The sequence below is a fragment of the Taudactylus pleione genome, unplaced genomic scaffold (genome assembly GCF_031769625.1).
Source record: "Taudactylus pleione unplaced genomic scaffold, aTauple2 ptg000396l, whole genome shotgun sequence".
NCBI lineage: Eukaryota > Metazoa > Chordata > Amphibia > Anura > Myobatrachidae > Taudactylus > Taudactylus pleione.
In genome coordinates, this window is record NW_028284797.1 from 1,448,149 (window position 1) to 1,736,506 (window position 288,358).

Sequence of the window (288,358 nt, forward strand, 5' to 3'; positions counted from 1 at the left end):
GTAGACATCCATAAGGAGTACCTGCAGGAAAGATCCTATACTCACCTCCTCCATCGCGCTGGTCTCCGTAGCATCCACGGGGGTCTTTGAAAAAAAAAATAGACACCCGAACCAAGGTTAGCGCCGAATGTGTGTGACCAGCTACAGCGATAACCAGGTCCCGACTGATCAGTGAGTCAGAGCCGGCAGCCAGAGCAGGGGCTGATTGGCTCTGGCTCCTGGACTCACTGACCAGCCCACGTGGGAACCGTCAGAAGCCGGAGCCAGTTGGGCTAGTTGTGACCCAATAGATCACTACTCACCTTCTATAGGCTATAATATATATATATCAAAATAACGCCGGCACTCCACAAATAGATACACTGTACATGCCTGAGTGCCCTCTGATGGTCCCAATGGATCAAAGATATACATGCAAATAACAGGACTTGTAAAGAAGACTCCAGACTCCCAAGGTCAAGTTTACAAGTCCTGTGAGTGCCGCTGTTATTTGCATGTATATATATATATATATATATACACACACACACGAGGGCTGATTGAGAAGTAATGAGACTGATTTTTTTTTTTTTTTTTTTATTAAGAATCAGATGACTCCACGGGATCTAAAAAATAATTTTTTTCAATGTAGTGTGGTTCACATTCAATGAATTTTTTGTAGCATTTCAACAACGATTCAAAGACATGCAGTAGACTGGTTTGTGACATCACTTTTAGGGCCGTATTCAATTAGGTGCGAAAACGTTTTTCGGCAAAAAAGTTTCGCCGGTGACGTAATTTCGCCATGCAAAAACTTTTCCCTTACTCAAATTTTCGCCGATGCGGAAAGTCAATGCATTGGATTCAGCGAAAAAGATTCACCTATGAAAGCAGGCAGATGAAAATGTAGAATTGGGGTTTTGGAGTGCAAACTTGCGGGAACCACCCTGCACCCTTGAGACAGACCCCCAAAGGGAAACTGTGTCAAAAAAAAAAAAAAAAAAAAAAAAAAAAAAACTACCCCAAAAAAGTACTTTCATTTTGGGGGCTAAAAAACCCAAAGTTGGGGGACAAACTTAAAAACTAGCGAAATAGACTCCAGGGAGTCCCCAAGTTGCCCCAGGTGTTTTAACATTGCAGGTGGTTGCTGCAGGTGGCTTTTTTATGGGTGTTTTTTTTTTTTTTTTTTTTTTTAAACTTCACATTAGCAACATCAAAATATGCCAGCACCCATTTTCATGTACCCCAAATTTGCTGGGACTAGTTATTTTGATGAAAAAATATTGCTTAATGTCATTCTTCACCACTTATGCAATCATGCTATTAGCAAGCTTTTGACAGTACTGAATTCGCTTATTTCTAATTGAATACTGGAATAAGCGGGAACGCGCATGATACTTTTCCGCATGGAAAACCAGCGATGACGGTGAAAACCTCGCCAGGCTAAAAGTTCTCAACTTTTCGCACCTAATTGAATATGCCCCAAAGTGTTGCAGCTGAGACATTTTTCACTTCATCATCTCCTGAGAACTTCTTTCCGCGCAGTTGTTATTTCAGGGTTTGGAATGCCCAGAAATCACAGGACACTAAGTCCGGGCTATATGGAGGGTGTTCCAGTGCTGCCAATGCAACAGCAGAAACATGTGGTCGGGCATTGTCTTAGGGCAAATACCACTGTTTCTTCAGCAACTGTGGTCTTTTCTACCTCATGGCTCCACACAAATGGGTTTTCAGGACGTTTGCATAGTAGTCACCATTGTCTGTCCACGGGGAACTCAGCGCTCTAGGATCATACCATGCGCATCAAAAAAAAATAACCGAAGCATGACTTTACACTGAAGGAATCACACGGAAATCTTTGGGCAGAGGCGAATTTCTGTGTTTCCATACACTGAACTGTTGTTTGGATTCCGGATCATAATGATGAATACACAATTCGTCACACGTCACAATTGATGCCAGGAAATCGGGTATCCTCTCTGACATCCGAACGGTGTTCTTGCACAATTCAACTAGTCGTCGCATCTATGAGATTTCTGGGCACCCACCTGATGCATTTTTAGTTACTGTGTCACAATATGCTGAACCCATTCAAATGAGATACCAAGTGATGAAGAAAGTTTGTGTAAAGTTAACCCTCTGTCATTTTGCAGCATCTCCACAGTTTGGCAATGTTGACATCTGTAACCGCGGTGGATGGTCTCGCCGAATGTCAGTCACTAGCGCATTACCCTCTTTGAAGTGCTTCCGCCACCGAAATACTGCAGCACGGCTAATGGTCACTTGTCACGGTCCAAAAAAAAAAAAAGTTTATTCTAAAATATTACACTAAACTAAATATATATAGTACTGCAATGTCATGATTTGATGTTTCTGTGTTGCAAACCGGGCGTCACTTACCACTGTGAAATGTATCATAATGCACACTGATCTGTACAAGCAACGCACAGTATTCTGTATAACTTGAATGGGGAAATGCTGTTTTGATACATACATTTACAATGAAAAGGTCACAGCTGCCTTCAGGTATTTCTGTAAATGTTTTAAACTCTAGAAATACACTTTATATAGCATTTTACAGATTTCATATGTAAGTGCCTTCCTTAAGTGCCAGTTGTGCATTATAGTGAGGTTATCAACTGCAGAATTGTTATTCTATACAACCTATATTTTATAATGATATTTATGACACTCATTCTAATATTTGCTGCATTCCGTTATGGATGATTTGGGTGTTTCTGTCTGCAAAGGGCTCATTGTTACTGCACATTGTTTCGGCTTCCATTTAAAGGAGAACTCCGACGTCATTCAAGTTTTTGTCTAAACCCATCATCCACCACCAGCACTTAGATATTCATTCTCCAGGGGGAACAATGCAGCTATCCGTAAGTCCTGGTCACACGTTGAGGCCTGTACAGTACGTTCAGTGGGTATATGGTGGCTGTGAAGTTCTTAGGGAAGGTACACCTGCAATTTCACTATTTGGGAAGGAGGAGGAGATGTTTAAGGAAAAACATGAAAGTTCTCCTTTAATAAAAATACAGATGTGTACTCAATTTGATGTAGTTCCACAATGTTTGGTTCCAGCTGCCCTACAAAAAAAATATATTATAAAAGTATGTGAGACACTTATATTTATAAAGGCTAATTTTAGATGAAACATGTATTTAAAAGGAGGGTGCCATATAAGGTCAAACTTTGGTATTGTCACATCTAGAGGCAGAGGAAGGTGCTGCCACTCTCAACCATGGACGGATAACTGGCATCTCCAACTTCATTGGTGTCATATGGTTCTGCCAGTGCTGTCTGTTTAGATTACAGGTGGGACTGGATGATTACTCCTGGTGTTAGCTGGTTAATGAAATTATAATCAAACCCTGCGACTTACTGTACATTAAACTCCTTTTCTTTTTTTAGTTTAAACTGGATATGCTATCTATTATAATGCTCTGTACATCTGAATAGTGTAACGTTTGATTTGTAATTGTGACTGTATGGAATATGTTCTTAGTATTGTTATTATAGGTTACCATATTTTACTGCCCATATGTAAATCGCTCTATAGCAATATGAAACTCTGCAGTGAACAGGGGAATTTCAGATTAACCCAGCTACTATTTTGAGAATGATAAGTAACATACAAACCTGAATATTCCAATTAGCATACTGTGACTAGAAAAACACTATAGCAGTCTCACGAGGAATCATAGACCGTTCTGTTCAAATCAATTGTATCCACAATCTTTTAAAATAAATTAGTACTGATTCTAGATTACAGGATATTCCCTTTTACAAAGACACAGTATTCCTGCAAACCCAGATTTTATGCCAATAAGAATTGTAGTTCAGCATTAAATTAGTCTATAGTACAGTTGATTGGATGGCACTAAAGGACATAGTCAATTGAATATGAGCTGCCGTTATTAGGGTAGGCCGATTGTTTGCACCTCCATAAACTGAGCAAAATCACCCTGTCAGGTAACTTGCGAAAGTCGTCTGAATGGGTGCCAGTGGCTTCTGCGTATACTGTAGTTTAATCTGCCCCTAAATATGTAAAACATATAAGAACAATGTTACTAAATCAATTTTTGGAAAAATATCATTGTGATATAGAAATGTCTGAATAGATATGCATAATGTGTACTGAGTTTATTCTTTGTTTATTGCTTATATGTAACAAAATTAAGTTTCTTCAAAAGAAATGATACATGTGAAGAACATGCAAACTATCGGTCTGTGTTAATTATGGATTTGGAGTTGGGTCTGTTGAGTGACAATCTGTCAGACTTTGTTACAATTTCTTTCCTGGATGATCTATTATACAGGAAAATTAAATTAACTCTAATTGTCTTCCCCCGGCTTCTTCTGGAATGAAGGAACGTTTAAGGACTTTTTTGTGCCAATGCAGAGCTCTGGATCAGAAAGGAGCCAAGTGGCCGTGAAGAGGAGCAGAAGCCTCGGCAGGCAGCAAGAGATAAGTGTTGGCTGGGCTGGAGAGACATGGTCATCTGGGAGTTGTGGATGGGGGGGGGGGTTGGAGCTGAAGACAGGTCTTAGGAGGCACAGGGAATGTACTGTAGAAACACAGGATGATGGGGAAGAGAGACTGAGACATGGTGAGGGTGAGAGAAGGGGAGGCTGAGAGACACGGGGGAGTGACAGATACAAGAGGGATGAGGATGAGAGACACTGGTTGGGGAATAAAGCTGAGACACACATGGGGTGAGACAGACATACAGGGGAGATGAGTTGATGGCTGGAGATGGAGAGACAGGGATAGTGCTGGAGACACGTACAAGGATTAGGCTGGAGGACAGAGGTTGAGGCCATAGTGACACAGGCAAGGATAAGGCTGATAAACACAGGTGGGGATGAAGCTGGAGAGACTAAGAGAGGATGAGCCAATGTCAAACTGGTCTGTAACTACCAGGAAGGGATGGAAGGCTCCTAAAACATGAATGTGCCAGGCCTCAAGATTTCTGTTGCTGGTCCAGGATATAACTTCGTATTCCTTGAGCCATCAATCACACTATTCTTCCTTACATTATTCAATTCATTCCTTCTTTAATGTATTTAAATTCATTTTCACATTGATATTGTTTCTCTCTATAGCAGCTATGTTCCCCTAGAATGCACATTATTACCTGTGTTAGGAGTATTTAATGTGTGCGACTTATAATATAATAGATAAATATTTCCAGTGCCAGTATCTCATCTTCAAAAAAAAGGGGACATTGTGACCATGCCATTTTTGTCTTGCCCAGCTTTCTCTTTTGTATCTCCTTTTTTATTATCGCAAATGTCTCTCAGTAAGCGAAGTAAAAATATATTTCTAGAAAACATGATATTCTATTACTCACATTTATCAAATATGCTAATCTGGACTATAACCATAAAAACCACTTGACCTTCATCTGTATTGTGCAGGTTACATAATGAAAACTAATGCTTTATTGGTTGTTATGGTATAAGCTCTGCTGGTATTGGTAGTTATGTTAGAAGTACCGCTTTGCTAGTTTAAGCAATGTTAATATATTACCTCCTATTTATTTATTCAACATCCTGATTGTATGAAAGTATTACAGTATAAGTATTACTAAATAGTATTATACAGACCTTTTCCAACTATTGTAGGTAAATTGAATGTATTTATGCTTGTACATTGCTGGTCACACATTTAGTAGCAAGGATGCCGTTACATTCAGCATTATCACTTATTAACATCATTGGGAACTGTCAGCGTAGTCAGACGATTACTGCACACAGGCTGACAGCAGTCATTCTCTGCCCCTATTACCAACAACTCAATAACACAAAAACGAGTTTGACAGAGTTGGAAGTAAAACTGAACAATTAAGATATTCCTCCATTGAAGCGTTTATTCTTTTCAATGTTTGCACTAACTTAATTTAAAATTCTGTTTAAGTAGTATATGAACCTCAGGATTATAGCTCTGTAATTGTTTAAATCTCACTGGGCTTCAATATCAAAGCATAAAGTATGGATCTTGCTGGGGATTTAAAGCCTGGTAATATTGGGAAAATGAAATAACAAGCTAGGCTACATTTTAGCAAAAACATACGAGAATTATTATTATTTTTTTTTTTAGACATACTGTATAATATCCACTATAGGTTAAATTATGCCTTTTAAGAAGACTAGCACAATTCTCTCAAGTGTTTTGGAATGTATTTATCAATATGTCTGCACTTTACCTACTATATGGCAGTGTTTCCAAACCTCAGTCCACAACGCACATTAATAGTCCAGGTTTTAGTGATATCCAAGCTTGAGCACAGATGTTTAAATCAAAATAACTTAGCTACTAATTATGACACCTGTGCTCAAGTATGGCTATCCTTAAAACCTGTATGCCTTGAGGACCGTGGTTAGGAACTCCTGCTCCAGAAAATTTCCTAGGGTCCAAGGGTGGTTCTCAAGTAGGAACACCCAATCTTCCAGCTAAGTATTACAGATGTATTCACATACATCTATTCTCCTTTCGCATTAAACAGCCATTCTATTTGCACCATGTTGTGGTGCGACTCAGTAGCGCAGAGCGTCTTTTCATGCAACTTTTTCCCTTAAAATGCATCTTATTCGCAAATTAATACATAGGCATGCCAAATATTCTAATCAGCAGAGGCTGCTTGCGCATCCTATTCGCGCTCACGCATTGTATAATGCGACTTGTAGCGCACAGAGGATAAATGTGTGTGGACACATCTGTACACAACTAGGAATGTGCTGGTGTGAATCTTCAGTCCACCAAATACTACACTTGGTCTATCTAATGGGCATATGGATCCAAGTTCTCAAATATTCTTCTAGCTGTGATCATTTTATTAAATTTACTGAATTGCATATTCATGACCTAGAACATGTTAATCCATGGTTGTGTGAGATATGGGCAAAGGATTGTTTGGTAAGGCTGGACAAAATAACAGAGACCCATCAGTGTTAGGATAGAAACTAAGCATCTGGCATTTCCTTAGGAGAGGAATGGATTTGCACATGCCATAGGGCAGAGAGACACAAACTTCATAGCACTGTCTGATGGAACAGCTTGGCAGGAAGGGATAACAGATGGGCTGGCAGCAGAGACAGCAGATGGTTTGGCAAAGCTGACAGTTTATCTGCACCCAGAGAACAAAGTATAGAGTTGAGTGTATGAACAGTGTAAAGATGCCTTGTGAGAATGCTGCGGAAACTTGTAATCTGTATACTCTGCTCACCTTATGTATAACGTCCATGTTTAATCAAGCTGATCATCGTTATATTACCGTTAGCTCATGTTGGGTGAGAAAATGACTGGCTCAAAAAGGCAAGTAGACTTTCAGGATATTCATAATCTAGCACCATGTGGTCAGAATATACTCCAAGCATAGCTTTGTCAGATAGACTAAGTGCCAGATCTTGCTTTCCAGTGACTGCTGCCAATGGCATCTGCTTATAACAGTGTTTCATCCATTTGGGAAACAGGTGTCTGATGAACAGTGTAAAATGGCATTTGGATCACTCTGGGAATTGGTCTATCATGGATTTCTATGTAAGGATTCTCAAGTTTACAATCATCCCTAGAATTAACTCCACATATAATGCAGCAGCTACACGTAACTAAGAATTCACCTAATAAAAATGTATTTGGTTGCAACCACTAGTGATATGATTTTTTTAACAGTAACGGTACATACATAGTCTCTGAACATCACCATTTAAATGATAAATCGGAGAAACCAGTCTATGGCATTTATACTGAATTAAGAATCAACTGAAAATCTGTTATCAGATCATCTATTAAAATTAATTGGGCATTAAGTTATAATACAAAATAGTTTAATTCATTTTTCATTTTTTTGTGAGACAATATAAAGCATACGTATGCAAAATTACTTATCAAGCTGACAAAAGTTGGAAAGGTAAATATACAGCACAGTAGTACTCATATTTTGACAATAGATATGTAATTATAATTTAAACAACGTTTTGTGAACAGTCAAACAAACCCCAACCATCTTGCATAAGAGTAGGTGGTCAAATGTTTATCACCCGTTTTGTGTCCCTACCGATTTAAATAAATACCAGATTGCAAACCGTATTGTGTATGAGATCATGTTTTCAAAAGTTAAATTCACCTAGGATTTATTTGTTAAATGGGGAAAAGAAACTTTAAATACCTATTATTTTGGAAACATTACACCATAATTACCAACAGTCAATACAGAAAAAAAGTTATCATCTTGCTTACGTTATCTTTCCCCATCTTCCTATGGACTATTTCTTGGCACACCTAAAATGTGTTTTTGGCTGGTCACAGGGGCACATAGCATCCATGCAGCCCAGTATTAATGATCGATAGGCAGGGACTGACAATAAGATAACCCATTAAGTTCCAAACAACAGAAGAAATTGATGTATATTACTTCATTATATTATAAGACTGGGATTGAATTAGTGACAGTGGACTTGAGGTATTGGCGATCTGACCAAGACACAGGAACGTGTAACATTGCATTATTGTGTGTCAAGAAACAAAAGACTGAAAGTAACTAAATGACATATCAAACATATATATGTTTACTGTTAGTTCTCTTTAACATCGTACTCAAAAATTGACACCATTTAGAGATATCACAGGCATAATGTTTCACTACTGAAGTAAACAGGTAACATATTAAAGACCCACACACTAAATTATTGTAAGGGCCCTGATGTCTGAGGTTGCTACAATTACTGAGGCCCACAATTTTACCATTATACAACCTCTATAGCAGTGATTCCCAAACTCTGTCCTCAAGGCACACTAACAGTCCTGGTTTTAGTGATATCCATGTTTGAGCACAGGTGGTTAAATCAAAATAACTGGAGGTACTAATTAAGAAATCTGTTCTCAAGTATGGCTATCCTTAAAACCACTTTCACTGGTTGTTTCCAATATTCAGCCCTACGTTGAACCTGCAGACAGACTCCAGCCACCACTCCTCCACCATGAAGTGCTCCCTATCCATTGTGATGCTCCCACTCAGCCACACGCCCTCGTTGAACAGGAGGCACCTTCCATGGAAGTCAGCGCTGTTCTCAGACAAGGGACACCATGGTGAGGAAGCTCAACAGGAAGCCCAGGAAATACAGGGTACATTATGGAAAGAGGACATTGCTCATCGCCATGTTCGGCAGCTGAGGAGGGGTGCACCCAGTTGGTGGCATGGCAAATTAAAATTTTCTTGCAGCCGCTGCAATCTTCTACAAGCAGTTGCTGAGAGGCAAATAATACCTCGAAATTTTTCAGGGCATAGAAAGCATCTCTTGCACGATCCTATCATTTTTTAAAAAAAATTATGCAACATCAAGTGGATTGTGTGAGCAAAACATGGGACGTGTTTGTATTCACCGAGCTGTAATGCTCTCAGAATTGGGAAATTATCAGAAATGACAAATCCTGATGAGAGTTCAAGCAGGGTAAGCCAGTTTGCAATGACACCCGTTCATTTTCTCTAACAGGTTGACACCAGTATGTCTCTTATGAAGCTGGTGATACAGAAAGTAGCCTGCCTGCGTTGTTACACCTACTGCTGCTGAAGGCAATACAGCCACCCAGTGGGCTGTCACAGTCATGTAATCTTTTGTTTGCCCAATACAGCTTGTCCACATATCTGTGGTTTTGTAGACAGTGTGTAGAATGGCATTTTGTAAACCAAGAATTCTTTTTTTTTTTTTTTTTAATGTCCTGGTACAGGCAAGGAATTGCTTTTCTGGTAAAATGAACTTGGTAGCGGGGACACAGGACCTCAATTAACTGTCTAAAACCAGATGCATTAATGGCAGATATTGGACGCAGATCCAATAGCAAGGCAGTCATGGCTTTAGTGATCCGCTGTGCAACTGGGTGACAGCCATCATACTTGCTGCCTCTTGCAAAGGATTGTTTAACAGTCAATAGTTTATTTTAAACTACTACTACTACTAATATTCTCGATCCCCTTCTGGTATAAAGAACCAGTCACAGCAGCAGGCCTAGCGCTCAAGTATTCTTCTGAGAAATCCTGGATAGGGGAGGACTCAGTCTAAATAAATTAGGAGAATCTCCGATTAATGAAGAGATTGATAAAAGGTGCTGGCAGTGGAGATTGCAGGTTGTAGCTGAGAGCCGACACTAGACTGCTTGTTATTACTTTAGCAGGATTTTCAGATTTTGCCAAATAAAGTTTTCATAAAGGCGTTGCAAATGACGTAACAGGGAGAAGGTTACTACATGGTTAACATCCCTAACTCTACTTACTGTGGTTTTAAACACTACAGATGGCAAGACAACTTAGAAGGATTTGGGTAAAAATTATTAATTAAATACATAAAAAGGTATGAATTTTTTTAGTCTTACACCCAAGCATGCCAATGACCGACCTTCTTATCACAGGCAAGAACTGCTTCCACTGGTGCCTGACTTACACAAACATCATCCTGTTACACTTCCTCAGTAGCATCATCAGTTTCTATGTGAGCATCTTTACTTGTGCCACTCAGCCACACATTGGCAGAGGGTGTAGAAACAGTGGAAGCACGCTTCTCTAGGTGTCCTGTATCAGAAAGGTCATGCTCACACATCGCACTCATGGACACCCTTAGACTCGCCTCAGGGATTTGTGACATTTCTGAAGTTTTTTTCTTCTGCCGTAGTGCTTTCTTTCAGCACCGATCACATTTTTTGACCTCTTCTAGACTAACTGAAAAGGTCTTGTATTGTCTTTTGTGGCAGAATATGCCTGACTGACAGCAGTTGCAAAACCACCAAATGACAAAAGCGTGGAGGTGCCTAGATGGCTAACGTTCCTACCTCTACTTACCTTGGCCTCACAAATGATCGATGCATTGACAAATGTTATCAGGAGTTGGGTAAAAATACGTCCACACAAATATAAGAGTAATGGTAGACTTACCATTGACAACTTTTTCTTCAAGGTCCATAGCGATACAATGGGGTCTTGTGGTTGGAGAGATCCAGGCACTAAAAAGTCAAAGTTTTCAGCTCCCAGGGTGCCTCAGGTCTTATATAGATAGAGATGGATATAGCTCATATACATATACACACACGAACACATTGTATGTGTGTATGTATATATATATACACACACACACATATACATACATACACATATACACACACACACACACACACACCCCACCCCCAGCCCTTCAGTATTGTAAACAAGCTTCAAGGTAGAACAAATCATACACCAGAAGCACTCACACAAAATCAGGGAATCCGTGACCGAAGGAAAAATACCCAATGCAGCCAGTTGTCTCAGGGTGGGTGCGCTATGAACCTCGAAGAAAGAGTTGTCAATGGTAAGTCTACCATAACTTTTCTTATTTAGGGTCCACGGGGATCCACAGGGATACCATGGGATGTCCTATAGCAATTCCCCTAAGGGTGGAGGACGCTCCTGAGCAGAAAGGAGAACTGATCGCCCAAAGGAAGTATCCTGAGAGGCAAAAAGTATCAAAGGCAAAGAACCTAAGAAAAAAGTATAGACAAAATACCAGATGGCTGCCCTGAACAATTGTTCAGCAGAGGCACCACAACTAAATGCCCACAATGGCCCTATAGACCGAGAAGAATGTGCTGTCACCATGTTTGGGACAGGTAGATGAACCTGTTTGTACACCTGAGAGATAGTCATACGTAGCCATCGAGCCAAGGTCTGCTTGTTAGCTGGCCATCCTCATTTGTGAAAACCATATAATACAACGAGCATCCGACTGCTAACAGAGTTTGTACGCTCCACATAGATACAGAGAGCACGAATTACATCCAGGGAGGCTTCATCTACCGAGAGGTCTGAAGCCTGAAAAGCTGGAACTATAATTTCTTAATTTACATGAAAACGGGACAATACCTTAGGAAGGTAACCCTCCCTTGTATGAATAACAGCTCTATCCTGGTGAAAAATAAAAAATGGATAGCGACAAGAAAGCACTGCCAAATCAGAGACACTGCGTGCAGAAGAGATAGCGAGAAGAAAGTGTCTTCACTGTCAACCACTTTAAGTCTACAGAGTCCAGAGGTTAAAATGGGGGAGCTATTAGCCCCTTAAGAACCAAAGACCGATCCCAATGTACTACTGGTGGGACAAAAGGAGGCTGAATTTGCAGAACTCCCTTAAAAAAAAAAATTCTAACATCTGGTGAAGCAATCTTTCTCTGGAACCAGACTGACTATGCAGAAACCTGCACTCTCAAAGTAGGCAGTCGGAGACCAAGGTCTAGCATAGCCTGGAGAAAAGCCAAAAGTAGCAGTTTGCGTACTCGCAGTGATAGGGCCGCAATCTTGTCCTCTGGTAGAAACACCCTTTGTACCTGAGAATCTCAGAAGTGCTCCCAGATGACTCATCTGCTGTGTTGGAGAAAGGAGATTCATTCCAATTGATGAACCAGCCGTGCTTTTGTAGGCAGGCTATGGTCAGTTGAAGATGGAGTTTTAAAACTGGAGTTTGTGCCAATATCAGAAGATCGTCCAGATATGGTAGTATTCTGAGATAGGTTGTCATGACTCCCATTATCTTGGTAAATAACCAGGGGGCCGTTGGTAGGCCAAAGGGCAGTGCCTGAAATTGGTAATGTTGTAGGACAGCAAACCGTAGAAACTGTTGGTGGGATGGCGTAACTGGAACATGCAGATACACATCCTGAATGTCCATGGGAACCATAAAATCCCCATGCTCCATTGCAAAAATAATTGACCTGAGAGTTTCCATACGGAACTTGGGTACATGGATAAACCCGTTTAGGGTTTTTAGATTAATAGGGCGATGAGACCCATTTGGTTTCTGAACCAAAAATAGATTGGAATAACAACCTCTTCCTTGATGCAACACAGGAACAGGGATTGTTGTCCCTGCCTGCAGCAGGGAGTGAATGGCCTCCTGAAGGACCAAGGACTTGACCTCACCTGATAGAGGATCTTTGCAAAACACTTCTGGGGAGGATGCCTCCGGAAAGTGATTGCATACCCCTGAGAGACCACTTCTATGACTCAGGCATCTATTGTTGTTTGATGCCAGTAATCTGCAAATTGAAGTCGGCCTACCACCCTGGGATCCACCAGGAGGAGGCTCGCCCCATCAAGCCAAGGGTTTGTCGTCCGGCTTAGAAGCTGGACGTCTGGCCGGCCCAGACCCCTTAGTTTGTTGTCTGAATGTCTTACGAAAACTAGATGGCTTGGAGGAAGACTGTTCCTTTGCTCATCCCTGAGAACAGAAGGACCAAAAAGAAAGCTGCCTAGATTTTATTGTACCTGTATATGGCAGACCTGAAGACTTTGAAGCCGCCAGAGTAGCTATTATCTTATCTAACTCTGCTCCAAAAAGTATATTTCCATAGAAAGGTAAGGTTTCCAGAGCCTTCTTTGATCCTGTATCAGCTTTCCAGGATCTTAACCAAAAGGACCCTGCACGCCACTACTGAAGCTGCTGATGCTTTAGAAGCTAAAATTCCAGCATCTACTGCAGCTCCTCCCAAATAGGAGACAGCTTCCCGTATGTGGGTGGTATACATCATCTGTTCTCTGGTAGAGAGTCTTCCAATGCCCCCATCCATTCTTCAACAGCTTTGGCTACCCAGGCTCCAGCCATAGCTGGACAAGTAACATCTCCCGATGATGAAAATATTGACTTAAAACAAGTTTAAATTTTCCTATCTGTAGAATCCTCAAGAGAAGGTGCTGACAGAATAACATTTTTTACTAAGTGCGTCACGTGAGCATCAACAGTAGGAGGTACCTCCCACTTAGTACATCCAGAAGCTGGGAAAGGATACGATGTTAATCTTTTATTCACAGTTTATCTAGGTTACCCCATGCCTCTTCTATAAGCTCAGTGAGCTACTTGGATTTAGGAAACTCCATTTTGGCTACCTTCCGGTGTTTAAACACTGGAACCTTCTTACTAGAGGCTGGTTCATCATCCTGAATATCTAGGATTGATTTAACCGCCCTCACCAAAGAAGGAACATCCACTGTGGACGGATGGTCCTCCTCTCCCGAGCTAGACCCTGGAGAAGAACCCTGAGCATCAACTGATTCCCCTGATTATGCTGAACAGACCGATAAGATAACTTTCGCTTAGGTGCCTTAGTAACTATCGGTCCACGTGCAACATCTGAGTCATACTCTGACTTGAGTGGACATAAGCATCCATCCAGGATGGATGTATAGGTGGTGTAAACATAGTATGCTGTAGGTACCCCATACAAGGAGGCATTATGGGAGTAGCCATATGATCCACAAACTGCTTCATAACCTGAGACAAGGAAGACACCCAAGATGGCTCTTGTACAGGGACTGGTATACTGGACTGGTGAGGCGGCTCTATATAACAGACAGCACACAAACCATCCTTAATCAAGTCCTGAGAGGTCAAGACCGCTAAACAGGCTTTACATGAAATCAGCACAGGCCCCCCCCTCTTCCTGATTGCCTTTACTTATTGAGATGTCAATTTCAAAGGGAACTATGAAATGTAATGTGACCACCTTCACAAATAATTAAATGTGAAGTATAAAGAAACCCCCCACACACCTGCAACAGAGGGATGAGGAGAAAACCACCGATAGCTATAACTGACAGAAACAAAAGGCAGTATAAACACAGCAGCTAGCAAACAGTCACATACAATGCATATGCAATTTAGGGCGGTATTCAAATAGTTTCGCAACAACGGAAAAAGTTCCGCCTGCCAGACTTTTCGCTGACATCACGTGTTTTGGACGCGGTAACTTATCGTGCCCGTCCCCGCCTTATTCAATTCCAAAACAGGCGAAAATAGCAAGCGGCGAATGTAGAACAGACGGAAAGTAGTCAGACTTGGGAAAAACAGCCTTACCCCCGCAAAAAAAGATGCACTAACATTGGGGATCACTGTAGAAGTGTTCCATTAGCACTAATAAAACTAACTGTGGTCTTGATGTTGTTTAAATTCCTTTTTATTAGCGTCCTTGCAAAAGTGGTGAAGAATGGCATTAAGCAGTATTTTTTGAGTGAAAATAAGTAGCCCCATCAAATTGGGGTGCTTGAAAATGGGTACTAGCATATTTTAAATGTCACTAAAGTGAAGTTTTAGAAAAGTGAAAATACTTCGTCATACAAGCACCTTGAATCCCAAAAAAAACGTAGCCCCTTCTTAGAGCACCCCCAGAAGCTTATTTCACTAGTTTAAGTTGTCCCCCCAACTTTTGTCATTTTCACCCCCAATTTGAAAGGCGTTTTTTGGGAAGGATCCTGGAATTTTTGAATTATTTTTTGAGCGATTCGTCCTTTTGGGGTGTACCAAGGGTTCTGAGTAGTTTGCAAACATCTGCACCCCAAAATATTGATTTTACACTTTTTCTCCAGCTATTCTGTGGAGAAAGAGTATCGCCTATATCAGTGCCTTGACTTTCCGCATAGGAGAAAATGGAATTGAATACGGAGGAATAAAAAAAAAAAAGGCAAAATTATCGTTAAAAACCACGAGAAAATGGCTTTTCGCTTCTAATTGAATACGGCCCTTAGTTGCAATGGGCTCTGAATAAACTACTAAAAACAAAATGCTTGGTAGGATATAGAGCACTATATACCTGAACCATGGGAAAGGTATACAGGGAGACTGACCCAAAACCTCCCGAGACCAACAGCTACTGCAACGTACCAATAGTGGACTGTGTGCGTCTCATATACACGAGGCAGGTAGAAGGAGTGACCCAGACCTTTGATGAGACTGCATCTGGGTCAGGGGAGGAGCTGCCAGGGGAACACCTACCTCCCCTAAGCTGCATCAACCTACCGGGTATGCTGGCCTTGTGATGGCAGAAGCGTCAGATGATAAGGCACCAGTGGTCTAGGGAGGCCACGGGCGCTCCGGGTCCTGACTGCAGCGGCTTCTGATGCATCTCCTACACTGGAAGCAAGGACTGCCACGCGAGATTCCCCGTAAGCGAGGAATCACCTTACTTGATATCTCCGTGCATCCGGTTGCAGTCTGGGTCCCAGCATCGCTGCATGCCAGCACGTTCTGCCAAGACCCACCGGAATTGCTGGTGTTGCAGCCCGGTTGAGGAAGGAGTCTCAGTATAGGCATCTTACTTCAGATGCTCAGTACTGCCAACCCAAAAACATAGAAAATAAAAAACCTAAAAATAAAACCTTAGGACTGCCTGAGCAGTCCCGTTACAAAGGTGCGTCTGAATCCTGCCGCACCAAACGAACTGAAGGCCTGTGGGCTAAGGGTGGTGTATATATGGAGGACCCGAGGCATCCTGGGAGCTGAAAGCTAACTGTTTGGTGCCTGGATCTCTTCAACCACATTATCCCCATGGTATCCCTGTGGATCCCTATGGACCCTGAAGAAATCTTATTTACCGGTCTATTACGGTGTGCTGGGGTATTTTGTTTTCTTAATTTCTAGACTAGCCCCTCCCATGCAAGTACCTGTAGACTAACAAACTGATTTGAGCAGCTTGCCAGTTGTATGCATCACTAGCTTAGTAGCTCTGCGATGCAAGTTTAAAAAAAAAAAAAAAAACACTCAGATCCACAGCTACCATCAATGGCAGAGATGCAGATGGATTCCCACCATTGATAGCAAACCCATCTGCAATTGTCAGGCAACCATTGATGTCAATTGCCATCCCTACTTTGAAGGTGAACTGTGGTATCTCTCACCAAGACGTTAGTAGTAGATCCTTAAAAACCTGTAAGCTGGGAGGCCTCAATGGCTCAGAATTGTTATTCCAGCACATCTCAGACACTTAACCGGACTGAGCTTTTAGGAATTGGGAAGCCAAGTCAACGCCTTGAACTCTGTCATGTTTCTCAGTGTGGAATTGTGCGTTATACTGCTGAAGGAGGCCACAAACATCAGGGAATACCATTGCCATGAAGGAGTGTACTTGGTCTGCAACAATGCTTAGGTAGGTGGTTGTGTGCACTTCTGGGGGGGGTTAAAGTGTTTGGTTTTCATGATTCCTGAATATTGCAGGAAGACTAAAGCAAATACTATCGCTGGTTATTCTACATTGATACATTTGCCACCCAGGGACAAAATATCTAAAAGGATGAATGTCATTTACCACTGTCATATACAGTCAGGTGCATAAATATAGGGACATTGACAGAATTTTCATATTTTGGCCTCTATTCACCACCACAATGGCTTTGAAATGAAACAAACAAGATGTGCTTTAACTACAGACTTTCAGATTTAATTTGTGGGAAATTACATCCAAATCAGGTGAACGGTGTAGGAATTACAACGGCTTCTATATGTGCCTCCCACTTTTTAAGGGGCCAAAAGTAATGGGACTATCAATTCAAAAGCTATTTCATGGACAGGTGTGGGCTATTCCCTCTATTTCATTATCAATTAAGCAGGTAAAAGGTCTGGAGTTGATACTAGGTGTGACATTTGCATTTGGAATCAGTTGCTGTCAACTCTCAATATGAGATCCAAATCGCTGTCACTATCAGTGAAGCAAGCCATCATTAGGCTGAAAAATCAAAAACAAACCCATCAGAGAGAAAGGAAAAACATTAGGTGTGGCCAAATCAACTGTTTGGAACATTCTTAAAAAGAAAGAACGCACCGGAGAGCTCAGCAACATCAAAAGATCCGGAAGACCACGGAAAACAACTGTGGTGGATGACAGAAGAATTATTTCCCTGGTGAAGAAAAACCCCTTCACAACAGTTGGCCAAATCAAGAACACTCTCCAGGAGGTAGGTGTATATGTGTCAAAGTCAACAATCAAGAGAAGACTTCACAAGAGTGAATACAGAGGGTTCCCCACAAGATGTAAACCATTGGTGAGCCACAAAACAGGAAGACCAGATTAGAGTTTGCCAAACATCTAAAAAAGCCATTACGGTTCTGGAACAACATCCTATGTACAGATGAGACAAAGATCAACTTGTACCAGAGTGATGGGAAGAAAAAAAGTATGGAGAAGGAAAGGAATTGCTCATGATCCAAAACATACCACCTCATCAGTGAAGCATGGTGGTGGTAGTATCATGGCATGGGCATGTATGGCTGCCAATAGAACTGGTTCCCTTGTATTTATTGATGATGTGACTGCTGACAAAAGCAGCAGAATGAATTCTGAAGTGTTTCGGGCAATATTATATGCTCATATTCAGTCAAATGCTTCAGAACTCATTGGATGGCGCTTCACAGTGCAGATGGACAATGACCCGAAGCATACTGCTAAGGCAACCAAAGAGTTTAAGGCTAAAAAGTGGAATGTTATGCAATGGCCAAGTCAATCCCCTCACCTGAATCCGATTGAGTATGCATTTCACTTGAAAAAGACAAAGCTGAAGGGAAAATGCCCCAAGAACAGGCAGGAACTGAAGACATTTGCAGTAGAGGCCTGGCAGAGCATCACCAGGGATGAAACCCAGCGTCTGGTGATGTTTATGCGTTCCAGACTTCAGGCTGCAATTGTTTAGTTTGTCCCATTACTTTTGGCCCCTTAAAAAGTGGGAGGCACATACAGAAAACAATGTAATTCCTACACCGTTCACCTGATTTGGATGTAATTACCCTCAAATTAAATCTGAAAGTCTGCAGTTAAAAGCACATCTTGTTTGTTTCATTTCAAAGCCATTGCGGTGGTGAAGAGGCCAAAATATGAAAATTCTGTCAATGTCCCAATATTTATGCACCTGACTGTAAACATTTTAGGAGACAGTTATAATGTATGCTAAATCAGTTTGTGTTTAGGAAGCAACCGCTTTCAGGTGGTAGATTAGTAAGGAGGAAATTGGGTGACTCCTTTGAAATGTAAGATGTAGTTAAATATATTTTGTGAGAAAGCATGATTGGCTATAAGAGGAACACAGGGCTGTGATATTGTGTGTAAGAATGAGCCCTGTATGTGTACAACAATGTAAATCCTTTGTGGAGAAGAACTGCTGTTAAGATTCCTGTATGCTAATGTACCCCTTCATCCGGAAGGATGGGTCTTTTTGATGACCATTGAGCAATAAACATCTTTCCTTTACTACGATCGTATCTTAATCCTGCGACCAACAGAATTGCGCCAAATACTGTTCCGTTCTCCGGCTGTTCCGGGTGGAGCTCCGAGTCTTCAAATTCAAGCCCTCTGCCAAGCTACCGTGCAGCACGTGGTCCATTGCGAGGGATCAGCCGACACCCATTAGGTGGTGTGGCCGCAGCTAGTCAATACATATGCAGCAGAAGCAGTTCCAGGTGCCGGCGGTAGGGGCCTGAGTATTCATAAGCTCAGTGGTGGCAGCATTGTTACACGCCCACTGCGCAGTGGGCGGAGTCAGTGACATGCAGTCACTGGCTGTAAGCGGGAATCCCTGATACCCCAAGTTCCAGTGGGGATCGAAACCCCAATCTGTGATCAGGAGTCGGTAAGAGGCCATCCGGTCACAGCTCCATTATCCAGTTCTGATGCTCACATGTACATTGTAGGCGCTTTCAGCACTGGACAGGGGTCTACAGCTGCACAGCAATGCACTGTCAGTTGTGATACCTTTCCATCATAGCCAGCATTAACTTTCTCAACAATTTGTGTTACAGTAGCTAGCCTTCACCCCTCATGTGATGCCGGAGGGACAAACGGAGGTTGCAGTCGGGGAACCCCCTGCAAAAATGTTCTTACATCTGCCAAGGGCACAATTCTGCGCTGGAATAAAACTGACAAAGCAGAAATCTGAACCCTCAAGGTAGCCAGGCGCAGACCTAAGTCTAACCCAGCATGCAGAAAAGAAAGTACTCTTGAAACCTTGAAAACATCAGGATCATATTTTGTTTGGGAACATCAACAAAAATATGATTGCCAAATCCTGTTAGATGTGGGCTGAAGCAGGCTTCCTTCCCCTCATCATCTGGATCACAGCAGAGAAACCTTTGGCCTTTAAGACAGAAGCCTCAGCCACACCGTCAAATCCAGGCGAGGTAAATCCGGATAAAGGCAGGGACCCTGCACTAGCAAATCCAGTCGTAGAGGCAGTGGAAGTGGCCTGTCTATGGATAGACATTTCAGATCGGTGAACTAATGACTCCTATGCCAGGCATGAGCTTTTAGTATTAACGGCAGGCCTTCCTACTTCAACTTTGACGACTCTTGGAAGGAAAGATATCGGAGGAAATATGTATGCCAACCTGACGTTCCACCTCACCATCAGAGCATCCACGAAGGGGGCTCAGGGGCCCTCATTCTGGAGCCGTACCTGGGGAACTTGTGGTTGTGGGGTGATGCCATGAAGTCTACGTCTGGTAGTCCCCACCTGTGCACCAGAAGTTGAAAGATGTCTAGATGAAGAGTCCATTCATGTATGTACTGACAACTTAGGAAGTCCGCTTCCCAGTTGAGGACTACTGGGATGAATATTGCAGATTGCTGGAAGATGGCATTCTACCCACAGCAGAATGTTCACCACTTCCCTCATGGCTGCCGGACTTTGTGTGCCTCCCTGATGGTTGATGTAGGCCAATGTGGTTGCGTTGTCGGAGTGAATCTGGACAGGCCTGCCGTGAAGAAGGTCCTGCGCCAGACTGAGCGATCTGTGCACTGCACGAAGCTCCATAATATTTATCGGTTGGTGACTTTCCTGAGTCGTCCACCTTCCCTGAAAGGTGTGATGCCCTGTCACCACTCCCCATCCTCGCAGACTTGAGTCCGTGGTGAGGAGTACCCATTCTGGGATCCATAACAGACGACCCTTGTCTAAATGAGGCGTCTCCAGCCAAGCGGAAGCCGAACCTCTGGCGAAAGGTGGATCATCTGAGACTTTATACAATGATACTGACCATCCCAATGAGACAGAATAAGTAATTACTGTCATTATCTTGGTAAACACCTGAGGGGCTGTGGCCAGCCCGAAGAGTAGAGACTGAAATTGGTAATGTTGCTGATCTACCACCAATCTTACATTTTGTTTTGGTGGGATCATGCAAAACAGAACATGTAGAAATGCATCCTGTATGTCCAGGGAGACCATAAAATCTCCAGGCTCCATTGCCAGCATAATTGACCGTAGGGTTTCCATACGGAATACAGGCACATGGATGAATCTGTTGAGACTTCAGATTCAGGATAGGGCGATGTGACCCATTTGGTTTCGGAATCAAAAACAAAATTTGAATATCCCCCCCTTCCCTGTTGCGTCACAGGAATGGGGATAATGACTTCTGACCTCAGGAAGGCCCCAATAGACTCCCGGAAGGCCAAGGACCTGACCAGGTCTAAAGGCAGGGATTCCTCACGAACGTGATAGCGTAACCTAGAGACCATCTCTCGAACCCAGGCATCTGTCGTGGTCTGATGCAAGGCCTGAGAAAACTGTACCAGTTAGCCTCCAACCCAGAGACTCACCCGAGGGGAAGGCCCACCTTATCAGGCAGTGGGCTTACCATCCAGCTTGGAAGCAGGACGCTTGGTTGACCAGGACTTCTTGATCTGCCGTCTCCTGTAGAAATTATCCCGTCTAGAGGAAGACTGTCCCTTTGCCCTACCCTGTGGGCGAAAGGAGTGAGCTGACGACTGCCTATACTTAGGGGTAGTCGTAGATGTCAACCCTGCAGATTTAGAGGTCACCAGATGTCATCCAGCTCTGGTCCAAACAGTACCTTCCCCACAAAAGGCAAGGGTTTCGGGATTTCTTGCAACCTGTATCCGCCTTCCAGGTTTTTACCCAAAGGGCTCTTCGAGCTGCAACTGGAGCTGCCGATACCCTAGAACCTAAGATGCCTGCGTCAATGACCACTTCCCATATATATATATATATAGCTGCTTCTCGCATTTGACAGAGGGAAGACAGCTGTTCTATGGTAGCATTAGGCATGCTATCCTCCAGAGACTTTGTCCATTCTTCCATAGCCTTGGCTACCCAGGCTACAGCCATAGCTGGCCTGGTTATAGCTCCAGATAATAAACACAATGATTTTAAATAGAAAACTTGAGAACTAATCTGTAACCTCCTTCAAAGAGGATGCCGCAGGAATGGGTAAAGTAGAGCTCTTGATCAATCTAGTCACATGAGCACCTACTGATGGAGGAACCTCCAATTTGCTACATTCACCCTGAGCAAATGGATATCGAAAGGTTAAATTCCTTGTAGTATGGAAATGCTTAATTGGAGTAGCCCATGCTTCAGACATGAGATTCGTCAGTTGCTCAAACTGAGGAAAATAGTCTCTAGCCACATTCTGACGCCTAAAGACCGAAGCCTTAGCTTTAGGCGGCACCTCCTCTTCCTCTATACTGAGGACAGATCTAACTGCTCTCACCAGAGATGACTGATGGTCTTCTACCACTGAGTAAGACCCAAAACTGAGTATCAGAGTGTGATGAGGAGGTTGAGTCAGAATCCTGAGGCCATGTCTGAAGAGAACCTCTCTTATGCCCCTGTTTCTTTACTACCACTGGTCTATTCGCCTGCACCACCTGCTGAGGGGCTATAGACGGCAGCATACTCTGACTAGAGTGAGCAAAAGAATCAAACCAACAGGTATTCACAGGGGACATGTACATAGAAGGATGCAACTGCTTTGGGTAACCCACCGTAGGAGGCAATATCGTGGTAGGTACATGCGACGCTGCGACCTTGTTCACCATATGCGACAAAACCTGTGATCAAGATGCCACCCAAGATGGCTCTTGAGTAGGTACAGGTGTCCCAGATAGGAAAGGTGGCTATTTGCAACAGGCACTACACAATCCATCTTTAGATGCACTGTGACCCACTTCACATATGAAAATCCCCACACATCTTTCAGAGGGATGAGGAGAAACAGTGATAGATATAACTGACCTTTTGAAAACAAAAGACAGTGTATATATACACAGCAGCTAGCATGAAAGTCAAATACAATGCATAAATAAATACAAACATTGCTATTGCAAGTTGACTCTGAATCAACTGACCAGCCCCGCTGGGGTATTGGCACGATATAGAGCGCTGTATATCAGACCCAGAGTACAGGGAGACAGACCAGCCTCTGAGACAACCATCCTGCAGCAGTACGCAGAACTGCAAGCATCTCACCCACGAGTTGGTCAGAAGTAGCAACCCAGAGGAGGGAATCCATAACCGGAAGTTGCATCTGGGTCAGAGCTGCCGGGGGAGCGCCTATCTCCCTCAAGGTGCAATTTTGACAGCACGGGTATGCCGGCCTCACGGTAGTAGACGCTAACTAGTGCGTCTACTACCCATCCCCGGATACAGACGATATGGCGCCGGCCGCCTTAGTGAGTACACGTTACACGAGGCCTTCACCTGCCTCTGATGCATTTTCTACACCGAAGGCCTGGACTGCGTCGCGCACAATTCCCCTCACGTGGAGTAACTTACCTGTCTCTCCTTGAATCCGATCGCAGTCCGGATCCCAATGATGCAGCTAAGCCTCGTTGAGGCCCGCCAAAATCCCCATGGCATATAGCAGTACTGGTGTTTCGGCATTGGCGGAGGTACATGGAATCGCGATACCTGCGTCCTATTCTGTGCCTAGTAACGCTGTTAAACAGGTGCGTCTGGTAACTTGCCGCGCACCAAACAAAAAAATGGAATGCCTGTGGCTGGAGGCGGGGCATAAAGGGAGAAGGAACAGTGCATGCTGGGAGCTTTAAAGCTGTAGCTGTTTGGCAAAATGGATCTCTCCAACTACATACCCCAAGGTAGATTCTGTGGACCCTGAAGAAATACACATTATATATTAATTTTATATACAGTACTGTGCAAAAGTATTAGGCAGGTGTGGAAAAAAAATGCTTTCAGAAATAGAAGTGTTAATTGATAAAAAATAAACTAACAAAATGCAAAGTGAATGAACAGAAATCTAAATCAAATCAATATTTGGTGCGACCACCCTTTGCCTTCAAAACAGCATCAATTCATCTAGATACACTTGCACACCGTTTTTGAAAGCACTCTGTAGGGAGGTTGTTCCAAACATCTTGGAGAACTAACCACAGATCTTCTGTGGATGTAGGCTTGCTCATATCCTTCTGTCTCTATGTAATCCCTGACAGACTCAAATGTTGTTAAGATCAGGACTCTGTGGGGGCCACATTATCACTTCCAGGACTCCTTGATAGTTCTCAATTACATTGGCTGTATGTTTGGGGTCATGGTCATGCTGCAGAATAAATTTGGAGCCAGACAACTCCCTGATGGTATTGCATGAAGAATAAGTACCTGCCTGTATTTCTCAGCATTGAGAACACCATTAATCCTGACCAAATTCCCAACTCCATTTGCTGAAATACAGCCCCAAACTTGCAAGAAACCTCCACCATGCTTCACTGTTGCCTGCGGACGCTCATTATTGTACCGCTCTCCAGCCTCTCATGAACAAACTGCCTTCTGTTACAGCCAGGACTGCCTAACAGACATTTTAACTAGGGATGTGCAGGCTCGGATAGGTTCGAGTTTGCACGTGGAGTTCGGATTTTTCCCTCCAAAAAAACGGAACTCAGAACGAGGCAAAACGTCATCTTACATGGACGAACATCATCATTCCTGGTCTTTTGTCCAGGAATAATGATGTTCGTCCATGTAAGATGACGTTTTGCCTCGTTCTGAGTTCCGTTTTTTTGGAGGGAAAAATCCGAACTCCACGTGCAAACTCGAACCTATCCGAGCCTGCACATCCCTAATTTTAACGCCCTTCGGGCCCCAAGCACTGCAACCCCCAGGGCCATATTCAATTAGTGGCGAAAACTGCAGTTTTTTTACAAAAAAAAAATGAAATTTTAGCCAAAACACAGGCGAAAACGGCAATAGGCAAAAAAAAAAAAAAAAACAAAACCTGGAGAAAAGTTCTCCATCCCAGGCCAAGAGGAAAAAAAAAAATGCAAAACCCCTATTGGCTAAAAATGTGGGGATTTCTTTCAGAACCCTTTGGACATCCCCAATGAGAAATTACTGGAAAAAACAATTTGTAATTGGCGAAAAACTGCGCAAATTTCGGGCAAAAATAAAATACAAATAGTCAAATACATAAAATTTACCAATATAAGCATTACAATATATGGATTTGTAAAAGGTTGATTCTGTATTTAAAGTGGGAAAAGAAACATCCTCACTGGCAATGTGCGCTGCTTTTCCATATTAGAATTACCAGATGCCTGGTAAAACTCATTTATCCGCTAAGTTAAATCCAGGTAAGCAAATTTGCACTCAGTCTGCAATCTAAAAGTTCTAGTAAGTGTGTCAGTGCAGTAGCCCACCACAAACCACCTGTCACTTCCACCCTCCCGAATAGTACTCCAAAAGCATACTACTTTGTCCCATCTGTCAGGGAATTAACCTTTTTGTCAGAGTAAACAAATGAAAGCAGCCAGTGAATTGTTAACAGCTTATTCCACACCCTATTGATTACAGCTACTGACTAATCCCCTAGAGGAAGTCATGCAGAAAAACTAAAAAATGCAGGTGCACACTAAGCACCAAGAATACAGATAATCAAAACAGTAATAGACTAAGTGGTATATTTACTAAAGAGCAGGTTTATAGAAGTGGAGAGGTTACCTATAGCAACCACATTGTAGCTATTATCTTTTAGAAGGAGCTAAACAATTCGAATCTGGTTGTTATCGGCAACATCTCTACTTCTATAAACCCGCACTTTAGAAAATATACCCCTAACACAGTGGTTCCCAAACTGTGCGCCATGGCACCCTGGAAAAGGCATTGTTCGTCACCAAACTGTTCTTGGGAGAAGTTTCTCTTGGAGGATGTTTTGGTACCATTCTTTATTCATGGCTGTCTTCTTAGGCAAAATTGTGAGTTAGCCCACTCCCTTGGCTGAGAATCGACCCCACACAAATGGTCTCAGGATGAATAAAGAATGGTACCAAAACATCTTCCAAGAGCAACTTCTTCCAACCATCCAAGAACAGTTTGGTGATGAACAATGCCTTTTCCAGCATGATGGAGCACCTTGCCATAAGGCAAAAGTGATAACTGAGTGGCTCGGGGAATAAAACATCGATATTTTGGGTCCATGGCCAGGAAACTCCCCAGACCTTAATCCCATTGAGAACTTGTGGTCAATCCTCAAGAGGCAGGTGGACAAACTTAAACCCACAAACTCTTGACAAACTCCAAGCATTGATTAGGCAAGAATGGGCAGCAGTCAGCATGTGGCCCAGAATTTGATTAACAGCATGCCAGGGCGAATTACAGAGGTCTTGAAAAAGAAGGGTTAACACTGCAAATATTGACTCTTTGCATAAACTTAATGTAATTGTCAATAAAAGCCTTTGACTTATGAAATGCTTGTAATTTTACTTCAGTATACCATAGTAACTTCTGACAAAAAAGTCTAAACACTGATGCAGCAAACTTTGCGAAAACCAATACTTGTGGCATTCTCAAAACTTCTGGCCATGGCTGTATGTTTTGAAAATAGCAATATCATCGAAATGCATTTTAATATCCTGGCACAAGACTCAACATATTTGATTGGTTTGTTATAGACAAGCACAGGGCCTGGATCAATTGAGTACATTTATTTTAAAATCATGTGTACCATTCTAAGTAGAGAAAACAAATTTAATGAGTAAATAGAGTAAAAATTTTTAGCGTTATGTAAAATTCATATATCACAGGCACCAATTATTATTATTTTATACATTGTCCTCGCCTATATCTCTATTCCATTGATCCTGAAAAGGACCCCACTGTTTGTCCAATTACTCTATATAAATGGATAGGTCCCTTTCAGGGCTAAAACCATGATGGCACTTACCTCAACACTAAGTACCATTTATGCAACGACCTTAAAAAATTCTGGTCATGATTTCCCAAAACTCTGGCTGCGCATAAAGGACATACAGTCAGTCACTTTCTCGTTTATTATACAGATATAGGGGTCAAACTAATTACCCGCGAAGGGTACATTAAAACGCCGGCAACGGCACATCATCTCACATCTCTCGGGGGACCCGAGCGCAGCCTTCTGTGGGAGTTCAGTCTGCCGTAAAGTTTGGAAATTACCGCAATGACTCACACCCGCAAGTTCATTTTGGCTAATTTGACTAACCCCATAGGCTGGTTGGTTCTTCAAAATGCCCCTACTATACAAAATGTGGAGTTTGGAAAGCAGTTAAAAGCACACTACCACTAGAGAAGTTGCCAGTGGTCGTCAGACTGTTTCTACATTATACTGTAGTATAGTATAGGATATACCACTTAGTGGCTGCACCTCAATGAGATGGGGACAATACAATGTACTCCAACTGCTTTCATCTACTTTTGTTACATTTTTGTCTCTCATATATACCAATTAGAACAATGCCTTTTCATTGCACATCTCATGTTCCTGCAGCCCCTATAGCTCACAACTGTCTGTGCAGGTGCACAATCACTTCTCTAATATTTTTTTCAAACAAAACACCATCTCAATGACATTACAATATGTCTACTTACTTGCCTCCTGCACTGAAGAAACGCAGGGAATGGATCGTTCTGATCCGGTTTCTCTCACGGTAAATCCCTCCCTCAGAATTCGTTCTGCACGTGTGCAGTGGGCTACAGACATATGTTGACGTCTTTCACATTTGCAAAAGACAACAATGTGTACTATTTTTGAATTTTGCAAAGCCTGTCCCGGCAAGTATGTGTAGGTAAATATAGCAGTCACACATGCAAAATAATGCGATAAATGATAATTTTGTGCATCATTAGGCACTTGTTACTACATAGACCCCCTTCGAGAAAAATGACCAGAATTAATAACAGCTTTTGAACACTTCATTTTCCAGCAATTTGAATATTATTTTAATCAGCACCAGGCAGCAGAAACTGCATTTAAAATTAAAATATCATGGGCTTTTAACAAAAAGTGCAAAGTTGTCTTATGTGAGAGCTACTAGGATAATTCCACAAACATCTCAACAAAATACATTGGAGATAAAGCTATGCACATCATGGGGGAATATTATTTTTCTATGCACACCAAACTCCCCACCTGCCTACTTATACAAGTTATGTATTGACGGAAAACAGCTTTCACAGTAACATAGGAAATGTAAAATATACATTAGTGATGTCAAAATGTTATTGAGAAGTCTATTCTCTCTCCTCATTTCAGATATAAAATTATCAAATTGAAAAATGCATAATTTTGTTGTGAAACCCTAGTATTTAATTTTTGAGTCCTTCCTTAAAATTTTTTTAGAACTGAACATGTAGCTCAGTTTAAATGGCACTTCAAAGCAAGTTATTAGTGTATTTTTGTGTGTGCGCACGACTAATTAAACTCTTTGCGGGTAACTGCATTTGTTCAACTTGCCCCACCTTTGTTCAGCATGGCTTTAGAGATAAAGGACCTATTAAAATCTATTCTGCTAAATTTTGCTCATTTCGTGTTCCCAGTCCTACCCAACCACACCAAGGCAAAAGTGGATTAATACAACATTGTCGCCATTTCCCCAACTTTTCGGCTCCTTCATTAGATGAGCCATTACTGTGCTTGCATACACAATTATAATAAATCTAAAACTTACAAGTCTTAGACCATTTTAAATGATGAAACGTTAATTTAACTTTAAACAAAGCTTACAGTTACAATAAAAAATAGTAATTCTCAAATATGTAAACATTTTTCTAACCACAGCAGATTCTGATCTTTAAATGGATTATCTGAATGATGGCAATTACAGCTTGGAAGTTTGTTATGCATAGCAAAACACTTTCTACCCCATAGAATATAAATGAAAATGTATTGCATGATGACAAGAAATTTAAACTTTTACATTTATAATTAAACAATTCCACAAGAGGAGAACACCCAATGCTTCTCCAAGAATAACAGCTCAAATAAATATGAAATGGAAACCAAGCTGAGCAAGACTGCCAGATGGAAGTGGATTTTACAGGATGCATCAGCTACCAAATGTGTTTACTTTAAAAAAACTCATTCAGGCCCGGAGAAAGCACTGAGTTTCTTCTGTGGGCATCTTGCAGATAAAATTTTCATGCTTCTTCTCAATGGGAGCATGGAGACTCAATGGGGGAATTCAATGGTTAGCAGATGGTGGCTAACTATTAGGCGTCTATTGAAGCAATTCAATTGTTGCTCCGATCAGACGCCCATTAATACTTTACACGCCCAGAAGGATGGGGTTTAGACGCATAAAGCAGCTTGCCCCGTCTAAAACCTTGGTTTGGGGGCCTAAACTAAGGACCTTTCACACATTTTTTCCTCACACCTCAGGAGGCTGCGAGAAAAAAAAAATGTGACTGCCGTAGGTAATGAGCGTCTGATGAGAGCAACAATTGAATTACTCCGGTATATGCCCATTAGTTAAACGCCCAGCGCTTACAACTGAATTTCCCCCAATGACTTCAAGGTTGTTGGCTACAGTTTTCCCTTAAACTATAATGGTCACTTAACTGCTTTTGTGGAACCATAGTTAGTAAGGGAAAGGAGAGCATAAGTGATGTTTGTTTAAAACGATTGTAGGTTTTATTGGGTTTCTTCTAGCAGACATTTGACCATTAAGTGGTTTTAGAATGGTTTGCAGTATTGCAAGTTCTGCATTAAAACACATCTTTAAGAACAATCTCCATCAAAAAATAAACAAAAAAACACATCTGGAAAGGCTGCAATCTTGAGACAGTCAGATTCTATTTACAAGTAAGACACGGTGAGCATAGCAAAATCATACATTTGCTAAAAGAATTAAAAAGGTTAAGGAAGACACAGTAATTTTGTAATTCTCTCAAATGTACTAACATCTTCCATCTACCATTTGATTGGTGTTAAAATATGATAAAATCAAGAATATTTAACCAGTAATTTAATTTATTTTTCCTTGTCTTGGATGCAAGACAACAGCAAGAGTTGACAATCTGTTGCCTGAAATAATGCAATTTGAATTTACGAACACTTATTAGCTTCCTCATATATACATAGCAAAAGTTAATGTTTTTATGATCCAAGTTAAACTGTTTCCTTCACAAAATATATATCTATATATCAGAACTTTGAAGGATAACTCACTCAGCTAACCACTCAAGTTAAAAAAAAATAATAAAAAAAAATGAGCATGAATAGAATCATTCATAAAGCAATCTTAAACCTGTACCATTTTTTCGCTGTTCCAGAAGTCAAACTACAAAGCAGCCTGACGAGTAGAGGAGAAAGTGTTACAGTAAACTCCATGTACTGGTCCAATCTTCAAGAAAGAAATAGATTAACAAGAAACAACAACCACCGAGTCCACATATAGCTCTGTACAAAGAACGGTTGAAAATACCAAACCAGGGGAATCGTCCTCAACATTTCACAAAATCTAATTGAGATTACGAATAGACTGTTCCTTGAGGCAAGAAGTTCATCAAATGAAGAAAAAAAAAAAAAAAAAAATCTAAACAAAGTGACAATGTATCCTCCATTTGTTTTCTTTAAAAGAATGTTCATCTCTTCTGTACAAACATTAGTTGGTTTAATACTGTCTAAAAGCGGCCAGCTTCTCCTTGACGGTAGCTGGTATGGGCAAGAAGATATTCCAGGGACACTTAAATAAGTACTTCTTAAAGTCATTTTATTCTACAGAAAAGTGTAAAGTTCAGGGCATTCAAATCACTTTATATGCACTGGCTTCTCATCTGATTTTAGACGTTTTCTTCGTGGCTGTACAAAATCCTCATCTGAATCCTCTGTTATTTCGCCATCGTCCTCCTCTGGTTCAAACTCTGGCAAAGGTTGAAAGGTCCTGTCAGGGTAGATTTCTGGTAGTTTGTCCTCAAAGTACAATGCAACAGCCTTTCCTGCTTGGGCCACTTCTGAGTCGTTCTGTTGGACAAGGAAAAGAAAATTCACCTAAGGTTATGCATAGACTTCTGTCAAGTTTGCATGGATTGGAAAGCTTACCTGCAGATTAATTTCTTGTGTTTCTGCATAAACTTGAACAACTTTCATCATCTAAAAAGGACACCAAAGTCAAAAAAACGTGAAAATCATTTATTCTAAGTTTTATTTTTTAGGGTTTCACTACAAAACAAGGCCATAACAAAGTATAAAAAAATAGTTATGACCAGACTGCAATTCAAAAAGCTTTGCTAAATCAACTAGGAATACACTTTCTTAAATATGGCAGGAATAAAATATGATTGACTGAAATTACAGTCCATCTCCAAAGCTGCTGTTATGAAAAATGGGGTAGACCAGATAAGATTCAGCAGTTTTAGTTTTGATTATATAAATAAAAAAAGAGAGAAAGAAAACTGCACTTTGTTTTGGGGCTAAAAATTACCAGTGTCAGCAGTTACATGGTAAACCTGATGACCTCAGCCGATGGAGGGAAAAAAAACCCACAAACATCTTAAAGGAATATGTAACAGTGCAGTCTGTAAGAACTGGGATGTGTCATCTTATTCACTTCAATGGACACGTCAAAGTTCGCCAACGGTCCTTAATTTTGCTAAATATAAACTATAAACTGGCAGCATGGAACGTCAGTCTATTCAGGTAAGTAAAAAAGGTGTCTCTGGTTAGAACCCTACAGAGAACATTTCTGTTGCACTTCTAAAGATAAAGACATGATTCCCACACAAAAAAAGTCATACATGGTGGGAATTGCAAGTTTTAAAAGGAACATTTCTATATAAAAAGCCAATTTAAAGGTTACCCACCCACAGTACATAATGCTTCCATTTGGATCTAACAGGCAAAGCTTGCCAAAGTGGACATAACAGCGGCCCAGCTCTCCACTGAGTCACGCTGTCACTTCAGGTAGCTGAGAAATTCTCAGCATGGTATCTTTTGCAAAGGTCATCACAGTGGTAGACCAAAGCAAACGCATGTGACAATGAAGAGCATTAGGCTCAGCTACTGCTAATTTCTGCTTTCTGAAGCCTTGATAACATAAGGTTCCCAAACACAGAAGGAAGGGCTGTCAGAAGATATTCCACCAATATCTAGAAAAGGTTGTGAGACTTTCACTTTATATAATTCAGTTGTCTATTAAAAAGAACTCATCCAAATTTTGGAGCAGGCTTGTGCAGTTTAAAACGGGCATTTTAAAAAGCAGAATTTGAGGAATTCAGTGCTACGCAACGTAGGATTGATTTGGGCGCTCAATAATCGGAAGCTAAGTGGATACATCTATGAAATATTAATTTTCATTAACTTCTGTTTCAGTGTAGTGTTGCACCCTATAAATATATAGATGAACTGATATCCAAGGGAACTAGTTGTGTAAACGTCAAGTTAAAAAACAAACAAGACACAGCCATCCCATAGCAAACGTTGTCTTTTAGATGGAAAAAAAAACTAACAATTTAAGGTTGCCTTAAAATAATGCTGTGAATAGAATACTTATTCAGAAATGTCCATGTGAAGCATAGCCATGTAACTTCATGTTGTAGAGCACTTATTTCAAAACAATGCATCTTTAAAAATACAACCGACATTTTAGAAAGTGCTCCACAAGCCCACCCCAATATTTTGCAATATATTGTTTTCATTCACATGTATTATAAAGGCAAGAAATTTCAGACACCAAGCGCAACATATTAGCAGGCAAGCAATACAAGTTAACCATCAACCTCAAATGCCATTATTCAGAGATGGAGGCTGGGAACTAAATTAAGAGTACAAACACAAGTCTGTCACATGGGGTTCTCTGTGCCTGCATATTTTAGCCTGAAATATACGGTGTTTGTGCAGTAGAAACACTGTGCAGGTTTAAAAAAAATAAAGAACTAAAAACAGATTTATATTAGCACAACAGAGGTGTGACGTTTTAGCAATACAATTTGAGCTTTGCCATCACAATTAATGCCAATTTTGCATTGTATATGTACTTTGCATCCTTGGCATTTGTAGTCAATGAAAAGGGCTGGGATGAATATTAGCTCATTCTGTTTGATAGAGTTGGAGTTCAGTCTTCAGGAGTTGCAACATTTTGCAGCCAAATACAGGATTAGAGGAATATTCCAAAGATACACAGATTTAGCTGATCGCCTCAGAGAAGGAACAATACACAACTGCAGAAACTGCACAACCGAAATCGGTTTGTGTCAAAAACAGAAACCCTAGCAGCAAAAATAGAGGATTTTCATTTTCTGTAACATCTACAAAGGGAGCAATACTATTTTCACCAGTATGCAAGTATGTCAGACTCCATTACATTTCCTTATTTTAGGATTTGCACTGAGGGTGTATATAACTGTAGCGTGCCAGGAAATCTGATTAATCATTGGTCTTATGTGAACTCTTCATTTTGGAGTAAAATGGATTTTTTCAGGAATCTGATTCAGTGTGGTTTCTTTATTCTACCATTTTCAGATAGATAAATAGGTCATTAGTACATTGCAATGTTAGGTATTGTTTTTGAGATGGGTAAATTCCTCTGCCACTGTGAGGATACACCATAAGAAACTAGATCTGTTCATAAAAATCATGGAAAAAGAAACGGCTAATACAAACATACTAATTTATTTCTAAACACCTATGCAAAATAAATAAATAAATATATATATATATATATATATATACACATATACACACACACACATATACATACACACACACACACACACATATATACATACACACACACACACATATATACATACACACACACACACACAGGTTGAGTCTCCCATATCCAAATATTCTGAAATACGGAATAATTTTGGCATGACTGAGATAATGAAACCTTTGCTTTTTGACAAATTATTTTCATTTCTGTACACAAACTTTGCTTGAGCCACAAATTGAAAATATTGTATAAAATTACCGGCAGGCTGTGTGTATAAGGTGTACATAACACATAAATGCATTGTGTTTGTATATTGGGGTCCCATTCCCAAGATCTCATTAGAATATGCAAATATTCCAAAATACGGAATATTCCGTTATCAAACATACCCCTGGTCCCAAGCATTTTGGATATGGGAGACTCAATATGTACGTATATTATATACCTACACACATATATATATATATATATATGATAGATAGATATATATGTAGATATATATCTATATAATTAACTTTATAGTGGGAAACACTTTTTTCGGTGGTTTTTGGAATTTCACGATACCCCACAACGGGTACGAAGAAGAAAAAACAAAGATCATTAAAATGTCACATGTAAAGGCAGGGTCGGACTGGCCCACAAGTGTACAGGGGAAATCTCCGGTGGGCCCCACTGCCTGGGGACCAAACCCCTCCTTTAGGAGTCGATAACTTGCTGGAGCAGGATCATGGATTAATTTGGGTGTATGATTTGTTTCTATGGAAACTAAACCAAAGTTAGTCCTCCTGCCAATCAAAATGGGTGATCGTGACATGTCCTCTTAATGGTTGGCCATGTCTCTGTGTGGTGTATGATCATACCACTTAAGCTTGGGCCCCTACTACTGCATTCCTTAGTGGGCCCTTCATGCCCCAGACCAACACTGTGTAAAGGTGTTAGCAGCCGTGTGTGACCAGCTAGTCAAGTTTGTTTGGTGAAAGTGGATTGCAGTGTTGGAGTGTCACTGGTTTAGTACCACTAGGCATTTCATGAATAGTTCCATCAGGGTGATTTTAACTTGAAAATGTTTTTGTTTCCTTTAACACTACCATAGTACTAAAAGAAAAAGAAAAAATTGTTTATATATAAAAATGAGAGAGAGAGAGAGAGAGAGAGAGACAGAGAGAGAGGGAGAGATATATATATATATATATATATATATACACACACACACATATATATATATATACACACACACACAGGTTGAGTCTCCCATATCCAAGTGCTTGGGGTCAGAGGTATTTTGGATAACGGAATATTCCATATTTTGGAATATTTGAACATCGTAATGAAATATATTGGGAATGAGACCCAAATATACACACAGAATGCATTTATGTGTTATATACACCTTATACACACAGCCTGCAGATAATTTTATACAATATTTTCAATAATTTTGTGGCTCAAACAAAGTTTGTGCACATACATGAAATTCATTTACGTTTCATATACACCTTATACACACAGCCTGAAGGTTATTTTATACAATATTTTTAATAATTTGTGCCTTAGACAAAGTTTGTGTACAATTAACCATCAAAAATCAAAGGTTTCATTATCTCAGTCATGCCAAAATAATTCAGTATTTCGGAATATTTGGCTATGGGAGACTCAACCTGTATATACATATTCACTTACAATAACATAAGTATAAAAATAGTTAGAAACTTCAATCACAACAGAAATGTGCACAAGTATAATTACCCGGGACTACTAAAATTTCCAGGTGGAGTATCCAGATAGTTTGCATCACTTTGAAGTAACAATATTGCTTTAGGATGGAGTATTTTTAAATATCAAGTGTTACTTCTTCGAGGAGTCCAGAAGCATTTGTTGTGGAAGCATTTTATACAAATGTATTCTGATACTTATAGACTGAATAATCCCCTTTTAACATTGAGCTGCTCCACATCGATACTCACCAGCCGCTGCACCCGTCCTGTGTGCATGAGGAAGCGGCAGTGGGGAGTGACATGCAGCGGTCCTAAATCTGGGGGGGGGCACGCACCTCCACATTGTGTCTCCCGGCAGGACAGCAGACTAGCTTGGCAGCAGCGGGAGCAACTGCGGCAGTCCGGATCAGACATGCTGTTCTCCCTAATCTGAAAGTATTTTGCACAGCAGTGCGGTATTCAGCTCAGAACACCCAAGGGCTTGTCTGCTTCCAGTGCTTGGGCAGTTTGAGTAATCGCCAGCGGGAGAGTTCTCTTTTTCCACAATAAATTGGAGTTACAAATAAATATTATATATATAGCAACAAATATGCATCAAAATGTTATTAGTACATAGTATATTGTCCAGATCAATGCATTTCGTCCCTCCTCTAGGGATTTTTTCAAAATCCGGACCGCCACTGTTGCTCCCGTTGCTGCAAATCTCGCCTGTGGTCCTGCCAGGAGACCCCCACCCCCACCAGAGTGAGGACTGCTGCATGTCACTCCCCCACTGCTGCTCCCTCATGCACACAGGACGGGCGCAGCGTCTGGAAAGTATCTGATGTGGAGCAGGTGAATATTAACGGTGATTAAAATTCTTACACAGCAAATGCTTCTGGACTTCACTAAGAAGTAACACTTGAGACATTAAAAAGACTCAATTCTAAAGCAATATTGTTAGTTCAAAGTGATGCGAACTATCTGGATACTCCACCTAGCAATTTTAGGAGTCCCGGGTAATTATACTTGTGCATATATCTGTAGTGATTGAAGTTTTTAACTAATTTTTATATTTCTGTTATTGTAAGAGATAGATATATATATATATATATAGATAGATATATATATATATATAGATAGATATATATATACACACACATACATATACACACACACATATACACACACACACAGTATGATTGCATAGTTGTTTAGAAATAAATTAGTATGTTTATTTTGGCCATTTCTCTTCCATTGATGTTTCGGAACAGATCTAGGGCTAAATTTACTAAAGTGAGAGTTTTTAGAAGTGAGTTTTAAAAGTGATGTTGCCCATCGCAACCAGATTGTAACTATTATCTTCAAGAAGGTGCTAGTTAAATGTTAAATAGAATCTGATTGGTTGCTATGGGCAACATCACTTAAAACTCACTTCTAAAAACTCTCACTTTGTGTTTTTATGGTGTAACGTTCCACTGACGCAGTCTCCTTTACATTTTAGCCATTTTATGTTTTTGGACCTATGGCTATTGGTCCTTAAGACGTGCTGCAGTTGGGGATCTCTACCAGAATTAAATTAGAACTGTACAGTTACATTTTGCTAGAGAGAACTTTGACATCTAGTAAGATGTTTTTATATAATTGATGACAGTCACTGTTTATGCTTCAACTAAAAAATAACAAAACTATGTGGTGGTAAACAAGAAAATCAAAGCATGCATAAAAGGAGTATCATAAGGAAAAGGTATAAAGGAAGACTTAAATAAACCTAAAGCACTTTTTTTTTTTTTTTCAAATCATGCATATAATCAACATGTAAAAGCATGCGAGATAAGGACATTTGAATATTCCAGCCTCAGTGTCTGAGTATATAACTAATGGATAAAAATTTAACAGCAAAACAAATTAAATAGAAAAACCCTTCAATAGATCTATTTAATACAGGAAAAAAAATATTTTCTGATTCTTTCTCTTGCATAAATATGCAAAATTAAATCTTACAAAATTGCCCTAACATATTAGAACCATTTCATTTCAGGCCATTTCTGCAAAGTTTAAACACTTTTCACCTAACTATATGTAATTCCATTATGGTTGCAACACTTCTCAAATGTGTAATAATGAAAAGGGTATGTAGAAATGAGAATCAATAAATGGCCTGATCTTTCAAAACAAAAACTATCAAATAAAGCGAGCATTTTTTGGCTTAATAATGCTGCTTTAACATTACTTTTACAGGTAAAAACTGAGTAACTATTTTGTTTGAACTCAGAAAACACCCTTTAGAAACCACGATTTACGGGCAGTTTTGGAGGCGAGCACAGCCTTTCATAGCAATAGTAAATCATATACATATCGGTACCGCTGTAATTGAGGCTAAATACAGTCCTATGTGGATCTAAAACTACACCAAGCGAAAAGCAGAGGAAAATAGCAGATAGAATTGCCCTTACATGCACTGAATTTTGCTGGGAAAAGATCACATATAGTAAAGTAAGAAAACCAACATACTTCGTTGAACCTTTCACAGTTCTTAAATATTAGCCTGACATCTGCAACAAAGTCTTCAGGCGTCTGGTAGTGTTGAGAATGCTTTTTCTGCAGCTTTTTCTTCACTGTTGACAGATCCATGGGCTTCTTAATTATTTTGTAGTAATTTGGTATCTGCAAGAGAAAACAGTCTATTGGAAAAGAGCGTCTGAAGTAAATATTTTACAAGCCCCAAAGGCTGTGACAGGCAGATTCCATTTGACAGTTTTGACAAAACTGATTAAAAAATAAAAATGCGAAACCTGACCTTTTATCTTTTTTTTTTTTTTTTTTTTTTTTAGTATAAATGACTGAACTAACGCAGGGCCTTATATTAGGTTGGGGCAATTATAAACAAAATTTTACAAACCCTATTTTTAGAATGTAACCTTGGTCTATAGAAATAACTTAAATCACATAAGGATTTATTAAACAATTATAAATGTACCACGTATCAACTTGTGCTGTGGGTTACCTTTCTAATTACAGCTATGTTGAGATCTACCTACATGGAAAACTAGCTGACAGTAGTCACTCTTTTAGATATGTACTTTGCTATACTATTAAAGCTCAAACCTACCGAGGCAGGGACTGGTTCTTGAAACTCGATGCTCAGCTCATGGCAGTAGAGATATAGGAGTAGTCGCTCACATTTCTTAACAAAAGAAAGACAAAATGTCAGTTCAACCAGGGCGCATCACATGATTACTGGTATACATACTGTATCAAATGAAAAAACAGAAAAAAAAAAAAAAAAAACAGGCTTTAATTTTTGTCACTCGTTTGGCTTAAACGTAAACGCTCCAGGTTCCACTGTTATGACTTTGGCTGTACCTGTATTTAACATATGAACTCCCTATTTGGGCATTGTATTTCTATGTAATCCTATATAAAGCAAGCAACACACCGTCAGTGAATTAACAAAATATATTGTTCAGTAAAGAATCTGAAACGATCATTGGATCATTTTTATTTCAAAACATTTGATAAAGGTGGATCTAGACGTTTTTCAATCACTGGGGCAGATGTTTTAAGCTTTGGAAAGTGATAAAGTGGAGAGTGATAAATGACCAATCAGCTCCTGTCATTTTTCAAACACAGCCAGTAACATGACTGTTGGGAGCTTAGTGGCTGGTTGTTTATCACTCTCCACTTTATCAATTTCCAAAGCTTAATACATCTGCCCCACTGTGTGGTGTAAATTAATAGATGAAACAACTATATTTAAAGCCGCGTACATACTGGATGATACTCCTGGACAATATGAACGACAAAGTTCAACGATTTATTGTTCATGTGAATGGCCAAATATTCTATGTACAGCGCTGCGGAATATGTGTGCGCTATATAAATAACTGGTAATAAATATCATCCAGTGTGTATGCACTCACCTACGAACGATGCGCGCTCCCATGTAACAATAACCATATCCCCAGTCGGCTGTACATGCAGCTCAATCTGGGGATACTGTTAATGCCATGCTGCCAAATGCAGCATGGCCCCGCACCCATGCCGATCGTCGTGGCATCGGCAAGTGTGGATGCAATTACCGATGACGTCACCCCCGCCAGGCCCACCCGCTGCCACTCACTTGACATATCGTCCAGTGTGTATGCGGTTTAACACAATTTAGTACACAATTTCCACTTTTAAAAACCTTTTTGAAAAATCACACTAACAAACGATTGATAACAGTTGCCTGTGCAGTGTCCTAAATCACTAAAGTTTTATTTGGGTCTCATGAGGGGTCTGCATTTGCATATGTCAAACATATTGCGTAAAATAAAGGCACAAGGTAAGTTACACTCCGCTTACTTTTGCTCTCACTTCTATGAAGCACAAACAAAATTAAGCAATGTTTCTAAACTGCGAAAATTCAATACTAGTTGCATCACTACCATACATTTTATTAGGATGGTGTAAACAAGTAACGCCAAACTTGCTGTCCGAGGTACCATCACCAGTCTAAGATTCCTACAGAATGTTCGAGAATCACAAGATCTGTCAGGAGGCTTGCCATTCCTGGTCGGGTGGTGTCCAGAAATCTCATGCCCAATAAACCTCTTGGACAGACTTGTCTGTTTCAGAGTGTTCTTCAGGCTTGAATGGGATGCTGAGTAGGGGCAGCATTGGCTGATAGCAGGGAGGAAACTGCCCACTGCTGGTGACTGCGGCATGCTGGCAGACTGGACGGAGTGCCAACCTGGCTCGGCTGCTGCAGAGACAGAGGAATGCTGCCTGGACCATGCTAACAGGAAGCCTGTCTCAGTGTGTTTTATCAGCTGATTATGCTGGCATAAGGTGGCGGGCAGGACTAATTTCATATAAAGCAGCATGAGGGGGATGGGGTACTTATGTCATATAAAGGGCCTGGGGGACAGGACTGATGCCATATAAAGAGGCATGAAAGTGCTCTGGGCTGGCATATATGGGCAATGAGTGGGCTCTGAAGCATAAATAAGTGCATGAAGTGGCTCTGCACTGGGATATAAAAGGTGCATGAGGAGGGGGGCTCTTTTGATAAGAAAATGGCTTGAAATCTGACAAAAAAATGGCTGTAACCACCCTATAACGATTTTAGCCACATTTTGCCTGGGAATATGGCCCGCATTTTATGTTCCTTCATGTGGCCTGGTTGGATATGGATATTTGCACTTACATGCTGACAGCAAGATAGGTATTACAGACTCAAGTGTGGATATCTTACTGCCATGTATAAATATCATCACAGCAACCAAAGAATATTTACATGCGAGAAAAATGTACATAAAAGTTACTTGGATATAATGTAATAAAAAATTTTTTATATACATACGGGCATCTGAAAATAAGTATAAAAAAGTTATGCACATGCCTCTTGTGTTGTCATGGTTGCAGTACTTTTTTTTTTAGATCTTAGTTCAAACAACAATTCTTGTTAAACTTAATAGGCAAATTGAGGTCACATTTTGATAACCATTTACAGGGGAAAAAAAAAGTATTTGTACAAGTGACTCAAAGACTGCAGCATACGTACCATTTGGTCCACAGGATTTAAGCCTTGTACAGTTTTCCCTTTCTTACTGTGTTGAGAGTTATCGCAGTCATATTCAACTTCTGGTTTGTTCAGATCTCTACAGAACGTACAGATCCATTCGCCACTGATGAGAAAAGAAAGTGGTGCGGTTATGAAGCATTCTGCTGAAAAACTACCAAAGAAATCATTTAAATGTCTTTATAATATTTTATCATTTCTCATTTAAAACTAATAGAAATAAAAGGTGCTCAATTAAAGAGCTGCAAAATGTACGTGGACATTTATGAAGCCTGTTCTACAGGTCATTGCAAAGAAAAGCTAGTGTTGCAGAGAGCAACTATAAATTTACTTTAATCTTCTAAACTGTACTAATAAGCTTAATGCATTTCATCCCACAATGTTAGCACCTATCTCCTGCTGCTGTGAAAGTTCGAATGATCAAACCCAATGATACCAAGGAATGAGCAATATATAAATACAATAAGGTACTCAAATACCAGACAATCATGCTAAAAGTTTGCAGTTTTTCTAATACATTTTTACAGAAGGAAAGCACGCGTTTCATTGGCTGTTATGCACGCTGACATTTTTGCTATACAATTATCTGCAAATTTCAATCCTCCAGAACTACAGTAGTGTCAAAAGTACTAAAATCCAGCTCCAGCAACATAACAATGCTTCACTGTATACTGTTTTATTTTATTTTTTCAAACATTTTCACGTGTGTATAGGCAATATATTATTATACCTTGGGAAGCTAAGTAGTGTTGGTACATGACATGTGAGGTGAAACACTTTTGGGCACTTTTCACAGCACAAGAGGTCGCCTCCATTTTGGCACACAGCACACCAATCCTCATTTGGATCATCCTCCTTGTTTGTCCCATCACCTCCACCTCTTGGGGACCGATGCAGAGAGCTACGGACAGGGGATTTTCCATTTACAAGGGTACCATGTGATGACTGTTCACAACTTCTGTTTGCGCTGTTTGGCTCACTCTTTACATGATTCTCCAGATTGGCCAAAGCTTCCAGATCACTTTCCAGGTGCAAGGTGGTGGTAAGTGGCGGAGTCAGGCTGCTCTCTGGGCTGCTTAGCTAGAGAAAGCACCGGAAGTGAGTTACTACTAGATACAGAATATATAGATATGTTATATAAAAATCTAAAGCTGGGGATTTATTAATGACTTTGCATACTCACAGATAGGTTAGAAATTGATATTTTGTGTACAACATGTAAAGCTGGAAAGACATTTCTGGATGGTATTGTTGTACACTAGCTTACACACTTTGATAAAAAATAAATATGGATTGTTTTCTTTACCATGCATGCGCTTCTTCGTCCATCCTCTGTTTTCTCTTGCTTAACAGCTCCAGAGAAACTACACACCTCTTCCTCTGTGCCAGGTTCTTGCTTAACCTTTACAGGGTCGGATCTGAAAGCGTGTCTATCAACGGTTCTGCCACTTGAGCCACAACTACGAATTTAAAGAAAATAAAATACATTTACAAAATGCAATCTTAGCTGCACGCCAACAAAACAATATAACTACCGTATATACTCGAGTATAAGTCGACCCGAATATAAGCCGAGGTACCTAATTTTACCACAAAAAACTGGGAAAACTTATTGACTCGAGTATAAGCCTAGGGTGGGAAATGCAGCAGCTACTGGTAGTAATCCCCCCTCTGGTACTGTCCCCAGTAGTAATCCCCCCCTGGTAGTGCCCCCAGTAGTAATATCCCCCCCTGGTAGTGCCCCCAGTAGTAATATCCCCCCCTGGTAGTGCCCCCAGTAGTAATATCCCCCCCTGGTAGTGCCCCCAGTAGTAATACCCCCCCTTGTAGTGCCCCCAGTAGCAATATCCCCCCCTGGTAGTGCCCCCAGTATTAATCCCACCCCTGGTAGTGCCCCCAGTAGCAACATCCCCCCTGGTAGTGCCCCCAATATTAATCCCCCCCCTGGTAGTGCCCCCAGTAGCAATATCCCCCCCTGGTAGTGCCCCCAGTATTAACCCCCCCTGGTAGTGCCCCCAGTAGCAACATCCCCCCTGGTAGTGCCCCCAGTATTCCCCCCCTCCCTGGTAGTGCCCCCAGTAGCAACATCCCCCCCCTGGTAGTTCCCCCATTATTAATCCCCCCCCCTCTGGTAGTGCCCCCAGTAGCGATATCCCCCCCTGGTAGTACCCCCCCCAGTAGAAAGAAATGTAAAAAAAACAAAACACTTACCTGTAACCCCGCTCCTGGTCCCGACGCTGCTACAGGCTCCTCCGCCGCTTTGCATAATGGGAGAGACATCGTCATGACGACGTTTCTCCCATTACCCACTGCGGGAGCCGGAAGATGGCTCCCGCAGTGGGAGCAGCAGTAGCCGCTGAGAGTCTGACAGACTCTCAGCGGCTGCTGATTACACCAAACACATAGCTGCCGGCTCCGGCGGCTGTGTGTTTAGCAGTGTGTAGTGCTGACCGAACTCCGTCCGGTCAGCGCTACACACGCGGTGCAGGCTGTGTCACAGTGACACAGTCTGCACCGCGGCCCGCATGGTACGCTACTCAGCAGTGTACCATGCGGGCATGACTCGAGTATAAGCCGAGGGGGTGCTTTTTCAGCACAAAAAATGTGCTGAAAAACTCGGCTTATACTCGAGTATATACGGTATACTGCAAAGGAGTATGTCCATAAGTATGCTATTAAAGTGGAAATATACAATGTATGCCCTGTAGTGGATACACTAAAAACCTTTGTAAGTGCTCAAGTTTTAATTTAGATTAATTATAAGGAGACAAATTTAAAAAAGCAAATGGGCACAATATATTTACAAATGGTCATATTGACAGACAACCCCTCTTCTGCTATAAAAAACCCCCCCACAAAACTTTTTTCAGTATGGAGATATGGTAAGAGTAATATAGACCTTAATGGGAGAAATACATATGGACCAAAAAAAAAAATGGACTGCTGTTTTTGATAGACTTGAGGATTAACATGCCAATAAGAAGATGGAGAACAAACTGAACAGCCTATTAGGCTACATAAAGATTAAAGATAGACATGATGGGTTTTTATTAGAACTAATTACTCACCTTCCTCTACTGCCCGTGCTTGATGTACTGGGAGGCCTCACTGGTGTGTGCGAGTTGGATAAACCTAAAATAGGAGGCAGAACACTTGTTATGAAATATGCAACATTTGACGACAAACAAAACAAAACAAAGTGTGTTTTATTGTCTATTGGGTTTTCAGAAGCACGCAGCATATACTATCTACTTTTTCAAAAAAGCATGTTTTTAGTTTTTTGATACACATTCTGGACTCAGCAAATCACTAAAGATGCCTACACACTTGGCGATGTGCTCACAATCCGACAGTGTACAATTTCCATTGAACTTCGCCCCGGCAGTCCTGCACACGATTTGGTGTAAAAAGCGTCCAATGTGGCAAACGATCTATCGGCATCCTTAACTTTTTCCAGTGCATCGTGTCCCAGATTGGTAAATCTGCCCTACAGCATGGCAGATCTGAAGATGTGACATACGACCTGCGGGGACGCACATCTGTATCGTGAGTGGACACTCACGATTTGGGCATATTTTACAATTTGTCACGATGCATCGGAATCAGGCAAATTGTGTAAAATATCGCTAAGTGTGTAGGCACCTTAACAGTCTTATTTGAAATCATGTTAATGAAAGTGACAAACCTATGTATTACACTTATATGGGATATATACGTACAAGCAATGCATCTCTGCAGCAAAACAATAACTCTGCATAGATGTTATGTCGCACAAATATTAACTCTAGCAAGAGCAGTAGAAAGGAAGCTTGGTTGTCTGGATTAAAGTTTGCTGTCAGAGTGGCAAAATCACTACATAAATGGGGGGACTGCACAAAACTAATTTTTGTAGAATAAACAAATACAAATCTGAAATGGTCATAAGTTTGACCAAGATAAAAACCTGCTGCCTGCAATCACAACACATCCTGGCTCAGCTGACCTTGTATACAGCTTTCTAGTCTGACGACTGTACACCATGTGCCCTCTTTCCCCAAAGTAAATATGGACAGAACTGACAGATTTTGTTCCTTTATTTTGCTTTTGCTAAGCAATCTACATTCAGTGATACACGCATCATTCAATGCTTTCCAAATCACTAGAATCTTTCCATTATACCTCAAGTAATTTTTTTGACTGACAGTAAAAGGCAAGTAGATTCCTCATCCATTGCTGCTGTCCAATGACATTCAGGAAATCTGTACCAAGACTGTAGACTCAGCTTCTGCAAGGGTTGCATGTGAAGCTACAGCCAGGGGACATTGCTGGGATCTCTACCAACACGCCATAGAACCAGCATATGAAAGATTGTGGTTCAAATAACACTTAACTGTCTTAACACTTGTATTTTCATTAATTCTAAATAGTCCTGCTGGAGTAACTGTTACAGTCATCAACCACTTATTAAAGAGTTATTCCTCCCGCTGAGGTGAGCGGTCACCCACACTACCACCTTTGTGAATTCACTGGAGGAAAACATGAACTGTAGCTATAGACAGAATTCCTTCTGCAATATGGAATATGCAGCTAAGCCTCTTAATATCATTAACAATGTTCCCTCAGCAGAGGTGTCATCCTAAAGGGGTTTAGCATTAGTCATCAAGGATCTTGAGTCATTAACAGATTTACAAAATCAAAGACTTGGTTGACATACTTTGGGGTAGGTCCACAAGGCATTCCTGTTGGAAGGCTGGAAATTGAATGCCAGAAAATTACATAATTCTAATTGGAATGACTCTTGATAGGATAGGGAAGAGACTAAAATAAGCTTTGAAAATGGCATGGATATAAGGGGATTTTTGGTTGTTTACCATTGAATCCTTTTCTCTGAATCATGCTGGCGGACACTGGACCATGGGAATTGCTGGGTGCTATAGGAGCTGGCACTTAAATTAACAACTATCACTTTAAGCCTAAGCCCCCACCCCACCACCCTTCAACACCCTACAGTCCAGTACAACTTCAAAAGTGCCCCTAGGTAGAAGCAGTAACCAATAAAACACTTGCAATAAATCAGAAAAAAGACCAGTAGGGAAACTACTGTCAAAACAAAAACCACACGACTGAGCGGGAGGGAGGGAACACAGTGTCCCCAGCATGATTCAGCGAAAAGGATTCAACGGTAATCAACCAAATATCCCCATCTATCAGTGCTGGGGGACACTGGACAATGGGATGTTCAACAGCATCCCCCAGGGGAGGGAATGCTCAAGCTGCCTGACAGGAGAACTGTACAACCAAAGTGGACGTCGCAGGAGGCAAAAATATGAAAACTATAAAAACGAGTCAAAGTGTGGACAGAGGACCAAGTAGCGGGACAGCAGAAGCTGAAGCCCCATACCGTGCTGCCCAGGAAAATCGCCACCGCCCTAGTAGCATGCACAGACACTGTCCACTGACGGTTGCCCCAAGCCCGAGAGATGACAGAGGAGATCCAATGCAAAATGTTCTGCTTTGTAGCAGGCCAACCACGTTTTTGAACGTAATAAAGGACTAGCAAAGAATCTGTGTGGCGCACTGAAAAGTGTTTAAGTAGATCCTCGAGCCCGGATAACATTTAATAGAGCCAGATCGTCTCTGGTAAGTTGCAGACAGAAAACACAGGAAGAGACTGTCTTGGTTCAAGTGGAAAGCCGACACAACCTATAGTTGGAATGTAGGTACTCTTAAGGAGAACCGCCTTATCATTATAAGAAATATAAGATATAAGAAAAGGCAGCCTGCAAGACAAAGCGCCCAAATCGGACACACGCCGAGCTGAGCCAGTGGCAAGAAAGGAAAACCAATATTCAAGTTATGAACTTCAGGTCCGCCGAATGCAGGGACTCAAAGGGAGTCTGCTTGAGAGCCGAGAGGACCAGGTTAAGATCCCACGGAGCCACCGGCAGAGCGAGAAAGATGGCTCGGAGCTCGAGCACATTGATGGGCAGGGCCACCTCCAATAATGACTAAAGACTCTGGAGGCGAAGATATAACATCACTGCACGCCAACCAAGAAGACTCGCGTCAGTGATCACTATGACAATCTCTGGTGCAGATGATCGGAAACCAGCCACCAACGGAGGTCCATTGCTCGGGCCACCCAGGACGAGTATAGCAAAGGGCGGATAGCCACTCCAGAACCCAGGAAGATGGACTTAAGGCAACCCTCAAGTTTCTTATACACTGGATCCTTAAAGGACACAGTGCCCTGATCTGTAAGAGCTATGTTCTTGGCCAAGGGCAGCACTGGGCATCAACCTTGGGAGATTGTTCCCACTTGGACACATGATCCGCCGGAAGGGGATACAGGGTGTCGAACCTGTGAGGTACAGAAAACCTTCTATTATACGTTTTCCAGGCTTCCCCAATCATATCAGAGAGCCGTGGATGAAGGAAAGGTAACCAGCCTCTTGCACAGATGTTTGAAAGGCCCAACCGACTCTACCAGAATATCCAGCTCTAAACAGTCAAGGGACTTCAGAAAAGAGGCCCTCACCCCCCTGAGGAAACCAGGTCCCTCAGGGCGGACTACCTCAACTTGAAACTCCACTTCCTCCGAATCGAACAGGAAGGACGTTTGTGGGTCTCTGGCAGCAGAGGATCCTCAAAAAAAATCTTTCCAGGTAAGACACTTTCTCAAACCTTGACGTCGTACGCTACATAGTCCGAAACAAGGCGCCCAACTGAGACCTGCCCCTGGCGCTGAGGGAGCAGATGCAGCTGATGCTTGAGTATGTTCCGCTGGCTGAAGCGTCACCAGTTGCATTACATCAGACATTGACTGTTCCAATGTCTGAGCTCACATGGCTCCACCATGGCATACGTCGCGTTCACTGACACGAACGCATCAACAGGCCCCGACTGACAGGTCATGCACAAGGCGCCTGGAGTCCAACTGTCCACATGGCAATTTCACATGACACTGAGCACAAGTAAAGAACAAAGCCATACTAGCATCCTTAGCCCTAGTGATTTTTGCCTGGTCCATCATAAACCCTATCTAAACACCATGGCTGCCACAGCAGCCCACAAACATGCTCAACTCCGGAGGGCACTTAGATTGCACTGGCCTGTTGGGAGTTGGAGGGGAAGAGCGGATAGGGATAGTTGATGTTTTAAGTGCCAGCTCCTAATAGCAACTAGAAATCTCTATGTTCCAGTGTCCTCAGCAGTGATGAAAAAGAACTTGTTTTTTTCCCTTAAGATAGCCTGATAACCAGTCAATCTTAGTTGTCTGTCAATAAACTCATGCTGGGGCCAACTTCACACATGAGAACATGTAGCAAGATTTCTCAGGTCTGCAGGTTATATAGTGCATTTCAAATACCAATTCTTCTGTGTGTTTCGGGCAGTTGGTTGGGCTACATGATCTGCAGTCGTAATGGCCATTTTAGGTGTAAATGCCTCCTCTAGAGATTTCTGCTACTGTTCAGAGTGTTGTTTCCATCTTTCTGACCCACCCAGGAGTACCAACCTCCAGATTTGTATTTTATTTACATTATTTACTAAACAATAAACACATCACGCAGCCTTAATTCAGAGTGATTACCATTTCTCTCCCTCCCTCCTACCATGCAAACATATGCATTAAAAAAGGTAAATAACTCCTGTTTATAGTATAGAAAGGGAATAGTGCAGGGACATATCAAAGGTGGTAATGGTTTTGGGGGCATTATTAGGAGCAATGACAATTCTTCAAATAGGCTTTACAGCCATATTCAATTTGGAGGGAAAAGTCCGTGCTGGACTTTTCGCTCCACATCGGAGCTTTTCTGGGGATAAAGTATCGGGCGCACGCCTGCTTTATCACCGTATTCAATTAAAAAGTTACGAAAACTGGAGCCGGCGAAAAAAAAAAATGAGATATGGTAAGAACTTACCCTTGTTATCTCTATTTCTACGAAGTCCATAGGGTTCCACAGGATACCTTGGGCTATAGGTGTGACGTCAGTCATCGGGCACCAAAGAGTTAAACTTTCAGCCTCCCAGGATGCACTAGGTCCCCCTCCTATACCCCGCCCCCAAGCCAAGGCATCTCAGTTAGTTACCAAGCCATAGGCCGGAGGAGGAGAAGGAAGAGAGACAACAAAGATCTGGACACATACAAGAATCACATTCTCACCGGAGGGAGACGGAAAACCAGTGACCAGAGGAAAGCCCATCTGCAGCACAGGTGCGACAGGGCGGGAGTCCTGAAACTGGGAAACAACTTTGGGAAGAAACTCGGGCCGAGTGCGGAGCACCGCCCTGTTCCCATGAAAAACCAAGAAAGGGGGTCTACAAGAAAGAGCCCCTAACTCAGAAACACGTCTGGCCGAAGCAATAGCCAGAAGGAAAACAGTCTTAGCTGTTAGCCATTTAAGATCCACTGAGCCCAGTGGTTCAAACGGCGGTCCCTGGAGAGCCCTCAGGACCACAGCCAAATCCCAAGGCGCCACAGGTGGAACAAAGGGCGGCTGAATGCGGACAACACCTTGCATAAAGGTGCGCACATCCGGGATTGTAGCAATCCTACGGTGAAACCAGACAGACAGGGCCGAAACCTGTACCTTCAAAGAAGCAAGGCGAAGCCCATGATCTAGTCCCGCTTGTAGGAAGGCGAGAATCCGAGACAGACGAAACTCCCGCGGTGCATAACCTCTCGGTCGACACCACTGGAAGAACGTATGCCACACGCGATGGTATATCCTCGCGGAAGACGTTTCCGAGCTCGCAACATGGTACGCACCACAGAGCTGGAAAACCCCTGGGACCTCAGCATGGCCGTCTCAACAGCCACGCCGTCAAAGACAGCCGAGTCAGGTCCGGGTGAAGACAAGGACCCTGAGACAGAAGGTCCGGTCGTAGCGGCAACCGCAGAGGACTGTCCACGGACAGACCCTGAAGGTCTGAGAACCAGTGCCGTCTGGGCCACGCGGGAGCTATCAACAGGAGCGTCCCTCCTTCCTGTTTGAATTTCCTGATTACCCGTGGAAGAAGGGAGACCAAAGGGAACAGGTATGCGAACCGTAACGTCCACCGGACGGACAGAGCATCCACCAGAGATGCCCCTTCGTCTCTTGTGCGAGACCCGTACACCGGCAACTTGTTGTTGTGCCGGGACGCCATGAGGTCGATCTCTGGAAGACCCCACCTGTCCACCAGCAGTTGAAAAACGTCCGGGTGCAGGGACCATTCCCCCGGATGAACGTCCTGGCGACTTAGAAAGTCCGCCTCCCAATTTAGCACTCCCGGGATGAAGACAGCTGATATGGCCGGAAGATTGCGCTCCGCCCAAACCAGGATCCGAGAGACCTCTACGAGAGCCGCCCGACTGCGGGTTCCTCCTTGCCTGTTTATGTAGGCCACGGTGGTAGTGTTGTCCGACTGGACCTGTACCGGGTGACCCTGGAGAAACCGATGTGCCTGCTGGAGAGCATTGAAGACCGCACGGAGTTCCAAGATATTTATGGGAAGCTCCGCTTCTGTCGGCGTCCACCTGCCCTGGAACAAGTGTGGACCCGAAACCGCTCCCGAGCCCCGAAGACTGGCGTCCGTTGTCAACAGGACCCAATTTGGAACCCAGAACGGACGTCCCTTGTTGAGGTGGGTCGTCTGTAACCACCAAGCAAGGGACAGGCGAACCTCCGGGGTGAGCACAATCGTCTGGGACTTCAGAGACTGAGGCAGCCCGTTCCACTTGGACAGGATCAGGTGCTGCAGAGGTCTGGAGTGAAACTGGGCGTATTCCACCATGTCGAACACCGATACCATGGAGCCCAGTAACCTCATCGCCGAGTGTAGGGACACCCGGCGGCTGTGCAGACAACTGCGCACCCTTGACTGTAAAGCAGAGATCTTGTCCTCCGTCACGAAGATCCTTTGCTGTCCCGAGTCCAATAAGGCTACAAGATGCAGAATCCTCCGAGACGGGATTAGAGTGGACTTCTGCCAGTTGATTAGCCAGCCGTGCCGTTGCAGCAGTGCAATGGTCAGGTCCAAGTGGCGTAACAGGAGCTCTGGAGATCCTGCCACCAATAACAGGTCGTCCAAGTACGGCAACATGCGGACTCCCTGCAACCGCAGAGAAGCCGCCATGACCGCCATCACCTTGGTGAAAACCCGTGGTGCTGTCGCCAGGCCAAAAGGTAACGCCCGAAACTGGAAGTGGTCGCTGCGGATTGCAAACCTGAGGAACTGTTGATGGCGCAAAAGAATAGGGATATGCAGGTAAGCGTCCTGTATGTCCAATGACACCTTGTAGTCCCCAGGTTCCAGCGCCAGAATGATGGACCGTAGGGTCTCCATCCGAAACTTCGGTACCCGCAAAGACCTGTTGAGTGCTTTGAGGTTAAGAATCTGACGATACGACCCATTGGGTTTCTGTACCAAATAAAGATTTGAATAGAAACCCTGGCCCCTCTGGGAGAATGGAACAGGCACTATAACTCCAGCCTGGAGCATAGTGTGCAATACCTTCCGCAGCTCCGTAGCCTTGTTAAGGTCTGATGGTAGACCCGTGGTGAAGAATCGAGCCGGGGGTCTGTGCCGGAAGGAGAGGGCATACCCGTGGGAGACCACCTCCAGAACCCAAGTGTCTGTCGTAGTGGTCGACCAACACTGGGCGAACTGCAGCAGGCGGCCTCCCACCCTGGGATCCCCCAAAGGGAGGCCCGGACCGTCAGGCCGCAGGCTTGTCATCTGGCTTGGGGGCCGGACATCTGGTACTCCATGCCTGCTTCAGGGGCTTGACCGATTTCTTAGGGCCAGCCTGTCGAGGAAACGACTGTGGTTTGGGCCTGCCCTGGGCCCTAGATGACCGAAAGGACGATGGTCCAGAACCAGAAGGAGCAGCGGCCGACGGGAGACAAGCCGATTTGGCTGCCGCCAGCGTGGCCACAATCTTATCCAGATCCGGACCGAAGAGAACTTCTCCGGTAAACGGCAACGCCTCCAGACCCTTTTTGGAATCTGCGTCCGCCTTCCAGGATCGCAGCCACAAGGTGCGACGAGCAGCTGCCGCTGCTGAAGAAATCCTAGACACCAGAGTACTAATGTCTAGGGCCGCCTCGTTGATGTAGGTGGCCGAATCACGGAGATTGCCAATCAACTCCGCCTGTTCGGCCTGACAGTCGGAATCAAAAGAAGCCTCTAATGAATCCGCCCAGCGCTCCATCGCTCTGGCAACCCAGCAAATGGCCATAGCCGGCCGTGCTGCCCCCCCCCCGCAAGGGAATAAGCGGACTTCAGGCAGATCTCCACCTTGCGGTCCGTAGCATCCTTAAGGGAGGACATGGATGGCATCGGCAATGTGGCACTACGGACAAGACGGGTCACGTGAGAATCCACCTGTGGAGGGGATTCCCACTTTGCAAAATAATTATCCGCGAACGGATAAGCCACCGCCAGGCGTCTCTGCGGCTGGTATCTTTTGCCAGGCTGTTTCCACGCCTCCTCTAAATGGTCCACCAACTGACCCGAAAGAGGAAAGACTGTGGCATCGCCCTTCACATCTTTGAAAAAGGCATACTTAGATTTAGCCGCTGGGGGAACTTCGTCCTCAATCACCAAGGCTGTGCGGACCGCCCGAATAAGTCCAGGAATATATACTTTGGACTTCGCATCAGCGTCCTTAGCATGGAGAGGTTCCTGATCGTAAGGATCCAGAATCTCCCCATCATCAGCCGTCCCCTCGTCAACCTCATAAGGAGCCGACAGAGACGCCACCGGCCGTTTATGCGGCCGCATCACAGACTCCCCTTGCAACACATCCGACAAGTGCTGTACAGAACTAGTCAGGGAGTTAACCCACGCTGGCTCCTGAGAAACCGGAAGCGGGGAAATAGGGAGACTGTGGGGTACCACCAATTGTCGTGGGAAACCCTGCATAGGTGACGACACCACTGACTGCTGAGACAAACCCATCGGTGTAAACGAGGGCTGCGGAGCTAACTGGCCCACTAAGGCTGTAAGCGCTTGAGCGAAACAAGCCCAGGGCGGCTCCTGTACCGGTGCAGTAACCGTAAGAGGCCGCGCCATGGACAAACACTGCCGGCAGAGGCTCTCCGCGCTACCCTCCCCCTCCGCTAACGGTACTTTACACGTAGTACTCTGTAGCCAGAGGGGAAAATCACTTTCAGACATGATGGCACCACGTATGTGACCCCTCTCACCAATTATATATTTAAGAGGCGAGAGACCACCCTGCAGCACCGCAAGGGCTTAGCAGAAAAAAACAGGGACAGTATAAAGCTGACAGTTTAGAAAAAAGTTACAGGCAGCAGCGCTAGCACAGTCACATACAATGCAGAGAAATAACAATTCCTGCACTAACAGCGCTGATCACTCAACTACACAGACACAGGGCCTGGTAGGACACAGCGCTGCATACACAGACCTGACCACAGCGGAGGAGAGGTATGCGGGGGGACCCAGACCACGATGCTTCCAATGCAGGCTTCCAGCAGCGTTCACCATGCTTCAGAAAAGATGGCCGCCGAGGAGCAGAGAGAAGGCTGGCCTGGGGGAGGAGCGCTGACACAGGGCCAGTCAGCACAGTGCAGAGAGGGCTGTGTGCAGCGGGGGAGGCGCCGGCTGTGAGACAGGGAAGGCGCGCTCCCCTGGCATGCATTTAACCCCTGGGACGCCGCAGCGCTACCGCTCTGCTGCGGTCCGCTGTCCCAGGGGGTAGTGGAAGCGCAGGTTGGTCGCCTGGCTCCACGCTGCAGCCAGTCCCCAGGGAGCCCCTTGCCTGGGGACTTAGGACCATGTGATCAGCGGGGACCCCCGCGGGACCCCGCTGCTTACCTCTGTCCCCCTTGAATCCGGCCATGGTCCGGAACATCTGGGGTCACCGCTAGCTGTGACCCCAGATGTCCACCAGCATCCCCGGATCAGTACCGGCGTTCTGGTACCGGCGGGGTGTATGGAAGACAGCATGGACGTCAGGACTGACTGTCCATGCTGTTCATCCAGATGTGCAGCCACAGCTGCATGAAGAAAAAGCTTCAGGGACTCTTCTAAGCCCCCTTCTAGCAGGTGCCTCCGACTCCGGCCGGGCACCAAACGAAACTGAGATGCCTTGGCTCAGGGGCGGGGTATAGGAGGGGGACGTAGTGCATCCTGGGAGGCTGAAAGCTTAACTCTTTGGTGCCCGATGACTGACGTCACACCTATACCCCAAGGTATCCTGTGGATACCCTATGGACCCTGAAGTAGAAAACCCGGATTTATCTGGAATAAATTGTAGGATCCCCTAAAGCTGTCCAGATATGGGGGGATCACTAGGGTACCCCCGTTTAAGCCTGCAAAAATAAGTTGGGGTTTTAAATAGCTGCGGCAGGTGTTTTTTTCCCCGACATTGAAGTGATGCAGAAGAGCACTTAGGTTTTTTTTTTTTTTTTTTTTTTTTTTTTAAGTGGTCCCATCAAATTTGGGGTACATGAAAATGGGTGCTAGCATATTTTTAAGTCCCTAAAGTGTTTAAAAAATTCACCCAAAAATGCACCTGCCGCTAAATAGCCTATTCTAGAAACCACCTGCCACATATTTGCAGAATAGCCTTGAACCTATTTCCCTATTTTTAAACACGAATTATTTTTTTTAAAACTTTTTTTGACAGTTTTTTTAAATAAACCTCAATTCTGCACTTTTCTTCGCCATGTAAAACATGGTGAAAAGTTATCCCTTTTTTTTTTTTTTCAAATACTTTTTGCACCTGCAAAAAGACTTTGAAATTGAATACGGGGGATAATTTAAATCGCCGAAAATGACGTCGACGATTCCGAAATTTTCGCTCCAAATCAAATACCTCTGTTAGTATGCTATTTTGTGCAAATTTGGCTTAAGAAATGACAAGAAAAAATAAATAAATTATGGGTGATATGAAGTGAGAACCCGTTATAAACTTCTATGCTCCAAATTTAAAAAGTACCAATAAAATTATAATGAGGCAATAAAATTCTTTAAACCCTATAAAGAAGAAATGGAAATTTGTAAACCATTTGGCTGTCACATTGCTCAGTTACCAATAACTACATACAGAAGATGAGTGATAAAGGCATCATTGAGTACTTACCCGTTGATCCAGGTGACATAGCAGATGGTCCTGGGGAAGGGTTCATAGTACTGGTTGGTTGAGGGAGCTGATGACCCATTGAAATATACCTACTTAGTAGGTTGTCTAAATTGCTTGAGCCAGCATCTTCCAGCTAGGAGAGAAGAAACATATATTAGGAAGTAAGTGGTTTCCTACAAGGTGCATACAATTTATGGTCAGTGTACACTGAGTTAATAAGCATTTACAAAAACCTATTATATATACAAATTTATGATAATATAGCAGTTTAAAAAAAAAAGTCAAGTCTTTGCTGCTAACAAAGACAGACAGAGGTAGATCAAGAAAAAGGAAGGCAAAGTTTAACACAATTTATACTTTAACAAAAAATGTTTTTTTCTCAAGCACGAGTTAACGTTTTAAATGCCACTAAGGACTTGGGGTAAAAAAAAATATATATATATATAATTTTAAACTGATTTTGCTTCATCTGTTACTTAACATAGCAAAAATAGGCACTAAAAAGGAACATTTCTGAAGTATACAGAAGCAATGGGAAGTTAGGCTGTCTTTAAAATCCATAATGGGGGATAAAAAAAAAAAAAAAACACAATAGTGAGACTATAAAACAGGTTTTATATTAGAGTTGTTCTTTGTGTATATCATATAGTGAACAAGAGGAAGGTACTTTTGTCAAAACCGGTTTACATAAATAAGAACTTTTCAGGAGCAAAATTAAAACGAATGCCATTTTTAGTATCAAGCATATGAATAACCATTTAACAGCAGCAACCATAAAATTGAAAAGTCTAAAAAATTGGTGCAATTAAATTCTTGTGTTAGACTATCTTACTGTAGTGTTGGAATGAAGCCTGCTACTTTACAGAGCAAGAGACTTCAGTGACTATGCGTAACAAATTATAATGACACAACTTTACCAAGCTATCCTGATTAGGCATCGGCAGAAACTACATAGGTCATATCCTGAACAAACCCCCTTACTAACTACATAAACCAATACAATATAACCCATGGCAAATTAATACAAATAAGAATGGCCAGAGAAGGTGTATTAGTGGTGCTTAACACCACATAACCAGTATTACAGCTAGTGAACCTAATGTGATCACCCCTGTTGTGTTTTATTGGCAAAAGAAGAAACAAAAAAAATGACTGGTCTATATGTAGAGACGACCGTTCAGTCTACAAGGCCATCAGGACTAATGGCAGCGCATTAAACCAGGAAAGAAGAGCATGTTCTACTTCCTCCTGTAAATGTATCATTAGCTGTGTACACTGTCTTAGCAGCTCTTCATGGAGATCAATGAGAGTTTCTGTGTAATAAAATACAAGAATGATTGGTCTACTCTCAAAAATGGGAGATGAATATAAATAGCACTTGTGAACAAGCGACAATTGCCTACAGGCCCATGGAACTTGAGTGTTTGGCCTAAGCCTCACTATCAAATTGTTCTGGAGAGAGCTTTACCAGCTTTACTAATAGGAAGAAATTTACACTCTATTTTATATTAATGCCAAGCAAATTCACTTCTATGTGGTATCCTATGGGAAGTTCCTGGAATAAAGACAAATTAGATTAAAACAGATGATGCATACAGCCTCTTCATATTAGCTATATGTAAATAGTTTCCATCAGCAAATCCCTTAAACTTATATATTCAAGGAACTAGGGCTCAAAATTAAAATCACTATGTCTGCATAAGTAATAACTTTCTAATGCATTTCATGTTTTCATAAACGTGGTAATTACAGGTACTGTCATCTGCTGATGTAACAGCCTTTGCTAGATCTAAAGAGAGACCAGCCCAACGGATTGGTGTAATTAAACTTTAACCACATACATGTCCACGCAACATCATAGGTGTGTCTAAATATTTTCAAAGGGTGTATCTACAATTAACTAGCAGTATTTGAAAAGCATGGTCGGATAATAGAGGCAAAGACACCTGATTGCTACTCTCCTGTCTTTCAAAAAAAAAATCATAAATATATATATATATATATATAATAATAATAGCTTCTCACTTGCAAAAATATAGAATACTACACACTGAAACATCTTTTAAAAACGGGCATGGCAACAACATTTGCACTATACAATACACTTTACCTTGAAAACACCAGTATTCTCCCCCAGAGCCTTTTTCATATGCACAGCTCGCTGCAGTTTTCCTACAATGCCCAGCTGACATCAGGCACCCAGGGCTGGCCAAACTTATACAACAATACGCTGGCAAAAGACAGCAGAGGGTGCCAAGAGCAAAAGAAATGCTCGCAACCACCATAAGTACTCTCCATCTTGAGCCCAGCCAACCCCACACTGGAGGCAAACACTGTAGACACACAGCATCCAACCGCTCTTACCTGGAAACCGTCAAACAGTTATGTTGGGTACACACTAGGTCGACCTATCTGACTATTGGTAATTGCAAATAAACTTACCAATCATCTGCCCAATGTATCTGTCCTTACGTCACAACTAGGTGGTCATTTAAATTTACCCACCCAGTTGAGCTGTCACTCACCGCTGGAACCCTGCAGCATGTGTACGGACGATCGTCAGGTCACCTGTACACATCAGCAGATATAACGACATATCTGCAGATCTATCAGCCATCTGCTGTGAATGAGATGTCTGAATGATGTAATTCACAAACATATCGGGGGTACACCCGCCGAAGTGCTCGCGATATATATCAACAGTTCGATTAAACAACAGATATATCACCCAGTGTATATTCAGTTATAGTGAGATGCTGGCTAGGAGCATAACCTGCTGCTGCTCATCTGCTGTGATTAGATTAGCCCCATGCCCCAGCTGCCTCATAATGCTGCCTGTTTGTAAAAGAATTCAGGGGAGAACACTAAATAAATTAAAACTGTGGAAATCAGTTCCAGGAAAGCAAGGAATCATCGCAAAATTTTCACTATTTAACAGTATGACAGAATTTTAAACTTGGCAGTGTAGAATAAATTTGCTGAACTCAACACCCACAGACAAAAACAATTCCAAGAGCAATAAAGGAACATCAACAATCACAGTACACTGCTCCGAGCAATACAAACAATAACTGAGGATTTCCTGTTTCAGGGACACAGCTCTCTTCCAACTTAGTGCCTGAAATACATACTAGCAAATCAACAAAATGTTTTGATGTTATGTGAGTTTGCAGTATTCAGAAATAGCTGTTTGAGCAATAAGGGGTGTTAGGAAATAAAGTGAACGGAGATAAGGTACCAGCCAATCAGCTCCTGACTGTCATTTTTCAAACACAGAGATGGCAGTTAGGAGCCGATTGGCCGGTACCTTACCTCAGTTCACTTTATCTCCTAACACAGCTTAGCAAATAGACCTCTAAGATGCTACACAATCACCCAGAAAGGTTGTGGGGGGGGACAAAAATGTTTAAATCATGTTTAAGACTGGTGCACAAACCTGGATGGGTGGTATGTCTGGCAAAGAGGGAAGGTTCTCTGGATTTGTTACAGATGGAATTAACTCTATTGAAGAAACAGATGGGCTTGTGGGGCCTCGGTTTGCATTTGCCATGGATGCTGTGGTTGGACTAGTTGGATTGATTGTATTATTATGGATTGAGACGACTGGAAACGGACCAGCATGCCCAGGATTTGAGTGATGCTAAAGGAAAAAAAAAAACACATTACAGTATGCTGAGCAGACAAGTAAATAGACAGATCACCAGAATAAATAGAGGTATGCTGTAAAATTATTTTGGAGGATAAAACTTAAGAGATACAAGAAGTGTTTTTTTTAATCACAATCCGCACAAGAGAAAAGTACTCTATGGGAAATATTCAATTAGAGGCGAAAAGTCCATTATCGGGCACGTGCCCGCGTATCCCCGTATTCAATTAGGAACCAGCGAAAACGGGATCCGGCAGAAAGGTAATTATCGAAAAGTCCTGTCACTTTTGGGGAAATCAGCCTGTCACCCCCCAAAAGATGGTCTGACATGGGGGATCACTATGGGTATCCCCGAATTGGCCTGCTAAAAGTTGTTTGGGTTTTTGAAACGGTGTCGGCAGATTCTTTTATGCGTCTTTAAAGAAGTGGTGAAAAAAATAAACTAGCCCCATCAAATTTGGGGTACATGAAAATGGGTGCAAGCATATTTTTAAGTCCCTAAAGTGAACTTTAAAAATTCTTCAAAAATCCACCAGCCGCAACCAACCGCTGAGGCTATTTCGCTAGTTTATAAGTTTGTGCCCCATCTTTTTTTTTCTCCCCCAAAACTAAACCAAATTTTTTTTTTGGGGTGTCCTATACTATTTTTTTTATTTTTTTTTACACAGATAACTTTTAGGGGACATTCCAAGGGCTGCAGGATACTTTTTTAAAGTCTGCATTTTTTTCACCACCTATTCTATGGCGAAAACTTATCCCCGTTTTTTGGCAAAGACTTTTCGCACCTGAAATTGAATATGGGGATAAGTGAAAATGGTGAAAAAAGGACATCATCGGCACAGACTTTCGCTCCTAATTGAATACGGCCCTATGTCTTAGTCTTGCATCAGAATTATTGATGATTACCCAGTTTCTCCTCGCAAGGAAAAAGGTACTTTCAAAACCCTCTTTAAATTAATAATACCGTATTCTAGTTCTACGTTAAATATTTTATTGCAAAAGCAAAAATTAAAATAATTGCCAAAGCCAACAGACTATGTATGCACGTCAACATATCAGAATTCAGTCTGGAGACTGAGCTGTTATTTGCTACGTTCTGCTACACTATATCTGGCTACACACTAGATGAGATGTTGCCCGATCTGCCGGTTCAGGCTGATATATTGTACCAACTATGAGCGACCATGCGCGCTCCGCAGGGTCGTTCATCACATCGACAGATCGAGCCTACATGCTGCTCAATCTGTCAATTTGATGAACGACTCCATCCTTGTGGATGCGGCTGGTGAATCATATCGTGCGGTCGTTCACCAGATAGTGCTGTGTCAAACAACCGCACAATATGACGTTTATAGCATCACCGTTGGCCGGGTACACACATCGTGTAGTGTGTTCCCGGCATAAGAGGCAGCTTCACGATGTCCCCTATTTTTCCCCAAATCAACACCCGACATTAAAAAATGTAATCTCGTCAGTACAGAACAGTTATCTGTTGCATTCACAATAGTCTTCCTTTTGCTACACAACCAGAATGCCAGAGTTTCATTGCGATTTGACAGACAGCTGTGCCTATGTGGTGATTGGTTAAAGGTGGGTACACACACACTACACAGATATATCTGTATATCAAGTGATCTGCAGATATATCTACAGATGTTGGTCACTCACACACACTGAGCGAGCATCATCTGCTTCTGGCCATGGGTCCTGCTGGCCAGGGGGTGTGCCCCGCCCCACCACGCAAGCTCTGTTGCATGTGTATGGGGGGTATATCTGCGGATATATCTGCCATTGGCTGTGTAGCACAGCTGACATGATAAGCCTGAACAATGTCGTTCCCAGACATATCGCTGGTATATAAACCACTTGCCTGGCATGGACATATCCGATACGACCATACCAGACTGGGCTTTCGCTGACATGGTCGTATCTGATACGACCAGTCAGGAAAGCTCTGTGGGCGGCTGCTGGAAAATACGTTTCTAGCAGCCGCCAATCACAGAGGGACCTCCTGGTCCCTCTGCACACTGCCCCTCCCCGTGGGACGGCCGATCACTGCTAGCCCGGCGGCTGCTGACAGGGCAGAGAAAGCAGCGCTGATAGCGCTGTCCTTCTCTCCCTCTCTCTCCGGAGGACAGCCGCTGACAAGGCAGAGAAGGCAGCACTGAGAGCACTGTCCTTCTCTTCCTCCTCCGTAGCCAGCAGCAGCCCGGCGGCTGATGGCAGAGCAGCCGCCGGGCAGAGAAGGACAGCGCTGTCAGCGCTCTCCTCTCTCTCTGCACCCCCACTAGCAGCAGCCCGGCGGCTGATGGCAGAGCAGAGCAGCCGCCGGGCAGAGAAGGACAGCACTATCAGCGCTGTCCTCTCTCTCTCCACCCCCACTAGCAGCAGCCTGGCGGCTGCAAACTAGACAGAGCAGCCGCCGGGCAAATGGGAGGTAGCGCTTTCAGCGCTGACCTTTTCTCTGCCCCCTCCCTGTCCCAACGCCCTGTTAGTGGCTCCCCAGCGGCTGCAAACAGTAGAGGGAGCAGCCGCTGGCCAAAGAGCCAACCCCTCCTCTCCCCCCCATAAGCCCCACCCCATGTATAAACAGCAAACCCCTATTTATATTATATATATATATATATATATATATATACACACACATATATACATACACATACTGTGTATATGTGTGTATATATATATATATATATATATATACACACACACATACACACACGTCAACTATGTACATGGATATATACATATACTGTGTATATACATTATATATATATATAATGTATGTGTGTATATGCGCATATATAATATATATATATATATACACACATACACACAGGTTGAGTCTCCGATATCCAAAATGCTTGGGACCAGGGGTATTTTGGATAACGGAATATTCCGTATTTTGGAATAATTGCATACCATAATGAAATATCTTGGGAATAGGATCCAAATAAACACACATAATGCATTTATGTGTTATATACTCCTTATACACACAGCCTGCAGGTAATTGTATACAATATATTCATTCATTTTGTGGTTCAAACAAAGTTTGTGTACAGAAATTAAATTCATTTATGTTTCATATACACCTTATACACACAGCCTAAAAGTAATTTTATACAATATTTTTAATAATTTGTGCCTTAGACACAGCTTGTGTACATTGAACCATCAAAAATCAAAGGTTTCATTATTTCAGTCATGCCAAAAATTCCGTATTTCGGAATATTTGGATATGGGAGACTCAACGTGTGTGTGTGTGTGTGTGTGTGTGTGTGTGTGAGTGTGAATATATATATATATATATATATAGTGTGTGTGGAGCCCCCCAACCGATGTCAAACAATCGATTGGTTCAGCCATCGATGGTACAGCTGTCAATGACCAGACCTACAGTATACTATAAAAATTAAAATTTTTATGGTATATGGTGTTTATAAAAAAAAAAAAAAAATATATGAGTTGAAATAGTTTTAAAAAGATGTTCTTGACTTAATTCAATCATTAAAAAAACGACAATTTCGGAAAAAAAAATTGTCAGTTAAGTGGTTCATTTATTCTGTGTTTGTATGCACAAGCGCTCTAAAATCAAAAATGTCTTGTGATAGGGGCAGCTACAGGTATAGGAGGTAACCACCCTCAATTCGCTTATGGATCTGTGATTTATAGTAATACCTTAGCACTTGACCTTATATAATATAGTATAGAATGAATTCATAAAATTTGTGTGTCTCATCAAACCTTTGTTTGGTGTATTGACTTAAATGAATTAAATCTGTATTTCTTATAAAAACATTTTATTTGTCTAGTTCATAATATCAGCAAAATAGCAATTTTACCCCAATTCTTGTTATATTACCAATTTAGATTTGAATGTTACTGTAAAAGCACAATAAGGATCATTATGAATCGTATGTGTGAGCCAATCCTTATAAATAAATTAAAATATATAACTAATTAAATGTAGAAACAATTATACTTGTATTTTAAGAAACAGCCAGCTGATGGTAAGTGAATCTAGGACGTCCACATGAACAACAGTACGTTTAAAACACAAACTGACATAGGAAGGGGGTGAATGTGTGGGGATGTGTAGTATAGACAAATACAATAGTGTTAAGTGCAGGGGTTAGGGATAGCTGGAACGGGGATCGGGTGATGATTCATGTCCCAATGTGAGGCAAAACGGAGCCGTAACGCGTTGATGTACTGACACCTTCTACAGCAGCAGAAAGAAATCCAACACCACTTCTATAGGACTGAAGCAGAACCTCAGACGGGGAGATCAGTAATATAACAAGAATTGGTGTAAAATTGCTATTTTGCTGATATTATGAACTAGACAAATACAATGTTTTAATAAGAAATACAGATTTAATTAATTTAAGTCAATACACCAAACAAAGGCTTGATGAGACACAAATTTTATGAATTCATTCTATACCATTTTATAAAAGGTTGAGCGCTAAGGTATTACTATAAATCACAGATTCATATCGCTAGTATACACTGGTCGATGGGCACCAGATATATTGGCCGATCAATTGATTGCCCAATATATCTGTCAGTGGGTACCCAGCTTTACAGTTCAAGACAAGGTGTCCATACAAATGCTGTCAAGTAATGTTCATTTATATCCCTTTTCCACGAAAACCCAAGGTCTGACCCGGGATCTGAAACACTTTCAATTCTGGTCAGACCAGGGTTTTACCCCAGTTCCACTGCGGCGCCGACCAAGGAATATCCCGTTTTGATGCCGTTCACACTTGCCCACGGTTGCAGTGCAGACGCTTGGAGATGTAATCACCAAGCGCCGGAAACTCCAGCTCTCCCCTGAACACCAGACCAGCGACCAGGTGAGAGGGTCATTTCGGGAGGCTGTGCTGTCACAGCTGACACCTGGGAGACGGCAGTGAGAGATTACAGCCTCCCTGTATGAAGAGTGAATGCAGTAAAAAACCCAGAACGGTCCGGACCATACGGGGAGGCTGTAACCTCTCCCTATCCAGTGACAGCTGTCACATAGACAGCTTCCGAATACCACCCAATCAGAATGCTGGAAATGGGTCTTGGGTAAGCAGACCCAGGTAACCCGTTTCCACTGAGCCAGACCAAGGTTTTACCTGCTAAAATCCCTGCTCGATGCCTAGGAAAAAATTCCAAGATTTTTTCCTAGGAGCCTTTTCCACTGACGTACTACCCGGGTTGACACGGCAATAACCCGGGTATATTGGCCAGTGAAAAAGGGGTATAAGAAAACCCACTGTGTAAATATTTTAATATATACATTTCATTAATGAACTGCTTCTTTTTAGAATCTTTTTTTTTGGCATATATACATTTGAAGTCACATATATAAAATGACACTGTTTTTTTTAGTACTATAATACTGTTCAGAAACACAAAAAAAACACACAAAAAAAAACAAAACACATTTTCAAGTTAAAATCACCCTGATGGAACTATTCATGAAATGCCTAGTGGTACTAAACCAGTGACACTCCAACACTGCAATCCACTTTCACCAAACAAACTTGACTAGCTGGTCACTCACGGCTGCTAACACCTTTACACAGTGTCGGTCTGGGGTATGAAGGGCCCACTAAGGAATGCAGTAGTAGGGGCCCAAGCTTAAGTAGTATGACCATACACCACAAAGACATGGCCAAGCATTAAGAGGACATGTCACGATCACCCATTTTGATTGGCAGGAGGACTAACTTTGGTTTAGTTTCCATAGAAACAAACCATACACCCATATTAATCCATGATCCTACTCCAGCAAGTTACCAACTCCTAGAGTAGGGGTTTGGTCCCCAGGCAGTCGGGACAACCGGGGATTTCCCCTGTACACCTGTGGGCCAGTCCAACCTGCCTTTACAAGTGACATTTTAATGATCTTCGTTTTTTTCTTCTTCGTACCCGTTGTGTGGTAACGTGAAATTACACAAACCACAGAAAAAAGTGTTTCCCACTGTAAAATATATACACACACACAAAAAAACACCTACATATAGACTCGTTTAGTTTTTGCATGAGTGAAATAATCAATTGGTAATTTTGTTATTCAATAATTATGCAGAGCTCAATGTGTTTTATAAATCATTGTGTAAAGTATAATTTGGTGCAAGGAATTGTAACTTACCACAACCACAGAAAATCCATGCCTCTCCAAATTTAAAAAGCATCAAAAGAGTAATATAGCTGGAAATCAGGATTGAATTTTAAAATAGATTTTTTTTAAATCATTGCTAGTGAATACGCAGACTTCTATGGAATGGGCAGTCAATCACTGCCCAAACGGTCTTTTACATAATAAAATTAGGTTTAAGCCCACATCAGAAAGAATACTCATATGTGTGTGTATACCACTAAAAATCTAACAAACACTGTTACAGGAACAATGAAAATCAGAGGCCTAAACTGTTTAGCACAGGGTTTTCTCTGAGAAGTTGTCTACCGTCACAGATATTTACCTGTCTTTGGAGATGAGGTTGCATCATTGAGTACTGAGGTCCATTGTGACGAGGTACACCTGGCATTCGATTGGCATTCTGTGCAGCATTCTGTGCCATTCTCATCTGATGCGCTTGGAAAGGTACGCAGTTCATATTGTTTCTCTGCATGTTCTGCATGCTAATTAACCTTGGAGGCTGCAAAGGGTTTTAACCTCTGGTTAGTACTTTGACACAATATGTTACAGTACTGAAAGTTTGGTTACGTCAAACTATAAAATAGCACTTATCATACAATATAAAATAAAAATGGTAAAATCTCTCTCATTTGACACAATGGAAAGAAATGGGCTATTCCTTTTTTTTTCAAATATCTTGCAGAAATATATGGGACATCCTGTATGATCAGAATCATAAAACCAGAAATATTTTGAAAAGGTTTAAACAATAACGAAAAACCCAGCTCTGCAGGAATCCCTTCATCTGTGACTTCATTTTATCTGAATAGTCAGAAGAGACTACAGAACTACCAATTCACTACTTCCCAACGGTTATTTTAACAAAACCTGATAAAGAAAAGGGTTGGAGTCATTTTGGAGATGGCATACAATACATGAGCATTCAGACAACTGAAAGGTAGTTCTACTTACTATTATTGACCATAGATCTCCTTCTGTAGTATTCATTAAGTGTCAAACAGGTTGTCTGAGGCTCTTTATATATATGGGGCCACAAAGGCTCCGTAATGCTGTACATAAGGTACAGAACAAACCAAAAAAAATTAAGACATACAGAAATTGAAAAAACATCCCTCAAATTACATATAGCACATAACAGACGAGAAGGCCCTGCTCATAAGTGCTTATAATCTAAAGAGTGGAACATAAGTGGGTGATGCAGTGCCTGGAGAGTTTGGAGGGCTGGTAGGCTCGAATGAAAAGATGAGTTCTTAAAGACACTTTAAAACATGGTGGTTGGGTAACAGTTTAATTGAGAGTGAAAGGCATTCTATTGTTTGCAAGCAGTGCATTACTTTTCACACCCGCCTTCTGGATAAATCCAGAAAGCGGTTGCGGGAGGTAATTAATAAGGAGAAGATAAGGAAGTGAAGGGAGTGTGTGTGTGTGGAAATGAGGCTGGAAATGTGAGAGGGAGAAAAGTGGCAAAAAGGGGTACCTGAGTTGGAGTGGTGCAAGAGAAAAATAAGGGGGGCAACAGTGTTGACAATTGACTGAAAGACCGAGGTGGGTGTTATGTAGGACAGTGAGGAGTAACTTATAATGATCTAGACAGAGTGAATGAGTTTTATTAAGGTGCGTACACACTGCAGAGATATATCTGCAGATCGAGTGATCTGCACATGGTCGTTCATACACACTGAACGACCATCATCTGCTTCTGGCCACAGCTCCCCCTGGCCTGGGGCATTCCACTCTATGGAATGCCTTACCACGCACAATAAGACTTACCTCTAGTCTTCAATCCGTCAAGCGTTCCCTGAAAACACCTCTTCAGATAAGCTTATCAGATTCCAGAACTGACCACATAACCTTCATAGCTTCCATGTCTTATTACATCCCCTCTCACAGTCCACACATAACCTCACATATTGTCTTTCCTTCACATACTCCTGACATTTGGCCGACATTCCTGTGTGACTGGATCATGCAGCCCACCAAGAAACTCTGCATTCTGGCCGGACCAAATTGCAATATATATAGCACCTATCCTTGTGTATCAATGCCTATTTCCCTATAGATTGTAAGCTTGCAAGCAGGGCCCTCTTACCTCTATGTCTGTGTTATTCCCCTGTTTTGTTCTATAAATGTTTCCAATTGTAAAGCGCAACGGAATATGCTGCACTACATAAGCAACTGTTAATAAATAAATAAATGTCTCACCCCCCTCCCCACTGCCTCTGCTGCATGTGTACGGGCAGCCGGCAGACCGCCCGTACACACTGGCTGATGGACAGATATATCTGCAGACATATCTGCCATCGGCTGTGCAGCACAGCAGACTCAATAAGTCTTAACGACGTCGTTCACAGACATATCGCTGTTGCAGACTGGCCAACGTGCACCAGATATATTGGCCGATCAAATGATCGGCCAATATATCTGTCAGTGTGTACCCAGCTTTAGATTCCAGGATGAGAATGGACTTTATCCTGAAGATGGTACGGAAAGGGAAGTAATGGGGGGTGAAGGAGAGTGTGGAGTCTAGGCTGACACCCAGCAGATGACACCATGAGAACAGATGACACCCATGCAGTCAACTTGACAGAGGAAAGCTCTTAAGTATTGTGTCTAGTATATCAAACATTTGTGAAAAAGTTCAAGTTAAGAGGTACACAAACACTAATTTTTTTAATTACTTTTCCACTGTGCTTTAGTAAATATTAAGGGTTAAACGTATAAATATATTTTGTTATAGCGACTTACAATACCATTATAGAAACTAGTTATAGTTCCATATATTGTTCCCTTTTTCCCATATATCCTCTTCTTCCAGAGCTCTTCTGTCAATCTAGTTGAGGTATAATTTCCCACATTACAATGTCTTGAGTGTGAGGAAATGGGATGTGTGAGACAAATAGGGGAGTGAACAAGTCCAAAATAGTCCAAAAACATGAGAACGCAAGTTGCTTATACCGCACATTGAGGTCTGGCATATAAACTACCTGTGGGGCTATTTAGAAAAGAAATAGGTTTGTGGTTAGTGTTCTTTTAACAGCAACACTTCCGAACAAGATGTCTATATTGCTATACACAGTAGATACAGAGGCTCTTCACTAATGCTTAGTTTATGGATTTTCAATTACATGTCTTTCTTTCTACAGAAAGATGTATTAGTGTGAAATTTTTATAATTCAGTTTTAAAGGATTGTGATTTTTTTTTTTGCTTCTTGGTCTTATTGGGAGCACATTAAGGAATTATCCAGGGGCCTCTAGTAACACAAGTAGTACTCTTCCCTTCTGCACACCAATGAGAATATCTTCAAACTTATGGAAAATCATTGGGTATATTTAGCATATCAACTGGATTCCTTAACAATTTAGACACTGACTTGAGATTTACTTTGCACAGATGTTTAAATTTCAGAAGGCTACAATCAGTCAGATTATGAAAAAATGAGATATGGTAAGAACTTACCTTTGTTATCTCTATTTCTACGAAGTCCATAGGGTTCCACAGGATACCTTGGGGTATAGGTGATGACGTCAGGCATCAGGCACCATAGAGGTAAGTTTTCAGCATCCAAGGATGCACTAGGGTCCCCCTCCTATACCCCGCCCACGAGCCAAGGCATCTCAGTTACGTACCAAGCCATAGGCCGGAGGAGGAGAAGGAAGAGGGAGAAAATAAGATCTGGACACACAAGAATCACATTCTCACCAGAAGGAGACGGAAAAACTGGTGACCAGAGCAAAGCCCATCTGCAGCACAGGTGCGACATGGCGGGAGTCCTGTGGAATCCTATGGACTTCGTAGAAATAGAGATAACAAAAGGTAAGTTCTTACCATATCTCATATTTTGTACATCAGGGTCCATAGGGTATCCAAAGGATAACTTGGGAATGTCCCAAAGCAGTATCCTTCAAGGGTGGGGACGCTCCTGTGCTGAAAGGAGAATCCGCCGCCCAAAGGAAGCATCCTGAGAGGCAAAGGTGTCAAAGGCGTAATACCTCACAAGGGTATGGACAGAGGACCACGTGGCAGCCTTGCAGATCTGGACTGCAGAGGCACCACGTCGAGCTGCCCACGAAGGACCCACAGACCTAGTGAAATGAGCCCTCACAGAGGATGGAACCGGAAGGCCTTCATGAAGATAAGCTTCTGAAATTGCCATACGAATCCAACCTGCCAAAGTTTGCTTTGAAGCAGGCCAACCCTTTTTACGGAGGCCACAGAGGACAAACAAGGCGTACGACTTCCTAAACGAAGAAGTGCGGTCAACATAAATCCTTAAGGCCTGCACGACGTCCAAAGATCAGGTGAGTTAAAACCCACTGAAAGATCAGGTGAGTTAAAAGCCGGCACAACGATTTCCTCGTTGATATGGAAACGTGAAAAAACTTTGGGAAGAAATTCAGGACGAAAAATCAGGAAAGGGGGTCTACAGGAGAAGCCCCTAAGTCAGAAACACGTCTGGCCGAAGCAATGGCCAGAAGGAAAATTGTTTTAGCTGTCAGCCATTTAAGGTCCACTGAACCAAGTGGTTCAAACGGCGGTCCCTGGAGAGCCCTCAGGACCACAGCTAAATCCCAAGGCGCCACCGGTGGAACAAAAGTCGGCTGAATTCGGAGAACACCTTGCATAAAGGTGCGCACATCAGGGATTGCAGCAATCCTACGATGGAACCAGACTGACAGGGCAGACACCTGCACCTTTAGAGAAGCAAGGCGAAGCCCATGGTCTAGTCCCGCCTGTAGGAAAGCTAACACTCTAGACAGACGGAACTCGTGAGGGGCGTAACCTCTCGGTCGATACCACTGGAAGAACGTATGCCACACACGATGGTATATCCTTGCAGAAGATGGTTCCCGAGCTCTTAGCATAGTTTGTACTACAGAGCTGGAAAACCCCCAGGACCTTAACATGGCTGTCTCAACAGCCACGCCATCAAAGACAGACGAGTCAGGTCCGGGTGAAGACAAGGACCCTGTGACAGCAGGTCCGGTCGTAGCGGCAACCGCAGAGGAATGTCCACGGACAGACTCTGAAGGTCTGAGAACCAGTGCCGCCTGGGCCACGCGGGAGCTATCAACAGGAGTGTCCCTTCTTCCTGTTTGAATTTCCGGATTACCCATGGAAGAAGGGAAAACGGAGGAAAGAGATAAGCAAACCGGAAAGTCCACTGGACGGACAGAGCATCCACCAGAGACGCCTTTTCGTCTCTTGTTCGAGACCCGTACACCGGCAACTTGTTGTGTTGTTGTGCCGTGACGCCATGAGGTCTATCTCTGGAAGACCCCACCTGTCCACCAGAAGTTGAAAGACGTCCTGGTGCAGAGACCACTCCCCCGGATGAACTTCCTGGCGACTGAGAAAGTCCGCCTCCCAGTTGAGGACTCCCGGGATGAATACTGCTGATATGGCCGGGAGATTGCGCTCTGCCCAGACCAGGATGTGGGACACCTCTACGAGTGCCGCCCGACTTCGGGTTCCTCCTTGCCGATTTATGTAGGCCACAGTGGTGGCGTTGTCCGACTGGACCTGCATGGGGTGAACTTGGAGAACCCGATGTGTCTGCTGGAGAGCATTGAAAACCGCAATGTTTATTGGAAGCTCCTGTTCTGCTTGAGTCCACCTGTCCTGGAACAAGTGTGGACCCGTGACCGCTCCCCAGCCCCGAAGACTGGCGTCCGTTGTTAACAGGACCCAGTTCGCCACCCAAAATGGACGACCCTTGTTGAGATGGGTCGTCTGCAACCACCAGGCTAGGTACAGGCGAACCTCCGGAGTGAGCACCATAATCCGGAGTGAGCACCATAGTCTGGGACTTTAGACTCTGAGGCAGTCCATTCCATTTGGACAGGATCAATTGCTGCAGAGGTCTGGAGTGAAACTGAGCATATTCCACCATGTCGAATACTGACACCATGGAGCCCAGTAACCTCATCGCCGAGTGCAGAGATACTCGGCGACTCTGCCTTACAGTTGAAGGTGCGCAGTTGTCTGCAGAGATCTTTTCCCCCGCCACAAAGATCCTCTGCTGTCTGGAGTCCAATAAGGCTCCGAGGTGTAGAATCCTCTGAGACGGGATCAGGGTGGACTTTTGCCAGTTTATTAACCGGTCGTGACGTTGCAGTACTGCAATCGTCAGGTCCAAGTGATGTAGAAGGAGCTCTGGAGATCCTGCTACCAACAGAAGGTCGTCTAGGTACGGCAACATGCGGACTCCCTGCAGCCACAGGTAAGCAGCCATGACCTTGGTGAACACTCGTGGTGCTGTCGCCAGGCCAAAAGGTAACGCCCGAAACTGGAAGTGATCGTTGCGTATTGCAAACCTGAGGAACTATTGATGGAGTAAAAGAATAGGGACATGCAGGTAAGCGTCCTGTATGTCCAATGACACCATGTAATCCCCAGGTTTCAGCGCCAGAATGATGGACCGTAGGGGCTCCATCCGAAAACGCGGCACCTGCAAGGACTTGTTGAGGGGCCTTGAGGTTGAGAATCGGACGGTACGACCCATTGGGTTTCTGCACCAAAAATAGATAGGGATAGAAACCCTGGCCCCTCTGGGAGAATGGAACAGGCACTATAACTCCAGCCTGGAGCATAGTGTGCAAAACCTTCCACAGTTCCAGGGCTTTGTTCGGTCTAATGTGGAAGGCCCATGGTGAGGAATCGGGATGGGGGCCTGTGCCGAAAGGAGAGGGCATACCCGTGAGAAACCACCTCGTGAACCAAATTGTCTGTCGTGGTTATCAACCAACACAGGGCGAACTGCAGCAGGCGGCCTCCCACTTTGGGATCCCCCAAAGGGAGGCCCGGACCGTCAGGCCGCAGGTTTGTCATCTGACTTAGGGGTCGGACGTCTGGTACTCCAGGCCTGTTTCCTGGGCTTGGCCGATTTTTGGGGGCCAGCCTGTCGGGGAAAAAGACTGTGCTTTAGGCCTACCCTGGGCCCTATAAGGCCGAAAGGACGACGTACCCGAACTGGAAGGGACCGCAGCAGACGGGAGACATGCAGATTTGGCTGCCGCCAGCGTGGCTACAATTTTGTCCAGATCCGGACCATATAGGACTTCTCCATTAAAAGGCAAAGCTTCCAAGCCCTTTTTGGAATCAGCGTCCGCCTTCCAAGATCGCAACCATAAGGTGCGACGAGCAGCAACAGCTGCCAAAGAAATCCGAGATGTGAGGGTACTGATATCCAAGGCTGCTTCATTGATGTAAGTGATCGAATCCCGGAGATGCCTACCAACTCTGCCTGTTCAGCCGCACAGTCGGAATCCAAAGATGCCTCCAAACTATCAGCCCAGTGCTCCATAGCTCTGGCTACCCAACATACGGCCATAGCCGGTCTGGATGAGTTACACTGATAGTTACTTTCTCAAATTATCAAATGTTTATGGTATTTATATTATGTGATTTTTATGACTGTGGCAAAAGTTTTTTTTTCTTGTTTTGGGATTGTGGCAATAAATGTAAATTAGATTGTTTTACACAGTGAATATCCTTATTGGTATTAACACAGGATTGCAAAGCCAAGTTTATAAATATAACTCATTCAGGTAGATTGCTTCCCTGATCATGTTAAGCTGATTTGCCTAATTTAGCGATTTGTCTAAAATGTTATTCTATTCAATGGATAGAAGGTATTACCAGACACTACTGTTCTTTCCACAAAAAGGGTACTTAAAAACAGAATTCCTGCTTATTGAACTTGGTAATCTGCTTACAGACCTAAAGGTGCCTATCCACTAGACTATTAAAATGAGAGATTGAACGATATCGATATCATTAGATAATCGTTTGAAAATAGTTTGCAAATTGTTTAAAAAAATTGGTCTTTTAGACATCTATCATCGTGCAAACATGCTGGTCAACCTGACGGTAACGTCAGGTTCAGCATGTTTGCAGATGATTGTGCCTACACTGAACAACTGCTCGTTCAGTGTAGGCACAATCACACGCTGACAAACGACTGCACGATTGCAATGTTGTAATCGTGCAGTCTTTTGCCTGTCTTCTAGTGGCTAGGCACCTTAACACAGACAGCTGGCCATACATCAGACCTACTTTCCACCAACCATCCAAATAGTTGGAAATGTATGGGGGCAAACTGTTGATTGTCATTTGCTCACATACATTACCAGATTTTCCTTCCAACTAACTAGTTGGAGGAAAGTTGGTCTGGTGTATGGCCAGCTTTACATTGCATGAGCAAAGGGTGTCCAGCACTACACTATCTGGTGCTTTTAAGTGTTTTAATGTTTGAACCAAATGTTAAACTATTTAGAAACAAAATAATCTACATAACTTAACATGTGAGGAACTTAATTAATAAAATTTAAAATGGTATTATAAAATACCATGAAAATATGCAGTATTTCTTTATACACAGGTTGCTATTCGACTGCAACAATTAGTTCAATAAACAAATACTGTTTATATTCTATCACCTCTAACAATCATAAATCACTACACCAGATCATTTATACCTAACATGCACCTGCATCATATTTCTTTCCTTCGCACTAATCTTCCCATCCCCGTCACTTAACCACTTTTCTACAATCACCTGCGCAAAGGACACCTTGTGATCCCATTCTTACAGCAAGTAACCATATAGAAATAGACATCCCCTTATTAGGGGTATCCTATGCAGCAACCCCCTCCTATCCCTCTTAACAGAACATAAATCATTTGTATATTTGAGAAGATTAATCTATTCTACATCTTGCCATATGGTCACTGCTGGGATCCACCTATAATAACTGCCAATTTAGATATTTCTGTACTTTGTGACTAGGTTTAAAGTAATCTTTTAGTGTGCAGAAGTCAGTGTCTGCTTCACTGGACACAGCAGCACTGGTCTCGTCAGCTGTAAATACTGAGCAACTTTAGGTTTGTGCAGATGTCCGATGGCCCCAGGGATTGTGATCAGATGCTGCGTCTTTGGACAAGGGGACTGAGGAGTCAGCAGTGATTGTCTTTTAAAAAAAAAAAAAAAAAGATGCCTCCTGCTGCATACACATAACTTCTCAGATCCGCTGCTACCAAAGAAGCAGCACCAACCACCACTTGCGTCAACCTCTGAGCCAGGGGCTAAATGCAAAGGGACAAAACACATCAGGTTTCATAAAGTTTAGCAGAAACATTTCAACCCCATTTGAGGCACATTAAATGTTCTGTAGCCAGTTCTCTTGATATTACAAGTACCAAAAACACTTTCAATGGTGCAAACTAATATTCACACTGCCATCAAATAACCCAGGTTACTGCGCAGTGTGAAAGGGCCCATTTGAAATAACTCGGGTCGAGTGACCTGGCATATCAGCCTGGGTAACGAGCAGGGTTGAACACTAGTTCAACCCGGCTTGCAATGCGGTGTGAAAGGGTAATCCGGGTTGAAGTGACCCAGGTCCCATTCTCTGCATAGGAAGAGCTGGTGCCTGGAGATGATCTAATCGCAAAGCGCCGGCTCAGCAGCGATGGTGGCGACATAATCGACCCAGCATTATTGCCAGGTCAGGGCGCCAGTGTGAAAGGGGTCTCTAAGGCAAGTCGCAACCGGGACAAACGCGTGTACAAGTCCCGGTTGTGACCTGCCGAAAGTGATGTGAAAGGGGTATAATTTCACTCGTCTCAATGTCTTATAAGCAAACAGCAGTTTTAAATCAGCCTCATGTGTCTCTATGAAAAAACAGTCTGGTAGCACTCACTTAACAGTAACAATCATGGTAAATGATCCAACACATAGCAGAAGTCTAGTCATTTACTGCTAGCAAGATAATTCAGAAAATCAGTGGTTAATATTTGTAAACCATGTTCTCTCCATTGTACTTGCCTGTTGATGCATTGCTTGAGGGCCAGGTGGCCTTTGATGCGGTCCAGGTGGTTGAACCATCCTCATTTGCTGGAGCTGCTGGTGTTTCTGAGCATACACCTGCTGCTGCATGTGCTGGAGTCGGAGTTGTGCTAGATTAATTTGTGCAGGAGCTTTATTTACGTGGTTTGCTGCCTGGGGAACTTGACCTACCACCACATTGGGCGAATACGTAGAAGTTGGTTTATTTTCAACAATAAGATTACCTGGAGGAAACAATGCAGTAACAAGAAAAGGATAGCAGGAGTTTAGGATCAGGACACACATCACGAAGTGTAACAGAACTAATATAGATCGGATGCATATAAAGTATAAGAACACACTGCATTACAGCAAATAACTGAAAACAATTATATTGCTGTACAACTTGTAATAACAGAAAATTACATCTTCCTTACTTAGAGGTGCACAATCTGGGGTCAAAGAATCTGTTGAGGTTGTGCAATTGTCAGCTATGCAATAAAAGCAACACGAGTTTAGCCTATATGCATTTATACATTATAAGGCATAACAAGTGTTTAACACATTTTCCGGTACGACATCCAAGTCTCAGCACTGTGGGCAACACAGCAGTGTACAAATCATGCATTGATATCCTTAAAACTTGGACTGTTAGGGTGCCTTGAGGACCGCAATTGGCTGGGGAGGTTTAGCAATGTACTGCAGAGCACTGCAGCCTATGTGAACAAAGCCTGATGCTGAGTATATATGCTTCACAATGTGTTTAACATGTGTTTAATGTATTTATTGTTAAAAGAAAAATGTGGTTAAATGGATGTTAAAGTAAGAAATGCAATTTAGCAATCTATTTCACTGGTATTGGGTTTTATAACACATTTGCCAAATTTAAACAGATTATGCTTGGGACATTCTCTCATAGGTGGTTTTCATATTAATGTCTGTATCCTGAGATCAGCAAAGGCCGAATATTAATTGAAAGCACTTTCTTTGTAATGCACACTAGGGAGTCTCCTGTGTGTCTAACATGTACAGCGGGTATATTTTAGGAAGTCATATGATAATTATATCACGGTTTAAACCACATATATAACATGTACTTTGCCTTCTTCCTTTCATATTACTACCAACCAGAATCAATTTGTTCATGTGAATTGAAAGACATTTATATTTTGTGAGACCATTGCTTGATTTGTGTAGTAGTCTTAGGAGGACACAATACCGCAAGCTGTAAATTTGCTTATATATCTGTAACTATATAAATGGCTGATGTGGCTCTGTATCCTATGATCATTCAGAGAGGATTGTACATCTTTATGCTTTGATGTCCCAAGCACCTTTCAGTAAGGGACCTGTCTCTTTGAAAACATTGAGAAATAAAACATCTTGCCTTAAGATGCCTGCATCGGTTGTATTCTGTAACTACCAGAGTAGTGGCAAACGCTACTTTGGTCTCCAGCTGTTCTGGATTGTGCTCAGTTTTTTCAAGCTGAATCAGTTTAGCAGCTATCAGGTGGTGTTGAGAGTCTACACATACCATGAAGTAGGCAGTTACAGATGCCGGTGTAGGGCCTAGCAATTTATTTGCCTACTACGCATTGGAAGTCACTAATAGGTGGTTACTGATGGTGACAGGGAAATCCTAGGGGTGGGTAGAGTAAGACCACTCAGGTTACTAAGTGACAAATAACAACCCTCTTTCCTATCAGTTTCAAAATCTGTGATTGCTTGGCGGAGTGAGGTCATCCAGTAACCAGGCAGAAACCAGGAGAGCCGACAAACCGAAAAATAGGCAGCTGGCAGACTGCACTGTTAGATGTTCCAACTAGTTGCAGCACTAATGAAAGTAAATAATAAAAAAACACTTCCTTCTCTCGAAAAGAAGTGTAAAGAGTGGAATGGATTTATAACATAGGTTTAAAAAACATTTTTGAAATATGCTTCTAGTTCCAGTTAATATAGTATCTTGAAAACAGTTACTGGTCATTCATATAAAACAATTAAATTTATATAGGAAATCAAAAATGTAAACATAGTCTTACCTAAATTAACTACATTCTTTGCCCAAAAGGTTGGGTCGCAATGAAATCTTATTGCTCCATTTGCTGCTGGGACTGGGTCACATCGTGCCTTTAAGATATGACGTAGCTGAAAGGTAATCTGGAAGAAAAAGTTAAAGGATTTTTAAAACATTGCATAAAATGAACATATGGAAAATACAATAGTTAGGATAGAACCTAAACAAGTTTTATGGTGCGTACACACTGGGCGATTAAAGTGGACGACTGAACGATAACGATATCGTTATCGTTCAGTCGTCCACTTTATCGTCCATTTTTAACACAAAAAAGATGAACGATGACGACGACGCGCGTTCCCGCGGGTCGTTTGTCATCCTCGTTCATCGGGCTGACATGCAGGCCAACCTGACGACCTCGTCAGGTTGCTGCATGTCAGGGAATGGGTGAGAGAGCCCGGCGCTGAACGATATCGCTAATGATATCGTTCAGCGGCTGTGCTCAATGTCATGAACGACATTGAGCACAGCCTGCCGGGGACAACACTACACGATATCGCTCAGGGAGCATATCGTGTAGTGTGTACCCACCATAAATCAACAAGTTATGATGTAGTAATTCATTAAATTAAAGTTACGGTACTTTCGTGCTCACAATCACAATATAAGGTTTTGTATATCTAACAGGCCACTCTAAAGACTTAAAAACCAGAAAGAAAAAAAAACAACTTGTCTATACACATGTTACGATGGTAAAATAGCAATAAAATAAAATCTCAATGCTCAATTTATTTTAATTTAATAGTCATTGCCTATTTCAAATAAAGAAAAAGTAGATAATTTGAATATGTACACTATCAATTACGTTTTTTTCCTCTCCTGCAGTAAAGAGAAAAATTGGCAAATGGTATAGAAGACTAAAATGAATATTGTGCTAATGGGAGATTGAAATGAGCAGTTATTCCACAGGACAGGACTGCTAAATATTTTCAATTTGATGTTTTTTTTCAGTTGATTAAATATATCAAATCTGCCCTCAAAAAAGATAGTTTATAACTGAGAATTCAACAGCATTATCTTATATGGGGAATAATTCAGCCCCATATGAACAAATGTTTTCTTCCTTAAAAAAAAAATAAATAAAAAAAATAAAAAACAAAAAAAATAAATAAAAAAAATTGAATTTAATTTGGTACTGCAAATAGCAGCTATTCAATTAGCGGTGAATTGAATCGTGCCCATAGTGTCACTAATAGGGATGTTAGTGACCTATCTGATGTGGTAGGTGGGCATACATTTTTGGCCAGACATTTGCTATGAACTTTATTTAGACTCCATGTTTAATTGTTAATAGTTTATTATAAATGGCTTATCTGTATTCTTGGTGCTTAGTGTGCACCTGCATTTAAGGTCTCTTTCTGCAATATACTGCAATTGTAATAAAAAAGATTTCATTTAGGTCAAAAACTGATATGTTTAAGTCGAAGAAATGAAGTTACAGGTTTATGAAGGTATAAAAATGAGTTACAGCCACATTCATGAAAACAAGTCAGTAAACTATTTGAATTACTTCCATCAGTTTAGTTGGCTGAAAAAAATCTTTGAAATCCCGCAGCGCGAACGGAGACTGCGCTGAAATAACAAAAGTCAGCAAGTACAAATTTCCAAGCTAGAAATAAATAATGATAATAATAAAAATAATAAAAAAAAAACATGAATGAAGAGGGTGGGATGAAAAAATAAATGAAGATTACTAGAGACCATTACCAGATAAATGAAAGACACTTTTTAAAACTAATGTGCAAGGTGTAGGCTATGGGGGTACATTTTTTAATTCTGCCTCAGTAACTGCCACCACTCAGGGTTAAGTGCTTTCTTATCCACCACCATACTAAAAAGGTAGCTAGATAGAAGACCCACATTTTTTAGAGCTGGTGTTAAGCTTTAATAGCAAAGTGGATGGTCCCCAGTTACTACAAATAATGAGCCCAGTGTAGAATAGACCAAAAGCTGGTAACTAGTTTGTGGGTCGACCAAAAATCATGTTAGCCTGCTCAGTATGGCTAGCACAGGGACCCATGGGTAATTGGCATAGAAAACGGTTGATTTCATGTCTCTTACACAGGAATCCTAGAGGTGGAATGGTCGTGACATTGTGGAGGTCCCATGCATTTCCTGACTCACCACTGCTAAAGGGTGGTTAGGAAGTGCCCTCGTTCTTTTCAGTGATCTATAAAGGGAGGAAAGCACCTTCTTGCTTGGCCAATAACTGCTAAAAAAGAAAACAAGCAGGGGGCTGAATAGCCAAGGGCTGACAGTAGGGACTACATGAAGCCAATGACGTCAGCTGACCCCAAATCAAAGCACACAGTCCTGGTTGGCTAGAAAAACGTCCAGTGAGCAATGGATAGTTGTAATGAGAGCAGTATTTCTTCTAGACCCCTGAAATGGATAATAGTAAAATGGAGGTTGCATAATAAACACATTATGGGACCTCATTAGTTAACAGAAAACAGACAGCAGAGTTCCTGTAACATTCTGATGCTTTTAATGATTTTAACATAGATGACAAACGGGTTTTGTTTTTTACACTCCGCATTAAATATTTACTAAAGGTAGCTCTGCACAACCCTGTTTACTTAAAGCATATATCGGAGATATCAAAAGCAGGTTAATTACCATGCTTAAAAAGGTAATTCTATATGGCAGTTCCCAACTAAGTCAAGTTAGCCAGCACCCTCTGGCTATCCTTAGTTTAAAACTTAAGGGAAGGTGGAAACTGCTCGCTTTACATGTGATGCATTGATACAATAGCTTTCGGGCGCTATTTACCATAATTAACAAGGTGTAAGGAGTAGTTTAAGTTCAAAAGCCCTTTTCTCTTTTTATAGGTTAAGTTTGGTTTAAGTGTGAAAAATTAGAGAAACTATTTGGCTTTTACATTTTCCCTACAGTTTTGATTTAAGAGGATAAAAAAATTAATTTGTAGATATATATATATATATACACACATATACACACACATATATATATATATATATATATATATATATATATATATACATACACACACACACAAAGCTTTAAAATACAGGGAACTGGGCTGTTAAATGTGGGGCCAGCAAATGTTACACTGAAACTTACATTTTTTCTGATGACCTTTGTAAAATTTATAATCACTATCACAAATTACATCATGTACAACTTTTCAAACTTTCTTACATCACTTAACACACATCACAAACGACATGGATGACTATCAGCAATCAAAATATATTATAGTTTACCATAAATTAAAATAGTTTACTACTTGAATTTTACCTAGCTCCACCTGGCTTCAGAAACATTTGGTGTCTGTGACTATGGCGGGTATCCAATTATATGCACTATTTCACTATTCTTCCAATATTTTTGTGTCCATCGCGAGAAAATGACTTTCAGTTGTGAAGTTATTGCGGTTTCCAATTCTGAGTTTCCGGAAAAATCTCCAGAATACAGACGAATCGTGCGAATGGGGGGTGGGAACTTATTGCTTTCCTGCCATTACCTCATACTATTTAAGACAGGGCTCGACAAATCCCAGGGGCCAAGTCGCCATGGCTACCCGATTTTGCTGCCTGGCTACTAGATTTTGCAGTGAGGGAAGAAGCAGATCCTCATCAGCTCCGGCAGAGTTCATATCAAGCACATGAGTGCATGTGCTGAGTGTCGCCTGTGGTGACTGCTGTTCCTCTGTCCGTCCAGGCCTGCACTGACTACTCCTCTCCATCCTGGCCTGCTCTGATCCCTGCTGTCTGTCCCAGTCTACGCTGATCCTCCTGTACATCCCGGCTGCATAGAGCTCTCCGGTAGTAGGATGTATGGTGTGACCACGAGGGGGGGGGGGTTTTGTTGTACTTTCTGGCACCATTATTTTATGTGAAATGTGGTCCGTTATTACTGGAGGGTGGAGCAGTGAGGGGGCCTCCATTTTACTGTATCCATTCAACTGTGACCATTTTGTAGACTAGTATAGTGTGTATAACAGTTGCATAACACACAGAGCTGTGCTGTAATTTTTTTGGGACGACGGTGGTCTGGGTCCTACACTCATCCTGGCTCCTAGATTTTAGAAAAAATTGTCAAGCCCTAATTAAGAGTTACTGGGACATAGTAATGGCACCATTTTGACCAGGGTGCAGCAGCGCTTGGATCAATTTGTATTGCCTGCTACAGCAGGAGAAGAGGAGACCAGAGACAGCAGAGAGAAGAGCAGCATAGATGGAGAAAAAAACAGGATTTTGGTACTTACCGATAAATCCCTTTCTCCGATTCCATAGGGGACACTTGAGTACAGACAGTGGGGTATAGACGGTGCTGAATGGGAGCTGGCACTTTAAGAATTAAAAAGTGTGACTAGCTGCTCCCCCTCTATACACCCCTACAAGCCCCAGTCTTCGAAAACTGTGCACGAGGGGAGCTGAGATAAACAAACGGAAGAGGAGGCGGCGAAGCAAGTACACAGAACAGAGGAAAAGGTTGAAAACCAGTAACACAACCAGAGACATCAAACCGTTCTCTAATAGTTATAGATCATGACCACAACCCTGGCAGGAAGGAGCAGCGCAGGGTGGGAGTCCAGTGTCCCCTATGGAATCGGAGAAAGGGATTTATCGGTAAGTACCAAAATCCTGTGTTCTCCTTCATCCACTAGGGGACATTGGAGTACATAGACAGTGGGGAGGTCCCAGAGCTTCCAATAGGGGCGGTAAAGCGCTGAGAACCCTGCAACAGTTACCGGCCATACTGCGCTGCAGAGGCCGCAAACATGTCAGATCTATAAAAATGAACAAAGGTATGCCGACCAGACCAAGTAGACGCTCCGCAAAGTAACACCATGGAAAACCCCGCGATAAGCCCCATCACGAGGTACCCACTGAGCGCGAGGAATACTCTGATAAAAACCAGAGGCCCTATAACATTGGGCTGTGGTGGGAGCAGTTACCCTACCACAAGGCCAATAAGGCATACACCCGAGATGATGCCATATCCACCTGTCTGAAGGTCAGACAAAACCAGTAGATGAGTGACCGTCTGGAAGCTGGCTAGCGAGGACCTAAAACAATACAAAAAACAGGAAAAATGGCTGTTCCACTTATGGTTACCGTCCTCTCTACAGAGATCTGAAGAGCTTTAATAACATTCAAAAGTAAAGCTAGACATAGGTGAAGCCTATGGAAGAACCGGAACCCTAATAGGGAGGTTGATGTAGAAAACCGAACCACCTTAGGAAGGAAATGTAATAACGTAGTTCCGCTCTAACCTTTGAAATAGCAAGAATGACGAATGACCAGATAGGAAGACCTCACCGTAGGACCAGCCTTTGAAAACAGCTGCGGATGTACAGCTGCCAGCTGCACGACCTGCCAGCTGAGGTAGATAGCCTCAAATCTGCTACGCCTGGAATGAAGATTGCCATTGCAAACAGTTACACCCAGGAAAGAATCCGGCTCAATGTCTACAGGTCCTATATAATTTTTTTTTTTTTTTATTTTATTGAAATCATAGATATATGCTCCAATCACCCAGGAGAGTGTAAAAGCATGCTTTGCAAATAAGCACCATTTCTCTTTAAGCCACAAAAGCCAAAGACCCATCATCACAGAGAGCAGGGGTGCACCTGACAAATGAGCCAAACAGCACCTTAGATTCAGGGCCTTCAGGCTCTCTTAGGTCTCAAAGCTTGGGGTTGCACTTCTGATTTGTTACTTATCAGACACAAGCAGCTACCTCACACCTGCATAGCCGCCCGTCCTCTGGTGTCAATTTGTCTGATGTACGCCACGGTTGTGGTGTTAACCAAGTGGACTCTGACTGCTCAGCCCTGCGACAGGAGATCTGTCGTAAGAAAAGCGGAGAACACTGCCCGCAATTTTACTAGTTAGTGGTCTTGTAAGAGATCTTCCTGAATCACGGTCTCCCATCCTCTCAAACTCGTGTCTTTTACTTCAAAACTTCTATCCTCCAGTAGGAGTATTAATTCCTACCCCTAGAGAAGGAATATCCGACTTCTGAGACTTAACCTTACTCATTATTAGAGGAAAAGATGGGATCCTGTCCACTGAAAAAAGAGGTATAGCTGAACACTCCCGGAGGGAAAAAGTCCGTAAGTAATGGCCTCGAATGCTTCAACAGTTTTCCCAGGATACGAAAGCCACTGTCCTTACTAACTAAATGGACGTTGCTCCTTCCTGAAGGAACACTTACTGACAGAAGATGTCCATAACCATACCCAGAAAACACTAGCCTCGGTGCTTGCTGCCGATGAGACCTGGGAAAATACTGAATCTACACCATGACAATTGAGACAGAAGTGAATCACTGAGACGTTCTGCAGTAATTGGTCCCTGGAATCTGCCTTCAGCAGAAGAATGTCTAGGTACTGGATAATAGTGATTCCCTATGCTAACATAGGGACTGATGATAAGCCCAAGAGTAAGCTCCGACTCCGGTATGAGAATACGAATGACGAATCGCAAAAACACCTGGTGAGGCAGTCCGATAGGGATCTGAAGAAAGTCGTCATTGATATCCCCAGAGATCGTGAATCTCTATCCTTTAGTTCCGCAATTCCCGACTAAAGGGACTATCTTAACTAGAAAATCCTTAGGGAAAAATTGAGATTCTACAAGCTCGGAGTACGTTTGACCATGTTGTAAGGCTTCGGACCCATGAAAAGACTGGTCTGGGAACCTGGACTACCACTGTAGCTAGGATATATTTTTCTTGAAACTATATTCCTGTCGTTGTTAAAATATGGAACGCTGCACGAATTTAAGTGTTATCCTTGCGCAGAGGCCATGTATCGTTCCAATTTAGTATATGTGCTGCACTGTTGCAACTCTGCCATATTATTTATTTATTTATTTTTCAGTGAGAGTCGCAGACGGAATATAAGAGGATTTACCTCCCTTAACTTGAGAAAACCCTTCTAGTTCTCAATCATTGCTCTTCCTCACAAACTGTCATGGTTTAAATTACAGCGCCCTATGTGCCGACAACGCCAGATCTGAAAATATTGGCAACGACTTTTGACGTCACTCTCCCATCCCTTCAGGGGATATCTGTAGTTTCTACGATATTGCTTACAGAATATAAACTCTCAGGACGCAGAGACCTGAATATAAATGGGCTTGAGAACATTTTATTTGAAAAACATGTCCTCAGATGCTGGCTGCGTAGCTTTGTAGACAGAGTACTGTAGGAGTGTATCTACTGTTGTCACAGGTGTACTCGCTTGAACAGTTGAGCCATTCGAGCTCCTCACCAGATTACCTATGCAAAGGATAAAAATAAATAATAACCGCAGGGACATCTGTTCCCCAAGCAAAAGCTTGTCATATATTCTTTAGAAATACAAAAGCTGGCGGACTAGAAATCCGGAGGAAACCCACGCAAGCACAGGGAGAACACACAAACTCCGCACAGGTAGGGTCAGAGTGTCTGTACTGCAAACAGTGTATAATCTCCTCCTTTCATTGGAGGACTAGGGGCAACGACTATTAGAGACGTGTGCCATGGAGATCCCCTCTGTATATTTTTTAGAACCGTTGACTTGGAGACCCCCCTGTTTTTCTGAAGGGTCTCCAGCACAACAGAGAGATGGGACATAAATGTTACTTACATGTACAGGTACTACTTTTAAATCACGAAGAATAAACAAACTTCACACAATAAACTTTGGTGAATTGAAGCAACTTGCTGTGTAGCAGCAATGCCAACCACACCATCCATGTTAACGTGGAGATGCCCGGTACTGAACCCGGGATGATAACCTGCGCCATACAAGACGGTGGATCTGACGTTCCTGACTTGATATACAGGAGTGTCACACACTAGGGAGTTAGATGACTGCCCTTGTAAATTCAGACTATTTGCAGGTAATAACTTTTGGGACACCTTAGTGTACTATTTAGTCATGACACATATAGACCCCACACAGACAACTGTAAAGTGTAGTGAACAAGGTCAAAAGAAAAAAACTGACATACAAAGAGGCAGAAGAGAGTCCAAATAGCGCTCCTAGCAGTGCTATAAAACGCTGGGCATACAAGTTAAACAATGTTTGCCTTAATTGCTCTCCTGACCAGCCTAAACCCTTACTTACAGTCTCAGCTAGGCAGTCCGTTTCCTGTAGTAGTATTGCAGTAAGTAAAGCCTCTCTCCAGTGAAAATAAAAGTCTGGCATAAGACCTGATTGGGATGAACCCAGGATCTTGCTTGTTAATTTTTCAACTTGTATGTCCCAGCTTGGATTCGTACCAGGGACCTTCTGGTGACTGAACATGTGCTTGTCCAGCTGAGCCACAGAGCATGTGCCTTAATGGCCGCCGCACCCCCGAGGGAAGCGCTGATGGCCGAGAGGAGGAAGCAGGACACCGGAGCTAGGCTCCGCCCCCTCGCTATGGCGCCCAAACTTAGTTAATCTTTCTACACTAGCTGCTGCTAGTGTTTGTAACATGGGCACATGCAGTCTTGGCTGCCCCGCTAATCGGAGCAGTCTATAGTGGAGAGGATATAGTTGGTACTTATACCAGTAACAGAGAGAGAGAGAGAGCAGCGTCAGCCTACTGCTGGCTGTCTCTCCTCAGCATACTTACTGCACTACATGCCGCTTTCTATGTTAACCTGGCTACCCCGCTAGACGGGGAGCCAGGTCATACTGTGGATGTTAGTGGAGGTCCGCTATGCGCGCTGCACGCAGCGGCATGCGGGACCTCCTATATGGAGAGTGCTTGCTGCTCCTACTCTTGCCACTTGTAACCTGGCTACCCTGCTGGACAGGGAGCCAGGGTATACTCACATGGCTGCTGTAGCTGCCGGTGCGTGGCTGACTAATAGAGATCCGCTATGCGCGCGGCAAGCAGCGGCATGCGGGACCTCCTATGGTGACCAATGTCACTAGTAGTCGGGGACCCCAGGCGAACTGCATGCAGTTGCGAGTGGGTGCCCCCGGCAGCTTCCAACGGTGCAGACAGGCAGTGCAGCTACTGTCTGTCTGTTCCATTCAATGTAAAATCTTCAGCGCAGCAGCGCTTCTGTAAAATAAACCCCCTTGAGGAGAGTGTGAATAAACACATCAGCTCCCATCGAGGCACAAACTAAGACTGGGGCTTGTAGGGGGGTATAGAGGGGGAGGAGCTAGTCACACTTTTAATTCTTAAAGTGCCATCTCCCATTCAGCACTATCTATAACCCACTGTATGTACTCCAGTGTCCCCTAGTGGATGAAGGAGAAATAAATATTTCCTAAAAGTAATAAAAACCGTAAAAAAAAATAAAATACATAGTCTGATTTACTATTACATAGAGAAACCAAAAATCTATTGATCGTCAAGATTCCGGAAACTAGATTGTACTTTTCTGCACGTCTGAGTAGGCGGGAAAAAATAAATAAATAGCCAAAAAAGCCAGCCCAAAACCCCGAAAAACTCTAACTTGATTGTAATTGGATAGCTTTTTTGCGAAAAAGCAGCGTTTTACTATAGAGGAAATTAGAGACAGGTGAGCAATGTAGTCTACGTGAGAGCTAAAAAATGTCTAATGAGCTGCTACACTAAGTGGGAACTGCAACCCACTAAAACAAGTAACAGATATAAAAGAAAAAAGGTAGCGCTGATAGACAAATAGACAATTTATTACAACACAATGTGCAATAAATCAAATAAAACAAATAGATTCTAATGTTGCAATACAATATGTAATAATGTAGTTAAAATGGACTAGCTGCTTATACTGACAAAATGGTATCAATCTCCCCAATCTATCACTTCTAAGGTATATCTTTCCAGATGGTATATGAAAATAGAAAACTAATTCCCGTTCATATAGGATCTCAACTAATAGGAAATGTATGAAATGTCAAATCCAGTATATAGAATGATGCTTTGAGAATAGAGTCTCTATGACAAGCTGCATGCACAGCACACTGAAGCTAATGTAGATGCCACCGGAGTATAATAGTAATTGAGGGTGCCGTGGAATAATACCCGTCTGGCCCTGTGGCTCACCTGAGCCTTGGTCGGCTTCTTGTGACGTGAAAAGCTCCCAGGGTTACGGATAATTTCCAGAACAAAAGGAGGAGATCACTTCAGTGTAAGTCTGTCCCAAAGTAGTAGCATAAAAACAGCCAATAAGCCTTAACGTTTTTTTATTTCCATATACCATCTGGAAAGATATACCCCAGAAGTGATATATTGGGGAGATTATTGATACCATTCTGTCAGCATAAGCAGCTTGTCCTTTTTAACTACATTACAGATTGTCTTGCAACATTAGATTCTATTTGTTTTATTGCACATTATGTTGTAATACATGGTCTATATTTATTTGTCTATCAGCGCTACCTTTTTCTTTTATATCTTTTACTATAGAAAAGAGTTTTCTCCCAAAAAGGAAAATCTAATGAAAATCATGTAATAGAATAGGGAGCATAGTTATCAAGAAAATTGTACTATGTGACCGCAGGTTAACAGAAGAAAACAGATATCGCATCTAACTGGATACCCCCCCTGTCCACAAAGCATTTTAAAATGATAAATGTAGCCCTGTCAAGATAAAGCCATGCTTATTTTATTACACATCATTATATGCATGCCACATTACTATGTGCTTCACATTGATTTAACATCAGTCCCTGCCCCCCCGGAGCAAACTGGCTAAATCCCATAACACAACAGGCAAATGCATGGTGCCACAGGGATTAACTTGTTTTAGGTGTAACTGCAAGTAAAAGGTTCAAATCCATCTTTACCAAGGCCAACTCCATGCCATTGTGTGTATGAATGGAAAAAGTCAAGACATGACATCAATTACGTGGCATAATGTTCTTTGAAGAAAGGATTTGTATCTAGTGCTGGTGGTGCACGACCACTGCATCTCCAAATATAGCAATGAATAATTATGCTGCTTTCGTTTTTTGTGCATTAAAAGGTTAACATATTCAGGTATGGTGTACATCTGCCCTAAACTATATCAACCATAAAAGTACATTTCATTTTGAAATATTAAAGGTTCGTAAAGTATCTTATTCAAAGTAACATTTTACAGTTGTCATATACCCATATTTTGTGCGTTACATGGCGCAAGACGCGACTTGGACGCTACGCCACAAGTAATGATTCCCGCATTTTTGGACTTATTATTTTTTTATTTTTTAAGTTTAGCTGTGTTCGCATCGTAGCTGCATGAAAAATCGCTTATAGCGTATGAGATGTATCAAACCAGGGAGAGAGAAAGTGGAGATAGATAATGTACCAACCAATCAGCTCCTGTCATTTTACAGAATGTTTGAAAAATTACAGGAGCTGATTGGTTGGTACTTTCTCTCCAAGCTTTGATACATCTCCTTCAGTGTTTTAGGCACACTACATTAATACTTTTGTCGCAAAGGAATTGCAATTAAGTCGTTGCAGGTTAAGCAAAACGTGGCACGAAGCACTTGTATCGGACCTGTCTTTTGCCTTTGTACACAGGGTAGCCTATGAGACATGCACCGTCAGTGCCAAGGGTACCCGTAAATTGTAGTTTTGTCACATTGAATATGCGAGTAAGATGCATATTTTGTGAAAAAGTATTGTGCGATACAAGGCGCAGCTTACCAGCAAAGTCAGTGGCGTTCCGAGCAGGGCTATCTGGCACAATTTGATGATAGATGTACAAGGACACATCTGTAGGTAATGTGATAGGTATGCATTATAATGGGAGGTGTATGCCAAATTGCACAGAGGTAAAAGTAAATATGTCAGTCAGAATTTTCTGCGAAAACATTCTACATGAAAAATTTCATGTTGTCATGTCTGTGTCCTTGCAAACTATATGCAGCTGCTTTACCACCCATTTATTACAACAGTGTTTTTGTTGGGACAGTATACCAATTGCTGGGAAACTTGGAAATGTAAGAAAATAAATAGTGTATTTCTGCGGGAATTCCTCCATGCAAAATTTACCTTAATATGATTAGTATTTTATTAAATCTTGTTTTAAGGTGTTAACCTGTTTGTAGCATATTCTGTATGTTAAAAGTTTTGATATATTAATTCATCTAGACTGCATGCTTCCAGACCCTTCCAAACCCCTTTGTGGTCTGGAAGTGAATCTATATAATCTGCACAAAATAAACAGAAACCATTATATTAACAGATTTATTTATGCAACTTTTTACTATACCTGACTAAATGAGATTTTACTGGTGTGACTTTTTGGACCAAGTTAATTACTGGTATAGCAGTTGAACTAAGTAGGGCTGTGCGATGTCCACAATGGATGTGTGTTTTAAATGATCCATGTGATAACTGCCAAAATTATGAGGCAATGTGCTATTATGAATTATGCCATTAAACAATCCTTCAGGGTGAAGACAGTTAAGGTTACATTCTACATAGAGGGCTCAAATCAATTAGGTGAGAAGGGGGCAGATTTGCCGTTGCAGCGGCATACCAAAGCTAGCACGGCAATTCTCCCCACCTCCCCTTATACGTGTGGCATACAGCATACTTTTGCAGGGTGCAAGTAATTCGTACGTAATTGAATCAAGCCCTAAAAGCTAAAGATCCTGATTTTAATTTAAAAAAAGTTTTGGACTGAACTTAATCTGAGAGAGAGAACACCTCAAAACATATAAGCTCTCATCTTCTCTCCCCCTCACTCAACAACGTAAAATGATATTCCAAAAGAGTATTAAAAAAACGCGCTAAACATGTCAAAATGTATCTTCAATCTTTGGCAGGTACAGATACTACTCTTTTCAGGCTTGTACAGAAAATATAGCCATAGCATGCACTCAAATTCACAAAGTTCCTATTTATACAAAATAATATTAAACATTTAAAACAAAAAATTATAACAAAAACAAAATCAGCACTCTAACCACTGAGTTAATGTCACAGAAAGTCTGAAAGAGGCTAAAGTCAAATAATATATAAACATGAATGATTTAACAAATAAAAATATACTGATCTTTGTTTTCATAATGCATTGAAAAAATCTGGCAATTGTCTAGCATAATCTTCTCTAGTTTATATAAACATGTATATAACTTATAGCCTTTTGTAACAAAATGTTAAAGCGCTGAATCAAAAACATGATGCAAAAACTTCTATGTTTTATTACAAATAGGATATATATAACCCATAGTTCACAAATCTAACACAAATTTGACAATACATGTTTGTTAAATGAATGCGGTCTTTAGCGTTTCAATGCTAAAGACTGTACAAATTATGGTCATGTAAGAGGGAAAAATATATGGTTACATGCAAGATAAGAATGTTACCAAAAGATATTGAGTAAGCCAATTCTTCCATTGTACACATTGTAAATATAGATAAATGGATATAGAACGATACAAATAAATTAAGGTAAAGGGAATTTACCTAAATGAATTAAAATCCAATAAGGTGAAATGCTATATAAATATCAGGTAGGAATATTGTGCTTTGAATGTTAACTTTCATATATGTCACTTCAAAATGAAATAACACTAACAAAAACTTTTGTTGTAGGATTTATTTTTGTCTTAAGCATTCACTGCACAAGTATCTTATACCCCTTTCACAACAAGGTTCTTACCCGAGATATTGCTGGGTCTACCCTGGTCCAAGTCCCAATGTATCCGGGGACAACCCGGGTAGCATGCAGTGTGAAAGGTGTGACCAAGGTCATGCTAACAAGCTAATTGGCGGTTCTGGAGCGCTGAGAGATGGCATCAGTGGGGAACATCCACTTTTGTTGACTCTACAACTATTTTGCAGGGCAGAAAAGGGTTAATTGTGGGGGGGCTGACCCAGGAATTACCCAGGACCAAGGTGCAGTGTGAAAGGGGTGTTGGAGCTGGGACCCGGTTTCAAACGATGTTCAATAAGCTTGGTCTGAAAGTGGTTATACACTAGTGCAGAGGTTCCCAAAGTCCGCCATTACAGTCCACGTTTTAGGGATATCCATGCTTGAGCACAGGTGACTTCATTAGTACCTCAATCCATTTGATTTAACCATCTGGACTCCAAGCTTGGATATCCCTAAAACGTGGACTGTAATGGCAGACTTTGCGATCCTCTACACTAGTGTCTGAAAGATGCTATATTATGTATTTATAGAACTAGTGTGAACATGATAAAATACGGAAAAGGGATTTTCTCTTGAACACCAGAAATGAAAAGATAAAACAAAAAAAACACAATGTAACTAATATCACGTATAGGTTAGTTTAGCAATGAAAATTTATTATAAATTGTGTAGTCCATATCAGCAACTATTTTGAGGGAATAGTCTCTGTAGATCAAATGAAGGGCAATGACTTGTGTAGTGTAATAGTAATGCCAGATACACACACAGGCCCATTTTCAATTAGCCACGAAAAGCCAAGATCTGCGAAAAAGTATCGCCGATTGCGACTTGTCGTCTGTACTAAAAGTATCGCCATAATAAATTCCATCCGCTTGTCGCGTATGCGGAAGGTCAATGCAAAGTAATACGCGAAAAAGATTCACCTCTGAATAGGTGGAGAAAAGAAGTGCAAAGTTTTTGTTTGGGGGGTACAAAGGTGTAGAAACCACTCAGAACCCTTGGTACAGCCCCTCAATGGACAAGTGCGTCACAAAATTCCTAAAAAAGACCCCAAAAAATTACATTGAATTTGGGGGCGGGAGACAATTTCGGAAACTAGCAACATAAGGTTCTGGGGGTGCACTAAGGAGGGGTCAAGTGTTTTGGGGATTTCAGGTGCATTTTTGGGGGGGGTGGATTTCACTTTATTTAAAAAAAATTATATTTTCCTTTCAAAAGTTCACTTTAGAGACATTAAAAGATGCTAGCACCCATTTTCAGGTACCCCAAATATGCTAGGACTACTTATTTTCACCAAAAAATACTGCTTTATGCCATTATACACCACTGAATAAATGGCATAAAGCAGGACGCGAATTAATGGCAATTAAGCAAACTTAAGTAGCCCAAACAGTTTTATTAGGGCTAAATCTGGCACTACTACATTGATCCCCAATGTTTTTGCAGTTTATTGGGGGGTTCAGGCTGATTTTCCCGATTCTGACACCACTTTTTGCCTGTTCTGACATTGTGTTTCTCAGTTTTCCTGTCTTTTGGAATTGAATACGGTGAATAGCGGGGGCGCGCACGATAAGTTTCTGCGGCTAAAATATGCGATGTAGGCGAAAAGTGAGGCACGCAAAACTTTATTGCAGGTGCAAAACTAATTGAATATGGGCCTAAGCCGCTGACTATCCATGCTCCCGCGCGTCGCCAGCGCAACATAGCAAGGGCCATGCTGCTGAATGCAGCATTGCCCCCTCCGTTGCTGCCGACGGCGTATACTGGTCTTAAATCTGTCTCTACACAGACGGACGTAGAACTCATACAGACAATTCATCGAAATGCTCTCACTACAAATAACCTTTACAGATAAAACGTGCAGATAACCTACAAGACGTGTGAAATTCAATTGTTGTAAATAAGTAACAACTCAGGATCAAGCAATTGTACTGCTTTTGTACTATACTAAACATCGAGATATCCTCAATTAATGATTTCGGATTTATAAATCAGATTCTACTAATCGCTGCTGGACGTAACTACCTATAACAATTTCAAAACATATACAATAATTTTTTTTTTTTTTTTTTAAAGTGTTCATTGGTCAACTACTGATTGCAACCTCACCTTAAAATAGTGAATATAGGTTGAGTCTCCCATATCCAAAATGCTTGGGACCAGAGGTATTTTGGATATCGGAATATTCCGTATTTTGGAATATTTGAATACCATAATGAAAAAACTTGGGAATGGGACCCAAATCTAAACACAGAATGCATTTATGTTTTATATACACACAGTCTGCAGGTAATTTTATACAATATTTTCAATAATTTTGTAGCACAAAGTTTGTGTACATAAATGAAATTAATTTATGTTTCATATACACCTTATACACAAAGCCTGAAGGTAATTTTATACTTTATTTTTAATAATTTGTGCCTTAAACAAAGTTTGTGTACATTGAACCATCAAAAAGCAAAGGTTTCACTATCTCAGTCATGCTAAAAATATTCCGTATTTCAGAATATTCCGTATATGGGAGACTCAACCTGTACCCATTATATTCATATTTGTACTAACCAACCAATCTAAATGTAATATTGGTTAAGTGATATTTTAAATATTTCACTCAGGTAAACCTACATCCAAGAGAAGATGCCTTTCCATGTCTACTGTGAGAATTCTGGACTCCTTTAAAAGGCAGCAAAACTCACTACGACTTCTCAGTTAGTGAAGGAGAGTACATTACCTAAATCCACACTATAAAATATCTTCTTGCAGTTATTATTTCACTCTCCAATCTGAGCAATAAATCAGAGCACGATCATTTTTTAAAAAATACTTACCAGACGTTTGCTGTATAACAGAGCTGTGCTGCTGCCATTTGCTATCGCCCAGTTTGTGAAATTCATTACGTGTTTCACTTGTCTGGAGAGGCCAGTTATATCATTTTGTTGCTGTACAAGTTTCATCTGTCGTTCTTTTGTAACACTCTGATGGAAGAGAAAAAAAAATTATCTATAATCTTATAATACGCTACACCTAAAAATGCCTATTTTCTGATGTTAGCTCTCAGATAACCGAGAGGTAAGAAATGTATATTCTTGTTAATCCCTGTTGAGAAAAACAAATCAATTTGGTTTGCCTATCCTACCTGTCATTGATACAACTTTCTCACAGTGCACGTTGTCTTTAAAAAAAAAATAATAATAATCTAGACCACAGGTTCCCAAACAGTGCATGTTTTCCAGATGATCTCACAGAATCAAGTGAAATAATTAGCTTCAACTGTGAATCTTTTAAAATGTGTTAGTGAGTAATGAATACACCTGTGCACCTGCTGGGTGACCTGGAAAAAGTTAACTGTGTGGGGTCCTAAGGACAGAGTTTGAGAACCACTGCAATAGACTGTACCAGCTCAGAGCAGGAGTTGCTTCTTGCCACTTGCAAAATACATATTTAAAACCATTAAATATACTACCTATATCCAATTTTCTTACTTTACATCATACCATTTATTATTTTTACCTTTCAATTTAAAGACGTTAATATTTCAAGTATTTTAAGGGAAGGGAAAAAAAAAAAAGCTAAGAATGTGTTACTAGTGGGTCATTCCAGATCAAATCAACACAATTTCCCCCCAAAAATTCATTCTCTAATTTAAATTAAATTTGGTATAATAAATCCTGCCATGGGTGTAAAGAAAACCCCCAATTCTTACGCGAATAAGTACACTGTTTTTGAAGTTATATGCCTTTAAAACTGCAATTTTTTTACATACAAATTTGCTATTAATATTTTTTTTAATTGTTTTTGCAGCGCACATAATTGAGCAATGTCTCATTTTAAACCTCTTTTTATGGGCTTTCATGTGATATATAACATAGCAAATGTGTTTCAATAAAAAAAAAAAAAAAAAAAAAAAGACGTTTTCCAAATAAAAATTTGTATTCTCGCAAAAAGCCAATTTTTTTAATTTTTGAAAAAAACCTCAAATTGTTCATAAAGTTGTTAATAAACAGTTTTATTTTGGGATTATGAGGTTATTACTTTCTATAAGAGCTTTCATTTTTGAGTGATTCATGAAAATTGTATTTACTGAGGCACTATTTATCCAAGAAAATCAACAAAATAATATTTTTGCTATTCACTTCATTAGAAGAAGGCACGTTCCACTTCAAGTGCATTTGGGGACGGGATTCTACAGACAGCGCCTGCTCCAACTTTTGCGCAGGCACGCAAACTTCAGTGGAAAGATACTCCATGTGGAATGACTTCAATTATGTTGAATAGGCCCACCTTTTACATTTCCCTGGACCACTACAAGTGGTCCAGGGACAGGTTAGGTTTGGGTGGGCAAGAAAAGCCCCTTAGTCACTAATTTAAGCCCAGCCAAACCTAACCTGTCCCTGGACCATTTGTCACATTTGTAAAAAAGTGTTTAATTACAGTGGAGTATCAGACTGGGAGAACGTGTGCTGGGAGCAGGGAGGAACACCAACTTGGAGAAGGGGTGCTGGGAAGAATAGACACAGCAGACTGGGAGTAACAAAGTACTCACAAGAAGAAGCCTCAGCTACCCGGCCAGGCAGAGAAGAGAAGGTACAGTCCATGCAGAGGAGCATGTGATGAGCTCCTGCAATCCGAGATCAACACATGCACCAAATGGTAATGATCTTTAGTAAGCACTCTCAAAATATGTGAAAGACAAAATCATAAAGTTTTAAATATTTTAGTATTAACATACTGTGTTGTACATAATATACATCAAAGGGATTGTTTAAGGAAATAAATAAAAATTAAAAAATAACTGGCCTAGATTGTTAAGATAATGAAAATTAGAACAGTCCAAAGTAAAAATCTCATGTAGCAGATGGTCCCGTCATGATCTCAAAATAAAACATTGGGGATTTATTAACAGTATGAACAATTATTTTTTCAAAATTTAAAAAAATGGCTTTAGAAAATCACTCTTTGGTGAAAAGAAAAAACACAAAAATGGGACAAGGCAAACAAATTGTCCATATGTACCTTTAAGCCACAAATAAAATATATAGTCTAAAACAGCTTGTATAAATTCCTGTTTACACCAACCTATAAAAATTATAAATCATGTGTGGAGGACCACAAGTTCAAGGGAACATGAACTGATTGATTACCTTACTGAAAAACTAAACGAATTCTACCCAGTACAATCTGGAAACCATGTTTTAAAAAATATGTAAACAAAATGCCACTCTAAAATAGAAGTTTAATTTCTGCTACTGGTAAAATAAAGCATCCAATTAAAAAGGAATGGGCTCGGTTGCATGGATGATTGGGCATGAACCGATCAATTTGTTAACAGGTAGTTTTTCTAACTGTGGAAATGCAGCCCCAATTCCCATGAGTGACTCGGCTTTAAGAAATGAAGTGCCAAACTACAGTGTCTGTCAGAGAAGAAGAAACTCGCACACATTACACAAGTAAAATAAAATGGACATTGGATTTGTATTCCATTTAACAACATCTCCACACTTGGCCATACTATCATTGCCCCAACTCCATGCAGTGAAATTAATTTTCTGTATTATATTTCCAGTAGAGTTTTATCTAAGCATCACTCCCCCCACCCCACTATAAAAAAAAAACCACTTGGGGGCAGATTCGATTCATTGCGCTGTCAATATTTCCAGGAAGTTGGTCATAGAGCTATTCAAATCAGAGTGATGTTAAGCAGACTAAAGGATTTCTTCTCACTCCCTCCTGAGGGTGCACGGAGAAATCCCACTAAAGTGCCAGACGACTTAGCGCGGCGGTAAAAGCCTTGCAGCAAACAATTTAGTTTCGAGAACCGGCATTCTCCGACTAAACACCCAGGTTAAGTAGGAAGTACAGGCATTCCCTGACTTAAATTGTTATAGTCAGAATAAAATGCGTCCCAAATTGCATAGCTCCGGGACCAACTTTCCAGAGATATTCACAGCATGCCGAATTGTATTGGCCCACCAGACTTTATAAAAGGAAAAAAAAAAAAGAAATTGATTTTTTAGAAAAATCAATAGGAATTTCTAAATTATAAGGATTATTGAATTAAGAGCACAGGAATTCACCCCATATGAATACATTGTGTGTCAAATCATGCCTAAATTTGCAACTGTTTAACTGCCTTTGTATTCAAAAGCATAACAGACTGCCAAAGCATGTATAATACATATATACCAAGCATATACACTCATTTCAAAAATGTATTTCAAGTCAACTGCAATGATTTTTTTGTTTTAATTAGTTGCTACCTATGGTACATTTTAAGTTAAGGACACATCTAAAACCTGGAATAAAAATAAAGTAATGCTTAATTCCACAAATGTAAAAAAAAAAAAAAACAGCAAGCAAAAAAACACATATACCCTACCTCCAGCTGCTGCAGAAGAGATTTGCCCTTCTTATTAATTTCATTTATTAAGGTGAAGATAGCCACTTTAATTTCCTGTTCCACTCTTTTATTGGTTTCATTCACTTCTTTTATTCTACGAAACAATAGAAAGAATTAAAAGATATTGAAAGTATTCTTTGTATTGTCAATGTGCAAGATGGAATCTCAAAATAAAATATATTGGGGACTCTTCCAGAAAACTAATACCCCTTTTACACCAAAATCCCGGGTCCGACCCTGGAATTTTGAACACTGGTCATTCCCGTTTCGAACTCGGCTTCAGACCCCGTTTACACTGCAACTCGACCTGGGTTATTCCCGGGTTTGCCCCGTTTACACTGAACCCGGGTAATCCCTGCTTTTCCCTATAGATGTCATTAAAAATGGTCTTTTTTAAGGGCTGACAAAGATGAGGTCACAAAAGGCAACAAAAGAGAGGGGGTAGGAACAGGCTGTCGGTCAGGCTGCTGTTATGGCTGTGTATCAGCCTGCGTTTGTAGCTGCTGGTCAGGCTGTGGTGCAGGCTGCAGTTCTGACTGTGGCAGGCTGTGTATCAGCCTGCATTTTGTGGGAGTTGGTCAGGCTGTGTGCAGGAGGTTAGGCAGGCAAGTAATGGCTGCGTGGACGTGTCTCTGCAGGGCCCTGACAAATGACATCTGCCAGCACCCCAGAAGCTCCAATCAGCTAATTGCGGAATGTAGCCGGGTCAAATAATCCGGGAAGCACCCGTTCACACTGTCGCATGACACGGGAACAACCCGTTTTCAACCCTGCTCTTAACCAGAGTAAGATTGCCGGGTAAATCGACACAGGATATTTTTCTGGAAGCCGTTCACACAGAGCATCGATCCGGCTCGACCCGGCAATAACCCGGGTTATTCGGTTAGTGTTAAAGGGGTATAAAATGAATTAGAGGACAGAAGCAATTTCCGAATTACTGCCAAGTGTCATACAATATGAAAAACGTAGCCACTCAAAATTATATAGTGTATCAACAATGTTTTAGTGTTTCCTTAATCATAAATATTGCAATTAAATGTCACAGAATCTGTAATTATACAAACTCTTTCCACAGAAGGGAATATGAACTGCCTTACTTCTTAATTTAGCAGTAAGAGAATCAAATTAATACTATGGGGGGAATCAAATTGCTTTTTGGGTGGCGATAATTAATGGGTGCCTGATGGAGCAATTCAGTTGTTTTACGCGCCCATTAATTAGTGCACTCGTCGTGCACAAAAGCACCAGGTTTAGCCGTGTAATGCAGCTAAGCCAGTCTAAAGTACTGGTTAGGGTAAAACAGGGACTTTTCACACATCTCACTCGCTACCTCAGGAGCATGACAGTAGAAATCTGATTGGCCATGAAACTCGCTCGATCAGAGCAACAATGGATTACTCCATTGGGTGCACATTACTGAGCGGTGTGCAAAAAAAAAAAAAAATGGAATCTCCCACTATTAATTTAATTTCCTTGACTCTTTCAGTAACAGAAAAGGGGGACAAATCTAGAGCCGCACATTTGCAAATAAACACGGTGCCACTTGTCCCTCCAGGGTTTTGTTACAGAAAACCATCCGGACAAATCCAGGAATAGCTAAGCAACTTAACTAGAACACAACAAAATACTACACTGACCTCACTCAGTTGAGAGACAGGTAAGAAAAACCAAAAGGAAAGGAGGAGTCATACTATATACCATCCTGTTGTGTTTATTTCTCCAATACCTACTCAGATAACAAAAAAAAAATACATGATTCAGACCAGACCACTTTCTTCCATTGCTCCATGGTCCAGTTCTGACGCTCACACGTCCACTGCAGGCATTTTGACAGTGGACAGGGGTCAGGATGGGCAATCTGACCAATCTGCTCTGTATGTTCTTACACCTTCAGCATAGCAAGTATTAACCTATTTAGCAATGCTACAGTAGTTCTGTGTGATTTGACCAGCTTAACAAATGTTGCAACAATTGAAACGAACATTATCTGTTTATAAATCATAAAGAATACAGATTTGAATTGCTATATTATATATGGAGTGCAGAGCTTCTGTGATTTTTATATAAAGATAAACACCATATTCATTCATACATATACTCACACACTATATTCATACATATACACACACACACACACACACATTATAAACATACATTTAACATAATTAACTTCTTAAAAAAAAGTTACAAATCAACGTCTTTAGAAGCTCATACATATGACAGCAATTGTTACATTAAAATTGAACAAACATTTACTAAATAGAAAAGTAGGGAAGGCTACCTGTTTTGAACCTGAGTAGCTGCAAAATGCACGTAATTTTTCTTTTCCAGAAGCTTCGCTAAGAGATTTTCAATTGCACCCTTCTGGTTCTGAAACGCCTCCTCTAAAAATTGGTACCTGCCAAGAGAAAATATTTCTTAATCCAAAAAGTTGACAAGGATAACTGTGTGCCTAGTTGTGATTTTACAAACCCGTTTGAGTGACACTCATTGTGCTGAGAAAATATATATATATATATATATATATATATATATACACACATACATACATACACATACACACACACATACATATATATACACACAGTCAAGTCACATTATTATAATGATCACTTCCTACATTTGACATTGGCAGCACGTAGCACGTCACGTGCCGTGAGCTGGCTTGGTGGGTGTATAAGGTCTGAGATAGGCCATCTGCACACACATCACTCGTTGCAGTCATGGGTAAAAAAAGGGGCGATTTATCAGAGCTGCAAAAAGGTATATTATTTGGCTTTAGGCAAGGGTGGCAGTATTTCTGAAACAGTGCAGTTTGCGAACTGTTTGCGTGCTGCTGTGGTGGTGTATCGTGACTGGACAAATGGCACAATTGCAAACAGACGCGGAAACTGCGGAGCACCACGTTCCATTCATGCGAGAAGTAAACATCGGCTATGAAGGTAGGTGAGGGCCGACCGACATGCTATAGTGGAGCACATCAACGTCAAAAGCAACCTAGGGGCCACCAGACATGTGTCTAAACTGACAGTTTAGCGAACTCTGCTGCTTATGGGGCTCCAAAGCAAACGGATGGTCACTACATATGCTAACGAAGGTGCAGCGGCAAAAAAAAAAAAAAAAAAAAACTTACATTTTCACACCTGTATAAGAATTGGACCTCTGCTGACTGGCGAAGGGTTACCTTCTCCGATGAGTCATGTTTTCTGCTTCATCGAACGGATGGAACGTTGGCGTGTCAGGCGAAAAACATCGAAGAACAAACCCACTGCAACCATTGCTGGAAGAACACAAGCTGGTGGTGGCAGCAATATGGTCTGGGGGATGTTTTCATGGCATACTCTGGGCCCACTCATCCATGTAAAAGGCACCTTCAACCAATTTAGTTATGAATCCATCCTTGCAGAGCACGTACAGCCATACATGCTGATTGTATTCCCTGAGGCAGAAGGGATCTTTCAGCAAAACAATGCCACATGTGACATGGCTAGAAATGTCAGGCAGTGGTTGGAAGAGCATGTCCAAAAGTTAAGTACTTCCCTGGCCCCCTAATTCCCCGGACTTTAACCCAAATAAGCATCTGTGGGACCCCCTCAATCGTTGTGTTTGCTTTATGGATACTCCACCATGCACCCTACAGCAGCTGTGGGATTCACTGCAGTCTGCATGGCTCCAGATACCTGTGCCAGCCTACCAGCACCTTATTGAGTCACTCCCAGCCCGTCAAGCCGCTTACTGCACTAAAAAAGGTCTATTGTGTTTTTAATTTCAATGCATTCTGAATGAAACTGCACCTTAAAAAAAGAAAAAAAAGAAAAAAATATATATCGTATTCTGGGTATATTGTGCATCAGAAAACACAGGGTATTTTCAAGTCACATACATGTTTTTTTGCACAATATCCTGTCTGTCCGTTGGTCCCCAAACCCAAATTATTTGGTGTACATTACAAATCCATTTTGGTTTAAAAAAGTAATTCAATTCATCTCATCTAACAATAAAACAGATGTGCAGATATATCTGTGCTGCACAGACAACGCAATATGTCCGAACGACATCGTTCAGATATATCGTCTGTACACACTGGACGCCGCACACACAATATAATCAGCCGCTCAATTGAACAGCCAATAAGTCGGCAAGTGTGTACCCAGCATAAGACTCCACAAACTCCTCCTCTAACAATCCTACAGGACAGGAAAAAAAACATAACTAGCATGTTACAGAGCATACAACTCCAACACAGAAACTCCTCATGGTTTAATCTCCTAATGTTTATTTCACTTCAAAACCTTCAGTCCTACTGAGATGAGTAGAAGGAAAAAACACTAAAGGTGCGTATCCACTAGGTGCTTAAAATAAGCAATTGAACTATTAAATAGTTATCGTTCAATTGCTCATTAAAATGTCAAAAACAACCAGCGATGGAGAGATCCAAACCCACCCGAATTTCGGGGGTCCAGGGCAATCCGAGTGAAGCTCTGATCTCCTTGCCTGCCCCGGATCCCTCATCAGAGGCAAAACCTCGCGACCCAGCTGTCGAGTCGTGAGGTTTTGCTTTGAGCGGGCTTAACACTGATTGGCTGAGAGCTGTGACAGACTGCGATCTCAGTCAATCAGCGTTAAGCCCATTGAAAACAGCACAAAGGAGAAAAAGAAGATGGCACCCGCCATCCCCCGCCGCCTGACACCGCCGGCACCTCCACTGGTAGCATCCCCCCGCTGCAGACATCACCGCTGCCGACACTCCTGCCCAACGTACTGAAGACACAGTCAGCGACCCCCACACTCCCACACTGAGGACACCGCTGGCACCCCCGCTCTATTGATGCCCTGCATTGAGAACACCCCCACTCTGCCGACACCGCTGGTACCCTTCACTGAGAACACCGCAGCACTGCCATTCCATGTACTGAGGACACCGCCAGCAACCCCCGCACTGCCAGCAAACCTGCACGAAAGACACCGCTGGCACCCCTGACAAAGCCAGCACAACCAGCAAACCTGCACTAAAGACACCGCTGGCACCCCTGCACTGCCATCACCCGTACCCTTCACTGCGGACACTGCCAGCACTGCCATTCCATGTACTGAGGACACAGTCAGCAACCCCGCTCTGCCGACACTGCTGTCACAGTAAGTGCATTATTGGTGTATCCAACCCACACTGTATAACACAATGTATCAGTGTTGGAAATTAGAAACTGAACTGCCATATGTTAGTGCCGCCCACTGTGTCACTTAGCTTAGTCAGCCAGCTAGCTGGATGCAACCTTTTGGCCTTAACTCGATGAAGCAGATAACATTGTGAGGTGGTCAAAATTGATTGGAAATTACTGGAAATAAATGTTGAGATTAATTATACTGTAGGAACAAAAACAGGCCCAAATTATGTGATTTTAGCTGTTTTTATGATTTTTTAAGAAAAAATCCTGATCCAAAACACGAAAACAAAACACGGAGGTGAGGTTTTGGCAAAACCAATCCAGATCCAAAACCAGGGGGGATCCAGAGCCAAAACCAAAACACAAGGCTTGGCGAACAACTCTAATTTAAAGGGCAAAACCAACCTGATTTTAACTTTCAAATTAATGCCAACAGAAAATAAGGCAGACTGGCCGAAATTGCACCCATGCCTGCATGTCACAGGCTATTATATTGCTCCCATGGTGTTTACGGTAGTGGATTTCAATCTGTAATAGCTCTGTTTATTCTGCAATCAGACATCACCAAAGATGGACATGGAACACAGAGAAGGCGGCTGAAAATCATAGAAATACTGCCAGTTTCAAGGAGGAAGAAAATGACAAGAAAGGTTAACGCAGACAAAGACCATGGACAAAGAAAGATCGAAAGAAACAACTGATGCAGCTCAGGAACAACAGAGGAAATGTAGAGCTGCCAAGGAGAATAATAATTTATCTGAGTTATCAGGTGTCTTCTCCACTGCTTCAACCTGACCTTATAGAATACCACATACTGGGTAAAGGGCAGTAAAGAAAATCTTGAAAGCCTTGTTAATATCACCATGGAAACTCAGCAGCTGTGAGCAGTTTGTTGGATAGGGTGGGTACTACATAATGCCAAGGAAAATTAACTTGGTGGCACAAACAGTAGGCCTACTGACATGGTGGTAACAGTCTTGTCAATTAAACAGTGAGCCTGAATCTGAGTTGCAAGCAAATATCTTGTCGACCAACTGTGTGTATATCTGGTTAGCATGTGAGGCAGAATAAGGCCCTGTATATACTATTTCAGGTGTATATGATGAAATGACTGTGGGAAAATGGTGTAAAAGGTGTGCTCACAAATACTATCTTACAACGCACTTGACAGAGGAACTTGCTTTCTTTAACCACTTAACTGGATAATTTTTTACAAAAACTGCTCAGAAATTGTTTGTTTTTTTTATAACTGAATTAGGTCAAGAACATCTTTTTAAAACTTATCCAACACAATTTTATAAAAAATTATTTTTTAACCACCGTATACCACAAAAAAATTGCAATTCTTATAGTATACTGTAATGGTCATTGACAGCTGTACCATCGATGGCCGATGGGTTCAACCATCGATTGTTTGAAACCACAGCCATCAATGTCTCATTGACATCTGTTTGCAAACCATCGTTAGTCGATGGCCATCCCTAGTAGGAATCGGTATTCTATCCAGCTGGACGTCAGCCCGGCGGATGTAATACCGACGCCGGAAGCGAGAAGGGATCAGATCCCAAAGGGTAAGTTATCTAATCTATCCCTAACCTTCCCCCCCCCCCCCCCCCTAACCCTTAGGGGTGCCTAACCCTAACCTCTCCCTAGGGGTGCCTAAACCTAACCCTCCGGGGGGGGGGGGGGGGGTGGTGCCTAAACCTAACCCGGCTGATGCCGCCCTGCTTACCTTCGTTCGGTATGCCGGGCGTCGGTCTCGCAGCGTAAGGCTAATGGATAGGCATCAGGATTTCGACACCTATCATTAGTACCTTGCCGGGAAGCCGACGGTCGGAATTTGAACACTCGGCTTCCTGAAGGCATACCCCCTAATATACTGTATGGTATACCATGCCTAAGCGGAGGCCCGGTATCGAGTTGATCGTACAGGAGTGCCATAATCAAAATAAAATGATCTAGAACATCAATGTAAAAAATAATTAAAACCGGAATATTTTGGATGTGCCATGTCGTCATGAAGTCACTGTCCAATGACTGCTGGCATGCACCCTGCCATGGGCGCCGCTCAACCCCCAAAATGCAAGCCGAACCACCACGCACCACCGCCAGGGCTCTGCTGTTTTTACTGTCGGTCTGTCCACTGTACACTGATGAGGGCAAGGTATACATGGGGGGGGGGGGGGGTGCTACTAGCTGTGATCGCACACGGGGAGGGAAGAAGTGTGCAGTGGGACCAGGAAGTCCCTCTGATTGGTGGCTGCTTGAAGATCTTCCAGCAGCCGCCCACAGAGCTTTTCTGACTGGGCGCATCAGATGTGACCATGCCAGACAAGCGAATCCATATTCAAATTTTTGCCGTCTTTTCATATTAAAAGACTCTCCTAGTGAATAATGCAAAACTCATGAAAACATTGTTCCATTATTGGTGAAGGGGCTAGGAATTGCACATAACAATGATCATTGGAAAAAAGTGTTGGGTAGTTCAGACATAAATTGGACTGGATATGGACCATACCAGCAGGTCAATTATCCATAGAATTTCATACAATGGGGACAATTGTTTTTTTTTAGCTGCACTAGTTAATAACTGTCAAATGTATCAATTCAATTGTTTTTGGCACACAATTATCGTGCTTGTCACACCAAATTAGACCGGGTTAAGCCGTGTAAAAATCCTAAACCGATCTAAAGTCCTGACCACGGACTTATCGCACATTTCTGCTAGCCACCTTCGGGACGGTGCAAGCAGAAATGCCAGCGCCGGCAGCCATCACTCCTGTACGAAGCTACAATTGAATTGCAAATCAAGCGCCCATAAGTCAGAACTGATTAGGAAAATAATTGGATCGCCCCTAAAGTCACATATTCGATTACATGCCATATTCGTAACTGGCATCATTTCATTACATTAATTGTGATTATTAGTAAGTTGTGTTTAGTGGTACTTGATTAGTTCTTTGCTAGCGTATAAATAAATTCACAACATATTTGTAACGTATGACTCATAGAACTTTAGAGAAAAAATAATGCATGTCTGGTGGGACTTCTATTTTTGTCACATGCATGATCATGCAAAATAAACGGTACAGGACCAGATGTTACAAACATTCTCTAATATAAGCAACCTTTTATTATTCTTAATGAAGTATAGTTTCATCCCCGTTTCTATATTTATGACCTAGATTACCTAAATTATATTTGTATATAAAGTATGTGTCACATGTGATTATAGAACGGCCCCTATATAGATTTATAAAAATTCCTATCCCTTGACAACTAAAGATACTTCACCATGCGTTTAGATTTGCTGGTTAGTAGAGTGCAACCTATTGTTCTGTTACAGCCATTTTTGAGAAGAGAGATTAAATTGTATGGCTTCAGTCCAACTTTAATATTAACCAAAGGCAATTGTGAATGGTGATACTTTGTTCAGTTTTGCTCAGACATGGTTCAGCTGTAATCAGACCTTTGCACAATACACCAATTGCACTGCCACTGATGAAATATTACTGCAGCAATAGGCAGTGCACATGCCATACATCATCTTTTGAGAGAGCAATTGGTACTATTAGTCAAAAGTACATGTGCATAACGAATATTAATATATCAACTGCTAAACTGATTTAAAAGGCCCACACCACTGCTGATTACTAGCAAAACGAGATCTATATTTTCGCCTTACACTACAAAACTAACGTGATGCGAAATTAGCAGAGGAGCACACTGAAAACAAAAAACAAAATAAGTTTTAGATGAGGGGACTCAATATTCTGTCAGTCTTGATGTCTAGAGGAAAAAAAAACAGCAAGAAAAAATTCCCAAGTGAGATCTCTGCATTTTCAGCTAGAATGTAAGGGCTGTATTTACTAAGGCGAGGGTTTATAGAATTGGAAATGTTGTCCATAGCAAGCAACAAGATTCTACTTATACATCTACCACATTGTAGAAGATAAGAGCTAAAATCTGATTGGTTGCTATGGACAACATCTCCACTTCTAAAAACCTGCACTTTAGTAAATATACCCGTAAGTCTCTTTATACTGACCTATTTGCAGTGTGCTGGAGGAATTTATATTGCTGTTTTTTTATAGTCTAGATTAACACCTCCATTACATGCACCTGTGATGGGCTTATAAAGTGATTTGAGGAAATTCCATTCTGTGTAAAGTCCCAATACCTACAATTTACATAGTCCATAGGAATTTACAGAAAGCCAATGAAACACCAATTTCCATAGCTGTCAAAGTAAAATAGAACACCAGGTTCATATTTCAGACCAACCTGGTGATTGGGGTATTCCATTCTAAATATTCAGCCTTCTTGACTCCTTAATTTATAAGGGAATAAGCTCCAATTTAAATGACTGTACCTGATCTTGAAATAGCAAACCAGCATATTGCTCACTGCAAAGAGTAAATATTTTCTCTCTCCGAGAAGTTTATCTCCTGATTTTGGCTATCATAGATTGAATACATTAGTGGTTGCTCTCAAAATATCATTAATAAACAGTTAACAAACGCCATGCACAGCCTTAAATAGAAAATAACTACAGTCTTACGTATTTTCTCCTCACGACTTGTGTTAATGTTTGTGTGTCTTAAAATACCCTGTTCTATTACAATAAAAGCTAAGCTTTAATATTCCAATTTAACAACATAGGTGCCCCCAAGAGAGAGTATTGTCCTTTCTTTTGTATCCTATGATTATATGCTGACTCTGGGGAGCACCACCAACCCAGTAAATCTGATCCCTAGGGATATTATTCTTCATATCATTAGTACTGTATCTTGAATACATGTACTATGCTTACTAAATACTACTACATTGAGAACCAGTGCAGACTCACCCTGTTTCTCTTAAGAAAAGGGGTCATTCAAGAGGTACTATCTACATTATAAAGGAAGGGTTTCTTAAAGTGTTCTTAGCAAAATGTCAAAACCTTCGCACTTTCATCTACTCATCCATAAAGAAATGTGATAGAACATGTATGCAGAATCAACGCAGCGCAAAGTTTTAGGAAATAAGCGCGCCAATCTAGTGTAAAGTCATTGGTTGGCGATGCAGTGAGCCTTGGAGAGAGATAAAGTGCCAAGCAATCAGCTGTCAGTTTACAGGCGGTGTTTGAAAAATGACAGTTAGGGGCTGATTGGCTGGTATACTCTACAACGCTTAGTGCATCTCCCAGAGTCCTGTGATTGAGTGATGGAATGGCTGCATGTGACAATGGTAGCACCATGTGAGGAGGAAAGGAGGCAAGCAGAGAATTTAACTTTTTCAGTATCTTCCCCGACTCATTTAGGGCCAGAAACATGGTAACTCGCGTTACAAAGTGACATAGCAAACAATTAGCAAGTCTTAATTTCTCAGTAAATAAGACTAATTGTCACAAATTCCTTTTGCTGTTATATAGCCATGCAAATAACTTGCTATGTCACTTTGTAACGCAAGTTACCATGGAATGACCAACAGTCACAATGTTGTCCGTTTTACCTGTCACACAATTAAATTACTCTTCAAAAAACTGCAGATACTATATAGGGCTTTTCAAGCAGCATTTTGAATGCAGGCAGGAAAAACAGATATTGAAGAGCTTATTCCTGCCAAATGAAAACAGCTTGTGCAGGACTATGCTCTAGGACACTAATGAAATTGGTGAATTTACAATTATGTTTAAACATAGCTTTAGGAGCAAGTAGGTATCCATTTCTATGCTTTAGTACTGATCGAGATCCTACATGCTGAAATCTAAATTATCACTGTAAATTTTAGCTCTCAAGCAGCCTAAATGAATGGTCAGCGAATTTGTTAAGTTGGCCAACAACATTGCAATATCAGCACAGATAGCGGAAATAAGCCCGACATGGCAGCTTGAGACCCCTGGAGAAACATAGTGCATGATAAACCTTTATAATGAGGATATGACGCAAGGACAGATTCTGACCTGTGAGAGTAGTTGTGGCACTGGAAGATCTGTCCACTTGGCATGTGCACCAAACAGTAGAACTTTGTGTAAATGATATGCCCATTTGTGGCATGACATTTTCACAAAATGGTCCCAAATCATTGCAAATATTAACTGTACATGATCAAGATCTAAATATTATCAATTGGATTAGAATAGGTCAGGACTGAAATGTAGTCAGCTGCATGGTCCCTCATGATTTCCCCCATCACTACATGGAGATATAAACTACACCGTATATTTTTTTTTAACTTTAGTATCAAGGCATTACACAGTTGATTTAGTTTCTTTTAATTACTTTGTATGATGAGCTACAAGTCTAACAGGTTAGAGAAGTGGCTCAATTAGAAGTCAAAATATGTATAAATATTGTTCCATTCCTTAGCTTTAAGTGCGACAAAAGAAAGGTGTTAAATTATGCTGATATCTGTACATGTGGCAACAAAATAATCGCATGCCTGAGTATGATGGGCAGTTTATAGAAAGAATGGATTACCTGTGTTCTTTATGCTCCAGCAGTTGGCAGTCCCGACACGTCAGTCTGTCACATGTTTCACAGAACAGTTTGAGTTGTTCCTGTTTATGGACGGGACAAAAAACTGGACGCTGACCTGAAGCTCCCACCGATTCTACAGAAAAATAGATGCTATTTTGCAGATCAACGTTGGCTTGGCAGTAATGTGACAGACAGCATAAACAAATAGCAAACGCTCAGAACTGTGGTGGAAAAGGGACCATTTCAAAGCACCTCACAAGAACTCTTAGGGCAGAACTCAAGCTGTGGACTAGGCTGTGCAACACGGGAGTTAACAGGTGGGAAGTAGAAAAAAAATATATATATTTTACTGTAATATTGACAGGACATCATACAGTACTTTGTGACACCCCTACCAATGATAATTTAGAGGTCTTTACCTTTTTTTTTGTCATATTTTTCTATTTAATTTCTTCCTCCTACTTCATGTCAGCCATTACACGTGGTTTACATCCCATCCTCCTAATATTAGACAGTAAGGTTTTTTTTGCCCCCTTAGGGTATATATGCTCACTCCTCCCCTTCCTCCTCAGTCTTGTTTTTTTGTCTCCTAGCTATGCAGTGTACAGAAGTTTATATTTAATCCTTGAGTTACCCAATTTATACGCCCAGTAAATTCTCCTCTTTGCAGCCGCAATCTGGAAGGGGGACCAGCTCCCCAGAGAGAGGTGGATGTCTCATGGGCTCCGTTGAGTGCTCAACTTATTCCCATGATGCGGGCTTCTACTGTGTCTTTAAACACGATGCCCCACGGACCGCTGAATAATATCACTGCTGCCTGCACTCCATACCCCTGTTCTTCAAGCAGGTGGCGGGCGGAACTGTCTGCGCCATGGGTATTGTTGGCAGAAATAGTGCTCCTTGTAATGGCAAGCAGCTGGCGGGGAATGGCCGGCGGATGGCAGAAGTGCCTATGACGCGGACGTTACCATGATTCTGTAAAGCGGCGCACTACACATCAGGTGCCTGGAGGACTTAAAATAGCCCTGCTGCAATGATTATCATGGAGCTGCTTTTACCCTCCACTAAACAGTTTGGACTTGGAGTGATCCTGCTGGTGATCCTGTGTCCTCAAATATGGATAGAGAGCCTTCTCCTCAAAAGCCTGTATGTGCCCAGAAGACGCAAGTCCTCATAGAGGCCACTGCTAATATATATGATGGGGTGTGAAGTGATAGTTACTTTCCTATCCTGCAGTGAGCTTCCAGCTTCAGGGGCCAAGAAGACATGTAAAAAAAAAAAAAGCACCAGGCTTTTATCTGTCCTGCTTGTGATAAACCATTCCCCGCGATAAGGAATCTAAGTTTCGCAGTAATAGTCAGTTAGAAACTACACCTGTTAATCTATGCATCTGAAATATTTAATGGTTTGGATGAAGAAATCCTGGGTCACTAAGGAAGAATTTATGGAGTCACAGGGATCTAAAAGGTCTAGGTCACAAACTAGTTTGGATTTTGATGCTGATGCCTTTCCGCCAGAATTGATATTTGGACAGGAGATGCAGGATCTCTCTAGTGAAAAGTCTGATGCAGTACAGGATAATGCTAGAATATTTAACTTGGCTCTTGTGGATAGTTTATTAAAAAATATGTTTAAATCTATGAATTATAAAGAGAATGTGGAAGATGTGCAGGATTTACAGTTTGAAGATAGATCTAAGTAAAGCAGATTATTTCCTTCATAATTGTATGAACTGGAAAATGTGTGTAGAGTGGCAAAATGTAGATAAACGTCTGGGTAATGTCAAGAGTATGATCGCATGTGTCCTATTAATAACGAACAGTTTTTAGTTTGGTGTGCAGTGCCTAAGATTGATGCAGTAGTTTCTGAAAGTGTCTAATGCTGGGTACATACCGACAGATATATTGGGTGATCAACTGATCGGCCAATATACCTGCTGCACGTCGGCCAGTGTGTACCAGCGATATGTCTGAACGGCGTATTTCACAGACATATCGCATTGGCTGTGCTGCACAGCCGATAGGCTGCAGACATATCTGTCCATCGGCAGGTGTGTACGGGCGGTCAGCAGACTGCTCGTAACACAGCGGGAGCCGCTAGGAGGAGGGCGGGACACGCCCCCACCCTCCGGGACCAGCTGCAGCATGCAGATCATGGTTGTTCATTGTGTATGAATGACCATCTGCAGATATATCGCTTAGGTGTATACCCACCATAAAACTACCATTCCTCTTGAAGATGGGGCTGTTTTGAGAGACAGTATGGATAAAAGGATGGAAAGCTCCTTTAAGAAATTGCATGGCGCCACAGCAGTCTCATTGAAATCCGGTGTGGCTATAGCCTCGGTTTCTAGAACTGAGACTTTAGGCGTGTTATCAACACAGATTTGAAAGAAGTCTCTCTATAATGAGTAAAGCTATAGATTATCTGTGTGAAGCCTCACTTGGTGTTGGAATTTTCTGCAAAATCTATATCTGCAGGTGTGACAGCGAGAAGGGCCTTATGGTTGCATTCTTGGGCAGCAGCTATAAATTAAAAAAATAGGCCGGTTCTGTTACCTTATGAAGGTTTGCTGCTCTTTGGTGATAAGTTGGAAGCAATCATACTTAAAACGACTGGAGGTAAACCTGTAAAGTTACCTCAGGATAGAAGGAGCAGGTATCCTTTGCCATCTTCTAAACAGTTTAAACAAGCAAGTTATAGACCTGGGTAGCAATATAGTGGCAAACTTTCCGCAGGGATGACAAGGAGGTCCTTTTGTCAGTCCTATGGAAGAAACAATAGGAGACAATGACTATCCGGGATCCCTGGCACAAGTGTCAGGAGTGGGCAGACTTCTAAAATTTTCCAACCAGTGGAAAATTACTGTTCAAGACAATTGGGTGTTGGTAGTGTCTTGGGGATACAGAATAGAGTTTCTAGAGATGCCTAAAGAACTATTTTTTTGAGTAAAGAGCTCCAGTAGAGACTTTAGGGACATACATAGACGAGTCGCTCCATGAGCGGCATTGTTTAGTGTGTCCCCGATGTGTGCTCAATGTCGTTAACGACATTGAGTACACACATTGAACGATATCGTTCAGCACCGGGCTCCCTCCCTTATTCCCGAACATGCAACAACTTGACAATATCATCAGGTTGGCCTGCATGTTTGGGCGATGAATGACAGACCAAGGACCTGCGGGAGCACGCATTGTCGTCGTTATCGTTCATCGTTTTTGCATAAATATGGGTCGATCTAGTTAACGACTGAACAATATCGTTTAGTCATTTAAAATATCACCCAGTGTTTAGCGGCTTTTGGAAGTCAGGACCGTGGAAGACAGTTGGGAGAAAATGATCTGCTCAGGAGCAAGAGAGTTTGTAACATGGTTGGAAAAACCTTCAGGGGGTTTTAGAACAATACTGGACCTTAGACAACTGAACAAGTTTGTGAAAAGTGAAGAAATTCCGTATGGAAACACTGAATCCATTCTGACTGGTATAGGACGAGAGGATTTCTTGGTGTCAATAGATCTGAGAGAGGCCTATTTCCATGTTCCAGTGCACATGAGACATCGTAAGTTTCTGAGATTCTGTGACCTGGGAAGACACCTAAAGTTTACCAGTCTTCCTTTCGGACTAGCAACTTCCCTGAGAACATTTCCGAAGGACCTGGTGACACTAATAGCTCATTTAAGAAACCAGGGAATAACAATCTGGGTGTATTGAGACGTTCTGTTAATTGCTGGAAGTCCAGAAAAAATTGTGCTAAAGGCGGTAGACAGAACGATAATTTTGTTCAGGGTCATGGCTGGATTACCAACTGGGAGAAAAGCCAGTTAAAACCAAGACAGCAACTACAAATTTCTGGGAGTATGGATAGACACCTTGACATATGTAATTGCACTAATCAGAAGAAAGATGCGAGAAGATTCAGAGCTTAGCCTCTTTTATTCAGGGATGCAACACAATACTGCTACGCCTTAGATCTCACTACTGGGAATGTCTTCCACTATAGACATAATTTCTTGGGCAAGAAGGAGGATAAGAAGGTTACAATGGAACCTATTCCGATACAGCAGAAAGGGACTTCCTCTGTTCAATCAAGTAAGCATACAAGAAACAAGGGATTCTCTATCTTGGTGGACAAATACAGAGCTAAACTCCAGGACATCACCATTATCAAAAGCTCCAGGTTTAGTCTTAACCACCAATGCAAGCTTGGTAGGATGTGTGGCAAAGCTGCTGTAGCAGTCAGCAGGGAATCTGTACTATTAAAGAAAGATGATATCCTCAAACCAGAGAGAGATGAGGGCAGTTTGGAAAGCGATAAAATTGTTTCCAAGATCAGTTAAGAGGAAAACATTTGAAGATATTTTCACACAACGGATCAGTGGTGGCCTATCTGAACCATCAAGGTGGCACCAGAAGCCAATCTTTAATGGAAGTAGTATCAAGAATGTTGGAGTGGGCAGAAGAGCACCTCAGTTCATTGTCGGCCCTTCATGTACCAGGCAAGGACAATGTTGTTGCAGATTTCCTCGACAGACACCAGGACCTACAGGGAGAGTGGGAATTGAATGTTCAAGTATTTATTAAAATACTAGCAAGGTTTGGTCACCCACATGTAGATCTGATGGTGACATCAAAATACCAAGCTACCAATTTTCTTTGCCAGATACCATATGCCAAAAACAAACGTAGATGCTTTCCCCACCAATTTGGGACTTCAAACTGGGCTATGTATTTCCACCATTTCCAATGATCTATGTAGTAAAAAAAGATCAGAGAAGATAGAGTGAAGAGGATAGCAGTTATTCCTTATTGGTCAAAAAGAGTATGGTTTCCAATGGTGCCGAGAATGGCGGAAGGAGACCCTTGTGGATTCTGACGATCACACCAGGATTATTGCATCAGGATCCATTGTTCCATCCGAATCTCCAAAGCCTTCGTTTGACGGTGTGGAAATTGAACGGAAACTACTAAGACAGAAAGGCCTGTCCGAACAAGTGGCACAATTTCGAATTAAAGCAAAAAAGAAAGTATCTTCAGATATCCATTACAGAACCTTTACACTCTGGGCAGGTCCAAGATTTGATAATATGAAGGCTGACACGTCACAAGTGTTGCAGTTCCTGCATGATGGATTTGGAAAAGGTTTAGTGGTCTCAACCATTAAAGTACATATAGCAACATTAAGTGTGGTGTTGGACAGAAAATTATCTGAGAAGAATCTTGTAAAAATGATCTGTCAAGCAATAAAAAAAGAAAAAAAAAAGGCCTCAAATTAGGTCTGTCTTACCCCCTTGAATCTAATTCTTAATGCACTAATGATATCACCGTTTGAACCATTACATGATCTTTCATTGAAATGAACAACCTGGAAGGTTGTCTTTTTAACTGCCATTACCTCAGCAAAAAGTTTCTGAACTACAAGCATTATGGGCAGAAGAGCCCTATTTAAATAGGTTACCAGATAAAGTCGTTCTGAGAACAAACCCAAGTATTTTGCCAAAGGTATTGTCAACATTTCATTTAAAATCAAGAAATTATTTTGCCTTCATTTTTTCAGCTACCGAAGGATGAGAAGGAGGAAAGATTGCATAGGCTGGACTTATTGCGAGCAAGCTTTGTCTATCTGGATAGAGTTCGAGTGTTTAGGAAAACAAAGCATTTGTTTATCCTATATGCAGGTGCAAGGAAAGGTGGGGCTCCCACGTGACAGACAATAGAGAATTGGATCAAACAGCTAATCACGTTTGTTCAGATTCTTTGGAAATTCACGACCACGCAACCAGGGCAATGGCGACTTCGAGGGCTAGGAAGGCTCAAGCATCTGGGAAAGACATTTGTGCAGCAGCTACTTGGTCGTCTGTTCATACTTTTTCTAAGCATTATGTTTAGGATGTTTCACATGCACATTTTGGAAGCCAGGTCCTTAAAGGGGCATTGGTATAAATAAATAATCATTAAGCATGAGAATTTCTGTTGGACTATTTATTATCCCTCCCTATATATTATGCATTGGTATATCCCACGTCTAATGGCTGCCATGAAGTATTAAGAAGTAAACAAATTATGTTACTTTATAGATTTTATTTCTTCTAGATACTTCATGGAAGCCTATAATATACACTCCCCCAAGTGTTCTTTTTCCCCCCAGATACAGAATGTAAGGAGACACTCAAAAAGACTAAGGAATAAGGGGAGGAGTAAGCCTAAGGGGGGTGGTCCCAAGGGGTTAAAAAAAAAATGTCCTGTCTAATTAGAGGATATGATGTAAACCACGTGTAAAGGCTACCATGAGGTATCTCGAAGAAACAAAATCAGGTAACAATTTGCTGTTTTTTTCATGTAATTTCTATAAAAAGCAGAAACATTAATTTAATTATGTTTGACACCCATGTTGAGGTGTTCTATTGAGGTGGAAAACATTGTGAATTTGCAGATGGGGGTTTACAAACACAAAAATCACTACAGACACATATAGACACAAAAATACACTAGAGTCTAAACAGTTATTTGCTGAAACATACTTGTGGGATAATTTTTTCATCACTTACAAAAAGCAAACTATTTGACGCAATTAAACTGTCTCTTATGCGCTTATGGCCACTAACAGCCTTCCACAAAATCCTATTTTACAACTTTTTTTATGTTCAGGATAATTTCCCCACTCATTCATACACTTGCCATTGGTCGCACACTGCAGAATTGGCAAAGCCCATGACTTGCTTCTTTAAAGCAAATTGTGCTATTGGGCATACTCTAAATGAAAATATCCCACAAAGCGCAAATTAATGTTGCGTGGGACGTTATACTAAAGTTGCGCCTAATGGAGTTCTGCCATTAGTCTTAAACAGAGCTTGTACAATAACTATATGATAAAATATCAGATGACAGCAGCATCAAAAAAATAATATAGCCCATAATGGCTTATCAAACTAGTGAAAAGACATCCACATAGTTAAATACACAGATTTGTCCTTATACAACTAGTCTCAATACACCATGCAGCACGGCTTGCCTGGCTTAAGTCAGATCCCAAGCTACTCTGCTAGTTGTCAGGCATTTTTTTTTAGCCGAAAATGCATCCAAGTCCCAATGTGGTACGACTAGGACGCATCAGAAGACTGTGCCGATAAATTTGATATACAACATGTTGTATTTGTGTGTATGCACACTGCCAATGTCGGCATGATGGTGGGTGGGGGTGAGGGGTGAGCGGGACCATGCTGCATTTGGCAGCAAAGCATCGTTAACGATATTCCCAATCGGCTGTACATGCAGCCAAATCTGGGGATATCGTTAATGACCCGCGGGAGTGCGATCGTTCAGGGCATACACACTGGACGATATGAAAGATATATCGTTCACTTATCGTCCAGTGTGTACGGTCCTTAAGGGAATTACTTTACCCATAGCACGCCAGAAAAATGCATATTAAGTAACCAAATAAACGGTTAACGTTGAATTCAAGCACTCATGATTGTACAACTGTTGTCTAGAGAAAGGTGGAGTCTACAGTCAGGTGCATAAATATTGGGACATTGACAGAATTTTCATATTTTGGCCTCTATGCACCACCACATTGGTTTTGAAATGAAACAAACAAGATGTGATTTAACTGCAGACTTTCAGATTTAATTTGAGGGTAATTACATTCAAATCAGATGAACGGTGTAGGAATTACAACGGTTTCTATATGTGCCTCCCACTTTTTAAGGGGCCAAAAGTAATGGGAAAGACTAAACCATCCTAAACCTAACTTTCACTTTTTAATACTTTGTTGCAAGTCCTTTGCAGGCAATTACAGCCTGAAGTCTGGAACGCATAGACATCACCAGATGCTGGGTTTCATCCCTGGTGATGCTCTGCCAGGCCTCTACTGCAAATGTCTTCAGTTCCTGCTTGTTCTTGGGGCATTTTCCCTTCATCAAGTGAAATGCAAGCTCAATCGGATTCAGGTCAGCAGATTGACTTGGCCATTGCATAACATTCCACTTTTTAGCCATAAAAAAACTCATTGGTTGCTCTTGCAGTATGCTTCGGGACATAGTCCATCTGCACTGTGAAACGCTGTCCAATGAGTTCTGAAGCCTTTGAATATGAGCTTATAATATTGCCCGAAACACTTCAGAATTCTTTCTGCTGCTTTTGTCAGCAGTCATATCAATAAATACAAGGGAACCAGTTCTATTGGCAGCCATACATGCCCACGCCATGACACTACCACCACCATGCTTCACTGATGAGGTGGTATGTTTTGGATTATGAGCAGTTCCTTTCCTTCTCCATACTCTTCTCTTCATATCACTCTGGTACAAGTTGATCTTTGTCTCATCTATCCATAGGATGTTGTTCCAGAACTGTAATGGCTTTTCTAGATGTTGTTTGGCAAACTCTAATCTGGTCTTCCTGTTTTTGTGGCTCACCAATGGTTTACATCTTGTGGTGAACCCACTATATTCACTCTTGTGAAGTCTTCTCTTGATTATTGACTTTGACACATATACACCGGCCTCCCGGAGAGTGTTCTTGATTTGGCCAACTGTTGTGAAGGGGTTTTTCTTCACCAGGGAAATAATTCTTCTGTCATCCACCACAGTTGTTTTCCGTGGTCTTCCAGGTCTTTTGGTATTGCTGAGCTCTCCGATGCGTTCTCTCTTTTTAAGAATGTTCCAAACAGTTGATTTGGCCACACCTAATGTTTTTGCTATCTCTCTGATCGGTTTGTTTTGATTTTTCAGCCTAATGATGGCTTGCTTCACTGATAGTGACAGCGATTTGGATCTCATATTGAGAGTCAACAGCAACTGATTCCAAATGCAAATGTCACACCTAGAATCAACTCCAGACCTTTCACCTGCTTAATTGATAATGAAATAACGAGTGAATAGCCCACACCTGTCCATGTAATAGCTTTTGAGTTGATAGTCCCATTACTTTTGGCCCCTTAAAATGTGTGAGCACATATAGAAACCGTTGTAATTCCTACACCGTTCACCTGATTTGGATGTAATTACCCTCAAATTAAATCTGAAAGTCTGCAGTTAAAGCACATATTGTATGTTTTATTTCAAAGCCATTGTGGTGGTGAATATAGGCCAAAATATGAAAATTCTGTCAATGTCCCAATATTTATGCACCTGACTGTATATATAGTATCTAACAAGATCACCATTTCCCCACTGCTTAGTTGCCCATACACTCTGCACCACTGAACTCAAACAAGCTGGTCAGGCATAATGAGCATTTCATGCACTACAACCCAGCTGATATCCCGGACCGCTTGTCATTAGACTGGCTACTCGTGCCGCAGTATTAAATCTGCAGTAATTTGATCTGCAACTGTTCCCTGTTTCTCTTGCACTTTGAATTTATGCAAGAACATCATGATCATGGAGAACATACTTCAACGCACTCTTTGCCCTTTGCTGCTTATGTTTTTCCCTCAGCATATCACGCTGATACAGTAAGCTGGGTGCACACTGACCGATATATTGGCCGATCAATTGATCGGCCAACATATCTGCTGGCCGTCGGCCAGTAAGTACCCGCAATGTCTGTGAACACCGTTCACAGATATGTCGCATTGGCTGTGCTGCACAGCCGATGGACTGTAATGTAGTGTTCACTCTAGCTCCGGCGGCAGGCAGTGCAAAAATATGAGATATGGTAAGAACTTACCCTTGTTATCTCTATTTCTACGAAGTCCATAGAGTTCCACAGGATACCTTGGGGTATAGGCGATGGCGGCAGACATCCAGGCACCACAGAGTTAAATTTCCAGCCTCCCAGGATGCACTGGGGCCCCTCTCCTATACCGCGCCCCCAAGCCTCAGGCCACTCAGTTTCGTAACAAGCCATAGGCCGAATCAGGAGCAAATAAAGAGAGAGGACAGTCTGGAACACACAAGAATCACATTCTCACCAGAAGGAGACGGACAAACCGGTGACCAGATCAAAGCCCATCTGCAGTACAGGTGCGACAGGGCGGGAGTCCTGTGGAACCCTATGGACTTCGTAGAAATAGAGATAACAAGGGTAAGTTCTTACCATATCTCATATTTTCTACTGCAGGGTCCATAGGGTATCCACAGGATACCTTGGGGATGTCCCAAAGCAGTATCCTTTAAGGGTGGAGACGCTCCTGTGCTGTAAGGAGAATTCGCCGCCGAAAGGAAGCAGCCTGAGAGGCGAAGGTATCAAAAACAGAATACCTTACAAAAATATGGACAGATGACCACGTGGCTGCCAATCACCGCTGAAACGCCACGTCGAGCTGCCCACGAAGGACCCACAGACCTAGTGGAAGAACTTTAATAGAGGATGGAACAGGAAGACCTGTGAATCCATCCTGCCAAAGTTAGCGCAGTGGCAGGCCAACCCTTTGTATGGAAACCAGAAAGGACAAAACCGAGAGTCTTATTTCCTAAACGGACTGGTACGGTCAACTTAAATTCTTAGAGCCCGTACCACATCCAAAGAGGCCTCACCAGCAGAAAGGACTGGGGAAATAAAGGCAGGTACTATAATTTCCTCATTGATGTGGAAACTAGACACCACCGTAGGTAAAAAACCAGGGCAAGTGCGAAGCACTGCCCAGTTCCTAGGAAAGATGAGAAAAAGGGAGGTCTACATGACAGCCCCCCATTCTGATATCCTACCGTCCAAATCAATGGCCAGAAGGAATACATTCCTAGCCGTAAGCCATTTGAAATCCACTGTGCCCAGTGGATCAAATGGCGGTCCTCAGAGAGCCCTAAAGACCACAGCCAAATCCCAAGGAGCCACAGGTGGAACAAAGCGATGCTGAATATAATGTACACCCTGCACAAAGGTGCGGACATCAGGAAGAGTAGCAATCCTACGATGAAACCAACAGGGCAGAAACCTGCACCTTCAAGTAAGCAAGGCGAAGACCGTTATCTAAGCCCACCTGTAGGAAAGCCAACACTCTGGATATCCGGAATACCCGAGGAGCATAGCCTGTAGGGCGACACAACTGAAAGAAAGTATGCCATACCTGATGGTAAATTCTTGCAGATAAAATCTTCCGAGCTCGTAGCATGGACATAAGCCCTGTTAACTATAGAGCTGGAAAAACTCCTAGACCTTAAGAGGGCAGTCGTCAAGGACAGACAACCCAGGTCTGGGTATCAGCCGGGATCCTGAGACAACAGGTCAGGTCATAGAGGTAACAGCTTTGGAGTGTTAACTGAAACACTCCAAAGATCTGAGTAATAGTGCCATCTGGCCCACGCAAGAGCTATCAGCAGGAGCGCGCCTCCTTCTTGCTATTACTGGAGGAAGAAGGGATAACGGAGGGACGAGGTACACAACTTGGAAGGTCCACTGGACCAACATACGTCTACCATAAGAGTCTCATCTCTGAAAGGCTCCACTTGGTCACCAGAAGATTGACCACCACCTGATGAAGGACATTTCCCTGAATGCACGTCCTGACGGCTGGGAAAGCCTGCTTTCCATCTGAGGATTCCTGAATGAACACTGCCGATGATGGCAGGGATATAGCCTTCCACCCAAGCCAGAATTCAGGACACCACTGTTAGTGTCGTCCTACTTCGGGAATCTCCTAGGTGGTTTACATAAGCCATCATGATGTCGTTGTCAGACTGTACCTGCACGGTATTTCCGTGGAGGACCTGTCCTGTATGCTGGAGAACCTTGAATACTGCTCAGAGTTCTCAGATGTTTATGGGAAGCGCAAAAACTACTGGTGTCCACCTGCCCTGGAACAAGTGTGGACCTGTCACTGCTTCCAAGCCACGGATACTAGCGTCCGTCGTCAAAAGGACCCTGTCTGCAATCCCAAAGGGGGTGCCCCTTATTTAAGTGAGCTTTCTGCAGCCACCAGGCCAGAGAGAGACAAACCTCCGGGGAAAGCACTATTGACTTTATCCTATGGGGCAACCCATCCCATCCGGAGAAGATCAAGTTTTCTAGAGGTTCAGAGTGACACTGGGTACTCTCCACCATGTCAAACAGCAACACCCTGGAACCACATTGCCGAGTGAAGAGACACTCGGCGACTCTGCAGGCAACTGCGTACCTTTGCCTGTAATGCAGAGATCTTTTCCTCAATCACAAAGATCCTCAGATGTTGGGATAAGGAGCATCCTCTGAAGAATCAGAGAGGACCATTTCCAGTGTGTCAGTCAGCCCTAACGTAGCAACACAGATATTGTCCATTGCAGATGGCACTGAAATAGCTCTGGAGACACTGGCAGCAGCAGGAGGTCGCCCGGATTGGGTAACAAGCGAACCCCCTGCATCCGCAGGTGGGCTGCCATAACTGCCATGACCCTGGCAAAACTGGAAATGCTTATCGACCACTGCAAACCTGAGGAAAAACACTGGTGTTCTAAGAAAATAGGGACATTCAGGTAGTCACCCTGAATATATCCAACGACACCACAAAATTCCCAGGCTCCATTGAATGATGGAATGCAGGGTCCCCCTCCTGAACCGAGGTACCCTTAAAAATTTGTTGAAGGATTCAAGGTTGAGGATGTCCAGGTAAGACCCATTGGGTTTCTGTACCAGAAAGAGGATGGAGCAATACCTCGTTCCCCTTTGGGGCAACGGAATAGGTACTGTAACTCCTGCCTGGAGCATAGAGTGTAACACCCTCAAAAATTACAGGGCCTTGTCTTGAATTGACAGAAGACCTGTAACGAAAACCCATCTGGGAGGCGTTTACCGGGAGGAGAGGACATACCTTCAAGAAAATACCTCTTACTCCAGTGGCCGTGGAGGTCAGACACCAGCACTGGGCGAACTGGAGAAGCCGGCCTCCAACTCTGGGGTATGCGGGGGACCCGAACCGCAATGGCACCTGTAACAGTTTCCAGCAGCGTTTGTCATTCCCAGCACATGTAGTGAGAAAATGGCCACCGAGGAGCAGAGAGGAGGCAGGCACGGGGGAGGAGCGCTGACACAGCCCGCTCAGACCGCTGTGGAATGGCACTGTGCAGCGGGGGAGACGCCGGCTGTGAGACAGGGAAGGCGTTCTCCCCTGGCCTGCTATTAACCCCTGGGACGCCGCGCTGTACCGCACATGCTGCGTTCCGCTGTCCCTGGTGGTCTAGTGGAAGGCGCAGGATCAGTACCTGGCCCCACGCGCAGCCGGTCCCCAGGGAGCCCCCTGTCTGGGGACCAAAAAGGACTGTTACCGGCGGGTGCCCACCGCGTGACCCCGCCGATTACCTTGTCCCCCGTGCATCCGGCCACAGTCCAGGTACCTGGGGTCACCGCTAGCTGTGACCCCAGCTACCAACCAGCATCCCCGGATCGGTACCGGCGTTCTGGTACCAGCGGGGTATAGGAGTGACAGCATGGACGTCAATACTGACTGTCCTATGCTGGAGCACTCTAGTTGAGCAGCCACAGCTGCGAAGAAATCTTCAGGGGCCTTGAAAAGACCCCCCCCTCTGTACGGTGCGACTGGTCCGGCCAGGCACCGACGAAACCTGAGTGACCTGAGGCTCGGGGGCGGGGTATAGGAGAGGGTAAATAGTACACATTTATTTCTACAACTTCCTTATAAAGTCACTATATTTCAAGCTAAACAAATCTAGCAGTCAGGAATAGGATTCCCTGTTCCTTACGATTCCTTAGACTAAATATATTAGTTTTAAGAATATAGTTTAGCTCTTTGAGAAACTATGTCTGCACAGATTCTGGCTCTTCAGACTCCTTTTGGATTACAAATATCCCACAATTGTAACCTGGTTTCTCCTCTCTAGGAAGTCTGTGTCTAATACCCCTTTCAGACATACTGAGATTCCCGGGATTTTGGCCTGCCCCTGTCTGTGTGAAAGGTACCTACCCGGGAACACGTTCCCGGGTAGCCGCCCCTGCAATCAACCAGGGTTTTTCCCGGGACTTAAGTCCCGGGAAATTACCCTGCTTCTGTCTGAATGGTACTACCCGGGAATTTACTACTACCGGGCAGCACCAAGCAGCTTTTGCATGTAGCTGACAGCGCAGCGGGTCCTATAGGAAGCTCAGCATTACTTATTTGAGCTGACAGCGCAGAGCGTCCTATAGGACGCTCAGTGCTGCTGCTTTGAGCTGACCGCGCAGAGCGTCCTATAGGACGCTCAGCGCTGTTGCTTTGAGCAGACAGCGCAAAGCGTCCTATAGGACGCTCAGCGCTGATGCTTTGAGCTGACAGCGCAGAGCGTCCTATAGGACGGTCAGCGCTGCTGCTCACCACCCCCAGCACCGGCCGGCTGTGCCGCAGTGGGCCGCCCGCACTCCCGCTGGACCACCAGGGAATTAAAATAAATGTTAAAAAAATTATAATTTAAAAAAAAAAAAAAACTGCATTTCGATTGGCCGGCTTTTGGCTGCTGAATGATGACGACATCATCATCATCAGCCAGAGAGGGGATAGGCTAGGAGGAGCAGACGGCAGAGAAGAGGCAGGTAAGCAGAAAACCCTGCTCTTGTCTGAAAGGGGTCTACATGGGAATTTCCCGGGTAGACACTGTAGTGTGAAAGGGGGGTCTCGACCAAATACCCGGGAATTTGCACAGGAGAAATTCCCGGGTCTGAGCAGGAAATTTCCCGGGTTGTATGTCTGAAAGGGGTATAAGGAGAAAGCATCTACCAGCACCAGATAATGTATACACTTTATTTTACAATGTGCAGAGCACCTTATTGGAGTTCATGTAGCAGCAACTGTTTTTGTATATGGGCTGGGGCAAGTCATTTTTCAAAGTTTTTACAGATTATGAGATAGGGCTACTTTTAGTGGTGGCGTGCTTACCACTATTCTGTCACTACCATTATATAATGAGCTGCTATAGTGACATTTTTCAGCTTTATTCTTTACTTACCTGTTTGTCTTGATTTAGATTATAGCGTATCTAATTTGCTTCAGTTATTTCATAGACTCTCACACATGCTTGCATAATATATATTACGATCAATTAACATTTTGGGGTAACTCCTATTAGTCTACAACTAATATGCAAGACTTTTACATAAAGCGTTAACTACAAACTTAAATTATCCCACATCAGATAACAGGCAAAGCAAGTAGGAGCTCTGCTGCATGTTCAGTACTATATCAGTTACTGTACGTGTTGCATATATTTAAAGATGTACTTATGAACATTTCTAATAACAAGAGATATGGTAAGAACTTACCTTTGTTATCTCTGTTTCTACGAAGTCCATAGGGTCCACAGGGTTGACCTTGGGGGTATAGCTGGATCTGGATCCACGGGCACCACGCAGTTAAAGCTTTGCTGCTCCCAGGATGCACTTGGGTCCGTCCTCCTCTATACCCCGCCCCGGCCACAGGCACCTCAGTTGGTAAGCAGCTAAGGCCGGAGGAGGAGACTAAACAGAGAGAAGGAAGACTGGAACACACAAGAAACCATACTCACAGAAATGGGAGACGGAAAACCGGTGACCAGCCACACAGCCCATTTGAAGCCAGGTGCGTCAGGGCGGGCGCCCTGTGGACCCTATGGACTTCGTAGAAACAGAGATAACAAAGGTAAGTTCTTACCATATCTCTTGTTTTCTACTTCAGGGTCCATAGGGGGTCCACAGGGTTGACCTTGGGGATGTCCCAAAGCAGTTCAACTAAGGGCGGGGACGCTCCTGTGCTGAAAGGAGTACCCGGCGCCCAAAGGATGCATCCTGAGAGGCGAAGGTGTCAAACGCATAAAACCTCAAAAACGTCTGAATTGAAGACCAAGTAGCCGCCTTACACAGCTGAACAGCGGAGGCGCCACGTCTAGCAGCCCAAGAGGGACCCACAGAACGAGTGGAATGAGCCTTAACAGAGGCTGGCACAGGTAAACCCTCCTGCGCATAAGCCTCACAAATAACTGAACGAAGCCAACGGGCTATCGTTTGCTTGTTGGCAGGCCAACCCCTCTTGTGAAAACCAAAGAGGACAAACAAAGAATCCGACTTCCTAACCGAAGCAGTCCGGTCCACATAGATTCTAAGTGCCCGGACCACATCCAAGGAAGCCTCACCAGCCGAAAGATCAGGTGACTGAAAAGCTGGCACAACAAGTTCCTGATTAATGTGGAACTTTGAAACCACTTTGGGCAAAAACTCAGGACGCGTGCGGAGCACTGCCCTGTCCTGGTGAAAAATCAGAAAAGGAGGGCGACAGGAAAGCGCCCCCAATTCTGAAACCCTCCTGGCCGAAGCAATTGCCAGGAGAAAAATGGTCTTAAAACGTCAGCCACTTGAGCTCCACCGACTCAAGCGGCTCAAAAGGAGGACCCTGCAAGACCCTCAGTACCACCGTCAAGTCCCACGGAGCCACCGGAGGCACGAAGGGAGGCTGGATCCTGAGAACACCTTGGAAAAAGGTGTAAACATCTGGCAGTGTAGCAATCCGTCGCTGAAACCACACGGACAAAGCAGACACATGAACCTTCAGAGAGGCCAGGCGTAAGCCGAGGTCCAAACCCGATTGAAGAAATTCCAAGATTCTGGAAACCCGGAACACCTGCGGATCATAGTTTCTGGATTCACACCACTGAAAATAAGTGCGCCACACCCTGTGGTAAATCCGCGCGGAGGCAGGCTTGCGTGCCCTAAGCATGGTACCAATCACTGAACTGGAGAAACCCCTAGACCTCAAGACGGCTGTCTCAAGAGCCACGCCGTCAAAGACAGCCGACCCAGATCCGGGTAAAGGCAGGGCCCCTGAGACAACAGGTCCCGACGCTGAGGAAGAAGGTACGGAGCGTCGATGGAGAGGCACCTCAGATCGGAGTACCAAGGACGTCTGGGCCACGCCGGAGCCACCAGCACGAACGTGCCGCCGTCCTGCTTGAATTTCCGCAGAACCCGAGGAAGTAAGGATATCGGAGGAAACAGATACGCCAGGTGAAACGTCCATTTCACCGACAGAGCGTCTACCAGACAGGCGCCTGCGTCTCTTGTCCTTGACCCGTAAACGGGCAACTTGTGATTGTGACGGGAGGCCATCAAGTCCAGTTCCGGCAGCCCCCACCTGTCCACGAGTAGCTGAAACACCTCTGGGTGAAGCGACCATTCCCCGGGATGCACATCGTGACGGCTGAGGAAGTCCGCCTCCCAATTGAGGACTCCGGGAATGAAGACTGCCGAGATCGCTGGAACGTGACACTCCGCCCAAGCAAGAATGCGAGACACCTCCGACATTGCTGCCCGACTGCGAGTTCCCCCTTGGTGGTTGATGTACGCCACCGTGGTGGCGTTGTCGGACTGCACCTGAACCGCCCTTCCGTGAAGAGCGGGGCCGGACGACTGCAGGGCCCTGTACACAGCCCACAGTTCCAGGATGTTGATGGGGAGAAGTGCTTCTTCCGCGGACCAACGACCCTGAAGCGATAATGAGCCGGTCACTGCCCCCCAACCCCGAAGACTGGCATCCGTCGTGAGCAGGACCCAGTCCGGGATCCAAAAGGGGCGCCCCTCGACCAGATGCACCGTCTGAAGCCACCAAGCCAAAGACTGCCGAACCTCCGCGGACAACACCAGCATCTGAGAGCGGATCCGGTGAGGTAACCCGTTCCACTCCGATAGAATCAGCCCCTGCAGGGGCCGGGAATGGAACTGGGCAAATTCCACCATGTCGAATGTCGACACCATGGACCCCAGAACTCTCATAGCTGAATGGACCGACAGGCGGCAACTGCTCAGGCAACTGTGTATCCGCAGCTGCAGGGAGGAGACCTTCTCTGGAGTCAGGAAAATCCGCTGCTGACGAGAATCCAGCAGGGCTCCCAAATGAACCATCCGCTGTGATGGAATCAGGGAGGACTTCTTCCAGTTTATCAACCACCCGTGTGCCTGAAGACAAGCAATGGTCAGGTGGAGATGTCGAAGAAGCACCTCCGGGGAGCTCGCCAGCAGCAGAAGATCGTCCAGGTACGGCAACAGACGTAGACCCTGACCCCGAAGGTGGGCAGCCATAACCGCCATCACCTTGGTGAACACCCTCGGAGCCGTGGAAAGGCCAAAAGGCAACGCCCGAAATTGGTAGTGACGGTTCAGGATAGCAAACCTCAGATACCGCTGATGTGCCGGTGCTATGGGCACATGGAGATAGGCGTCCTGGATATCGAGGGAGACCATATAATCCCCGGGTTCCATCGCCAGAATGATGGAACGTAACGTTTCCATCCTGAACCTGGGAACTCTGAGGTATCTGTTCAGAGACTTCAAATTCAGGATAGGGCGATGAGAACCATTGGGTTTCTGTACCAGAAACAGAGTAGAATAGTACCCCGTCCCGCGCTGAGACTGCGGAACGGGAACAATGACCCCTGCTTGTAGCAAGGATTCTATAGCTACCTGAATCTGACCAGCTTTGGTCTTGTCCAGAGAAGGACTCGTACAAAAAAACTGGTGGGGCGGCCTGAACCGAAAAGACAGGGCGTACCCCTGAGAGACTACTTCTCGAACCCAGGCATCCGTGGTGGTATTGTGCCAACACTGGGCGAATTGGAGAAGTCGGCCTCCCACTCTGGGGTCCCCCAGAGAGAGGCCCGTCCCATCAGGCAGCAGGCTTATCCTCCTGCTTGGAAGAAGGGCGCCGAGCACTCCATGCCTGCTTCTTGGGCTTGGGTGCGGCCTTGGTCGCCGAATGTCTCGGGAAGGACTGGCCCTTGGCCTTACCCTGAACCCGAAAGGACCGAAAGGCAGAGCTCCTCACTTTAGCCGGCGCAGAGGCCGAAGGGAGAAAAGCCGACTTGGACTTAGCCAAAGTATCCACTATTCTGTCCAAATCCGGACCAAATAGTAAATCACCATTAAAAGGCAAGGCCTCCAGACCCTTTTTTGAATCTGCATCAGCCCTCCAGGACCTCAGCCACAGGGAGCGCCGAGCAGATACCGCTGCAGCCGACACCCTAGAAGTGAGCAGGCTGGCATCCAAAGACGCTTCCCCAATATAGGAAGCTGCATCCCGCATCTGTCCCACTAACGCTCTCTGGATATCCGGAGCCTCATCAGGAAAGGTATCCTCCAAGGCATTGGCCCATGCCTCAATGGCTTTAGCCACCCAGGAGATAGCCATGGACGGGCGAGCCACCGCCCCGGAAAGAGAATAAATGGACTTTAAACAAGTCTCCACCTTCCTGTCCGTGGGATCCTTCAAAGAGGAGATAGACGGCAATGGCAACGTCGCGCTTTTGATCAAGCGGGTAACGTGGGAATCCACCGCCGGCGGAGTTTCCCATTTCCTGCAATGAGCTTCAGGAAAAGGATAGTTCGCCGCCAACCTCTTCTGTGGATGGAACCTCTTACTAGGTAATTGCCAGGCCGCCGCCATATGATCCGATAATTGATCAGACAGGGGGAACACAGTTGAGGTCACCTTGGCCTTTTTAAAATTAGGAAACTTCGACCTAGGAGCCGGCGCATCATCCTCAACATGTAGGATAGCCCGCACCGCCCTAACTAAGGCTGGAACATTAATGGAGGACTTAGCTTCCACCTCCTGCCCCATGACATCAGAGTCAGAGTCCTCATGGATTTCTCCATCATCTGAGGACACTTCCGAGTCCGACAACTGCGCAGCTAGTGAACTCACAACCGGACGTTTAGACACCCTTGGTGGCACATCACCTTGCAACATAGACTGAAACGCCGAGGATGAAGCCGCCAGACTCTGTACGGAGCTGGATAGAACATCCACCCAAGGCGGAGGAGCCGTCGGAGCAACACTCTGCAAAGGCACTACAGACTGACACGTCCCTGGGGAAGACTGCACATACACAGGCAGTCCCGAGTAAGGACCCACAGTCTGGGCCCCGGGGGAAGACCGCAACATTTGTGGAACCCTCGGGGAATGGGGGATGGTGGGCTGCGGTAACGCCCTAGAAGGGACCGCTGATGGGACCGATAACCGGTCCGCAATAGACGCCAGCACCTGTGAAAACATCGCCCAAGGAGGGTCCTGTGATACAGGGGGGTTGGAGGGGCCCGGTACCAGCTGGCACCGCCCGCACAGACCATCCTGAGATAAGTCCTCCCCATCAACTCCAGCAGCACAGCGTCTGCAGGAAAATAGCACAGGAGCCACAGAGCGCTCAGTCTCCTCATCCGACATGATACCGTAAATACACAAGAAATAGGTATCACCAGAGGAATTACGGTTTTAACACCCGCGCACTCACCAGTATGCGAAACAACAGCCCAGATATGGTACTGTGTAGCACACAACAGTATGTGACTGACCCCACAAATACGTGTTTTATATATGTGAGGGTCTCAGAAAAACGCCCTTCCCCCACACACCTGCCGGGCCGTAGGAGAAGGAAAGGGATAGTTATAAGCTGACAGTAAGGAGAATAAGTCACAGACAGGCAGCACTAGCAATAGTCACATACAATGCAGAAAAGTTAGTACTCACTGCACCTTCCGCTACAATCAACCGCCCAGATTCAGTGTCTGGGAGGGCTATAGCGCTGTGTACACTGTCCTTTAGCAGGGGAGAGGTACACAGGGGGACCGGTCCACTTGATACCGCCTGGGAGTCTGCGATGTGCCAGTAAAGATGGCCGCCGGAGACCTCAGAGGAGGAGTGGCCGAGACATAAGAGCAGCTCAGCGACGCCAGACTCCTAGTTGAAAGGCGCGCTGAGCTGAGGGGAGGAGCCGCTAGACAGGGAAGGCTGCCTCCCCTGGCTAGCAATTAACCCCCGGGTTGCCGGTCCCGCTACCAGCCTGATACCCTGGTGGTCTAGCGGACACGCGGGGTATTCCTCAATTGAGGGGGAGCCCGCCGCCGCCGCTAGCGCCTCCGGTCTGTCCCCAGAGACTGGAGGCTCCTGACTGCATTGAAGTATCCGCGGGCCGCCGCACGCGGCGACCCGCGGCTTACCTGATCCCCGTCGCGTCCGGCAGCAGTCAAGGGAGTCCCCAGAGCCCGGCTAGTACAGGCTCTGGGGTCCCGCCGCGATCCCCAGAGCTGTACTGGCGTCGCGGCGCCAGCGGGGAGAAGGAGCGGCAGCGTGGACGTCCTAAAGGACAGTCTGATGCTGCCGCTCTAAAAGTGTAAAAAAAGAAGAAAAAAATAAAAAAATTTTCTTTTAAAATAAAGCTTAGGGGCTGCTCCTGCAGCCCCACTGCGACAGGGTGACCCGACTCCGGCCGGGCACCAACTAAAACTGAGGTGCCTGTGGCCGGGGCGGGGTATAGAGGAGGACGGACCCAAGTGCATCCTGGGAGCAGCAAAGCTTTAACTGCGTGGTGCCCGTGGATCCAGATCCAGCTATACCCCCAAGGTCAACCCTGTGGACCCCCTATGGACCCTGAAGTAGAAAAATAATTACTCTTACAATTCAGGGGTCATGAAGGTCTTTGGTGGAATGGTACTTAAAGAGTATGGGTTTCTTTTTATCAAAGATTATGTTTGTTACAACTAGAGAGGGAGTAATCTCTGAAAAAAGGTAAGCTGGACACACTTGGGTACATTTTAATTAATGGGGGGTATTCAATTAGCCCTGGTATTTTTCAAGGGCAAAAAAACTGGACTTTTCCCCATTTTTAAGCTTTGGGCAATTCAACTAGAGCCCCTTTTCTTCCCCCGAAAAATGATCAGTTTTCGGATGAACACATGACAAGCTCATGGAACGATGCATTTCTGCGGGCGGCATCCCAAAACCAGGCTAAATATTGGGGATTTTTTTTTTTTTTTCAAAGCCGAGGTCCAGAAAAAAAAACGCCAGATGTGGACAAGCTTTAGGGGCAAATTGTATTATCCCCGGGGGATCAATTAGCGTGCTGCAATTATAACCAGTCAGTTGTGTAAATTATTTGCACCTTTTAACACACCAGCCGACTTAATATGGCCGTTTTAATGTCAACTAATGAAACTTTAAGATCTCTTGATAAGCACTTAATACAAAGTCATTTTAAAGATTAGGTAACAGGATTTTTTGTACACTACACAGATGCAAAATTGAAAGAACAGTTAGAAAAAGACTTCAGAAAACTTGCATAAAGCAATTCATTAATTCCTTTAAATTTACCACACATTAGTAAAAATGAAAATCCTTGTACACGACCCATCTAAGCTTTCAGCAGATAAATCATGTCTTACCTGAAGAAACATCTTCCTTCTTCGTGATCATATGGTCCTTAGTGAATTTAACCCTTTGATGTGCTTCTATACAGGTCTTACAAAGCCATTCCCCACATTCTACACACAACCCAACAGCACTTGCATTGTCTTCACAGCTTGTACAAACCTAGGGTAAATAGAAAAGGCATTTAAAGCTTGCATAGATATGAAATAAGAAAATAAATCTTTGGGACAATAAATCCAGCATTTTGGTTAGTGCGAGATGGCTATATCTAGATTAGTGGCAAGCAAGTCCTTTGTAAGGACAGTGTCACACTTGCTTACCAACTACACCCTAAAAAGGCAAATTCCATTCATTCAAAAAAAAACACGTAGAGGTCTGCAGTCACTTGCAAAGCATCAGAACCTTTGAGAGCAAATTACCACCCTCACACATACAAATTAAAACTATATCAAACTAGCTAAAACACAAGAATTTTAAGTATAGACTATGGGGGCGATTCCAATCAGTGTGGGAATAGCCCCCACAAGGGAGCTCCCGGCGCTATTCAATTCAGCTGTTTTGTCCTACTAAGAATTTCTTCTCACACCCTCCTGCGGGTGCGAGGAGAAATCAGACTAAAGTGCCGGCCGTGAGGTCAACTTCCGACTTAAAACGGAGCTAATGGTGCGTATACACTGGGCGATAAAGTGGACGACTGAACGATAATGATAGCGTTAAGTCGTCCATTTTTAACCCCAAAAAGATGAACGATAACGACGACGCGCGTTCCCGCGGGTCGTTCGTCATTATCGTTCATCGGGCTGACATGCAGGCCAACCTGACGATCTCGTCAGGTTGCTGCATGTTGGGGAATAGGGGAGAGAGCCCGTCGCTGAACGATATCGTTAATGATATCGTTCAGCGGCTGTGCTCAATGTCATGAACGACATTGAGCACAGCCTGCCGGGGACACACTACACGATATCGCTCAGGGAGCATATCGTGTACCCACCATAACAGTCTTGCAGACTCTACTGTAGATGGAGAGCTGGCTCTCGCGACAGACTGCTAAAGTAGCGAGAACCTGTATTCTCTGACTTAAGTGCTTCTATAGTAGGACTTCACATTGCGGTGAATTGAATAGCTCCGGGACCAACATCCTGATGCTATTCACATCGCAATGAATTGAATTGCCCCCTATGTATCGTATCCAGCTGGTTACATTAATTAAGTTTAGCAAAAATATTCAATACGCAGAAAATTGATGGTGTATGTAGAAATTTGATTAAAATCAAAGGGCTTCATACATTGGCATACTACAGATGTGTCCACATACACCTTTCCTAAACTCTAGCCATATGGCCAAATTTGCCATACCGTGGACTCTGACATAGCAATGCCTTGTGATTTTTCTTAGAATTTGCCACTTTTAAACTGTTACTTTACACACAATATTTTGCAGAAAAAAAAATAATTGGCAATTTATCCAATCACTACTGGTGGTACTGCCGTGCTAAGCATCTTGTGCTAAATAAAGCAAAAAAGGAAAGGTGTAAGATCTGCATATTACATCAGTATATAGGTTAGTAATGAATACTACTATGTGTCGAATTCAATTAGCCGTGGTAATTTACCATGTGAGGAAAAGGGTGGTCACCTTGGACTCTTACACCCGAGCCTATTCCATTACAACCCCTTTTCCTTGCACAGTAAAATTGTGGCTAACGCACATTAACCAGCATGATTGCGGCACCTGCGATAAGGGCACTTACCGCAGACTTCTGTTCAAGCCACCTCAGGCTCGAACAGAAATGCATGTTGAGTGTAGCGTGCAGGCTGTAAATGAATAGCACCAGCCGACCAATTAGCCGGTGGATAATTACAGCAGCTAATTGAATCCCGCCCTTTGACTGATAATACTGCTCAAAACCAAAAAGTAAAAACAGACTAGAAAACTTGCATAGGAGTACAAAGCAATATATCTTTATATTCAAGCATCAACGATCATTGCCAGGGCAACTGTTATACTGAAACAAGCTTTAATGTTCACCAGTGTCAGTAGGGTATGCTGCCTATAAAAGCAGCCTGGGCTGTGCACAGTACTTTATAAAATAGTTGACACCTTGAAAGGTTGTCTTTTATGTCTTGGTCCACCAGGCATTTGCTAACAATACCATAGTATACTGAATGTGTTACTCTTTGGCATCTTGATTCATACTTCTCTACTCTGTAAAGCTGTATATTCCTCAAGTTCAGAACAAAGAACACAGGCCCACATCAAGATAGTCTGAGTATACATATAACAGGGATGAATCAGATCCCAAATTTTAGGATTTGGCCAAGCACCAAATCATTTCAATAGAACTCCACAGAATACCAAACTGATCTAAAAACAAAAACATTTTATTATTGTAGCTGCTGGAATATAAACATCTACAAATAAAAAAAACCTTGTGCTGTAAATCACAGGGATATGAGAATTTTATATTGGGCACACCTTTAATAGACATTTTATTTTTATATGTACACATTTATATTTACTTTTACTTCTTTTTTGGGATAAGGGGTGAGATGGAGAAAACACAATTACTACCAGTTATTTGGATAGCATCATCATAGGATGTACAGAATTTTTCTCAGCAGCCAATTAACCTACTAAATGTATTTATGGAGCTCATTTCCAAAAGGTACCAAATCCATCTAAACAAGTTTTACAGCAATGGAGAAAAAAACGCTGAGGGTATGCAATTGAAGTGACCTCGCTCACTCTTTGCTCATATATTCTTTCCGTGCCAAACATTATATTTGCATACGTCATAAAGATATTTTGCCCTTTATTATGGACTTATTCAAAAAATAAATTTAGATTTGGTACCTTTTGAAAACAAATTTGGGATTTTGTACATTTTGGCAAGAAAATTCAATTTAAAATACATGTAGAAGTAAATCCATTACACTATAAAGAACGTTTGACTAACTTATGTTACTTAAAAATAATCTATATAGAAGGGAATGCTTGCTATTAAGTGAAAAGAAAGGTCACTTATGTTAAACACTTTTTCTCTGCACAATGAACACAATGGGCTCGTTTCAATTGAACGCGAATTAGCAATAGCGCTGGGAAGGACCTCCCAGAGCTATTCAATACTGCGCGCGGTTAAGTATTTCTTCTCACATCCCTCCAGGGATGCAAGCAGAAATCCGACAAAAGTACAGACTTGATGCAGTTTTCTGCCCTCAGCGCCGGGGAAACAGCATTACGCCAGGCAGTTTAGTCGGAGAACGCCCTTTCTCGCGACTAAACACCATATTTAAGATGCGAGAATGGGCATTCTTGGGCAGCACAGACGGTGTAATGGTTACCATTACTGCCTCAAAGCACCAAGGTTGTGGGTTCGATTCCCACTACAGCCCTAATTGTGTGGAGTTTGTATATTATCCCTGTGCTTGCGTGGGTTTCCTCCCGCACTCCAAAAAGATACCAATAGGGTTAATTTTGTTGGGAGCCAATTAACCTAGTGTGTATGTGATAGGAAATAGAGATTGTAAGCTCCACTGGGGCAGGGACTGATGTGAATGGCCAAATATGCTCTGTATATAAACAACTTGTAATACATAAATAATAATTCTCCAACCTCAATTGAATCGATCTCCATGTTTAAAAGTACGAGAACGGACAATCTCCTACCTAACAGCGCGCAAAATTTAATAGCTTCGGGAGCTCTTTCCTGGCGTTATTTGATTCGCATTCAATTGAATCGAGCCCAATGATATTCAGTCATCATTAGCAACTGAGGTATTAGTATCAACTTATACTTCTGTATTACACTATAAAATGCGTTTGGAAAATGGCAACTGGTTTACATCTTTGTACTCTATGGGATAGCAGTGCCACGATGTCTTTCTTTTAGCCTCTCGCACATGACTCTTAAGCCGGGTACACACCAGTGTTCGCAAATACGCGCTATAGCGCGTAGTTTACCCTATATCGGGGACTGGGGACTGACTTTTTAAAAGTCCCCGGGGATGCGCTGCGCTGTGGCCAATCCCTGACAGCTGGCTGCAGCACAGCGCGTCTCCCTGCAGTCAGATAGACTCTCATTGGCTGCTGCAGTAGAAAGCCGTGCCGGGATCAAGTGTCTGATCCCAGCATCGTTACAGCGTCCGTGCCCGGCGCTGGGACAGTGTTTGTTCCCAGCGCCGGGTAAGCCACCGCGGCAGGTACATGGTGAAGGGACCGCTTGGTCCCTTCAACTAGTGGCGGCGGGAGAAGCTTGGCTCCGGGCGCAAGCTGAGCGGAGCTCGCTGCCCGGAAGCCAAGTAGCGGCGGCAGTGGTTTGGCACTGGCCGCGAGCTTTGGCTCGCGGTCCAGCAGCCAATAGGAGGCAGACGCGACGAGCCGCGATTGGCTCGTCGCGTCTGCCCACACGCGGCGTCATGAATAGCCGCTGCTGAGCGGGAACACGATCAGTCCGTCGGCAGAGGGGGCCAGAAGACGGCGCGATCAAGAAGGAAGAGGCGGTGCCGCTGGCAGGGGACCGCTCCTGGGGGCACTGCACAGGGGGACCGCTCCTGGGGGCACTGCACAGGGGGACCGCTCCTGGGGGCACTGCACAGGGGGACCGCTCCTGGGGGCACTGCACAGGGGGACCGCTCCTGGGGGCACTGCACAGGGGGAAAGCCATATTACCTGAAAGATCATGGAGGCATTAAAACATGCATTTAAGGGACTTGTGGGGATATCTGATGCTGTTGGGGGTATCAGATCTGCATTTTAGGGGCATGTGGGGATGTGTGGTGGCATATGCGGAGCTCTAAAGCATAAATTATGATGGGATCCAGAAATGGTCAGGTAGGACCCCATTTTTTTAAAGTGGTGGGTCCCTGGGACCCACAAATTTTGTCGCTCACCGCGATCACTGCACACTAGACGAAATGTCGTTCAATCCACCGTCCACATCGACCAGTGTGTATTCGCTATGTCGCTGACTATGTGCTCCCACGCGTCGCCGGACCTGGTAAATGTACCAACCAAAATACAATGTAGAGCCAAATAAAAAAAATTATTTAATTGAACATTACTACACTAGTAGAAAAAATAATCAGTGAGAGGGATCATGACTCAGCAAGTCAGAAGTAGCTGCTGATCATCATCAGTGTGTATTTTGCACCTCAGATCCAGCATTCGCAAGTTACATGGGCGTTTTTGGGTGTGGCATGCGCAAAGGACACTTTTGCATGGAAATGCCCATATTGTACACAAACTATGCTGCTACCCACCGTCTACACTTAATTTAACTTCTCTAAAGCTGGGTACACACCTGAACAAAGCGCCGATCATTCAACGGTACTTCCGATGTTGCGATCGTGTGGCCCAGGATACACACAGAGCAGACATCAGGAACGATACTTGTGTGTACTCCACTTTGCACCGTCCCATCTGACGTGCAGCATATCAGATGGGACGATGCAATGAACGATGTGTACAAACAGATTGGGAGTACACAATACATAGTGGTCGTAGGTGTCATGATTGCTACACAAATCGTGTATTGTGTACCCAGCTTAAGTGTGAGGAATGATCACCACAAATGTGCAATATGAAAAAATAGCAGTTTGCACCAAAGGAAAAAAACATTTACCTCCAACTCTAACACACCACATATGTAGAAACTAGACTCTGTATAGCGTTTACTGAGAATAACCGTATTTCCCTCCTTTGCAGCGTTTTCTATATGTAATGCTTTTAAAAGAACATTTATAACAAAGATGCTACAAAACAAATCTGTCCTGACAAAAATAAATCTAAAGCTTAAAGTTATGCTGCTTAATACCTGCATACTTCCATAATTATGTTATCCATATCCTTTGCCATATGGCCATACCCAAATTTATTCTAACACTTGAGCAAGGTCGACAGGAGAGTTTGGACAGCCTTATCAAGGAGGATCAGGTGCAGCTTGTCATCTTTGCTGACTGATGAGCTCTGCAAACCAATTTATGCTGGGTATAAACCGGCAGATATATTGGGCGATCAGTTGATCGGCCAATATATCTTGTGTGCGTCGGGCAGTGTTTACCAGCAATATGTCTTAACGATATTGCGTTGGTTGTGCTCCACTGCAGATTCCCAATATATCTGCAGATATTCCATATCAACATAAGAAAAAAGAGCACAAAGACCAATAATTTAAAAGAACAAATCCTTTGATATACATTAAAAAGGATATCTTATTATCATAAATGCAGTGAAATATTTAAAAATTTATAGTGTAAATAAGACAAGAAAATAGTGTTTATTAAAATGAGTTCAATATTATGGCTCCGGTCTCAAATTGTTGTTATTAAATCACATTTATTCAAGCTCAATGGCCTATTTATAAATAAAAGATAATCATTGCGATTGCCCCATTTGTATAAATAACAGTCACTCTCAACCAATTAGATTTCTGACAAGGCAACATCAATCTAAAAAGATTATAAATTACAAAGTGATGTGATATGTATGTATGTATGCATGTATAAATATATATTACATACACTCTACAGTGTAAAAGTATTAGGCAGGTGTGGAAAAAAATGCTACAAAGTAAAGGCCGGTACACACTACTAGACGATGTCTAGTGTGCGCCAACCTCGTTAGCAATGCACCCCGGCATCTGTAAGTGCATACACACTTGCTGATGCCGAAGGCGACTGTGCAAGAGCAAGGGCCATACTGCGTTCAGTAGCATGACCCTTGCCGACTGTTGCCCATCGGACCTGCATGCATGCGGAAGCACGCATAGTCAGTGACATTGAGGGTACACGGATGACATATCGTCTGGAGTGTACCCGGCATTAGAATGCTTTCAAAAATAGCAGTGTTAATTGTTTAATTTGATCAATTAACAAAATGCAAATGCATGAACAGAAGAGAAATCTAAATCAATATTTAGTGTGACCACCCTTTGCCTTCAAAACAGCATCAATTCTTCTAGGTACACTTACACAAAGTCAGGGATTTTGTAGGAATATAGTCAGGTGTATGATTGGTTAATCATACACCTGACTATATTCCTAAAGGTGACAATGATCATTTTCATATGTAGGTTTAAACAGTCAATGGGCTGAACTCAATTGATTCCTGCCCCCATCGCACCCGACGGAGCTATTCAATTCTTGCTCCTGTCTGGCACGATCAGCTGACAGCGCTACATTTCAGCTCACAGCCCCAGGGGGGTGAGAGCTGAAATGTGAGAAAAGTGACATGTTTGGGCGCCCAAATATCACTTTTCGCGATCGCGCTTTGGACTTTGGTCGGGTTTAGCTGCTTTACGCGGCTAAACCCCACCACTTTGGGCGCGATCAGCACGAAAATCTGGAACAATTGCATAGCGGCCCGCGAATTCCTGTCACAATTGAATTCCGCCCATTAACAGAAACAGCTGTGTAGGAGGCTTAAAACTGGGTGAGGAACAGCCAAATTCTGCTACAAAGGTGAGGTTGTGGAAGACCATGTGACAGGACATGCACCATGGCAAGACTGAGCACAGCAACAAGACACAAGGTAGTTGTACTGCATCGGCAAGGTCTCTCCCAGGCAAAGATTTCAAAGACGACTGGGGTTTCAAAATGTGCTTGCTTCCCTTATAAATTGGAAGATGTCCAACAGTGCCATCAGCTCAGAACTGGCAGAAACCAGTGGGACCCAGGTACACCCATCTACTTCGGAGAAGTCTGTCCAGAAGTGGTTTTCATGGATAAATTGTGGCTGAAAAGCCATACCTTCGATGTGGAAACAAGGCCAAGTGACTCAACTATGCACAAAATATGAGATATGGTAAGAACTTACCCTTGTTATCTCTATTTCTACGAAGTCCATAGGGTTCCACAGGATACCTTGGGGTATAGGTGATGACGTCAGGCATCGGGCACCATAGAGTTAAGTTTTCAGCCTCCCAGGATGCACTAGGGCCCCCCTCCTATACCCCGCCCCCGAGCCAAGGCATCTCAGTTAGTACCAAGCCATAGGCCGGAGGAGGAGAAGGAAGAGAGAGAAAAAAAGATCTGGATACACACAAGAATCACATTCTCACCAGAGGGAGACGGAAAAACCGGTGACCAGAGCAAAGCCCATCTGCACCACAGGTGCGACAGGGCGGGAGTCCTGTGGAACCCTATGGACTTCGTAGAAATAGAGATAACAAGGGTAAGTTCTTACCATATCTCATATTTTCTACTTCAGGGTCCATAGGGTATCCACAGGATAACTTGGGAATGTCCCAAAGCAGTATCCTTTAAGGGTGGGGACGCTCCTGTGCTGGAAGGAGAATCCGCCGCCCGAAGGAAGCATCCTGAGAGGCGAAGGTGTCAAACCTGTAATACCTCACGAAGGTATGGACAGAGGACCATGTAGCAGCCTTGCAGATCTGGACTGCAGAGGCACCACGTCGAGCTGCCCACGAAGGACTCACAGACCTAGTGGAATGAGCCTTCACAGAAGGAGGAACCGGCAAGCCTTCATGAAGATAAGCTTCAGAAATAGCCATACGGATCCAGGCTGCCAAAGTTTGCTTTGAAGCAGGCCAACCCTTTTTACGGAAGCCATAGAGGACAAACAAGGCGTCCGACTTCCTAAACGAAGAAGTGCGGTCAACATAAGTCCTTAAGGCCCGCACAACATCCAAAGTGGCCTCACCCACTGAAAGGCCGGGTGAGTTAAAAGCCGGAACAACTATTTCCTCGTTAACATGAAACTGGGAAACAACTTTGGGAAGAAAGTCAGGACGAGTGCGTAGCACTGCCCTGTTCCCATGAAAAATCAAGAAAGGGGGTCTACAAGAGAGCCCCTAAATCAGAAACACGTCTGGCTGAAGCTATGGCCAGAAGGAAAACTTAGCTGTTAGCCATTTAAGATCCACTGAACCCAGTGGTTCAAACTGTGGTCCTTGGAGAGCCCTCAGGACCACAGCCAAGTCCCAAGGCGCCACAGGTGGAACAAATGGCGGCTGAATTCGCAGAACACCTTGCATAAAGGTGCGCATATCAGGGATTGTAGCAATCATACGGTGAAACCAGACAGACAGGGCCGAAACCTGCACCTTCAAAGAAGCAAGGCGAAGCCCATGGTCTAGTCCTGCTTGTAGGAAGGAGAGTACCCGAGACAGACGAAACTCCCGCGGTGCATAACCTCTCGGTCGACACCACTGGAAGAACGTATGCCACACGCGATGGTATATTCTCGCGGAAGACGGTTTCCGAGCTCTTAGCATGGTACGCACTACCGAGCTGGAAAACTCCCTGGACCTTAACATGGCCGTCTCAACAGCCACGCCGTCAAAGACAGCCGAGTCAGGTCCGGATGAAGACAAGGACCCTGTGACAGAAGGTCCGGTCGGAGTGGTAACCGCAGAGGACTGTCCACGGACAGACCCTGAAGGTCTGAGAACCAGTGCCGTCTGGGCCATGCGGGAGCTATCAACAGGAGCGTTCCTCCTTCCTGTTTGAATTTCCGGATTACCCGTGGAAGAAGGGAAACCGGAGGAAAGAGATAAGCAAACCGGAACGTCCACTGGACGGACAGAGCATCTACCAGAGACGCCTCTTTGTCTCTTGTGCGAGACCCGTACACCGGCAACTTGTTGTTGTGCCGGGACGCCATGAGGTCGATCTCTGGAAGACCCCACCTGTCCACCAGCAGTTGAAAAACGTCCGGGTGCAGGGACCATTCCCCCGGATGAACGTCCTGGCAACTGAGAAAGTCCGCCTCCCAGTTTAGCACTACCGGGATGAAGACAGCAGATAAGACCGGAAGATTGCGCTCCGCCCATACCAGGATCCGAGACACCTCTACGAGAGCCGCCCGACTTCGGGTTCCTCCTTGCCGGTTTATGTAGGCCACGGCGGTAGCGTTGTCCGACTGGACCTGCACTGGGCGACCTTGGAGAACCCGATGCGCCTGCTGGAGAGCATTGAAGACCGCTCTGAGTTCCAAGATGTTTATTGGAAGCTCTGCTTCTGCCGGAGTCCACCTGCCCTGGAACAAGTGTGGACCCGAAACTGCTCCCCAGCCCCGAGGCCTGGCGTCAGTTGTCAACAGGACCCAATTCGCCACCCAGAACGGACGACCCTTGTTGAGATGGGTCGTCTGCAACCACCAAGCAAGCGAACCTCCGGAGTGAGCATTATCGTCTGGGATTTTGGAGACTGAGGCAGTCCATTCCATTTGGACAGGATCAGGTGCTGCAGAGGTCTGCAGTGAAACTGGGCATATTCCACCATGTCGAACACCGACACCATGGAGCCCAGTAACCTCATCGCCGAGTGTAGAGACACCCGGCAGCTCTGCAGACAACTGCGCACCCTCGACTGTAAGGCAGAGATCTTTTCCCCTGTCACAAAGATCCTTTGCTGTCCCGAGTCCAATAAGGCTCCGAGGTGCAGAATCCGCTGAGACGGGATCAGGGTGGACTTCTGCCAGTTTATCAACTAGCCGTGCCGATGCAGTAGCGCAATGGTCAGGTCCAAGTGGCGGAGAAGGAGCTCCGGAGATCCTGCCACTAAGAGAAGGTCGTCCAAGTACGGCAACATACGGACTCCCTGCAGCCGCAGGGAAGCCGCCATGACCGCCATCACCTTGGTGAAAACACGTGGTGCTGTCGCCAGGCCAAAAGGTAACGCCCGGAACTGAAAGTGGTCGCTGCGGATTGCAAATCTGAGGAACTGCTGATGGCGCAAAAGAATAGGGACATGCAGGTAAGCGTCCGGTATGTCCAATGACACCATGTAGTCCCCAGGTTCCAGCGCCAGAATGATGGACCGTAGAGTCTCCATCCGAAACTTCGGCACCCGCAAAGGTTTGTTGAGAGCTTTGAGGTTGAGAATCGGACGAAACGACCCATTGGGTTTCTGCTCCAAAAAGAGCTTGGAATAGAAACCCTGGCCCCTCTGGGAGAATGGAACAGGCACTATAACTCCAGCCTGGAGCATAGTGTGCAAAACCTTCTGCAGCTCCGTGGCTTTGTTCCGGTCTGTGCCGGAAGGAGAGGGCATACCCGTGTGAGACCACCTCGAGAACCCAAGTGTCTGTCGTGGTGATCGACCAACACCGGGCGAACTGCAGCAGGCGGCCTCCCACTTTGGGATCCCCCAAAGGGAGGTCCGGACCGTCAGGCCGCAGGCTTGTCATCTGGCTTAGGGGCCGGACGTCTGGTACTCCAGGCCTGCTTCCGGGGCTTGGCCGATTTCTTGGGGCCAGCCTGTCGGGGAAAGGACTGTGCCTTAGGCCTGCCCTGGGCCCTATAAGGCCGAAGTACCTGAACGAGAAGGAACAGCAGCCGACGGGAGACATGCAGATTTAGCTGCCGCCAGCGTGGCTACAATCTTGTCCAGGTCCGGACCGAAGAGAACTTCTCCGTTAAACGGCAACGCCTACAAACCCTTTTTGGAATCAGCGTCCGCCTTCCAGGATCGCAACCACAAGGTGCGACGAGCAGCCACAGCTGCCGAAGAAATTCGAGACGCCAGGGTAATAATATCCAAGGCCGCTTCATTGACATAAGTGGCCGAATCTCGGAGATTGCCGATCAATTCCATCTGCTCAGTCGAACCGTCGGACGCCTCCAACGCATCAGCCCAGCGCTCCATAGCTCTGGAAACCCAGCAAATGGCCATAGCTGGCCGCGCTGCCCCCCCAGCAAGGGAATAGACGGACTTCTATGCAGATCTCCACCTTGCGGTCCGTAGAATCCTTAAGGGAGGACATGGATGGCATGGGTAATGTGGCACTACGGACAAGGCGTGTCACATGAGAATCCACCTGTGGAGGGGATTCCCACTTGGCAAAATAATTGTCCGCAAACGGATACGCCACTGCTAAACGCCTTTGAGGCTGATATCGTTTGCCTGGCTGTTTCCACGCTTCCTCAAGGTGGTCAACTAATTGTCCCGAAAGAGGAAACACTGTGGTATCTCCTTTAACATCCTTGAAAAAGGCGTATTTGGACTGATACCGGAGGCTCCTCATCTTCAATAACTAAAGCAGAACGGACTGCACGAATAAGGCCAGGTATATACACCTTAGACTTAGCGTCCGACTCTTTAGGACGGGGAGGTTCCTGGTCAGAAAGATCCAGAATCTCCCCATCATCGGTCGTCCGTCGTCGTCCACATAAGGAGCAGACAGACACGCCACCGGCCGCTTGTGAGACCGCATCACAGACTCCCCTTGCAACACTTCTGACAACTGCTGTACAGAGCTTGTTAACGAATTAACCCACGCAGGCTCATGAGAGACCTGAGGAGGGGAAACAGGGAGACTGTGGGGTACCATTAGTTGTCTCGGGAACCCCTGCATGGGTGACGACACCACTGACTGCTGGGACAAACCCATCTGAGTGAAGGCAGGCTGCGGAGCTAACTGGCCCACGAGGGTTGAAAGCGCTTTGGCAAAACAAGCCCAGGGCGGCTCCTGTACTGGAGCCGTGACCGTAATCGGTCGCGTCAACGAATAACACCGTCGACATAGTCCCTCCGCACTACCGTCCCCCTCCGCTATAGGTACCTTGCATGTAGTACATAAAAGCTGGAGAGGAAAATCACTTTCAGACATAAGTATGTGACCCCTCTCACTGATACTCGTTAGTATAGTGTGAGACCACCCTGCAAGCACCGCAAGGGCTTTAGCAGAAAGAACAGGGACAGTTAAATGCTGACAGATAGAAAATGAAAGTACAGACAGCAGACGCTAGCACAGGTCACATACAATGCAAAGAAATCAATTCCTGCACTATCAGCGCTGATCCTCAACTACGCAGACTCAGAGCCTGGTAGGACACAGCGCTGCATACACAGACCTTAATCCAACGGAGAGGTATGCAGGGGGACCCAGACCGCGATTCACCGTCCTTCAGCGTCCAGCTCACCATGCTTTCCAAAGATGGCCACCGAGGAGCTAGCGGTGACCCCAGATGCCTACCAGCATCCCGGATCAGTAGCGGCGTTCTGGTACCGGCGGGGGTGTAGGGAAGACAGCATGGACGTCAGAACTGACTGTCCATGCTGTACTTCCAGATGTGCAGCCACAGTTGCATTGAAGAAACTTCAGGGGCTCTTCATAGCCCCCCTCTAACAGGTGCATTCGACTCCGGCCAGGCATCAAACTAAACTGAGATGCCTTGGCTCGGGGGCGGGGTATAGGAGGGGGACCCTAGTGCATCCTGGGAGGCTGAAACTTAACTCTATGGTGCCCGATGTCATCACCTATACCCCAAGGTATCCTGTGGATACCCTATGGACCCTGAAGTAGAAAAAAAAAAAATCTGAAATATTTGGCTGTAACAGAAGGCAGTTTGTTCACCGAAGGGCTTGAGAGCAGTACTATAACGAGCGTCTGCTGGCAACAGTGAAGCATGGCGGAGGTTCCTTGCAAGTTTGGGGCTGCATTTCAGCAAATGGAGTTGAGGATTTGGTCAACATTAATGGTGTCCTCAATGCTGAGAAATACAGGCAAGTACTTATCCATCACGCAATACCACCAGGGAGGCGTCTGATTGACTCCAAATGTATTCTGCAGTAGGACAATAACTCCAAACATACAGTCAGTGTCATTAAGAACTATTTTCAGCATGAAGAAGAACAAGGGAGTCCTGGAAGTGATGATATGGCCCCCACAGAGCCCTTGTCTCATCATTATTGAGTCTGTCTGGGATTACATAGAGACAGAAGGATTAGAGCAAGCCTACATGCACAGAAGATCTGTGGTTCGTTCTCCAAGATGTTAGGAACAACCTCCCTGCAGAGTTCCTTCAAAAAATGTGTGCAAGTGTACGTAAAAGAATTGATGCTGTTTTGAAGGCAAAGGGTGGTATTCCAAATATTGCTTTAATTTAGATTTCTCTTCTGTACATTCACTTTATTTTTATTAATCAAAATGCAAACTGTTAACACTTCTATTTTTGAAAGCATTTTTACTTTGCAGCATTTCATGGGGACTGTTACCGCCGCGCTAAGCCGGCACACAGCTACGCACCCGGCATTTTTGTCGGAGTTCTCCTTGCATTCCCAGGCGGGTGCGAGAAGAGATCCTTTAGCCGCCCAAATAGAGCGGTGTATTGAATAGCTTCTGGAGCTCCCTCCAGCGGCTATTCAACATCGCACGGAATTGAATTCGGCCCTATGTGTGCTGCTCTTAAATATAAAAAAAAGGTGTATATTGTCCGTTTGTTATGTTGGATTATTATTGCTGTATTTGACCACTATGCCACCTTGAAAAAGACTCTGTAGCGAATCGAAGCAGATAGTGTGATTTGATAGCAGGTTTTATTTGATTATTATTATTATTATTATTATAATATTATTATTATTGATTATTTGATATTTGGTTTGATTTGATTTGATGGCAAGTAAATTTCACAACACACAAATGATGCACCTGGTGAGCACCCTCTCATTCATATATATTCACACAAAAGCTAATTTTACTTCAAGTTATTGGTCTTTAAACTGTTCCACATGCAATGGTTTGGAATAGGAGATTTAGCATATATGAGTATCAAGTCTTTCATTTCATTCAGAGAACACAAAAAGTAGAAATTGTTTGCTCATAGCGTGTGTACACAGACTGTGTGAGAAAACATGACAAAACAAATTGTATATGCTGCAGTCAGGTGCTTTAAAAAAAGTCTAGTAAAGTCTGTGTGAATGAGTCTTCAAAAGATCATGACTCACATTGTGTGGTGAAAGTAAGCCACATGCAAACTTGACACTCGCATACGAGCTATAAATAACCCTAATATACTACAGAGGAGAAAACTATAAACATAACCATTCAATGAATAAACAGTTTAGTCAACATTGCAATTACGTTCATGATACAATAAAAAGATAACAGACAATGACCTCAAGTGTGAGAATTATTTTGTCTAAAGGTTTTAATTACGTAATCTTTTTGTGTAGTCTGCTAAAGTGATGTATAAGATGGCCTTCTATTAATAAAGTACAAATTCCTGTCCATCTCAATATTCCATAACACACTTATGGAACATACAGCCATGGCCAAAAGCTTTGAGAATGACATAAGTATAGGTTTTCACAAAGTTTGCTGCTTCAGTGTTTTTAGACCTCTGTCAGATGTTACTATGGTATACTGAAGTAAAATTACAAGCATTTCATAAGAGACAAAGGCTTTTATTGACAACTACATTAATTTTATGCAAAGAATCAATATTTGCTGTATTGACCCTTCTTTTTCAAGACCTCAGCAATTCGCCCTGGCATGCTGTCAATCAAATTCTGGGCCACATACTGACTGATGGCCGCCCATTCTTGCCTAATCAATGCTTGGAGTTTGTCAGAATTTGTGGGTTTTTGTTTGTCCACCTGCCTCTTGCGGATTGACCACAAGTTTTCAATGGGATTAAGGTCTATAGAGTTTCCTGGCCATGGACTAAAAATTTCTATTGTTAGTTTCCCCAAGCCACTTAGTTATCACTTTTGCCTTATGACAAGGTGCTCCATCATGCTGGAAAAGGCATTGTTCGTAAACCAAACTGTTCTTGGATGATTGGGAGAAGTTGCTCTTGGAGGATATTTTGGTACCATTCTTTATTCATGGCTGTGTTCTTAGCTAGGAGTGGGATCACTCATAAATTTTGCCTGAGAAGAAACCTCACGCATGAATGGTCTCGGGATGCTTTACTGTCAAAACTTTTGTCCATGGCTGTACAAATGAAAAAAGGTAGTCCCCCGATTTCTAGTCCATTCGATGCCTTTTTATAACCTACTAACTAGGGTTTGGAAGGAAGAATGGCCCAACACCAAAACAAAAAGCAATATTCCATTCAGTAATTAAATTTTCCGGTTTAAAAAAAACAAAAACAAACAAGCAGCAAACGTATACAGTAGGCCTACTTGATAACTATATCTGCTTAATAACGGAACATCACCAGCTTTAAAGGGCAGACTAGATGGGCCAAGCGGTTCTTATCGGCCGTCAAATTCTATGTTTCTACCTTCAATGGTCTATTTTCCAAATGGACAGTGTTGCCTACATCACTTCTAAAGTATTTTCTACCACCTTATTTCATCCACTCAGAAAAGACAATCACATGCTGCAGGACTAACAGGCAGGGTGCACTATACTACCGACTATAACAACAAAAGTCAGAAAATCATTTAAACATTACAGGGTTAACTCCATATTTATTTGAAGAACCAAACCAACCAAAATTAATCTGCACCAATCTTTTTTTCTTGGACTTTATATTAATCGGTTGGTGTACGTTTCTCAACGCAGCTATTCAGTATTTAATATTGAATTGTTTTCTACCAGGGTGCTACCACACACTAATATATAATTTATATATGAAAGAAAAAAATAGAACTTGAATTTGTAGTGCACAAATAGCATTTTATTTTGTTAGTATGTATACGGTTTAAAATTCGCCATCTTTATATACATTTCTTTTTTAACTTTGAACTTAAATCTATAGATAATACTAGTTTGGGCAAAATATTTGTTAAAACATTAAAGGACATATTCAATTAGCCGTAGGTTTGACCACATTGAATGTGCCCTCTGAGACGCACAGGGAAGCCCAGTGTTACAGGATTTATCGTGGATGGGTTAACATGCACTACTGCACAAGGAAACTGACTTCTAATTCAATAGCTCCAGGCGTTAGATTGCCCAACATGTCCCCTCTTCCTCACTAGGGAAGGAAACAGATATCATGTGAAATCGCTCACAGTGTAGGGCCATGATATCTGCTGGTTTCAAGCGGTCATATAAAATGTCTATCGATTCGACAGACATTTTAGTGACAATGTATGCCCAACATTACATACAAACTAAAAAAAATAAATAAATACTTGCAATTAAACCATTTCCAGTATAAGCAGAGCATTATCCAACACAGTAATTATGGTATCCTTAGATAAACAAAGGGCTCTATGGGGGGACATTTTATTGATAAAGGTGATAGGCTGCTTCTATATTGCAGCAATAACCACTTCCACATGATTGGGAGGGTAAGTTCAACTTAAAAACTTATTACTTAAGATTTATAAAGTGTACAGTATGCTGAACTTTTATTTTTAAAAAGCATAACTATAGAAACATGATAAACTTAAAATTAGCTTCTCTTGATATTAATTTTGCACAGTAAAAGCTACTGCTATACTTTAGTGTCAACTTACTATGCATTAGCCATCATGAAACTACTAAATGATGAAATGCCACTAAAACAAAATCAATAGCAAAATGTCATACCTGCTCAGACTTTTCATCAGTGCTGCTTGGCGATTCAGATGCGTCTTTCACAAAGTAATTATCCACTAGATCTATTTGTCTACATTCTTGTCTGCAAACTGGACATCGTATCACACCAACTGTCAGAGAAATTACATTTAAAAAAATTTAGCACAAAAGCAATGCAGACAAAATTAATTTTCATTGGACTACATTTAATCTAGACCAGGGTATGTATATAATAGTCCTTATGCACCCCAACATACAGATTAAAGATTGAAAGTTTTTTATAGTTCAAAGCCATGATCCTTGTAAACAAACTGAGAATTTACTTTATTGCTGCAATTAACATAAATTAGGAGTCTTTCAGAGCTGCACTACCACCTACTGTAAAGTTTTACAGAAGTGCCATAGCTGCAGGGTTTTATTTGGGGAGGGAGAGGGGTCTTGGGAGAAGGGAGAAGGGGGGAGGGAGGGTTGAAGAACAGTCACACCACCTCCATTTTAAAGTGCCAAGCTAGAACAGTAACTTTGAAAAATAGCAGAAAGCAGCAACTACTGGACCATCAACTAGGGGACAGGTAAATTGGTGGAAATATACAGAAGATGCAGCTTTATAAATACAACACACCTCACTTCCGTGCCATCCAATTTGTGTGTGTAGATCTATATCTATTTGGTCTTTATAGGAGAGAGTGCTCTGGGCAATCATTGCAGTTAAACATCGCATTTAATTGAATTCCCAACATAGGATATAGACAGAGAAATAGGGGGAAATTCAATTCAGTACACAGTTTGCCAACTTAGCGTGGCGCTAACAGCCTCACGGACGGCACATCAGGGAATGTCGGTTCACGCAACTAAACACCAAGGTTAAGTCCCAAGAACCAACATTCTCCGACTTAACTTCTGTCAGACTAAACAGCGCTCTGAATTGAATAGCTCCAGGAGCTCCTTCCTGGCGCTATCAACAGCGCATTTAATTGAATTCCCCCCATAGAGAGAAACTGAGAATTGCACATTCAAGAAAGCTCAAACAGAAAAGAAATGTCTGCCAGATAAAATCAATGTAAACACAAAATCTACTCTACTTTGCCTTAAATATTTAAACTACAAGCAAATATTTAACAAAACCTTATTGCAACTCATCTTCCTTACTATTAGACCATAGCAGATCATTGTCACGGGAGATGGGACTGCAGGCAGCCAGGCTTTCAATTACCTAGTGACATCTAAATGTTCTCCCCAGATTTTTCTTTCCAGCCAGGTGGGGGCCTTCGCAAACATAAAATCTTTTAAATACTGACCCCCATAATGATTAAAACTTGAAATAATTTATATATTCATTCTCTTCTTCTTAGAGGCAAAGATACTGTCCCCACTTGCAGGCTACACATAATATATTTTATACACAACTCTACAGATACTGGCCCCACTTGCAGACTAATTAGTTCAGGTGACTGTTCCAGTCTGAACTTTTATACAGGAGGAGGAATCTTTGCCCTCCAGCCTGACACCGCCCCTGCACTGTGATGGACAACTACCCCCTGCCCCATCCCCTGCTCGGCACTCTCCCCTGACCCAATGCCGTGTCCCCTGACCGGTACCTCCCCCTGCCCGGCACCTCCCCCAGCCCCAATGCGCCGTGTCCAGTCACCTGGAACCTTCACTAAACACGTCCTTATTGCCGGCGGACACGTAGCCTCCAATGTGAAGAACATGACATCGGTGCAGCTCGGCGTCACATCCGGCATCAGTGTCCATGGCAACAAGAATACATGAAGGGTGATCGGGATTGCGGTGCATTAAGGCGGGGGGGAAGTGCCGGGCGAAGCGCTAGCAGAAAGTAGCCTGGGGAGAACACTGCATCTCATAGGAACGCCTGTCTTCAAGTGGGACAGTGAAAACCCATGAGGCGCTCAGCAAAGCTCTATTGTACAGAATACCAAAATTAAGATTGCAAATTCAGCAAAAATTATTAAAAATGTACTCGTCATCCTTAGATTCAGTTATGTGGTGGAGGATAGGGCTGTGTATTTTTTAATATATATATATATATATATATATATATATATTACACACACATACATACACACACAATTCACAAGGTGCGGCACTCACTGTCAGGAATTTCAATATTTTCGTTTGATTGGCATCCGCTACCACTGGTTTCGCCTATCACATGGACCATAAATCATCTGAGTGGGTCCTGGACCACTGTATTATGGAGCATAAACGGTCAGATTTGCTAGATCATCAATAGCAATGAACGATATTAACGATTTCATGAACGAACAATTTCTGACAGTATTTAAATATCGTCCAAATCTGACTGCAAACAGTCGGTTTCATATATGGTTATTCTAAATGCGGACACGAGCATTGTTCGTCCCTATCGCGTCCTGCACTTAAGTCGGTAGATGCAGTTTACAGCGCCTAATGTTGGATGTTTAGTGGAGTCAAACATCACCTTCCATCTTCAGTGCCGGCCATGATGCTGTTAGCGCACGTGCTAAGCCCGCTAATAGCATAGCGGCACTAATTTACTCCAATTTCTGTTCGCACCACAGGAGGGTTCAAGCCGAAATCTTCTAGCTGTGGATCAACAGTGCAGCCAATTGAACAGATTTGGGAACTCATTCCCGGCGCTATTCAACATTCCATTTAATTGAATTGCCCCTTGACATTACAAACCAATGTTACATTGTGGGAATTTTTATTGTTCTTTTTATCCCTGCGTCCAACGGAGCAATTCAATTGTTACTTGGTTCGGGCTCACATACCCATTAATTCTGCTCACCCCCTCCTGAGAAGTGAACAGAAATGTGCGAAAAGCCCGGCTTTTGACACATTTTCCATGTTATACACAGTAGTTTAGACGGGTTTATGAGTTTTACGTGGCTATACCCAGTCTATTGGGACACAACCAGTGCGATAAATTAAATGGGTGCCCAGAGCAAGGATTAAATATCGCCCCTACTAAAGTGATGAGCGATCGGGCACGCAAAGACCCCCTTCCAGGGGGGGGGGGGGGATTCAATTGTTTTAACTCGACCGCAGCGCTCATCTAAAACGACAGAAGCTATTCAATTGTTTTGGAAACCCCGAGCTCCAAGACTGCACTTATTCCATCTAAGGTATGAGCAGAAATCCACCTAAAGTAGGAATTTGAGGCTGGGCGCGAGTGGGTCTTAACTGTAGCATGCCTGGCACTTGGCATAGGACATAGGTTCTCAAATTTGGTCCTCAGGACCCCAAACAGTGAAGGTTTTCCATGTTTCCTCACAGAATGGCAAATTAAATAATTTGCTCCACCTGTGTCTCTTTTAAAATGTGTCAGTGAGTAATGACTACACCTGTGCACCTGCTGGGTGACCTGGAAAACGTGACCTGTGTGGGGTCCTGAGGACAGAGTCTGAGAACCGCTTGCATAGGAGATTCCGCTTTGTGTGCTTAATCCCGTGCATATGGCCGGCAGAATGCAGCCGTGGCGGCAAGCGCTGGACTAGCCACTCAAATAAGTGAACAGCTCCCACCACTTTAGACGGGAGCAATGACAGGCCAAAACAATTGAATCGCCCTTTAAGATTAGAGATCACTTTCCTTATAGCTCTTGAGTTACCATCAAAGAGGGCAATTTAATTTAGCATGAATAGCCACAGGAAGAGGTTCCCAGAGCTATTGAATTAACCACGCTGTTTAACCAGACTAGAGGATTTCTGCTCGCACCATTCTGAGGTGCAAGCAACAATCCAACTTAAGTGATGGTGATGCTGCTTTCTGGTTTAGCACAGCGCTAACCAACTTGCGGCCGGCACTTTAGTCTGAGAATGACGATTAAACAGCCAGCTTAAGGTGCGGTAACCGGCATACTTCAATTTAAGCGATTCTAGTCTGACAGCACAGTCAATTGAATTGCTCTGGTAAATCCTTCTCGGGGCTATACAACATGGCCCCCATGTACTGCACAAATTTAGTTACCCTAACTTTCAAATTGTAGTCTGATAGAATGCATGCATAATATACATTTGCCATTTAGGACTGGTTGAACATTAGAGAAATAGTCTGAGTAATATCTTGACTTATTGACTCCACAGACCTGCTTTTAAGATTAATTGAAATGGGTGGAAAAACAAAAAAAAAGACAAAATGCATCGGAAAAGGAGCAATGAAATAGCAAAGCATATTGTCACGTGTCTCGTGTGGTGTCAACATTGGCATTGCACCATATTTTTTTTTTTTAGAAATGTAACGTCGACCAGCTCGAATTATATAGCTCGAGTTTATTTTATTTTTTTTATCTAGAAAGACCACACTCTGAAATACCTGTTACTACTCATCTTTACATGGAAGCATAGAGGTTTGATCAAAAGCTCAAAGAAGAAGCCACTGTTGCAGTTTCAGTTTGGTTCACCCCCTCTACCCTCCAGGTCAATGCTTAGGGTGCCTACACACATGGCGATATTATACCCGATCTGGCAGACTCAGTCGAATCGGAACAACAGAAAAATATGCTGGTGGTCTCCCTAAGAATAATGCTGGCCACATACACAGCGATATTTTATCCGATCTGGCCAATTACGACACATTGGAACGACAGATAGTGTAAAATATGGCCAAATCCTGAGTAAATCGTGAGTCCCCACTCTCAATCACGATGCGATACTCGTCCCCGCAGGTCGCACATCACATCTTCAGATCTGCCGTGCTGTAGGGCAGATCTGACAATCTCAAGTCACGATACACTGGATTATTTAGGAGGCACGATAGATCGTGTGTCAAATTGGCAGCTTTTTCAGACCAAATCGTGCCCACGACTGCCAGGGAGCTCCCGGGGAGAGTTCAGGGGGAAATCGTACACATTTGGGATTGTGAGCACATCACTGTGTGTGTAGGCACGTCCCCTTTTAATTGGCCACGCCCCCTTTTCGGGCATGAGCGCACCTTTGGTGCGTGCGCAGAAGTGCACTTGCTCTAGGCCCGGCGCCCTACCTGGCGCCGGAACTAGAGTGAACACTAGCTATTCAAAAAGTTTGTGCCACTGCGGCCGTGATAAAACAACTGCAAACATCCCCCCATCCCCTCCCACCTGGAAAGAAAAATTATTTACATCACGACATGAATAGGGCAATATACACTTCAATGCGATGTGCCACCAATAATTCAGCCAGCAAAGTGCCTTCACCCAACTGTTCTAGATACACTTTGGGGTGACTCAATTCAGTCTGCTGTTAACAGCCTCAGGAAGGAGTTCCCGGAGCTATTTAATTCAGCGCGCTGTTCGGCCACCTAAAGGTTTTCTTCTGACACCCTCCTGAGACACATCATAACTGCACATTTTACATAGGGGTAATTAAGTATCTGAAATAAACAATTCTAGAATGCCACATCTTGCCCGGCATCGCAAGTTCTCTTGCACCCTCATGGAGTGTCTGGGCGTCTATACGAATAGGCGCCCGACATTTTTCTTCATTTGGGCGCCCAGGCGGCTAAAATATATACATATATATCATACACACCCATTACATACACACTGGGCTCGATTCAATTCAGCGCGATGCTGAATAGCCCCTCCCGGGGCTATTCAAATCACCTCGCCGTTTGGTCTGACTAAAGTATATCGTGTCGCACCCCCCTGAAGGTGAGAGTTGAAATCCAACAAAAGTGCCAGTCGCGCAGCTGTTTTCCAGCTTAGTGTGGCACTAAAGGTGCCCACACACATCGCGATCAGCACACGATCCCATGATGTGTGCGATTTCCCCTGAACTCTCCCCCGGCAATCCTACTCGCAATTTGGAGTAAAACATTTCCAATCTGACTTAAGATCTATCGTGCATCCAAAGCATTGTGTCCCAGATTGGCAAATCTGCTCTACAGCACGACAGATCTGAAGATGCGATGTACGAGCGGGGATGCGCATTGGCATCGTGATCGTGAGTGGACACTCACGGTTTGGCCATATTTTACACGATTTGTCACGATTCGTCGAAATCGGCCAAATCTGATAAAATATTGCTGTGTGTTGGCAGCTTAACAGCTAAGCGGCCAGCACTTTAGTCGCGAGAACCAGTATTCTCAGACTTAACTGGTAACTGTCGGGCCAAACAGCCTGGGGCTATTCAGCGTCGCGGTGGATTGAAAATCTGGCAATGCATGTGAGAAAACAATCTGTTTGCTTGAAAAATGCTGTAAATAGGGCTGAAACGGCTTCTCAGACAGTTTGGTAATCACACAAACGAATTAAACCAACTTGTTTGAACAACCATTTTTTTGTCCATTTTCCGGCGTTTGGGAGTAAAAAGCCAATTGACAATGGACATACTTTGCTGGTTTGAATGATAATCTTTTATGGTGCCTTGAAACAAAGTCTGGAAACAGATTTAGTTACCTAAAGTCACCATATTGGTCTAATCATGAATCAAGAAAATCTCAGTTTAACTGTAAACTCAGTAGCCAAACACTACACAAAGTGTAAACATTTATGATTGAAATTGTTCTTTCGTGCCCAATCTCCTGTCTAAAGTGACAAGTTTGGGGTGGCAATTTTTAATTTTCTCACATGTTGCGCCCAAATAGACAAGGTTACCCTGTTTTAAGTCCTGGTTAGTAAACCCAAACAGAGTTTCTGCTCGCCACCTTTAGAGCAACAATTGAATTGCTATGTTGGGTGAAAACAATTGAATTCCCCTATAAGTTTTGAGTAATATGAAATAATTGCTTATACTATTACAAAGGCTACAAAAAAAAAAATGAAAGTGCAAACTTTTAGTAATACAATGTTTTCTGCATGGTTTCACTTTTTACCAATTTAATTACAATTTTGTCTAGTGGGAAAAAAACAAACAAGAGATTTTACTTTTAAGTGGTCCTGAAGGGAGACCATAAGTACATCAAGACAGTCTATGTACACCATATCCCTTAGAGGTTTATTACATACACAACTAAAAACAATAGATTAATAACCGTGTCAGTCTCCCATAAGGAAACACTGATATTTGTTTACATGTAAAATTAGAAATAACCAAAGCTATAAAATTACCGTGTTTATCCAAGTAGTTCACTACAGTGTAACTTGAATTTTTCTTTCGAAATTCAAAGAAAAAACATCAGATTATACTTACCGATAATTCTGTTTCTTCGAGACACTCCATGGCAGCCTACACTTTGGGAATAGGACCAGTTTCCCATAGTATAGACAGGAAGTTTTTCAGGGGCAGCCCCCTCACTGTATATAATCCAGCCCCCTTTCTCTGGTCCCTTGTCTTTTTGAGTGTTTCCCTGTAATTGGTCCCTAGAAAAAACAAAAAACTCTAAAGAGAGAGTATTTATGGGCTGCCATGGAGTCTCTCGAAGAAACAGAATTATCGGTAAGTATAATCCGATGTTTTCTTCTTCGTTCCTCCATGGCAGCCTACACCTTGAGACATACCAAAGTTAAAAACAGAGGGGGGGCAATAACCAAACCTCATGATTTCTGCATATTAAAAAATTTATTTAAGGGCCTCCTGCAGCACCTTATTTCCAAAACAAGAATTTGACAGATCTAATGCATAGTGAGGTGAATCTATGCACTGATGACCATGCCGTCGGTTTGCAAATTTCTTCCACCGAAGCAGTCGCCTTCTTTGCCCAGGAAGTAGCTACAGCCCTAGTCTAGTGTGCTCTAAGAATCTCTTGGCACTTTAAGCCCTTCTTTATTGCAGGCCAAGATAACTTCTCTTATCAATCTTGCAATAGTCTGTTTTGTAGGACTATGGCCTTGTCCAATTCCATATGGTAAAACAAATAAATGCTTCGTATTCCTGAATTTGCTTATTCTATGTAGAGAAAACTACATATACTGGATCTGGTTAGAGCTATTTCGTAAATTTTTTGGTTGAGGGAAAAAAAATGGGATTTCGGTACCTACCGGTAAATCCTTTTCTCTGATTCCACAGGGGACACTGGAGGTGCTTACGCTGGGGTATAGGAGGCGTGGATAACTGGAGCCGGCACTTTAAATAATTTAGAAGTGTGAAGCTCCTCCCCATCTATGCCCCATCAGCCCTCAGTTTAGAAAATGAAGACCGAGAGGAGATGGAGAACAAGCGGAGTAAAAAGGGAGAGAGAACACAATAATCAAAACATACAACATATGGAACAAACCTAACAGGCAGGCTAAGAGCGCAGAGGTGGGCGTCCAGTGTCCCCTGTGGAATCAGAGAAAAGGATTTACCGGTAGGTACCAAAATCCCATTTTCTCTTTCATCCACTAGGGGACACTGGAGGTGCTTACGCTGGGGACGTCCCAAAGTTTTCCCCACGGGTGGGAGCGCTCTACGGGGCCTGCAGAACAAGACGGCCAAAACGGGATGCCGAAACCGCGAACGTATCAAATTTGTAAAACTTGACAAACGTGTGCACAGAAGACCAAGTGGCCGCACAGCACAACTGTGACGTGGAGGCTCCCCTACCGGCCGCCCAGGACGCACCCACAGAACGTGTGGAATGAGCCAAAATGGACGAAGGAGGCCGGCGTTCGGCACCAACATAAGCCTGATGAATAGTCAGTCGGATCCAACGTGCCAAAGTCTGCTTAGACGCTGGCCAACCCCTCCGAACTGCATCATAGAGGACAAAAAGCGACTCAGACTTACGGAGGGAAGCAGTCCTGTCAACATAGATGCGGAGAGCTCTAATCACATCCAAGGTAGAACCACCAGAGTCCTCCACCAAAGACGGTACCACAATAGGCTGATTAATATGAAAAGCCGACACTACCTTGGGAAGGAAGGCGGCTACCGTCCGGAGTTCCGCCCTAACAGCATGAAACACAAGGTAAGGTGGCTTATAGGACAGAGCACCCAATTCCGAAACTCTACGAGCCGAAACTAGAGCCAAGAGAAGGACCATCTTCCAAGACAAGTACTTAATATCAACGTCTTCCAAAGGGTCAAACATGGACGACTGAAGAAACAAAAGCACTAAGTTCAAGTCCCAGGGAGCAATCGGAGGTACAAAAGGAGGCTGCACAAGCAAGACCCCCTGAAGAAACGTCTGCACCTCAGGAATGAGGGCCAATTTCCGTTGAAATAAAATGGAAAGGGCAGAAACCTGCACCTTTAAAGTTCCAAGACGAAGGCCAGAATCCAGACCCATCTGAAGAAAAAGCAAAACCGGGACAACCGAAAAGTCCTAGATGGAAGATCCCGACTGGGACACCACGAGATATAAGAACGCCAGATGCGGTGATAATGCGCAGCAGAAACTGGTTTCCTGGCGTGTAGCATGGTGGGAATGACAGAGTCTGGGATTCCTCTGCGCCTTAGGATATCGGCTTCAAGAGCCACCCCGTTAAACGCAGTTGCGCTAGGTTGGGGTGTTCTAAAGGACCTTGCTGTAGCAGATCCGGGCGCAGAGAAAGGGGCCACGGATAGTCTGACAATAGGGACCGAAGGTCCGCGAACCAACTCCTCCGAGGCCAGTTCGGAGCCATGAGAATGACAGAGGCTGACTCGTGTTTTATCCTTTTTAGCAGTCGAGGAAGAAGTGGAATCGGAGGAAAGAGGTAAACCAAGTCGTAGTTCCATGGAACTGTGAGAGCGTCTACTGCCACTGCCTGCGGATCTCGAGTTCTTGACACGTATACCGGGAGCTGACTATTCAATCTTGACGCCATGAGGTCCACCTGAGGACATCCCCATCGACGTATCAGCGCGTTGAACACATCTGGATGAAGCTTCCATTCCCCGGGGTGGATATCCTGTCGGCTTAGGTAATCTGCTTCCCAGTTGTCCACACCCGGGATGAATACCGCCGACAGGATTACTGCCTGGCTCTCGGCCCACCTGAGAATCTGAGTTACTTCTCGCATGGCTATGCGACTCAGAGTCCCTCCTTGGCGGTTGATGTACGCGACGGCCTTCGCATTGTCGGACTGAACTCTTACCGGACGAGTTCTTCTGTCGCTTCTATCAGAGCATTGTAGATCGCTCTGAGTTCCAACACATTTATAGGCCACTTTTGTTCTAGAGGGCACCAACGACCCTGTAAATGATAAACGAGTACTACAGCTCCCCATCCTCGAAGGCTGGCATCCGTTGTTACGATGATCCAGTCCCACACTCCGATTCTCCGGCCCGCAAGAAGATTGTTGGATTGTGTCCACCAGAGAAGGGCCACTCTGGTAGCTGGGCTCAGACGGATCTGGCTATGTAGGAGCAGATGAGACCCTGACCCCTGTGTTAGTAAGTCCAGCTGAAACACCCTGGAGTGGAACCGCCCGAACTGTATTGCCTCGAAGGCCGCTACCATCAACCCCAGGAGATGCAGACAAAGAAGGAGGGACACCCTCTTTGGTCTTAAGACCAGCTGAACTAACAACCGGATATCCCGGGCCTTGTCTACTGGAAGGAAGATCCTCTGTGATGCCGTATCTAAGATCATGCCCAGAAACAGGAGCTTCTGGGACGGATTGAGATTGGATTTCTTGAAGTTGATTATCCAACCATGTTGGATTAGAGTCTGATATGTCAGTAAGGCATGACTTGTAAGAAGAGATACAGACTGCGCCTTGAGTAACAGGTCGTCCAAATAAGGGATTATGTTCACTCCCGATGACCGAAGGAGAGCAATCATGACTGACATGAGTTTGGTGAAGATGCGTGGAGCAGAGGATAACCCGAACGGCAATGCCCGAAACTGATAATGATCCTTCAATATGGCGAAACGCAGAAAGGCTTGGTGTGGTTCCCAAATGGGAACGTGGAGAGAAGCATCCTTGATATCCATGGATAATAGGAACTCTCCTGGTTCCAAGCTCACAATAACGGACTGCAGAGACTCCATTTTGAACCGATACATCTTCAGATACAGGTTCAATGACTTGAGGTTCAAGATGGGCCTGACCGATCCATCCGGTTTGGGTACTACAAACAGGTTTGAGTAAAACCCCATACCTCGTTGATGTTCTGGAACCGGGACTAGCACAGATGATACTACTAGAGACTGGATAGCCTCCTGTAGAACCCTGGCCTTGTCTGCAGGTATTTGCAGACGTGTAGTGAAGAACCGAGGTGGAGGGGGTACCTCGACTCCATTCGGTACCCCAGGGAAATTAGACTGCGGATCCACGGCTCTGGAGATGTCTGGTTCCAAACTTGTTGAAATCTTTGAAGGCAGCATCCCACTGTAGGTGGTCCCAGGTGGGACGAAGACCGTCATGCCACCTGTTTTTCAGCTGGCTTAGGCTCCTATCTACGTGCAACTGAGTGTGGGCGACCTCTACCTCTGCCGCCTCTTGCTTGGGAGGGAGCACCTCTGGCTCTACCGCGAAAGGAATGTGGCGCACGAAAGGAATGAAAGGAAGGTCCAGTGTAAGATTGTCTGGGAGCCGTTGCAGTTGACAGGAGGAAGGAAGATTTACCCCCCCCCGTGGCCTGGGATATCCATTTGTCCAATTCCGGGCCAAACAGCATGTTGCCATTGAATGGTAAACCCTCCACCGCACGCTTGGATTCTGCATCCGCATGCCAGGCGCGCAACCAGAGGGCTCTACGGCCCGAAATAGCAGAAGCAGATATGCGAGCACTAATCTGACTGATAACTTTTGACGCTTCTCCCAAGTAAATTGCAGACTTGTGGATATGTTCAGCTAGTAAGCGTAACTCTGCTCTAGAAGTACCCGAGTACAAACCTGTAATCAACTGGTCAGCCCAGCAAACCACCGCTTTGTTAACCCAAGCAGTAACAAGGGTGGGCCTAAGTTGAGCACCCGCTGCGGTATAAATAGATCTTAGCGTTGTCTCCAATTTACGATCCGAAGGATCTTTTAGTACTGTAGCTCCCAGTATTGGGAGTGCTGTTTTTTTAGAAAGACGGGAGACGGATGCATCTACTGGAGGGGATGTTTCCCACTTCTCCATCATGGATGATGGAAAAAGGTAGCTAGAAGGAAACCGGCGCGGAATTTGGAACCGTTTATCCGGTTGCTTCCAGGCCACTGAGAGCTGTTGTTGAAGATGCAGTGAGAACGGAAAAACCGCCGAACTCTTTGGTTGTTCATGAAATAATTCACACTCCTGGGATGCAGAAATAACATCCTCAGGTAAGTTAAGGATTTTTCTGACCGCCAAAAATATGAGATATGGTAAGAACTTACCCTTGTTATCTCTATTTCTACGAAGTCCATAGGGTTCCACAGGATACCTTGGGGTATAGGTGTGACGTCAGTCGCAGGGCACCAAAGAGTTAAGCTTTCAGCCTCCCAGGATGCACTAGGTCCCCCTCCTATACCCCGCCCCCGGGCCAAGGCACCTCAGTTAGTTACCAAGCCATAGGCCGGAGGAGGAGAAGGAAGAGAGAGAACAAAGATCTGGACACATACAAGAATCACATTCTCACCAGAGGGAGACGGAAAGCCATTTAATATCCACTGAGCCCAGTGGTTCAAACGGCGGTCCTTGGAGAGCCCTCAGGACCACAGCCAAATCCCAAGGCGCCACAGGTGGAACAAAGGGCGGCTGAATACGGAGAACACCTTGCATAAAGGTGCGCACATCCGGGATTGTAGCAATCCTACGGTGAACCCAGACAGATAGGGCCGAAACCTGTACCTTCAAAGAAGCAAGGCGAAGCCCATGATCTAGTCCCGCTTGCAGGAAGGCGAGAATCCGAGACAGACGAAACTCCCGCGGTGCATAACCTCTCGGTCGACACCACTGGAAGAACGTATGCCACACGCGATGGTATATCCTCGCGGAAGACGGTTTCCGAGCTCGTAACATGGTACGCACCACAGAGCTGGAAAACCCCCAGGACCTCAGCATGGCCGTCTCAACAGCCACGCCGCCAAAGACAGCCGAGTCAGGTCCGGGTGAAGACAAGGACCCTGAGACAGAAGGTCCGGTCGTAGCGGCAACCGCAGAGGACTGTCCACGGACAGACCCTGAAGGTCTGAGAACCAGTGCCGTCTGGGCCACGCGGGAGCTATCAACAGGAGCGTCCCTCCTTCCTGTTTGAATTTCCGGATTACCCGTGGAAGAAGGGAGACCGGAGGGAACAGGTATGCGAACCTGAACGTCCACCGGACGGGCAGAGCATCCACCAGAGACGCCCCTTCGTCTCTTGTGCGAGACCCGTACACCGGCAACTTGTTGTTGTGCCGGGACGCCATGAGGTCGATTTCTGGAAGACCCCACCTGTCCACCAGTAGTTGAAAAACGTCCGGGTGCAGGGACCATTCCCCTGGATGAACGTCCTGGCGACTTAGAAAGTCCGCCTCCCAATTTAGCACTCCCGGGATGAAGACCGCTGATATGGCCGGAATATTGCGCTCCGCCCAAACCAGGATCCGAGAGACCTCTACGAGAGCCGCCCGACTGCGAGTTCCTCCTTGCCTGTTTATGTAGGCCACGGTGGTAGCATTGTCCGACTGGACCTGCACCGGGTGACCCTGGAGAAACCGCTGTGCCTGCAGGAGAGCATTGAAGACCGCACGGAGTTCCAAGATATTTATTGGAAGCTCCGCTTCTGTCGGTGTCCACCTGCCCTGGAACAAGTGTGGACCCGAAACTGCTCCCCAGCCCCGAAGACTGGCGTCCGTTGTCAACAGGACCCAATTTGGAACCCAGAACGGACGTCCCTTGTTGAGGTGGGTCGTCTTTAACCACCACGCAAGGGACAGGCGAACCTCCGGGGTGAGCACAATCGTCTGGAACTTCAGAGACTGAGGCAGCCCGTTCCACTTGGACAGGATCAGGTGCTGCAGAGGTCTGGAGTGAAACTGGGCGTATTCCACCATGTCGAACACCGACACCATGGAGCCCAGTAACCTCATCGCCGAGTGTAGGGACACCCGGCGGCTGTGCAGACAACTGCGCACCCTTGACTGTAAAGCAGAGATCTTGTCCTCCGTCACGAAGATCCTTTGCTGTCCCGAGTCCAATAAGGCTCCAAGATGCAGAATCCTCCGAGACGGGATTAGAGTGGACTTCTGCCAGTTGATTAGCCAGCCGTGCCGTTGCAGCAGTGCAATGGTCAGGTCCAAGTGGTGTAACAGGAGCTCTGGAGATCCTGCCACCAATAACAGGTCGTCCAAGTACGGCAACATGCGGACTCCTTGCAGCCGCAGAGAAGCCGCCATGACCGCCATAGCGTCCTGTATGTCCAATGACACCATGTAGTCCCCAGGTTCCAGCGCCAGAATGATGGACCGTAGGGTCTCCATCCGAAACTTCGGGACCCGCAAAGACTTGTTGAGTGCTTTGAGGTTGAGAATCGGACGATATGACCCATTGGGTTTCTGTACCAAAAATAGATTTGAATAGAAACCCTGGCCCCTCTGGGAGAATGGAACAGGCACTATAACTCCAGCCTGGAGCATAGTGTGCAATACCTTCCGCAGCTCCGTAGCCTTGTTCCGGTCTGATGGTAGACCCGTGGTGAAGAATCGAGCCGGGGGTCTGTGCCGGAAGGAGAGGGCGTACCCGTGAGAGACCACCTCCAGAACCCAAGTGTCTGTCGTAGTGAACGACCAACACCGGGAGAACTGCAGCAGGCGGCCTCCCACCCTGGGATCCCCCAAGGGGAGACCCGGACCGTCAGGCCGCAGGCTTGTCATCTGGCTTGGGGGCCGGACGTCTGGTACTCCATGCCTGTTTCCGGGGCTTGACCGATTTCTTAGGGCCAGCCTGTCGAGGAAACGACTGTGGTTTGGGCCTGCCCTGGGCCCTAGATGACCGAAAGGACGATGGTCCAGAACCAGAAGGAGCAGCGGCCGACGGGAGACAAGCAGATTTGGCTGCCGCCAGCGTGGCCACAATCTTATCCAGATCCGGACCGAAGAGAACTTCTCCGGTAAACGGCAACGCTTCCAGACCTTTCTTGGATCTGCGTCCGCCTTCCAGGATCGCAGCCACAAGGTGCGACGAGCAGCTACCGCTGCTGAAGAAATTCTAGACACCAGAGTACTAATGTCTAGAGCCGCCTCGTTGATGTAGGTGGCCGAATCACGGAGATTGCCAATCAACTCCGCCTGTTCGGCCGGACAGTCGGATTCAAAAGAAGCCTCTAATGAATCCGCCCAGCGCTCCATCGCTCTGGCAACCCAGCAAATGGCCATAGCCGGCCGTGCTGCCCCCCCTGCAAGGGAATAAGCGGACTTCAGGCAGATTTCTACCTTGCGGTCCGTAGCATCCTTAAGGGAGGACATGGATGGCATCGGCAATGTGGCACTACGGACAAGACGGGTCACGTGAGAATCCACCTGTGGAGGGGATTCACACTTAGCAAAATAATTATCCGCGAACGGATAAGCCACCGCCAGGCGTCTCTGCGGCTGGTATCTTTTGCCAGGTTGTTTCCACGCCTCCTCTAAATGGTCCACCAACTGACCCGAAAGAGGAAAGACTGTGGCATCGCCCTTCACATCTTTGAAAAAGGCATACTTAGATTTAGCCGCTGGGGGAACTTCGTCCTCAATCACCAAGGCTGTGCGGACCGCCCGAATAAGTCCAGGAATATATACTTTGGACTTAGCATCAGCGTCCTTAGTATGGAAAGGTTCCTGATCGTAAGGATCCAGAATCTCCCCATCATCAGACGTCCCTTCGTCATCCTCATAAGGAGCGGACAGAGACGCCACCGGCCTTTTATGAGGCCGCATCACAGACTCCCCTTGCAACACATCCGACAAGTGCTGTACAGAACTCGTCAGGGAGTTAACCCACGCTGGCTGCTGAGAACCCGGGAGCGGGGAAATAGGGAGACTGTGGGGTACCACCAATTGTCGTGGGAACCCCTGCATGGGTGACGACACCACAGACTGCTGGGAGAAACCCATCGGAGTAAACGCGGGCTGCGGAGCTAACTGGCCCACTAAAGCTGTTAACGCCTGAGCGAAACAAGCCCAGGGCGGCTCCTGTACCGGTGCTGTAACCGTAATAGGCCACGCCATGGACAAACACTGCCGGCAAAGGCCCTCCGCGCTACCCTCCCCCTCCGCTAACGGTACTTTGCACGTGGTACACTGTAGCCGGAGGGGAAAATCACTTTCAGACATTATGGCACCACGTATGTGACCTCTCTCACCAATTAAGTATTAAATAGGCGAGAGACCACCCTGCAGCACCGCACCGCAAGGGCTTTAGCAGAAAGAACAGGGACAGTAATAAAGCTGACAGTTTAGAGAAGAAAAGTTACAGGCAGCGCTAGCACAGTCACATACAATGCAGAGAAATAACAATTCCTGCACTAACAGCGCTGATCACTCAACTACACAGACACAGGGCCTGGTAGGACACAGCGCTGCATACACAGACCTGAGCCACGCGGAGGAGAGGTATGCGGGGGGACCCAGACCACGATGCTTCCTTCCAGACTTCCAGCAGCGTTCACCATGCGTTGCAGAGAAGATGGCCGCCGAGGAGCAGAGAGAAGCTGGCCTGGGGGAGGAGCGCTGACACAGGACCAGTCAGCACAGTGCAGAGAGGGCTGTGTGCAGCGGGGGAGGCGCCGGCTGTGAGACAGGGAAGGCGCGCTCCCCTGGCATGCATTTAACCCCTGGGACGCCGCAGCGCTACCGCTCTGCTGCGGTCCGCTGTCCCAGGGGGTAGTGGAAGCGCAGGTTGGTCGCCTGGCTCCACGCTGCAGCCAGTCCCCAGGGAGCCCCCTGCCTGGGGACTTAGGACCATGTGATCAGCGGGGACCCACCGCGGGACCCCGCTGCTTACCTCTGTCCCCCTTGAATCCGGCCATGGTCCGGAGCATCTGGGGTCACCGCTAGCTGTGACCCCAGACGCCCACCAGCATCCCCGGATCAGTACCGGCGTTCTGGTACCGGCGGGGTGTAGGGAAGACAGCATGGACGTCAGGACTGACTGTCCATGCTGTTCATCCAGATGTGCAGCCACAGCTGCATGAAGAAAAAGCTTCAGGGGCTCTTCTAGCCCCCACTCCAACAGGTGCACCCGACTCCGGCCGGGCACCAAACTAAACTGGGGTGCCTTGGCCCGGGGGCGGGGTATAGGAGGGGGACCTAGTGCATCCTGGGAGGCTGAAAGCTTAACTCTTTGGTGCCCTGCGACTGACGTCACACCTATACCCCAAGGTATCCTGTGGATACCCTATGGACCCTGAAGTAGAAAGTAGATTCCACCCCGGGAGAGGTGGACTCTAATTCTAGAGGGGTATCGTCTTGGAATGCTTCCTCCAATTCCCCTTCCTCAGTATCCTCCGTAGCGAGGAATTCCTCGTCAGACTCTTCTGACTGGAGAACAGTCGATAAAGGACGCTTTTGTGTCGGTCCTTGTAGGGAAGTGGAGGGTGCAGACACAGCTGTACCCATAACTTGTACCAGGGTGTCAAGAGACTTGGTTAGCCCAGCAACCCAGGGAGGCTGAGACTTCCGTGCCTCAGCTAACTCAGATGTTAAATCCGTCATTACTCCTACCATGTCAGCGGCCCATGTAGGCGCAGGTGAGGTAGTATTAGCCAGAGGTGGATCAATAGCTATACAAGCATCACATAACGTGGACCCAGCAGCATGCGGCTTGGTTAGTTTGTTGTTACACCTAGAACAAAAACATCTTTTGAGACGCCTTTGTTCTGTTTGACATGGATACACACAGTCACCACACACAGAGGGACAGAGTATATACAGAAGTAAACAAAAGCAGAAGGCTGACTTGGGACACAGAGGAGGAGATACACCCTACTCCCTCCCACAGATCAGATTCCCTGTTCCCCCAGTGTATTAAGCACCAGAGCCTTCTGTGCTTAATTTGTATTTGCACACTGTAGCCAGGTTGGGGAGCAAGATAATTCAGCCTCTGCAGATCTGCTGCACACTTCCTGTATAAGGGAGAGATGCAGGCATGTATTAGTTGAAAACGGCAGCCACGCTGTTTAACACAGCCGCTTGCCGCGCATAGAAGAGAGCCCGCGCTGATGAGGCTCCGCCCCCTTCTTCATGCCCTAAGGGCTCCATAATGGCTGCTTGGCCATTGCCTCCCCCTCCGCGCTACATCGCGTGTATCAGCGGGGAGAGGGGAGAAGCAGGGAGCCACGTGTAGCGCTGTGTACACACGCAGCTTCCCTAACACAGCAATTCCCCCTCTGCAAGGCAGCGCCGACAGCGGGACATTGCCAGCGCTGTCTAACAGCGCTATGCACACCTGACACAGCGCAGCATGCTGTGTCAGCGCCGGGCAGCGGGGGCAGGAGCCGGGGGATGCGCAGCTTGTTTCTCACTGCGTGTCCCCGGAGGCTTCTCTCAGCAGGTCAGCAGTCTTCTCTTCTTGTTGTGAAGACTTGCTCTGGCGGTAAGGAGCGGTCAGGAGCTCTTGTAATGAGCCCTGTGCACTCCTTCCTGGTGTTTGCTAAAACACCAGGGCGCCAGGTACCCGGACCCCACCTTTTAGATAGGTGGCGAAGGGTACCTATAGGAGTGTAAAAGATGCATATAAATAAAAAAATTAAATGTATTTGCTGGAGCACAGCATGTAGTGACCAGCTCCTAAGAGGCACATTTTCTAAACTGAGGGCTGATGGGGCATAGAGGGGGAGGAGCTTCACACTTCTAAATTATTTAAAGTGCCGGCTCCAGTTATCCACGCCTCTATACCCCAGCGTAAGCACCTCCAGTGTCCCCTAGTGGATGAAAGAGAAAAGCTGGTAACACTATCTTGATTGAGGTGAAAAGATTAAACCACTTTTGGCACAAACTCCGGTTTTGTCCTCAATATTACTCGGTCTGGCCTAATATTCAAATATGGCTCCTCTGTCCATTAGGCCTTTAATTTACTCACTCTTCTTGCTGATGTTATCACAATTACAAAAATGACTTTGAACCTGTAGAAGTCTCTTACATTTTAAATGGAGTCACCATTAATGTTCTCAGGACTAATTCATGTCCCACGGGGCGGACAGATTTAACTTGTGAACGGATCCTCTTAATTGTTTGACAGAATCTCTTTACTAGTTCATCTTCTGCTAATTCCTTATCCAGATATACACTGACAGCTGATATTTGTACTTTGACTATTGAGACTGCCAAACCTTTAGTAAATCCTTCATGTAAAAATCGCAATATTTGTGATATCTGAGTCTTCATTTCCCACAAAAATGTTTTCCAAATCCTATAATATACGTTAAGAATTCTTCTTTCTTCCCTGTAATAGGATGTGTATCACTTGTTTGGAAAGCCCTTTTTAATATCTTCCTCTCAATCTCCAGACCGCTAAATTGAGTACTGCCAGGTTCTGATGTAATAACGGACCCTGTTTTAACATATGCGGTCTGGCTGGTAACAGCAATGGTTCTTCCATTATCATTTTTAAGTTGAAAACCAAGCTCTTCTGGGCCAATAAGGTAAGATCACTATTACCTCCATTTGTTCTGGTTTGATCCTTTTCAATATCGGATATATCATTGGTAAAAAGCGGAAAACATATGCCAGGTGAAAAATACATTTATGCGAGAAGACATCTATTCCTACTGTGGCCATTAGATCCGCTTCTGGACATCCAAATCTTCCTATTTCTTGGAATATATCCATATTCAATTCCTATTCTCCTGGAAGAATTTGTTTCTTGCTTAGGAAGTCTGCTATCACATTTTCCTTGCGTGCCACATGGAGTGCTGAAAGAGTACTTTTCCGCCCAATTCACGATTTTTCAAACAGTTTCATGAGGACCCAACTCCTAGTACCACCTTGACGATTTATGCATATTATCACTACTATGTTGTCTGAGAATTCCACATAGGTGGTCACGGAAGTACTGCATCCCCTTCCATACTGCTCGGATCTATCTTTGATTTGAATAAAAATAAAATTTCCCTGTGGCGTCCATCGTCCTTGTGTCACCTGTTGTGTGTTGCCCCCATCCTGACTGACTTCCATCTGTCGTCAAAACTAAGTATTGTGGTTAAAGCAATAACGTTGATCTGTTTTCAGATTCACTTACAAGTCTAGGGATTCTTTTGTGTCTTATCGCAATCCTATATGATGAGGCATTTTTTTTAAATTAATTTAGAATGTCCCACTGTAGACTTCTCATGTGCCACCTTGCCCAAGGAACTACATCTACTGTTGACGAGACCCTGCCAAGCAGTCTTATCCTGTACGGAGTTGAAACCTGCTATGGTTCTGTACAGGATTGACCATATTCTGTATCTTTATACATCTGTCTTCTGAGAGACAGGCACTGTACCTCTGGGTATTTATTATAACCCCTAGAAATTGGATTGTCTGGACTGGATTTTGACAACTCTTGTCCCAATTTAAAACTTAGCCCAACATCAGCAGACATTGTAGAGTTACATAGTCTCGTACTATATCTTCCGTCCTTCCGGATATCAATATGCCGTCTAGATGAGGCCTGATCATAATCCCCTGGGTTCTTAGGTGCACCATCACAGTTACTAACACCTTGTTGAATACCCCTGGTGAAGTCGATAAACAGAATGAACTGGGAATGTCTTCCTGCTACACAGAATCTTAAACATTTCTGATAATTCTTGTTCACTTGGATGTGAAAATAAGTATCCTTTAAGCCTATCAATGCCTGCTAGTATAGACTAAAGTTTCCATATGAAACTTTGTTTGAAAATATTTGTTTAGTTTTCTTAGATCCAGAATGGTCCTGAATTCTCCTGATGTTTGCTTTGTTTTTTAACCTGAAAAAAAGGTTAATAGATTAATCTTGTTAAACTGGCTTCCATAGCCATCTTTCCCACTTTGTAATTGGCATTCTTGATAGTACTGTTTTGTCTATTTCTGGTTCCTTTTTGAACTCTATTCAATATCCGCTGGATACCACATCCAATACCCATCTGTCCTGAAAAAAGTGAATCAATTGATTGGCGAACTGTATTAATCTTCTTCCTACTGCTATTTCGGGACATAGCTATATGATCAGCGGCCGCAAGGCTAGGGAACCCCGGCTAAGGAGTTATGACAGGCGTCAAGATACCGACACCTGTCATAATCAAGACGCCGGAATACAGAACGACACGGTGCCCGATCGAGGAAAGTATGGCCGCACGTTCTGTTAGCCGAGGGGGGGGGGGGTCGATTTAGATTTAGGGCACCCATGGGGGGGGACTTAGGGTTAGGCACCCACGGGGGAGGTTAGGGTTAGGCTCCGCCCCCTGGGAGGGATAGGTTTAGAGAGCGGGGAGGGGGGGTTAGGCACTAACGGGGGAGGTTAGGGTTAGGCACCCCTAAAGGCGGGTGAGGGTTCTTAGCTCAACCTGTCGGGATTGCAGCCTGTGCTTCTCCTTGTCAGTAATACAATCCCATTCCGCTATTTCTAACAGGCCTTGTACACTTGTCATTGCTGTTTAGGATTGAATCCTCAGAATTCTGCCGAAAGGATTGTCTGGTAACTCCTGAAGAAACCTTCGATTCTACAGACAACCGGGTTTGTATGTCCTGGGGCAATCTATTGCCCCTAACCTGGAGGTAATCAAACTTTTTTTTTTTTATTATTTGGAGAACATATAAAAGCCCACACAGCTAATATGGTCAGGAATTGAACTCATGACCTCAGGGATATGAGGTAGTAATGCTAACCACTACACCAACTGCGTACACTTAATTCACAAAAGCCATCCAGAATCGTAAACCCTAGATTTCTTTGCTACTATCCCTGTTGCCATAGATCTTGCTGCATACGTCACAGTATCCAAGGACGCTTCACACATTATACAATAGCTTTCTGCATGATCTCTAGGTTTCTCAAATATATATTTTTGGTATCCTTTCTTCAATATCTGTATGCAAATTCACACTCTAGAGTCTGATTGCCCCAGAAACTGAGCCATAGGTACACCAGACTTCAGGGATACCACAGTGGAAAGGTTTTGGGGTTTTTTAAACAAATTTTCCATCCTTATCCATGGTCTGCTGTCCCATCCCCCCCCCAATGGAATGGTAATTCCTGTCATTAACTCTGCAACTGCAGCCTCCACTTATGTAATGTGCACCAATTAAGAAAATCACCATCCTGAATAGGATACATACTTTCAACAAGATTAAAAAATACTTTGCCCCTTATTTAGATTGTCATTCTTTGTCTTAATTGGAAACCTACACTAATTAATAATCAGGGTCTCCACTAACATCACCATTAGTGCAACAGGGTATTAGTGCACTGAATTATACAGCTCTTACACCCTTATAATTCATGGTTTATATAGGTTTTCAACCAGTACACAAAGTTCTCACATCCTCATGAATCTCTCCACTTTATTCAGAACAAACATGTTACAGATCCATATCTTTACGACATACTATAGACCAGGTGTCAGGGAACTTTTTTACCCTTTACCTCAAAATATATTTAGATACGCCGACATTGCCCCTTTGATTTGAAAGGAAGGAAATCATATAGTAGTGCCCCCATAGGTATGCCCCTGCAGTAGTGCCCCCATAGGTATGCCCCTGCAGTAGTGCAACAATATAATGCCCCTGTAGTGCCGCCTGTAGTAGTACCCCCATATAATGGCCCTGTACTGCTCCCATATAATGGCCCTGTAGTATTGCCCCTGTAGTAGTGTCCCCGTAGTATTGCCCCTGTAGTAGTGTCCCCATACAATGCCCCTGTAGTAGTGCCCCCATACAATGCCCCTGTAGTAGTGCCCCCATACAATGCCCCTGTAGTAGTGCCCCCATACAATGCCCCTGTAGTAGTGCCCCCATACAATGCCCCTGTAGTAGTGCCCCCATACAATGCCCCTGTAGTAGTGCCCCCATACAATGCCCCTGTAGTAGTGCCCCCATACAATGCCCCTGTAGTAGTGCCCCCATACAATGCCCCTGTAGTAGTGCCCCCATACAATGCCCCTGTAGTAGTGCCCCCATACAATGCCCCTGTAGTAGTGCCCCCATACAATGCCCCTGTAGTAGTGCCCCCTTACAATGCCCCTGTAGTGCCGCTTGTACAAAAAAAAAAAAAAAAAAAACACTCACCTTAATCCCCCGCTCTTGTCCGCCCGGCTGCTCCTCGGAACTATGGGATCGACGTCATGACGTCTCTCCCATAGTGCGCATGGGGAGAGCCGGAAGCTGGAGTTCAGAAGAGAACTCCAGCTTCCAGCTAACGCAGCGCTGCAGGGAAGGAGCCGGGCGCCCGCTGGTAATAACATCTCAGCGGGCGTCCGGCTTAGAGCCTCCCTGCGGCATATAAAAGGATTTTGGTAGTTACCGATAAATCCCTTTCTCCGATTCCACAGGGGACACTGGAGTCTCAATACAATGGGATATAGGAGTGGATTAACCAGGAGACATCAAAGCTACGATAACTACATCTATGTAATAACACATCATACACAGAAAAAAAAAAACAGGTAAAAAAGGCCAATCAACCGACCTAATGCAACAACTGTAGTATCTGTAACAATGCAGAAAAGAACAGCGCAGGTAGGGCGTCCAGTGTCCCCTGTGGAATCGGAGAAAGGGATTTATCGGTAAATACCAAAATCCTATTTTCTCCTTCATCCACTAGGGGACACTGGAGTCTCAATACAATGGGGACGTCCCAGAGCTTACATCCCGGGTACAGCCAAACTCAGAAGCAGAGGCCGCAAAAGTATCAAATCGATAAAACTTAAGGAAAGTATGCTTTCTCGACCAGGTAGCTTAATGAAACCCCCCGAGCAGCCGCCCATGAAGGACCTACCGAGCGCGTTGAATGTACCGTAATGGTACTAGGTGGTTGTCTGATAGCCAGGCGAATCCATCTTGAAATGGTTTGTTTGGACGCCGGCCAACCTGGACGGGCCAAATCAAACCTAATAAATAAAGCGTCAGATTTACGGAGGGATGCCGTCCGGTCCACGTAAATCTTAAGAGCCCTGACTACATTCAATAATTTTGAATTTGGAGAATCGTCTTTGAAAACCGGGACCACTATCGGTCGATTTATATGAAAAGATTTCTGAGTGCGTAACTCTGCCCTATCCTCATGAAAAAATGAGGAAGGGGGGGGCGACAGGATAAAGCACTGAGTTCCGACACTCGCCTTGCTGAGGCGAGCGCCAACAGCAGAACCACCTTCCAGGTTAAATACTTCATCTCTACCCTGTGTAATGGCTCAAAGGTTTCAGACTGAAGGAAAGTTAAAACTAAATCCAAATCCCAAGGTGCAGTGGGCGGTACGAAAGGTTGAATTCTGATGACTCCTTGTAAAAAGGTCTGAACATCTGGTAGCAAGGCTAATCTTCTTTGAAATAAAATTGACAACGCAGATATTTGTACCTTTAAGGAACCTAGACGAAGGCCCGCTGTTAGACCGGCCTGAAGAAAAAGGAGACGTGATGTCCTAAAAACTGCTGGAGGGTAATTACGTCTTTCGCACCAAACAACATATGCCTTCCATATACGATAGTAATGCTGAGAGGTGACATCCTTCCTGGCCCGAATCATAGTGGGAAACACGCTGGACGGGATCCCCTTGCTTCTGAGGACGGCCCTTTCAGTAGCCAAGCCGTCAAACAAAGCCACCTTAAGTCTTGATAAACGAACAGCCCTGCAGAAGAAGATCCTCCTGAAGGAGTAGGGATCATGGTTCGTCTATTAACAGATTTTGTATTTGGAGTACCACACTTGCCTGGGCCAATCTGGTGTTACCAGAAGTACCCTGACTCTTTTTCGCTTGATTCTTTGGAGCAAGCGTGGAATGAGAGGAAATGGAGGGAAGACGTAGATGTCATGGAAAGGCCACGGAGCTGTCAGTGCGTCCACCGCCGCAGCTTGAGGATCCTTTGTCCTGGAGTAGAAGACTGGTAACTGGCGATTTACTCTTGACGCCAAGAGATCGGCTTGAGGACAGCCCCACCTCAGAGTCAGTTGATGGAATACCTTAGGATTGAGGGACCATTCCTCCGGATGGATGTTCTGCCGACTGAGGTAGTCGGCCTCCCAGTTCTCTACACCTGGTATGAATATTGCAGAAATCGCTATTGCGAATTCCTCTGCCCATATCAAAATCCTGCTTACCTCCCTCATAGCGGCTCTGCTTTTTGTGCCGTCTTGTTTGTTTATATATGCCACCGCCGTGGCAATGTCCGACTGAACTCAGATCGCCTGACCCTTCAATATGGGATGCGCCATCTGAAGGGCATAAAACACTGCTCTCAACTCCAGAACATTTATGGATAGTCTTGCTTCCCGTTGAATCCAGTGCCCCTGAAAATGCTTCCCCAGGGTCACTGCTCCCCACCCTCTCAGGTTCGCATCCGTGGTGAGGAGTATCCAATCCCACATTGCAAATCTTCTTCCTGCCAACAGGTGAGAGGAATTCAGCCACCATATGAGGGATGTTTGTGTTTGAGGCGCTAAAAGGACCCTCTGATGCAGAAACAGGTGGGATCCTGACCACTGGGAAAGAAGATCCAGTTGAAAAGTTCGGGCATGAAATCTTGCATATTGTATCGCCTCGAAAGCTGCTACCATCTTCCCGAGAAGACGAATGCAGAGATGTACAGACACCTGGCGATGCTGTAAAACCATGCGCACCAGGTGCTGAATGGGGGCAACCTTGTTCTGGGGCAAAAATACTTTTTGTTCCTTTGTGTCTAGTATCATTCCCAGAAATAGTTGGCTTTGTGTGGGGATCAGGGAGGATTTCTTGGAATTTAGGATCCATCCGTGTTGTAAGAGAATACTCTGCGTTAGATGAATGTCCCTTAATAGGCGATCCCGTGACGAGGCCTTCAAGAGATCGTCCAAGTATGGAGCAATGACAATATCCTGACGATGCAGCAGAGCAATCATTTCTGCCATAATCTTTGTGAACACCCTTGGTGCTGACGAAAGACCGAAAGGCAGGGCCTGAAATTGAAAATGCGAGTCTAGTATTGCAAAACGAAGAAAAACCTGTTGTCGGGGTTCCTCTGGATCGCCCTCTAAACTCCCCGGGGCACGAAAAGACCGAAAGGACGGACCTGCCGAGGGTCTTTAGGTAGGAGGAGGGGTAGCAGATGGTAGATAGGTGGATCGCACAAGCTACAGGTGGAAAATCCACTTATCTAATTCCAAGCTGAAAAGAACCTCCCCCGTAAAAGGGAGGGCCTCGACCGCTCTCTTAGACTCTGCGTCTACTTGCCACTGACGCAACAACAGAGCCCTTCTAGCTGACCCTGCTATTGCTGAAGATCTGGCGGATAGACTGCAAATGTCCTTAGACGCTTCCCCCAGGAATGCAGCTGACTCTGCAATTTGTTCAGCTAACTGAATGAGGTAGTCGGGTTGTGCACCGGACCTAATCCCTTCCGCTAGTTGCATAGCCCAGTTCTAAATGGCTTTGTTCACCCAGCAGCATACTTGAGCTGGACGCATCAAAACTCCTGCTACTGTGTATAAGGATTTTAATGTCTGTTCCAGCTTTCTGTCCGAGGTCTCTTTTAAAGCAACAGCACCCGGCACTGGAAGTACTGTCTTTTTAGAAAGACGGGCTACTGATGGGTCTACCGCAGGAGGAGTTTCACATAATCTCCTACTGTCCTGCGGAAAGGGGTAATAAGATAGATATTTCTTGTTCGTTTGAAATCTCTTATCTGGGTGTTTCAATGCAATAGAGAGAATATCATCCAGCTCTTCCGATGCTGGAAAGGTAACGGACTGCTTAACCCTTTTACCAAAAATAGACGGTTTTGCAGTTACCTCTACATCCTCCACATGCAACACCTGGCATACTGCTGTAATTAAAGCCTCTACGCCCTGTGATGCAGGTTCAAATTCCTCAGTAATCTGAACCTCCTCCTCCTGCACTTCACCTTTCTCTTGGTCCTGAAGTTCCTCTTCCTCCGATTCATCCCAATGTAAGGAATTATGAATCAACCTCTTACCAAGGACCTGAGTTGATGCAGAGGGTGCCTGGGACATTGCTTTTGGAAGACCCTCTACCGATCTTGCTAGAGATCGAGCCCAATCTGGTTCAGCTGCTGTCTGATTTAGCCACTCCCTGTCCCTGCGAGCTGCTTCCAACTCAGATGACAGGTTAGATATAACTGATGCTAATTGATCCGACCACATAGGCTGGCTCACATTAACAGAGTCCTGAGGCTGAGACATGCAACTATCACACAATAAGAAAGCATTAGGCTGTCCCTGTGTGAATTTTTCCCCACAAGTCTTGCAGGAAAAGGACTTTTGGGCTGCTTTTGACCCCTTGGTAGACATCCTGTAGTGTACTGTTAACACACACACACACACACACATACAGAGATAGAAAAAAGACTGTAGTAATTACAATCATACTTATGACTGACTGAAAGGGGCATAGAGGGGGATAAGCAATGTACCCTACAGCGCTGTTGAATAGCGCTGTAACAATAATAGCAAAATCTGATAACTGAGTACTAGCCTGACTCCAAGACACAGCCTGCTCCTTCCACTTAGTAGTTCTCCAAAATGACCCCTCAGCGTTCTTTAGAAGCACGGAGGTTGACGGGAGGCAGGAGCAGAAGAAGAAACTTAAGCTCGCTCGCCCTCGCCCCCCCCCCCACTCCCCCAGCATGGCGGCTTCAGCGCGAGCGGCAACACTGTGGAATGCCCGCCTTCTATAATGTCCTGGCTCCTCTGCTAACCAGGGAGCCAGGGGACACTAACCTTGACCCTGCCTATGCTGCGGGCATGTGCTGTGGGAGCCTGCAACAAGCACTGCACAGCCTGTATCTGGGCTCCCCAGAGACTGAGGTCTCTGTAGCAGGAGACCTCAGCGCAAACTTTTGTACAGCAGCGGTGAGGTCTCCCCCGGCAGCTCCATCGGTGTAGACAGGCAGGGCCAGTGGGCTGCATGTACGCCCTCCTGCTGATTGGAGGTCATTCATGTTAAAATAAGCCCTAAACGGGACACAAATGTCCAGCTCCCAGGGCACACTTTTTTAGACTGACCGGCAGGGGGGTATAGAGGGGGAGGAGCTAGCTGTTAGTTTGCTTTTTAAGGTGCCAGCTCCCGGTTACCCCACTCCTATACCCCATTGTATTGAGACTCCAGTGTCCCCTAGTGGATGAAGGAGAAATTATAGAATGATTCATATGCATGCCAGGCTGTCAGTCCATTAACCCAAAGGAATTTCATTTTTACCCCATGTGGGGTAATTTACCCCTGTTCCCCGACCACTGGCATAGACACAAACTTCTATGGTTAGGCTGCTGGACAATCACAGGTGTAGGATTTTTCTCAACACAATCCTCACAGAACACAATCCGTTTAAGAATGGTTATCAGAGGCAGCACACAGACATCTTAAAAGCTTTGTTTTTAGCCGCCTTGTTAGGTCCAACAGTCTTCAAAGGCACATTAAACAATACCCTATCACTAACACGATACTTAGCTAGCATAACCCACATAAATGCCCACTAAAGAAACTTGCCTCAGCTGGGCACTATTTGGTTGTTGGGGAGAAGGTTCTCGGTCCATTTTATGGCATGCCTGCAGCTCTCAATACCAGAATCCTCAAATTGGCTGTAACAGATATTATGCCAGTCTCCGGTGTGCAGCATCATTATAACCCTATGACCCATGAGAGGTCGGGCACATGCGCTGTGCATCTCCGCACAGGCTTCTGATCCGGCGCTTCTTTGGTCATGACACGCGCCTGTGCACAAACAATGTATGAGCCGCCAACCTCTACAGACTTCCCCGGGCAAAAGCGTGGGTTTCACCATTCCTAAGATCTCCTGCCGGCCTCGCTGCACACCAACCTTCATGCTGTCACTCTGGGGTACCACCCCGCAGCACTAAGGGCACACTGGGCAAATATATAGGTAAGTCCCATACTAATGGAAAATAAACATCCCTATCCTGCTCGGAGACAGGAAAAAAAAAAAACACAAAAGGACCAAAGGAAGGGGCTGGATTATATGGCGGAAAGAATAAATATACATTGTTTAATCTAAAAATCATGTGCAAAACAAATACCAAAAAAAAAAAAATTAAAAATTCTCAGCTGAGAGATCAATAGGAACGTTGAAAAACAAGTTTATAGCCATGTCAACATATAAAAACCATGCATGTTAAATATCCTAGCACGCAAACCAAAACAAAAAGTAATGAAGCCAGAGTTGGCAACTTGAGTGCATGATCCTCACACAGTGATGTCAGACAACTGGCAAATTGTGTTTCTCTCACACAAATATCTCAAGACAGATTTATACGGCCAATGAGTGATTGGTAAAGCATGTCACACCGCTTGGGCCGAATGGCAAGGTTCTTATGTATGTGGCCATCTTAAGGGAACCAGGGGATCTTGCACAAAGTTTTAACATCACTGATCTCTATCTATATATGGTAGTGTTCCCGCTAGGCTGTTTTAGCGGGGCGCGGCGCCCTGCCCTCCTTCTGGAGGGCAAAAAGCACCCTGCCCTCCAGGAGGAGGGCAAAAAGCGCCCTGCCCTAACAGCCTGCGGGAGCCGTTCTCACCCGCGGGACGCAGTGTCCCGCGGGTGGACAAACATGCGGTGACCCGGTCACCGCCGGGGAATAGACTATTCTATTCTCCCTTTCTGCAGCGCTTGGGGGCTGCCCGGCATGTCCGTAAGCGCCGGGCACGCCCCCAAGTATGACGAAAAGGGGACGCGTCTTATAGACACACCCCCTTTTCATAGCCACGCCCCCTTTTCGGACGCGCGCGCGCACAACATTGCCCTCTCTAGCTCCGGCGCCCTGCCTGCCGCCGGAGCTAGAGGGAACACTATATGGTATAGAGGGAGTCTTTTCTCACTGCATAATATATAACTCCAGAGAGGGGTGCTCCGCTAGGGATGAAAGATCCAGCATAAATAATCCAGGAATTTAGAACTCACCTATGAATTCCAAGGTAACTAGTGTTTATTTTACTCACATTAAAACATAGTCCACAGCAACATTTAGATGTGTATTGGGACAAAGCAGGTACACAGCAAGCACTGCGTCACACATTTGCTGATTATATATATATATATATATAGCACTAACAAACAAAAGGAAGTGTCTTAAGTTCCACTCTGATGATGGCGAACTGTTTTGGATAAAGGTGGGTTACTGAGTGCTGACCAAAGGCCCCCGTACATCTGAGACGGATCAGAGCGATCGGAAATGGCGACTGGCGGACATCAATGTCCCGCGATCCGTCGCAGGATCGGTGGAATTCTACATGTTAAATTTCACCGAATTGCCAAGTCTGGGAAATCCAATATGTTGGATTTCACCAATGCGCCGACCCAGCATCTGTGGATCGCCACAATCAGTCGCTGATGTATGGAGGCCTCAATACACATGAAAAAAAATTTACCCATGCAAATGAACCTACAAAACCAGGAGTAAAATATTATATTATATTAAAGAGGAGAGAAAACAATCAGAAGAGTTGTCCAAAAGCCAAGGACCACTTGTGGAGAGCTTCAGAAAGACCTGAAATTAGTAGTTACAATTGTTTCAAAGAAAACCATAAGTAATGTACTCAACCGCCATTGCCTGTATGCACGCTCACCACACAAGACTGCATTGCTAAAGAAAAAGCATGTTGAAGCTTGTTTAAAGTTTGCTGCACAACATTTGGACAAGCCTGTGAAACACTGGGAGAATTTAGTCTGGTCAGATGAGACCAAAATTGAACTCTTTGGATGCCATAATACACACCATGTTTGGAGGAAAAAAAAAAAAAATCATCAGGATTTTGGTACTTACCGATAAATCCCTTTCTCCGATTCCACAGGAGACACTGGAGTCTCAGTACAATGGGGTATAGATGTAGGATAACCGGGAGCTGGCACTTTAATACATTTGAATAGTAGCTAGCTCCTCCCCCTCTATACCCCCCTACAGGACAGTCTAAATAAACTGTGCCCGAGGGGAGCTGGAACAAAAGGAGAAAGGAGATAGAAAAGCTACAGCATTCATGTAAAAAGAAGTAAATAGTGTTATAAAAGAAACATTCCAATCAGACCCTGGATAAAAAACAACCATCTTAACCTGGAAAACAATAACTTATGCAGGTGTTAGAGCGCAGGGTGGGCGTCCAGTGTCCCCTGTGGAATCGGAGAAAGGGATTTATCGGTAAGTACCAAAATCCTGATTTCTCCTTCATCCACTAGGGGACACTGGAGTCTCAGTACAATGGGAACGTCCGAGAGCTCACAACCCGGGTGGGAGAGCGCTGGGAACCCTGCTAAGCTGCATGGCCAAACTCTGAAACAGAGGCCGCAAAAGTATCAAAACAATAAAAGTAAGCCTGCCTGACCAAAAGGTAGCTCGACAAAGATGGTTTAAGGAGACCCCACGAGCAGCCGCCCATGAAGGACCTACCGAGCACGTTGAATGCGCTGTAACGGAAAAAGGTGGTAGTCTTGAAGCCACCATATAAGCTTGTCTGATAATCAGAAGAATCCACCTGAATGGTTTGTTGTGAAGCCGGCCAACCTGGTCACGCCAGATCAAACGGAACCAAAAGTGCATCCGACTTTCGGAGACAAGCAGTTCTGTCGACATAAATCCGGAGTGCTCTAACAACATCTAAGGATCCAGAGGCTGGAGAGTCGTCCCTGAACACTGGGACCACAATTGGCTGTTTATATGAAAAACAGATACAACTTTAGGAAGAAAACATCTGCATACGCAACTCCACCCTATCCTCATGGAAAATGAGATAAGGTGGACAACAGGATAGAGCCCCCCAGCTCAGACAAGCGCCTCGCTGAGGCGAGCGCCAAAAGAAGAACAACCTTCCATGTTAATACTTTATCTCTACCCTCTGTAACGGCTCAGAGGAATCAGACTGTAGAAAAAGAAAAAACAGGACCAAATCCAACTCCCATGGTGCCGTAGGAGGCCGAATTCTGACTACTCCCTGTAGAAAGGTCTGGATATCCGGCAATAAGGCCAATTTCCTCTGAGAGAAAAAGGACAGCACGGAACCTCTACCTTTAAGGAACCAAGAAGAAGGCCTGCTGATAAGCCGGCCTGAAGAAAAAGAAGGAGTTGTGATATCTTAAATTCTGACTGAGGTGAACTGCATCGTTCACACTAAGCTAGGTTCGTCTTCCATATCCTGTAGTAATGTTTAGACGTAACCTCCCTCCGAGCCCGAATCATTGTAGGAATCACATTCGAAGGGATACCCTTCTACCTGAGGATAGTCCTTACCATAGCCACGCCGTCAAACGACGCCACCTTAAGTCCCGATAAACAGACCCTGAAGAAGGAGGTCTGCTTGTAGAGGAAGCGGCCCCAGCTTATCTATCAACAGACTCTGTATGTGGGAGTACCACGCTCGTCTGGGCCAATCTGGAGCTACTAGTAGCACCCTGACGTTTTTACGCTTGATTCTTAGAAGCACTCGAGGGATGAGCGGAAAAGGAGGGAACAGGTACACGTGGTGAAACGGCCACGGTGTTGTCATTGCATACACTGCGGCAGCCTGCGGGTCCCTCGATCGGGAGCAGTAACTGGCAATTGGTGGATTCATCTCGAGGCCATGAGGTCGGCCTGATGTCGACCCCAACGCAGAGTCAGTTGGTGAAATACTTGTGGATTGAGTGACCATTCTCCCGAATGAAGGTCATGCCGACTGAGGTAGTTGGCCTCCCAATTTTCTACTCCTGGGATGAAAATCGCAGAAATCGCCCCTGCAATTCCTCTGCCCAAAGCAGAATTCGGCTTACCTCCCTCATGGCGAACCGACTTTTTGGTTCCGCCTTGTCTGTTTATGAACGCACCGCCATGGCATTGTTGGGCTGCACTCTGATTGCATGGCCCTTCAACAGGGGCTGAGCCATCTGAAGAGCATATAATACGACCCTTAACTCCAGAATCTTTATGGGCAGTACCGCCTACAGTCGAGTCCAGCGGCCCTAAAAAGGTCTACCCTGAGACACTGCCCCCCATCCTCTCAGACTGGCATCTGTGGTGAAGAGAATCCATTCTCACATTGCAAACCTTTTGCCTGCCAGTAGGTGTGAGAAATTCAGCCACAAAAGGAGAGCCGTTAGAGCCTTGGGTGACAGTTGAACTTGCTGGTGAAGAAAAAAGGTGGGATTCTGACCACAGAGATTAGGTCCAGTTGGAATGGACGGGTATGGAACTCTCGTCTTGGATGGACTCTAAGGTCGCAAACATATTCCCCAAAGGAGGAATACACAGGAGTACTGACGCCCTGCGATGACATGTGTTGGATGGAGGTGACTTTTTTCCAGCGGAAGAAACACCCTCTGCTCCACCGTGTCCAAAAACATCCCTAGGAAGGCAGACGCTTAGAAGGCTGTGTGAAATTCAGGATCCATTCCTGTTGTAACAGAAGAATCCGTGTTATCCGTCTGTCCTTCCATAATTGAGTGACTAACGGAGCCTTGAGAAGTAGGTCGTCCAAGTACGGGATGATAGTGACACCCTGAATCCGAAGAAAGGCCATCATTACAGCCCTGACCTTCGTGAATACTCTTGGTGCTGTTGAAAGACCAAAGGGTGAAATTGAAACTGAGAGTCCCGCACTGCGTGAGGAAACCAAATAGGAATGTGGAGATAGGTATGGTGCCGTGACTCGGATGCGAACCGAGGTTGCTGCGGACACAACGCAGAGTACCAACCACTGTACGATCATGGTCTCCTTCTTGAGACCTGCCCTGACAGACTGCAGGGACTCTATCTTGAACCTGAAGTTCATCAATTAAGGTTGAGATGTTTGTGTTTCAGAATGGGTCTCACTGAACCATCCGGCCTGGGAACTACAACCATGCTGGCCCCCCGTCCTCTCAATAAAAGCTTTGACCCTGCTTGTATAACAAAGATTGTCTGTTGACGCTTGAAATTGCGAAAGGTAGCCCCCACCTTGGGGTCCCCAGGGAGAGAAGGGAGCACGTCATGCCGGAGGCTTAACTGCTGGGAGAATGCAGTGGCTCTAGGGCCACGGGAGATAGTGGGAGTTCCTCTGGAACGACGGTCCGAAGAGGAGGAGCAACAGCTGGGATATAAGTGGACTTACCACCTGTGGCTTGTAAGATCCACTTGTTCCTGATGATGAATGGAAAAAATGTACTGAGACATTCTGCTGCCATCTACCAGGATGCTGAAGGGTGGACATTTCAGCAAGACAATGATCCCAAACACACAGCCAAGGACACTCTAAATTGGTTTCAGAGAAAGAAAATAAAGCTGCTAGAATGGCCCAGCCAATCACCTGACTTGAATCCAATTGAAAATCTATGGAAAGAACTAAAGATCAGAGTTCATAGAAAAGGCCCACATAACCTTCAAGATTTGAAGACTGTTTGTGTGAAAGAATGGGCCAAAATCACACCTGAGCAATGCACTCTCCATACAGGAGGAGTCTTGAACCGGTCATTACCAACAAAGGCTTTTATAGGAAGTATTAAATACAATTCAGCAAACGTGTTCAATACTTTTTCCCTGTGTCATTTCACATTATTACACAACTTAATTTATGGACATTTATGGTTTGATTTCTTTGCATGTGTGGATTGCATGGGTTGCTGGTGACACTTGGGTGAATATTTCATTACAATAGCCCCATTACAAATATTTACTGCCTCAAAGCACGGAGGTTGTGACTTCAATTCCCACTATGGTATATTCTCCCTATACTTGCATGGGTTTCCTCCCCATCTCCAAAAATATACTGGTAGGTTAATTGGCTCCTAACCAAAAAATGAATCCTAGTGTGTGAGCATGTGGTAGGGAATATAGATTGTTACACTGAGGTAGGTACTGATGTGAATGGCCAAATATGCTTTGTAAAGCGCTGTGGAATATGTGTGGGCTATAAATATCTGGTAATAAATATACATCTATATATATTTATATCCATATATCTTTAGACAAACTTCATGGACAACAAGCCATGGTACACTTTAAAATTCACCCTGCCCAGAATGTCATTTAACAGAGTACTAGTGCCAGCAGAGTGCTCTGAGTTTGTCTCTTAGCCTTAAACTGGAGGGGGTGAACCAAACAGAAGCTGCAATAGTGGCTTCTGCTTGGAACTCTTGATCAAATCTCTTTGCTTCCATGTAAAGATGGTGGTAAGTAGTGTCCACCCTAGGGGCCTTCTTTATCAACGAGTGTTGCCATTCACAAAAAGTGATAAAACTTGTTGCGTATGATGGTGTTCTCCAGCCAATTAGCTCCCAACTGTCATGTTAGAAAAATGACAGTTGAAAGCTGATTGGCTGTAGCACCATTTATTATATGGAACAAGTTTTATTACAAATGATAACACTCGTTGATAAATAAGGCCCTAGGTCCGGTGCCCTAGAAAGAGAACTCCAACGCGTGCACCCAAAAAGTGAGTGCGGCAACGAGAAAAGGGGTATATCTTTAAGACTATCCCCCTTTTCATCACTCCTGTGGGCGTCCCCGGCATTTACAAACATTCCGGGCTGCCTCAAAGCTCTCCCTTCTCTGTGAATAGATGCTGGGCGCATGCGGTGATTCGCCGGCGGTGATCGCTACACCGCAGTTTCTCCCACCCGCGGAACATTGCGGCCCGGGGATGGGGACGGCACCCACAGGCTGTTTTAGCGGGGCGCTGCCAGAACGGGCAGGGCGCATTCTGCCCTTTTGAAATCAGGCAGGGTGCGGAGCCCCACTAAAACAGCCTAGCAGGAACGCTAGGCAAGCAGTAACACAGCTATTAAGAGTCTTAATTGATCACGCAAAAAAAGAGCTCAAGACATTTATTCCGAGTTAAGTCTACATTAAATTTCTAAAAAAAAAAAATTGTGTAGTTTGATACCACGAGTGTCACATGGCAATATTCTTTGCAATTTCAATGCTCATTTTCCAATGCATTGTCACTCCCCCCCCCCCATTTCAATTAATAATCTTAAGAGTCGATACATCAAGATTTTTGCTGAAACTAGTATTGTCCAACAACTTCATAAATGGCTTATGCATATTATGCATCAATTTTAATCGGACTACAATTTGAAAGTTAGGGACACTAAATTGGTGCAATACATGTTATTACGGTTCAAATAGTAGTTTAGGTCATGAGAAAGAAGAATACATATAATACATATAAACACTGACAGCAGGATGGGTTAATTATACTGCAGCGTAATGTGTGATAACTAGTAATTATCACTGTCTAGTGGGTGACTGCAGCATGAATTCATTATTGCAGTCTTGTTAGCACTTTTGCAAGTGAACACTCAGTTGTTGAAGTTGATGTGTTGGAAGCAGAAAAAATGGGCAAGTGTAAGAATCTGAGCGACTTTGACCAAGGTCAAATTGTGATGGCTAGACGACTGGGTCAGAGTATCTCCAAAACGTCAGGTATTGTCGGTGTTCTCTGTATGCAGGGGCTAGTACCTACCAAAAGTGGTCCAAGGAAGGACAACTGGTGGCAAGGTAATGGACACCCAAGGCTCATTGATGCACGTGGGGAGTGAAGGCTAGCCTGTCAAGTCCGATCCCACAGCACTACTGTAGAATAAATTGATAAAAAAAGTAATGTTGACTACGATAGAAAGCTGTCAGAACACAGTGCATGGCAGCATGCTTCATATAGGGCTGCGTAACGGCAGACTGGTCAGTGTGCCCATGCTGTCTCCTGTCCACCTGTCGAAAGTGGCTACAATGGGCATGTGAGCATCAGAACTGGACCATGAAGCAATTGAGGAAGGTGGCCTGGTCTTATGAATCGTATCCATTTTCATCATGTTGATGACCTGGTGTGTCCAGAGAAACCACAAAGATGCACGATGGGAAGAAGGTAAAGTGATTGTGATTCTCTAGGCAAAGCCTACCTGTGACTCCATCTGTTGTGAAACTACAAGTCCCAGCATGCTTTACTGGATGATTGGTGAGAGGGTATGCTGGGACTTGTAGTTCTGTAACAGCTGGAAAGTCACAGGTTGGCCAGGCCTGCTCATGGCAACGTTCTGCTGGGAACATATGGATGTTACATTGCTTTAACTAATGTGGCAATACATGTTGGTAGCTGCTCAATCACTCCAGTAATATCAATCGGGGGCATGTAAGGGAGGGATTAGTCTATACAAGAAACAAAAAAGTAATCCCCCAGCACTCAGAATGAAATCAGCAATAAGATATTAAAAACTACATGGTGGTAGATATTTCAGAGATCTCAGTTGCATATATTTGCAAAAATATGACTAAGCCTCCGGGTCACGTCACGGCGTCTCTGATACCAGAGGTCCCATTAGTGATAACTTGGTCAAAATCCGGGCTTCAGAACCCCAAAAAAGCCAGCGAAGGCTAGCCACCCCAGTGAAGCACATCAAGTTGCACCGTTTGGGCGAGCACAGCCGGAAGCATTTCTGCTCGCCCCCTCCAGGGCTTTAGTCAGGTTTAGTCATATTTTAATGCCAGAGAGATCACTTAATACTAACATTCAGATTAAGCTTTTTTGCTCTGTTTTGGATTAAGATATGTTGAGTCATTAAAGAAAAAAAAAAAAAAAAAGCCTTAAAGAGGCACTCACCAGACTTCATTAGAGTTTACCTTTTATCCGTCATCAGTGAAGACATGTTATACATCAAGCATAATGATCCCCTCAATGTTTCAATTAAAGATCTACTCTTATGAAGTCTGGTGATGGCCTCTGCTTTTTTGCTCTGTTTTAAGATGGGTACACAGTCACACTATACAATTTGTCATTCACTCAGCCGACAAACGACATATTGCACAGTGCATACGTACATGTGTACAGAAGATATGTCTGATACATCAGCTCATCTGAGCAACCCACCAACCTCCCACACACTTGCTGCTGGGACTATCGGTGACAGACAGCTCAACTGGGCTGACAAAATTTAAATGCCCGTCCAGTTGCAATGTCAACGCAGACATATCAAGCGATAGATTGGTAAGCCAATACACACATACCAATCGGCTGCTCGGTCTGCGGATCCATGATCCCTGGACAAGCTTCCTAGGTGTGTACCCAACTTTAGATATATGGAAAGCGATTAAATTGTTTGAGTTAACGGCTGTCAGTGCCGGACCCCAACGTGGCAATTCAGTTGGATTTCTGCTCGCACCCTCAGGAGGGTGAGAGAAGAAATACTTTCGTCAACCTAACAGAGAGACGAATTAAATAGCTCCGTGAACTCATTCTCTGCGCCTATGTGGAAAATTAAATTCTCGTTGCAGGGATGTAGCTCCCAGGTTAAGTGTCCGTACCTATTCAAGTGACTGCATCACACCAGGCACTTAAGCTGGGAGATGCACCTTACTGCAACCTATGCCCTAGGCTTAGTCGCAGTAAACTACACCTCCCGGCTTAAGTGCTAGGTGTCATGCTGTTACCGCATGCAGTAACACTGCAACTATCGCTGAGGCACTAGATAGCATGGATTTCTGCTCGCACCTAAGGGTGCAAGCAGAAATCCACTAGTTGCGGGATTACGGCATAGGCAATTGAATAGTACTTAACGTAGGAGCTACATCCGCGTGAAGAGAATTGATTCTCCCCTATAAGTGCATTGGTTTTTTTAGAGGCTCCTCTGAAAATAAGTTTTAGTTTACTCTTCATAATCAATTCCTTTAACTGAAACGACTACTGCGCCATTGTGTGTTGTTGCTAGCCACTAGGAGTAATCCACTATGAATAGACACTGAATCAACCTGTCATTAAATATTTTTTGTCAAGTCAAACATGAACCGACCATACATGTGACCATGAATCATAATCAGTAAGAATGAAGTAATGCATGACAACACAGGGTGTAGCGGATTAATATATTTCCAAAATGACATGACATGAAAAATTAAACACTGGCTACAACATTCTGGTGCACCACATTGTAGTAATCCTATTAAATAGTGAATTAATACAATGCAGGTTCATTAACTAATCACTCCAGTAGGCAAACATGAGTAGGTTGACCTAGCATCAGAAAAAAAAAAAAATATCTAGAAATTAGTGCAAATACATTAGCAAGGGGCACATGTAAATAGTCATGAGCTCTCGTCGAAGCGTCATGCACTTCTATTATGGTAGGCAGTAGCGCATTTACCACTAGGCAATGCAGGCGGCCGCTTAGGGCCCACTGACAGTACTGTATATTGGAGGCTTGCAATATAAAGTACCGGACCCGGCAGACTGTCAGCACATTGGACAGCTGCCGGATGCCGCTCTGGCTCACTGTCCCAGTCTATTCTCCACTGCACTATGTGCTCTGTGTGACGTCTGACTCAGCACAGAGAGAGAGAGAGGAGCCAAGAAGAAGTTAGGACTTGCGGAACTTGCCTTTTCTGTGTCATCACCACCCCCCCTCACGGCCGTTAGGGGTAGTGTGAGCAGAGTTAAGGGTAGTGTAGTGTGTGTGTGTGTGTGTGGTGTGTGTGCAGGTACCGGGAGCAGGGTTAGGGGTAGTGTGTGCCTGGAGCCAGAGCAGAGTAAGGGCAGTGTAGTGTGTGTGCCGGTACCAGGAGCAGGGTTAGGGGTAGTGTAGTGTGTGCCTGGAGCCGGAGCAGAGTAAGGGTAGTGTAGTGTGTGTGCAGGTACCGGGAGCAGGGTTAGGGGTCCTGCAGTGTGTGCAGAGAGCTGCAGCAGGGTTAGTGGTAGTGTAGTGTGTGCCTGGAGCAGGGTAAGGGTAGTGTAGTGTGTGGAGGAAGCAGGCGTAGGGTTAGGGGTAGTGCAGTGTGTGCAGAGAGCGGGCGCGGGGTTAGTGGTATTGTAGTGTATGCGGGGAGCAGATTTTACCAAGAGTTATGAAAGATGTTACCCATCCTTCGTAATGGGTAATCTTTATTGTTCAGCATGCAATCATTGGGAGATTGTGTAATGAGGATACCATTGCAAAGAGAATTTGTATTGGATTTTGTCTGCCTTTGTTATTGGTAACTTAAGTAGTTTTGTTGTACTTTCATTATAGATGATTTAAAAGTGAATAGCTTCTTAAAAATATCACTTGGAAACACTTTGTGGCTTTAACACTATGTCATAGGCCCTCATTCATCAGTGCACGGGTCCTGCGTGATCGTACTCAAAGCGGCAGCAGACTGTCAGTGATTGACAGCTTGCTGGTGTTTGTGGGCGGGGAGGGGGCTGCGACAACCTCCATTACCCAAAACGGAGACATGTCGCCGCCGGTGGGGGAATTATGTGAATGAGCACTACTGTGTGATGTAACGCGAATAAGGGGCACTACTGTGTGACGTAGCATGAATAGGGGACACTACAGTGTGGTTTAATGTGACTAAGAGCTAATGTGTCGCATAATTTGGATTGGAAAGTCCAAACCTGTGGTTTTTTCGGTGCATGGCTTTGGTGCACGCTCTCTCTGCTTCAATTGTGGATGGGGCACCAATGCTCTGTATGTACAGAGGGCACCAAAATGTGTAGTTACGGTTTTGCTTTGGTGTGCACAGATGTGTCCTGTGTGTTCAGAACCTTCTGCCCTAAAAACAATCCTACAGTGAACACGATCTAATTCTCTACAACTGCTAAGCTAGTGCTTGGTCATTTGGGAAAAATTTTAAAAAGCTGAGTATGAGGAAAGACGACAAATAATGTAAAAGGGAATAAAGCAGGAATTAAAATATAGTGTTATGGATTGTTTGAGGAATGGGGACCCCAAATCGGTGTCTTGCTTAGGGGAGTCATGAGGTCTAAATCCGCCTCCTACTGTAGGTAAAATACTACTTATTGTTACACACAGTACGATATTTTAAAATATATTGCAGTTTTCGACTGATTGGAACGACAAATCTTTTCAAATCTGCAGTGTGTAGGCAAAATAACGATGCACACTCCCACTGGTTGAGATCTGATCTTTTGAACATGAAGAAAGATCACGACCTGTCTTTCACAATTTGACATACATTGTTCCATGTGTACACACGACGAGCAATTTCAAGGACAACAAACGATTTGTCGTCACTTTCTGGCCACTCCTCTCCACCATTTTGTGCCAGCAGACGGGAAGACAGAAGATGCATCCTGCGATTGTTTGCTGCCAAACGATATATCGTTAACAATTTGCAGTCATTAACGACCCATCTATATCGTTTGACCGTTTGTACAATCGTACCATGTGTACGCACAATATAGTTTGTCCTGGAGTGTTCAGGAGTTCAAGGGAAATAGTTAACTAGATCTTATCGTTGCCTACATCCTTAACAGTCACCTATGGGATGCAAGCAAAAATAAAAAATAAGCAATGCTGTACTATGTTGTTTGTGCGGTATGCATTCAAACGCAGATATCTGGCAAGGTGTTAAGTTTTCAATGTCAACATCTATGGGCTCGATTCTATTCTGTGCGAAGTGAATAGCTCCGGGAATCAGCTAACCCCCGACTAAGGATTTCTTCCCGCACCTCTCTGGGGATGCGAGCAGAAATCCGACAGAAGTCCCAGTGCGAGGCTGTTTTCTGTCCATCGCGCTTGGAAAACAGCATCGCGCCAGGAAGTGAGGTCGGGGAATGCCCGTTCTCACGCCTTAAACAGGGTTTTTAGTCGCGAGAACAGGAATTCTCCGATTAACCACCGTACACAATTGAATAGCCCCGGGAGCTACCTCCCAGTGCTATTTACATCACGGGCAATTGAATCGAGCTCTATATCCGTGTCAACATGTAATCTGTTGTCAACACCATGGGGCAAAATCAATTTTTTTTTTTTTAAGATTTCTGCTTGCACTGTCCTGAGGTAGCAAGCAAAAAAAACCTAAAAGTTAGTCGTTTGGGAGGTAGACGAGTTTAGCCACTTTAAACAGCTAAAATTGGTGCATTTGGCAAACACGATAATCACAGCACTAGCAACTAATCAGAGCAATAATTGAATTGCTCCGTTGGGCGTCCATTACTAACGAGTGAGGAAAAAACAAGGGTGCAAGCAGATTCCATGGCTATTAGTGTGAGTAGAGCAACAATTAATTTGCTGTCAGATGCCCATTAGTCAGAGCCGCGGAGGCAACAAATTGACACCTTCCGAGTTCTTGACCAGGGCTATTTTGGCAGTACGATAGGGACCTACATGATTTTAGGCAAGTGGTTTTAACATTATGTCTGATCGGTTTATATAGGTGATGATAAAAAAAGGACACATCTTAATGCAACACATAAGGAAGAGGTCTAGTCAGAACAGTTCCACAGAATACCATGCAGGATGTAAAAGGACAAACCTCTGCCTTAGAAAAATGTGAATTTCCATTACCAGAGGTGACAAATAGTGAGCGCATTTCTTTTCATTTTTGATCATTACTAGAATTTACAGATTTTCTAAATTTATATCTTTTGGGCAGATTTAATTAAGCCTGCCGTTGATATCGCCTGGAGGGAGCTCCCGGAGCTATTCAATTCAGCGCACTGTTAAGGCGACTAAGGGACAACTTCTCGCACCCTCCTGAGGGTGTGAGGAGAAATCCGTCTAAAGTGTCTAACAGCGGTGCGACCAGCACTTTAGTCGTAGAATGTCGGTTCTCGAGACAAAACACACTGATTTAGTCGCGAGAACCGGCATTCTCCAAATTAAGTCACACTAGTCGGACTTAACAGCGCGCTGAATGGAATAGCTCTGGAAGCTTACTCCCGGCGATATCAACAGCACGCTCAATTCAATCTCCCCTTTTTAGTCCATTTTAATTGTAATTTCAATCTGCCTCGTTTTGCTAAAAGATGTGAGAAGCAGCAATATATGGGGCTAAAAGGAGAATGCTCATGGCTCATTTAATGCAGGAAAGCAACTAACAAGTTAGGCCCATATAAATTTCTCAAGTGTTGTGCAAAGCACAGCATTTAAACTGAAAGGATGGCATTTTCACTGTGCAACACGGACATACAACTTTTTTATTCATGAACGTTGCTGAGAGGACACCAAGCTTAAGGTTGAGCCTCAGGCTTCAAGTCTGGACCAATTAGCTGTTCTGTTACCTAAGAAACTGCCTTAGGAGACTGCAACTGTACTGAACAGGTTACAGAGGCGTTATTGCTCTAAACTAACAAACTAAAAACTATTATTGATAAATGGAGTATTTTTTTATAAAATAGGTAGTCATAGATAACCAAAAGTCACAGTTCACACAATGGGTGGTATTCAATTGTTATAGCATGCCCGATCTCGTGACCGGAGATCGCAGGGCGCTATTCAATTGTTGCCAATTTTCTCGCTGATCATGCCCATAGTGGTTGGGTTTAGCAGCGTAAACCGGCTACCCCCGACCAAATTGCTGGGCACGATCGCGAAAAGTGGTTTGGACGTCCAAACCAGTCATTGTTCGCTTATTTTAGCTCACACCCCCTGAGAGGAGCGAGCTGAAATGGTGCGCCGGCAGCTGATCACACCTGACAGGAGCAACAATTGAATAGCTCCTGTCGGGCGCAGAGGGGGGGCAAACAATTTAATACCGCTTCAAAGAAATCGCTGCTAATCAAAAATTATGTTGCACCTACAGACCTGATCATGTAGAGCTTCTTCCCATGAAATAACAGTTTAAAAATAAAAAAAGTATACAAATGTACTGTATAGGTTTAAAGTCATAAAAGCATGGTTAATTAAGAAAAATTATTTTATATATATATATATATATATATATATATATATATATATATATATATATATATATATACATACATACATATATACATACACATTTTGGGGGCAATTCAATTCCCATGCTGGCAATGTAGCTCCAGAAAGGAGTGCCAAGGACTATTAAACTGCATTTGCCGACTTAAGTGCTGGATGCTATGCTGTTCCGAGGTGAATCAGTATGTAATGCTGGCTGTCTGGATGCCTCCTGTCAAAATACCGACAGCGGCATCCCGACGTTTGGTATCTCAACAGGGGTTGGGTAAGTATAGTTACCCTCCCCCATTCTCCCACTGACCCTAACCCTCCCCTCTTGTAACCTAACCCCCCCTCCGCACTAAACCTAAGTCTCCCCCTTCATGTCTAAACCTAACCCCCCCCCCACCAAACCCTGCTATGCTACCTAAGCCTAACCAAACCCCACAGCTAACAACTAAGGCCACTCTGAACTTACCTTGTTCAGCCTGGTGTCCTTCTGGATTCCGGCGTTGGGATTAAGGTAGAAGTCAGTATTTTGACGCTTATTTTAAGTCCTTTTCGGGCTTCCCGACGGGATTTAGACCAGCGGCCACCGGTCTCATAACTACATCCCGTTCCAAGGTACTAGTTAAGTCGAATTTGTGCTCGCACCTCAGGAGGGTACAAGCAGAAATACTCTAGTTGCAGCCAATTGAATAGATCAGAGTAATCATTAAGGGAGCTACATAGTTGCGCTGAGAATTGAATTGCCCTCATTTACTCCTTCAGTGCAGTCTGTAGATCTTACAAGTTATACTTGATAAAACGAAATACAAAAAAGCTAGCAATTGTGTATTATTTAACTTCTATAAAACAAAAAGAACCAGATGTACAAAAAAAAAAAAAAAAAAGGAATTGTGAAGACTTCTCTTTCCAAACTTCAAATGTCCAAGAAATGGCACAACACAGGTGCCCATATGTGGATTGAATATTCAAACTTCAGGTAATAGAACGTGGAGCCCTTCACTATGACAGCATGTCTTTCATATACATTCCGGCATCATGTTTATTTTTCTTGAATATAAAACGGAGAAATAATAAAATAAATATATATATATATATATATATATATATATATATATATATATATCTACCGCAACACAGTATATCTAATATTAATACTCAAAAATTGTGCTTTAACATTAAAAAAAAAAAAGAAGATATCAGCATATCACAGAAAAACTTTCCCATCGCCTAAGGAAATTGAAGGCACATCAAAACAAGGCGTTCTTCAATCCATGCAGAGGCGATGCTTATCCTCCTCTTCTGTAGAACCTCTCTGTAATTACCTTCACTGGTTCCAGAGTCTCTCCAGAATTAAACTTCAGAAGTGCGACGTTTGGGCGCCCAAAGTGCAGACATTCTTACACATTTCTGCTCTCTACCTCAGAAGGTGGCGAATAGTAGTGCCCCAAATTCATAGTATCCAACACCACATGCACCCAAATTCATTTTATGCCACAACATATGCAACAAACTCACATTATGCCACACCATGTGCACCAAATTTATATTATGCAACACAAGGCACCAAATTCATATTATGCCACACTGTACAGATGCCTACACCAAGAATAAACTCTAGAAGAGAGTAGTACCACAACCATGGTAATAACACTAGTGGAGGGTGTCAGTGTAGATAATGAAACAACCAGTTGAAAACAAAACAGTAAAGGCAGCCAGACTCTGAGCTCATTAGAGGACCCAGAACACACTGTGTAAAGGGTGCAACTTGTGCTTAAACAAACATTTTTACCGAACATCAAGTTCGGTTATGACGTCCCTCTGATCAACAAGATGCTCCTGCTCTGGATGTTCATTCTAGCACCCTGCATCTGTCACAACAATGCAGTTCATCTTTCCTACCTAGGGTGTCACTCTCTGCTCTGCTGCATTTAGCTAACTCTGGTCTGTATCTCAGCAGTTTGTTACATCACCGTAGTGTGCTAGAAGTGTATATTTTTTTACCTTGATCAATTATTTGCTGAAACATTTTGTCTAGGTTGTGCTTTATTACAAATTAAATATATTGCATAACAGCAATATTTTGGAATTAAAAATCTCCCTAAATGGGTCATATATCGTAATGTATATTATTAAAGAGGGCGTAACTTTAAACTTATGGGTGATAGAAAAATTCTAAAGCCCATTTTTTAATTCAGAGCAGAAAATACATATATGAAATTTTAGGTGCCCTGTGACAAAATCTGTGTTTACAAGTATAATATATTTCCACAAATATGTAGAGATGTATACATGTGGTGATGCTTCGTGATTTGTATTGGCAGAATATGCTTCTAGTTTGTGACAAGTCGGCATAATAATCAGTGTGTATTTGCACATTCTATTGCAAGCGTAAAATACACCAGGTATATATGCATAATTGCTAGTGACAAATACTGATATGCATGTAGACACCTTTTCTGTACTTTGGGTACATGGGAAAACCCCTTCACACACTGCAATCACATCAGCTTACTGAGTAGTGTAAAAATATGCCACACCAACTGGCCCAGTGCTTTCTCTCCATCAGCTCCAGTGTCTAACCCGTGATATTGCTGAACAGCAATGCACGGCTAAACCTGAAGCTTTCAGACACTGTAAATAGAAATGGGGCCCGAACGGAGAAACAATTGGATTGCTCCGTCGGGTGCCTATTCATATAGTCGCGCAGCAGGGGGTGCCCAAAACAATTGAATCGCCCCCAATATGTCAACAACATCATATCAACATTGACAATGTTGGCACTGATGAAACGTCGACATGGGACAGAATGTTGACAATGTGGTTTTAAAGACAATTCTATCCCTAACCCTTAATCCTAACATTTTGACAATGTCAACATTCCATATAGACATTTGTTCCATGTGAACATTTCCCAGATGTCAACATTCTGGTGTCGACAGTGCCGACTGAAAGTCAAAATTCATAATCTTACTGCATATCCTGTTGCCCAACCCCCACCCTTGTCTGCTCACCATCTGTTGAACACTCCAACCTTGACTGCCCACCATCTGTTATCCCCCCCCACACCCCCTTGACTGACCATCTGTTGCATAGAATACGCCCACACACAAATAACTGCATATACACGTGTGGACACACACACACAAAGCCTTGTAAATAAAGGCCAATGCACCACAATAGATACAGACTGGTTAACCACTTAGTTAACTACAGTACGCAGTACTGAACTAGATGCTAGCTACAAGCACTCTCAGAGGGAGGGGGATATGCAATTGTTTTTGGGTACCCATGCATTTTCACGTTCAGTGTTTAGCAGCGTAAAATGGCTAAACCGGTCTAAAGTCCTAGTTATCCCGCCCAAACAGGTGTGTCCACCCACAGCTATCACGCCAGATAGGACAAACAATTGAATTGCTCTGTCGGGCCCATTACTCAGCTGAAAACAATCAAATCACCCCCTTAGAAGCCTGAAGTTCCCCTTAAGTAAACACATTAAATTAGTAAATAATAAAAAATACAAAACATAAGTTGTATTTTAAAACCTTTAAATGCATAAGTGGCTTGATATAAATTCAAAGTAATTATATAACAGGCTATCATGCACATAGTGTAGGAGATGGCATATGACTAACGCCAAAAGTCATACAAAATGCAACTGCACATAAAAAGAACAAGTAAAAGATAAAGTCGACAAAAAGTGCATACATGGGGAAAGGGGAGTATACTGCTTGTGAAAGCTTACAGTCTTGAGAGTAGGGAAATGCTAAAATAGAAGTTGTGTATAGAGGATATGGAGTGAGCATAGGACTGGTACTGGCAAAACATGCAGAGGTGGTAATATCAGGAAGGGGCGGGAAGTCCCATAAGTGGGCAGCAGGGAGAAGTTTTGTAAGCGGGAGTCAAAGGTGGTTGCCAGAAAGTAGGGGAGTCATAGGCAGATCAAAGAGGAAGTATCACAAAAACAGACATGTACAAAAAGAAGTTGGTGAGGTGTTTAGTAAGAATGAGACTGTTTAGGGCAAGGTCATGAGTGAGAAAGTGGTGCGACTAGACAGCTCATGGGACTAAGTGAGTGGAGTGGAATAGGAAGATTACATATAGTGATATTGTCAACATAACAGAAGGATAACACTAAAGGGGGAATTTAATCAAATTGTGCTGTTGAATAGCACCAGGAATAAATGCCCAAAGCTATTCAACTGCCTGCTCTGTAAACCCACATTTAGAGTATTTCTGCTTGTATCATCCTCCCGACTAAATTAGTACTGCAATGCTAGTTGCGAGCTTACTGCATACGCTAACAGCATCTCACCCAGCACTTAAGTCAGAGATTTAAGTCAGATTGCCATTTACCGCTACTAAATACCTCCCAGGTTAAGTGAGTGCTAGGTGTGATGCAGTCGACTGAAAAGCTCCCGGCACTTAACCCGAGAGCTAAATGAAACCATTGCTTATTTCTGCTTGCATCACAGATGTGCAAGTAAAAAAAAAAAAAGAGAAATGTTTACCTACCACCTAAAAATGTGCACAGCGGCACATCTCGCAAAGCTCCAATGGAAGCTTGCTGTTGGTTGAATCTCCCAAGATGTGCTTGATTCTCTGCACTCCACTTATACCACAAATGAAGAACAGTTGAAGGTAAAAAACAAATGGAACTTTGATATGCTTTTATTCTTGTTACATAAACTTTCATGCCCAACCCCATTTGGAAATACCTTGAAGGATCATTAACATGTACCCTGTAGACAGCTAAAAAAAATAAAAAACATGCAAGTAATTTCAGAGGGAACAAATCAAAAAGTACCAGTATGGAAATTTATAAAAATGACATGGCCCAATGGAAAAAATGGTTCTGACTCCGATTTGCTGAGGCAGATGCAAATCTACAAGAGCAATTGAGTATCCGTCCTTCTTCCGCCACTAATAACTAGGGGCAAAAGTTTTTCCTTTGGATTTCAAGCTCTCGTAAGCAGGGCCCTCTTCTCATGTGCTTTCCGTCCCTCACTTAAAATGATCTCCTCCCCACTGCCAACAACAGCACTAAATCTATGAGTTTGGCTGCCCTGCTACTCATCTGGGTTTTGTGTCTGCTGCAGCAATGTTTATAAACAACGCCCATGTTCTCCAATGTTCTGTACTGTAATGCTGGGTACACACGGGCAAATATATCAGCCAATCAATTAGCCGATATATTGTGTACCAGCTAAAAGTCTGAACGGCGTCGTTTACAGACAACGTATCGTGGCAGATCTGTCTGCTCATTGTGCTGTGTGTACGGTGCACTTGCAGCAGAGACCGCGGACAGATGATGATTGCTCAGTGTGTATGAACAGACATCTGCAGATATATCTTTTAGGTGTGTACCCAGCTAAAGTCACTTTTTTTTTTTCTTGTTTTATGCACACTATTTCTGTTTATGTACTTATTAAAGGAGCTGCAGACCCCTTATGGCACCATATAAAAGTATAATAATGATAACAGTTTTACTGCTCATGCATGACTTTAGTTGATGATTGCCCTGTGATGGCTAGAAGGACCTGAATTTGAAGATGGTGCACTGCAACAGCCAGAGAGATCCAAATGTCTCTGCAGACGGCCTTAGCAACCACAGACAAGCAATATGAACTCTCTCTAGCTCATCAATGGTGTATAAGAGATTCTGGAAAATATACCACATGGCGTTCTGCAACCTTTAAACAATAGTCAGCAGCTAGAGAGAAACTAAGCATCTTGCATAAATGCACAAGTCAGTCAAAATTCCTACTCCCAGAAAAGTACCAGCATATTAAAAATAATCAAATACAAAAGTATGTGTGTTGACAATGTACAAGGTCTAAATTCACTTCTTGGAGCATATCTTGCCTAACAATAAAGTATATCCTTACAAAGCATAACACAAAAATACAACATATAGCAGCCACACAGAAAGCCTTGGGAAAAGACTCAATAAGCAAGGGTCCAAAACATTCTATTGTAAAATATATATTCCACAATTAAAAAATTAAGTGCATGGTTGGCTTTTGTGCAGTGTATTATGAAATATTATTTACAACTGTTATAAGTTTTGTTCCAAATAGTACTGATTTGGCATTTCAAGTGCAGTGTTTCTTTTACACCTATTTTGACCCATTTGATGTCGCTCAGTTTATTGGCGTGATAGGTTAACTTATTTACTTCCTCTCCATCTGTTTACACTGTGTAGTACTCTGACAAGTGGGTAACACACACAAATACGCCTATATACTCAGATAATCACCCAGCATGTGGTAATGACACAGAACATGTGACTGTACAGATGTAGTTCATCACTTTCTTGACAAGCAATCCAACAACCAAAATTGGATTCTAACAAGAAATAGCTTTCAGATACAAATCATCCAGGATCATAGACCAGCTGCCATCTTATTTTATAGATTTATAGTGCATATAATACAGCCCATTGGCACTTTAAGGTAATAACACTAGTGATAGTCAACACTAGTACAGGAGCGAATGCAGAACAGTCTCCATACTATCTAGCGAAACTGCAACAACACTCACTACATATACCCTATTATGTCACACAACACACGGTCTGTGCAGAGAAACACAGCGAGCAACAGTGTCCGGACACAAAGCATAAAGTTCAGGACGGTGGCGGCAGCAGCAGACCAGCCATCATCAGTGATACTGCCAGACTGCTGTATACACAGATATACACCACACGGACCGGCCTGAGCGGCCAGAGCCTCCCCCGGCTCATCCCATGCTGCCACTCACCTTGCTGGATATCCCCGTTGCTACCGCCGGGTAGCGGGACGCTGAGCTGCCGCTCGGGCTCCGGGAGGCAGCGTCGGCAGAAGGAGTGCAGACAGGGCAGCAGCTTCGGCTCCGACTCCCGGCACTGCAGACTCTGCTTGCACACCGCGCACGTATCCAGCAGGTTCACCACTCCGGCCGGCGTGGAGGATGAGGAGGCCGCAGAGGACGAGGGGGCCGGGCTCTCCTCAACCGGGACAGCCACTGGTACAGCTGGGGCCGCAGCCTTATCCCCGCTCTCTGCCGCCGCCTCCTCCACGGCCTGGGCCTCGGTCCCCGCGGTGCTCCCGTCCTGCCCGCTGCCATTGTTATTGTTGTTGCTGGTCTCCGGGCCGTCCGCCTCCCCGCCACCGCCTCCTTTGTTGTCCGCCATGTTTTTCCTCTTTGAACCCCTGAACTGACCGCTTCGCGACGCCACCAGCGCACGTACACTACGCCACCTCCCTCTTTCCTCCTCCTTCTCCTCCGCCTCTAACGGCCACGGCGGGTTGACGTCACCAAGACGTAGGGGTCAGGGACCACGCGCGCAGCGCAGGCGCTTGTGTTGTTGCTGAGTGAGGGAGTGCAACTGCGGCTGCGCTAACAGCATGGTGCGAATGTGATGATTGGATCTTACAGGACCCTCCTAGACAGTAGCAAATACTTGTTGTTTATACCAGATTTTAGGGGAGAAGTATCAAACGTTCTAAAGAGAACAAGAGACGCTGTTGCCCATAGCTACCAATCAGCTTCTAGCTATCATTTATCTAGTATGTTCTTAAAATGACAGGTAGATTGTGATTGGCTGCTATGAGCACCATCTCCACTTGTCCTAATTAGAAGGTTATCTCCTGAAGTATCATACATACTTGTCAGAAATGATAGCACATATATCATACAAATATAAGAGAACATATTTAACCATTTAGCTGCTGAGGTTTCTCTCACCCTACTTTTCATTTCTTAGGGCTAGTAACATTTCAATATCAGAATTAGTCATTTGTTATGAAGTATACACAAAAATTGTATACTGTTTTATTTAGATGATTTTTCAGAAAATACACTTCATTTGTTCATAGCTTCTGTGATTGAGTACCTGAGCCTCCCTGCATAAACCTTTATGATGCGGCACCATCCAGGGGAAATGTCAGCATTATGCATCTAATATGGACTGTGCATGTAGCCAATGTTATTAAAAGTATGTTACTTTAAATATGTTCAAATGTTATATTTAATAGATGATACTGGATCAGTTAATGTCCATTTCTGCAGCACCAAAGAGGATTGAATTCTGGTGCTATGCGCCAATGGAAGAAATGTTATTTTAATAAAAATAAATCCCCCATTTCTGTATATTTATCTGCAGCCTCCAATAAAATCTGCTACCCCCAGTGACTGCTTGTTATTGGCAGTAGATTCACAGAGGAAGCGTTTTCTGTTAATCACATGCCAGACAGGCAGTCCCACTAGGAGCTGTTTTCTGGGGAATCCGGTCAGAATGTTGACAATTCCTAATCTCGATAATCAGAATGTCGATATGGACCTCACCATGATTAAATTGTTGTCATGCTCATAATGTCAACACCGGAATGTCAACATAAAGTTATTTTTAGGGTTAATCTAAAATAAACAAAAAACTGTACGTCAACATTCCGGTGTTGACACGTTTAATGCTTCCGATTTTACGGGCAGTTCCCAGAACCCCCGGAAGAGTGGCTGAATCTCCCAATTTACCAGATTTCCCAGTGCTTGAAAATGATGTCATCTCCAAGCGCTGGCATAAGAGTTCAACTGCACACATGTGCAGTGTAAACGGCTCGAGCCGGCAATAACCCTGGTTGAAGCCGCAATGTGAGCTGGGTCTGTCATGGGTTGGAAGTGTTCCATATCCTGGGTCAGACCTGGGATTTTGGTGTAAAAGGTGTATAAAATGGAATATCATTTGAAAGAAGGGACTCTAAAAGCCATAGATGCCACCTTTTCAGGCGTTACAGCTGCCACCTTTTCTTTGCCCCTCCAATACAAAAAGCCACCAGCTCACATGTGAGTGCTGAAGCCTTTTGCCTTTAAACATGTTACCTACTGTATTGGAATGTCTGGGAGACTTCAGGATTTCAGACACATCTCCCTGACTCCTGGAAGAGTATTCCAGCCTCCCAGATCCCACCTGCTTCCCCGAGTAAAGTGGGCTGTCTGGGATCATGATAACCACACTGTGCTCACTCTCGATGGCGCAATCTCTGCATTGTCCAGGAAGAGCGGGACAACAGGGCAGGATTAAGGTTTGTAGGACCCCTAGTGCAATTGACTTGTGGGGGGTCCCTATCAATAAAATTGTGAATAGGATATGTTGGTAATGTTATTAAAAAGTATAATGGGGAAATACTCCCAGTACTACAAATGTGTTAAACTCACTGTAGTGCCACCAGTTCATATTATACCACATGGATAACCCCAGTTCACATATGCCAAAGTGCCCCTACGCTGCTGATGTAGCTGTATGTGTGGGCCCCCCAGCTGCTCTGTTGTTAATCTGGTTCTGCAGGGCATCAATAACGCAATTTGTGATGCCACACCCCTTGCACCTCTAATCTAGATCTTCCTCATTGAGCACTTGCTTCTCAGCAAACCCCCCAATCAGTTCCTTATACCAGCTTTTGATAAAAAGCTGATATTATGATTAGCTTCAGTCATCTGTAACTCTGCCCAAAGTTCTGCCCCTGACTCCACCCATTTATATGTAAAATGAGCCAGCAGTTTCCTGTCTGCTCACTGGTGGGACGGTATTTGGAAGAAAGAGCTGAGAGATAAAAACCCACTTCCTTCCTTACAACTAAAAGTAACTAAGCAACTTCTCTATTATGTGTTTCACCCAGGATGAAAGGGATGGTATAGTTGTGTAAACATTTGATTATTTTGTGTATTTGTAGTACTGAGTAGTGCTGTATAGGGGCATAATTCAGAGATAGACTATAATGCCATTGCAACTGCGATTTGTACGCAACGCAGTTGCAAAGATCACCCGAGCATAGGGACGCCCACTGCTGCCTTCTAATCTGCATACAACATCGCTTACCTGCGTAAATATCGGTAACATCACCGCACATCAGTTGGCCATCTAGTTCTCCTGACACGCAGAGGGCTCTTATGCTGCGTATGCAATCGCAGTGGCTAATTTATGCACGCCCATGTTACAGCATTTAAACAGACACACCAGTGTTTTTCTAACCACCACCCGGTCACCACCCCCAAATGCTGTTAGCCTGTCACTCACTTTGCGGTGGATTCCGCTGTGTGTCCATAATCGCAATGCGATCGCTGTGCATGCACAGTGCAGCTTATACATATGCACAATGACAAACAGCTGCTCGATCTGTGTATGTAATCGCCAATCCGTCCATTTCTGAATCAGGCCCTATGTCAATAACGTGTATGGTGGAGTGCAAGCAACTAGCACGGTGGTGTGAATTGAAGGATGTGAATAACTTGGTGTCTTTTTGCAGCATGTGGTTGAAAATGTATTTAGCAGTAGTTTGTCATTGTTTTCAGTGTGTGGAAGTAGCATTGGGGATGCTGGTGTTACTGTGTGTAGAAGTGATAGAGGGCCTGATTCAGACCCGCTCACGAGCGCTGAGCGCTCGCAAGTGGATCGATGGTGGCCCAGTGCACATGCGCACCACGGAGCCGGCTCCGTCATGCGCATGCGCGAGACCCGGATAGCGACGGGCAATCCGTTGCTCCGGTCTCGCACCAAAGGGGGCGTGCTGTCGATGTCGATGCACCCTTTGGTGGGCGGGCCGGGGGAGTGGCTGTCCAGACGGAGGTGTTCCCATGGGAACGCCTACCTTCTGGAGCCGGCTACACTGACATCACAAGTGATGTCAGTGGGAGTGCTTTCGGCTCTGTTAGAGCCGAAAGCACTCTTGGGCTTGCGGCAACGAGACCCAAGGGTCTCGTCGCAAGCCCGATGGTCGCGATGGTCTTGACCATCACGACCAACATCATGGTCGCTCGGCCAGGAGGCCGTTCTGAAAAACCAGAGGGCCGGCCCTGATTCAGAGCGAGCGCTCTGTCAGAGCGTCCAGCTCTTAATCAGGCCCAGAGTGTAATGAATGTATTAGTATAGTTGTTAGTAGTATGTGGTGTTGGTGATGGTGTTAGTGTGTGTGATGTGCTCTATTTCTGTTATTTTCCATACCTCCTCATGATGAAAACACACAACCCCCTGAAAATCAACATAATCAATCAACCAATAGCAACATAACATTATCCACAATCAATAAGTTTATAATAGTAGAAGAAAGGAAAAAAGCACACAGGGATGCCCAGGCCACATACATAAAGGAAAAATAGAGAAGAGAAGGTGAGGATGTTCTAAAATGTACACCAGTAAAGATGAAAAGAAAAAAGGATAATTCATATAATAAAAATAAATTCTGATAAGATAAATAGACAATTGAGGGGGAAGAGAGATGGAGTTAAGCTGGGTACACATTAGACGATATTTTGGATGATCTGGCGGTTTGTTTCGATATATTGTCAATATCGTTTACTGTGTATGCACTATATCGGGCCATGCGCGCTCCTGTTTGGTTGTTAGTTGCATCGACAGGTCAGCCCTACATGTAGCTCAATCTGACGATGTGACTGACAGCCCCATGCCGTGGGATGCGGCTTGGACTGACATATCAGGCAGTCGGGTACCGGATCATCTAATGTGTACCAGCCGCACGATATGTTGGCCCGTCACCCGTATAGTCGCCCGTCGGATCCCTGGGTACACATATCGTTTAATGTGTACCCAGCTTAAGGGGATGAAGACAACAAAAAGAGAGGGGGAGTTTTCAAAAGAAAAAGGACAAGAGGGAGAGAGAGAAAAAACCCAGGAGACAACATTTAATTATTTTATATATATATGGGTGTGTGTTCTAAAAGCAGAGCAGAAAAAGGGGGCGCCACTTAGTGTATAGAGTGTTGGAATATTTATTAATCAATCAAAATAAAAACAGAAAATTACATGCATACCAAGGGTAGCTATCATAAACCACTGCAAGTATACAGGTTTATACAAATACCACTGGCAAGAACACCAGGCTTTTCACACAAGGATAGCAGTTCATGTCAGGCCACGCCCCATTTACGTCATCAAGGCTTCATCAAGAGGCTGGCCAGGCATTATCACAAGTTCATATAAATAGCACAAAGCAACCAATGAAATGGTTACCTGACAACTAGATGCATCTGCAGAGACCACATTTTTGGTAAACTCTGACATTTATCATAGTTTAAATGGCAAATGTATAATAAAAGGCTGTGCCTGTAACATCTCAGAGCGGCCATACTAGCTATTTATATAGTATAAAACCACACTTTTTCAATCTGTGCTACAATTATTCAGCTATAAAACATCCAAAATTTAAGGACCTTTAAAAATAATTAAGTTATGTCACTGCTGCAGCATCAAATTATCTTCTTAGTCATTTTGTTTTAATACAATACATAAAAACACAATTTAATACATAAAAAAATAGATTAAACTATTGTGTAAACATTGTTTCATTCCAAGAAAGGAAATCTTACATCTTACAGTCATAAAAAATTGCAACAATATTACATCATTGTATTAAAAATTTAATCAATTGGATCTTTGCACTTTTAACACTATACATAAAACACATTTATATGCATAAAATACACTTGTATATGCAAAAAAATACAGATTTATATGCAATACAAATACAAAATAAAAAATGAAATTAAAAGTCACATTAGATGAATAATACTCTAACTCACTGGGTTTCAATTTGTTTGTGTTCGTTCATTTACGGGGTCCACTGTTGTGAACTCATGCCATGAGGTGCGACAGTGGTATTCATCATTAACCTCTTAATGTCATAGTGTAATAATCAGTCCAGATTACTGGATGTAAACCATTTTAAGAGCTGTTTGGTTTCAAATCGATTTTACGTGTAATAAATATCTAATTGTACTAATGGTGGCCTTTGTGCCTTTTGGTGATTTTTTTGGTGCAAGGGTATATTCTAGAGCAACCCCAAGGAGGAATTATATCCTCAAAGAATTTCAACTGCGATCCCCGGCTTTGTGAATAGGGATGGTGGTTTGGAGACTTACTTCTAGGAAAGATGTTTAACGGTTTTATCCTCACATCATTTGAGCCAGGACTAATATACGTATGTAATCCCTTTTAAGGACTTATTCTATCTATTATACACTGTTTGAAGTATATATAAAGATAACTCAAAATTATTATAGTGACCTTTTAGCACACTCTTTTTCTTGTTCTCTCGCTCTCTCTATATATAAATATACATATTGTGATGCTTTGTCACATGTCCATTGTTTGGGAGCTGCAGTTGTTCCGCCCCACAGGTCGAAACAAGGGGGGAGATATGTGATAGAAGCACTGGAGAAGTGTGGAATGGCTTTCATGTATATCCTAGGTTCCTGTCATATGTGTTCTGAAACCCCCAGGAGAAGTCTATTTGGGAAAAACAGACTAGAAATGTCGGCTTTAGAGAAAAGCCGGTTTGGGTCCTGGGGGTGTGGATGTGGGAAGAGGGAGGGCTCCATCCACAGGCCACTCCAGGTTTTGGGCCTTTCAGCCTGGTAACAGGCTCATTAGGGCTTGCAGCTGGAAATGGCTAATATAAGCTGGGTTTGTTTGTGGCTGAGTGTCTCACACCTGGGAGAGCAGGCAGACTAGCCTGTTCAGAGACACTTGGTTACTTTCCTTGTAAGTACTGTGCACATGTTTTGTTGATGGTGAGGGCAGTAGGCTCTACCATTATTATAGAGAGGGAGTCTGCTGTGTAACTAGTGCCCAGCCGGGCTAGGACTTATGTTTTGTTTATGTTTATATTCATTTGGCACAATAAAGACTGGCGCCAACCAGTTTGTAGAAGATCCCCAGACTTGTATCCTGTTTCTACGGCTGCTGTGTGTGTAAAGAGGGAGTCCATCTACCCCAGGAGAGGGACCCCTATCCTGACTGTGTCACATTTGGTGGAGAATGCGGGCAATCACACACTGAAATTACAGATAGGAAAAATTTTCATTTAAAATTTAGAGGGACAGACACCAATTTGTCAGTGTGGATATAAAGTTGTGTCCTTTGAAGTCCATAGAGGTGGCATCTACAGATGCTTAGGGAAGCCAGATTCTGCTTCCAACCTACACCCCAGGACAAAATGGAGGACATTGTTAAAGCCTTGTTCCAAGCTACCGCAGCTCAGCAGGAAACAAACAAAATTCAGCAAGAAGTTACCAGGGCTCAGCAGGAAGCTACCAGAGCTCAGCAGGAATCCACCCATGTGCAATTATTGGCCTTGGAGGCAGCCCAGAGGCAACAACATGTCACCATCGAAGAAAACCACCAGGCCATAGTGGAAAACAGCCAGGCCATAAAAGAGGTGGTACAACAGCTTGTAGTCCGGTCTGGAGATGCTTCCCCTGCTCTTCTAACCAACACTCACGCCATACGGCCAGTCACTTTCTGCAAAAGATGACCCAGAGTGATGATGTGGAGGCGTACCTTACGGCCTTTGAAAGAACCGCCGAAAGAGAGAAGTGGCCTAAAGAGCAGTGGGCAAGTCTTGTGGCACCCTTCCTGTCTGGGGAACCACAAAAGGCCTATTATGATTTATGCCTGGATGATGCCAAGGACTATGCAAAGTTAAAATGGGAGATCCTAACCCGCTTGGGAGTCACCTCATTTGTTCGGGTCCAACGAGTCCACCGCTGGGAGTTCCAAATGGAAAAACCTCCACGCTCAGAGATGCATGACCTCATCCATCTAACCACAAAATGGCTGCAGTCCGAGACATTGACAGGACCACAGATTGTGGAAAGAGTCGTGATGGACCGGTATCTGTGATCGCTACCTGCGTCTCTGCGCAGGTGAGTGAGCCATGCAGACCCTAAGTCCGCAGACCAGCTAGTCGAACTGGTGGAGAGGTACGTGGCGGCTGAGGAACTGATGACTGCGCCCCACCGAGCCCCGATGGCACATTGGTGAACTCTCATTGACACTGGTAAGACTTCCAGGGGAGAAGGGTGCTGGGTGGTGGAGTTTACTCAAGAATGGGGGTGTGGAACCTGGAGACGGGCCATCCAAGCCAGGAAGGTTCCTACCCCGTAAAAGACGAGATAATAGTGTGATTCAGTGTTTTCGATGTGGTGGTTTCGGCCATATTGTGGCTAATTGTTCACGTACCTCTGCACCTATGCAATGTGATACTGCTCATGTCAACCACAGGATGTCTTTCTTTGCACAACCAGCCTGTACTGCTGACTGGCAAGTTGAGACAGATAAGCACATGTGTATACTCACTGTAGAAGGCAACCGAGTAGAGGCTCTGTTAGATTCTGGTAGCCTGGTTACACTTATGAAAGCTGAACTGGTGAACCCCTTGAAGCGTAAGGGGAAAACTGTTGGTGTGACCTGCATACATGGGGATACCCGGTATTATGTTACTGCAGAAGTGAACATAGAAACACAGTGTGGTTCCGCGATAGTCTCTATGGGTTTGGTACAGGGCTTAATGTATGATGCAATATTGGGGAGAGACTTCGCTCACTTCTGGAAGTTGTGGGAAAGCTGATTTTGCACAGAGGTAAATCACCCTGACTCATTTGAGATGGTTACTGACGTAGTAGCAGAGTCAAAGATGTTCCCTTTTCCTAGTATGATTGGCGAACTAGAGAATGCGGAGCGTGATGGTGGCTCGCCAAATGCTGTGCCTCCCACTGAGGTGGGGAGTGTTATTGAGCCTGTGGACTGCCTGCCTGATCTTGAGGTCAGGAGAGAGGTCTTTGCCGTGGAGCAGCTGAATGACCCTACTCTGGTAAAAGCCAGGGAGAATGTCAAGGTGACTAATGGTAAACCGATAGACCCCGATAGTCATTTGTCATATCCTCACATGGCAGTATGTCAGGATTTGTTGTATCAGGTGACTAAGAAGGTGAAAGATATTGTGGAACAATTAATAGTTCCCAAAGTATACAGAAGAACATTATTAGATCTGGCCCATGGTCATATAATGGCAGGCCACCTGGGGTAGAGAAAACTACTGAGCGAATTGTGCAGAGTTTTTTTTGGCCCGAGGTCCATAAAGAGGTATCTGACTATTGTGCATCCTGCCCTGAATGTCAGTATCATGCTCCAAGGCCACATTTCAAAAGTCCCCTGGCTCCGTTACCCATTACTGAGGTGCCGTTTGAAAGAATAGCTATGGGTTTTGTTGGGCCATTAATTAAATCTGCCCGGGCCCATGAGTATATTCTGGTGATAATGGATTATGCTACCAGGTACCCGGAAGCGATACCATTACACAATACGTCAACCAAGACCATTGCTAGAGAATTAGTCCATGTCTTTAGCAGGTTGGGAATACCTAAGGAGATCCTGACTGACCAAGGTACCCCATTTATGTAAAAAATCATGAAGGAGTTATGCCACCTGTTTAAAATTGACCAATTAAGAACCTCTTTGTACCATCCCCAGACCGATGGGTTAGTGGAGAGGTTTAATAAAACTTTAAAACACATGCTAAGGAAAGTAGTGGACAAAAATGGTAGCGATTAGGATTACTTGTTACCTTATTTGCGGTTGGCCATAAGAGAGGTTCCCCAATCCTCCACAAGTTTTCCCCTTTTGATTTGTTGTACGGGAGACATCCAAGGGGGTTACTTGACATTGCCAAAGAGACATGGGAGGGGCAGTCCAGTCCGTATAAAGCAGTTATTGAGCATGTTTCTCAAATGCAAGAAAAAATTGCTGCTGTGGTGCCAATAGTAAGAGAGCACTTGGAACAGGCCCAACAGGCACAGCAGAGGGTATACAACTGCAATGCTCGCTTACGCAACTTTGCTCCTGGGGACAGAGTGTTGGTGTTGGTTCCCACAGTAGAAAGTAAACTTTTGGATAAATGGCAAGGACCCTTTGAAATCTTAGGAAAAGTGGGGCAGGTCAATTATAAAGTTTACCAGCCGGGGAAAAGAAAGCCAGAACAGTAAATCTTATAAAACCCTGGAAGGATAGAGCAGCACTGTCAGCCGTCCGAGCCCCTCCAGTAAACCCAGGGCCCATGGTACCTGAAGTGACAGTGGCAAAAACCCTATCAGCCAGTCAACAGCAGGAAGTTAAGGAATTTCTGATCAGAAATAGGGTGCTGTTTTCTGACCTACCAGGGAAAACCACGGTCATCAAACATGACATAATCACTGACCCAGGGATTAAGGTTAACCTAAAGCCCTATAGGTTACAAAAAGCCCAAAGAGAATCAGTGAAATTAAAAAAAATTTAAAGTTGGGTGTAATTGAAGAATCGCATAGTGAGTGGTCAAGTCCCATTGTGCTCATTCCAAAACCCAACGGGAGTGTGCGATTCTGCAATGACTTCCGGAAATTGAACAGTGTGTCAAAGTTCGATGCCTACCCTATGCCTAGGGTGGACGAACTAATTGAAAGGCTGAGGACAGCCAGATATTTAACTACTTTTGACTTAACCAAAGGGTATTGGCAAGTGCCGTTAACTGAGAACACCAAAGAAAAGACAGCTTTTTCTGCACCAGAGGGGTTGTTGCAATACAAAATGTTGCCCTTTGGGCTACATGGGGCACCTGCTGCCTTTCAAAGAATGATGGATAGGATTCTAAAGCCCCATAGACAGTATGCTGCTGCTTATCTGGATGATGTGATCATTCATAGTCCTGATTGGCAGTCTCACTTGCCCAGAGCTCAAGCAGTGGTGGACTATCTATAAGGTAGGTTTGACAGCCAGCCCAAAAAAGTGTTGTCTGGGGATGGAAGAAGTAAAATATCTTGGGTACACCATTGGCAGAGGTTTGATAAAGCCACAGCTCAATAAGATTGAGGCAATCCAAAACTTGCCACGACCCCTGAATAAAAAGCAGGTGAGAACCTTCTTAGGGATCACTGGGTATTATAGGAGGTTTATATGGCTTCTATGTTTGTCCTAGATTCCTGTCATATGTGTTCTGAAACCCCCAGGAGAAGTCTGTTTGGGAAAAACAGACTAGAAATGTCAGCTTTAGAGAAAAGCCAGTTTGGGTCCTGGGGATGTGGATGTGAAGAGAGGGAGAGCTCCATTCACAGGCCACTCCAGGTTTTGGGCCTTTCAGCCTGGTAACAGGCTCATTAGGGCTTGCAGCTGGAAATGGCTAATATAAGCTGGGTTTGTTTGTGGCTGAGTGTCTCACACCTGGGAGAGCAGGCAGATTAGCCTGATCAGAGACACTTGGTTACTTTTCTTGTAAGTACTGTGCACATGTTTTGTTGATGGTGAGGGCAATAGGCCCTACCATTATTATAGAGAGGGAATCTGCTGTGTAGCTAGTGCCCAGCCAAGCTAGGACTTATGTTTTGTTCATGTTTATATTAATTTGGTACAATAAAGACTGGCGCCGACCAGCTTGTACGAGATCCCCAGACTTGTATCCTGTTTCTATGGCTGCTGTGTGTGTAAAGACGGAGTCCATCTACCCCAGGAGAGGGACCCCTATCCTGACTGTGTCACATTATATATATATATATATATATATATATATATGTATGTATACACGCACATGCACCAATATTCTATCATTACTACCTCAGCATTACTAATTCAACGTTATTTGGATGGGACCATTACTAACTACAACTTTTTGAAATGTATAATCGTCTGCCTGATGGAGAACCCTATGATCCATGCTGTTTCTCATTGTGGTGTAATACCAGTCCTCTTAAGCCTTGAAGACTTACATTTTCTATACAGCAGGACTGCCAAGACGGTATGTGGAGTCACCTCGGAAAGTGAAAATATTATAGCAGCTGCTCGATTTCCAGCCAAAAATATCCTTTGTGACTAAAAGAAACAAAAGTACTTGTATCTTCTAAACTCTTAATTCTAAACTAGGTGTAACCAATTGTATTTCTTCTAGGCCTGATATGATACCATGTTATCTTTCCAAAGCATTTCCTAACATTAATAACACACCAGTATCACTTATTCATGTACTTATGTTAACTGTCCCAAAGCCTTAACCGAATTAGGTTTAAAGTATAACTGTCATGCCTGTGGGTTGGTGTGTGGGTTGGTGTTGGCTGGAACAGGTGAGGGAGGCTGAAGTGAAGCCGGAAGAGGCATGTATGAAGCTGGGAGGTTTGACTCTGCCTCATCTATTGAGAGAAGAGTGGGAGCAGAGGAACTGTTGGTAGTGGTTGCCCGAAGACGAGTACAGGAATGGGATAACTTTATTATACTGGAACAGTAGTAGATATTTGATTGGTATCGATGCAATGTGTTATAGTTGGTTTTTCTGTGGGGAGCAATGTGTTACAGTTGTTTTTTGCTTTGGTGAGCAATGTGAATGTGTGTTTTTAATGCAAATAATAACAAATATGAACATATATTGATATTTGTTATTATATTTCATAAAAAAACAGATGGTGTGCCTTGGCAATTTTAAAATCTAGTGTATTTGCCTTGAGTTGAAAAAGGTTGAAAATCTCTGATATACAAAGTACCTGGGAGCTCAGCACAGAGCTGTAACTTCAGCACAAACAACATTGTACTGGCCAGTCAGAAAGTGGAACTCATAGGGCTGAGTCTCCAGGGTTTAAATAATGTGATCAGCTGCTCTGGGAGCAGCGCTCTAAGTGGTGGAGGAGCGCCAGGTGACTGAGTCCAACATGGCTGTGTCTATACTGGTGTTTTGGAGGGAACTCTTGTGTGCAGCCTGTGTACCACCATGCTGAGCATGCACACTGATAGCAGAGCGCCGTGGGGAGCCATCTCCATGCCCAGATGCAGAACACTAGGCGGACTGGTCAGGAAAAGCACAAACAGACCTTGCGACCAGCTGGGAGTGATGTGCAGCTTGAGTGGACCTCTGCATCGTCCGGAAGTGGTTTACAGTCACAGCGTGAGCGGATCTCAATGCCATCAGGGTCAGACACTGCAGAGGTAAATAATTGGGTTTTAATGTCCATAGCTTGACAATAACACTAATTTCACCATTGTATCCCAATGTGAAAATCACAATTAATACACTACTAATATAAATTTGCTTTCATTAATTGTAGCTCTTTAAAATGTTGTCTCATGTGCTAACTTCCCAGCAGAGCACACAATAATAAAATACCTGACCTTTGCAATCTTTCTGGACCATTTGCAATATGTAGCCAGGTGTTCATACAATTCTCGCTTAAAGCGGATAAGATTAATGGTTGAATTAAATTGGGAATTTAGAAAGGGCTGGGGATCAAATAGTAATGCCCATATTATCAAAATCAAACCAGGACAAAATCATCTGCATCCTATTATACAGGCCCTAGACCTTTATCTGGCTTGGGACCAATAAGTTGGTATCTATGAAGCATTGTGTTGTGAAGCAATACTACCCTTTTTAATCTTCTTACAATGCAATGTGTGGATCCAAGTGTCTTGTCCCGTCACCTTGACTGAGGTTGGGGAAGTCAGAAGAACTTGATAGGGACCTTCAAATTGTGGGTCCAATCCTTTCCTTGTGTGTTTCATTATGACCACCCAGTCACCAGTATCCAGGTCATGGTTTTCTCCTGGAAATTGGAATCTGGAATAAAGGCAAACACTTGGTGCTGTATTATGGTTAGTTCTTGTTGTAAGTGAATGACATACTGTGTCAAATCTGCATGCTCATGCTGCACATAAGTTTATGCTTCCCACTGGGACTATGGACCTCATTCAGAGTCAGTCGTAAGCGGCCGCTCGGTTGTACGCATTCGATGTTTCCAAACCACGCATGCGTACGGTTAGTTGTGCGCATGTGCGTACGAGACCTTACGATCCAAAATGCTGTCGATCGTATGGCTTATGAGCAGGTAGTGGCTTCCGGGAGTTGATTGACATGAAAGGCCGTTTGTGGGTTTGACGGGGGGGTTGTGGTCTAAAAACTCAGGTGTTCCTTACCGTTTTCAGGGCGTTTCAGGGGCGTACATAAATTTCCTGCTACGACCGACATAGAAGGCCGGAAGTAGTAAAACGTCACTGCGAGCAGGTTAGAGGCCTGGCTGATCGTACAGCTTAAGGTTGGGTATGTGCTCTCTCAAGCCCCAGAGTATAATCGATACTATCGAATGTGACTGATGTTAGGTATGATGTTTCTATTTTGTGCCACACAATGCAAGCAGCTAATAATCGTTAGTTGTTGTTAATAACACTGCTAATTGGCTTGGAATTGCTTTAGTTGCGTTTGCATTAAAAAGTTTAAATTAATGTCATGGTGTTGGCTTATTCCTTGTTGTTTTTCCGAATTATAGTGTATTGTGCATTTTTAACCCTGCACCAATATTTGCAAATCCTATGCTTTATCAATACCTTTATTAAACATGTATATTTTTTAAAAATTAAACAGACACGATTTCAGTATTTAAATTTTTTTTTGGAACAAGAATATAAAAAATTGTGGGGACGCATTTGTCAGCATGCACAATTGTGATAAAAATAATAACAATAAATCATTTTTTTTTAAAAAGGACGGAGATGGAGGCATTGGTGACTACAAATATGGGGACTGGACATAACAGGGGAAGGATCAGATAGCCAGGGCTATTTTCTTTGTTTGGGACGGCTCGGATGAAGAGGCTTTTTCGGAACAGCTGACTGACGTGTAACACGCCGACTTGCCTGGCCAGAGCCGGATGGAATTGGTTCTGGCCTAGGCATAGGGCTCGCCATACTTTGGGGGGTGGCTCTTGGGCTGCCAGAGGTAGTGGTCCTTGGAGGAAGGGAGCCTCGCTCCATCATGGCAATTTGGTTTGCCTGCTCCTGGGCATCTGCCGATCGAACCAGGGCCCCAGCACATGTCTCCAGGGCCTCCGCCACCCTCAGCAATCTGCCATCTATCCTCACCAGAGTGGTCGACCAACTCGGTGAGGAGAGACACTGCTGGGGCGGGTGCTGACCCTGGAGTGGGTTCCACAGGGTCCCCAGATGGAAAAATTGGATCATTCCCTGCAGAGCCTTCATATGTGCTGGGCCCAGCCATCACCTCAGGAGCAGGCACTTCCTCCTCAGGCTCTGTAAAGAAAGAGATTTGTTAGGCAAATGTTTGTGAATTTTTTTTTTTTTTTTTTAATTTCATTAATATTTACCTTCTCTGCCATGTGGAGCGTTAAAGTCAGCCATGTCAGTGTCCATATTGGACACGCCGACTAACTCCTCTTCCTCAATACACCCCTGAGCCTGCTCCTCCAAAGCTGTTAAGGTCAGCTCCTCAGGGATGGGACCACCACCTGTCCCCCTGGCATGGTCCGCCCTACTTCCTAGCTTCCTCTTCAGCCGATATTTGAAGTCTGTCCATCTGTCAATGTTTAGTGTTAATTTAGTCATGTATTTCCTTCAACATTTTTAAAAACATTTATAAACCAACATTCACACTAGCAAATATGTACCTTTTACGCACAACAATATTGGTTCTGTGCGTCGTCCCAACATGATTAACAGCCCTGGCTATCTCCTCCCAGATCTGGTCTTTTTGTCCAGCCCCCATATTTCTGGGTGCATGGACAATATTGTCCATGCACATAGACGCCAAGGCCTCCATCTCCGCCCTCAAAAAGGGTGGGTTTCTGGCCCTTCTCCTGCTTGGGCCTGGCTCCTCCTCACTCCTCCTTTCTTCCTGTTGGCCACCTACAACATGTTTTTAATTTTTAAAAAATGTTTGCCTTTTTTTAACATACAAATTTGAAGGAATTGGTCATTATTGGTCTAAAAAATTACTTTCCAATGGCTCTCTGGCTTCCATGCACCTCTGTCTCCCTGGTCAATTTTGAGAAAGCATGAGTGCTAGTGTGATTTTGAGGCATTTTTATACATGTGAGCGCATCATTGGATTGGTTGAGCGTGCATCCATGTTGCGGCCATCTATGTTTCCCTGCCCAAATTGCACACCTAACCTTAATTGAGGTCTTTAATGAGATGTGAGCGCATCATTGGATTGGTTGAGCATGCATCAATGTTGCGGCCATCTATGTTTCCCTGCGCAAATTGCACACCTAACCTTAATTGAGATGTGAGCACATCATTGGATTGGTTGAGTGTGCATCCATGTTGCGGACATCTGTTTCCCTGCGCAAATTGCATACCTAACCTTAATTGAGGTCTTTAATGAGATATGAGCGCATCATTGGATTGGTTGAGCGTGCATCCATGTTGCGGCCATCTATGTTTCCCTGCGCAAATTGCACACCTAATCTACTTTGTTCAATTTTCTGGTGTGTTATGTCCCTATTTAAGGGCCACCTAAATTGACCATTACTTGTGCGTTGTTTGTGATTGTTGGAGTTGGCTGGATTTTGTTGGTGGTTTTTGCAGTTTTTTGGAGTTTGTAGGAGTATCTTGAGGTTTTTGTACAAAACATCGTCGGCTTGCGAGACAGGTAAGTGTTTTTTTTTTGTTTTTTTGTTTTATATTTATTTATCTAATTTTTTTTTTTTTTAATAGGAATATTCTTGCCCACTTTAGTGTGGTCGGAGGTAAGTGTATCAGAGTCTTGGTGCTTTTTTTTTTTTTTTTTTGGGAATAATTTTTTTTATTTTTATTAAAAAATGAAGATTTTTTTATTTGTGCTTGGAGGATTGTTCCAGCCCACTTTATTGTGATCTGAGGTTTTTTTTTATTGTTTACATTAAATTTATCGTTTGTAGACTATTTTTTTTTTTTTTTTATAAATGAAAAAATGTAATTTTAAGATTCAATAATGTTTAGTGCACCGACATCATTTAATGTATTGCCTTTATTTTTATCCAAATAACAAAAAACATAAGTAGGTTTTTGGAAAGATGGCCCTACCCAACCCTGTAAGATTCTGATTGATTCTGACAAAGTTAAGTTATTTATGTGTTTGTTTGTCTCATCAGTCCTACTAATTTATATGACCCAACATTTCAGAGAGACGTGGGTGAGTTAATCCTTACCATGCTTCCACCACCTAACCGACCTGGTCCTCCTCATCGTAGGCATAGGAGGCGTGCAAGGCCCCAGATATTTCGAACATCGGTCACCCTTTTTGGAATGCCTGATGATGAGGTGTTAACTACTTACCGGCTACCACCCACCATTATCCTAGACACGCTTGCAATAATAAAGAATGATCTAGAAAGTCAAATACACATTCCTACAGCAATATCACCATTGACACAGTTGCTGGCGGTGTTACATTTCTGTGCTTCAGGGTCCTTCCAGACCACTGTGGGTCTGGTGGGTGGCATATCACAGCCATCATTCTCCAGGGTCCTGAGGCATGTGATGAATGCTTTTTTTAAAAATATTAGCCAATATATTACTATGCCTTTGGATCAGGAAGCCCTTGTTGTGGTAAAGCAGAATTTTTTTGAGATTGCTGGCTTTCCACACGTCATAGGGGTAGTGGATGGCACTCACATAGCACTTCAGCCTCCAGCATGAAAAGAACACATCTTTCGCAACCATAAACATTTCCATTCCATGAATGTGATGGTGCTATGTGATGCCTCCATCCAGATCTTCTCCCTGAATACAAAATTTCCTGGCATCTCCCATGATGAATATGTGATCCAAAATTCAGGGATTTGGGTAAAATTAACAACACTGCAAGCTGGTGACGCGTGGCTTCTGGGTGATTTTATTTTATTTTTTGGGAGGTTTTTTGCTTTCTTTTGTATTCCAAAAAATACAAATAAATATATATTACAAAAAAAAATCTCCTTCCCTACAGGCGACAGTGGATATCCTTGCACTCCCTGGCTGCTGACTCCTTTTTTGGCCCCCACACCAGGGCCACAACCCCAATATAATGCCGCGTTAACTGCCACCAGGCATGTGGTGGAGTGCTGTATTGGGCTATTGAAGGGTCGGTACAGATGTCTCCACCACTCTGGTGGCACCCTAATGTATTCGCCGGTTATGGTTTCACGTATCGTGGTCCTGTGTGGGATTTTTCATAACATCACCATAGGGAGTCGAGTACCCATGCAGCCAGAGGATGCCTTGCCTGAGGATGGCCCCCAGGAGGTAGATGGTGTGAGACTATCCGGGGGGGGCCAGACGCAATGATGTTGTAGCTCGTTTTTTTAGGTATGTATTGCAAAATGTTTTTATTTTAAATATTAACTAACTGTCATATTCATCAGTGTTTCTCGCTTTTGACTTTGGGGAGTTTTCACCTTTCAACATGTTAATAATTACTTTTTTTTTCTTTTTATTTCCCTCTACCCTCCCACAATTACACCAACGAACAAACCAAAATAACACATTGTGAATTTCCTTGTCTATGCTCGTATAAACGACAACCCTTTTGCTGACTTGAACAACCGTGTGTTTCTCCTTTTTGTACAGTGCTTGATTTTGTTTTTTAAACATTTTATCATTGTGTACACCAAGTGTTTGTTTTATAATGTCAGCTCGTTATCTTTTTTTTTTGGAGAAATATTTGTTTTTATTTACAAAGAGCAAATTTTAATGTTTAAATAAGCCAATATTACCCAGAAAACATTCAGCATGTTCCTGAAACATTTCTGTGGCCTGATTTTTTTATATTTATTTGGACCCTATTGTATTTTTTGATCATAATTTTTTTGTTTTTGAAATATAAATTCTACATTTTTAAATAAACATTAAGGTCAAAACCCATTTATATGCCTGGATTACACAGGATTTTACTTTAAAAAAAGGAGGACAAAATATGTTAATTAATCCAAATTTATTCAAAAACACACCAAACAAAAACAAATTAAACTCCTGCCAGGTCCAATGCCTGTATTATATCTCCAATGCTAGTTTGAGCATTCGATAATGTTTCGGAAAGATTAGCCAGCTCCTCCCGTAAAAATGTGAAAAGCATCTGTGGATCCGTAGAGTAGAAATGTGTTAAAAGTATTATTTTCTACTTCAGGGTCCATAGGGGGTCCACAGGGTTGACCTTGGGGTATAGCTGGATCTGGATCCATGGGCACCACGCAGTTAAAGCTTTAGCTGCTCCCAGGATGCACTTGGGTCCGTCCTCTATACCCCGCCCCCGGCCACAGCACCTCAGTTTGAGTTGGTGCACGGCCGGAGTCGGGTCACCTGCGCAGGGGGGCTGCAGGAGCAGCCCCCAAAAGCTTTCTATTTTTATTTAAAAAAAAAAAAAAAAAAAGAGCCTGTTAGATTTTTATTTTAAAACAGAGGCTCTAGTGTGGCAGCGACGGGCTGTCTATGCAGACGCCCACGCTGCCGCTCTCCTTCCCCGCTGGCGCCGCGATGCCAGTACTGCACTGGGGATCGCGGCGGGAGGCCAGAGTCCGTACTAGCCGGACTCTGTGTCCCTCCCTGGACTGCTGCCGGAGTCGCCGGGGACAAGGTAAGCCGCGAGTCGCCGATTAGCGGCGGCTCGCGGGTTTTGCCTGCAAATGCAGTCCTTTGCCCCCGGTCCTAGGGGACAGACCGGGGGCCGCTAGCGGTGGCGGCGGGCTCCCCCTCTGAGGAGGAATAACCCGTGGGACCACTAGACCACCAGGGATATATGGCAAGCGGGATGCCGGCAAGCCCTGGGGTTAATATGCTAGCCAGGGGAGGAAGCCTTCCCTGTTTAGCGGCTCCTCCCCTCAGCTCAGCATGCCTTTCAACACGGAGTCTGGCGTCGCTGAGCTGCAGATTCCTCGGCCACTCCTCCTCTGAGGTCTCCAGCGGCCATATTCTCACAGTGGCAGCGCAGATCTTCAGGGAGCACGCGGACCGGTCCCCCTGTGTACCTCTCCCCTGATTAAGGACAGCGTACACAGCACTATAGCCCTCCCAGACACTGAATCTGGGAGGTTGATTGTAGTGTAAAGGTGCAGTGAGTATATCTTCCTGCATGGTATGTGACTTTTGCTAGTGCTGCCTGTCTGTGCTTATTTTCCACTTACTGTCAGCTTATACCTGTCCCTTTACTTCTCCTACAAGCCCTACAGGTGTGTGGGGGAGGGGCGTTTCTACTGACCTCACTTATATAGATCACGTATTTGTGAGGTCCGTCACATACAGTTGTGTGCTACACAGTGCCGTATTGTGGGCTGTTGTTTAGCACACCGGTGAGTGCGTTTTCTTCTGCCCTGTTGCCAGATATATTTTTTGACTATATAATATATTCTGTCATGTCAGACGAGGAGGTTGAGCGCTCAGTGGCTCCGGTGTTGGCCTCCTGCGGACGCTGTTCTGCAGGAGTAGATAGGGAGGATTTGTCACAGGAGGGCCTGTGTAGTCGATGCCAGGTGGCTCCTGGCCCATCCAGACCTTCTCTGGCGCAGGAACCACCATGGGCGATGTTTTCTCAAGTGCTGGTGTCGATTGCGGACCGTCTGTCGGTCCCGACTGCTCTCCCTACTAGGGCGTTGCCCCAGCCGACCATCCCCCATTCCCCGGGTGTCCCGCAGTTATTGCGGAGTCCTCCTGGGTCTCAGTCGGTGGGTCCCTATGCGGGGTTGCCTATGTATATACAGGCTTCCCCTGTGCCGCAGCAGCCTGTGGTACCTTTTCAGGCCCCTATGGTGACTCCTCCACCCTGGGTGGATGTGCTCTCCAACTCCGTGCAAAATTTGGCGGCCGCTTCCTCGGCTTTTCAGTCAATGTTGCAGACTGACATGCCTTCTAGGATTTCAAAACGCCCACTCATGACATGGGCTGCTCAGGTATCGGACTCAGAGGGTTCCTCAGATGATGGGGAGGTCCCTGATGACACTGACTCGGACGCCTCGGTCCAGGAAATGGATACCAAGTCGTCCATTAATGTGCGAGCACTAGTTAGGGCGGTGCGAGCTATTCTTCTTATAGAGGATGAGGCACCAGTTCCTAAGTCGAAGTTTCCTAGTTTCAAGAAAACTAAGGTGGCTTCTGCAGTGTTTCCCCTGTCGAATCAGTTGACGGATCATATGGCGGTAGCTTGGCAGGCGCCCAGTAAGAGATTCCTTCCTCAGAAGCGGTTGGCTTCTAATTACCCCTTCCCTGAGGCACATTGTAAAAAATGGGAAACTCCACCGGCGGTGGATTCCCATGTCACCCGTTTAACTCGGGGCGCCACCTTACCATTACCGTCGATATCCTCGCTGAAGGATCCCACGGACAGGAAAGTTGAGACTTGCTTAAAGTCTATTTACTCCCTCTCCGGGGCGGTGGCCCGACCGTCCATGGCCATCTCCTGGGTGGCCAAGGCCATTGAGGGGTGGGCCAATGCATTGGAAGATACCTTCCCGGACGACGCTCCGGATGTCCAGCGGGCGTTGTTGGGACAAATGAGGGATGCTGCTTCTTACATTGGAGAAGCTTCTTTAGATGCTAGTCTGCTGACCTCGCGGGTATCGGCTGCAGCGGTGTCTGCCCGCCGATCCTTATGGTTGCGGTCCTGGAGAGCGGACTCTGATTCAAAGAAAGGTCTGGAGGCCTTACCTTTCAATGGGGAATTACTATTTGGTCCGGACTTGGACAAAATAGTGGACACCCTGGCTAAATCCAAGTCGGCCTTCCTCCCTTCAGCGGCACTGCCTGCTAAGGTTCGGAGTTCGGCTTTTCGTTCCTTTCGGGTTCAGGGTAAGGCGAAAGGCCAGTCCTTCCCGAGACAGTCTGCGAGTAAGACGGCCTCTAAACCCAAGAAGCAAGCCTGGAGTGCTCGGCGCCCTTCTTCCAAGCAGGAAGATAAACCTGCGGCCTGATGGGACGGGCCTCCCTCTGGGGGACCTCAGAGTGGGAGGCCGACTTCTTCTATTTGCCCAGTGCTGGCACAACACCACCACGGATGCCTGGGTTCGAGAAGTGGTCTCCCAGGGGTACGCCCTGTCTTTTCGGCACAGACCACCCCACCAGTTTTTCTGCACAAGTCCTTCTCAGGACAAGACCAAGGCGTTACAGGTTCAGGAGGCTATAGAGTCCTTGCTGAAAGCAGGGGTCATTGTTCCCGTTCCTCTCTCATAACGAGGGACGGGGTATTATTCGTCTCTGTTTCTGGTGCAGAAACCCAATGGTTCTCATCGCCCTATCCTCAACTTGAAGTCTCTGAACAAATTCCTCAGAGTTCCCAAGTTCAGGATGGAAACGTTACGTTCCATCATTCTGGCAATGGAACCGGGGGATTACATGGTGTCCCTGGACATCCAGGACGCCTACCTCCATGTTCCGATAGCATCTTCACACCAGCGGTATCTGAGGTTCGCTATCCTTCAACACCACTATCAGTTCCGGGCGCTACCCTTTGGTCTCTCCACGGCACCGAGGGTGTTCACGAAGATTATGGCGGTCATGGCCGCACATCTTCGGAACCAGAATGTACGGCTGCTGCCGTATCTGGATGACCTCCTGTTGCTGGTGAGCTCCCCGGAGGTACTGCTTCAACATCTCCACCTGACGATCGCTTGCCTGCAAGCACACGGGTGGTTGATAAATTGGAAAAAGTCCTCCCTGATTCCATCACAGCGGATGGTTCATTTGGGAGCCCTGCTGGATTCGCGTCAGCAAAGGATCTTCCTGACTCCGGAGAAGGTCGCCTCCCTACAGCTGCGGATATGCAGTTGCCTGAGCCGTTGCCGCCTGTTGGTCCATTCGGCTATGAGAGTTCTGGGGTCCATGGTGTCGACATTCGACATGGTGGAATTTGCCCAGTTCCATTCCCGGCCCCTGCAGGGGCTGATTCTATCAGAATGGAACGGGTTACCTCACCGGATCCGCTCTCAGGTGCTGGTGTTGTCTCCGGACGTTCGGCTATCTTTGGCTTTGTGGCTTCAGACAGCTCATCTGGTCGAGGGGCGCCCATTTTGGATCCCGGACTGGGTCCTGCTCACGACGGATGCCAGTCTCCGGGGTTGGGGGGCAGTGACCGGCTCTTTGTCGCTTCAGGGTCGTTGGTCAGTGGAAGAAGCACTTCTCCCCATCAACATCCTGGAACTGCGGGCAGTATACAGGGCCCTGCAGTCGTCCGGCCCCGCTCTTCTCGGAAGGGCGGTACAGGTGCAGTCCGACAACGCCACCACGGTGGCGTATATCAACCACCAAGGCGGAACTCGCAGTCAGGCAGCGATGTCGGAGGTGTCTCGTATCCTGACTTGGGCGGAGGGTCACATTCCAGCGATCTCGGCGGTCTTCATCCCCGGAGTCCTCAATTGGGAGGCGGACTTCCTCAGCCGTCACGACGTGCATCCCGGGGAATGGTCACTTCACCCAGAGGTGTTTCAGCTACTCGTGGACGGGTGGGGACTGCCGGAGCTGGACTTGATGGCCTCCCGTCACAATCACAAGTTGCCCGTTTACGGGTCAAGGACAAGAGACGCAGGTGCAAGTCTGGTGGACGCGCTGTCGGTGAAATGGACGTTTCACCTGGCGTATCTGTTTCCTCCGATATCCCTGCTTCCTCGGGTTCTGTGGAAATTCAAGCAGGACGGCGGCATGCTCGTGCTGGTAGCTCCAGCATGGCCCAGACGTCCTTGGTACTCCGATCTCAGGAGCCTCTCCATCGACGCTCCGTACCTTCTTCCTCAGCGTCGGGACCTGTTGTCTCAGGGGCCCTGCCTTTACCCGGATCTGGGTCGGCTGTCTTTGACGGCGTGGCTCTTGAGACAGCCGTCTTGAGGTCTCGGGGCTTCTCCAGTTCAGTTATTGGTACCATGCTCAGGGCACGCAAGCCTGCTTCAGCACGGATTTATCACAGAGTGTGGCACACTTACTTTCAGTGGTGTGATTCCAGACATTATGATCCTCAGGTGTTCCGAGTTTCTAGGATCTTGGAATTTCTTCAGTCAGGATTGGATCTCGGCTTACGCCTTGCATCTCTGAAGGTTCATGTGTCCGCCTTGTCCGTGTGGTTTTAACGGCGGATTGCAATACTACCAGACGTTCACACCTTTTTCCAAGGTGTTCTCAGGATCCAGCCTCCCTTTGTGCCTCCTGTGGCTCCTTGGGACTTGGCGGTGGTGCTATGGGTCCTGCAGGGTCCTCCGTTTGAGCCTCTTGAGGCGGTGGTGCTCAAGTGGCTGACATTTAAGACGGTTTTTCTCCTGGCAATTGCTTCGGCCAGGAGGGTGTCTGAATTGGGGGCGCTTTCCTGTCGCCCTCCTTTCCTGATTTTTCACCAGGACAGAGCGGTGGTCCACACTCGTCCTGAGTTTTTGCCCAAAGTGGTCTCAAAGTTCCATATTAATCAGGAACTTGTTGTGCCAGCTTTTCAGTCCCCTGATCTTTCAGCTGGTGAGACTTCCTTAGATGTGGTCCGGGCGCTTAGAATTTATGTAGACCAGACGGCTTTGGTTAGGAAGTCTGATTCCTTGTTTATCCTCTTTGGTTTTCACAAGAGGGGTTGGCCTGCCAACAAACAAACGTTAGCCCGTTGGCTTCGTTCCGTTATTTGTGAGGCTTATGCACAGGAGGGCTTACCTGTGCCAGCCTCTGTTAAGGCTCATTCCACTCGTTCTGTGGGTCCCTCTTGGGCTGCTAGACGTGGCGCTTCTGCTGTTCAGCTGTGTAAGGCGGCCACTTGGTCTTCAATTCAAACATTTTTGAGGTTCTATGCGTTTGACACCTTTGCCTCTCAGGCTGCATCCTTTGGGCACCGGGTACTCCTTTCAGCACAGGAGCGTCCCCGCCCTTAGTTGTACTGCTTTGGGACATCCCCAAGGTCAACCCTGTGGACCCCCTATGGACCCTGAAGTAGAAAACAAGAGATATGGTAAGAACTTACCTTTGTTATCTCTGTTTCTACGAAGTCCATAGGGTCCACAGGGCGCCCGCCCTGACGCACCTTGCTTCAAATGGGCTGTGTGGCTGGTCACCGGTTTTCCGTCTCCCATTTCTGTGAGTATGGTTTCTTGTGTGTTCCAGTCTTCCTTCTCTCTGTTTAGTCTCCTCCTCCGGCCTTGGCTGCTTACCAACTGAGGTGCTGTGGCCGGGGGCGGGGTATAGAGGAGGACGGACCCAAGTGCATCCTGGGAGCAGCTAAAGCTTTAACTGCGTGGTGCCCATGGATCCAGATCCAGCTATACCCCAAAGTCAACCCTGTGGACCCTATGGACTTCGTAGAAACAGAGATAACAAAGGTAAGTTCTTACCATATCTCTTGGGGCATTTATTTAGTGAAAATGTTTTTTTTTATTTTTTAGGCAACCAACAAATATATAATCCTAAATCAATTTGTATTTGTTTGGCCTAACTCAAAAAAAAAGTACAAAAATACACATTGACAAAACTTTGTCTAATTTTTATAAATATTTTGGTGTTTCAAAATTCCCAAAAATACATTTTATGGACCATAAACATTGAACGGAATAAAGGACAGACTATCATTTAAAGAAGATCACAGGGATTAATGTTGAACAGATGATGTTATTTGTAAATTTTTATTTGTTAGAAAAAAAAATGAAAGGGTTAATGGATAAGTAGCCTTAAAGCAAACTATGTAGACATTTTTGACCAAAAAATTATACCTAGAATAGATCCCCAAAAAACATATTGGGGAAAAAACACACCACACGCAACAAGGCCTTTTCCAAACATAAAATTTTTAACCTAAATTTTTTTTTGGTTTAATAAAAAACAATGTACAAGTACACACAAACATGCTGTAAATATGCAGAAAAATAAATTCAACAAAATTAATTTAAAAAAAAAAAATACCATAAATATGTTCCGGCGAAGATGGCTGCTCCTCCATCAGGGGTGGGTGGCCCATTAAATCTTCGGGGGGAGTAATGTGCCCCGAAGAGCCTGGGTCAGGAGGGGAATTTGGGGATGAGTGGGCAGGGGAGGGAGGACCACTTTCAGAAATGTGGCCCAGGGAGGGAGGGTTACTTGGGGAAATGGGTTGGGAAGGGGAGGGGTTAGGAAGGGAATTTGGCACAGCATGGCGTCCCCTAGGCCGTCTCCATATACGCTGCTGTCCTAAGAATAGAAAAATGACAAGTCCAAATTTTATGTAAGCAATAACAAAACAAACAAACAATTAAATTTTTGTAAAGTAGTTACCACAAACTGAACAATAGCTACAACATACGCTACAGCTTGTTTTAAAAAACAATATGAAAAAAACATTGAACAAATATAATAACAAAAAAACGCAAATGCATACTTACTCCGGCATATTTGCGCCCGCAGAATCAACAATAGCTGTGGCGAACGCCACCGGATGTCCAACCACCGGCGCTCGAGTTGGGCAATATTGCGCCAAAATCCGAGCGCACGCAGCCGGCGACGGACCACTGCGTAAGCCTGCCTTTTAAGACAATTCCTGATAGGGGGAACAAGATGGCCCAGGCGCCTGTCCATCCCTTCCACTAGCACCAACAGCTCTGCACGTGTGAATGCTGCTGCTTTCATGATGGCAATGGCAGGTTTTACAGTAAACAACAATTATAAATGGATAACATGGAAATTGATTGGCTAAAAAAAAAAAGAATTTACCAAAAAAAAAAACTATTGTTCAAAGCATTATTCATGTGACCAAAACTCAACATTAATAATAGCAACTCGGATTGGCTCAAGCCCTTTATGTGCGAATGCAAATTTAAATAAGCAAAATTACACAAACTAACATTCCTAAAGTTATTTTTAACAAGCATTTAACAACAACACAACTTTCGGATTAAAAAACAACCCTTGCTTAAAATATTTTATTTCAACAAACGCAGAAAGACATCAGCATGAACTGAATGACATTTGAACAATAAAGTTTTTACACCAATTGAAAGGGATTTAAAAAAAAATATAAACACTTTCTAACACTAATTATATAATTGACAACTAGCTAGTAACAAGCTGATCGATAGCGCATGGAAACATGACGTGTGCATCAAGCGGCTGCAACCATCAGAAGAAAATTAACATACAGCGACAGACAACGACTGACAACGATCGACTCTATCGCTAGCTGCTATCACTCGTTAGCTAGAGGAGGTGATTTGTCCATGTATGGGCGTCACTTTGGTTGCGATTGTTTTTTTTTCGATATTCTCGATCGTTAGGCATACGACCGAGCGGCTGCTTACGACCGACTCTGAATGAGGTCCTATGTCTGACTGAAAATAGAGCCAAGCGTAGAAATTCTAACCAGTTCCTTTGGATTTCAGCCATTAGTTTCTGCATAGTTTCTGTATAGTTCAGTCTTTCTACTCTGCCACTGATTTGGAGCCTATACAGGGTATGTAGGGCCTGTGTGACCCCTAGGTCTGCCAAAATGTGTTTTAAAATTTCCCAAGTAAAATGTGTACCTCTGCCATTCTCTATTACCTTGGATACTCTATATAATCAAATCACTTCTGCGATATTTTTTTTTGCTACTGTCCTTGTGTTTGCTGACCTGCAGGGCCAATCTTCTGGCCACTGAGAGAAGAAATCCTCACACACCAAAACATACTCATAGCCTGCTACTTTGGGTAACTGTATAAAGTCAATCTGTAATCTCTGAAATGGGAAATATGTTTTAGGGGTAGACTTAAGAGGCACAGAAACTGTTTTCCCTGGCTTATGTAGGACATAGATTGTACAGCCCATGGTATAGGCCTGTGCTGCCTGCGTGAACCCAGAAGCTGCCCAATGTTTGCTTAAAGTATTGACCATAATATCTCTGGAATTATGCACTTTCCCATGAAGTATCTGAGCCATGACTAGGTAGAGTGAGCAGGGCAGACAATGGCGCTGGTCCACCATCCACCTCCCTTCTTTTCCTCTGCTCCTAGTCTTTTCAAAGTTGTTATTTCCTTCTGTGGGGTTTGTGTTTGCATTTTCTGTAGTAGGCTGGGGTCGAATTCTTCTGCTGATACTGTTAACACGTTAACTGGGGGTGGTTACAGGGTGGCCTACCTTGCTGCCCTGGCTGCTAATTCATTCCCCCTTACCTCCATAGTATTGTCTTGGGTGTGTACTTTTATCCTTATAACAGACACTTGCCTAGCAACTGCAGAGCAGCCTACAAGGATCTAATGTAATCTGCATGTTTAATAGGCTTACCAGATGACCCCATAAAATCTGTACTATTCCATATTGGGCCATAATCGTGAGTGATCCCATAGGCATACCTTAAATCAGTATAAATATTTACTGTTTGCCTTGCTGAATATATACAGGTGGCTGCTAGGGACTGCAGTTTGGCTTCTTGTGCTGAGCTGGAAGCGGTAGGGCCTCCTCTATGAGAATATCAGTTTCTCTGTTTACTGCATAACCTGTGTGCTGCTCAAACCCCCCCCACATAATAACGTGATCCATCAACAAAAAGATGACGATCTGCATCCTGAAGGGGCATATCAGCATTGGTGCAAATGTCACTTGTCTTAAGTTTCATTAATTCAAGACAATCATGATCATCAGAGAAAAAACTGAAGGTATCCAAGTCTTCTGCACTGTCACCTGCATCATTATTATCATTATTTTTCCCCTCTTTGGACCCAGCGGTAATAGGGTAGCTGGGTTCAAAACTGTACATCTTTTGATAGTGATATTGGATGGTGTGAGTAATGCTACTTCATACTTTGTGAGTCTGGCAGCTGAGAGGTGTCTGGTTTGGGCCTGATTGAGTATTTCAGTGACTGCATGTGGTACCTGTATTGTAAGTGGGCAACCTAAGACAATATCTGCCACTTTGTCTATAAGTACTGTATATTAAAAATCTAAATTGCTGTAGATTCACTTGCAGCTGTGCATATAACTTCATCCATATCAATCTATGTGGCGCTATAGACAGTATTTAATCTCTCTAAGTATAGATAGGCTGCCATTGGATGATTTCTAGTGTCAGGGACATCCTTAACTATTGATAAAATTTCAGTCAATGGTTTTAACCATGTGGTGTCCTGTACTTGGTTCTGTCCTTCATGTTTGTGTTGAACTATCATAGGGTAAATCCATAGAGGTTTTAAAATATACCCATATGACGGAGGTGTTGAGCGGAAGGGATAATTACTTGACTACGGGGTACTCCTGGATGATGACATTTACATTGTGCACAAAATATACTAGACCAATAATGTAAACCATTAGTAAATCTACATATCCAGGTTCTTTTAACTGGTTGGGACCCCTAAGTCTGTCTAAATATTTTACTATATTTCTCTTAGGATGGTCACTACTTTTACAAGAGGGACAAAACTCAGATGAGGTTGAACCACAGCTCTGACATATGGTATCTCCTTTGATTTCCTTTCCTTTTCCCAACCACTGACCCTGCAACCATCTGAGTTTGTCTTGACTCCATTCTCAGGTTCAAGGAGCACATGTCATCCTCCAAGTCATCTAGTTCCATCTCCCATTTCAATCTGCTTGCTGATTCACTTGTTTCTGCAAATCTTTATCCTGTATATATTTCCTGTGTCCCCTTTCAATATCCTCTAACTTACCTGGAAATAAGGTGCCTTGTATCGGTAATCTGTGCATTTTAAATAATTTATCCATTCCCTTCAGAACCCAATCACCATGTATCATGTGAATTACATCCATGGCCGTCTGTGGGCTCTCATCCGAGGGATGGCTATCACTGTTCCCCATAGTCAGCAGACTATCTGAGAATCCGGGGTGTTCCCCCTAGTCCATAGACTATCTTATAATCAAGGGTCTAATGGATTGTCTGACACTATACTATGTGGTTGTCTATTGGAATTATTTACCACTTTATCCCACAGATTCCCTATGTCACTGACTTGTGGCAGAAAGTGGCAAGAGAGTGGAATGTAAATGGTTGATCCTTCATAAGGATCACTTGGATTTACTTTTGCATCTATGCTGTGAAGGATGATTGGCCCACCTGATAACAGAGTCAGAATCACAGTACAGACACACTGATTACAACTCAATCTGGTGCCAACAACTAACTCTTGATGTGGTGTTCACTAGCCAAAATGTAAGTCCAAATATCTATAACCACTGATACCACCACCTATTATAATCTGCCAATCTATGTAATCTACTACTTAAACAAACATTTTTTTTTTTCAATAAATTTTTATTGAGACAATATGTATTACAACATCCAACATAAAATCAAATTGATCATTTTGTGAAGTACAACTTTCAAATTTATAAACAAGTCTTCAATTTTATCCATTACATTTATATTTCTACTTTGATAAATTATTTAGCCGGAGAGAGAGCAAACCAAATATTTCTAAATGATATTAATAGGAGGATCATCTACCGCCAGTCTTGTGAGTTACCATGGGGTATTCCTCAAACTGTGGTGTATTTGTTTCCTTATAGTAACTGGGAGTGTGTCTATGTATATTTCCCATAGTGAAAAGAAACGTTCCACCTTTTTTTCTTTTTGTGTCAAAGGCTCTACCCAATCCATTTTTTAAATAAAATACAATTTTGTCATGAATAGGGACCATTGGGGGGTGAGCTATCCAACCAACCCTGCAGTATGGTTTTCCTACCTGCCGCGCTCATAATCAACAGTCATTTCTTACTATCTAAGGTCATACGCTGTTCTGGATCGAAAACCCCCAATATCGCCCACTCAGGAGTAAATGGAACATAATTTATTAAAAAAAATTCTGTATATCTTCTTATCTGATGCCAAAAAATTTTAACTATTGGGCACGCCCATAGACAATGAAAATTGTCCGCTCCTCCTGTTGGCATCGTGGACATAAATGATTATTAGATTAACCCATTTTGAACCGTCTAATGGGGGAAAGATAGACATTATGATAAACATTTATAAAGAGTTCAGTATACATACTGGCTGGCAAAGTTCTTCTAGAGAACTCCAATGCCTTTTCTAGCCTTGGAATCGTCAAATTTGGGAAATAAGTTAGCCATTTAGCCACACCTCCGGAGATTGTAGCATGATCAATTATATCTCTTAAAAAATTATAATGGATTGAGATAGCTCTACGGTGTGGTACCTGATAAGACAGAAAGGTGTCCAACGTATTGTCCCAATCCTTATTGGAAAAATATTGTAGAACGTGTGTAAGATAGGAACGCACTTGCAGAAATGCCAATGAATAAGGGTTTATCATTGGGAAATTATTTGAGACTTCCGTGTATGTGAGCATACGTTTTCCTTCAACTGAAACCAGCAATTTCAAATTGATTATACCTGCCAGATGCAATAGTGTGAAAGGGTGAGCAGCCATGCCGCCAAGGAAACTAGGATTACGGATTAGTGGAAGGTGAAAAGTGTAGTAAGCATTTAATCCAGCCTTATGTCGTAAAATGTGCCACATCTTTCGAGTTGTCCATAGTAACGGATTTGATTTATATATTTCAGATATCTCTTGTTCATATTGATGAAGAAAACTTATAACATCACTTTCTAATAGGAAGCTTTGTTCCACTTGTACATTTGTATATATGGAGGACTGATGCAACCAATCACGTAAGTGTCGCAAAAGTGCCGCCTGATTATATACAGTTATATCTGGAAAATTTATTGCCCCGTTACTTCTAGGTTGGCACAGTTTCCGTGAGGCTATTCTAGCTCTGCCACCCTTCCAAATAAATTGACGTATCAGCCTATTAATTTTAAGTGTGTCAGCTTTTGTTAAGAGAACAGGGAGAGACTGCAAAGGATACATTAAACGGGGGATAGCCACCATCTTTAATAAATTAGCTTGTCCCAAAAATGATAAAGGAAGACATTCCCACCCCCTAATATCCGCACTCAATCTATTTATCGCTCTTGTGATATTCAGTCTATAGAGATCATAGATATTATGTGGTAATAATATCCCTAGATATGGTATATATTGTTTAAACCATTGTAGGGGATATTTAGAGGCCCACCTAGGAGGTCTAGCAGAATTTTTAAAAGACATAGCTATTGACTTAGTCATATTTATGTATAGACCAGATATTTGACCAAAATGTTCTAATTTATGTAATAGAAGGGGCAAAGATTGTTCAGGATTACCTATATAAAGAAGAATATCATCCGCGAACGCAGAGATTTTTAATTCTTGTCTGCCCACAGAGATACCCTTAAGTTCTCGCCAAGTCTGAAGAGTTCTAAGAAGAGGATCTAATGCCAAATTAAATAACAATGGTGAAAGAGGACAACCCTGATGGGTGCCCCTTTCCAGGTAAAAACGGGGACCTACTATGCCATTGACTAGCAATGATGTTGACGGATTAAAATAAAAATACTGTATCAGCTCAACAAAATTTGTTCCAAAGGCTCTTCTCTCCAGCACCTCAAACAAGTATGGCCACAAGACCATATCAAAGGCTCTCTGAATATCCAAACTTAATAACATATTCTCAACTTCCGACGTTCCCGCCGACGCCACTACTGCTGAAATTGCCGTCCTTATAGCCTTTACTGCATGTCGCCCGTGCACGAACCCTGTTTGATGTTCTGTCACTATGTGAGGTAAGATTGTTTGGAGTCTTACCGCCATGATCTTAGCCAAAAGCTTAAAATCAACATTCAGGAGACTAATAGGCCTATAAGATGACATCAAATTTGGGTCTTTGTCCGGCTTTGGCAGCAGAATTGTATGCGCCTCATTAAAGGTATCATATGGTGTGTTATTATCATGTATTGTTTTGTATAATTCTAACAATGTTGGGGATATGTGTGTTTGTAATATTCGATAGTATTCGCCAGAAAAGCCATACGGCCCAGGGGATTTGCCAGCAGGGAGCAACGTTATGGCTTTATTAATTTCTTCCATAGTTATGCTACCCGCTAACGCCTCCCTCTGCTCCACTGTTAACTTTGGTAAAACATCATTATTAATAATTATGCCTCCTGTAGTAGGATGTGTCAGTGTAGTAATTGTATGGCGTTGTCTGTAGGGTTTAGATAAATTTGCTAACAGTTTGCCTGCCTTGTTCCCCCAACGGTAATATTTGTTTTTAGTGTATTCTATTGAATGTTTTGCCTGTGTTAGCAGATAGGTTTCTAATATCTGCCTAGCTTGTTTGTACTGATTAATTTTTTCAGGTGAAGGATCATTAGTATATTGTTGAAAGGTGTCCTTTACCACATCCCTCAAGGCCCTGTATTCCACCCTAGCCTCTCGACGCCTGCGTGCCACATAGCTTATAATATGACCCCTCATTACAGCCTTTGAGGCCCGCCAAAAAAGAATAGGGTCATCCCAAGAGGACAAATTATCATCCACGTAGTTTGTCCAGTGGTGAATAAGGTATGTTTTAAACTCATCAGATTGAGCCAGATAATGTGGAAATCGGCAAATATAATCCACCCGTTTCATGTGCGGATGAGAAAGAGCCAGTGTAACAGGGGCATAATCTGAAACAAGTATATCATGTATATCTACGCCATGTATCTCAGACATCAAGCCATCAGAGATCAAAATTTTATCAATTCTTGACAATGATCCATCAACCATGGATAGATAAGTATGTGTTTTATCAGTGGGGTTTAATAGTCGCCACGGGACAGACATATTAAGATTATGTCTAAATGTAGTGAGTAGTCGATTACTCGACGTCTGAGAGCTCTGTGTCACTGGTGATTTGTCAAGTGAGGGGTCTTCCACCATATTGAAGTCTCCCCCCATTATGAACGGATAAGTAAGCCTACTTTGAAGCACATGGCCTAAGTCTTGAATGTACATATGGGTATTAACATTTGGGGCATAAACATTCACTAGAGTATATGCGGTCTGATATATTTCAACATCTAGTATTAGGTATCTTCCTTCTGGGTCAGCCGTTTGGGACAATATAGAAATTGGTAAATCCTTTCGAAAAAGTATGGCCACTCCTCTTGACTTATTTTTGTAAGAAGCTGAATAACAAGAGCCCAACCAATTAGCTTTTAAGGTATGTTCTGCAGATGTAAGCCAGTGAGTTTCTTGCTTATTGTATATTCACCGATATCACAAATACAGAAAATGACCATTAAATGGCAGTCACAGTACAATAGGTATGCTGTGGTTCAGTAACTACGTGATCCTGAATAACAAATTACTTTCTGTACATTCGCAAATACAGTAATTAAAGGAAACGGCCAGCAGGTGGCAATTTTGACAGTACTAAAACATTTCGATATAATCGTGGTAAGGAGCAAAATGCACCAAAATCTAATGCATCATAAACATCCAGAAATATAACAACTGCAAAGATCACCATATCAAATTTCACAGTAATATTAAGTTGTATATGGATTGGTTAGTAAAACGGCAAGAGGGGGAAGGGGATATAGTAGATTAGGCAGGGCGGGACAAAGATTGGGGGGATCGGAAAGAACACAAGGTGTAGGCCAGGAAAATAGAAAAGTTAAACATACAGGGAGTTGTTTAGCAGCAGGGTGAGATAAACCTCTCAGTCCCCCACACTTTAGCCTCAATAACTCTGTAACTGCTTCTTCAGTGTGTCAGCCAGTATACAGGAGACTGTCAGATGTGAAGCAGAGCCAGACAACACCAGGGAGTTATCAGCAGCTACCACCAATTTTTTGTAGAGCCGGAGCAAGCGCTCTGTAATAGATGGACTTCAAGATCTCCCCACATGAACCTGTGGGACTGGAAATGCAGGCAGGAACGCTCCACAAGGGAAAACACTCCAGGCACCTCCACAGCACAGTCAGGCCCGCAGAACTCAGCGCAGAGTGTGGTGTAAAGCCATCCGGAGAAAAGGGTGACTGGATACAAGTGCGTCATGGGCACAGACGCCGAGGACCTCCACACCGCAATCGGGGATACAAAGACGTGACACTGGCCATGGAGCAGGGCAGCTGAGAGAGGAGGAGGCTGAGCGCAGGTACCTTGCAAGGGAAAGTCCTCCCACAGCAGCTGAAGATACAGGAACCCTGGGCGTCCGATGTGACCGCTGCACCGGGATTACACTCAGGCGGCAGTCTGGATGGCAGCCAGGAAGAGGCCCTCAGCTCCCACAGTCCCCCAGAAGGGAAGTAGCCGAAAGGACACCGCCACTTAAACAAACATTTAAGACATATTTCCTGACCCCAGGCGCCTCATATGGTTACCAACAGGGATCTGCAGGAAATCTTTCCAGAGTCAATGGGTGACTTTATACAATGTCACTTGATACAATTGACACAGGCAATGTCCATCAACCTGTTAGATCAAGGAGTCAAGGATGCCCAAGTTGAACGTGCCGGGCAAACCAGCTGCGGTACCTGGGTTATCTTTTTTTTAAATTGAGTTTATTTTTAAGATTTTTGGTTTTCTATACCAATAAACAAAATCAATACAACAAACAATAACCCGCCACCCCAAACAAAAAAAAACATTTATAGAGCCATTGTCATATAAACCCATGAAAATAGAATCGTAATTAAATTATCTGCGCAATAATTCTCAGCCATCAAAAACAGTAGAGAAATTACATATAAAGATTTAAAATACCAAAACATTATCGTGTCGCCCCGCCGGGTGTCAATCCATCAGCGTCTGAAGTCCCACTCCCTCCAGCAATATAATGGGAAGACGCAATCCATGGGCCCCAAATTTGATCATATTTGCAAATACAATTTCACTTAGTGTACAAAAATCGTTCATGCCCCACAACTTCATTCATCAGCCCAAACCACTCAGCAAAGGTAGGGCCTCTAGATGCCATCCAAGTGCAGGCAATACAAACCTTTGCCAGAGTCAATGCATTAATTATGTATTGGCCCATTGAGTGACCAACCCCATCCAAGATATCCAAACCAAAAATACACATTTTAGGGAATAAAAGGGGAATTCCTCCTGTTCTAGTGAGACAATTGGTGACTCGGGACCAAAACACCTGGACAGCAGAGCACTCCCAGAGGAGATGCCAGAACGAGCACTGTGGAGTAGAACATTTAGGACACCTATCAGAGGCACCAGACCCAAATCTACTCAGTAGCAAGGGGGTAAGATACACCCTGTGTAATAAAAAAAACTGTATCTGCTGAAATCGCACTGCAGAGGTGGCAGACAGAGGGCTATTCAATATTAAAGTCCACTCTTCATCCTCTAATGGGCCCAAATCCTCCACCCATTTAAGTCTAAGCGGTGCTAGGGCATCATCTGAATTAATAGTAAGGAGGTAGGAGTAAATTCTGGAAATCAGTCTCTTACCACTAGTTACTTGCAACGCCTTAACAGGATCAGGAGCAAATTGTAGAGGGCCAGTAGAAAACTGGGTGGATAGAGCATGTCTAAGCTGTAAGTAACGGAAAAACATAGAACTCGAGATCCCAAATTCAGTCTTAAGAATATCAAAGGATTTAAAAACTCCATCACTATACAAATGTCCAAGGGAGAAAACTCCCCTCCTGGACCACAAAGAGCTGCCATCAAAAGGGCTAGTTCTCCAAGAGCGGAAGAATGCCATAAGGACAATTCAGGGTCAACACCCTCCGCCCCCACTAAAGCAAGGGTCTGTTTCCACAATGTATGAGCCTGTGTGACCAGTGGAGCCCCCCCCTAGGACAACTGTCATCAAGTAAGAGCTGCAAAGGGGAGCATTCTCTAGAAACAGTTTGCACCAATAAAATAGGTAGATCCTGGCACTCCTCATCCAAAACCCATCCCCGCAAAAGGACTAACTGAGAAGCCAAATATTAGAGGCGGAAATTTGGCAGTGCCAAGCCACGCAACCCTCTGGACCTACATAGAGACTTCAGTTTAATTCAAGATCATTTATTTGCCCATACTAAAGAAGACAAGCAACTATCTATCTGTTGAAAAATAAGAGGAGAAATATAAACAGGGGCCTGCTGAAAAACATATAAAAATTTGGGGAGAACTACCATTTTAACTAAAATTCACCCAACCTGTATTGGTCAAGGGAAGTTTGTTCCAAACATGCAACTTAGATTTTAAGAAATCAACTTGTGGCTGGACATTAAGTGGGACAAAGTCTGACATAGACGACGTAATCCAAATTACCAAATATTTAAACCTGGAGGTCCATTCCAAGGGAGTATTTGCAGCCCCAGCAGGAGAGGAAGGACCATGAACAGGAAGAATGCAAGATTTACTCCAGTTAATGTGCAGCCCAGAAAACTGTCCAAAAGAATCCACCACGGTGAGGAGGGTGGCCAATGACTCAGATGCATCAGACAAGAATAACAGCATGTCATCTGCATAAAGAGCCACCATGTTGACCCTTTGCTGTATCCGAATACCCCGTATACCGGGGTGATTTCTAATAAGATATGCTAAAGGTTCAATGGCCAGGGCAAAAAGGGTCGGGGAAAGAGGACAGCCCTGTCTTGTACCTCTAGAGAGGCGAAAAGAAGGAGAAACATACCCATTAATGCTGACCCGCCCTAAAGGGGAAGGATATAATAATTTAACACAGGCTATAAATTTAGGTCCCATTCCAAAACGGAGCAGAATCTCCCAAAGATAGTTCCACTCCACAGAATCAAAGGCCTTGGCGGCGTCCAAGGATACCACCACTGCCCCATCATCAATTGAGTCCGCCAGCTGCAAAATCAAATACAGTCCCCTAAGATTCTGTGAGGTAGACTTCCCAGGCATAAAACCTGTCTGATCGGGATGTACCACCTCACCAATCACCCTATTAAGCCTAAGTGCAAGCAACTTAGCCAATATTGTAATATCTGTGGAAAGGAGAGAGATTGGACGATAAGACCCAGGATCAAGAAGGTCTTTGCCAGATTTAGGGATCATAACAATAATGGCCTCTGACATAGAACGGGGAAGAGAACCTAGGTCACACAGTTCAGTAAAAAGGAGTCTAGGGAAAAATAAAAGGGCATGCTTCTTATAGAGCTCAATAGAAATCCCGTCCACCCCTGGGGCCTTACCCCCTGGAAATGAAGAAACGGCCACCTCAATTTCCTCTAGAGTAAATGGAGAATCAAGGAAAGCCCTACTGTCCAGGGAAATGGATGGGAGGGATATATGTTCTAAGTATTTAAGTAACTCTTCCAAAGTATAGTGAGCCTGGGAACAATAAAGACTAGCAAAATACTCAAAAAACACATTCGCAATAGCAGGGGTAGAGGAATGCAATTTACCTAAAGAGTCCCGAATTTGAGCTATAACTGTAACAGGCCGCACCTCCCTGGAAAGATAAGCCAAGAAAGCTTCAGATTTATCCGAATCTGAATAATGACTATGCCTAACAAATAACAAGCGTCTTCTGGACTTATCTAAAAGAACCTGGGTTATCTTTACTCCAAGGTTTCAAAAGGGACAGACACATATTCCCGTGTGCAACATAAGTCAATCATTCACTCAATCATATGCCTAATAACACAGAAGCACATATAAGAACATATAAAAGCCTGGTTACTGAGAATTATAATACCCAAAGACAGACTGACTATTTGGACTTGGGAAGACAGAAATGCTTTGAGAGCAGACAATAAGTCTACTCACCGCTCGGTTTTGCAATCCTATCATCCTGCGCCCACCAGGCGAGGTGTCCATCTCTGGTAAAAAACTGGGGATCTCAGTGGGAACCTCCAGTTGATAAAGGCAAGTTGTCAGGTAACCAGGAGACACACACAGCAATGGTGTCAGACAATACTCTAACTTTATTAGGCGTGCCAGGCATTTATATAGCTTCTTCATTGGTTATCTTATCATTTCTGAGCATGTGTACTCGTTACTAACAATTTGATTAATAGTCACGTATACACTGGAAAATATCACTTGTGTAGCAGCAGGGGGCAGCATTGTATTATTAATAAGCAAATACTAGTACTAAATATTCCTTGACACATAATTAAGAGGTTCAGCTCATTATTTCTGAGAATGTAGATAGTGCATTCCAACATTTGTTTATACATCTCTGCTACTTCCCACAATAGGCACGTAGAACTCTTCATCAGCAGGTGTACATTCCTGTCTTTCCATGTCAGCATACATTTGAACAAACCAATATTCAGAGTTTAACTCTTACCTCTATCATCCTCATATACCTTTTCCCTATAGATTGTAAGCTTGAAAGCAGGACCCTCCTCCCTCTTTGATGGTCTATTATTACCCAGTCTTGTCTTACTACTGTTTTCTTCCCAATTGTAAAGCACGACAATATATGCTGGTGCTATTTAAATAACTTAATAAAAATGCTGGTGCTATTTAAATAACTTAATAAATTAAAAGTCTGCAATAACAAACCTCTATATTTACAGAGATACCCTCTCCCCCTTCTCCTGAGGAAAATGACTTTTAGTTGAAATGTTGGATCCACTAATATAGTTAATCTATGATTAACATGTTTTTAGTTTCATAAAAGTGAGTGCTGGTTCATCATTATCTCTTACAGATATATGCTCACAAACCAGGAAGGAGGCACCGGACGCATGGCTGAGTTCAGTGGGGGTTATGTCACAACAATAGCAATGGTAACTAACAACAAAGCGGGGCCCTGTGTGGGTACATTAACAGAGGCATTGCTCTGACAGTGAACGCACGGCAGCACCCCTCTTCCCTGACAAAAGCAGCAGCCACGTCCAACAATGGGCAACACCACCCTACCACACAGCAGGTCCAGGGGGGCGTGATCTGTACAATCGCACTCCTCCCTCCTATCTGGTTCAGACTGAAGATACTGTCACACCACCCCTCTGCCACAATAGCCCCCTGTCACAACAACCCTCTGCCACACCAGCCCCCTTCCACACCAGCCTCCTTTCTCTTCAGCACCATCACTCCAGCCAACCCCTTCCCTAGCCCCCTCCAACTTACCTTCTCTTCAGCTTGCATGCTCCTCTTCCTGCTCCTCGGTGCGGCATTTAGAGAGACGTTGTGGGTGAGCCGCGCATGCGCAGAAGGTGTACGTTGGTGGTCCTGTTGGGACCTAGTGCCCGGCAGCTGTTGGATGACTGCAGCTATGGTGCCCTAGCCGGAGCAGGCGCCCGGAGCACAAGCTCCACCGGCGCCACCCTCGCTATGCCCCTGCCTGCCCCCCCCCTCTCTGCAACCCTGTGTGCAGGCACCAGTTCCGTAGTGATATACATAAGCCAAATTCCCCTTTCTGTGGAACCCTCCCATTATAATGACATAATTGCAGGGAGATTAAGGAGTGTAGTGGATGAACAGATAACCCCATAGAAGTCTGTTTCTTAACAACCCTCAGAGTTGTATTCTGAATTCTTCTTAAGCACATCATTTATATACACTGTCCTTTACTGTGTATTTTATTAGAGTGACTTTTGGATTGAGGTGACTGCTGATGTAATCTTTGAAGTCATAAGGGATGTTTTGTGAAATCAATAGTGTAGTAAAGCTCGATCATTTACAATAATTATGTGATTTGTTACAGATGTGTCCTCAAGCAGCGCAAGATACCATACAGTGCTAAATGCCCAGTGTGACTGAGATGCTCCTAGAGGAGTTGCATACCATATTTGCATCACAGAATGCAATTTACATCACACTTATTTGCATCACAGAAGCAGCTAAAAGCTGCTAGCAATGTACTAGAGATTCTGGGCTGTGACTTTAATGGCACAGGAATTGGTTTTACACACGAACAAAATCATAGATGAGGCACAACAGAACATGGCCTGCGGCAAAGCCGTGGCTGCTCGCATCAGTGCCCTTTTTACACAGATTCAGTCTCAGTCGCACACAGATGTACTAATGTTGCACACTCCAGTGGTCAGTGTATGTTAGCATTCTACTTCTGTCGCTCCCAGCTGTTCTATTTATGTGAATAAGATGCACATTTTAAGCATTTTAAGAAAAAAAAGAAGCTCAGCACGGGACCAGGCACACCAGGAGAGACCAATTGGTGTGACTGAAGCCACAGTAAAAAAGTGCACATCTGTATGTGTTTTTATAATGATTTAATCAGAAGGTGCTTAATGCTGGGTACACACTAGACAATATCGGATTGGAGAGACACATCAGGTACATCGTCTAGTGTGTATCCATGATATGCACACTCCCGCGGGTCATTAGCAACATCGCCCATTGGCCCTACTGAAGGGCCGATGGGGGATGCCTCTAACAATGTGTTTCTGTAGAATGCAGCATGACATGCCCCTCCCCCCCGTCAGACCGGGCATCGGCAAGTGTGTATGCCAGACCCGGCATCGGCAAGTGTGTATGCACTTGCCTCATCCTGGGTCCCTTCACAAGCAATGTCATTCTGGGTATACATCCTCTAATGTGTATCCAGTCTAAGGATAAGTTTGAGCACAGTCCAATTTCCTGTGTTGTTTTGTTTTTTATTTATAATTTTAAAAGTAATCTGTAAATTATTATATATCAGGTATAGTGCAATACTCTATGATATAGACAATAACAGCCACAGCTACAGTATACCACTGCATCTCAGGCCAATTAGTGTGTTTATTGGTTGCCTTGACATCTTCACTGACTTCCAGGAGTGAACAGGTGCTAGGCCCTCATTCATTAGTGCTGTGATGGCTTGAATGATTGACTCACTGGGAATGGTCTCAGGAGAATTTATAATGTTAGCAGCGCTCATTGCTTGTTATAGCGGTTACATTTCTGACTGGTTCTGTGATTTGTACATTTTCATGCTCATTATTTACCCTGCTTGTTTTAGCTATTGTGCCTGCTGTCCTTCTCAATTTCTGTCAATTACTAGTTATTCTTTTCTGTCACATACAGAATACCTAAATACTGCTAGTGTAATGCTAACGTAAGTGAGCTGTATAGTAGAATGATAACCTGAAAGGTAACAATACAGTTAAATGAGTAAAGAGTACAGCGCTGTTGTAATTACCTGGTCTCTCATCTTAACAAGATTCACTAAACCACCATAACATTGAATTATTACAATGGGCTCTATTTACTACAATCCGCATATTGAATGCGGATTGTAGTGTGATATTACCGAGTGAATTCGCATTGTGAATTCAGGCAATATCACAGGGATTTACTATAAATCCCTTGCAGGGACTGAGCTTGCGATAAAGCTCTGTCCCTGCGGATCCCATCCGCACTCTAGTCACGGTATTTTCGGAAAAAATACCGCGACTAAGAGCCCGCGCATGCGCCGACCGACCACCGCTACTACCCCCCCACCGACGCTAAGCCCCGCCCCCGGCGCTAAGCCCCACCCCCGCGATCGCGGACCCCCGCGACCCCCCCTCTCTCCCCCCGCGACTCCCCCTCCCTTCATTACACTTACCTGCATCCTCCTGGCCTCCGGTGATCTTCTCCGGGCTTCCCGATCAGGTGATCTCCCATACTGCACTGGGACCCGATCACCTGATGACCGGGCCCCAGTGCACTGTGGGAGACCAGCTGACCGGAGAGGAGCCATCACCGGAGGCCCGAACACCGGTCCCTGGATTCAGGTAAGGAAAAAAAAAATGTTTAATTTTTTTTTCTTTTTTTTACAGTAATCAGCTTGCGGTCTACTTAGACCACATAGCTGATTACTGGTACCGGCTCCCGCCTCTGCTCTCTCCGTTAGAGCAGAGTGGGAGCCCGGTAACCGGGGGAGACCCTGGATAACGCCACCTCCAGGGCTTCCCCCGGTATTTTTTTACAATTTATTTTTAGTAACTTGCACACAGATCACATTTCCCATTACAATTATGGGAAATGCGATCTGCTTTACTAAAAATAAGTGATACTGGGGGTTGGAGTAGAATTTTACTAATTCTACTCCAATTGCCCTGTAATAACTACAGGTGAAACTAAAATAATGTGAAAAGGGTGTGAAAACACCCTTTTTCACTTTATTTTAGTAAAAATAATGTTAATAAATAGAGCCCAATATGATTTATGCAGACCAGTTAAATGGTAAAATAACTATTTTGTTGCTCAATCTGCATTTTTAGTTACTGATAATTATTGTGGCTATGTGTTCAATAAATTGTGGTTATTTTACTGTATAATTGATCCGCATATAGCATATTAAATTGATACAAATGTATGGCGGTGTACTAGATCATGAAACAGAGTATGGGTAGTTAAAACGCTATACTCTATTATCCTTTAGTTCAGGTGTATGCAAGCACTTCAAGGTGGTTGGCTTTTTAACAAGTTTTAGTACACAGTCAAGGGTCACACACAAGATATGCTAACAGACCCATCCACATGCCCATTTTATGCTGTCAGACAGTTCTGTGTATCTCTTTTATACTATCCATTTAATTCTCCCCATGCCCTTATTTGGAATAACCCCCATCAGATTGTAATATAAATAAACCTAGTAAAATCCCCAATCCCCCTCCCACCTAGCTTTTCTGCGGGACCCCATGCAGAGAGGTGTAACAGTGGGTCAGGAAACAGTCTTCATCAAGCATTCACTAGAAAACAATGCACCCCAGGGGCTCTCCCTCTCTTTGACCTCCTCTATTTTATAGAGGAGTAGGCTCTCCATCTAGCGGCCATGCCCTTAAAGGTGCAAATCTTCCATCTGACAAATGAGCCGCACCGTGCAGATGGGAGAGGGTCTCCTGCGTGGTGCCTACTAAAGAAGGTGGTGGGCCACCCCTGCTTTAGCTTATCTGTCACATACTTTGAATGTTTCCTATTATCATTTATGATTGTATTCTGCCTGCCTCAGTTTGCGACCTTAGTATACTGTTAGCTGTCTGTTCTGAACTTGGATCCATACCTGACTTTTCTTTACTGTATTGTTGTACTGTTTGTTATCACCTTGAAAACCTTTAAATACCAAGCAGAGTGTTACTTGGTATTTACTCTCTATTATGTCATTGTTTGCACCACCTTCTATTTTTAATACTATAGTGCCATACACATGACACCTAAGGGCATCTGAGTACTGGTCATCAGACTCCACTTTATGGCAAAGGGGTGCAAAAGGTAAAGATCAGATGCAAGTTCTAAAGGTTTACCAGAAAGCTGGCGTCAATATGCCATACCCATAAAACTTGACTCAGATGTCCTGAACTTTTGTGTGATTCACAGCCCAGTAAGAAGTGTCCAGATGGCCTCAGATCACCGTATCTGGGGTCCAAGAATCTAAGATTCACCTCCCAGACTGGTTTATGGGAACCAAAAAAACCTTTAAAAAATGTTAAGGAACACTTTAAGCTATGCTTTAAGCTTAGATCACCTCGAAATCTGAACAATGGAAAATTGGGTGATTCCTAGTCTTTCAGTTTAAAGCCGCATAATACTGTAGTGCCTTTAGCTTGGGTTATTCCTTTTTTTGTTAGCAATTAGGATTACTATATGATGATTCTGCATGGGCCACATCAGCATAAACTAATCTTTGTTCCTTATGACAGAGGCACAAACCATTTGAGGATTATTATGCCAAGTTTGGATGGTGGGACCTTGAACATGGTTGGAATTATCCAGCAATTAGAATTTAATTTAGGCTTAATATATCGGTTCACATTAAAGACTTCTTGCTCCAATTTCCAGCCCCTGATAGTTTGGAAACCTTGATGGAAGTCTCTATCAAAGTCAATAGACACATTAAGAACAGGAAACTTGAACGTGACCATTACTTCACACCCTCCTCCTATAGTTTTCTTATAGCACAGTCTATGCAAATTACGACTTTACAGTTTTTGGCTGAGGAAAAATAGAATATATGTTCCCTAGGCCCCCTGTGAAATATAGGGACATAATGCCCATTGCCGCCCTAAAAGTCAGGAAAAAAAACAAGAATTAGATATATACAAGGAAGAACTTCTAGGTCCACAGGCATTTCCTTGCAATCAGAACATATTTTAATTACCTGTCAAATGAACCTTTGGAGAGTTGTCAGTTGACATACTGGCTTTTGTTGATAGTGATTTTTCAGCTAATTTCATGGATAATACATTAGCTCAGACATTGAAAATCCTCATTTTACCACTTGAGTCTAGTATTTGTATTTTGGGATAGATGGCAGAATTTGTCGTTCTATTGGTTTCTATACTCTCCGTATCATGCTTGATGTTGTAAATTGCATATGGATGTTATTTCTTTCCTCCTGATACATACTTCCTCAATTCATGTAATACTGGGGTTTCCTTGGTTAAATACACTAAGGGGACTATTCATCGACACTAAAATAACGTTTTTAAGGACATTTTCCTTAAATAACGTTATTTTGGTATTCATGAACAGACTTAGCACAGGAGATATCACAGATATCTCCTTGCTAAGTTCCCCTGCATTAATTTCCACACTCCCCATACATTAGTATGAGGATGTGGAAATTGTGGTATTCATCAAATTCCGAAAATTATGAATTTTCGGAATTTGATGCAGTTACTATTCGCCACTGCGAGGTGGCGAATAGCAGAATCGACTAACCTGTATCCACGTGTGCAGGTCCCCCGACGAGTCCCTCCGGCGCTCTGCTCCATCCTCAGGCTCCGGAGGCTGGTCGGACATGTGTGCTCCCCAGCAGAGCACAAGAAAGTTTAGAAAAAGAAAAAAAATATATATTTTTTTTCTAACCTGTCATGTGGCCTGCTGGGAAACCACATGACAGATCAGCAGGACGGAGCCGGAGGCTGCTGCGCGGACAGGTAAGTCGGGGGGGGGGAGGTGAGCGGAGGGGGGAGGGGGTGGGGCGGTCGGGGGGGGTACACAAACTTACCACATCTGTAGGCAGTGCTGCGCATGCGCTGGTTTTACAGATGTAACAGCGCATGCGCAGCACCGTTTCCAGATGCGATAAGGTAGTGTAGGCAGGGAAAAGTATCTATTTCCCGAAAAGCTGTCATCGCAAAAATGACAGCTTTTCGGAATAGATACTTATGGAGAGGTGGAATGATGAATTCCACCTATAATTAGCTAGAACTCCATGAGAGTTCTAAACCTAATTATCTCCATTGAATTTTTAGGTTTAATGAATAGGCCCCATAATCTTAAAATTAACTGGAAAAAGATTGTGAGATGAAAGTTGGCTTATTGTGGCTGATCTAGTTAGCTACCACTTGTATTAAGAATGTTCCAGTTCTCAATAGCGAATTCAGTGATGTGTTTTGCAAAAAGTCTTGATAGTATTGAGACTACAATTGTGCCATTAAGCTCATGTGGTACTAACTTCATTAAAAGCAACATATTTGCATTATGTAACCCAGAATCCCAGGCCATGGAAGCATATACCAGAGAAAATATGAATAAACGGTACATAAAATACTTCCATGAAGAGAATTCAATGAATTGCGATGTTGAATAGTGCCAGGAATGAGTGCACGGAGCTATTCAATTGTCTGCATCGCGCCCGGCACTTAAGTTGGGTGATGCAGTTTACCGCCCCTATTGTTTAGTCACGTTAAACGTCATTCTCCGACTAGCAACTAGCATTGTGGCACTAGTCTAGTCGGATTTCTGCTTGCACCTCAGGAGGGTGCAAGCAGAAATCATTAACTAACATTTAACTAACACCTTCTAGAAGATAATTGAATTGGTTGCTATGGGCAACATCTCCACTTTTAAAAACTCTCACTTTAGTAAATTTACCCCTAGGAGTCTTTATAAAATCACCATAAAAAGCAAATGCCATCTCCTATTGATTTTGCACCTCTGATCTAATTTGGAGATCCAATATATTTTTGAAAATTTACCTCATAGGGCTATAACATTTAATAAGAAGAAGCAGATGAGTGAAAAGACAGCATTTAACACTCAAAGTGGGCATTATAAATACCTGGTTATTGGTTCATGCAGTGTGCTACCTGTATTTTAAGTATATATTTTGGGCCTTAGGGGTCTATTTACTAAGACTTGGAAGGAGATAAAGTGAACGGAGATAAGGTACCAGCCAACCAACTACTAACTGTCATTTTTCAAACACAGCCTGTGACATAGCAGTTAGGAGCTAATTGGTTGGTACCTTATCTCCGTTCACTTTATCTCATAACACAGCTTAGTAAATAGATCCCTTATTCAGCAAGCAGCTTTGCAATTCCATCTGTTTAGATAAAGTAATACAGCAGGAGGCATCACGACTCATGCTGTATTACGTATCCGAGCTGCGTTGTCCAACGCAGCATCAGGTACTCTGCGGAACATTGGCCAACTAAGGTGACCCATGCGGTCACGCAGCCGGCTGCCTCAGACGAGAAGAAGAAGCCAGTAAATCTCCATCAGCCGACGGAGATCCTGGCTTCTTCCCTCTCCCCCCAAAGGCAGCGACACGCCTCTGTTTTGGGAAACGGAGGGCATCACTGCCTCATCCCCAACCACAAACGGCAGCAGACTGTCAATCACTGCCAGTCTGCTGCCAGTCTTCGTGCGGGTGTGCATGTGCTGAACGGGTCATGCACCTGTGCAGATTCCCGATCATCAGGAATCTGCATTCAGCAGTGCACTAGCGTACACTGCTGACACTGCACACACTAGCGTACACTGCTGACACTGCACACACTAGCGTACACTGCTGACACTGCTTGCAGTAGCGAACACTGCAGACACTGCACACACTGCACACACTAGCGTACACTGCACACACTGGTGTACACTGCTGACACTGCATGCACTGGCGTACACTACTGACACTGCACACACTAGCGTATACTACTGACACTGCACGCACTGAATGCACTAGCGTACACTGCTTGCACTAGCGTACACTGCATATGCTGCATGCACTAGCGTACACTGCACGCACTAGCGTACACTGCTGACACTGCACGCACTAGCATACACTGCTGACACTGCACGCACTAGCGTACACTGCTGACACTGCATGCACTAGCATACACTGCTGACACTGCACGCACTCGCGTACACTGCTGACACTGCACGCACTAGCGTACACTGCTGACACTGCACGCACTTGCGTACACTGCTGACACTAGCGTACACTGCTTGCACTAGCGTACACTGCAGATACTGCACACACTAGCGTACACTGCTGACACTGCACGCACTCGCGTACACTGCTGACACTGCACGCACTCGCGTACACTGCTGACACTGCACGCACTCGCGTACACTGCTGACACTGCACGCACTAGCGTACACTGCTTGCACTAGCGTACACTGCAGATACTGCACACACTAGCGTACACTGCTGACACTGCACGCACTCGCGTACACTGCTGACACTGCACGCACTCGCGTACACTGCTGACACTGCACGCACTCGCGTACACTGCTGACACTGCACGCACTAGCGTACACTGCTTGCACTAGCGTACACTGCAGATACTGCACGCACTAGCGTACACTGCTGACACTGCACGCACTAGCGTACACTGCTGACACTGCTTGCACTAGTGTACACTGCTGAATAAGGCCCTTTGTCAGTGAGGTAACACTGAGGTACTTAGGGACTTCTTGTGCATACTCATTGTTATCTGTAAAGATGACCTTCTTTTATACCCAACTTAAAGAGCATCGTAGGCAGGTTAAATTGGTACTTGGTAAATTAAGAGAGGATTAGTAATATGTGAAACCTGAGAATTGTGCATTTGTGATTAATAAAATGCATTTCTGAGTTACACAATTTCTCCCATTAGATTTTGTATGGATTTGGTTAAGGTGTAAGATATTATTATTATTATTGACTGGCTACTACCCCAAAACCTGTAACGGCATATAGAGATTTGAGGCATGGAGGAACTGGCTGGAGTGTGTACTCCATCCTATTATTACATAGACTGACACAAAAAACCTGCAATACATAGCAGAATCTGCTTAATCCCAGACAGACTCAAAGAGACCAGTTTAATTTTGCTACTTCCTTTAGGTCTATGTCTATGAATACCAAAGCTGAAATTCATGATCTGCTGGGACAAGCTCCTGCAGAAACTGATTTTTGCAAAAAAAATGTTTGTTTCTTTTCTATATACGTTTATTACATATTCCATAAGGACAAACACTGGGCCAATGTTTACATAGTGGAGCGATGTTTTGCTTCTGCGCATGCACAAAAAGTCTAGAGATCCGTTATACATGTGCGAACCAATGTGTGCAATGTCATTCGCAATTCCATCTCGTATCGCTAACACTTGCGAAGGCATTCCCAAACGCAAATCCAAAGCTTCAGAGGCAATGTTTAGTCAAATTAGAGGCAAATCGCTACAGTAGACCCTAGGGTACAGCAATTGTCGATGGTGTGAGTGATTGATACTGGTGTGTTTACCAGTTCCATCGCAAATGCACAGACCATACAGCCTGAAAGTGGGGTCTCACCGCTCATATACTCCATCACACTGTGGAGCACATAGGAAGGCTGAGATAAGCATTTGTATATTCCCACAACCGCTATTGCAAGAGCGGCTGCAACCACGGTTGCATTACCAAACATCTCTGAAACAGGCCCAATACAATCACAAACCCAAATCCCAAAATGGGTGCAGAGCAGGGCATGTCCCACCAGATATGACGTGGAGAACTAACCAAAGAAACACATCTCCAACAGGTATTGGAAACCCCAAAGAACATTTTAGCTAGGACGAAGAACCTTAAACTGAGTCTCAATAACTGATTAAGTAATGGAGCATGACAAGGTGGTTTGAACGATCTTATACCAATCTTTTGGGTCCAGCCGGATGTAGAGGTCTTTCATTAAAAGCTTATAGAAATTAAAATATCAGGGACAGACCGCGTCCATGAAAAGTGTTTCATAGCAGGTCAACGGTCTGTTACAAGTCTCACAAATTGGTCTATACATTAGAAAATGTTTAATAAGGAAGTATCACAAGATCTCTGGGGCAGGGAGAGACCAGGCCTTCTGGCTAGTACCAAAGGTGGAAACTCCAAAAGGAGTCATCAGCTGGCTGACACGCACAACCCCAGCCAGTGTCCAGAGGTGGAAGGTCGAAGGGCACATCCCAGGGGGAAAGTCAGGGTTACCAAATATTAGAGCCAGGGGAGAGGTTATAAAGGAAATACACAGTCATTTCCATTGCAAACTCCTAATGGTCAATGGACCAACAGTGGGATAGAAGGGCAAGCAACCAAACAGCAAACAGCAGATGGGTAGGGAGTACAATTACTTCAATCTCCACCAACTGCCTATCCGGGCCCGGCCTTAACATCCCAAAAACCTACTGAAGACTACCGCATTGTGGCAAGTAGTGAAATGGGGAAGCTGAAACACCCTTACTAAGCGGTAAACGTTACAGAACCAGCTCCTGGGTATAAGAAGCAGGAGCACTTAAAAAAGATTCTCTGTAATACATTCATCTTAATTATACTAACCCTCCCTATACAGGAAAACATTCTCTGATGCTATTCGCTTAGGTCATCAAGAAATTTGATTAATACTTGTATAGGCTGGGAATTATCAACATAGATATGGGAAAAGTCCTGATTCAATGTGACCCCCAAATATTTAAGGCTAGAGGGGGAAATCATCAAATTAACAGCAATTGATTTTGAGTAGTTAATTTACAAATTTGAAGAGAGCCAAATAGATGAAATTCAGAGACTGCACTAGGAATCGAAATAATCAAATTAGTCAGAATGGCTAGGAGATCATCAGTAACCAATACCAATTTATAATCATGGCCACCCACCTGTATACCAGAGATATTACAGTTTAGCCTGGATACCCTTCCATACAGAGAACAAATATAAGGGGCAACAAAGGGCATCCTCTGTTTTGTGCCATTAACAATAAGTATCAGCTGAGAGGGAACAATTTATCTTAATATAAGAGCTATAGGAGAGGCATACAAGGCCAGAATTCTATGCAAGGAGATAGAACCCAAACCCAGGTGAGCCAGTAACCCTTTCATACAGTAAATAGCCACTCCTGTTGAAAACCTCCTTAGCATCGAACACAAGAAATAAGTATAAGTTCTAAGGTGCCACAATGCCTTATGCGGCCACCTGAAAGGAGAGGATCACCTATTCCTCTATAAATAGCAATATAACAAAAATGGGTTGGGTATGAAATCCCGGCTGTCGGGATGACGCTAGTCAGAATACCAACAGCGGCACCCCGACAGCCAGAATCCCAACACCCATGGTGAAGACAGCTAAGTGTTTTTCTAACCCCTATACTAACTCTTCCTCCCCGGTGCCCCTAACCCTAACCTCCCCCCCCTAGTGCCTAAGCCTAACCTTCCCATCCCTGCACCCTAAACCTAACACCCCCTCCCCGGGGCCTAATCCTAACCCTCCCCCTAGTGCCTAACCCTAACCCTGCACCCTAACCTCCCCCTAACACCCCGGATACTTACCTTCGGGATACCAGCGGTCGGGATACTGGTGCCGGGATCCCTGTCACGGCTGCCGACAATTGAGACTCCTGGAGGGAGGCAGGCCTTCTAGGCACAATAAACTGGGTGGTCTTAGGAATGACCTTTCCATGAAACTCAGTAGCACAGGATAAAAGTAAAATTGAATTTATTCACAAAAGAATTATAATCAGCAAGATCTCATATAAAGTCTCAAACAGCACAGAGATTCATATATGCAACAATAAATATAGCAGAGAATCCCCAAATATATATGCAGTCTTTAACATATAAGAACTAACATGGTAGGGAACCCCGAGTACAGTATAAGGCGAACACCTCAGGATGGCATTGAGGACCTTGGGCAGGGTAGAACCTTGTAGTAATGGAAATCCGGAGCATAGTGAGCCCTGAAGAATAATATAGTTCCGAGACATGGCCGAGCCCTACAGTGCAGTGAGAGATGAAGCAAACTTGAGCCTTGTGGTATCGTGAAGACGGAGCAGGGTTAAGCCCTGTAAGGCAATGAGGTTCCAGAACAGAGTTGAGCCCTGCGGCGTGGCTAGAGTTCGGAGCGAGGGTTGAGCCCTGTGATGCAGAGATGACACTGTAACAAGGATTAGTTCAATATCCACAGGAACAAAAGACAACAGATAAAGTGCAGCATCATGATGAAAGCACAATGATGGAGCAAAAGGCAATACTTAGACAATAGAAATGCTGGGCTCTGTAGTGCAGTGGATAACTGGCATCAGAAGTTCATCTGGAATATAACAAAGTCCACAGCAATCCACAGGCACAGCGGGGGTCTGGCAGGAGTCCAAGAAAAGACCTGAAAGCAACGTTGCACACACACTGAGACACAGTTAGTAACAGGCTTTATACTAGAGGTCTGTGATCCATAGGAAGTTTCAGAACATGTGACCCAAATGGAATCAGGTTGAAATAATGAGCAATCTAGGAATCCCACAACCTGACGGCACCTGGGAAACAGATGATCACTTTAACACTCTATCCCCTGAATGAGAAGCATGCCAGCAAGCAGGATAGCTCCTCCAACAACCACAATGGAACTTTGGCAAAAGTAGTCTATCTTTCTTTATGTACTGAAATAGTTGCAGTCCTGACAATCCTGACCTGTCGGCGGTATTCAGACTGCTCAGTTCCACACAAATACAAATACAAAATGCAGTAAATATGGTGTAATGATACTTAGTCCAATAAATGAATGATGTGATCCAATTGCATCCCTCTCATCTCTCCCCGCGGCCCACGTCCTAATGCGCATGCACAGATGGACTGGGTGTGAAACTCGGAAGTCCCTCTACCCTAGGGCATCGCATTTCTAAGTACATACCGCGGTATGTATCCAAAGAGAGGCCGGATGTACCGCATCACGGATGCAATGCTTAGTACATCCTGCCCATAATGATAAAAATCAATAAGAGTGGAGTTAATCTATTCTAATATTATAAGAATGGAGTGTCCTGTCTGTTTGTTCCAAGTTAACTAAAAAAAAAATTAATCTTGTAGTGGAAACTCCTAGAAATAACCTGCACTTTGTTTCATCTCAATCCGTCAAGTTAAGGCTGAACAATAACTAAAAAACAAAATTTATTGACACAATCAGTGCAAGAGATAGATGTGGGACCATGTGCACTGCTGGTAAGAGGTGGGAGGAGAGCTGCTTTGGGCCCACATTCACTTGATTTAATATCCAGAAGTCCCTCTGCACATGCTCAGAACAGCGCACGCCGCCACAGGGGACACTGGGAGCTGTCCGATTGGATCCCTCTCAGAACAAATGCGAATAGAAGCCTATAGGCCTATAGGCTTCTACTGGGATGGCGTTAACCACCGGGTCCAAGTTTCGGAATGTATCACAAAACTGCATTTACATGACCGCATTTTTACCCTTAGAACATCCTGCCCAAAAAGTGTAAAACATTAGTATCCTAAATGTAGTAAATCTTGTACATTTTCATGAGGAAGATAAATGTGGAATGACTGTTACAGATAAGTACTGGTAATGAGAAATGTTATCACATACGCTATAACACCTGTGTCATACCTTCTAACATTCCAATTTTTGGAATCAGGACCGTGGCGTGACTTCTAGTGTTAAAGCCATGTACGTGTCACAAGCAGAGCCAAATTAAGACCCCCTACAAGGCCCTAGGTAATATACTGCCCCATATTAATGATTACAGTATATAAATAGATACAGTATATATATCCCTCACACAGCTCTTTCCCCATCACACTGCTTCCCCCTCCCCACTTACACAGATCTGGATGCACTGATGATAATGTGCTTCAGGCTTAGCAGGTGATCCCCCAGTGTCCGACCAGTATGGCAGATAACAGTGTTAAGGAATGTGCAGGGTGGCGGAGGGGGAGGGGTGAGGCTGAGTGACATAGAGGAGATGAGGTGATGGCTGTTGCTGGAGAGTCACAGGTGAGGATGAGGCTGGAGAGACACAGGGGATAAGGCCGAGAGACACGGATGGGAATAAGACTGAGAAAAACGGATGGGGATAAGGCTGGAGAAACTAGAGTTGAGGCTGTAGAGCCACAAGGGGTGAGCTAATGGCTGACTGGCCTGTACCTACCAGGTAGGGTTGGGGGATTCCCAAAAAACTCGTACTAATACAGAAATTGAACTTAATAAAAAGACCTTTGTGTTGCCTAATAAAATGTAACTAGTAATATGGACCCGACCGATGTCAGATGACCCGCCCTGCCATACTTATCCTGTGCCAGGTTCTCCCCTCTCCTAATCTGTCCCGCCCCCGTTGCTGCTATGGGAGCTGTTGGGGGGAGGTGTGCCCCTGCTCACACTGCGCATGATAAAGATGGTACAAATCACAGCCAATTATTATATAGATTTCAAATTTATGAAAGGGGCTGATGATGATTTAAAAGGTAAGTCATTATTACACTAATACAGTATGCTGAGATAAAGACATATCAAGATGCATCAAGGTCTACAGCAGTAGCATATGTGGCAAGTTTATGCCAGATGTACATCAGATACACTTATACCCAACCAGGTCATAAGCAGTAGAACAGCAATAATACAGCAGATCTTCCTTCTCATGTATGAATGACAGTAGCAAATTCATTTTAAATCATATAACATACGCACAGTCAATGAAGAAAAGTCAATCTGCAATCAGCCAATCAGAAACAGTTAGCTAGTGCTGGAGACAGTTACCATAATCAGTAGTGAACATTTGCACTAACACTCCGGCACCTACAATTTTTGATAGGTCTATCTGCATGCCTTTGCTGGTATACCTCAGGGTCTGATTGAGTTGTACACTATTGCACAGCCGCTGCAACTTTGTACGCAGCTTCTGGACAATAATATGCTATAGCCGTAGAATTACTGATCCCTTTCTGCGTCCAAGGATGTAGCATCAGATCATCTGCATGAACATTGGCTATCTGAGTAGGGATACATTCAATATCCCGCCAGATGTGATTCCAGCTGTCAGAAAGCTGGCACCGGAATCCCGACACTTGTCAGAATTCCGCTACCGATATCCCGTCCGAAGGTAAGTAGCAGGGTTAGGGGGAGGGTTAGCATTAGGGGCTAGGCACTAGGAGGAGGGTTAGACTTAGGCACTAAGGGGGGAGGGTTAGGTTTAGGGTGTGGGGAGGGGGAGGTTTGGTTTAGGCTCTAGGGGCAGGAGATTATGGTCAGGCACCAGGGTGGGTTAGGGTAAAAGATTCGGTATGCTAACCCTGTCGGGATGCCGGCGGCGGGATTTTGAATGCCGGGATCCCGAACGCCGTCATACCTTACTCATCCCATCTGAGTAACCCTCATGTTACTCAGTATGGCCAGTGAATTCACGATGCCGGGGCTAGTGATGCTGCAATGGAAGACGCAGACATTGGTCTCGACAAGGCCAACAAGACGATTTCAGGAGCGCTGGTCATCAGCCCCCCGTCCACGCCCCCAAACGGTTGCAGGATGTCAATCTTACTGTGACTTGGGGGGACTGCATGTGATCTCACAGAATGAGATATGCACATCTCACCTCATCGGAGGTAAATACTTAAACCATTGGGTTTGCGTACATCTCTGAATCAGTTCTCAGCGCCTGATTCAGCAGTGTACGTTAGTGCACTGCTAATCCCAGATTCCTGATGTTTGGGAATCTTCACAGGCGCCAGACCCGTTCTGCGCATGTGCAAAACGGGTCTGCGAGCTGACACGCAAACTGGCAGCAGACTGTCAGTGATTGACAGTCTGCCGTCGTTTGGGGGCGGAGAGGGGGTGGGGACAGCTGCCACTACCCGATACGGTGGCAAGTCGCCACCATTGGGGGGAGGGAAGAGGCCAGGATCTCCGTCGGCTGACGGAGATTTCCTGGATTCTTCCTCGCAGCTGCGACGGCCAGCTGCGTGACCCCATGGGTTACTGCAGCTGGCCGATGGTCCGCAGCGTATCAGATGCTGCATTGGATACGTAATGCTGCAGGAGGCGTGATGCCTCCTGCTGCATTAGCATATCATCATAGACGGAATTGCTAAACTGCTTGCGAGCAGCTTAGCTATTCTGACTGAAGGTGAATCAGGCCCACAGTTCGCAATTACACAAGCACACCCTTATTTTACTCAGACTGTATTTGCAGGCTCTATTACTTCCCTGTTCCACCTCTATAAGCTTAAGAAGATGAAAGTGTCAGGTCTGCATAAGAATAGGTGTAGGCATATGTTTACATTTCTTAGGGGCATGCATAATACAAATGTATATATTTTACACTAAGCAAATGGGAGTACACCCAACTCAGCATGAGCCCCAAAGTCTCTAATAAGGATGTGGTTTCTCTGATCAGGCTATCATTCCTAAACTGCATCCTTTCTCAAACAGGTTACATTTTATTTTGTTTTGTCTTTTTCTTTTCTTTCTTTATTTATTTATTTATTTACAAGAATCTGTATATCAGTTACTTGAGCCAATGGACTTTCATCAATGCACAAATGTAAAAATTGAACAATATTGCGAAGAGGATGATAACTTTCCAGTATTTGCCTCACAGTCACAATCCTTTCTGGATATTTCTCTCACATACATGTCAGCAGCTGATCAGCCAGCTTTATTCTTTAGACAAGGTAAAACCAGCCATGCACAGCAAGATATGAACTCTGTGGGCTACACAAAGCTTCTGCTTAGGTAATGTTAAAGGGAAATCCTGTAACATAAAAGTTGCAGTGTCATCATTTATTATCCTGGTTTAACGATGGACTGTGTGACCTGCTGTATACAATAGTGTCTGGCATGCAATCTGCTTCTCTATAAAGGTTATACTTAATCTGTGGTGTAACTCATACTTGCCTGCTTTTCAATTCTCCTCTCCAGGAGAACCAGCAGAGGAGATGCAGTGACCACTTTGCGGGCGGGGGGCGGGCACTTTACATCATTAAGCTGCATCCCCATTGTGGCAAAATACTGCAAATTGTGGCTCTGCGGTGTGAGGGCAGAGCTAAAATGACGCAAGTTGCCTCATTTTAGTCCCACTGCCTCCTTTAGGCCCCAAGTTTCCTGGTATTATCTCCCCATCCTGCCCACTTCACTAGGAAGTTGACAGAATGTGGGAGATCCACCCACCTCTTCTGGTGTGTTGGGGACTACCCAAAAAATCATGAGTCTCCCACACCTTCCAGGAAAGTAGGTAAGTATGGTGTACCTATCAGCAAAATGAAGCCCACAAGATTGTTATGAGGATCAGACAGTAAAGTGATCTCTGTATCTGACGTCTACCGAGTGCTATGCAGAAAAAAGAAAACGCAGGTGCACACTCTAAGCACTAAGAATACTGATAATCAATACAATTATAATAAACTCTTCAATTTTCAAGGAGTATAATTTAGGTTTCTTAGCACATGTATTAAACTACTCTCCCGGGAGGCTTTCGAATCCCGGATGGCACTCTCCCGGAGACCACCTGCAGGCCAGCCGCGACCACCCACTTCCCGAGTGAAGTAGACAGCCCAAAGGTTGCCAACTATGTATTAACTACACACCCCCACGCTTATTGTACACAAATGTATTACTTACAAATTCTTGGAACAGGTTCTCTTCGGTTCAAATAGCATCCAAAGGTGTTGGAAATAACCCAATGATGTGAGGTTACTTGCGGACACTATCATAGAGATACATAGGACCATGCTGATTGGTCAGTGTCTGAGGTGAAAACAAAATAAATGGCTCTAGACATGGGCATATGTATATGTGGCGTATGCTTGGCATAAACCAGTCACGTGTTACTGGTGCCTACCAGCATGTATCTTATGGTAGTTGCAGCTATACATACACAATACACGCAATTACAGCAATTCTTGTGAACTGAACTTGTTCCTATGTGTTATTAGCAAAATATCGGGGTGACAGCAGGTTGGGTATGACTTGATAGCAGAGTAGACTGTAACTATAATAGGAAATCAAATTGCGCTAGAGCAGTAGTTCTCCAGACAATAGTTAAACCAGGTTATAACTTATAATGTGCTTTCCCAAGATACGTGTGATGTTAAGTATGTAACACAGTTGGTGCTGGTGGCAGTTAGTCCACACGTGGTACAGCTTGACTAGTTCTTCGATTTATTGGATCAGGTAGAACAACAAGTGGTAAATGCAGTTTATATATAGGCATCTCTGGGTGTTATTGGGCCTTGTAGTGTGCTGGGTGTGGTAGAGACTAATACATCTGCAGATGGTGGCGGTGATGCCCTGTACTTTAATGGTGGTGGTATAGTATACTTGCTGTCCAGCTATGTGGCTCTGGGTGGCTCTATACTGTGAGTGTTTACTAGGTTGGTCCGTCCTCACAGAGAACCAGGGATAAAAGATATGTGGAGTAACTTCAGACAATCTTCCACTTTCTCCCTTTTCAGTTGGATACACAATACATGACACTTTCATGCTTTTCAGATATTTTTCTTGGAATTTGGGATTAATAGTACACTTACAGTCTTGCCAATCATACTGTCACGTCCGTAATGGAAAGAGAACCTGGACTGGGTGCAGGAGATTCCTTAAGAGCAGTTTCCTGATAGTTGAATGAGGCTGGACGAAGGAGGTGTTTGTTCATGAATAACTCTGCGTCTGCAGAATGATGCAGAGAACGAAGATCCAGAGAGAGAAAATTTAACCCCATTGGGTATTCAGAGCACAGCTTCAGGAGGTGCTGAGGTGGGGGAAACTAGTACTGGTGCAGAATGGGGAAGCTGGAGGAAGGAGGCTCTGTAACATAGTGCAGGAAGTGGTACCAGAACCGAGATAGCAGGACACAGGCAGTGGCACTATGAAATAGAGCAGGCGGCAAACGAACTCTCCAAATAATGTATAGCTGGATTACTGGAGGCAAGTCGAGACTATGGAGTATAGAGAACTAACACACAGCTTAGCTGTGTAAGACATTGCACTGGCAACCTAAGGACTTCCAGGAAGCCCTTAAGTACCAAAGGCTGGAGCAGGATTGGCTATCAGGACTCTCTGAGAAACACTCTGACCGGATTGGCTCCCTCCTGAAATGTGACCACAAGCTAGATGGTGGAGCCCAGCTCTCAGCAGCGTTCATACAGAATACCAGCCACTGAAGCTCCCAGATGCCAGAGACCCAGCACTGCCTCCCAGGGACCTGCTCGCACACTGTGCCAGCCACCAGCAGTGTGCACCCCAGCCAGATGGACCCCACCATAACGCCCGGACAGGTAAGTACCAAACCCCCTGCGGACCTCCGGAGCAGCCCGTGACACATAGGTTGGTTTAGGATCATGAAGTCTCTGATGTACAACAAATGTAGTAACCAAATCTAGCAAACTCCTCACTAAACTTTCTTGGAGGTTTCCCTTATTGCTCCTCATAGAACTCCTGTTCCCCCAATGGTTGTTTACTTTTGTTATTTCACTTCTTCCAGACATGCTTTCAGCTGCAGGCATATCCAGCAACACAGGTCCCTGTGGTTGTATGATACTCCTTGTCGAAGCTGGATAATTGGCTGAGACAAGATCAGTTTAAAATTGAATCGCAGCGACGCCATTTTGCGACTGGCCGCAAGACGCCATTTTGGAAATGAGATCGCAAGACGCCATTTTGCGAATGGCCGCCTAAGCGCCATTTTAAATAAACTTACACTTTAGTACATGTGGCGATATTACTATTAGCAACATGCGATTGCATCTTTCACCATTTCTCATACACACATTAATACGCACAATTGCGCTGTTAACTAGTCAGATATTAGCAAATGCATAGGACTTTGTATGAAACCACTGTTTATTAGCTTTATGTGCACGCATCTGCCCCAAGTTAACTAGCATCCTTATATCAAACCCCGCACACTCATACATTACATATTCACACATAAGGTTTAATAAGCTTTAAAGTATAAGATTTAAGTTGGTTCAGTTAGTATAAATGCTGTGAAATAAAGATATTTGATAACTAAGGTTTTATACATGCTAAGTAAGCCGTGTTTGGTTTTGTACTGATGCGTACTCTTTCAACAGAATTCCGGTATTATCGGTGTGGAGATCGCATCATGCATTCTCAACTTATGGACCGCAGAGACTACAAGCAACAAAATGTATATTTTAGGAACAACTGTTAGGATATAGCATGGGGGCGGGAGGGCAGAGACCCCCAGTTGTTAGAGGCTGGGTGAGTCTATTTGAACCAGCCTGTTAAACGCTCTGTAACAGATGCTTCTCCCCTGGAAACCAATGATATCAGCAACAAACTTCTCTATTGCCCTGTCTATTCTGGGGGGGTATAAATATGTGTGCTCAAAGACTGGGTTTTTAGTCTTCGTGCTGAATGCTCAATGACGACCGGGTTTCTTGCTGATGCCTATCATCTGGTCCGGAAGCGCTGCGTATGCATACTGTACTTGGGGTCTGTATAATTCCTTTGCGTCTACTTGTGTCTGAATCAATAGCGTGTAACTGACTGTACTTTTTACTTGAATAATACTTTGTGCTTTGGAACCACATGTTCTAAGTCTGGAGTCTCTATTTACTGTATGACTGCGTACGCAAATTAGCGTCATCCTTAGAGGTTTATAGGTAGGATTTTAGAAGGTACAGGCAGGGGTATATAGAGGTTCAATTTCAGTATCGTTAGTTGGGGACTCGTAGTAGTGAGGTCACTTACCTACTCACATGGCACATACGGCTATCGATATCTCAGCAAAGGGTGGAGTGGCCACATACAGGGTTTTCCTGTAACCGCTTTGTGCTGAAAAATCGCTATCCGTTTTCGTGTGAGCCAAGGAAGCTGACTAGAATCCAGGGAAAAGAAAGGAAAAAGTTTGTTTTCCTTTGTTGATAGAACCTAAAGGGGTGCCGCAGTATTGAGTACGCGGCTGAGTCGCAGTTTTGCGCACAGCAAAGATGCACTTTTGCGTACGCAGTTAAAAAGTCATTATACGGTTGTATGGTAGTCGCATTATTGTGTATGCGGCTGGTCGCACAATAGCGTATACGTACTTCCGGTTCTGCTGCCATGTGTTTAAACAAAGCTGTTGAGGTTTACCTTTTTCAATTGTTATCAATATCTGGGTTAACGTGTATTTTTCTGCGCAGGAAAAAAGTGTGTAACAGTGAATATTTGTTGGACAAAGTTAAGGGTATCGTATGATCCTTAAGGGCTAGGTGCAAGGGTTAGTCTAGCCGCTTGGTAAGTAGCTTTACCGTTCTATACACTGTAGCAGGTGTACATGTTGTCTTTGTTGTAGAGAGTTGCGTGGAAGTGGCCAACATATAAACTTCCATAGGTGTGGAAGTTGCCTTACTAAATCTTATCCGGGTGTGGAAGTTGCCTTTTTCAAATCTTATCCAGGTGTGTGGGCGCCGCCGACTTAAATCGTCCACAGGTAAGTGAAAGTATCTTGATTGTCTTTCACCAGTTTTAATCTTTATTGAAAAGCGTAGGATTTTGTCTCAGAATGGGAGCCATGCAAACAGTAGAGATGTTAGACAATGATGTGCTGCTAATGGAGGCGCCGATGGGATCGGCCGGTAATATTATGCATACTAAGTACGGTACTTATGCAATAAGGTATTGTGATGTATGGTTTAAAATGACGATGAAGAGTGTTAGACCGTTTCCCAGAATTGGTAGTTTTGATAAGGATGTATTAGATAACGTCCGGGATCACATCAGTCTGATGCGCTCCGAGAGAAAAAGGTCAAATATTGTGAATGTTTAAAATTGTGGCAGCATGAAGGGGATGCGTGGCTTAAAAATGTGCAAGCGACGCACACTAGCGTTGCAAGCGCATTGCCAGAAAATGCATCCATGATGCTGAATTGCAATACGGGCGAGCCACAAAATGGCACCCACGTGCGACAAGGTAGCGTTGTGGAGAGTATTGCCAGCAGTTCACGCTCACCTCCCCCACCTTATGTGGATCGAGGTGCAAGTACAGTTACCAAAAATACCCATAAAAATGTAACAAGCAACTTGTACCCCCTCTTAAGTAACCATAAAGAAAATGTTTATGATGTGGATGATGAGCCTATTGTAATGTCTGCCATTTCCCATGCTGTGCAATTAATAGATGCTGCATCACCACAATCACGAGTGGTGCCGCCATCTCCATCGATAACAGCAAGGGAAGTGTTAACTCTGCACCCGTAGAGGAAGTTGTTAATACCATACGTAGCAGCAGCAGATTAAACCCCCAGCCAGGTAACCAGGTCAGAGGTCTGCATCCCATTCGGATGATAACTGTTCCGAACGGAAATGCAGATGCGAACGGTGTTGTGCCCACGAGGGAAGTGATAATGCATTGTCCTTGGACAATAGCAGAACTAAATTCCATCATAAATGATTTCCCCGATCCCAAAAAGGAACTAGCCAAATGTCAAAGATTTTTGAGAAATTTGGGTAGTTCACATGAGCCAACTAATAAAGATTGGCGTGTGGTGTTAAGGGCCTGTCTGCCACGCAATACCGACGTGACAAAATTTATCACGGATTGTGTATTGGATGGTGATGTTCCCTTAACAGACCAAGTAAACCAAGGTAACATTTCCCGCATTGTGACTCAATTGGGTGTATATTTTCCAGTAGTAGTTAACTGGAACAAAATTTTTCACAATCAAGCAAAAGAAGAGTGAAACTGCAGAAGACTATTGCGTCCGGGCTCTGCAGGCTATCACCCAGTACACTGGGATAGAAGATATTAAAGATAGCACTCACCACAGGGGAATGATAGTCACGGTACTCATGGATGGTCTGAAAGAGAATTTAAAGACTCGGGTTCAGACCTCACAGCCTGGCTGGAGGGGACTTACAATAGATAACCTCATAGAGTCTGCCATAGAACATGACAAAAACATCTCAAAAAAGAGGGAGATCCAGAGCGAAAAACTAATGGCTGTCAGTATACAAGCTCTGGAGGGAATGACTGTAACATCGCAGCCAACAGACACACTCGCACGCACCTGCACACACACTTACACCTGCCCTCATTAACCCCACACAGCTCTATTCCGCTAACCCAATACAACCACAGGTCCCATACTCATATCCCTCACAATATCCTTACCCTCCCTATCCTTACCCATATCCACCGCCTTTACCCTCTGCTCAAACCTCACAGCAACACATGTTTTCAACTGATCCACAGACATGTTTTAATTGTAAACAAACAGGACACTTAAGTAGAAATTGTACAGTAAAACGAGTAGGGACCCCAAATCAGGGAAGATCTGGATATCCCCATAAGGGATATGCACAGAGACCAGCAAATGTTCAACAAGCATCAGCTCCAATTGTGGCCGGAAATGCTTTATTGGAGAATGGTAGCCAATGCTAGGGATCAGGTCATACCTGTAGTCTACAGATAGTCAGGTTAACGGGAAGTACTAGGGAAGAACCGGTCATGATGGTTGATGTAGCTGGTACTGAATATCCTTTTCTTGTAGACACAGGGGCGACCAGGTCAGTGATGAAATCTCCCGTTAATTTACAGGTGACCAACGAGACAGTACCAACAATGGGTGTAACAGGTAAAGTGGAACGTTATCCTTTAACAAAGTCCACAGAGGTTACTATTGGGCCGTTGCATACCAGACATTCTTTCCTTCTGGCTGCTGCGACTCCTACTAACCTGCTGGGAAGAGACTTGTTATGTAAAATGGGATGTGTTATATATTGCACCCCTGATGGTGTGTTTTTAGATATCCCAGAGAGAATGGTATACGAAGTGCGGGATATGTTAGACACTCCTCAAAAGATAATGTATCACTCTACAGTTTTAAATAAAAATCCATCACAGGTAGATGAAATGTTGTCCCAAATTCCCTTTGGACTAAGGATGGACAGGACACTGGATTAATGGCAAACGTAAGCCCTGTAATGGTAAACTTAAAAAGCGGTAGGCAAGCTCCAAAAATTCCCCAGTACCCACTAAAACAGGAGGTAGAATTAGGGGTGTTTCCAATAATTGAGCGATTATTGCAACAGGGAATTTTAGTTCGTACAGCTAGTGTAGCCAACAGTAACATCTTTCCAGTAAAGAAGAGTGTTGGGAGGGGTTATAGAGGTGTTAATAAGGTAGTAGAGAGTCAATTCCCCGTAGTGCCAAATCCAGCTGTCACCCTGATGCAGATCCCACCAAATGCAACCCATTTCACTGTCATTGACCTCTGTTCTGCTTTCTTCTCTGTGCCTCTCCACCCTGACTGTCAGTACCTATTCGCATTTACATACAGAGGTGTGCAATATACATTGATAACCGCGAGGTGTTTTGGATATTATTTTTAAACCTTACTTATTATAAGAAGAAATGGAATAATTCACACCAATACCAACTTTAAAATAAATGACAATGTTTTACTCTAAAAGCAAATCAATTATACATGTATTATGTCAAAGCAGACTTACAACATAAAAAACAACAAGTTCAGCAACAGTGACAAAATGATTATTTGCAATGCCTAGCAGAGATGCACAAGGTGACAGTCAGCCCTGTTTATACTTACAGCCCAGCGCCCCGCGACTCTCACGACCTACGATCTCTCCTGCTCAGCCCGACTGACCGCCCCCTCCCCTTTTTGATCAATCTTTTATACTTTTTCCTCTTTGCTACTGACATATTCTAAAATGACGAATATTAATTAATGAATTCAATATTCATGCGCACTAAACATTTCACTAATTATATATTTTAATCATAACAAAACCCACAGTCTCCTTTCTATGTTCTCAAAATACTGGTGACCGCATATAGGCCAAGGCTATCCTTATTAGCTCCCTCCTTGTTTAGCCAGATCTGAGACCTACTGTCTCCTAGTCTGTTCATACTCAACTAACCCATTATTCTGTCTTGCTAGAGAAGAAATGGTTTTGATCAGTTCTAATTTATACTAGGGGTGTGCACCGGCCACTTTTCGTGTTTTGTGTTTTGGTTTTGGATCTGGATCTTTCTTCGTGTTTTGGATCTGGATTGGTTTTGCCAAAACCACCCTTCCGTGTTTTGGGTTCTGGGTTTTGTGTTTTGGATCTGTATTTTTTTTTTAAAAAGCATAAAAACAGCTAAAATCACAGAATTTGTTGGTTTCTCTGCTCCTATGCTATTATTAACCTCAATAACCTTAATTTCCACTCATTTCCAGTCTATTCTGAACACCTCACACCTCACAATAGTGTTTTCATGTCCAAAAGGTTGCACCGAGGTAGCTGGATGACTATGCTAAGCGACACGAGTGGGCGGCACAAACACGTGACCCATCTAGGAGTGACACTGCAGTGGCAGACAGGATGGCAGTTAGAAAAACTAGGCCCCAAACTGTACATAATGCAAAGAAAAAAAAGAAGTGCAAGATGGAATTGTCCTTGGGCCCTCCCACCCACCCTTATGTTGTATAAACAGGACATGCACACTTTAACAAATCAATCATTTCAGCGCCAGGGTCTGCCACACAACTGTGGCTGAAATGATTGGTTCGTTTGGGCCCCCACAAAACAAGCTGGAAATTAATGTGTCCCTGCACAAACTGGCTCTACGGAGGCAAGATGTCATCCTCATCCTCCTCATCCACCGATTCCTCACCCTCTTCAGTGTGTACATCCTCATCCTCACAAAGTATTAACTCGTCCCCACTTGAATCCACCACCACAGGTCCCTCTGTACCTTCTGGAGGCTGGTCTCCCTGGAAGAGCTGATAATTCATTTTGATGAACATCATCTTCTCCACATTCTGTGGAAGCAACCTCCTACGCCTTTCGCTGACAAGGTTCCCGGCTGCACTAAACACTCTTTCGGAGTACACACTGGAGGGGGGGCAACTCAGGTAAAATAGAGCCAGCTTGTACAGGGGCCTCCAAATTACCTCTTTTTCCTGCCAGTACAGGTATGGACTGTCTGACATGCCTACTTGGATGCTGTCACCGATGTAATCCTCCACCATTCTGTCAATGGTGACAGTATCATATGCAGTGACAGTAGACATGTCAGAAATTGTTGCCAGGTCCTTCAGTCCAGACCAGATGTCCAAACTTGGTCCTGCCTGCCCTGCATCACCGCCAGCGGGTTGCTTAGGATACCTAAGTTTTTTCCTGGCAGCCCCAGTTGCGGGAGAAAATGAAGAAGGAGCCGTTGACGTGTCACGTTCCGCTTCAGCTGACAGTGTGTTCACCAGCAGGTCTTTGCACCTCTGCAGGCTTGTGTCGGCCGGAAAGAGAGACACCACATAGGCTTTAAACCTAGGATCAAGCACGGTGGCCAAAATGTAGTGGTCTGATTTCAACAGATTGACCACCCTGGAATCCTGGCAAAGCGAATGAAGGGCTTCATCCACAAGTCCCACATGCCGAGCGGAATCGCTCCGTCTTAGCTCCTCCTTCACTTTCTCCAGCTGCTTCTGCAAAAGCCTGATGAGGGGAATGACCTGACTCAAGCTGGCTGTGTCTGAACTGACTTCACGTGTGGCAAGTTCGAAGGGCTGGAGAACCTTGCACAACACGGAAATCATTCTCCACTGCGCTTGAGTCAGGTGCATACCCCCTCCTTTGCCTATGTCATAGGTGGATGTATAGGCTTGTATGGCCTTTTGCTGCTCCTCCATCCTCTGAAGCATATAGAGGGTTGAGTTCCACCGCGTCACAACCTCTTGCTTCAGGTGATGGCGGGGCAGGTTCAAGAGTGTTTGCTGGCGCTCCAGTCTTCGGCACGCAGTCGCTGAATGGCGAAAGTGGCCAGAAATTTTTCGGGCCACCCAAAGCGTCTCCTGCACGCCCCTGTCGCTTTTCAGAAAATTCTGCACCACCAAGTTTATTGTGTGAGCAAAACATGGGACGTGCTGGAATTTGCCCAGATGTAATGCCCGCACAATATTGGTGGCGTTGTCAGATATCACAAATCCCCAGGAGAGTCTAAGTGGGGTAAGCCACTGGGCGATGATTTCCCTCAGTTTCTCTAAGAGGTTGTCGGCGGTGTGCCTCTTACTGAAACCGGTGATACACAGCGTAGCCTGCCTTGTAACGAGCTGGCGTTTCTGAGATGCTGCTACTGGTGACGCTGCTGCTGTTGCTGCGTAAGGTGATACATCTACCCAGTGGGCTGTCACAGTCATATAGTCCTTAGTCTGCCCTGTTCCACTTGTCCACATGTCCGTGGTTAAGTGGACATTGTGTACAACGGCATTTTTCAGGACACTGAGGACACTTTTTCTGACGTTTCTGTACAGTCTCGGTATCGCCTGCCTAGTGAAGTGGAATCTAGACGGGATTTGGAACCGGGGACACACTACCTCCATCAATTGTCTAAATCCCACTGCACTAATGGCGGATACCGGACGCACGTCTAACACCAACATAGCAGTCAAGGCCTCAGTTATACGTTTTGCTTCAGGATGACTGCTGTCGTACTTCATCCTCCTCGCTAAGGACTGTTGGAGGGTCAATTGTTTAGTAAAAGTAGTGGTGTTCCTACTTCCTCTCTGGGATGATGAACGACTCCCAGCAGCAGCAACAGCAGCAGCGGCAGCAGTAGGCGTAGCAATGCAGGATCCTCCAGAGGAATCCCGGATAGGAGAGTCAGTCATGCCAGTGACATGGCCTGCAGGACTACTTCCGATCCTGACTAAGGAGGAAATTGACGAGGAGGGAGTTGATGGTGTGGTTTGCAGGCGCTTGGATACAACAGGACAACGGGATTTAGGTGTCCCTGGACTGCTTACGGTCTTAGCCAAAGTTTCTGAACTTGACAGTAACTTTTTATGAACGCGCTGCAGGTGCCGTATAAGGGAGGATGTTCCTAGGTGGTTGACGTCCCTACCCCTACTTATTTCACCTTTACATATGGTACATATGGCAAGACAGTTGTTGTCCGGATTTGGATAGAAATATTGCCAGACCAAAGAGGTGGAATGTTTGGTCTTCTGCCCAGGCATGACCGTGATGGGCTTTTTCATCCCACGGACAACAACTGTCTCCCCCGGAGCCTGATTTAAACAAACCACATCACCATCAGAATCCTCCTCGCCAACTTCCTCCTCAGCGCCAGCTACACCAGTATCCTCATCCTGTTGTACTTCAACAGTGACATCTTCAATTTGCATATCAGCAAGTGGACTGTGGGTGCTCCTTTCAGCACTTGCAGGGGGCGTGCAAATGGTGGAAAGAGCCACCTCTTCCCGTCCAGTGCTGGGAAGGTCAGGCATCGCAACCACCACCACACTTGGACTCTCCTTGGGGATTTGTGATATCTTCTTAGAAAGCACAGTTCTTCGCTGTGCTTTTGCCAGCTTAACTCTTTTGATTTTTTTAGTGGGAGGAGGGCTTCCATCGTCATGTGAAGCTGAACCACTAGTCATGAACATACTAGGGATCGACCTTAGCCGTTCCTTGCCACTCCGTGTCGTAAATGGCATATTGGCAAGTTTACGTTTCTCTTCAGCTGATTTAAATGTCTTTTTCAAGGTCATTTTCCTGAACTTTGCCATTTGGGATTGTATGTGCCCTCTACTATGACATTGGGCATCGGCCTTGGCAGACGACGTTGATGGCATGTTATCGTCTATGTCATGACTAGTGGCAGCAGCTTCAGCACTAGGAGGAAGTGGTTCTTGATCTTTCTCTATTTTATTTTTATCGGAGAAAGTTTGGTCCTCCATTTATGTTATATCGATTTGATATATACGTGCGGCTAAACACAGAAAATAATTTTTTTTTTGGTTTGGACTGGAGTGTACTTTGTGGGTTACAGCACCCTTTAACGGTCAAGCCAGCCGGCCCTTTACTTATGACACGGGCGCACGCTTGGCACTACTTTGTTGATGCACGTGCGGCTACTGCGCACACAATTCACAAACACAGAAAATAATTTTTTTTTGGTTTGGACTGGAGTGTACTTTCGGGGGTTACAGCACCCTTTAACGGTCAAGCCAGCCGGCCCTTTACTTATGACACAGGCGCACGCTTGGCACTACTTTGTTGATGCACGTGCGGCTACTGCGCACACAATTCACAAACACAGAAAATAATTTTTTTTTGGTTTGGACTGGAGTGTACTTTCGGGGGTTACAGCACCCTTTAACGGTCAAGCCAGCCGGCCCTTTACTTATGACACAGGCGCACGCTTGGCACTACTTTGTTGATGCACGTGCGGCTACTGCGCACACAATTCACAAACACAGAAAATAATTTTTTTTTTGGTTTCGACTGGAGTGTACTTAGGGGGTTACAGCACCCTTTAACGGTCAAGCCAGCCGGCCCTTTACTTATGACACAGGCGCACGCTTGGCACTACTTTGTTGATGCACGTGCGGCTACTGCGCACACAATTCACAAACACAGAAAATAATTTTTTTTGGGTTTGGACTGGAGTGTACTTTCGGGGGTTACAGCACCCTTTAACGGTCAAGCCAGCCGGCCCTTTACTTATGACACAGGCGCACGCTTGGCACTACTTTGTTGATGCACGTGCGGCTACTGCGCACACAATTCACAAACACAGAAAATAATTTTTTTTTGGTTTGGACTGGAGTGTACTTTCGGGGGTTACAGCACCCTTTAACGGTCAAGCCAGCCGGCCCTTTACTTATGACACGGGCGCACGCTTGGCACTACTTTGTTGATGCACGTGCGGCTACTGCGCACACAATTCACAAACACAGAAAATAATTTTTTTTTGGTTTGGACTGGAGTGTACTTTCGGGGGTTACAGCACCCTTTAACGGTCAAGCCAGCCGGCCCTTTACTTATGACACAGGCGCACGCTTGGCACTACTTTGTTGATGCACGTGCGGCTACTGCGCACACAATTCACAAACACAGAAAATAATTTTTTTTTGGTTTGGACTGGAGTGTACTTTAGGGGGTTACAGCACCCTTTAACGGTCAAGCCAGCCGGCCCTTTACTTATGACACAGGCGCACGCTTGGCACTACTTTGTTGATGCACGTGCGGCTACTGCGCACACAATTCACAAACACAGAAAATAATTTTTTTTTTGGTTTGGACTGGAGTGTACTTAGGGGGTTACAGCACCCTTTAACGGTCAAGCCAGCCGGCCCTTTACTTATGACACAGGCGCACGCTTGGCACTACTTTGTTGATGCACGTGCGGCTACTGCGCACACAATTCACAAACACAGAAAATAATTTTTTTTGGGTTTGGACTGGAGTGTACTTTCGGGGGTTACAGCACCCTTTAACGGTCAAGCCAGCCGGCCCTTTACTTATGACACAGGCGCACGCTTGGCACTACTTTGTTGATGCACGTGCGGCTACTGCGCACACAATTCACAAACACAGAAAATAATTTTTTTTTGGTTTGGACTGGAGTGTACTTTCGGGGGTTACAGCACCCTTTAACGGTCAAGCCAGCCGGCCCTTTACTTATGACACAGGCGCACGCTTGGCACTACTTTGTTGATGCACGTGCGGCTACTGCGCACACAATTCACAAACACAGAAAATAATTTTTTTTTGGTTTGGACTGGAGTGTACTTTCGGGGGTTACAGCACCCTTTAACGGTCAAGCCAGCCGGCCCTTTACTTATGACACAGGCGCACGCTTGGCACTACTTTGTTGATGCACGTGCGGCTACTGCGCACACAATTCACAAACACAGAAAATAATTTTTTTTGGGTTTGGACTGGAGTGTACTTTCGGGGGTTACAGCACCCTTTAACGGTCAAGCCAGCCGGCCCTTTACTTATGACACAGGCGCACGCTTGGCACTACTTTGTTGATGCACGTGCGGCTACTGCGCACACAATTCACAAACACAGAAAATAATTTTTTTTGGGTTTGGACTGGAGTGTACTTTCGGGGGTTACAGCACCCTTTAACGGTCAAGCCAGCCGGCCCTTTACTTATGACACAGGCGCACGCTTGGCACTACTTTGTTGATGCACGTGCGGCTACTGCGCACACAATTCACAAACACAGAAAATAATTTTTTTTTGGTTTGGACTGGAGTGTACTTTCGGGGGTTACAGCACCCTTTAACGGTCAAGCCAGCCGGCCCTTTACTTATGACACAGGCGCACGCTTGGCACTACTTTGTTGATGCACGTGCGGCTACTGCGCACACAATTCACAAACACAGAAAATAATTTTTTTTTGGTTTGGACTGGAGTGTACTTTCGGGGGTTACAGCACCCTTTAACGGTCAAGCCAGCCGGCCCTTTACTTATGACACAGGCGCACGCTTGGCACTACTTTGTTGATGCACCTGCGGCTACTGCGCACACAATTCACAAACACAGAAAATAATTTTTTTTTTGGTTTGGACTGGAGTGTACTTTGGGGGTTACAGCACCCTTTAATGGTCAAGCCAGCCGGCCCTTTACTTATGACACAGGCGCACGCTTGGCACTACTTTGTTGATGCACGTGCGGCTACTGCGCACACAATTCACAAACACAGAAAATAATTTTTTTTTTGGTTTGGACTGGAGTGTACTTTCGGGGGTTACAGCACCCTTAACGGTCAAGCCAGCCGGCCCTTTACTTATGACACAGGCGCACGCTTGGCACTACTTTGTTGATGCACGTGCGGCTACTGCGCACACAATTCACAAACACAGAAAATAATTTTTTTTTTGGTTTGGACTGGAGTGTACTTAGGGGGTTACAGCACCCTTTAACGGTCAAGCCAGCCGGCCCTTTACTTATGACACAGGCGCACGCTTGGCACTACTTTGTTGATGCACGTGCGGCTACTGCGCACACAATTCACAAACACAGAAAATAATTTTTTTTTTGGTTTGGACTGGAGTGTACTTTCGGGGGTTACAGCACCCTTAACGGTCAAGCCAGCCGGCCCTTTACTTATGACACAGGCGCACGCTTGGCACTACTTTGTTGATGCACGTGCGGCTACTGCGCACACAATTCACAAACACAGAAAATAATTTTTTTTTGGTTTGGACTGGAGTGTACTTTCGGGGGTTACAGCACCCTTTAACGGTCCAGCCAGCCGGCCCTTTATTTATGACACAGGCGCACGCTTGGCACTACTTTGTTGATGCACGTGCGGCTACTGCGCACACAATTCACAAACACAGAAAATAATTTTTTTTTTGGTTTGGACTGGAGTGTACTTTCGGGGGTTACAGCACCCTTAACGGTCAAGCCAGCTGGCCCTTTACTTATGACACAGGTGCACGCTTGGCACTACTTTGTTGATGCACGTGCGGCTACTGCGCACACAATTCACAAACACAGAAAATAATTTTTTTTTTGGTTTGGACTGGAGTGTACTTTCGGGGGTTACAGCACCCTTAACGGTCAAGCCAGCCGGCCCTTTACTTATGACACAGGCGCACGCTTGGCACTACTTTGTTGATGCACGTGCGGCTACTGCGCACACAATTCACAAACACAGAAAATAATTTTTTTTTTGGTTTGGACTGGAGTGTACTTTCGGGGGTTACAGCACCCTTAACAGTCAAGCCAGCCGGCCCTTTACTTATGACACAGGCGCACGCTTGGCACTACTTTGTTGATGCACGTGCGGCTACTGCGCACACAATTCACAAACACAGAAAATAATTTTTTTTTGGTTTGGACTGGAGTGTACTTTCGGGGGTTACAGCACCCTTTAACGGTCAAGCCAGCCGGCCCTTTACTTATGACACAGGCGCACGCTTGGCACTACTTTGTTGATGCACGTGCGGCTACTGCGCACACAATTCACAAACACAGAAAATATATTATTTTTTTAGCACTTGGGGGGAGCACCCCTGATGGACAGAGCACCCCCTGGACAACACTACAGCACTCCTTTAGGACTGGGACACTGCACAGGACTTTGGAGTGGACACAGCCCCTATGGAGAACTGACTGCACAACACAGTCCAGCCAGCCCCTATGGACTTTGAAGTAGTGGACACAGCCCCTATTAACAACAGCAGCACAACACAGCCAGCCCCTATGGACTTTGAAGTAGTGGACAACAGCAGCACTACACTACACTACACTACACAGCCCTAACTCCCACCCTCCCTCTTCACTGTCCACAGCCGAGTGAGAAAATGGCGCCGACGCGGGTACCTTATATAGGATCCAAAACCCGCGAGACTCGGAAGGCGGGATGATGACGTTTTGCCTCGATTTCAGATCCGAGTCAGGCGGGAAAAGTCGAGCCTGACTCGGATCGGACTCGGATCGGGGGGGCTCGGGGGGGTTCGGATTTCAGAAATCCGAACCCGCTCAACCCTAATTTATACCTATTTCTGTAATAAGATTTATACCTTTAGATTATATAATATTAAACAATAATAACTGTTGCTTCAGACACACACCTGCCTACTTTAGAGAGAAGGTAGACCTCATCTCTAGGCCTGAGGCCATTCGACACATGTCGGTCCTCCGCAACTTACAACTAATATATATTCTGAATCATTTCTATGTACTCTTAATTGCAATGAAAATAATGAAAGACATAAGCATGCATATATTCGTGAATTGCTGAAGGAATATGTACGGTCACATATTCCGGCGTTATCAGTTTTATCCTCATGAAATTTGAGGGGTCATAACTACGAAAAAAGTTCATATCTCTGAAGAAAGTTCATATCTCTCATAGATTGCATCGTCTGATTTCTTCTTAATGCACTGGAACATCTTCTTGAAGCATCTCACTAATATATAGAAAATCAACAACATTATCATGACAAAAAATATTAATCTTCCCGATGCGTGCATAATGCCGCCAAACCAAATTTCAACCCATGCGAACTAGGTACTGGGGTTCGACCAGGTGAACCAACTGTCGGGAATCGTACCATCATGTTTATTTGGCAAATTCATTTTTAACCTGAGTAATTTCATTTAACCTTTATTTTATGTCTTCTGCATCAGAAGAATTTGTGATGTATGTACAACACTTTAACTCTTATACTGTTTGTAATGTGACACAATATCCAAAGTTACAGCTGTAAGGTAGTGTGTGCTGCATTTTAATTCAGTGTTTATTTGCTTGAAACTCTCTTACCACAATGTCTGCGATATTGTTTATTAATTCCCTATGTACCAAATGTTGTTATGTTACCAAATCCTAAACCAACCTTATAACTTTGGGACAGTGTAAAGAGGTGCTTTTACTTTTCCATATACCATTTGTATTTCTATTTACCATTCTTACACAGTAATTATTTCATATGTTTCTTTTAGATTTTCTGTTGTGTTACCTTTGCATCAGGTAGCAATGTTCTTATAAGACCCATTTCAAAATAATTCACCGGTAACCATCAATAAGCCTTATGCCCATACATATAACATAACCCCCGTGGTAGTGTCATGGTTTATTAGACAATGTGTTAGAAAAGCATTATAAGGAACATTACAACGGGCACCCTTTTCATCCACGCTTTCTTCTTGCTTGTTCCATTCTGCAATATGATGACTGTATGTTTTATTGTACCCCAACATTCCTTCTGTTATTACACAGTTTATTAATGCACTCACATATAATTTTTTTATTAGGTTTTTGTGTATTTAATAATTTCTAAAAGATCCCCAACAAGTTTGATTCAGTAAGATCCTCCTTGTAAGATTGTGTTACAAACACTGGTTCCCAAATAAATACCTTCAGCTCCTGTACCATTTTGTTAATAGACATGATGTTGTCCTGATCATACCTTGGATACCTTGTTAATTTTAAACGTAGGGAACCTGTGACATTATAAGGTTCAAGTGTGTGAGTTCCACATAGCGAGTGAAGTGTTGTTTGATTTGAGTGCAATGAAATAGATATTAGCACAACATTCCCTGAATGACATGGTGACTACATACCCAACAATCAACTTTATTGTTCTTTCTATAAGCTCATGATAAGTGTCCAGGGAAGAAGTGTCAGTTTGTATAGAGATGCTTTCTTTGCACCATTGTATACCCCTTTTCTGAATTTAAACCACAGTATTTACATATACACCTTGGAATTGTGAGACAACCCTTCACACCTTTGTATTACAGTAATGGCTCTTTTTTTTCCGATACTTCATCAGATGTATCTTGCACCTAGTACCAGTATGAGACCTTATTTACCTATAATGTATTTATTTTTCATACATTTTAATTATTTTTATATATGAGTTATTAAGAATTTTCCACCTTGGTCTTCTGACCATCCTCTGATGCGTACCTATACCTGGGAGTATCAGTAGTAGAATGAGTGTGTGCGTCTTTTATGACTCTTAATGTGATTAAAACCATATCCCTTATGATCATGAGTTTTAAAATAGGAGTGGAGTCTACCAATATGACCCCGGCAGTACCCCTAGGATAACACTCCACACCGTCCTCATCAGTCACCAGTCCTTGTCAGCTCCTATTTACTATAAAAAAATAAATCTCATCGATCCATGAGACAACCAGAACATAAGAAATTTCTCACCATTACATAGTCTCCAGACTGGACTCCATGACAAGGTTCTTCTGGGAGTCTCTTCATAAGCTTTCCTTGCTTTTCTTCAGATGCTGTGAGAATTGTATAACATAGTCCGTAGTTAAATCATATAACAGTGACAAGTCTGTTGCTGGACTTACAATAAGGATAGGCAGTTTAAAAAAAAAAATAGCTCATAAGACACAGGTTAAGTGATCGCTTTGGAGTGGTGTGGATGCTATACAAAACTAGAGGTAAAAGCCCCCAGTCAACTCATGGTAGTCTCCATACCCACCTTATCTAACTTGTACTCAATGTTAGTGTTTACACATTCAATTTTGTTTTTGTTTTTTTATAAACCCATATATTGACATATTGCTTGTAATACCTTCCCTGTAAAATAAGTACCTCTGTCACCTTCAACAACACATAGGATACTATAGTATATCTGGAAACATAAATAACTGCACAATTTCTTAGCTGTGAATGATGCTGCACATGATGTAGGATTTCTGTGACAACATCCGGAAACTGTGAAGTCCTCACAAACAATAAATGGTCACATAAACACATTGAACCTGCTAATGATAGTGAGATTAGTTGCAGGAAGGACATGAATATCAGTAATAATCATCAATTGTATCAGCTGAATCAGATCTAACAGTTCACTTCTGGGGAATAGTCATAAACAAATTGTTGATTAGAATAAACAGGCATAACTATAGCAGTAAGCTTAGACATTTTAGTTAGCTTCAGAGACAATAGTCTGTGAGATACAAATCTTGGTATTATTGATTAAAAATAAGCAAGCATAGAGAAAGCAATAAGCTTAAGCGTTACATCAACATTGTCATCACCAGAGACAGGAGTCTCTGGGGTTCAAATCTTGAAAAAAAATAAAAAATAAAAAATCAGCATTGTCATCACCAGAGACAGGAGTCTCTGGGGTTCAAATCTTGGAAAAAAAAAAAAAAAAAAGGGGGTAGCTGGGCCAGCTGTGAGAGCCGGGGGCGCTGCCAGTGCTGTTGGCTGACTGCCACCTTGTTCCACCTCCCGTTGCCATATTGCCAGACATTGCAAATACTTAACCCTATTCTTCACCAACCTAGTCAAAATAATTGCTGCTTTCAAAGCTTCCAGAACAGATTGGTTAAATGTGCCAGCCATGGGGAAATGACCAGAGGTCCATTCAGTCATCCCACTCCACCCTGCAACAAACCTCACACTCTCATCTCCGTACTTGTCTTTCATAACTGCATACATACTGGTCATTCCTAATCACATATATATATATTTTTTAAATGACTACCCTCTTAACTGTTGGCAACTCACTCGATGCCATATTAAAAAAAATGTCTTTCTCTCGCTCTGCTGCAAAAATAAAACTGCATTTTTTTTTCTCAAACAGCCAATCTCTATGACCTTGAAACGGGAACACTCTTCCAGCTCCTCAAATAAGCTTTTACACTTGCAATGAGAAACTTAATTCTTTCTTAAGTACAAGTTTTGTTAGTGGGATACCGTTACAATTTCATGGTAAACTACCCTGGAAACAATTTTCCGTTTCACCAAACCAATTCCTTCGCAGCTTCATTCAAACAACCATTACCATCCAGGTGCATCACGCACCATTCTCCCCATACTCTGTAGCTTATCAAGCTACAATCCACCTCTTCACCCTCAAATCACTTACTCTTTCCCTCTTATAACGTACAAGAACCAACTCCAGTCCCATACATGTACTAGACAATGTTGCCTTTTAAAAATCAAATGAGATTAACTGTTTCTTTCACTGTAAAATTGTGACATGTCTGTCAAAATGAAAACCCAAAAAACTCTACCCTCGTGTTACCTGTCTTTCGTTATCAGGTCAACACCTCTCATGTACAATCTGACCTCGTTAACAGATTTGTACCTTAGTTACCTGGTGCCTCCCCTGTCCTCGTTATCAGGGTTCTGCGCACCTGTTACACCTGTGACTATACGTATACCTTGTGCACCTGCCCTCGTTATCAGATTTAGCACTTTTACATCAATATTATCTTGTTCTTAAATATCTGCAGATCAATTTTACACTATCTAGCCACGTGGACTTCTCTTCTTTGTTTATAATATTACCCCGCAATTCACGTAACCAGATTTATGCCTCTCTACTCCACTTCTATGCAAGGCATACTACAAGGGAAAATGGGAAAAGCCAGCTCACCAAATGTCTCTCGTCCCAACCCCCCGCTGACACTTAATTTTATAACCACAAAACCAACCATCAAAAAAACTCAATAATACTGCCCCTAATTTCTGGGAAAAATGATTCAAATACAATTTCAAATTTCTGGAAACCAGAAAACAAACAACAATTCTAATGAACTGCTTCCGTCGGAACCCAAGTCCAAAAACCGAATCAAATGACAAATCACTCTCTAACAACACTATTGGATCAAAATCCTCAAACCTCAATTTCAAAAAACAAAACAACATTGCATATGTCATAAAATATTAGGAAAAACTCATCTATGGTAATCAAATCCCTAACTAACTCTAACACAGCAACATATGCACAATTAAGACAGATCAGGGGTCCCTGTCAATGGGGCTGTCAATGAAAGAAAAAGATAGAAGAATGAGGAAAGGTAGGGTTGACTGGGGAAAGGTAAAAGACAGTATGCGCAACCTCTTTTTTTTTTAAGGAGGAAAAAAGTTATAGATCACTCACACAAGTTGCATACACTGCTGTCCACAGTTTTTTGTTTTTTTTTAGTGTCTTTTTTTTTTTTTGACACAAGACCCTAATCTAACCCCAACTCCAAGCGGAAGCCGTAAGCGATACTTGGGTGGGGTCCTTTTCCTGACTCTGCCGCCGTAAAGGTCAGCCAATTACCCAAACACACGTCATTCAACCAATCATACGTCACTCTTTCATACAGAGCAGGGAAGGAAGAAAAATGAAGAAGGAAAAAACTGGTTTGCGCAAAAAAAAAACAGTTCTCAGAGTGAGCAGAAAAAGAAAATAGAAGGTATCAATAAAACTTCCCTAAAAAAACATCAATCTACCAATAATTTCAGAAATAGATATCTCAACTAACAAAAATGCCAAGATAATCACTTAACTTGCATATTAAAAAAAAAAATCCTCTCTATTCTACACTCAACCTATTTCAGTGCACGGGGAAGGAAGAAAAAAAACCTCAGCAAAACCCATTTACTTTCCCTATCGGGCACACTGCCCAGACCAGAAAGGGAGGGGAGAAATCTCTCCTCCTAACACCATTTCTCCAAAATACAAAACTTTCTTATACAAACTACACAATGGAGAAAAACCTTATTTTGAGAAACAAATCCTACCAAAACAAAACAAATCCAAAACAATCAATACAGCGCAATTAACCTAACCATCATATCAATGACTGAAAGAGAGAGAAAAACAAAAACTGCACGTTTTAAAAATAAAAATTATCTAATGAGCAAAATAACTCACTGCCGTGCACTCTCTCTCAATCACCGATACAGCGGGCATTAACAGGTGTATCTCGCTTGGACCTCCAACTGATAACCGCGAGGTGTTTTGGATATTATTTTTAAACCTTACTTATTATAAGAAGAAATGGAATAATTCACACCAATACCAACTTTAAAATAAATGACAATGTTTTACTCTCAAAGCAAATCAATTATACATGTATTATGGTATTAATGTCAAAGCAGACTTACAACATAAAAAACAACAAGTTCAGCAACAGTGACAAAATGATTATTTGCAATGCCTAGCAGAGATGCACAAGGTGACAGTCAGCCCTGTTTATACTTACAGCCCAGCGCCCCGCGACTCTCACGACCTACGATCTCTCCTGCTCAGCCCGACTGACCGCCCCCTCCCCTTTTTGATCAATCTTTTATACTTTTTCCTCTTTGCTACTGACATATTCTAAAATGACGAATATTAATTAATGAATTCAATATTCATGCGCACTAAACATTTCACTAATTATATATTTTAATCATAACAAAACCCACAGTCTCCTTTCTATGTTCTCAAAATACTGGTGACCGCATATAGGCCAAGGCTATCCTGATTAGCTCCCTCCTTGTTTAGCCAGATCTGAGACCTACTGTCTCCTAGTCTGTTCATACTCAACTAACCCATTATTCTGTCTTGCTAGAGAAGAAATGGTTTTGATCAGTTCTAATTTATACCTATTTCTGTAATAAGATTTATACCTTTAGATTATATAATATTAAACAATAATAACTGTTGCTTCAGACACACACCTGCCTACTTTAGAGAGAAGGTAGACCTCATCTCTAGGCCTGAGGCCATTCGACACATGTCGGTCCTCCGCAACTTACAACTAATATATATTCTGAATCATTTCTATGTACTCTTAATTGCAATGAAAATAATGAAAGACATAAGCATGCATATATTCGTGAATTGCTGAAGGAATATGTACGGTCACATATTCCGGCGTTATCAGTTTTATCCTCATGAAATTTGAGGGGTCATAACTACGAAAAAAGTTCATATCTCTGAAGAAAGTTCATATCTCTCATAGATTGCATCGTCTGATTTCTTCTTAATGCACTGGAACATCTTCTTGAAGCATCTCACTAATATATAGAAAATCAACAACATTATCATGACAAAAAATATTAATCTTCCCGATGCGTGCATAATGCCGCCAAACCAAATTTCAACCCATGCGAACTAGGTACTGGGGTTCGACCAGGTGAACCAACTGTCGGGAATCGTACCATCATGTTTATTTGGCAAATTCATTTTTAACCTGAGTAATTTCATTTAACCTTTATTTTATGTCTTCTGCATCAGAAGAATTTGTGATGTATGTACAACACTTTAACTCTTATACTGTTTGTAATGTGACACAATATCCAAAGTTACAGCTGTAAGGTAGTGTGTGCTGCATTTTAATTCAGTGTTTATTTGCTTGAAACTCTCTTACCACAATGTCTGCGATATTGTTTATTAATTCCCTATGTACCAAATGTTGTTATGTTACCAAATCCTAAACCAACCTTATAACTTTGGGACAGTGTAAAGAGGTGCTTTTACTTTTCCATATACCATTTGTATTTCTATTTACCATTCTTACACAGTAATTATTTCATATGTTTCTTTTAGATTTTCTGTTGTGTTACCTTTGCATCAGGTAGCAATGTTCTTATAAGACCCATTTCAAAATAATTCACCGGTAACCATCAATAAGCCTTATGCCCATACATATAACATAACCCCCGTGGTAGTGTCATGGTTTATTAGACAATGTGTTAGAAAAGCATTATAAGGAACATTACAACGGGCACCCTTTTCATCCACGCTTTCTTCTTGCTTGTTCCATTCTGCAATATGATGACTGTATGTTTTATTGTACCCCAACATTCCTTCTGTTATTACACAGTTTATTAATGCACTCACATATAATTTTTTTATTAGGTTTTTGTGTATTTAATAATTTCTAAAAGATCCCCAAACAAGTTTGATTCAGTAAGATCCTCCTTGTAAGATTGTGTTACAAACACTGGTTCCCAAATAAATACCTTCAGCTCCTGTACCATTTTGTTAATAGACATGATGTTGTCCTGATCATACCTTGGATACCTTGTTAATTTTAAACGTAGGGAACCTGTGACATTATAAGGTTCAAGTGTGTGAGTTCCACATAGCGAGTGAAGTGTTGTTTGATTTGAGTGCAATGAAATAGATATTAGCACAACATTCCCTGAATGACATGGTGACTACATACCCAACAATCAACTTTATTGTTCTTTCTATAAGCTCATGATAAGTGTCCAGGGAAGAAGTGTCAGTTTGTATAGAGATGCTTTCTTTGCACCATTGTATACCCCTTTTCTGAATTTAAACCACAGTATTTACATATACACCTTGGAATTGTGAGACAACCCTTCACACCTTTGTATTACAGTAATGGCTCTTTTTTTTCCGATACTTCATCAGATGTATCTTGCACCTAGTACCAGTATGAGACCTTATTTACCTATAATGTATTTATTTTTCATACATTTTAATTATTTTTATATATGAGTTATTAAGAATTTTCCACCTTGGTCTTCTGACCATCCTCTGATGCGTACCTATACCTGGGAGTATCAGTAGTAGAATGAGTGTGTGCGTCTTTTATGACTCTTAATGTGATTAAAACCATATCCCTTATGATCATGAGTTTTAAAATAGGAGTGGAGTCTACCAATATGACCCCGGCAGTACCCCTAGGATAACACTCCACACCGTCCTCATCAGTCACCAGTCCTTGTCAGCTCCTATTTACTATAAAAAAATAAATCTCATCGATCCATGAGACAACCAGAACATAAGAAATTTCTCACCATTACATAGTCTCCAGACTGGACTCCATGACAAGGTTCTTCTGGGAGTCTCTTCATAAGCTTTCCTTGCTTTTCTTCAGATGCTGTGAGAATTGTATAACATAGTCCGTAGTTAAATCATATAACAGTGACAAGTCTGTTGCTGGACTTACAATAAGGATAGGCAGTTTAAAAAAAAAAATAGCTCATAAGACACAGGTTAAGTGATCGCTTTGGAGTGGTGTGGATGCTATACAAAACTAGAGGTAAAAGCCCCCAGTCAACTCATGGTAGTCTCCATACCCACCTTATCTAACTTGTACTCAATGTTAGTGTTTACACATTCAATTTTGTTTTTGTTTTTTTATAAACCCATATATTGACATATTGCTTGTAATACCTTCCCTGTAAAATAAGTACCTCTGTCACCTTCAACAACACATAGGATACTATAGTATATCTGGAAACATAAATAACTGCACAATTTCTTAGCTGTGAATGATGCTGCACATGATGTAGGATTTCTGTGACAACATCCGGAAACTGTGAAGTCCTCACAAACAATAAATGGTCACATAAACACATTGAACCTGCTAATGATAGTGAGATTAGTTGCAGGAAGGACATGAATATCAGTAATAATCATCAATTGTATCAGCTGAATCAGATCTAACAGTTCACTTCTGGGGAATAGTCATAAACAAATTGTTGATTAGAATAAACAGGCATAACTATAGCAGTAAGCTTAGACATTTTAGTTAGCTTCAGAGACAATAGTCTGTGAGATACAAATCTTGGTATTATTGATTAAAAATAAGCAAGCATAGAGAAAGCAATAAGCTTAAGCGTTACATCAACATTGTCATCACCAGAGACAGGAGTCTCTGGGGTTCAAATCTTGAAAAAAAAAAAAAAATCAGCATTGTCATCACCAGAGACAGGAGTCTCTGGGGTTCAAATCTTGGAAAAAAAAAAAAAAAAAGGGGGTCAGCTGGGCCAGCTGTGAGAGCCGGGGGCGCTGCCAGTGCTGTTGGCTGACTGCCACCTTGTTCCACCTCCCGTTGCCATATTGCCAGACATTGCAAATACTTAACCCTATTCTTCACCAACCTAGTCAAAATAATTGCTGCTTTCAAAGCTTCCAGAACAGATTGGTTAAATGTGCCAGCCATGGGGAAATGACCAGAGGTCCATTCAGTCATCCCACTCCACCCTGCAACAAACCTCACACTCTCATCTCCGTACTTGTCTTTCATAACTGCATACATACTGGTCATTCCTAATCACATATATATATTTTTTTTAAATGACTACCCTCTTAACTGTTGGCAACTCACTCGATGCCATATTAAAAAAAATGTCTTTCTCTCGCTCTGCTGCAAAAATAAAACTGCATTTTTTTTTCTCAAACAGCCAATCTCTATGACCTTGAAACGGGAACACTCTTCCAGCTCCTCAAATAAGCTTTTACACTTGCAATGAGAAACTTAATTCTTTCTTAAGTACAAGTTTTGTTAGTGGGATACCGTTACAATTTCATGGTAAACTACCCTGGAAACAATTTTCCGTTTCACCAAACCAATTCCTTCGCAGCTTCATTCAAACAACCATTACCATCCAGGTGCATCACGCACCATTCTCCCCATACTCTGTAGCTTATCAAGCTACAATCCACCTCTTCACCCTCAAATCACTTACTCTTTCCCTCTTATAACGTACAAGAACCAACTCCAGTCCCATACATGTACTAGACAATGTTGCCTTTTAAAAATCAAATGAGATTAACTGTTTCTTTCACTGTAAAATTGTGACATGTCTGTCAAAATGAAAACCCAAAAAACTCTACCCTCGTGTTACCTGTCTTTCGTTATCAGGTCAACACCTCTCATGTACAATCTGACCTCGTTAACAGATTTGTACCTTAGTTACCTGGTGCCTCCCCTGTCCTCGTTATCAGGGTTCTGCGCACCTGTTACACCTGTGACTATACGTATACCTTGTGCACCTGCCCTCGTTATCAGATTTAGCACTTTTACATCAATATTATCTTGTTCTTAAATATCTGCAGATCAATTTTACACTATCTAGCCACGTGGACTTCTCTTCTTTGTTTATAATATTACCCCGCAATTCACGTAACCAGATTTATGCCTCTCTACTCCACTTCTATGCAAGGCATACTACAAGGGAAAATGGGAAAAGCCAGCTCACCAAATGTCTCTCGTCCCAACCCCCCGCTGACACTTAATTTTATAACCACAAAACCAACCATCAAAAAAACTCAATAATACTGCCCCTAATTTCTGGGAAAAATGATTCAAATACAATTTCAAATTTCTGGAAACCAGAAAACAAACAACAATTCTAATGAACTGCTTCCGTCGGAACCCAAGTCCAAAAACCGAATCAAATGACAAATCACTCTCTAACAACACTATTGGATCAAAATCCTCAAACCTCAATTTCAAAAAACAAAACAACATTGCATATGTCATAAAATATTAGGAAAAACTCATCTATGGTAATCAAATCCCTAACTAACTCTAACACAGCAACATATGCACAATTAAGACAGATCAGGGGTCCCTGTCAATGGGGCTGTCAATGAAAGAAAAAGATAGAAGAATGAGGAAAGGTAGGGTTGACTGGGGAAAGGTAAAAGACAGTATGCGCAACCTCTTTTTTTTTTAAGGAGGAAAAAAGTTATAGATCACTCACACAAGTTGCATACACTGCTGTCCACAGTTTTTTGTTTTTTTTTAGTGTCTTTTTTTTTTTTTGACACAAGACCCTAATCTAACCCCAACTCCAAGCGGAAGCCGTAAGCGATACTTGGGTGGGGTCCTTTTCCTGACTCTGCCGCCGTAAAGGTCAGCCAATTACCCAAACACACGTCATTCAACCAATCATACGTCACTCTTTCATACAGAGCAGGGAAGGAAGAAAAATGAAGAAGGAAAAAACTGGTTTGCGCAAAAAAAAAACAGTTCTCAGAGTGAGCAGAAAAAGAAAATAGAAGGTATCAATAAAACTTCCCTAAAAAAACATCAATCTACCAATAATTTCAGAAATAGATATCTCAACTAACAAAAATGCCAAGATAATCACTTAACTTGCATATTAAAAAAAAAAATCCTCTCTATTCTACACTCAACCTATTTCAGTGCACGGGGAAGGAAGAAAAAAAACCTCAGCAAAACCCATTTACTTTCCCTATCGGGCACACTGCCCAGACCAGAAAGGGAGGGGAGAAATCTCTCCTCCTAACACCATTTCTCCAAAATACAAAACTTTCTTATACAAACTACACAATGGAGAAAAACCTTATTTTGAGAAACAAATCCTACCAAAACAAAACAAATCCAAAACAATCAATACAGCGCAATTAACCTAACCATCATATCAATGACTGAAAGAGAGAGAAAAACAAAAACTGCACGTTTTAAAAATAAAAATTATCTAATGAGCAAAATAACTCACTGCCGTGCACTCTCTCTCAATCACCGATACAGCGGGCATTAACAGGTGTATCTCGCTTGGACCTCCAACTGATAACCGCGAGGTGTTTTGGATATTATTTTTAAACCTTACTTATTATAAGAAGAAATGGAATAATTCACACCAATACCAACTTTAAAATAAATGACAATGTTTTACTCTCAAAGCAAATCAATTATACATGTATTATGGTATTAATGTCAAAGCAGACTTACAACATAAAAAACAACAAGTTCAGCAACAGTGACAAAATGATTATTTGCAATGCCTAGCAGAGATGCACAAGGTGACAGTCAGCCCTGTTTATACTTACAGCCCAGCGCCCCGCGACTCTCACGACCTACGATCTCTCCTGCTCAGCCCGACTGACCGCCCCCTCCCCTTTTTGATCAATCTTTTATACTTTTTCCTCTTTGCTACTGACATATTCTAAAATGACGAATATTAATTAATGAATTCAATATTCATGCGCACTAAACATTTCACTAATTATATATTTTAATCATAACAAAACCCACAGTCTCCTTTCTATGTTCTCAAAATACTGGTGACCGCATATAGGCCAAGGCTATCCTGATTAGCTCCCTCCTTGTTTAGCCAGATCTGAGACCTACTGTCTCCTAGTCTGTTCATACTCAACTAACCCATTATTCTGTCTTGCTAGAGAAGAAATGGTTTTGATCAGTTCTAATTTATACCTATTTCTGTAATAAGATTTATACCTTTAGATTATATAATATTAAACAATAATAACTGTTGCTTCAGACACACACCTGCCTACTTTAGAGAGAAGGTAGACCTCATCTCTAGGCCTGAGGCCATTCGACACATGTCGGTCCTCCGCAACTTACAACTAATATATATTCTGAATCATTTCTATGTACTCTTAATTGCAATGAAAATAATGAAAGACATAAGCATGCATATATTCGTGAATTGCTGAAGGAATATGTACGGTCACATATTCCGGCGTTATCAGTTTTATCCTCATGAAATTTGAGGGGTCATAACTACGAAAAAAGTTCATATCTCTGAAGAAAGTTCATATCTCTCATAGATTGCATCGTCTGATTTCTTCTTAATGCACTGGAACATCTTCTTGAAGCATCTCACTAATATATAGAAAATCAACAACATTATCATGACAAAAAATATTAATCTTCCCGATGCGTGCATAATGCCGCCAAACCAAATTTCAACCCATGCGAACTAGGTACTGGGGTTCGACCAGGTGAACCAACTGTCGGGAATCGTACCATCATGTTTATTTGGCAAATTCATTTTTAACCTGAGTAATTTCATTTAACCTTTATTTTATGTCTTCTGCATCAGAAGAATTTGTGATGTATGTACAACACTTTAACTCTTATACTGTTTGTAATGTGACACAATATCCAAAGTTACAGCTGTAAGGTAGTGTGTGCTGCATTTTAATTCAGTGTTTATTTGCTTGAAACTCTCTTACCACAATGTCTGCGATATTGTTTATTAATTCCCTATGTACCAAATGTTGTTATGTTACCAAATCCTAAACCAACCTTATAACTTTGGGACAGTGTAAAGAGGTGCTTTTACTTTTCCATATACCATTTGTATTTCTATTTACCATTCTTACACAGTAATTATTTCATATGTTTCTTTTAGATTTTCTGTTGTGTTACCTTTGCATCAGGTAGCAATGTTCTTATAAGACCCATTTCAAAATAATTCACCGGTAACCATCAATAAGCCTTATGCCCATACATATAACATAACCCCCGTGGTAGTGTCATGGTTTATTAGACAATGTGTTAGAAAAGCATTATAAGGAACATTACAACGGGCACCCTTTTCATCCACGCTTTCTTCTTGCTTGTTCCATTCTGCAATATGATGACTGTATGTTTTATTGTACCCCAACATTCCTTCTGTTATTACACAGTTTATTAATGCACTCACATATAATTTTTTTATTAGGTTTTTGTGTATTTAATAATTTCTAAAAGATCCCCAAACAAGTTTGATTCAGTAAGATCCTCCTTGTAAGATTGTGTTACAAACACTGGTTCCCAAATAAATACCTTCAGCTCCTGTACCATTTTGTTAATAGACATGATGTTGTCCTGATCATACCTTGGATACCTTGTTAATTTTAAACGTAGGGAACCTGTGACATTATAAGGTTCAAGTGTGTGAGTTCCACATAGCGAGTGAAGTGTTGTTTGATTTGAGTGCAATGAAATAGATATTAGCACAACATTCCCTGAATGACATGGTGACTACATACCCAACAATCAACTTTATTGTTCTTTCTATAAGCTCATGATAAGTGTCCAGGGAAGAAGTGTCAGTTTGTATAGAGATGCTTTCTTTGCACCATTGTATACCCCTTTTCTGAATTTAAACCACAGTATTTACATATACACCTTGGAATTGTGAGACAACCCTTCACACCTTTGTATTACAGTAATGGCTCTTTTTTTTCCGATACTTCATCAGATGTATCTTGCACCTAGTACCAGTATGAGACCTTATTTACCTATAATGTATTTATTTTTCATACATTTTAATTATTTTTATATATGAGTTATTAAGAATTTTCCACCTTGGTCTTCTGACCATCCTCTGATGCGTACCTATACCTGGGAGTATCAGTAGTAGAATGAGTGTGTGCGTCTTTTATGACTCTTAATGTGATTAAAACCATATCCCTTATGATCATGAGTTTTAAAATAGGAGTGGAGTCTACCAATATGACCCCGGCAGTACCCCTAGGATAACACTCCACACCGTCCTCATCAGTCACCAGTCCTTGTCAGCTCCTATTTACTATAAAAAAATAAATCTCATCGATCCGTGAGACAACCAGAACATAAGAAATTTCTCACCATTACATAGTCTCCAGACTGGACTCCATGACAAGGTTCTTCTGGGAGTCTCTTCATAAGCTTTCCTTGCTTTTCTTCAGATGCTGTGAGAATTGTATAACATAGTCCGTAGTTAAATCATATAACAGTGACAAGTCTGTTGCTGGACTTACAATAAGGATAGGCAGTTTAAAAAAAAAAATAGCTCATAAGACACAGGTTAAGTGATCGCTTTGGAGTGGTGTGGATGCTATACAAAACTAGAGGTAAAAGCCCCCAGTCAACTCATGGTAGTCTCCATACCCACCTTATCTAACTTGTACTCAATGTTAGTGTTTACACATTCAATTTTGTTTTTGTTTTTTTATAAACCCATATATTGACATATTGCTTGTAATACCTTCCCTGTAAAATAAGTACCTCTGTCACCTTCAACAACACATAGGATACTATAGTATATCTGGAAACATAAATAACTGCACAATTTCTTAGCTGTGAATGATGCTGCACATGATGTAGGATTTCTGTGACAAAATCCGGAAACTGTGAAGTCCTCACAAACAATAAATGGTCACATAAACACATTGAACCTGCTAATGATAGTGAGATTAGTTGCAGGAAGGACATGAATATCAGTAATAATCATCAATTGTATCAGCTGAATCAGATCTAACAGTTCACTTCTGGGGAATAGTCATAAACAAATTGTTGATTAGAATAAACAGGCATAACTATAGCAGTAAGCTTAGACATTTTAGTTAGCTTCAGAGACAATAGTCTGTGAGATACAAATCTTGGTATTATTGATTAAAAATAAGCAAGCATAGAGAAAGCAATAAGCTTAAGCGTTACATCAACATTGTCATCACCAGAGACAGGAGTCTCTGGGGTTCAAATCTTGAAAAAAAAAAAAAAAAAAAAAATCAGCATCGTCATCACCAGAGACAGGAGTCTCTGGGGTTCAAATCTTGGAAAAAAAAAAAAAAAAAAGGGGGTCAGCTGGGCCAGCTGTGAGAGCCGGGGGCGCTGCCAGTGCTGTTGGCTGACTGCCACCTTGTTCCACCTCCCGTTGCCATATTGCCAGACATTGCAAATACTTAACCCTATTCTTCACCAACCTAGTCAAAATAATTGCTGCTTTCAAAGCTTCCAGAACAGATTGGTTAAATGTGCCAGCCATGGGGAAATGACCAGAGGTCCATTCAGTCATCCCACTCCACCCTGCAACAAACCTCACACTCTCATCTCCGTACTTGTCTTTCATAACTGCATACATACTGGTCATTCCTAATCACATATATATATATTTTTTAAATGACTACCCTCTTAACTGTTGGCAACTCACTCGATGCCATATTAAAAAAAATGTCTTTCTCTCGCTCTGCTGCAAAAATAAAACTGCATTTTTTTTTCTCAAACAGCCAATCTCTATGACCTTGAAACGGGAACACTCTTCCAGCTCCTCAAATAAGCTTTTACACTTGCAATGAGAAACTTAATTCTTTCTTAAGTACAAGTTTTGTTAGTGGGATACCGTTACAATTTCATGGTAAACTACCCTGGAAACAATTTTCCGTTTCACCAAACCAATTCCTTCGCAGCTTCATTCAAACAACCATTACCATCCAGGTGCATCACGCACCATTCTCCCCATACTCTGTAGCTTATCAAGCTACAATCCACCTCTTCACCCTCAAATCACTTACTCTTTCCCTCTTATAACGTACAAGAACCAACTCCAGTCCCATACATGTACTAGACAATGTTGCCTTTTAAAAATCAAATGAGATTAACTGTTTCTTTCACTGTAAAATTGTGACATGTCTGTCAAAATGAAAACCCAAAAAACTCTACCCTCGTGTTACCTGTCTTTCGTTATCAGGTCAACACCTCTCATGTACAATCTGACCTCGTTAACAGATTTGTACCTTAGTTACCTGGTGCCTCCCCTGTCCTCGTTATCAGGGTTCTGCGCACCTGTTACACCTGTGACTATACGTATACCTTGTGCACCTGCCCTCGTTATCAGATTTAGCACTTTTACATCAATATTATCTTGTTCTTAAATATCTGCAGATCAATTTTACACTATCTAGCCACGTGGACTTCTCTTCTTTGTTTATAATATTACCCCGCAATTCACGTAACCAGATTTATGCCTCTCTACTCCACTTCTATGCAAGGCATACTACAAGGGAAAATGGGAAAAGCCAGCTCACCAAATGTCTCTCGTCCCAACCCCCCGCTGACACTTAATTTTATAACCACAAAACCAACCATTAAAAAAACTCAATAATACTGCCCCTAATTTCTGGGAAAAATGATTCAAATACAATTTCAAATTTCTGGAAACCAGAAAACAAACAACAATTCTAATGAACTGCTTCCGTCGGAACCCAAGTCCAAAAACCGAATCAAATGACAAATCACTCTCTAACAACACTATTGGATCAAAATCCTCAAACCTCAATTTCAAAAAACAAAACAACATTGCATATGTCATAAAATATTAGGAAAAACTCATCTATGGTAATCAAATCCCTAACTAACTCTAACACAGCAACATATGCACAATTAAGACAGATCAGGGGTCCCTGTCAATGGGGCTGTCAATGAAAGAAAAAGATAGAAGAATGAGGAAAGGTAGGGTTGACTGGGGAAAGGTAAAAGACAGTATGCGCAACCTCTTTTTTTTTTAAGGAGGAAAAAAGTTATAGATCACTCACACAAGTTGCATACACTGCTGTCCACAGTTTTTTGTTTTTTTTTAGTGTCTTTTTTTTTTTTGACACAAGACCCTAATCTAACCCCAACTCCAAGCGGAAGCCGTAAGCGATACTTGGGTGGGGTCCTTTTCCTGACTCTGCCGCCGTAAAGGTCAGCCAATTACCCAAACACACGTCATTCAACCAATCATACGTCACTCTTTCATACAGAGCAGGGAAGGAAGAAAAATGAAGAAGGAAAAAACTGGTTTGCGCAAAAAAAAAACAGTTCTCAGAGTGAGCAGAAAAAGAAAATAGAAGGTATCAATAAAACTTCCCTAAAAAAACATCAATCTACCAATAATTTCAGAAATAGATATCTCAACTAACAAAAATGCCAAGATAATCACTTAACTTGCATATTAAAAAAAAAAATCCTCTCTATTCTACACTCAACCTATTTCAGTGCACGGGGAAGGAAGAAAAAAAACCTCAGCAAAACCCATTTACTTTCCCTATCGGGCACACTGCCCAGACCAGAAAGGGA

The 288,358-nt window shown here is 43.6% G+C and overlaps 1 protein-coding gene and 1 pseudogene across 2 annotated transcripts; both read right to left on the reverse strand.

Moving 5' to 3' along the window:
* Positions 1–30,340: 30,340 nt before the first annotated feature.
* On the reverse strand, positions 30,341–198,107 carry TRIM33 (tripartite motif containing 33). Of its 2 annotated transcripts, XM_088446301.1 has the most exons (20): positions 197,594–198,107; positions 147,392–147,510; positions 130,176–130,323; positions 108,093–108,225; positions 98,748–98,864; positions 96,446–96,560; positions 92,898–93,044; positions 76,490–76,607; positions 74,451–74,695; positions 64,946–65,122; positions 58,254–58,457; positions 54,818–54,950; positions 43,809–43,872; positions 42,047–42,200; positions 41,471–41,820; positions 40,723–40,846; positions 38,287–38,361; positions 37,689–37,841; positions 30,867–30,917; positions 30,341–30,788 (listed from the first exon to the last, which is right to left on the reverse strand). In XM_088446301.1, exons 1-20 carry the CDS (start codon positions 198,003–198,005, stop codon positions 30,576–30,578), a joined length of 3,252 nt encoding a protein of 1,083 aa, XP_088302427.1. In that variant the 5' UTR covers positions 198,006–198,107; the 3' UTR covers positions 30,341–30,575. The 2 variants fall into 2 exon arrangements, with proteins under 2 accessions (XP_088302427.1, XP_088302428.1); XM_088446302.1 differs by lacking the exon at positions 30,867–30,917.
* Positions 83,254–83,345, reverse strand: LOC148506768 (U6 spliceosomal RNA; annotated as a pseudogene).
* Positions 198,108–288,358: the final 90,251 nt, after the last annotated feature.

What these genes read in the sequence shown, in the direction of transcription:
- TRIM33 (XM_088446301.1), bottom strand. Translation starts at nt 198,005, where the DNA reads ATGGCGGACAACAAAGGAGGCGGTGGCGGGGAGGCGGACGGCCCGGAG. An exon ending in GAAGGAAGATGTTTCTTCAG is followed by an intron (nt 108,226 to 130,175) that starts GTAAGACATGAT and finishes ATTTTTCTGTAG; the next exon opens with AATCGGTGGGAGCTTCAGGT. An exon ending in ACTGTGAAAGGTTCAACGAA is followed by an intron (nt 30,918 to 37,688) that starts GTATGTTGGTTT and finishes TGTCCTTTTTAG; the next exon opens with ATGATGAAAGTTGTTCAAGT.